The sequence below is a fragment of the Chrysoperla carnea genome, chromosome X (assembly GCF_905475395.1).
Source record: "Chrysoperla carnea chromosome X, inChrCarn1.1, whole genome shotgun sequence".
Lineage (NCBI taxonomy): Eukaryota > Metazoa > Arthropoda > Insecta > Neuroptera > Chrysopidae > Chrysoperla > Chrysoperla carnea.
In genome coordinates this window covers 34,968,102-35,256,459 of record NC_058342.1, presented here as the reverse complement: position 1 = coordinate 35,256,459, position 288,358 = coordinate 34,968,102, and the positions used below count along the sequence as shown (strand labels likewise).

At 30.4% G+C, this 288,358-nt stretch overlaps 1 protein-coding gene, 12 non-coding genes and 1 pseudogene across 13 annotated transcripts; 4 read left to right on the top strand and 10 right to left on the bottom strand.

The window, feature by feature from the left end:
• The first annotated feature begins 4,140 nt into the window (after positions 1-4,140).
• On the top strand, positions 4,141-4,222 carry Trnas-gcu. Its single transcript has one exon. It is a non-coding gene; the product is annotated as a tRNA-Ser (tRNA).
• A 32,239-nt stretch (positions 4,223-36,461) lies between these two features.
• LOC123303151 lies at positions 36,462-36,644 on the bottom strand (annotated as a pseudogene).
• A 45,028-nt stretch (positions 36,645-81,672) lies between these two features.
• Positions 81,673-287,885, top strand: LOC123302601 (forkhead box protein P1). The gene is made up of 16 exons (XM_044885613.1): positions 81,673-81,727; positions 101,503-101,643; positions 152,188-152,310; positions 272,766-273,017; positions 273,082-273,363; positions 273,429-273,693; positions 275,316-275,411; positions 275,756-275,936; positions 278,808-279,247; positions 280,069-280,113; positions 280,655-280,731; positions 281,254-281,355; positions 282,319-282,485; positions 286,586-286,664; positions 287,220-287,338; positions 287,387-287,885. Exons 1-16 carry the CDS (start codon positions 81,677-81,679, stop codon positions 287,724-287,726), a joined length of 2,760 nt encoding a protein of 919 aa, XP_044741548.1. The 5' UTR covers positions 81,673-81,676; the 3' UTR covers positions 287,727-287,885.
• On the bottom strand, positions 128,743-128,814 carry Trnaq-uug. Its single transcript has one exon. It is a non-coding gene; the product is annotated as a tRNA-Gln (tRNA).
• Positions 128,889-128,960, bottom strand: Trnaq-uug. Its single transcript has one exon. It is a non-coding gene; the product is annotated as a tRNA-Gln (tRNA).
• On the bottom strand, positions 180,190-180,261 carry Trnaq-uug. Its single transcript has one exon. It is a non-coding gene; the product is annotated as a tRNA-Gln (tRNA).
• Positions 183,442-183,513, bottom strand: Trnaq-uug. Its single transcript has one exon. It is a non-coding gene; the product is annotated as a tRNA-Gln (tRNA).
• Positions 258,548-258,619, bottom strand: Trnaq-uug. The gene has a single exon. It is a non-coding gene; the product is annotated as a tRNA-Gln (tRNA).
• Positions 259,182-259,253, bottom strand: Trnaq-cug. The gene has a single exon. It is a non-coding gene; the product is annotated as a tRNA-Gln (tRNA).
• On the bottom strand, positions 259,327-259,398 carry Trnaq-uug. Its single transcript has one exon. It is a non-coding gene; the product is annotated as a tRNA-Gln (tRNA).
• On the bottom strand, positions 259,478-259,549 carry Trnaq-uug. The gene has a single exon. It is a non-coding gene; the product is annotated as a tRNA-Gln (tRNA).
• On the top strand, positions 260,988-261,059 carry Trnaq-uug. Its single transcript has one exon. It is a non-coding gene; the product is annotated as a tRNA-Gln (tRNA).
• On the top strand, positions 261,137-261,208 carry Trnaq-cug. Its single transcript has one exon. It is a non-coding gene; the product is annotated as a tRNA-Gln (tRNA).
• Trnaq-cug lies at positions 262,771-262,842 on the bottom strand. Its single transcript has one exon. It is a non-coding gene; the product is annotated as a tRNA-Gln (tRNA).
• Positions 287,886-288,358: the final 473 nt, after the last annotated feature.

The following is a 288,358-nucleotide window of genomic DNA, read 5'->3' as shown; positions in this document are numbered from 1 at the left end:
GCTAGTCATGGTAGGGACAAGAAAATCGATGGCAGCGCTTCCAGTGAAAAATTTTGGCGATAAAGGACGCTGCTATGACTAATTTGCAGTTCTTTACATGTTAATGTTATAGAAAATGTCAAATTAAAATTGTTGAAAAACACTAATTAATTAAACTTAATGCATTAAAAATTCTTAAAAACTACGCCATAGGTTAATTTTTAAAATAGATTTTCATTTTTCCTAAGTCAAAATGAGTCTAGAAAATGATTTTTATTAAAATCAGAAACTAAAAATTTAGCTCGAGAAATTCGAATGAATTTTTTTGTCTTCAATTTTGATGAAAATAATTTTCTAGACTAACTTTAACCGAAGAAAAGTGAAAATAGCGTTAAAAAATAACCCGGAGCTTTATTTTTAATGAAATTCGCTGTAGTATATTAAAAACTTTCAAAAAATTAACTTTATTTCAATACTAGAGTGATACCCACCCGCTTCGCTGGGTGTAAAAGTAGAGATTGATAAAGATTGCTCCCGCTTATCCCTTTTCCATAACACAGCTAAAATATTTTTTTTTAAATGTATAATAGTAATTATTCATTGAGTATATCAGAGAAGATGGCCTTGAAATATTTCATATTGACTATTTTTACAGAAATCTTGTAATTTTTGGTAATTTCAAATGTCAAATTAAATTAAATTTTTTTATTTTTTTCATTATTTTTTAATATATCTTTATAAATTATATCTCATGTGTTATTCTGAAGTATTAGCTACATTGCTGTACAGTTTCATTAAAAACCATTAGCTAGTTTTAACGTAAAAGCGTAACAAACAAACAAACATGTTTACTTTCGCGTTTATAATATATAAAGATATACTTTTGTGATGGCATCCCTAACCTTGTCAATTCATCAAAATAATCGATTGATCGTTATAACCGATTTCGACTATAATAATAATGATAATAATATGCATTACCGACTACGGGGGTAGTAGTATCTAGTCGTAGTAGAAATCGAATATACAAACATTTGTTTATGCTACAAACGAAATGGCCAAACGAAACAACATGAATACGTATTGATATATGTAAGGCGAATGAGTTGGGGGTACAAAACTTCTACACTCGCATACACAACACGGGGATGATTATTATTGTTGTTGTTATTATTATATGGGGGGTGGGGGGTGGTTTTTAGTGTGTTTATTTTGCTTACAGTACCCATCGGCGTCACCTGAATAAAATTACTGAAACATCGGAGGAAATTTTTGTACTATTTTTTCTTGATATGGATCGTTTTTTCAAAAAAAGTCGAGGGAAAAGCATATTCCGAGGGAAATCCGAATTCCGAAGAGCATATTTCCCTTTATCGAGGGAAAAGCATATTCCGCTATGAAACCATCACCCCGTTTCCATGATGGTATAAGAAATAGTGATTGTTGTCCAGTGACAGAGCCTTTTTAGACTCACCTTAACTCGTTGAGGGAAAATATATTTAATGGTTGACAGATTTTTGTCAAGAACATTGAATTTCTTCCCAGTGCTCCAGGGTGATTTGGTGACTCTTTCCTTCATGCTTTTTGGAGGAAACTGATTTGGACATCCCAACTCGACCAATTACCGATCCTATTTTGATTATTAGGATACATACTCCATTTGGAAAAACTTACCAAAGTAACTCCTAGTAGCATTCCCCTTTAAAGGAAAATAATTACGTAAATCGACAAAACCTTAGAATTAGAACACTCTAAACAGACCTTTTGATGTTCGAGCTTTTTTAATTTAAGTGACCGGGCTTTCAGTTTTCTTTGGGTTGGGATGTTTTTTAAGGAAAGGTTCCCCTGCTTCAGACGCCTATGTATATAGATGTAGTAATAGTATGATGGTTTTTAGGTGTGTTTAAAACCATATGTATATTGTCCATAAGTTTGTCTGTCCATCATTAAATGTAAGTAAACAAACACTGAAGGGTTTGTACTGTACAGTTTGCTTTTATAGTGAACACTATGTAATATGGTGCAACGTGGGTTTGTAAAATATTCAAAACAGAAACATTTTTACGATCTTTTCACAATTCAGTGTTTTCTTCTAAATTGCTTTATTAACATCTCAACCGATGTTTGAAAACTAGCTCCTCTGATGGTGAAGAATGATACACATTGCCATATACAGTCGGTTATAACGACAAAATGGATTTTCCAAATTAACCTAATTAAGTACAAAATAAAGCCTTGTTACAAAATAAAGCAAACCTTTAAAAATACTTTAAAGTCGAAGAAACGAAACACAAAAATCGGTCAAAGTTACAAAAATTTGAATAGTAAGTCGTATTTGATTCGTTAGAGCGTTAGGAAATTTTGTGACCTAGCCGAAAATATACTAAATTCACAATTCAAGTAATAGTGATGAAAATTATTTCAAAGTTGTTACTCGGGGGATTTTTGGGGTCGCTGAATACGTATATCGGGTCACAATTGATCTCCCCGTCGTTACTCAGGGGTTTTAAGGGTCGCTAAACACGAATACCGGGACAGAATCGAGCATCATATACCTCGGAGATTAATTCTGTCGCAATATTCGTGCTTAGCGACCCCAAAAGTCAACGACTAACGACTTTGGACCGATTATATAGCGAATTTCCCGAAAACTCCAGAAGACAGAGTCTGAATACGAATCAAGTAATCTAAAAATTTCTATTTCTGAATTCTAAAGGATTTATGTTGATATCAGGAGAAACTAATCGATTTTTCAGTCTTCCGGCCAAATCTATAGAGGTGGTAACACTTGCTACTAGAATTGGCAGTACTGCGATATCTTCCCATTGATTGCGGACAATAAAATTGCTTCATATTATGTGTTCTTATGATAGTTGCTATTCATACATAAATTATGTGTCGAATATTAAACGAACTCTCTGTACATGTATTTTGTTCAACAAACTAACTCAATTTTATCATCAAATATTATGTATTTTATTCTTTATTGTGCATTATAGTTACAACTCTTACCATCAGAGGTGGTTTTCTGTCGGTTCTAAACTATTATTCCCAACAATTTTCTATATTCAATCATTATTAATGCTCACATATGGGTAATTGTTATACACATTTTTAAGTGCATGACGGGAAATTGTTGTAAATTTTTTTATTTTTCCTATACAGAGACATCTATTAACGTGTGTGTGCATTTTTAATGGGTTATGTGCAACAATTAAAAATGTGCGACATATTTTTATTTGAATAATTGTGATTGTCTTAAGTGGTTTTGAGCTTTCTTGAGTGATTTAGTGCTTTATTTATTTGTGGGGTATGATAAGAAAAATTGAAATAGGTATGAATATTTCATATTATTTTCACCATGTGATTTTTTGGCGGTACTTATTTATGCGCATGCGAATTTTATTTTTTGGTTATATTTTAATTTGATACGCATGCGATAAAGTTTGAATCAACACATGAAATCAAAAAAATTATGAAAATTGAACAAATATTATTTTTATATTTACCATGTCATTTCTCGGTGCCTCCACCATATGTTATGATTAAGGATTACAAAATTTTCCGAATCAATTCATTTCAATTAAAAATATTTCATGGAAATTAATTAAACTTTTTTAATTATAATAATTATTCTTCTGTTTATTTATTTTTGTTGTGTTTCTACTTCGAATTAGTTAGAATTCATGTTAAAGTCGGCTTTGATATTTTTTCTAGAAATTTCGAAATTAATTTTTTTTATCTGAATTAAAGGGAGTATGTTACTTTTTATAGAAAAAAGTATGTCTTAAAAAGGCTCACATGAATAAAAATAGAAAATTCAACAGGTGTTATAGGAATCCGCAACATTAGATAGGAAAATGGCTTTTTATGAAATTTATTCTAATCCACCTTAAAATGTTCTGATCAAAAGTTCTCACCACCACAAATATTTGAGTACTTTTCGAGCTAAGGACGATCAAAGCTACAAATATATTAGTTCCTATATGACTAGGAAAATGAAACTTTTTCTAACTGTTCCCAAAATATTCTTCGGATCATTCTAATCAAAAGCTCTCACGGCTACAAAATTTTGTAATCGGTACTTTTCCAGCTACGGGCTATATAACTAACTTGATTGCCCGTAGCTCTGAAACTATTCGTCAAAACTGATATTTACAAGACGAGGTGGCCGAGTGGTTAAGGCGTTGGACTGCTAATCCAATGTGCTCTGCACGCGTGGGTTCGAATCCCATTCTCGTCGAAATTTTTTTTTTAATTCTCTCTCCGACGAGGTGGCAACCCTGAATGCTTCCTAAATTCAAAATCAAAATGTTGTCGTCCTTGACTAAAAGAGATTTTTCTTAGGTTTGAATAAATCAGGAAATAGACACGATTTTTTTCGACTCATTGGTGCAATGATGTGCTATTCAGAATTTTCACTAACAAATGATCATAGAATATGGCGTCATATGGTTATCGTTGCACGCATTCCACGCATATGTGGATGCAATTCGAAAAATTAGTTACAATATATAGTAGACGAATCATTTTAGATCAAAAAAGGCTAAAATGAAGAATTTTTATTCACCTCAACCTATCGGGCCAGTTTTTTTTTTAAATGTTCAGGAAGGTCCATATATTAAAAACTACATCTAACTTTTTGCTGCTAGAAAGTTTGGCCATTGCTATGGGCCAAATTAGCACATTATAATAATAGGTGATTTTTGAAAATTTCAAAACTTTGAAAATATGCAACAAAATGAACCTGAAACATACATTGGGGGTTTTCGGGATACAGATTCCGTTATATGGACCTTCCTGTTCATTTAAAAAAATAAACTGGCTCGTTAGGTTGCGGTACAAAAACATTCTCTATGAAATGCTAAAATGACACGACTAATAGGTATATAATACAATATATATTGTTGATAAAATTTAAAACAAACGCAATTTAAACGTTTTTGTTTTAAATAAAACAAAAATTTTTATATTGAAAAACATCAACAATAACATAAATAATAAATTGTATTGTATTTTATTTATCCGTGCGGTTTTAAATAATGGAATAATAACAATTTTATACTGTTTATAATAATATACATACACACATAAATACACATGCATGAAGCTCCCGTAACCGTACGATACAGTTTAATCGCATTTGAATCCGTCTAGTCAAATTCAATCGAACAGATCTTTTGTTAACACCCGTCGCAACAAAATTAATTTAATTAATAATTGTAATACGCTGGTGTAGTGCATGATATATGCATGAAGGAGGTGCACTCAGCCTCTGAAATTGAGGAGCTGATAAATGAAATTATCAGCGGAAAGTTGGTCAAACACATATATAGTATCACAAAGGTTCTCTATAGCCTAAGTGTGTCCTTCGTGGACAGCCAATATAAAATAATTGACAGATATATTCATAGACATCTGATTATAATAAATATAAATACTTATTATCTATGGATATATTATGCCCAGCTGTTTACACTGAACTAATTGATGGTCTATGGCCTACTCATTTATTTTTGACTAACGATAATACCCTAATTATGTAGCGAGATTATAATGCAGCCGTATTGACATTAAAGCTTCAACATAATTCATAATGTATATGCATACAGATTATTTTTGTACCTTCTAGACCGATGATAGTCCTGTATTTTTACCGCATTAGTGTGATGTTATGACTCAAATAAGTCTTATATATACAGGATGTTTGGAAAAACAGGATTCAAAACTTTCCCTAGATAATCAAGGTTAATTATCGCTTATTTTACTTTTTTGGAAACATTTTCTTTTTCTACTTGATCCCGCATCGGTTGTCGCAAACTTATCAGGTAGCGTTAATTTGTTGGCAAATGACCAACTAACAAATTTCCAAGACCTTGAGGTTACTTTAATTGGGGAAGTGATATTCGCAAAGGATTTTTAAATATCAATACTTCATAAAATGACTGCGAAAATTCACACTGACCCGAAGTCTATTAAAAACATTCAGAATCATAACTCTCTTTTAAGACAATATTTTTAGTGAAAACTTTTCAGACACCTCTATAATAAATTGATATGTGTTGATGTGTACACTTTTATTCAAAGCAATTGCACCAAACGAAGAGACATTTATATAAGTATTTAACTAAAGTCAGGCCACTATTCGCATCAGGCTTGTTTTGCTTAAAAATCATCTCAGAGTGGTTCATTTTTTGTAGTTTCGAGTGAATGTCAATCATTGTTATATGAATTATGTCCATAAAAGAGTGATGAAGTTAGTTCCGTTTCCAACATATTTAGTTCCAGTATGCGGTTTTATTTTGTGCCAAAGTATAGTATCGATAACTGCTAGGTTACATATTTTGTCTTCTACATATATTTATATATTCGGGTCCATGAAATTAGATCCATGAAATAGGATTCATGCAAAATTGATTCAAGGAGCCCACAGGAATTTGATTGCCATTGAGCAAACCTTCAGGGGTTCGCAAGTCGTTTCTCTTGATCGTTCGACTCTCTCGATCAACTCTGGAGAAGGGGAACCCTGGATTTTGGACAAGGATCGTTTAAGTTGAAAAAAAATACGTTGATATCTTAATTGAGAAATTATTAGTATAGGCGCATTCGGACAAAAAAATTATATGGTTTTCACATGGTTCAAAATTTTCCCAACATCTCTTAAATCACCGTTAAACAGAGTTTCAAAAAGCTGCCATAAGGGTCGATTAAAAAGACCTAAGTGAAGGTCAGAAAATATTTGGGTAATTGTTATTGTTTGTAATTTTGAGTTATTTAGGATAAATAAGTCACACAAAATTACTTTTAAATTCTTCACATGCATAATTTCGGGCGTATCACCAGAAAAGAAGCTTCAAAGCTTCGCTACAATATCTCGGAATTTAATCCTCCAACCGTGAAATGAACTCTATTTCTATATTTCATGCTTAAAATCCACTTTATATGCAATTTTTTTAAATTTTTTAGAAGGGAAAAGCATTTAACGATTAATAGAGTAATTTCTTAGATAAAGTTTGCTAATGATGAGCAAAAAAATATTTCTTGAGAACGGTTTCCGTAATCTTATTTGGTAAATTCCTAAGCTTGTAAAAATAATGAAACAGCGCTTCGACTATATTATTTAGAGTGCGCATACAATTTTATAACGAAAATATTCATCAAATCTCACTGATTACACCACCCTCCCCCCTACCAAAACCGTATGGATGTGTTAAAAGTTGAATACACATACGAAAAAAAAAAATACAAGTAAACGATTCTACAAAACTTTATTCTTATATTTTTATAACTTATTCGCGTTTTATAAAATATAGCCCCCTCTGGCAAATAAAAGATTTATTTCAAAGATTTTCTGGTGTTAAAAATTTATGAGAATAGCCATAAGACACAACTAGGGAGCAAAAGTAAAGACTCATTTTGAGATAGTGTTGAGTCGAGCGTGACAAACATGATATTTACTTGGTCCCGCGGTGTATGTGCTATTTTTCTGCTCAATAGAAGACGGGACGGGTTTCCGCCCGAGGGAAGGTATAAATGATTTCATCATACATCCAGGAGCTCAAATCAATTGTCGTCTAAAATTTTTGCACTATATTTTTCAAAGGAGCCACAAAAAAACTCCAAAATTATAAAAAGAGCAAAATTATTACCCAAAACAGAAGTAAAAAATTCATACCCCCATAGTTTTTGGGTAATAACTTTCAAATTCAACAACCAATTAAGATTCAATGATTCAAGGCTGATTCGGCGAGCGTCATCCTTTTATAATTGATTCATAGACATAACTATTTTCTTCTTTTTAAGGTAGTACGAGCGCCAAGACAAATTTAGACTCGTGGGTGAAATTATTTTTACCTTATTTTCAACTTTGATGACGAATTTTGATAAAACTTCATGTATCTGCCTTGGTTTTTCGAAATATGGAAAGCTAAATAATTAAACAATATTTTCAATTTTCGATACTTTGAAAACTGCAAGAAAATTGCAAGAAAATCTGACGTGATAGTTGGAAAAGGATTTCATTTTTGGATTCAGCACCTTAATGAAAATATAATTTACCAAAAATCCATATTAAATTAATCCAGTCTGTACACACAACTCATACTTCCTTAAAAGGTATTTCTTATTAAAATTTTTCTTAAGAATCTAAAATTTGTTCTCCTGGCTTGGTTTCCAATACTTTATTTTAAAAAATAAAGTAAAACCTTTAAAAACACACACATATGCTTGCTATATAGGAATATTGTTTATATTATAACAAATCAAAATAAAATAATTGTTTATTTACTTTTATAACTTCGTAAACAATCAAAATACTTTTTAATACGAACTCGAACATATTTATATACAAAAATATCATGTGTTGAACAAGGATGACACTCTATTCAAATTTTCTGATAAACATATGTCAGTTACGAATTTAAAGTAAACAATATTTTTGGTTAAGAAATTGTTTAGTTTTGACTAAAAACAATTTTATGTGTTTCCCCAGTTGTAACTATTCAGTCGTGATGGTATTACATACTTATTACTTCTGATCATCTCACAAAAAATTTTTTATCAAATCCGTCCGACGGCAGATTATTTCTCCCAAGATTTTTTAACGATCCTTATTTTTTTTTCTATTATCGTTAAATGTGTTTTTTTTCTCGAGTGTGTTAGTGAGATTCATTTGTTTTCAGTGAGGTTTGTGTTTGTTTTTTTGAATATTTACATTTAAGCGATTATGACTCAAAAGTGACTCAGTTACATAGTTTTCCGATTAAACGTGAAATTTTAGGTAAGGCTCGAGTATTCTTATATATTTAAAATAACGCGCGTTTATAACTATTTTTCTGATGTATAGACGCATGCGTATTTGTTTAATATTAACGTAATAACGTTTTTGGAAATGGCGTGTTTAACTAATGTTAGATAATAAATTGGCGGTTGGTGAAAGTGTAAGAAAAATTTTCTTTGAAAGAGTTTTTTTTAGAATTATTCGGTTTTTTGGAAAATAAATTGGGTTGATCTGGAAGATAAAAAAAATTTGGAGTAGTAAGTACTTTTCTTTGCGTGTTTGCTATAGTGTGAAAAAAAATGTTTTAAGCTTGATTTAAATTATGCCTACATTTTGCTAAGCCCTTAGTAAACCAATAATTTGATAGGCCAACCAAACTCGCCCGAACTTATTAAAATCAAAAATTCTTTTTGGTATACATAAGTGAAAATTTCAATACCAAAGTCGAGGCTATGGGTTATAGATTACCTAGAATATTCCACGCGGACTTCCCACAGTGTAAAATATCAGTGGAGACATGCCTTTCTTTTCTCTAAGGCACTCTGGGTAAGTGCCCAGGACCCCGCAATCAACGAGGGCCCTAGCCGCCCTCAAAAAAAAGCATTCTTTGCAGTCGTCCTTCCATTCTACGAATTAAGTAAGTGCTCTTACTTAATTTGTCTTGAATACTGTAAAAAATTTCATTACCCACATCATAATCCCACCGGAAAATGGGAAAACCCCCATTTTTCATGTTTTTCAAGCAATTTTGAATGCTGAAAACCGCATCTTTCTAACAATTCTTTGGAATTTGTATCAGTCAGTGAGTCTGCTCCAGTTATAGTGAGTTCCCACCATACTCTATCTCAAAATGGTTCAAATAAAATTTGTCGCAAATTTGAAGCACTACAATTTTTATATTAAAATCTTTGGAGCAATAGAAACTGAGATAATCGTGAAAATCTGATTTTTTTTAATCTTTGATATTGAATAACTCAAATGAGTTTTGAGACCCAAAATGAAGCTTTATACGAAAATTCAATTTATTCTCTCTCATATATAAGCGTATTAATCGGATCGAATCACCTTATAAACAAATAATGAATGTAAGTTTGTTTTGAAATTAGGTTATAGGTAAGCTCCAACCCCGTTCCCGTAATATTTAATCAATAAAAAACTGTTTACATAAAGTTATAATAACGGTCTGAGTAGCATACATAGATACGTTCATACGTAATACGTCAAATTGTAGTCATATCTCTATATCCACCGAGCACCGCACCATTCAAACAACAAATTAATTATTCCAACTACTTCCGGTTATGTCAATGTTTATTATTCCTTCTATACCTCAATTATTATCTATCGTAGTGCGACGCTTTCATTTTTCAATTTTTAAATAATTGTCCTGTATGACAATAAGATAAATATCTATTAACTCTTTGGGGAAATTCTTTTCTATCATCGTTGGAATCATCCACATGTAAACCGTTTGACTTTGCCAAATGTGGGGATTAGTTTAAGAGCTACCCTAAGATACGTCAGGGAAGAGTGGTAATAAAGTCAGATCATTTAAGATGTATGAGCATGGTAGTGGGGCACAAATTTAAAAATAGACATTTTCAATTTTGATGGTAAATTTATATTATTACTTGACGATATAAGACGAAAAGTAAGAATAAAATTTTTCGATATCTGGCTTAATTTTCAAAATATCGAAAATTGAAAATTTTGTTTAATTATTTAGCTTTCGATATTTCGAAAACCAAGACACATATCGAAAAATTTTATTCTTATTTTTCGTCTACATTCATGAAGTTATAACAAAATTCATCATCAAAGTTGAAAATAAGATAAAAATAATTTCAACCCTTAATCTACCCTGCTCTTACATCCCTTATATGGACGGTGACACTTAGTTTTTTTCTTTTCTAATTCATTGCTAATATGTTTACTTTCTATTAAAAAGTTTTTTTTTAATTTGTTTTCATTCATTCCAAATGAAAATTATCAAAAACTTCCAAAATATGTCGTTTTTTGAGATTCCTCCATAAGAGCCAATGTATTTTATATCGATTTTTAATGACTTTTTTCTTAAAAATTTGCACGGATACCTAAGCTGAAATTTTAACCACATATTCTTTGAGTAAAAGACTACCTACAAACAAATTTTGAGCCTTTAAATCAAACATTGTTGTCATGCTCATACATCCTTAAAGTAGCTATATTTTTATAAATTTCAATATTTCACCAATTTGAACTTGTTGTATATTGCTTGGAGTGGTATCAATAATAAAACTTTAGCAGGGTGTTTAGTTTTTAAATACCCTGTATTTATATAAATATAATAATTATTACGAATTGCGTGTCAGTAATCTCTTTTGAATTACGTGTCATCTATGAAATTATCTTAAATAATCAATAATACCTATACAATAAAATTATTTGTTATTGTTATTTAGATACTGTGTGATTCGATTATTATCATTATGCTATTAATTTATTTAAAACAAAGATTATCTATTTTAAAAGAGATTAACATTTTTTTAAAAAGTAATTAGAATTGATTTTGTTTATGATTTTAGTGTTTATAAGAGCTTAGAGTTTCGTACCCGAAAAAACTAAAAAAATGACGATGATGTTCAAAATAGATTCAGTTTGGAAAAGGCATGACATATAATTTTAACATATAAATAATTACCATGGAAATGATCCTGCCTCAATTCATTTCGAAAAGTGAAATGGTCAGATAATTAGGTAATTTGAAACAATAATTCAAAAGAACAAAGTCAATTCAAATATTTCAATTTCAATTAAAATATTTCCAAAAATTTGTCCCAAAAAATGATAGATTTGTAAGTACCCTTTTCATCTCATCTGATATCCTCGACCATCTAAGTTTTTATAAATCGGTTTACTTGATCTTCGGCATACTTGAAAGGAATAATAACTATACACAAAGTGACTACAGCACAAAAGTATACACACTCAATTTAATCATTAAACGAAATCAAAATATATATTTTGTATTTTACAATTGAACAAAAATCAAAAAATATTTATTATATTTTTTTGTTGTCATACCCAACGGTGAGCGTGGTTGCTTGGTAGAGTGTTGGCCTTCTAATCCATAGGTTTAGGGTTCAAAGCTCATGCAAGCTGGTCACTTTCAATTGTTCAATCAATACTCAACGTGATCTGGAAGTGGTTATCTGAGGAACGCATTACTATGGGCACTGATGGCACAGTTCCGATTCGTCTCGACGGTAGTACAAGTACGCTAAGATTAACCCGCATCAGATCATTCTGTGGCCAGATTGAACAGTTGAATTGAAGAACAATTGTGGAGCCGTTTAACTGGCTGTCTGATGTTGATAATCTCAGCATCACATACAGTCTTTTGTTAAATTTTTTTGAAATATTTTAACACAGCCAAAAAGATGTTAATTGTTTGCGGGTAAAAAGCACAGAAAAACTTCTGGAGACAGTGGAGATGTAGTTTTTTTATTGACGAATTGAGCGTAGTGAGACATTAATCTTTTCGTATGTGACCGAGATGGAAAAGAGTAGAGGGCGGTAATGAATTCTCAGTGGAATCGTTGCTTTCCTTCATGGTACATTTTTTCATGGAACTACCCAGAAATTTTTAAACAACGTTGTCAAAAATATATTTTTTTATTGCAATATTCCGTATACATTCACAACCCTAAATAAACAAAAATATAAAAAAAAGTCCCTAAGACGTATAACACAAGCTGTGTAAATTTCTTTAAAAAAAATTTTTTTTTTGTAAATAATAAACAATTTCGAAAATAAAAAAAAAATTAAAATTATTTTAAAATTGTTTTCTTTTAGGGTAAATATAAGTAAATAAACACACTAACAAAAATAAAATCAACTGTGTATGTATAAATGCTTTCAAATAAGGGTTTAATAAATTCTTTTTTTAAGGTCTGTTGTACTGAAGATTACACAAAGACTTAAGTAATATTTGTTTAGGTCAGATTAATAACTAAAAGTATGTATTCTTTCCAAAAAAAAAAAAAGTTTTTTTCTCGTTCACTCAAAAACCGCCATACATTTATTTATGTACAATTCATTAAACAAGGGCAGTCCAAATTTTTGGACATAGCAAATGAAGTTTTAAAGTACATGGCATTTATGTGTGAATCTAACCATAGCATAGTGGAGTATTTATACCAAATTTCCAAACAAAAGTCAGAAAACTTGACTCTTTTTCAGGCGCGGATTCAAGGGGGGATCACAGGGCTCCTTACCCTCCCCTCCCCAAAACAGCCCGCATTTCAAAAAATAAAACTAAATCAATTTTTTTAAAACTGAAAAACAAAAAAAAACTTCGTCTGTCTTTTGTTTTGCGTTGAAAGTTGTTTTTTGGTGTAGTTAGATAACCACTCCATCAGAAGCAAGTCACTTGAGTTATCTTAACCTCGCATCCCGCCTGTTTTGTAAGCCGGAATCTACCTGCTCTTATGGGTGCATGTTATTACTGTTGTTGTTCTTGATTTACCGTGTGATTCAATTTACGTTTACTGTGTTTGTTAGTGCAATTAAATAAGGATTCATTTCTTATATTGAAGACGAAAGTTTGTGCTTTATTTATTAGTATTTAATGCTAATGTTTCTATTAAGGTATTTGTCTTTGTACAATATTGTAAAAATAGTGTACTACATCATACAGCAGTGGTATGTACGTATAGATTAAAATGAATTGTTGGAAAAATCTCAGAAATATGATGAAAAACATTTTGTGCATCCTTGAATATACTCTAAAAACACATTTTATTGTTATTCTAGTACTGTTTATTTGAAAATCCCCACTTTTATATATTATTCGAAGTCCATTCTGAGGTGGCTGTTTTGTTTTCTTTTAGGGGAAGAGGGGTTACACACAGACAATATTAAACACAAACACATAATATTAATCTAATATATACGTTTATATATGGACAGACTGACTATATATATTTGTCGCAGGTATCATTCAAATTCGTCATTTTGTTTAATGACACTCGTAAAATCTAAAACATTAAAGTGGCGCACTGAGAAAAAGTTCTAAATACCAACCGATATGAGGTTGTCTCAACTTCATCGTGAGATGAAATATGGTGAATGGGACCACGAATGTGATATAACTACCGTACTGGGTTGAGTGGTGAAGTTGACACAAACGCATGAGTTGTTTATATGAAAGTAATATACTGTCTTACAAATCTCAAATATTGTTGTTTTGAAATGCAACATAGTTTTAAACAATCTTTTTTTGATTGGTTCTACCACTTATAAATACAGTGCAACCTCGATATAACAAATCTGAAGGGAACCAGTAAATATTCGTTATATCAAGTAATTCATTAAACCGAGGTTTGTAATATTGAGGTTAAGTTGGTCTAAAATTCGTTATAAAGAGGAAAAAAGTGTCGGAACCTCTCGCGACATGAATTACATACTATGGAGCAAACTAACTGTCATATTTTGGTGGGACTTTATACGTTATATAAAGGTTTTGAATTGACGAATTTCGTTATTTAGAGGTATTTAAATTTTTTATTATAGTTGAAAATTCGTTATAAAGAGACTGTTCGCAAAAAATATTCGTAATGTAGAGGTATATTTTATATTGACTCTTATGGACAATTCAAGGGGATTGCGAAAAATTTGTTAAATCGAGGAATTCGTTATATTGAGGTTCGTTATATTAAGGTTGCACTGTATTATAACAAAATACTGATGTGATTGTCACAACCCATGAGCAGGTAAAAAAAATAAAAGGTTTTTACCTGCTAATTGGTTTATTTTAAAAAAAGTGTATTTCTTCAAGTCGGATTTGAACCAGCGACATATGAACTACTGTAACATTCTATATTTAGAGGCGATTTTTGACGATATTTTCGACTCATAAAAATAGTTTAATCGAAATTACAAAGAAAAATTGCTTTCCGACTTTCTCAAACGTTTTTGAATTAATCGCCAAGGTTTCGAATTGATCTCGATATCTGTAGACATTTAGCAAAATGACGAGTACATTCGATGCCTTCGACATATATAATTTTTGTTTGTTTATAAGAAGTTCATATGTATATTATTTTGTGTATTTCGTTTTTCTGGTAGATTATGCTATACTGTTATTTGTAAAATTGTGTATAGGGTAAGATTGGGCACCATAATGTTTATTTTAAACTCTGTATACTTTAAAAATAGTTAAAATCATAATATTATTTAAGATATCTTCTTGTTTTGAAAAAATCCGGGTCCGTAACGCATGAATTTAGAACCTCATTTTTAAATCCACCTTTTAAAGATTCTTATTCCACTATAATAATTATCAACTCTGTATAATATACCCTGTGTGTAAATTACATTTACATAGGGTATAAAAAATGTATGTGTGTTTACCAATCATAAAGTAATTAGTGTCCAAATAGACATAATAAATTTATTATATGATTTTCGTATGGAATTTTGCTAAAATCAACAAAAATTTCTTGAGTAATAATATGACTTCACAAACATATAAATACACGAAACAAAAGAAAAACCCCCGTTGAAAAACCAAATTCACTATAGAGCACTAATCACTATGGAAGTCTACTTTTTATTATAATAATATGACTAAATTATTCCCAACAGTTCATAGCACGTATAGCCGGCGATGTCGAATCTTAAAACCTTCTATAGTTAAAACTCCATGTGCTAGGAACACTATAATACACTATTATAAATGATCAATGAAATTGAAAAAAAAACCTAACTCACTCCCACTCCCACTCCCACTCCCACTCCCACTGCCACTGCCACTGCCACTGCCACTGCCACTGCCACTCCCACTCCCACACCCACACCAACACCCACACCAACACCCACACTCAACCCAACCCAACCTAACCCAACCTAACCCAGCCTAACCCAGCCTAACCCAACCTAACCCAGCCTAACCCAGCCTAACCCAACCTAACCCAACCTAACCCAACCTAACCCAACCTAACCCAACCTAACCCAACCCAACCCAACCCAACCCAACCCAACCCAGCCCAACCCAACCCAACCCAACCCAACCAAAAATTACAAAAATTGTGTTTTTTTGAATTTTTTATGATTTTTTCGAATTTTACAAATTGCAAAAAGTGTAAAAAAAGTTTTTGTTTCCGATTTCGATAAAACTAAGTTTATAAGGTAATTTTGACCCGAAAATTACAAAAATCGTGTTTATTTGACCATTAAATGAGTAATTTTCGAGATATTTTATGAATCTGACTGTAGAGCCAACATTTTCATTCCGTTCAGTCTCTGAAATTATTCCGCATTGAATCTAATTATTCCGAAATTGTCCTTTTCATTTCAATTACGATTCATTACTGTTTCGGACACACAGTAATAAGTTGGACAAAGACCCAAGATATTTGTTATTCATTTTATTACATTAGTTTTTTAACAAACTGTCCGAAACAACCACCTTTCCGCTGATAATTCCATTTATCAGCTCCTCAATTTCAGAGGCTGAGTGCACCTCCTTCATGCATATATCATGCACTACACCAGCGTATCACAATTATTAATTAAATTAATTTAGTTGCGACGGCGGGAATCGAATCCGCTACCCTAAGCGGGCGGAATTGGTTGAGGACGTTCTTATATCAAATTATTTGCACGATCAAAAATTGTTTACTCAAACAAGATTATTGCGCAAATTCTTTGATCGTGTGTAGTGGCTTTAACTACGCGATTGAACAGTCCAATAAGAGCATATTGAACAATTTTTAAAATAAAAAAATTTTTTTTTAATATCAATATTTGTAATTTTGTTTTTAATAATCTCAAGTTACATTATTAATAATTTATTATAACTTATAATTTAAAATGGCGCGTACACCGTTTATTAACAATTATTATTAATATTTTATTATTTATTTCAGAAAAAGAAAATATTTATTATACAATTTTTATCTTAACAGTAATATATTTATAAAATAAATTGTTTTTAATATATTAAAAAAAAAAGTTATTTTATTTTCGAAATATTTTATATATTTTTTTTGTATTCATGAAATTTTTTTTTATACTATTTAAAATACTTTTTACTCTTTTGTGTAAAAAAAAAAATACTCTAGCGAATGCCGATTATTGTAATTGTGATTGAAGATGCAGTGGCGGATTTAAACGGTCAGCAAAGAAGCAATTACAGAGTTGGCACCTCAAAGTGTGCTAACGATTGAACCAAGTACAGCTAAATATTTGTATTTACAATAGAATGGGATTGAATGTAAAATATGAATTCATTGATACAAAATCACTGAAGTTAAATAAAAGAAATCATTACTTCTATGAAAGAGATTGATTTTAGTCTAAAGTCATGCATTTTATTGATGGGAAATCAAATTGTACTTAGTTGAAATATATAATCGTGTAAATAAAGCAAATCGATGAATTAAATGAAAACTTCTTTGCGTTTGCTTTTAATATAGGATTTGGTTATTATGAACACATATCTATCATGTTTAGTTCGTATGTGAGTGTGTCAACTACTTGAAGATTGTTGTTACTAACTTACAGTGAGTTTGAAATAAACTTACGGATCATTTTTCTAATATATATACCATATTTGTGCACTTATAAAGCTATCAGTAGCGCAGTCGGTATTGTAGTGGACTTAAAACACTAAGACCTGCTCATGTGGCTGTGACAATCACATAAGTATTTTGTTATAATATTTATAAGTGGTAGAACCAATCAAAAAAAGATTGTTTAACAATATTTAAAATTTGTTTTTATATTACTTTCATACAAACAACTCATGCGTTTGTGTCAACTTCACCACTCAACTTGGTACCACATTAGTTGTACCACATTCGTCGCTCCATTTGCCATATTTATTCAATTTGAAGCATACTTTAATGTTATACTTCACCTATATAGTCAATGAGAAAGTAACAAAATATATTATAATTAATAACACAATTTATTTTTCTTTTTAAAAAGGAAATTTGCAATACAAAAATCGTATTAAATAAATATTAACGTATTTGAACATCTATGCGTGTATGTGAGTGTGTGTAATGTTTGTATGTACACTTATTACTTATATAAAACAATTTTATTTATTTGTACAAGCAAAACATGTCTGGCTTGTATCTGTGTGTAACGTCATTCTTCATTTTCAAATAATTTTCATTCTTCATTCGGACTTTATATACAGGATGTTTGAAGATCGTTTAACGTCATCTGCGACCACTTATTTTTCATAACAATTTCATTTCCTGATTCAAACAAAAGTTGTTTTTCCTTGTGCAGTTATTTTAAACTTTATCTAGTCTTAATTGACACATGTTTTTTTGTCTGTTTATAAATTGTAAAGACTGATTTTTATAAGGAAAGAGCCTAAGTGGGCGAGCGGTCTAAGGCGCTAGTCTCCGATCGTTTGTTCACTTAGTGTTAGGTTGCGGGTTCGAATCCAGGCAGCGGCAGTTTGAACAATATATAATTAATGGAGACGGTAGAATTGATCACATTGTCGTCGCTTGGATAAGAACGAAGTAACCGACTCCACCCACATCAAAATATAATTGTAAAATATGTTTGTAAATGAATAAATAAAGATTAACAAATAATGATGTGGGTGGCCTCTGTTATAGGCGCATATGTCAGAGAAACGGAGGTTAAACCCCATTATTTATTTATAAGGAACATTTTTTACTTTAGTAGTTAGTAGTACATTTGGCTCTGATATAAGCGGGTAACTTAAACGAAAAATGGGGAAAACGACCCAAAATTAGTGTGTTTCAAAAAAAAAATTTCATTTAAATCGAACAAAATACCCAAAAAAATTGATTTTTTATCCTTTACGACGGCATGAAATTTAAAAATCTGATTTTGCTCTATCACACCCAAATTTTATCCAACATGTAATTCCACTAATTTTGGGCCACACTTTTCGAACTTTTGATAAAATTTAACGAAACTGTAATATTTTTCAAGATTGCAACTTCATGGTGTCCACTTTTGGCACAAGGACTGATAAATGCGAGTACCTAACACGAAAAAAGTAAAATACGCCTTTCCCCCCACGTTGTCTTTCGATTTAGTACATAAGTTTATATATTCGGAGCGAGAAACTATGACTAAGAATTGAAATTTTTTTCTAATCTTATTGTTTTTTAATTAAACGGTGAATACATTTCTAAAACAAAATATTTGAGTATTTCGTATATCTTTGTTACACATAATTGTACACTGACAAATGGTAAACAAAGATCAAATCAAATATGTAGTGTTTTATACAAAATGATAAAATTTAAAAATAAAATTAAAAAAAACTATAGATTGTTTAAATAATAAATTCACAAATTAAAAACAAAATTACGAGTGAATCAAATAACAGTTATTTCTATTCGAATTTCATAATAAAATTTGTAAAATTAGCAAACAAAAAAAATTTGCATTATTAATCATTTTTTAATATGCATTTTTTCGTTAATTTTGGAGATTTCTCCGTAAGAGCAATGTCATCAGTTTCGTCGGCCCAAAATTAGTGGAATTATATACTTGGTTTATTATATTAGGATAAAATTTGAGTGTGATAGAGCAAAATCAGATTTTTTTGATTTTCATGAAAGTATAAAAATTCAATTTTTTCGTATCTTGGCCAAATGTTCGATTTGAATGAAATTTTCTTTAAAACCCACAAATTCTGACCCGTATTTTCCATTTTTTGTATTAGTCACTTGCTTATATCAGTCCTTGTGCCAAATGTGGAAATCATGAAGTTGCAATTTTGAAAAATATTGCAGCTTCGTTAAATTTGACCAAAAATTTGAAATGTATGGCCCAACATGGTATATAAAAATTTAAAAAACAGCACAGCTGTGTGTAATTTGTATATGTATACATATGATGTCTAAGTATTATGTACAATAACACGTCTGTTGTCACGAATAATGTACGTATAATTAAGCATATTGTTTTGAACTTAGCAATTCAGCAGGGTTGCCACTGATCCATCAGCAGGTTGAATTCAAATTGAATTTTTAGCATTTAGCTTTTCGAATTCAGTGTTTTTTATCCCAAAAGTGCCCAACACGCAAAGAAATTTTCACTTTAAAAACCATAGTTTACAATTCTTTGTCTTAGATAAAAATTCGTAGCTATTTTGATAATGTCGCCCTATTAACTCAGTTGGTTATGGCGTAACCAATTCCGCCCGCGGTATGCTTAGATTAGCCGGTTTCGATTCCCGCCGTCGCAACAAAATTTAATTTAATTAATAGTTGTGATTGGCTGGTGTAGTGCATGGTATATGCATGAACAAGGTGCACTCAGCCGTTGAAATTAAGGAGCTGATAAATGAAATTATCAGCGGAAAGGTGGTAAAACACATATATGGTATCACAAAGGTTCTCTATAGTCTAAGTGTGTCCTTCGTGGACAGCCAATATAACCTAACCTAACCTTGATAATGAACTCCCGGTACATAAAATTCAATTGTGTATAATAAATAATAAAAGTAAAAAAAAATATTTGTCATGATACCGACAGTCGACACATCAGTTGATTTTAAAAGTAAAATATTTGAATTAACAATATCCGAATTTAGATATAAATGTTTTCACATTATTATGTGTCAAAATTTATTATGAATAAACAATTACATTTCGGTTATACTTTTAATTTTTCCAAATTATAACAAAAATTTATAAAAACAAATTATTTCCTTTCATCAAATTTATCTGATACAATTACAGTAAAAATTATCTATAATGACATCTTATTGGTTATATAACAACCAATTGGCAAGGTTTAAACTAAATTCTAATGTAAATACATTTGTGACCATATAAACAATTCGATCTCAAGTCGAAAAATAAACAAAACTCATTTTAAGAAGCCAGAAATCTAGAAGTCAGATGATACTAAGCCTGAATTTTCATTTCATCTTTTTATACCATGTATATATGAAATATACAAAGGTATATTAAGTATAGTCCAAAGTTTGTAACGCTTAAAAATATTGATGTTACCAACAAAATTTTTATAGGTGTTCACAGAATCAGCTAATAAGTCCATTTCCGGTTGTCTGATTGTCTGTCTTTCATCGCGATTACTCAAAAACGAAAAGAGATATCAAGCTAAAATTTTTACAGAGTGTTGAAGACAGTGAGGTCAAATGAGGTCAAAATCAAAGTGAGGTCAAGTTCGTAAATGAGCAACATAGGTCAATTGGGTCTTGGGTCAGTAGTACCCATCTTCTGCGCTACGAATTTTTTATGATTACACTCAATTATAATGCTCAATATTTACTATTTTGGACATAACATTTTGAGCGGGGATAACTGCACAGGAGCCCCGAGGCACACTTATACGTTACCACAACCCAATCTAATTTGGTGGCTAAAATTGGGGCACATAACCCGTCCGTCTTATGTTCAAGTTCATCCAAAAATTAGGGTCGCTTCAATCTCGTTATAAACGGTTTTGACTGTACAATTATTATCATTTGGCATTTGAAACGGAAAGTTTTTGAGAATTATTAATTTTTCTTTTTTTTTTCAGGTAAGTCCAAATGGTTTTTGTTTGGGTATTTGATGAAGGTATGTTGTGTTTAATTATTTCCCGAATTTTCACTTTTACCTTCAAAACCGGAATCGACGATTTGTTTCAATTATTTATTTATATGAAATTGTTTATTTTATTTAAACTTTTGGCTAAGATTAAAAGAACCCCCGCCTTTGATAATTATCAGTTTTTGGACAATCGACGTTTGAAAATCAAATTTTCTTCCAATTTTAATTGTAGAGAGCTTTACTTTGTGGAACTCCATAATTCGGATTGACGAAAGAAAATTTCCAATTTTCTTTGCTTAGTCCACTTATAAGGACACAATACTTGCGGCTACGTTTTTTTCTGTGAAATGTACAAAAATTGGAAAATAAAAACATTTTTAATATAAACAAAATTATGAAAACATGCAATTTTTCCATTTGATTTTAAAACAGTCGAATGAAATAAGAACAACAAAGTATGAGAAAAAAGGGGGGTGGGAGGGATACGTAAATGTAAATTAAATCGATTCTATGAGTGTTATACTTTCCTATTCGATATAGAAACATTTACAAAATTGTATAAAATTGTTTGCCAATTCGAAGTATTATCGAGGAATAGTTACATTTACTTAATTTAAATTCGTGTATACTAATATTATAGTTGTTGTAATCAATATATATTTCAGGGGTGACCAATCAATTATCAAAAATAGACAATCTATTCTTAACTGCTTCATAAAACAAGGGAAAATTTTTTACTTAAGACGGTATACCGTATAGACGGTATACCGTATAGACGGTATACCGTATAGACGGTATACCGTATAGACGGTATACCGTGTAGACGGTATACCGTATAGACGGTATACCGTGTAGACGGTATACCGTGTAGACGGTATACCGTGTAGACGGTATACCGTGTAGACGGTATACCGTCTACACGGTATACCGTATAGGCGGTATACCGTGTAGACGGTATACCGTATAGACGGTATACCGTGTAGACGGTATACCGTGTAGACGGTATACCGTGTAGACGGTATACCGTGTAGACGGTATACCGTACATTACCGTTACATTTCTATAGAATACGCTTTCCCATCTGTATAATGTATATCGTGGACGGGACTATACCGCACACGGTATGTTACATTTCTGTAGAATACGCTTTCCCATCTGTATAATGTATACCGTGGACGAGACTATACCGCACACGGTATATTTCATTTGCTTCAAATAAGCCTTCCAATCTATATTGTGTATACCGTGGACGAGACTATATCGCACACGGTATAAGGGCTCGACGGCATAAAGAGTATACCGTGAAAAAGTATACCGTGCACGGTATAAGGGCCCCACGGTATAAAAGAGCAAAAATAATTTCATACCGCGTCTAAATAGACCGTATACGGTATACCGTGGACGGTCTAGGCTTTAGACGGTATTGTGCGGATAGCCACTTCTATTATATTATTTGTTTTCACTTGTTTTAGATGAAGTTTATATAACTTCTTGAGCAGTGTGAACCTATTTGTGTATACCTTGTACATAAAACATACCTATCAATAGTGTAAGACACGAAGATGTTACACATAAAAAACCGGCTTCTGTGTAATTTCGTCGTTAACTGTAGAATGTCCTTGCAGTTCAAAAATAAAATGTTTTGCTATTTATTAATTTAAAATGGACATCCCTTGCTATCCATATACGTTATCTGCTCTAGAAAATATTGAGAGATTTGATGTATTCCAGAACGTTTCGTTTTATCATACATATAATGTTTGATTCCGTTTTGTTCCGTTGTATAGAGGGCTATCTAATCCATAATTCCGTAATTATATGCAAGGTAATGTGTTCTCTATAGCATTTCAATGTACGACTCCACTCCATTCCACATAAATCTAGTACTAGCATACTATACTAGTGTGCTGTGCTATAGCTTATACGATGTTTTAAAATTATTATTGAGTATCATGAATTCAAGTAATGAAATTGTGGTTATTCTTTTATATATGGACTGATTCGTAAGTCCGTATAAGAGTTATTTGAAAACCAGTATGAGCAGAGTGAGATAACTTCAGAAGAGTTAGGTTAGGTTAGAATGGCTGTCCTGGGGTGGGACACAAAAGCAGTATGAGCAGAGTAGATTACTTCAGAAGAGTTAGGTTGGGTTAGAATAACTGTCCTGGGGTGGGACACACTTAGACCATGGGATCCGTTGTGATACCGAAAAAGAGTCGTCCGATCCCACTACTCCATTAATCATTTTGAGCTCTATAAGAAGAGCACGAGTGCTTTGACGTCAATGGGAATTAAATCGGAGAGGTCGTGAAAGAGAGGCTGGCTCAAATAAGTCCATCTCCTCACGAAAAGAGCTGATCCGTGACAGAGAAGATGAGATATTGTCTCCTCCCTCTTCACACTGTGACTCCTGCAGTAGTTGTGATACACTGTCAAGTACAGGCGTTCAACATGCCTGTCGCCCAGCCAATCCGTCAGAAGGGTTATATAGGGAGCGTCGATAAACTACGTGGCTTAGTTCAATCCTTTTTGGAACCTCTTCCTCCACTATGCCCTACTGTAATCTTTGCTATGATCCCCTATTGGGATTTTGAAAAAGAAAATTTTTTTCTTTTGTAAATTTCACTTGTTTTATGATAATTTTAAAGTTACAGGTAATATCGTGTAACGTCATAATGTTAATTAATAATTGTATACAGTGTATACTATTCAATTACCATTATTACGTCACAACGATGTTTTACGAACATTCTTTTTGTCGGGCGTATTCGTTTCTCTTTCGAAAAGTTCTTTTAAAACTGTCTGTAACTTTAAAACTATTATCGAAAAATAAAAAATAAAAACATTTTTGTTAATTTAGGTGGTTCTTCAATGACGCAGGTATCTTACTCTGTATATAAACTTATGGATCACTGTGTATTTAATTTATCATACATAAAGATTTATAAATAAGAGAATTCATAATTCATATTCGCAAACACGAAACACTTAATTTTTCGTTTTTTTTTTTTATTGGAATATATTGGGTTAGTGATAGTGACCATTCGAACTAACCATCAATCTCATAATTTTCCATTTAGGTTTACTGTTATATGCAACCGTATACGCGTGTACAATTGTCATTTAAATTGGGAATATTCTTTTAGAGTTGATCGAAAGCGCGATGGTATTAGAATCTCTCTCGTAGATTATTTTTTCTCAGAAAGAAAGCTTGATTGAATTTTTTTCTAAGGAATAGTAGTAATAGATCAACCATTGAAGTGTGTACTTAACCAGGCTTTACTACTTCTTGTCTTCCTTTCTTGTTTTTTGTGCCCCGAGCTATGAAGGTTTTAATCCAGCGACTATCTGATATTTTCATCCAAATTTTTATCTCCGGTCTTTCAACAGCTTTTTGTTTAAAGCAACCTGTAGGTCACATACGAAAAAATTAATGTCTCCCTACGCTCAATTCGTCAATAAAAAAACTACATCTCCGCTGTCTCCAGAAGTTTTTCTGTGCTTTTTACCCGCAAACAATTGACATCTATTTGGCTGTGTTAAAATATTTCAAAAAATTTAACAAAAGACTGTATGTGATGGTGAGTTTATCAACATCAGACAGCCAGTTAAACGGCTCCACAATTGTTCTTCAATTCAACTGTTCAATCTGGCCACAGAATGATCTGATGCGGGTTAATCTTAGCGTACTTGTACTACCGTCGAGACGAATCGGAACTGTGCCATCAGTGCCCATAGTAATGCGTTCCTCAGATAACCACTTCCAGATCACGTTGAGTATTGATTGAACAATTGAAAGTGACCAGCTTGCATGAGCTTTGAACCCTAAACCTATGGATTAGGAGTCCAACACTTTACCAAGCAACCACGCTCACCGTTGGAAATGACAACAAAAAAATATGATATAAATTTGTTGATTTTTGTTCAACTGTAAAATACAAAATATATATTTTGATTTCGTTTAATGATTAAATTAAGTGTGTATACTATTGTGCTGTTGTCCGGGAGGCTTCTAGATACTCGATTTAGGATGTTGTCCCTCCAATGATCTAGGATGTTGTCTGGTAACGTTCCAGACCGTATATCTAAAGGATCCAAGTTTGACTCCCTTCTACTTTGTATTTTTTTCTATTTATTAAAATGAATATACGAAAGTAATTTAACCTTGTGGAAGGTCTACTTTCTACATAAAATTCAAAGAGTTAGAGGTCGATGAAAAATGTATTATTATTAGTCAACCTGGAAATATACCTTCAAGACAAAAACAATAAATTTTTCTCTCCAATCATTATTTCTTAGCTGAACATCACAAACTCAAACAACAAAAAACTTGTACAATGTTTTATAAATATGTGGGCTATAAAAACTAAAACTACCATTTATTTAAAAAGTTTAAATGTTTGACAATAGTATTCATTGGATAATGATAATTATAACCTCCCTAAAATTTACTCATCCCTCGCTTCGATCCGAACACATTTATTGGTAATAAAAACGGGCGTTTAGTAAAAAAAAAAAAAAATAATAACACACAACAAATGTACACAATTGTAATGTTGTAGATCGCTTATGATTATTATGACGATATTATAATCTTGTATCCAAGTTCTTTTTAGTATTTTAGTATCTACAGAAGTAGTAGAGAAGCTTATGTTTTTCCACCCGACGGCGACAATTTCACTGCTATCATCATAATCACTGATATGGTATGAGTATTATTTACAAAGAAACCTCTTTAAGGTGATTGTAAAAAAAGTCTTGGTTTATTGCACGGTACATACATATAAACCAAATACATGCTTTGTACTCAAATAATGTGATTTTTTTTAGCTTTATAATACTACGCAACTATAAAAATATATAATATATTGTGTGCAAGTGATGCTTATAAATTTGATAATATAGATATCGCTCTTCAATCATTAATAAACTAAAAATAGTCGTCTCTGTTCATCAAATGATGGATCTTCGATGAACTCATAATTAAATTAAAATTTTGTTTTGATATCATCGACAATCTTATATTTTGATGGTAATTTTTATAAACTACAAGATTGTCTAAATATTTTAGATAGTTTTTTATCACACTTTCTAGATTTTTTGATTTAGAAATAAAAAAAATAAGAATTTCTTAATCAAAAAATGTATTTACAGAGATTTAATGAAATCCCTAATATTTTTACTATGTAGTACATTAAGGTATTATCGTTAGTCAAAAATAAATTATCAAATTATAAAATTTATGTAAAAATATACTTAAATATTTTGATTTCGAGTCATAAAAGCACATTTTTCTTTTAAAATATTAAAATTAAAAATAGTAATTTTTAAACTGTATGTCACGTGACCTAAAACGCGGGTAAACCCTGCTGTGATGTCATAGCGGTATGAGTCATAGACCATCAGTTAGTTCAGTGTAGACAGCTGGGTATAATATATACATAGATAATAAGTATTTATTTTTATTATATTCAGATGTCTATGAATATATCTGTCAAACTGTGTTATTTCGTATAATCATACCGATATTACGTCATCAAATTAGATGCCTGCGTTTTTGACAGTTTAAAAAAGGTTTAAAATTTAAGTTTTTGGCAAGAAAGTTTGTGTATTTTTCCGAAATAAATTTTTAGTGGCTTTTTATTAGTAAAATCAACATTTTGAAGTACTTTTTCAAAATGAGTATAATTCCCTATTAAGTTTGTAGTTATTTGTAAGAAGGTTTTACTGTACGTGTATAAAAGTAACACATATCTTACCACCAATGATTGTGGGTTGAATGAATATGGCCCATAATAATAGAAGAACGATTAAAAACCCCTTGGTCCTATAATGAAGTAACCATCTCTGCTACTGTGTATAAAGTTTTCTAAATGTACGCGGTTTTTAATGCTCTTTTATAATAGCCTTATATTTTGACTATGTTTCGGTCGGTCGACGGTCGACGGTCGACGATGCTACAATCGTTCATGGTCGTGGTCGTATTACAAAACTCATACTTATTGTCGCCTTCGCCTACCGTTATTTGTCGAATATTGGTTTCTTCATATTCGATGTCTGCTCTACTTCGTTCGTGTACACTAAATGTGTATTCTTGGTATTATGTGTCGTTGTTCTTGTGTTGTTTAAGATTGTTGTTCATTCACATCCGCCATCCCTCACACTCTGTACAATCTCCCTTATACAAGTTACTTACTTTATTGTCTTTGCTGACACTTTGTTTTCCGTTGTATTCTAGTTCTTACTGGATTTTTATGCGAGTTTTGTCTGAGCTTTATTCAAAAGTCTCTCGATGGACATGGCTTTTGTATTTAGAGAGATTTGAGACACCGCATTGTATACGGTAATTCGAGAAATAATTACGTATTTTAAGTAACAGCATCGTTTTCGCTGACCCTAAATTAGCTTAAGTTTTCATCATTGGAATCAAAAATAAATTTTGGATTTTTTGTGTTTTTCTTAAGGGGTACCCCTTAGTAAAAATCGAAAAAATCGCAAAATTTTTTTCGTTTCCAAATTCGATGAAACTGAGTTTATAAGGCTAATTTGATCCAAAAAATTCAAAAATCGGGTTTAATTTACGATAGGGCGAGTAGTTTTTAAGATATCGCTCATTTTAAAGCGATTTCATGCAATATCTCGAAAATTACTAATCCAATCGTACAATAAAGCCGATTTTTGGATTTTTTGGGTCAAAATTACCCTATAAACTAAATTTTATATAAATCGGAAACAACAAAAATTTTTACGATTTTTTGTATTTTCTTAAGGGGTACCCCTTAGTAAAAATCGAAAAAATCGCAAAGATTTTTTTGTTTCGAAATTCGATGAAATTCAGTTTATAAGGCTTATTTGATCCAAAAAATTCAAAAATCGGGTTTAATTTACGATAGGGCGAGTAGTTTTTAAGATATCGCTCATTTTAAAGCGATTTCATGCAATATCTCGAAAGTTACTAATTCAATCGTCAAATAAAACCGATTTTTGAAATTTTTGGGCCAAAATTACCCTATAAACTAAATTTTATCTAAATCGGAAACAAAAAAATTTTTACGATTTTTTGTATTTTTCTTAACCCCTTAGAAAAAAACGGAAAAAGTTGCAAAAAATTTTACACCCCTGTTGTGCGACTATCTTGAGAATTATAAACTTGATCGTATTTTAAACAACATCATCGTTTTCGCTGATCTCCAATTGGCTTAAAACCCAATTTCATCAAAATTACCCCTTCAGAAGAATGGTTTCTGAAGAATCTCTCTGGGATCAATTACTTGGGAAATATCATCCACTTTAATTTTATAGATTTTCAAACTCTTTATGTTGCCACTACTCTCAACTTGTTTTTATTTTTCGAGAGATAAAAAGCCTCTCTTCTGGTATATAACAATAAAGTGATCATATTTATCCTGAGTTAATCTAGGAATTAAATTGTACTGTTCGCTAGTAAACAGCTGTGTCGATGTCGATGTCGATGTCGTGTTGAATGAATAGCAGAGATAGAGGCTACGATAGCACAAGGCAAGGCAAGGCATGCAGATACCAAGCATGTATTAAGACTTTTGACTTTCTAATTAATACCGATATACGTAAATATTTTCGTGCATCAAAGACAACTTTAATATTTATAATTAAGTTTCTTATAATTTTCCCATTCAAGGCATTTTATTTTTCCTTGTATATTTAATTGTTAATAAAAATAGAATACCATTCTTCTTTTGTACAGCATCCACTACCATTCTGTTCACGAAAAAATTTTCTTAGAAAAATACTCGCCTTTTAAATTTATTGAATTGCATGATGATAAAAACCAGCTTTAACAACTGTGGTTCTAATTATTTGAGATTAAAGTTTTTTCTAAGAAGGCTCTTTCATTTTTTATATATCAAGGTATATTAAGTTTGGTCCCAAGTTTGTATTGCTTGAAAATATTGATAACAACAAAACTTTGGTACAGGTGTTCATTTGGTACAGGTATAGGTTGTCTATTCGTCTGTCTGTCTGTCAACACGATAACTCAATAATGAAAAGAGATATCAAGATGAAATTAGAGCAATAGAATAAAAGTTTAAATTTAAAAAATGTTCCTTGTAAAAAAATAAACAACTTTTGTTTGAAACATTTTTTTGTAAACATCACTGTTTACCCGCGAGGGTGCAAATTGCAGTTGAATGTATGTGGCTATCTAAGAGTGGATATTTTTCTTTATCTACATGGTATAAAAAAAACTATTGGGTAATCAACACTGTCTATACATGGTATTTCAACAATTAACTCAGTCAATTGTTTGTTTCATTGGTATTTTTTGAAAAATTTAGCTGAACAAATATTCAAAAAAGTTGACAATTTCAAATTTTTAATATTGGTTGACTTGAAAAAAACCTATGAAAAAATTTATTTTGAACCTTTTCCCGTTGCACCTTCAAAGTTCCAGGACATTCAAATAGACCAAAAAGTCGGGATAATGCTGTACAATATTTTGTTTAAGCAGTTTTTTCAAAATTAAAAATTATCCAAAACTCTGGAGGATTTATGTTGATATCGGGAGTCGCAAGAGACTACTAAATTTCTGGAATCTCCTTATCATATCTGGAGAGAGATGGCTTCTTCAATAATGAATTTTCAAAAAGCCCTATCCTAAATTCACTACAATATGATGTGATAATGAGTTCTCAGTCACAGAAATATCAAAGAAATTTGATGTTTCGGGCGAGCAGACTGGCAAGATTACGGAAATGTCAGCGAAAGAGTCTACCTAAGTAAAAGCCAACACATTGACCATTGTTAACAAGAAAAATTTACGAAATTGTAAAAAACTCCGACAAATTTTGAGGTTTTGGAACCCTATACTCGCACTTGAAACGTATCTAAGAACACTTTCCATTAAATTACCTCTTTCCTTTCAGCCTTTTCCAATCTGAGCCGATTTTGATTATCATCGCCAATTTTTTAGTTTTTTCGGGTACGAAATCCTAAACTTGCACTTGAAACTAGCTAAGAACACTCGCCATTGAATTACCTTTCAAATGAAACAAAAAAAATCAAAATCGGTTCGTCCGTTTAGGTGCAACGGTGCCACAGACAGACAGACACACACACACATATCGGTCAAACTTATAACACCCCTATTTGTAGTTCGGGGGTGTAGTTATGTTCTAAAAGCTTGAAAATTAGAAAAATGTCTCATTCGTTAAACAAATTACTAAACGTATTCATGTAGAGAGAAAAATTATAAAGGAAAAATTATAAATATCTTTTTGTGAAAATAGTATTTAAATTAAGAAAAACTGCTGATTGACGGAATATACAATTGTGAAATCTTCAAATGACACAAAGAAAAATTGATTAAACATAAAAAATTATACATATCGACTTAAATAATCATAATAAAAAAAAAGCTCTACGAGTATTGATAAACACACAGTGAAAATATGTTGTCAACAAGGGTTCTACAACTTAATACTTATACTACAGTATTTAACAATAAAAGCTTGTAAACGCATTAACAAAACTCACAGCTACGAAAGCTCTCTCTACATACAAGAGAACAGAACAAAACGTTGGTATGAGGTGAAAAATTATTGTCTTTATAACTTTATAGCAAAACAGTTTTTCTTTGGGTAACTTTAAATGCAATTTAATTGCGTTATTTATGGCAAATATTTTTTTATTTTTTTTTATTTATTTTTCACAAGAAAATTCTATTCGCTAACGATTCGAAGTTTGTACATTTTTTTTCAATAAATATTGTGGAAAGTTTCTATGCGAGCTGTTTTATGTGCTTTGAAATGCAGATTTTATTGATTATTATTATTCGATTTAAATAATTCTACCCTAAAAAATGTTAAATCATAAAAGTCTATTTATAATATTTTTCGAAAATATTTCAAAATATTACAAACACAAGACGAAACGAAAATATTCTTTATTCCATTAACGAAATACGACCAGGATAGATTAAGGATTTTATTATAAATTTTGTTCTGATATACCAAAGCCTTATTACAGCATAGTTTCCTGTCTTTACTCCAGTGGTCTTAATTTTCCGTCTTATGATTCACGTTTAACCCTAGAACCGTACCCATATCATCAGTGACATTACAGCGTCAAATAGTGCTATTCGCCAGTAGTATTGTGTATTTCACCAGTCAGTATGAGTCTGACACTCATACTGAAACCAACTCATGCGCTTTAACTGTTGCTCATGTTTCAACATGTTTAAAATTTTATAGCAAATCAAAATCATTGAAACCATATGCCTACACTTAAATAGTGATATCGGTAAAAAATTTCTTACCGTGTACAAAGAATCTAGGAAAACTATATCCAAATGATGAATGATTGATTGGTCTATATAATAGTGTTAAATAATACCATAAACAACTTTTCATATTTTTGAGTTTTCAAGAAAAAAACATTTCAAGAGGTTCAATCTACCATAAAAGAAAACCATATACAAAAAATTTGTTTTGTGAAAATCTAATAAAGTTCTTAAAAAACTGTTTATATTTAGGGTGAGAAAAATTCACGAAACATTGGAAAAACGTTAAAAGATGTTAAGATAATATTGTCTTTAGTTAAAAGAAAAATGTTGTGTCCCTTCTTGTTTTTCCAACAAAGGATTCTACTTGTAAATTCATTGACAATAAAAATGGTTGTCAATTGCCACCTAGTTTATTCATACCCGTATTCCTTTTTTGACCACCAATGAAGAAAAAGACGTACACACCACTCTACTCATTTTTACGCTATTTCTTCTTCGTGTCATAAGAAAAACTTATACCAAGTGAATATTTTAATTTTCTTTTTGTTTCAAAGTGTATGAATTTATAACCAGGTATACTTTTCACTTTTGAGATTCACGGAAAGGAATTTTCTGAACGTTTATCTGATGTGGTATCTGATTCGGCAAAATTTGAGAGACTCCAAAATGGGCATTTTGAAAGCTTGTATACAAATTATTTTGTCTTGGTTAGATTTATTGAAAATGAATTCGCAGAGAAATGGTAACAGAAAAGGTGTCGTCAATTGACCATTAGAGTAGGACAAATAAAATTTATAGCTGTAAAATGTTGAAGCTAAAAAAATATAATTCGAGGGAACTCACGAAGGCGTAAAACGATGCAGAATTCCGTACAATCTTTTGGAGAGGACATTATAACTCGGACAATCAATTACAGGTATTTTGTTTTATCTTTTTGAGTCTTTGGGTCCAATCTTACTGAAGCTGTAAAAACATGTTCCAAGTCGTTTTAAAATTTTAATTTCAATTTCTCTCCTGAGACTTCTACTAAGACCAATCCGTCTTGGATCAAGTTCTGACAGAATCGTTTTGGTCGGCCAACATTGGCTCTAGTCTCGGATGCAAGCCTTTCATTTTGAATGAATCGTAAACTACCTGGAAATCTATGGAAAAATTACTATCGAATAAAATTATCCCATATATATTAAACGTTTATAAGTAATGAATTTTTCTTTTATCGTTCCCTCGTCAATATATCCCCCTCCTACCATACACACAAGACAACAAGGATAAAATATCATAACATTTGTTTGTTCATACAGAAAATTCGTATATCGGTGTTCGAGAAAGACAACTGTATAAGAACGATCATTTATTACAATTACGTTCGACGAAAAAAAAAAGTGACATCGAATATTGGCTACCTTAAAGATGTACACAAAAGTTAAAAACGTAAAATTAACAAACATTGTCTGTGTTCAGAGTAGAGTTTTAATATCAACACAACCCTCGATATTTTGCTCTTATATACTCAACGGGTGGTTTTTCTTTTTTTTTCTTGTATTGTTTATGTGATTCAGTGGTGTGTGTGGATATTTTGTCCAATATAAATACACTGTCAACTTTTACACGATACGATCGTAACGCTCAGTTCATACGATCAAGTTTTGATTATAAAAAAAATTTTAATAATAAATACTTTTTAACGGGCAAGCTTTTATTGTACTTACAAGTGAAAACCAACAATTAACTGAGTTAATTGTTGAAATACCATGTCTGGACAGTGTTGATGACGCAATCGTTTGTTTTTTGACGTCATGTAAATGAAAAAGATATCCACTCTTAAATAGCCACACACACATAACTGATTTTCCCACATGAATACACGCACCTAATTACCGCCATCGTGGGTAAACAGTGATGTTTACAAGAAAATGTTGCAAGGAAAAGTTGTTTATTTTTTTATAAGGAACATTTTTTGTATTTAAACATTTGTTCTATCTCTAACGGTTTACAAGATGGGTCCTACCCAATTGACCTATGTTGCTCATTTACGAACTCGACCTTACTTTTTACGTCCTTAGCACACTATAAAAATTTCATCTTGATATCTCTTTTCGTTTTTGAGTAATTGTGATGACAGACGGACAGACGACAGACGATAGACAGACAGACAGACGGAATGGACTAATTAGGTGATTTTATGAACACCTATACCAAAATTTTTTTCGTAGCATTAATATTTATAAGAAGTAGAATATTATTTTATCTATGAGTCACTCATATCCGACTATTTGTAAAAGCTTGAGGTGCTTAATATCAAGACAATGAATCGGAACGCCTCATCTACTCCACATGTCGAATTATATTTCGATTCATTCTTGATATTAAGCGCCTCAAGCTTTTACAAATACTTTTTAGTACAATAAAAACTTGTCCCTTAAAAAGGATTTTTTATAAAAATTTTCAATTTAAGACTAAAAAAAATGTATTTATATCAAATATGGTGGAAGCGATGGGAAAATCAAGGCGCCACAACCTTACCATGTATTGTCATCCAAACTAAATGTGAATACAATATTTCAGCTCAATCAGAAACCGAGAAGTGTATCAAATTTGACGTGCAAGATTTGATTACAGACAGACAACGGGACAGGTGAAACTAAATAAAAGCTTGTAAAAATAAAAGTGAATCGTATAAATAAGCGTTAAATATGTGTATATGGTATATAAACGGTATCTTTTGTAGAATCGAGTCACGAAGATGCCGTTTGAGTTGTTTTGTTGTGATTATTATTGTCATACAATATAAAAAGAACTAATTGCTGTTTAAGTGGCTACTATTATTTCGGCAATGCAATGCAATGCCACATTTAACGACACACTTTATATTCGAATTAAAGACAATACGATAAAAATAATATATATGAATATGAAAAACTATATCAAGATATTTAGCCATTTTTTTGAATGATTGTTTTTTATTTTCTATGTATTATTTGGAAAAATTATACTAGTTAAAAAAAACAGATAAAATTTACAAAATTTAAAAAACACCCGACAAATTTTTCGACTAAAAATCGAAAATAAAAGTAACATAATAAAATAAACCATAAGTTTGGGACTAGAAACTTCGAAAACTGTATTACAAATGACTTATTTTATAATTGAATCGTGTACTTAAAACGTAGAATGGATGATGGCTGCAAAGAATGATTTTTTAAGGGCGACCATAAAGCCCTGAGTAAGGAGTGCCCAATGGCAAAGAGTGGCCTGACCAAACAAAATTTTAGTTTTTCTACATATTTAGGAAAAGTTTTTCATAGAAAATGATTTAGGGCGATGATGAGACCCTGGGCAAGTGCCCAGAGTGCCTAATGGAAAACAGTTTCCTGACCAAATATAAGTAAAAGTAGCAATGTTTTTCTCCACATTCAACAAAAGTTTTTCCTAGAAAATGAATGGAAACATCTTCTACTTAACTCTATTGTATAGTTCATACTTCTTAGAACATAGTTTCGAGTTTCTACTAGCATAATTATGTTAAATTCAACAATGTTTGACTAATAACATATTCCTGAGTTTAGTTTATAAGATGTTTCCACATCAAGTTTGTACGCTTGCAACCTTACAACCGTACAACCCTACAACCCCTTCAACAACAAATTTTAGTTTTTAGTGTAAAAGATAGCCGACGGCACTATTATTTGAAACTATATACATATACTGTATATTTATGTTGTAAATCTTACAACAATACCAAGAGCAAAAACATTACATTGTTATAATCGTAATACGGTTACGTAACATTCAATTGTTTTACTTTTTTTTTGAAACTCTTTTTCTTTTGAAAACTTTCTATTAGTGCTGTTTCAAAATAGTTTCCCCGCATTTTCTTCGTTTTCGGTATGTTTAGAGAAGTTTAAGAACGTGTGCTTTACGTTAGCGAAAATTTATTTGGGATAAATTTCTTATGATCGGTGATGTAACACGGGTTATAAATATTTTCGAATTTTTTTTATAAGCTATTAAAATATTTGGTTCCTTATTTTTCATATATGTTGTTCACGAACTCGGCCTCACTTTTTACGTCCTAGGTTAGGTTAGGTTAGGTTAGGTTATATTGGCTATCCAACAAGGACACACTTAGGCTATCATTACGCTATAAAATTTACTCTTTGATCAAAGAAAACAATGACCTGAGTTCAAGAATCAGAATTCTAATTAACATTTAATATCCTGTAAAATTTATTATTCAAAATAAACAAACAATGAAACAACATGTTTTAAGTGCAATTGTAGTTTAGTCGCGACATCTTGAGTTAGTTTCACCAATTTATATAAATGATTATAATTAGTGTTAAAATCAACGTATGTTATATTACCGGTATTATGTACAAGATGTTTCAGTCAAAATATTTCTTCTTGAAGAAAGCGATTTTAATGAAATTACACACCTAAAAACCAAATACTTTCTTTGTAGTCAAGTAATGAGTTATTTTTAGCTTTACAATTCCACGCAACTACAAAAATATGTAATATCCCATGTAGGAAAGTATGGCGGGCCCAGGCTTGGCCCAGGCTTGGTCCAACTATGCAGAACTCTGGGCCAGACTTGTAAGCCAGACTTGGCCCAGACTTGGGTAAAGTCTGGAATGATAATGCTGGCCCAAGACCGGTTACCCCGACTGGCCCACGCCTGGTTGGCAGGACTGGGCCATAGTTAATTTTTAAGTTTGGCCCATGCCTGGTTGGCAGGGCTGGGCCATAGTTAAGTTTTAGGTCTGGCCCATGCCTGGCTGGCAGGGCTGGGCCATAGTTAAGTTTTAAGTCTGGCCCATGCCTGGTTGGCAGGGCTAGGCCATAGTTAAGTTTAAAGATTATTTTAAGAAAAATTCTATTTTGTGATTTATTTGACAGGGCCAATTCCAGCTGTACTGCAACACTGAGTCAACCCGCGGTAGAAGAGGAGCAAGCTCCTAACAATCTACCGTGTTCCAAATAATAGTTTAATATACTGGTCTCGCAATGCGAGGCGTACCAGATATTGAGTTGAACTACACGTTGATCTTAGCTCATTGAGCCGAGAAGCGATAACATTGTATGTTTATATACACCTTACTAGAACATCTTACTAGTGAGAGGTTTTAAAAATAAATATTACTTTGTAAAAAGGATAGTGACTAAAAGACAGAGAAGGAGGAAGTTATTGTAAGTGACTGGGCTCCCTTGCGTTGGCCGTTCTATAGCAAACCAATGTTGGCCCAGGCTTGGATAATCATTTGATTGGCCAAGGCTAGGATGCCTAGTCTTGGCCCAAGACTGGGCTCCCTTGCGTTGGCCGTTCTATGGCAAACCAATGTTGGCCCAGGCTTGGATAATCATTGGATTGGCCAAGGCTAGGATGCCTAGTCTTGGCCCAAGACTGGGCTCCCTTGCGTTGGCCGTTCTATGGCAAACCAATGTTGGCCCAGGCTTGGATAATCATTGGATTGGCCAAGGCTAGGATGCCTAGTCTTGGCCCAAGAATGGGCTCCCTTGCGTTGGCCGTTCTATGGCAAACCAATGTTGGCCCAGGCTTAGATAATCATTGGATTGGCCAAGGCTAGGATGCCTAGTCTTGGTCCAAGACTGGACTCCCTTGCGTTGGCCGTTCTATGGCAAACCAATGTTGGCCCAGGCTTGGATAATCATTGGATTGGCCAAGGCTAGGATGTCTAGTCTTGGCCCAAGACTGGGCTCCCTTGCGTTGGCCGTTCTATTGCAAACCAATGTTGGCCCAGGCTTGAATAATCATTGGATTGGCCAAGGCTAGGATGCCTAGTCTTGGCCCAAGACTGGGCTCCCTTGCGTTGGCCGTTCTATGGCAAACCAATGTTGGCCCAGGCTTGGATAATCATTGGATTGGCCAAGGCTAGGATGCCTAGTCTTGGCCCAAGACTGGGCTCCCTTGCGTTGGCCGTTCTATGGCAAACCCATGTTGGCCCAGGCTTGGATAATCCGTGGATCGGCCATGGCTGGGCAACCCAGCCTTGTCCCAGGCTCGGGCAATCGTTGGGTCGGCCAAGGCTAATTATTTCATCTTGGCTCAAGCATGGGCCAATATCGGGGCGCCAAAGCTGGGATCCCCAGTACTGGACCAGGCTAGGCCCCGTCGTTCAACTATGGCGATTCCTACATGGGATATTGTGTGTAAGCGATGCTTATAGATTTGATAATATAAATATCGTTCTTCAATCATTAATACTCTAACTATAGTCGTCTCGGTTCAGGAAATAATGGATTTTCGATGAATTCATAATTAAATTAAAATTTTGTTTTGATATCATCGACAATCTTATATTTTGATGGTAATTATTTTAAACTACAAGATTGTCTAAATATTTTAGGTAGTTTTTTATCACACTCTCTAGATTTTTTGATATAGAAATATCCAATTGAAAAGGATAACCTCTATGATTCATCATTTTTTCAGCCAACTTTGAACGATAAAAAAATTAATAAAAAGCCCGATGACCTAGGATTTTTTAGTGATTTTTGTAAACTTTGCTAATCAAAAAATGTATTTATAAAGTTTTATTGAAATCCCTAGTATTATTCAATCTATCTAGGGAAATATCTAATTTCAGTTCTGAAGTTCTCAGACTTGTACCGCAGTTCTATGGATCTATGAATAGTTAATTTACAGTAATGTTCTTTAAATACTGAAGGACTCTGTACAAATAAATGGTTGAATACAGAGGATGGTGAAACAAAATTGAAATAATTGTCGAAAAGTTTATATTGCACGATATAAGTTTAAGTTTTCCATATGATCTTAATTTGTAATTAGTACTTACGAGTTTTCCCTTTTTGTTTTAATGATACAAATATAAATGTTATTTGATTTTGTTCAATTATTTCGCATTTAATTGTTTTATGTTTGATTTAATCGATATCAAATTACAACGAACATTCGAACATTTTACATATGAAAATTTAGTTTTTCTTTACAAGAAATCATATTTGTCATAAAAATTGGATTAAAGAGTATTTATTTTCCACCAATACATAGAAAAAAGGTTTTCTTGGCTGAATAATATCAATAGGAAAATTAATTGCAAGAAAAAAACCAAAAATTTCTTCTATCAAGAAATCCTTTTTGTCTGTGTTCCACAGAAATGAATTGATTGATTATATAACACTCAAATTAGTGTAATCTTTAAGATTTTCCTGTAGAATTAATATCTCGCAAAAAAATAATTCTACATAAATTTTATGTTATAATGGTACTTAGTACATGGGGAAAAACACATTAAAATGTACTACTAATAATGATTTTCATGAAAATGTATCTTATATAAGTATACACTTTCCATGATAACAATATTTTCATTAATAGCGGATGCAACTGCCCAAGAATATATAAATACAAAATACGAAAAATAACACAAAAATAAAATACAAATATGATTTTTCATTTGAATCATAATAATCAATTCGATTAGGTGTGTATTTACTACGCCATCTAGGATTCCGTTGTCTATAATAATTATCACTTTTAGTATTTTGTACTTCAAAATTGAAAAAATTCCCAATCATACACTGAAGAAGTGAAAACAAAGAATTGACTGAGTTAATTGTTGAAATACCATGTATAGACAATTTTGATAACGCAATCTTTTGTTTTTTTATGTCACTTAAGTAAAGAAAGATATCCACTCTTAGATAGCCACACATTCATAACTGATATTCCCATACAATACATACAATAAAATTAGCACTTAATTTGGGCCCTCGTGGGTAAAAAGATACTGATGTGATTGCCACAACTACACGAGCAGGTAAAAAAACAATAAATGGTTTATAACTGTTAATAGATTTACTTTTTAAAAAAAAGTTGATTTCTTCGAGTTGGACTTGAACCAGAGATATATGGTTTACTTTTGATTTTAGTGTCTTAAGTCCACTGCTCTACCAACTGAGCTATCAATAGTTGTTAATCAAAAATATGCCAGATATTATAAAAATGATCAATTAGTTTAAATTCTCTGTCTATTGGTAACAAAAATATTCGTGAAGTTGGCTCAATCACATATGGACTAGACATGATAGATATGCGATCAAAATAACCAAATCCTATATTTAAAGAAAACCCAAAGAGCTTTTCTTTTAATTCATCGATTCGCTTTATTTACACGATTATATATTCCAACTAAGTACAATTTTATTTCCCATCAATAAAATGCATGACTTTAAACGAAAATCAATCACTTTCATAGAAGTAATGATTTTGTTTATTTAACTTCAGTGATTTTGTATCAATGAATTCATATTTTAAATTCAATACTTTTCTATTGTAAATACAAATATTAAGCTGTACTTGTTCCAATCATTAGTTTAACTTTATTTCAATATGAAACGGCCAACTTCGAAATGAGGTTGTCATTATTTTCATTTTTTTTTTTCAGTGTCATTGAAAGTTACTGAATCCTTCTTACAATATGAATATGATTTTTCATTCAAGCTAATGATTACAGTGAAAAACAGATATCATCATAATATTTGAAGTTTTTCATCTCATGTTAATGGATTTTTCCTTATATATTTAATATATTCAAATTTTATCCCTTGTAGTCATTGCTGTTAAGATGTTGGGAACGTTCACTGAATATCAATAACATTTGTAAGAGATATAAAAATAGGAGACCATTCATATTCAATATTGTACAGTCAAAACCCTTTATTACGACAAATCAGCTTCGAATTTTTTGTTTTAAATTTTATTAATGTAACAAATAACCGAGAAAAATTATTTTTCAAATAACCATAAAAACAGGGAGAGTAGCCTATTGCAATACTTATTTCAGATATTCGTACAGCGAAGTTTTCATACCTGATGATTTAAGGTGATTTTAAACCTATAGTATTGTAAAAAAAGTTTTGGTTTATTGCACGGTACATACGTATAAACCAAATACATGCTTTGTACTCAAATAATGTGATTTTTTTTAGCTTTACAATACCATACAACTACAAAAATATATAATATATTGTGTGCAAGTGCAACTGCTTATAAATTTGATAATATAGATATCGCTCTTCAATCATTAATAAACTATAGTAGTCTCTGTTCATCAAATGATGGATCTTCGATGAACTCATAATTAAATTAAAATTTTGTTTTGATATCATCGACAACCTTTTATTTTGATGGTAATTTTTATAATCTACAAGATTGTCTAAATAATTTAGATAGTATTTTATCACACTCTCTAGATTTTTCGATGTAGAAATATCGAATTGAAAAGGATAACCTTTATGATTCATCATTTTTTCAGCCAACTTTGAACGATAAAAAAATTAATAGAAAGCCCGATGACCTAGGAAGTTAAATGTATTTATAAAGTTTCATTGAAATCCCTAGTATTATCCAAGCCTAGCATATCTCCTTAATTCGAAATCCGATAACGGATTCATAACCTAAACGATTAATGTTTAATACAGTAGATTAAACGTAAAAAAGTTGTAAAAAAATAGACATGGCGTTTATTGCAATAATAAATGTTGCTGATACGCCATTAGTAGCGTCAGTGTGGAAAATCGTTATAAAGGATTTTGACTCTGTTTAAAAATAAGAGACCATTCACTTGAATATTATATATACGAACAAGTAAGTATAAGCAAAAGAAAGAGCACTTGGTCGCAGATCCGATGTTGTACAAATGGGACAACCATGTGCAAATCCCTTAATAGAAAATGTATACAACTATCAATATTATTATGATATGTTACATTTCAATATACACCATCACTTCTCTCCTGTTCCCATTCCCCTATCCCGAATATGAAGTCCAACACACAATGTTACTGGAAATCTGTGGATATAAAATATTCATGCGACTTTCATATTATATAGTTTTTATATTTAAAAAAAAATTTAATAAAAAATCAGACAGTGACTCATAGATAAAATTATTTTCTACTTTTAAATACAATAAAAGCTTGTCCCTTAAAAAGTATTTTTTATTAAATTTTTTAAGCCAAAAAAAAGGTGTATTTATCAAATATGGTGGAAGCGATGGCAAAATCAAGACGCCACAACCTTTCCATGCATTGCCATCCAAACTAAATGTGCATGAAAAATTTCAGATCAATCGAAAACCGGAAGATTTGATAACAGACAGACAACAAGACAGGTGAAACTAAATAAAAGCTTGTAAAAATACTAATTTTTATTCGTAGCTTCACAACATAATCGAAGAGATGGCTAGTAAAGTTTTTTTTCTGGGTAAATAAAAATATTTTGAATATTGCCTCAAGATTTAGGGCTTTTTCTGTAAAATAAATATACAAAAATTCCTCCGAAGGAATAACAAATTTTATTCCTTTTGTAAAATCGTAAAATTTCAGACAGAGTTTATCTTGTTTGTTTAAAAATCTCAATAAATATTTTCTTGTTATAAGAACATCAACAGTTTCTGTATGAACTTTTTTGGAATAAAAAACTAAACTTTTATAGATTTTTTGAGGTTATTTACAAAAACTAGTTTAAATAAATCCATATTGAATACTATTACATTTGGATTTAAAAAATTTGGGTGGTCACTATTTCTTAACAATTGTCAATCACATATTTCCACAGCCTTTATCAGGTATATATTTTATTGGGGGGGTAGTAAGTTGAATTGGATCGGGGTAGTAGAGTATGTACCTACTACTCTGTAATCTAAAACCTACATTCATTCACACTAGCTAGCACTGAGCATTGAGTCTGACTGCTATTCTGCCATCAATGATTACTGTACATGTCATGTAAATATGCAATCGAGTATACCAGTTTTTACAACTCAATAGTTGATGAACTGTAACTCAAACCTAATTTAAATTTTGTATCTGATTTCATTCGAGAATACTCTTGAATTGCTTTTTATTTAAATATATAGGTAGATTCATATACATGGTGTTTTAAGATTTCTAGAAAAATAGTGTTTTAGTATAAAAATTCTCTTATCAGCTTTCAGTGTTGCCAAATGTTATCTAAATTTAGTTTTCTTAACGCGTAGTTGATACTAGTTTGTAAGATTTCAAGGGATCTAAGAATATTAACAATAATACCAAAGAGGGGTACTGCAAATGAATCCCTAACCCCTAAGCCAAAGGGTCTGTTGTGCCCTCTTTGAAAAAAAACTGTCTCCGGAAGGTAAGTCGTCTCCAAAACGTCGTTTCGAAGATAAGAAATGCCTTTTTTATTCAGATGGAATTATAAAATTGAAAAAAAACCCACACCCACACCCACACCCACACCCACACCAACACCCACACTCACACCCACACCCACACTCAACCCAACCCAACCTAACCCAGCCTAACCCAACCTAACCCAGCCTAACCCAACCTAACCCAACCTAACCCAACCTAACCCAACCTAACCCAACCTAACCCAACCTAACCCAACCTAACCCAACCTAACCCAACCTAACCCAACCTAACCCAACCTAACCCAACCTAACCCAACCTAACCCAACCTAACCCAACCCAACCCAACCCAACCCAACCAAAAATTACAAAAATTGTGTTTTTTTGAATTTTTTATGATTTTTTCGATTTTTACAAATTGCAAAAAGTGTAAAAAAGTTTTTGTTTCCGATTTCGATAAAACTAAGTATATAAGGTAATTTTGACCCGAAAATTACAAAAATCGTGTTTATTTGACCCTTAAATGAGTAATTTTTGAGATATTTTATGAATCTGACAGTAGATCCAACATTTTCATTCCGTTCAGTCACTGAAATTATTCCGCATTGAATCTAATTATTCCGAAATTGTCCTTTTCATTTCAATTACGATTCATTACTGTTTCGGACACACAGAAATAAGTTGGACAAAGACCCAAGATATTTGTTATTCATTTTATTACATTAGTTTTTTAACAAACTGTCCGAAACAACCATCTTTCCGCTGATAATTTCATTTATCAGCTCCTCAATTTCAGAGGCTGAGTGCACCTCCTTCATGCATATACCATGCACAACACCAGCCCATCACAACTATTAGTAAAATTAATTTTGTTGCGACGGAGGGAATCGAATTCTTCGACTTTATTCTAAAAACCAGTTGTTTTTAAATCGCCTGTACATTAGATGTCAATGTTTTTAACTATAAAAAATACAAGAATTGGGAGCAAATTTAAAAAGAAAACAAAATCATTGAATTTCGACACTTTCCGGAAGTTTTCTCACATACATAACTATATTTAGTGGTTTAAAAAAAAGTTCCACCTCTATTAAAAAACCTTACTCGTTTTTACAGTCATCTAATCGAAAAAGCTTTTACCAAAAATGAAAATTTTAGTGGTTTAGGAAAATTTTCTAAATTAGTTTAATTTCAAATATATCCCAAATATGTAAATTTCGAAAAAAAAATTCATCGTGGACCCATATACTGGTACAAAATGTTGTTATACCATGTATATGAAATATACCAAGGTATACTTAGTTTAGTCCCAAATTTGTAACGCCTAAAAATGTTGATGCTATGAATAAAATTTTGGTATAGATGTTCATAAAATCACCTAATTAGTCCATTTCCGGTTGTCTGTCTGTTTGTCTGTCGTCTGTCGTCTGTCCGTCTGTCATCACGATTACTCAAAAACGAAAAGAGATATCAAGCTGAAATTTTTATAGCGTGCTTAGGACGTAAAAAGTGGGTCGAGTTCGTAAATAAGCAACATAGGTCAATTGAGTCTTGGATTCGTAGGATCCATCTTGTAAACCGTTAGAGATAGAACAAAAGATTAAATGTCATTTTTTTCATAAACGTCACTGTTTACCCGTGAAAGCGAAAATTATGCGCAAATCGTATAGAATGTATTATATGGGAATATCAGTTGTATATGTGTGACATGTATCTATTTGTAATGTTACAGAGTAATCAACACTGTCTATACATGGTATTTCAACAAATAACTCAGTCAATTGTTTGTTTTCACTTGTATGAAAATATGAAAATACATTTTCGATACGTAGTTATGACGGCATCGTTGCTTAGAATACTAATGAGCCTTTTCACCCATGTTGAACGTTTTTCCCACCAAATAAAAAGAAAATATTTAATGCAATATAAAATTACAAAACTATATCATAAAACGTGTACCTTTAAAAAAAAATAACGCACCTTAAGTTTTATTTTCTTCGACAATTTTTCCATACTACCCTTAAAAAGAAAAACTCACATACTGACGATGAACATACTCGTAGGGTCATGTAGCAAATGAAATAAACACAAAATGTATATTTTTACGATTATGTGTTTTGACGGTAAAAAGTCACCAAAAAAAAATTTTTTCACAATTTTTTCTTCTCCCGTAAATCGTTTTTCTATTATTATTGACATTATAATGTGCCACCTTTTTTTTATTTTATGGTGTGTGGAAAATTGAATTTTTCATTTGTTACCTTTTATTGTAAACGAAAATTTTTTTTAACCCGTCAGCACTCGCATCAGTCTTTCGATAAACTAGCGTCACTTACCTACTGAGAAATTTGCTCATCGTTCTGCACATATATCAAATATTTCCCTCGTTAAATAATCTTTAACTTTGTAAATCATAACCTCTACATAATTTTATACAAAATTCTCCTGAAAGTTAGACCTTAAAGTTTCCCGTCCATTTAAACAAAAATTAAATTAAATTGATAATCGATTGATCACGATTCGTTAGAGAAAACCGCCCCCTCTCATTTACGATTTATTGGCACGCCACATCCGCCTTTGTTTGCCGGACGTGTCTTACAAATCGTAGAATCTTCTATTTCGTTTCACAATCCTTATATATTTTAAATGTGAAAGTAAGGATGTAGGATGTTTGTTTGTAACGCTTTCACGTAAAAACTACCGGATGGATTTGAATGAAACTGTACAAGAATATAGCTCATACATCAGACTAACACGGGAGCTATAAATTAAATTAGTTAAATTTAATATGACATTTCGTGGCCTTTTTTTGTGATATACTCAATGAATTATGACTATTTTACACTTAAAAAAATTGAAAACTGTGCATATATTTTAGTTGCGTAAAACAATCACTACGAGTTTTATGGAAGGGGGATAAGTGAGATCAAAAGAGGTGGAGGCAGTGAAGCGGGTGAGAATCAAGATAGTAATATATATGAATCCATAATCTGAGTTCCGTAACATCCCTAAATAAAAACAACGTACACAAAATGTATACAGGTGTAAAATTACGAAGGCATTAGCGATTATATAATTAAACATCAAACAAAAATTATTATTTTTTTAATAAACAACACAAACAAACAAAAAAAAAAGTTAATGAGTAATAAATTTGAAAACAATACCGCTGCTCGTTTCACTCTAAACTACAAATGTTTATTATTTATTCTTTGCAAAAAATGTTTTATTGTTATTTTTATTTTCACAAAGTCACAAACAACAAAAGAACACTAAAATAAAGTGAATTTGACCTTCTGGATTTCAATTATTTGCTGTGTATTGAGACTTGATTTTTATGTAATCGCCATAATTCATGGGCGTACAGATTGAAAAGTAAACAATTCAAATGTATTATGTCAAAAAAATTAATGTCTCACTACGCTCAATTCGTCAATAAAAAAACTACATCTCCGCTGTCTTCAGAAGTTTTTCTGTGCTTTTTACCCGCAAACAATTGACATCTATTTGGCTGTGTTAAAATATTTCAAAAAATTTAACAAAAGACTGTATGTGATGCTGAGATTATCAACATCAGACAGCCAGTTAAACGGCTCCACAATTGTTCTTCAATTCAACTGTTCAATCTGGCCACAGAATGATCTGATGCGGGTTAATCTTAGCGTACTTGTACTACCGTCGAGACGAATCGGAACTGTGCCATCAGTGCCCATAGTAATGCGTTCCTCAGATAACCACTTCCAGATCACGTTGAGTATTGATTGAACAATTGAAAGTGACCAGCTTGCATGAGCTTTGAACCCTAAACCTATGGATTAGAAGGCCAACACTCTACCAAGCAACCACGCTCACCGTTGGAAATGACAACAAAAAAATATTATATAAATTTTTTAATTTTTTTCCAATTATAAAATACAAAATATATATTTTGATTTCGTTTAATGCTTAAATTGAGTGTGGATACTTTTGTTACAACAAAAAAGAAGAGTTAGTTACAAAAAATGTATATATTTGCGACGTCAATGTCAAAAAGAAGTCTATTATACAAATTATTGTGTTAATTATTATTTGTTGATAATAATTAGTGCATTATTGTTTTTAAAAGTGTGGTCTTCACATCATTTATCATCTCCATTGTTATTGTTTTGCATTGTTATTGTTTTTGTTGTCTAAAGCTTTATTTACATTTATTATCTTTTATCATTATGTACCTACTTTTCACGCGAACATATATTTCTACTAAACTTTATATAAAGTTGGCCAACAAGATGTTTCAACCCAATTTAACACACAAAAAAACTTTTGAGGAAGAAGCTTTTATTGTATTATACAATTGTACCTATTTAAAGTATTAATTTAAGAAGTCAAATACTTGTTTTATTGTTTAAAGAATTAATTATTAAAGCTATTTTAACTCTAGACTTTATGAGTTAATTGTAATATTAGTTTAAAAAAGACATACTACTGATTTAGTAGTCAACCCAGTAGACAATCTACCTTAAATAATACTTAGACAGCACGGTAATTGGTGTCATGCATGATCGTTGTCTCTTAATTTTAAAGTTTTAAACACGACAAATAAAAAATAAAAAAACAATAATTTGTCGATTGTCGGTTTTGAAGTAATTATTGAAGAGAGATTGATATTTTTCTAGTTTTTTGGTTTGTTTAAAATTGTGTGTTTTCTTTTTTTTAAATAATTACGTAATAACTTTACATACATAAAGCAAATTGTAAATTTATGTATTATTTATTATTTTAATTGAAAAAAAAAAATGTTTAATATACATACTTACAGGGTGTTTTAAAAACTGTATACATTATTGAAATTTCAATGAAATTTGCGAACGCGGCCTATAATTTCCTAATGATTTGAACAAGTACAGGTAAATATTTGTATTTACAATGGGATTGAATTTAAAATATGAATTCATTGATACAAAATCATTGAAGTTAAATAAACAAAATCATTACTTATATGAAAGAGATTGATTTTAGTTTTAAATTCATGCATTTTATTGATGAAAAATAAAATTGTACTTAGTTGGTTGTTAAATAAAGCGAATAGACGAGAAAAAAGAATATATATTTACGTTTGCTCTCAATATAGAATGAGGTTAGTACGAAAACGTATTTATTTTGTCTAGTCCATATGTGATTGAGCCAACTGTATGAAGATTGTTGTTACTAATAGACAGAGAATTTGAAATAAACTAACTGATCATTTTTATAATATAAAGGATATTTTTGTACTTTTATAAAAACCATGGATAGCGCAGTTAGTAGAATAGTGGGCTTAAGACATTAATTCAGCTTGATATCTCTTTTCGTTTTTGAGTTATCGTATCCACAAACAGACAGATAGACGGGCGGATGGACAGACGAAAGGAAAACCAGAAATGGATTTTATGAACATTTGTACCAAAATTTTGCTTGTAGCATCAATATTTTTACGCGTTACAAACTTGGGACTTAGCTTAAGTATACTTAACTATACATACTATAACAATGCAAGGAAATGAATTCGATTGCAATCAGATATACCGCTTATATCAAAATCGGTGCACTTAATTGTTAAAAGGAAAAAAACAAAAAAGTATGATTATTTTGATTTAAATTGTTAAAAATAAATATTACATGATGGATATAAATGTACCTAGTTAGTATGTGATTGAGAGGTGGGGTGGGGGTTGGGATGAATGAAATATAATATTTTTATTAACCTAATAAATTTGGATTTTTATTGGAGAATGGTTCAATTCAGATATCAGTTACAATATAGCGATAAAATGGTAAAAATGGTTATGTTATACGGCCTGCATGCGGGCATGCCGAAAAGCTACTACTTTTTTCCCATTTTAAATTACTGTAAATATATCAATAAACAAATAATAATGTTTATTTGGCGGCTCCTTAGGCTATACTCACTCTAACTACTAAAACCTCTGTAGCTGGTGCTAGTGCTGTAATATTTATGTGTGTGTTGTTGCCATGTTGAGAATATTTTTAAATATGGCTCAGTTAAATTTCAATTATAAAGAGACTCTAAACTTTCTACACAAATTGAAAACATATATTCAATAAGTTAAGTAATAGAGAGAAATATTCATCTTGAACTTCAAAATGTTCGGAACTTTATGGAAATTGGGTAACCTCTCATCCTCGGCAAAGTTTATTTTACTCATTACTATAGCTGACATCTGTTGTGTTACCTCTTTGTCCGTAATGCTTTCTCTACAAATTCAAATTGAACCAAAGCCCTGTCGAAACAGCTCGAAAAATTTGCCAGGCATTTGGCAATGATAGTGTTAATGAACGCACAATTAGAGGTGGTTTTTCTAAATTTCATTAGGGAGATTTTACCCTCGAAGATGAGCCCCGAAGTAGTCGACGTAATCCGGGACGAGGATTTGAGGACCCTGTTGGAGACTGATCCATCACAAATGATGTGTTGGATGGCGGAAGAACTAGGCGCTAGCTCCCATTCGGTTTTTGGTGATTTGAAACGAAATTGTAAAAAAGGACGAAAAGTCATTCACTATAACTTTCTACAACCGGGACAAACCATCACAGCCTAGAGTTCTATTGTGAGGAAATCGACAAAACCGACAGTCAACACTGGTAAACAGAAGAGGTCTCATTCTACTCCACGGCAACACCCGCCCACACGTTTCACAAGTCACTGTCCGAAAATTAAACTCATTAAACGTTGAAGTTCTACCTCACCCACCTTACTCCCCAGATCTCCCGCCAAAAGAGCCGCCCTCTTTTCAAACACTTCGATAACTTTCTCACCGGTAGAACCTTTGCCAATCAAGACCAGACAAAAACGGTCTTTATCGACATCATCGCATCTCAAGCACCCAATTTGTATGCCGACGGAATTAATCGACTTGTGTCACGTTGGAAAGAATACATTGATTCAAATGGCGCTTATTTCGATTAAATTAAATAAGTATTCACTGAGATATTACAGTTTAAAGTCGATATATAAACACGAGCGAAACTTTTGAAACAACCAAATATTTCCCACAAATTCTCGTTCCAAGCAAGAAGAGGAAGGTTAGGTTAGGTTAGGTTATATTGGCTGTTCACGAGGGACACACTTAGGCTATAGAGAACCTTTGTGATACCATATATGTGTTTTACCACCTTTCCGCTGATAATTTCATTTATCAGCTCCTCAATTTCAGAGGCTGAGTGCACCTCCTTCATCAAGAGGAGGAAGCTTGATAAAGAAGTTTAAAATTATTGACGTAACGGTCTACCCAAGTGAATTATTGTATACGAAATAGCCATATTACACAAAATAAACTGTAAACATACACATTAAAAAATAAACAAAACAAAAACTTTTTAAAATAAAACGAAGAAAGATCTCAAACAGTCGTTCGTTTTGAATCACTGCCTCTCTCCTGCACCGCTGTTCAGCAAAAAAAAATCACATGGTTGGTACAACATTGCACACAAACAACAACCTTCAATCTATCTCGCACGACCGTGGCGCGGCGCACGGTACGTGTACGCGTAAATTGTGTATTACTTGTTTGGTGGTTTACATACTGTGGTAAGTCGCCGACAGCGTTAGCTCCAGCCAAAGATTCAATAGGGAACTCAAACTAATTGTATATGTTTGTGTATACATTTTTCAATTGTTTATTTTCAACCGGATAAACAGAAAATATTCTGTGTTTCTATATTTAGTTCGAAATAATAACAGCAGTCCACCCGAATATATATCATCAATTATAACATAATTATTTTCATTAATAGTATGATTCACAAATCTCTTTTCAACATTTTACTCAAAACGTTATTTTAAATTGCTCGGGTAATTCTAGGGTAATTCAAGAATTTCTAGTGTATTGTTGTTTTCTGTTTCATTAACTATTTTCAAATATTTGTGGAATTAGGGTGAAAACTATGAAAAGAGATGAAACTAAACTAGAATCATTTTCTGGTCGAATATGGAAACATTTCATCGCAGACTTGGTTTTGGAAATTTGAATAATTAAGAAACCTTGGAAGAACAATATATTTTAGGCAAATCTCTAAATACGTCTCAGAGCTCGAACTAGCTAGGATCCGAGCGAACGAACCACAGAATCATCATAAGAGACTCTATAGCCTTTCAAAATGAACTCAGCCACAAGTTGATTATATTTGTCGAGCTTTTGCTACCGAGTAACTTCTAGGGCATCTGGAGCACCTTCGGAAGCAGGTGTATATGATTTGAACTTCCTTGCTAGTTTCACTATAGCCTTTCAAAATGAACTCAGCCACAAGTTGATTATATTTGTCGAGCTTTTGCTACCGAGTAACTTCTAGGGCATCTGGAGCACCTTCGGAAGCAGGTGTATATGATTTGAACTTCCTTGCTAGTTTCACCAGGCCAGAACGAAGAGTACCGGCCCGCAAGTAAGATGATCTTGAACAGTGTTCTGCCGTCGTTACCACACCGCTGAATTGATGATACATTGATCTCCGTTCCCGAATCGCCGTGTTTCATTTAATGGAACGACACCCAGTCAGGTTTGGTGAACTAGAATGTACCGCTTATTTAGCAAGAAGTGGTTGCTCGCTTCCCTTATATTTGTACAGGAATTTGCGGACAGTTGGAACTATTGTACGTCCTTTAATTCAAAGATTCCCCAGAAATTATACATCTTTAATAAACTTCAAGGTATTCCTGGGTTGTAACTTTATTTATTTCACTTGAGTTTAGACCAATCCATCCCAAGTAAGACCAAAGGAATTACTGGATCAAATCGATAAAACTAGTTACAAAGAAGTACTGTCAGTGATTAGAGAAGATACAGTCGTAAGAATTAAGAAGATGAGATAAGGATAAGATAATTAACTCTTTAATAGTCTTCAAACAAAATAATAATACTTTTTGTAACAAAAAACATAATTTTAATTTTATTAGTTGTGGAGTAAAAGTCGTGTAAAACTAATACAAAACTAAATGCTTTATATGCGTTTCAGTTTATGGTTTTAGTTAATGGCAAACAATTTGTAACAATTCTTGATATACACATTGATAATTGACTGACTTATAACAACATAGTGGAAACATTTACAACTTAATTCAGTATAAAACGGTGTTGGCTCTATCGAAAATATCATGTTTCTACAACCATTTGATAATGACATCTGGTGGTTAAAATTCGAACTATAATAAAGTTGCATGGTATGGTATCTATGCATAGGTTCTTCAGATCTCTGTACATACAAATTCGTTGAATTGAAAAAATTGTGCGGTTGGTAAGGGTGGTTGGCGTGAGCCCAAGAGACCCGGGTATGACTCCTGGTATGTATTTTTATACCCTGTGTATATGTAATATATATCAAGGTAAACTAAATTTAGTTACAAGTTTGTAATATTGATGACACAAACAAAATTTTGTTATACGTGTTCTTAAAATCACCTAAAGAATTCATATCTGGTTGTTTGTATCTCTGCCTGTGAACAGGATAACTCAAAAAACGTAAAGAGATATCAAGCTGAAATGTATAGCGTGTTCAGGACATAAAAAGTAAGATTGAGTTCGTAAATAACTAACATAGGTCAATTGGGTCTTGAATCCGTTAAAGGTAGAATCTATCTTGTAAACCGTTTGAGATAGAACAAAAGTTTAAATGTATAAAATGTTCCTTATAAAAAATAAAAAACTTTTGTTTGAAACATTTTAGTGTAAACAACAGTGTTTACCAGTGAGAGTGCAAATTAGCTGTGCCCAAAAAATAAGGTGACTGCATTTATTTTGAAAATTCTTTATTTATTCATCCAAATCAATTTTATCCCCTTCAAAGTAATCCTCTCGCGATGCAATGCATTTTTTCCAACGGATTTTCCAATCTCCGAAACACTGGTTGTAGTCATTTTCCGGGATTACCTTCAGTTTCGTCTTCGCTGCGGTTTGAATCTCCTCTATCGTATCAAAACGGTGTCCCCGGAGCGGTATTTTGAGCTTGCTGAACAGCCAGAAGTCGCACGGCGCCAGATCAGGTGAAATACGGTGGTTTCGAAACGATAGGGGTTGAGTTTTTGACGAAATGATCACGAATTATGAGTGCAGTGGGATGGTGCATCATCGTGGTGTAAAAACCATGAATTGTCTTTCCACAATTCCATCCTTCCTTCCATCCTTTAGGCGAATGACGCATAACGTTTAAATAATCTGCCTTATTAATTGTTTGGCCCGGTGGAAGGAATTCATAATGCATAACAAACGCGCGCAGTTTAAATTCAAATTATGTATGTGTTTGTTTATCTTTCCTTACTTTCATGAAGTAAAAAAACCAACTGACTAAACATGGTATTTCAACAATTAACTAAATTATTTGTATTCACTTGTTTTTAAGTCTCTTTAATAAAGATATGATTTTTTCAATTAACTAAAGCCGTTTTTTACCGTACTAGAAAGGTAAAAAATGGAAAGTAAATGGTATATACATATTCAACATATACACATGCGGGGTGGGATGGTATATGTATGTTTAGTTGAGTGTCATATGATAAGGGGTAGAGGGTAGAGGGTTGTATATGTATATCTGTTGTATTTGTATGTCTATCTACGCATCAAGCACATCTCTCAATAGAGTTCGTACGCTACTAGGTTCGTATTGTTAGGGGTTGATACGCTTATCACCTGCCATTACTGAAATTCAACTTTAACACCAGCTCTAAAAGTAAACTTGCAAGTAAATAAATTTTATTCTTAACGATAAATAAATATATTAAATTGTCTGTGATTATTGTTGAATTTTTATTTTTATATTGTTATATCCGCAATTGTTGTGCACTGATTCTCTGATATACCAACATTATCATATTTATACCGTTGAGAATAAATAATTGGCAATATGTGCGTCGCTTTGTTTATATTTATTGTTGATTCTTTCTCTCATTTTAAATATAAATAAACGAGATACGAAAGCTAATTCTTTTTTTTATACTTGTATATACTTGTCGTTGTACCAAAAGCTCATAATTGATAAGCATTTTTATACCATGCATTTATGTAATATGCAAGGTATACTAAGTTTAGTCCCAAGTTTGCAACGCTTTAAAATATTGATGCTACCAACAAAATTTTGGTATAGGTGTTTATAAAATCACCTAATTAGTCCATTATCGGTTGTCCGTCTGTCCGTCCGTTCGTCTGTGGGGACGATAACTCAAAAACGAAAAAAGATATCAAGCTGAAAATTTTACAGCATACTCAGGACGTAAAAAGTAGGTCGAATTCAGATGAAACAATGTATAAAACGAAATTTTGACCCAAAAAGTACTAAAATCGGGTTTATTTAACGATTTGAAGACTCATTTCTTAGGTGTGACTAGAAATCGATTTGAGATTTCGGAATTTTATCGATATTTCAAAAACTATTCGACCAATCGTCACATATATACGTGATTCTTGAATTTTTCGTGAGTTCGATTTACTTTATATAGTGAGTTTTATTGAAATATGTGCCACAATTTTTTTCGATTTTTCTTAGAAGGTTTTTCCGAAAAATTAAAAAATTTCAAAAAAATGTTTGTTTCGGTTTATAAAAGAAAAATGCTTATCTTACAATGTTATTTTTTTGTCTTGGATTCACTTGTTTTTGTTATTAAACAACAGTTGGTGTTTTTTTCTCCCAGGAACGATACCAGGAGCTTGGTTTATAAAAAACTTACAAAGTTCAATAAGTTCAATAGTATTGATTACATAATACATTTTATTATTGTCTTCTTATTTTTTTTATTTCGATCTAATATTATTTTCTTGTCAACAGTAGGAGACGTAAAAGTGAAAACTCTGTTTTCATTACCAAATAGAAAAAATCCTAATACACTCCAAACTTGACCATTTTGAGAATATTTTGAAAATAATTTACAATCTGACAATATATTTTTTTTATTCAAAGTTTTTCATTAAAAAAAAATGAGTTGTGAGTTATCAGAAGAAGTTAAACATAACACAGATAATTTAAAGTAAGAACAAGGAAATCGGATGTCATAATAAATATCTTGATCAAGCCAAATGAAGGTAATGTACGCACATATTGTGTTGACTACTAAATAAGAAGTATGTCTTTTTTAAACTAATATTACAATTAATTCATTCAAGTATAGAGTTAAAGCAGCTTCAATATTCAATTCCTTAAACAATAAAACAATTATTTCACTTCTTATAGGATAGGAACATAGTTCCAGTCGAGTGTCCCGCTACACCTCTCTTTTTTATTTTATATCATGCATTTATTTATTTTTATACGTGCATTTCTAGGGTGAAATCGGTGACGTTTAGAAAAATTAATGATAGAAACAAAATTCTAGTATAAAAAGCTTATTTTTTATTTTTATGGGATAAAAGCAAAATGTTCGTTTTAATAATCTTCAAAACTGGACAAAACAGGAATCAACTCATGTAATCATGTTACATATTCTCGTTAATATCCAAGAGACGAGGTGTATTATACTGTTCGCGTCCAGGTACCTCGGTTGTGATATCTGGATACCAAAGTAAAATTCATTTCCATCGATATTTAGTTTCCAATTTTTCATCACTTTTGTTCATATAGTTTGTGTAGACGCCCTCATAAATCGAATCCGAAAAACCGCATTCCGATACTCATGAGGTCGACAATTCATTGCTTTATTTCTTTGAATAAATTGAATTACTGAACTTTTAGTCGTTAACATTTTATGTCCAGGGGTGTTTACTTTTGAAACACACAGTAAAAATCAAAAATAATATCGATAAGTAATAATAATTATTATGAATAAGCTTTATTAGTGTTTATATTATATATTTTTTGATTATAATAAACATTCTAAGGGATGAAATAAACATATTACCCTTAAAAAGAAAGATGATGATGTTTGGCTAAAGAGAGGGTAAGTAAGTGTAGAAATGTTCCGAATTTTTCCGAAGGGATGATGATGTAGCCATCAAATATAGTAGTGAAGTAAATATTTTTCTAAGCAACGAACATTGTTGATGATATAGTTTGTCTTTTTTGTTTCCCAAAACATATACTGACCCCCCCTCTCCCCTCGTTGTCCCATCAGTTGTACTTCTTCTACCTCCCCCCCCCTTCTTGTATTCATTCACACATATACATTCACATATGTACAATGTATGTTATTTTTTCTCTATTTTGTTTACAATTGTCTTTTAGAATCGATGGTTTGTTATTCTAGTGAGAGAGAGTCCTATGTTCGACCCTTACAACACATTTTGTACAGAGTGTTCCAGAAATCTGATATTCTAACATGCTTATGTTAACTTCGGTTGTAACTAACAAACAATGTAATAAAATCTTTCGAAGTCAATTTTTAACTAATTTTACTTCGATTTTGACCTAATTACATTTTCGGTGGACCATCTTAGGAACCCATGTTTTTATCAAAGTGTTTTCTATAGAAAATTTTGTTTTTTGTTTTTCAAAAAACCTATTAAAAGCTACCTACAAATCTTCAACTATTTAGCTTAAATAGTTTTAGAGAAAATGGACATCATAGTTGTGCCTTATTTTGCTCCCCCCACGGGTAAACAATGATATTTAAAGAAAAAAGTTTCAAACAAAAGTTGTTTATTTTTTTATAAGGAACATTTTATAAATTTAAACTTTTGTTCTATTCATTACGGTTTAAAAGATATGTCCTACGGACTTAAGACTCAATTTACCTATATTACTCATTTACAAACTCAATCTCACTCTTTACATTTATGAGTAATAGTGCTGACAGACAGGCAGACAGGCGGCGGACAGGTGGAAATGGAGTAATTAGGTGATTTTAAGAACACCTACCTATACCAAAATTTTGTTTATATCATCAATATTTCTAAGCGTTACAAACTTGGAACTAAACTTAGTAAATTTTGATTCATATTCCGTATAAACAGGATATAAAATATCGTAGAAAATTTGCAACGTGACTTAGAAACTGTCAACCACTGAATTTAAACATGAAAATTAAATTTATTCGAACGTGAAAGTGGCCACTTTGGAACCGGATCATCTAAGGCCATAGAGTTAGACCGTTTGTCTACTTAGACTTAAGTTGCGGGTTCGAATCCAGGTAGCGGAAGTGTGGGCAATTATAATTAATGCGGGCGGTAGAATTGATCACATTGTCGTCGCTTGGATAAGAACGAAGTAACCGACTCCACCCACATCAAAAATGTAATTGTAATTATGGATGTAGTTAAATAAATAAAGGTTAATAAATAATGATGTGGGTGGTCTCTGTTATAGGCGTATATTTCAGAGAAACGGAGGTTAAATCCCATTATTATTATTAGATACCTTACTTTGAGTATAAGATGGCTGGATTGTATGTGGTAAGTTTCTGTAACATACTGTACATAAATATATATCTTATTCATATAAAACAAATTCAATTTACTGATCTTTATTTTAGTTGTTTGTTTTACACAAAATGTTTTGTTTTGTTTGGGATCTCTGTATACTGAACCGAATAACATAAAGCGTCCTCTTCTTCGACCATCAACATCAGAACTGACGATACCATTACGATTCTTTGTTACATTCAATTTGTATGTGTATATTACATACAAATAAATAATATAGTACAGGTTTCACTGTGTGTTCATGTAAGACTTGGGTTCTACACTACCGTGCCAAAATTACTACACTGTTAAGAAATGTATGGCGTTTATTAAAATGCTGATATGGTAAAGGGTAGACATGGACAAACGTGGCTTAGAGAAGTCCCTCATACTTCTAAAATGCGAGTAAGACAGTGACAACCTAACCCTTGGCAACCAAAAATACGAGTAAGACAGAGAGACATCATTTTTTTTCAACCTAACCTATAAGTAGAAGAATCGTATACTCGTCTCGCTTCCACCTCTATGAGAAATACAAACTTGGACAAAGAGACACACAATAAAGTTTATGACACACAATAAAACAATGGTGACTTCGACTTAAAATAATTCGTCCATGCCTGGTATAGGGACAGAATGGTACAGGGATACTGCCGTAAGATCCATAGCTATGGCGTTATTTACGAAAAACTTTGGCACAACTTATATTAGTCAATAGTAAGTTCAACTCGACAGTATGGTTGTGAGTTTTGCTACTATGTTGTAGATGTCGCAATGTTGCTTGTTTTTCCCGCTATGACTTTTGGCGCGTTAAACTCTACGTTTTTTGCCACACTGCTCGTCACTCTATTATTCTTATATCAGCGACATTACAGTGTTAAATAGTACTATTCGCCAGAAGTATTGTGGATATCACCAGTCAGTATGTACCTGACACCCATACTGACCTGCGCCCTAACATGTACCGATACATTTTATTTTTAAAATCATCTATGTTTAAAAGTGTCACGTCACGCGACTGAATGCCTATTTTTACTGAATTTATTTTCTAAAAATAATAATAATCCTTATTTTTATAAAAAATAATTTTGTGTTTTGTTATCTATATATCAAAAGCCTATTATGATAATGTGAAGATCAACCTTACGTGTCCCTACATGCCCTGGGTGATTCGTGTTGCCTTTAGTTAGGGTACAAAAAAATGGCTTTTTAACGTAGTCGGGCTAGACTAGGCGAGCAAAGTCTATCGACTATGTTATGTTTCTCGAGAGGAGGTTTTAGACTGTTTGACTGTAGGGTACTAAATAGGTATATATGTAGTAAGAACCACCACAAACTAACCAAACCTATTGTTACTAAATAAATTTTCTATGACTATTAACTGACTTCAGCAGGCTATTATTTATTGTATATTATTAGAATAATATTTGAGATATTTTGAATGTTTATTCATTTGCTAGGTTCTTTAATTTTTGTTTATTTATCCATCAAATACACCGGATGGTCCAGGATAAATTACACACCCCTTCATTTATACATATTCTACTAACTGCAAAATAACTTTTGTATCAAAATCAATTGGCAACTTATATTTTATGAGTAAACTGACTTGTTTTTGTAAAATTGAAGTTTTGAAAAGGTTCTATGAAATTTTTATGAATAATTACGTCTTCATGTAATTTTAAGCGATAATTTTAGATTTTTTTTGCAAATGCATTCATAATATTACATAATATTTTTCGTGAAATTTATTTAAAAAATATTAAATAACTATCAAACGAAAAAAGCAGAGAAATATTAAATTTAATAAAAAAAATTATAACAAAATTTTAAAATACATAAATATGTTTCAATAATAAATAATATATATTTTATATTATTATTGTACACAATTTTAAAATATAGTTTTTTTGTCATAGCTTGAATATTCTTCTGAACAGAAAAGTTTATCCCAAAAAGGTTGTAATGTAATCTTGGTTCTTCTCTTTTCAAGAATTTTTGAAAGGAACTAATAGTAACAAGTAATAACAAACAATTGGGTGAGTTAACTGTTGAAATACCATGCATAGACAGTTTTGATTACTCTATCACATTACACCTACATACATGACACACACATATTAATACATGCTATGAAATTTGCATCGAATGTGTGAAAAATTACACTTCTGATCAATTTTTTATCGCGATTTTCGTTTTCCCTGGGTCAAAAATAATCTAAAAAATAGTTTTTTATCAAAATCGTAAACAAAAAATTTCCTTCGATTTTTTCGAAATTTTCAAAGGGGTACCCCTTAATAAAACTGCAAAAATTCGAAACAAATTATTTCTTCTCGATTTTGATAAAAATCAATTTCTAGACTAATTTTGACCCAATTTCATCGGAAATCGACAATCAAGAATTGAAAATGTGTTTATAATGTAAATAGTATTGACACACGTGTTAGCCGCCATACACTACGATTTAATATATGTTCCCTTGTACGATATGTGAGTATAATATACACTTACACTGGACATACTATAGTAAAAGTAAAAAAAGAGTACCCACAAAGTGCCACATAATTCTGTTAAATACCTGATCTTGTTTAGTGTTTAACAGCGCCAAGCTAACATAGCCAGAGTCAGTACCAGCGGTAAAACAAACGCTTTAACAAAAACCCGTGAGCGGCAGAGCCCCATAACTAAAATCATATTTCCTTATCATTAAATGTTTCTTGGGGGAAAAGGTTAGGTTGTGAAAGTGTTCAAAGCCTTAAAAAGCGCACAAAGGCATGACTATCCCCGTAAATTCGATGCAATAAAACACCATTCAGTGAAGTCTTTGAAAACTTACACCTCAGCCCCGCTTTAGGTAGATTAACGAAGCCATAAAAGAATGGACAAACAGCAGAAAAGTGTAAGGATTTAGGCAAATTTTTGGCTTAAAGATCTTACCATTGGGGGCTCTAGGTAGATGCACGAAGACTTAAAAAAGGAAAACAGAAAAAAGAGTAGGAATAGAATAATAGTAAGAAAACGTAGGTGAATCTTAGTGAAAGTGCCTCTTTGGTGGGAGCTCCAGGTAGTTTTAAGAAGACTAGGTTAGGTTAAGTTACAGTGACTGTCCTGGGGAGGGACACACACCGTTGTGATAACGAAAAAGGATTGACCCATCCCCGGTCACTACTTCATGAACCATTTGGGGCTGTTTAAGAACAGTAGAAGTGCTTTGACGTCGACGGACTTTAGGTCGGATAGATCGTCAAAGAGAGGCTGGCTCAAGTAAGTCCTCTCTCCATGGCAAGAGGTGGGCAGTGCATCTCCTCTCTCCTACGAAGACTAAAAGAATAGAAAATAGGCTATAGGTCCCTCGCTGGTTTAATCTGATACTGGGCATAAGTCTATATTTGTGTGGAAAATATGACTAAAAAAAAAAGAAAAAAGAATAATATTGTATACGTTTTATAGTGTTCGCGAACAACAATCAGTTTACAATTACATATTATAAAAATTATTTTTTAAATAATTGTTTAATTTTCATGCAACTAAATACGTTTTAAACCGTATTCTATCTTTTTATTTTAAGCTAAATGCTTTTTAGATTAGCGGCCAGCGCCACCGTACCACTGTACCCATAAATCTGAACTGTATCGAATTGATCAATTTAGAACTCCATAGTATTTTTGTTCAGTTACACTGTGTTCCAAAAGTCAACTGATATGTCTTATAGAGTATATTAATTTTTTCTTAAAAATATTTTACAAACAAAAAAAAATTTTGAACACTTATTAAGGATTTTATAATTCAATTACCGTCAAAATTGAAATCAATTGGCCGTCTCTAACTCAAGATAAACTTCATAAAAGTTCGGATAAATAACACGGAGAACATTGTGGGTTAAACGAGAAAAAAAAATATTGACCTGACTGGGCAGATCAATGTTCTTAAACGGGGATAGAGGGGATTTCCTTGAGAAAACCCTTTTTATTGTTGAGATATATTAACGCAAAGTTAAATAATTTTATTATTGAACAGAAACAACTATAGTAAAGTATTGTAAACAACCTGTTGTGTGTGGAGCCTCCACTGGTACAGTATTAGACAAAAAGTATACGTTATTTCACTATAAGCTCATCTACTCTTACCGCGCACATAATCCAAAACTTTTTGATCATATTGTAGCAAGACAATTACCTTTAAAGTCAAATGGTTACTTTCAACTTATATTTTTAAAATGGAAGTACTATGATTTCTTGCAATAAAAATGTACAATGGTACATTATAATGTCGGAAGTATTTTTTTTTTTTTTTTTTTTGAGTTTCGCTAACAAGTTGTAATATGCGTTTGTTAAACAATATTGTTTTGAATTTGACATTTTTCTTCGATTACATACTGGTTCTGTAACGAAAAGAGTTACATATGTATAGATTATAACTTAACGAATTTACACGTAGTGTTTTATTGGATGAATTTGATTTTGAGGAATGTATTTTTCATCAATTGATTATAAAAAGAGTAGGAGCCTAAATGGCCGAGCGGTCTAAGGCGTTTGCCTTGGATTGTTGGTCCATTTAGACTTAGGTTGCGGGTTCGAATCCAGGCAGCGGCAGTGTGAACAATTTATAATTAAAGGGAGTGCAGAAAAGATCACATTATCGTCGCTTGGATAAGAACGAAGTAACCGACTCCACCCACATCAAAATGTCATTGTAAATATGTTTGTAATTAAATAAATAAAGATTAACAAATAATGATGTGTGTGGCCTCTGTTATAGGCGTATATGTCAGAGAAACAGAGGTTAAACCCCATTATTATTATTATTATTATTATTATTATTATTATAAAAAGAGTAGAATAATTATCTCGTAAATTAGGCCCCAGATCCAAATTTGGTAAAGAACATTTTCTTCTCTGTTTTCTTAGCTTTTTCAAGAGGCAATAGTTCTGCAGTAAACGATAGAACAGCCCTGTATGAATAGCACGATGTAGTCGAATGGTCACATAACTATACACAGTTCAATGAAATGCAGGCTATAGTAAAATTCAAATAGATTCAGACCTTAGCTTATGTAATTCACATGATTAATGAACAACATTGTACGTTTTTTATAACATAATATACAAAATAATAGAAGTAATAAGAAGAAAAGCATATAATAATGTAATGTAGAATAAAAAAAAAATATATTTATTGTTGGTAACATGTAATGTTTTAAGTTTTGCAACAAAAGCAAAAATAATAAATACAAACATTTACTTATTGCAAATATTATATGTTTTTATTATTTAATAAAATACTTACTTGTCTGAATAATATTGAATATTGAATACTGAGCTGTACTGTATTTTTTATTCTCTTTTTGTTTCAAGTATTACTCTACAATTTATTAGTTTACTGTGTTTTTTAGTAGTGTGTTATATTTATCACACTATGTATCAATATAGGTAACTATTATGTACCACTAGAGTGATAGCCACCCGCTTCGTTGGGTTTAAAAGTAAAGATTGATAAAGATTGCTCTCGCTTAATCCCTTTTCTATAACACTCGAAATAATGGTAACGATTGTTTTACACAGGTAAAACATATGTATGGTTTTCTATATTTTTAAATGTATAATAGTCGTAATTACTCATTGAGTATATCAGAAAAGATGGCCGTAAAAAGAAACCTGTATTTTATGGTAATGTCAAATGACTACTATTACAGAAATCTATTCTGAAGTATGAGCTAACAAACAAACAAACAAACAAACATACTTTCGCATTTATAATATATAGAGAATTATAAGTTGATATGCAGTACCCGAATTCAACTACTGATAGATGACTATGACCGTCAAAATAGGGTACTGTCGCTAGTGAAAACTAAATTATGAAATTAGATAAAAATTAAAATTTAGGTAGAAATATACTTAAATATTCTCCTGTTGTGTCATAAAAGTACATTATTATTTTATTATATTAAAATTAAAAATCGTATTTTTTAAAATGTAGAAGGACACGCTTAAGCTATGGAGCATCACAAACAACTATTAATTAAATTAAGTTTTAATTATTAATATTACAAAATAATCCAGGGGGGGCGAGCCGGGTAGCCACCCGGAGCGTGAAAACCTTAAAATATGATATACAGTAATCTCGATAATCGTAAAAACAGAGCTATTCCGAAAACTGAACGATTGTATGGAAAAATTCATTATAAATGATCAATAAAATTGAAAAAAAACCCACTCCCACCCCCACTCCCACTCCCACTCCCACTCCCACTCCCACTCCCACTCCCACTCCCACTCCCACTCCCACTCCCACTCCCACTCCCACTCCCACACCCACTTCCACTCCCACACCCACTCCCACTCCCACACCCACACCCACACCCACACCCACACCCACACCCACACTCAACCCAACCCAACCTAACCCAGCCTAACCCAACGTAACCCAACCTAACCCAACCTAACCCAACCTAACCCAACGTAACCCAACCTAACCCAACCTAACCCAACCCAACCCAACCCAACCAAAAATTACAAAAATTGTGTTTTTTTGAATTTTTTATGATTTTTTCGATTTTTACAAATTGCAAAAAGTGTAAAAAAAATTGTTGTTTCCGATTTCGATAAAACTAAGTTTATAAGGTAATTTTGACCCGAAAATTACAAAAATCGTGTTTATTTGACCATTAAATGAGTAATTTTCGAGATATTTTATGAATCTGACAGTAGAGCCAACATTTTCATTCCGTTCAGTCACTGAAATTATCCCGCATTGAATCTAATTATTCCGAAATTGTCCTTATCATTTCAATTACGATCATCAGTGAATTTCATTTGAGTACCAATTTATTTGTGAAAAGGTAAATAATAATCACTAACGCAATGATAAAAAAGAAGGTAAAAAAGGTGCATGTACTAAATTCGGTGTTTGGTGAACATGTCTCATATTATGTTTAAACATTACCATAGTAACATATGTGAATGTTTTTTAGTGCAATATGTGAAAATTATACTAAATGTTAACAACTATTAAAAAACATTATTTAGAGAAATAACATTGTTACAATTGTTTAGTTTTGTAACATACAATCCATCGTTATTAATCGACGCTTAACGGGCAAGTAAGCCAGAGGAGTCGACGGGGTTAGTTGCGAAGAATAATCATAGTTTACTGAATCGCTGTATACCGATTCCTGATAATTTTCCAGAAAATTGAAAGAAAAAAAACTTTTTTTAACAACCTCATCTCGAAGTTGGCCGTTTCATATTGAAATAAAGTACTTTCAAACAATTTACTAATTATTGGAACAAGTACAGCTAAAACAACAATATTTTTTCATACAAACAACTCATGCGATTGTGTCAACTTCATCACTCAACCTTGTACGGTAGTTGTATCACATTCGTCGCCCCATTTGCCATATTTGATCTCGTGATGAGGCTGAGACGACTTTATATCGGTTGATATTATGCTTTCTTTTCAGTGCAGGAATCCCGGAAATTTTTGATAGATTTGGCAATAGCGGTTTTTTCTACCTGAGATAAAAATTATTTTGTCAGCAAAGACAATCAAATATTTGCACTTAACAAAATATATAATATTGTTTATTTATTTTAATTTTTTTGCAAATCCATAAAAATGTTGGTAAATAAAAACACAATGATTTTGCAATATTGCGCATAGCCGTACCGAGCTCAATATTTATAAATGTTCAATTCATCGAATACACAAATATATAAAATTCAATGATGTTTCTGATTGAAATTTGACCTTATTAGAACTAAGCCTTGTCATATAATAAAGTTTGTATGTTAATTGCGTTCAGATAACAAATTGTTGTTGAAAATTATCTTTTTAAAAATAATAAACAAATAATAATCATTGCCTCAGTTTAAAAAAAAAAATTATTATTATTATTACATATTCAAATAGAAAAATTTTATCGCAGGGCTGCGCTCGTTATCTAATTTCAAAATATGAGGTGAGATGTAAGATATACATTCTTGGAATTTAATTTATGGTTGAATGTATCGTTATCAAAAGAAACTGCAGAATTTAAATGGGATTAAAATTTAATTTTTGGCTCAGTTTGTTAAGGCATAACCAATTCCGTCCGCGGTATGCTTAGGGTAGCGGGTTCGTTTCCCGTCTTTAGCTTTTACGAATAGTCAAGTTTCAGTTACTCGTAGAATTATTTATTTTCTACTTTTTAGTAAAATAAAAGTTTATTCATTAAATAGTATCTTTTATTTAAAACTAAAAAAGGTATGTATATGAAATATGGTGGAAGCGATGGGATAATCAGGTCATGGTAACCTTAAAAATGCATTGTCATCTTATTTACATATGTTGTTGGGGCTTTTCTCAGCAAACCCATGCATTTCATATCCAGGTCGTGCTAGGCTGTAAGTGGATGCGATATGATGAATGATAGAAAAGGCTGCCAGCTAGTTCCCCTGAGTCCTTGTCATAGTTATATGTCATAATCATATGATGCTTAGGATTTTGTATAATGTAATCAATATCTAGCCAATGACATGTAGATTAGACAAGGGCAGATAGGAACTAACTGGGCTGTCTTCTCTCTCATTTATCATATCGAAAATTTGGCCGATGGCGTTATCTATGTATAATTTTCTATGGAAAGTACATAAAAACTAACTTGCTCACCATCTTCTCCGCCATATTGGGTTTATAATGACGTTGAAACTTTCAGTTTAATCGATTTAGGATAATAATCTGGAATTTTGTACAATCTCAGTAATGGTAATTTTTCACGAACGCATTGTTTTTTCCAGAACGTTACAATAATCGACACGCTGTCAGAGCCGTAAGGTACATAACAGCGCCTATACAATGTAGAAAATAAACAAATGATTCTTATTTTTTCATGTATTTATAAAGTTGAAAAAAAAAAAACCAATATACAAGAAGAAATATTTTTAGTTTTAGAAAATGTTTTAAAATATTTAAACAACTATATTTTTGAAATAAACAATTCAATAAATAAATAAAGAAGTTAAATAAACATTTTGTATTTTCAAGTCAAGGCTACGACGCTATGAATCTACAGAGTGATTCATAAGTTATTTTACTTTTTTTAAACAAATATTTGACGTATTTCAACTTTTATCATCTTTGAGGAGAAAATATCGATTTAATTTAAGTTTTAATGACTGCGTTTTGCGGTTATGAATTATTGACATCTCTCTCAACGGGTAAATGTCCTTACGCTCTTTTTTCTCTGACTGGTTTTTTAGATTCTTGTAGAGATTTTTCGACTAAAATTGGGGATTCTGCACTAAAAATATCTGAACGCACATATACCCATGCTTTTTTTTCGTTAATTCTCTGTATGACCCCTTAGGTGGACTATCCAAGTTCTATTGACGAATCAATGCGTGCTAAATCTTTAGTCTCAAGGTAAATAATATTCTCTTTATGCCCACGCTCGCAGGATTGAACTGAAATATCTCAGTTTGCAATTCTCAACGAAATAGTTTACCTTTTTTTATCAGACACATTCAGAAACCATTCTCATTAAACTATTACCAATAACTATGTAACTTGACTTCGCAGCTTTATGGGTACGAGCTTCTTAGTTAAGATCCGGCGCAAATTAATCTATTTATATTCTTACTATGGGTGAAACCAGATAGTAAAATATGCATAAGTCTACAAAGGTTGGGCTTATAAGGTCAAGCGCAATTGGGAAAGTTAAGACTTGCTGGAAAATGGACAGCAAACGTGTGATTGGAACCTTAATTGGTGCATACACGCATATATTAATGATTGTTTGATCACGATGATCCAGAATTAGAGCCTTTCATCCACACTTTTACGGAGTTCCCTTGCCAAAGTTAGTTAAAATGAAACACTCTATTACACTCTTGTCTTACTTCGCCAGTATCTCTACGATTTTTTTCTGGGTTTTTAAGAAATTAACCGTCACAATATCACAGCATTGTTTTATGCATTGCTACTGGACTATACTCGCCTGGGTTTTACGCATTTTTAGCGAAACCAGACAAATCTAGGACAAGCAAGATATTACCTAGACATTTTCGTTCCTCGACCGACTTTGTGTTATAGCAAAAGTATTAAGGAGACTTTAAACATAGATCTCGCGATCCGATCACACGGATTCTGTTTGAGTAAGAGATGAAAAGACCTCGATCCCTCTCTTTTCAGAGTAAACAAGCCGTATGTACAAACACAAGGAAGTAGTCACTCAAAAACAACAAATCGAAAGATAAGTGACAAGTTTGGAGTGATAATTTTAACTTTGTGTATATCTAATCTGACTTTATTCGTGTGATGCATTCTTAAAACAATTGAAATCATTATACGCGCAAAAATTTATTTCCATTTATGATGTCGTTCTATTGACAGTAAAATTTTCAAAAAAAAAAAAAAACGTTCGCACAGATAAGACTTAAGAACAGTATACATTTGTTTCAACAATTAAATTAGAGTTCCTAAGTATTGAAATGTATTTATATTTGTTGAATCAGATTGTAAAATTAAAAAGAAAAAAAAATTATATCATCAATAATTTATTTTTAAAATATATAAATATATGAAATATCTTTAAATTTGAATTTGTTATCTTTTGTGTTTTAAATAGAAATTCGTGTGTTTAAATATAATACATCTGACCACAATTGTAGTCCAAGAAGTTATACCTTATCCATTCTAGTATAGCAAATAATTTTGGACTAAAACTTCTGTTGTTCTCTATAACTCCCCTTCAAAATTTAAAAAACCTCCGGCAAACGCGATTTATTACTTGTAAACCGATTTTTGAAAAAAAAAATCAGCAGGGAAGTTTGTTTGTCAGATGACCGTCGATTAATCCAATCGAAAACGATGGATTATGGATTAGAAGTCCAAAAAAAAAAAAAAAAAACTGTATGTGATGTTGAGGCTTTCAACATCAGACAGTCACTTAACGGCTATTCAATTGTTCTTCAATTCAACTGTTCAATCTGGCCACAGAATGATCTGATGCGGGTTATTCTTAGCGTACTTGTACTACCGTCGAGACGAATCGGAACTGTGCCATCAGTGCCCATAGTAATGCGTTCCTCAGATAACCACTTCCAGATCACGTTGAGTATTGATTGAACAATTGAAAGTGACCAGCTTGCATGAGCTTTGAACCCTAAACCTATGGATTAGAAGGCCAACACTCTACCAAGCAACCACGTTCACCGTTGGAAATGCCAATAAAAAAATATAATATAAATTTTTTGATTTTTGTTCAATTGTAAAATACAAAATATATGATAACTGAAATTTTGAATTCAGTTGAAATTTACTTTTTTAAAGCGAGCCCTAAGTTTTTTGAACCATTTTTGTGAATCTCTAGAGGGGAGTAGCTGCCCCTACCTGCTCCCTCTCTTGGCGACGCCCTTGATTGAAGATAATTTTGTATTCAATTGTTTTTCAAATATTTTTAAATAATTAGAGATTTTTGTATAATAAATTAAAAAATATGACCTTGTAAATTAAAAAATCGTTAACTGAGATGAAAAAAAAATTACTTAGACGATTACAAACAAAATTTTTTTTAAAAATAAAAACAAATTAAGCCAATCCCTTGTTTTTTTTTTTAAGAAGAAATACAAATTTTTTGTATGTGTTTATTAATTATTTAACACAAATATTTATTTTTGCTAGTTTGTCTAAGTAAACAAAGATATGATCACAAATTTTCACAAATAATGTGATAAATAAATTTGTGAGATATTGTTCTTACAAATCTTTCAAAAATAAGTCTACAGCAATCACATCAGGACAAAACATTTTCTGAATGAATCTGAATGAACCTATGCTAGGTTAATTTTGATCACAAATTTGAAAAGTATGACCCAAATTTAGTAGAATTACATACTTGGTTTATCAAAATTGGATAAAATTTGGATGTGATAGAGCAAAATTAAATTTTTTGGATTCTGATGACGCCATAAAGTTAAAAAATTTGATTTTTTTGGTAACACAAGCAATTTTGATCCGATCTTATTGGAATTGTTTTTGAAATCCACTATTTTTGGGTCATTCTTTTCATCTGTGATGTCAGTTTTTCGTTAGCTATCACTTATGTGCTTAATTCCGGGACCTGGCTTCCACATTCTTGAAACTTATTAGAGCTAGGTTAATTTTGAGGACAAATTTGAAAAGTATGACTCAAGTTTAGTAGAATTACATACTTGGTTTATCAAAATTGGATAAAATTTGGATGTGATAGAGCAAAATTAAATTTTTTGGATTTTGATGACGTCATAAAGTTAAAAAATTCGATTTTTTGATAAGACAACCAAATTTTATCCGATCTTATTGGAATTTTTTTTGAAACCCACTATTTTTGGGTCATTCTTTTCAGCTGTGATGTCAGTTTTTCGCTAGCTATCACTTATGTGCTTAATTGCGGGACCAGGACTCTTGATTTTTGAAACCTTTTACAGTAAATTTTGATCACAAATTTGAAAAATATTACTTTGATTTACTTTAAATATTCTTTTCTTATTTTCAAACCAAGTCCTTTTACTTGTTTTGATTAAAAAAACTAATATTGTTGTCGGCTCAATATTTCTTCCTAAAAGAAAGTATTTTTTGATCAAAAAAACGAATGTTTTAACTGATAATAAATAATAATAATAATAAGTAGATATAATGTAATTGTATATCTTAATAAAATTGATAAATCATTGAAATAAACAATATAATTTCTTATCAAAAAAAAAAGTTTTTTTTTTTGTTCCTATTAGAGACATCCAGCTTAGTTGCTTGCTTCTAGTCATACAAGGTCATACTTTGCGAGAGATTATTCACGTAAATATCATTTTTATATTGTAAATAATTAATTAGTATCGGGAGTATTGTGGGTGAATTAAATTTTTGTTTGTATTGCATATTGCAGAGCCGTAACGAGGGTACATAGCGCTCAAGGATGAAAAGCTTGACCAAAAAATAGTAGGTTTCAAAAAAAATTCCATTCCAATCGGATAAAATCTGCCTGTGTTATCAAAAATATCGATTTTTTAACTTTGTGACGTCATCAGAATCCAAAAAATTTTATTTTGCTCTATCACATCCAAATTATATGCGATTTTGATAAACAAAGTATGTAATCTCACTAAATATGGGGCATACTTTTCAAATTTATTGTCAAATTTAACCTACCTGTAATAGTTTTGAAAGTTTTGACGTGCTGATCCCGAGATTACCACAAATATGAATGGTAGCGTTTAACTAACCTCAAGGACGAAAAGAATGACCCAAAATTAGTAGGTTTCAAAAAAAATTCCATTCAGATCGGATAAAATATGCTTGTGTTATCAGAAATATCGATTTTTTAACTTTATGACGTCATCAGAATCAAAAAAATTTAATTTTTCTCTATCACATCCAAATTGTATACAATTTTGATAAACCAAGTATGTAATTCTACTAAATTTGGGTCATACTTTTCAAATTTTTGATCAAAATTAACCTAGCTTTAATATATTTCAAGATTGTGGAGTCTTGATCTCGGAATTAAGCACATAAGTGATAGTTAGCGAAAAATTGAAACCACAGCTGAAAAGAATGACCCAAAATTAGTGGGTTTCAAAACAAAATTCCAATAAGATCGGATCAAATTTGGTTGAGTTATCAAAAAAGTCGAATTTTGAACTTTATGACGTCATCAGAATTAAAAAAATTTAATTTTGCTCTATCAACAAATTATGATATTTATAATATTGTAAATTAATGGGCGCCTTTGACATGATTCTTTACTAACTTTTTGTTTTACGTATAAAACATACTTGTGGCGAGTGCCTCCTTTGCTACGCCCTGGTTACGGACCTGGCATGTTGTATGTGTAACAAAATCGATCCAAACAATTACTCATCAGCACTCTAGAAAGTTTTTGTTAATATTTATTGATTTTGAACCGATCGCATTCAATAAATTAATTAAAATTTTAAAAAAATATTGGATAAGGCAGTTTAAGGCAGGCATGACCTTAAGGATGTTCAAGCTGCTGAGCGGCTAATTATAGAAAATATTTAGAAAAATTCACCTTGAATACCTTTTAAAATGCCTTGGACGTGTTACGTAACCTCAAACGCATATAAAAAGTTTCACTTTTATGACATGCGCACAAAATAAATCATGAAAAAAAAAACCTACTTAAAATGGACGGATTACTTAAAATGAAAAAAGCGATAACCTAAATTTTGTCTGTAAATAAAATTTGAATACTTTTTAAATAATTAAAAAATAAACACAAATTAATTTATTTTCATTTAAATTAATTAATGTTTGTATACATTAGAAGTTTTCTATTATCACAATATATAATTATCTTGAGGATCCCCTGTATGATGTTCTGTCATCTGACAGAAATTCTAAGGAAATCAACAAAAAAAAGTTATCTTAATTCTCAGTTACAGAGTTTTACATACAAAATTCATTCGCTGTCTCAGTTAAATAGGTTACTATGACGATTAAATGAAACGAACGAATGCCAGATATAGAGGTTTGATTCGTCCCACTAACATAGATGCCTCAGTGTTGGATTCTCACCATGAGTTGTGGAGGTTTCTAACTTATTCGGGTGCCTCTTAACTAAGTCTCACTGTATTTCATATATACATATTATAACAAGTGAATACAAGCAATTGACTGAGTTAATTGTTGAAATACCATGCATAGTCAGTGTTGATTTCTTTATCACATTACACATACAAACATGTGACACACACATAACTAATAATCAAGTATAGTACATATTATAAAATTTCCGCCTAATTGGCACCCTCACGGGTAAACAGTGATGTTTACGAAAAAATGTTTCAAACAAAAGTTGTTTAATTTTTGATAAGGAACATTTTTTACATTTAAACTTTTGTTCTATCTCTAACGGCTTACAAGATGGGTCCTACGGAACCAAGACCCAATTGACCTATGATGCTCATTTACGAACTTGACCTCACTTTTTACGTCCTGTGTACGCTGTAAAAAAAATTTCAGCTCGATATCTTTTTTCGTTTTTGAGTTATCGTGTCCACAGACGGACGGACAACCGGAAATGGACTAATTAGGTGATTTTATGAACACCTATGACAAAATTTTTTTCCTAGCATCATTATTTTTAAGCTCTAGTTACAAACTTTGGACTAAGCTTAATGTACTATGTATATTTCATATATACATGGTATAAAAAGTACTAATTACCAAAAGTATCTAGTACATATTTCAACAGGTTTTCTGTATCGTTCACTAAAGGTATTCAAAACACGTTTTTAGTAAAATATAAAATACTTTAAGTTTATGGTGCGTGTTCCATACTATTTTTGGGTAATAAATGCGTTAAATTTTAATACTTTAATAAACACTTATTATATTTATTATTAGTTGTAGGCGTGGCCAATTGATCCAATATGGCGTTATACATATTCAAATAATATACAAATTTCAAATAATTGATTTATTTTTCAAATTTACCTTAACGGTTTTTATATGGTTGTGTGTAGTTTTGGATTTTTATCATAACGTTTTAATTTTTAATTACATCTATCAAATTTTTGACCTGAATTTTTTTGAGACGGTTCTTTACCAGACTGACTTTACTTTCGATTTGTTCGTAATATATCGAAAATTTGATTAATTTACTCTTAATGATATATTTAAATTGACCGTTTGGCTTCTGACTGGAGGTTGCTGGTTCGAGACCAGGCAGCGGCAGTGTGAACAATCATAACTAATAGGGGTGCAGAATTGATCTCATTGTCGTTGCTTGGATAAGAACGAAGTAACCGAATCCATCCACATCAAAATGTAATTGTAAATATGTATATAGTTAAATAAATAATGATGTGGGTGGCATCTGTTATAAGGCGTATATGTCAGAGAAACGGAGGTTAAACTCTATTATTATTATTATTATAATAACTGCAACTTACCACGAGATGATAATTAATCGTTCAATATCGTTGTCAGAGCTATAAAAAATTATAGACGCCATCAAAAATTCTCCAAGATTTTTAAAGGTTCTTCAAATAAAGAAATTTCGCCTAATCGAAATTTTAATTTTAAAATATTCATTTAATAAACTATCTTTTCAAAGAATTCCAATTATTGAGGTTTTACTGTATTTAAATATTTTACTGAAAAATAACAACATATTTGGAAAATCTGTGAGAAATGCTTAGGTGCTAGGCCACCCAAGAAGATATTATTCACTGCGCATGATCGTATTGACGAAAATCAGTTGCTTCACTCATATAATCATGCCATATCAGCATCCCATGTAGGTGTAATGTAATCTAGTAGTAATTTGTAAGTCTATGAATACGTATATTTAGTATTTTGTTGTTCAGTTTACATAACTTTGATAACAAACTTAATAATAAACAATAATAGAGAGTGACGTAGCCATTTACAAACATTTAATTCGCATATTACATTATTTGTTTTAAAGATATTTCATAATGTTAAGCAGTAGTTATCACTTTTTTAAATACCAAGACTTTTTGAAACTTATATTATCTTTAATTCTCTAATGTAGATGAAACACTCTCTGCCTTAACCATTTAATAATTATTTCTTTTACAGGAGATCTTTTCTTACCAGATTCATTTGAAATTATTCAACAAGTGAAATTTACAAATTTTAAAAAACCCCCGACAAATGCGATTTATTCCTTGTAAACCGATTTTTGGAATGTTCTCAATGAAGTCGGTTCAACCGTTTAAGGGCTACAATTCTACTGAGAATTCATTACCGTCCTCTACTCTTTTCCATCTCGGTCACATACGAAAAAATTAATGTCTCACTACGCTCAATTCATCAATAAAAAAACTACATCTCCGCTGTCTCCAGAAGTTTTTCTGTGCTTTTTACCCGCAAACAATTGACATCTATTTGGCTGTGTTAAAATATTTCAAAAAATTTAACAAAAGACTGTATGTGATGCTGAGATTATCAACATCAGACAGCCAGTTAAACGGCTCCACAATTGTTCTTCAATTCAACTGTTCAATCTGGCCACAGAATGATCTGATGCGGGTTAATCTTAGCGTACTTGTACTACCGTCGAGACGAATCGGAACTGTGCCATCAGTGCCCATAGTAATGCGTTCCTCAGATAACCACTTCCAGATCACGTTGAGTATTGATTGAACAATTGAAAGTGACCAGCTTGCATGAGCTTTGAACCCTAAACCTATGGCTTACAAGTCCAACACTCTACCAAGCAACCACGCTCACCGTTGGAAATGACAACAAAAAAATATAATAAAAAATTATTGATTTTTGTTCAATTGTAAAATACAAAATATATAAATGTATACTTTTGTGCTGTAGTCACTTTGTGTATAGTTATTAATCCTCTCAAGTATGCCGAAAAGAAATAAGCTGACAAGTGAAATTTACAAAATTTAAAAAACCCCCGACAAATGTGATGATTTTTGGAAACTAAAATGAAAATGAAAAACCAATGGAAAATGGTTTAAAAATGGTTGGAAAACAACTTATGTTGTTTCTCGTAACAGAAAATATAAATATATAAAAAAATAAATTATTTTTTTAAATAATTATTTGTTGATTGTTCATGTTATAATTTATTATCAGCAGGGCAGTTTGTTTTCATATAAATATTTATTGATGACCGTCGATTAATCCAATTGACAACGACAATGAACGACACTGTAAATTTATTTTTGACTATTTGAATTAGCAATTCAAATAATTACTTTTTTTATAAATAATCACCATAAAAACTCATTACTCATTTAATTCAGTCTACTGTTTCCTACAACTTTGTTAATAAGATTAACTTTTAATTAAGATTCACTTAACAAGTAATTTTTCTTTATACTGTGTTGTGGGACACCCGGTAGGAACTATGTTCCTATCGTATCATGGTTGTAAAGACAATGTTGATTACGGAATCGTTTGTTTCGTTTTACGTCATGTAAGAAGATAGTCACACGGAACTGATATTCCCATATAATACATACTATATAATTTGCACCTGAAGTGTAAACATGTACAAACGACCTCAAGGGTAAACAGTGCGACCTCAAAGATAAACAGTGGATGAAAAAATGTTTCAAACAAAAGTTTATTTTTTTATTAGGAAGTTTTTTTTTATATTTAAACTTTTGTTCTATCTCGAACGGTTTACAAAATGATGAGCCAGTTGACCAATGGTGTTCATTTACGAAGTCGACCTAACTTTTTAGGTCCTGAACACGCTATAAAAATTTCAGCTTGGTATCTTTTTTCGTTTTTGAGTAATCGTGTTGATAGACGGACAGACAGACAGACAACCGAGAATGGACTAATAAGGTGATTTTATGAACACCTATACCAAAATTTTGTTGGTAGCATCAATATTTTTAAGCTCTAGGTACACATGAATGGGTGGTGTACGAGTCAAACCGCTCTAGGACACACATTCATAGTCAAGACCATGCAAAAACTCTTAATAAAAGACCTTTTAGGGAAAACAGCATGAGAGAAATTTTCTATCGATGCTTGAAACTTTTGAAGAAAAGTTTTTTCAAACATTTGAATGCATTTATTTCAAATAAAAATTTTTTTTTTTAAATTGTGTAAAACATTTATGAATAAATAAAAATAAATATTTATGAATTTTTATAAGCACATTGATAAATTTGTTTTTTCAATAATTAAAATTTTTATTATTTTATTAATATTACAATATACATACATGCATGCATGCATACATACACTGTGTAACAAAAGTACCCGGACAGCTAAAGAACTTTTGAAAAAAGCTTTTGTTTGCAAAATGTTTCAGACAAAAATTTCAAGGGTTTAAAAAATTTATTTAGTTCGGAAAAAAGTAGTACAGCCGTAAAATGACCATGAATAACATTAATAAATTTTATCTTAGAAGATTAAATTCAAACCCCCATATTTTTTTGCCAATTCGGGTAAAATTAGATCATCAGTATAGTTCTACGATCGAGAGGCATTTTTGTAACCTGCCAGAAGTTGCGTCAACTCTTCGGTAATTTACTTTCGCGGGGGGAAGAGATTATAACCTTTACATAAGTAATTTTACTATCGGGATGTCCAAATCGTGCGTGAGCAAAATGCTTTTAACACAAGTACTGATGGGTTAATGAGGTAAGGCAATTTAATTAATTTTTAAAGAGGACTCTAACGGTAATTAGGGTTTCTATTTGAAATTTTGGAGTTGACTTTCCTGAGACCTTTCTTCAATGTATTTTTATCCCTTGAAACATTCTTGAAAGGGAAAAGTTAAAGTTCTCGTTCATTCCGTTTCTTTTGTTACACCCGATACACTTAATTACGTGTATATGTATGTTAAATTGCATAGCGTTGCGCCGCGCTAACACATTAAGTACTATACATTCATGGCATTCAAAAACCAAAAAAAAAGACCTCTGTAAACATTACACAAACATTTTTTTTTCCAAAAATAAACAAACAAGTGGGATTAACAATTGGGTTCGTATTATTTTTTTTTAAATTCCATTATTTGTTTACCAGCGGAGTTGTTTTGAATTAAGGCTTTTTGACAAAATGTTTTCTATGAAGTGCCTCATTCATCTAAACTACCTCATCACATATTGCGTTATATATTACCAAATAAGTATATTACCAAAAGTACTAAAGATAGGTTAGGATTTATACCATTAGAAGCAGGTTAAAATTGACTTCTAAGATTTTATTACATTGTTAATTATGAATCTGAAAGCTCCTGTATTGCAGCAAACCCCCTTTAATGTGTAGAAATATAAATATCTTACTTAGAATATGGTTTACAATAGAAGGTCATGTATTATATCTGTATTCTGTATATATATAAATACATTAAATGTATGTTGAGAACCTCTGAAATATTGTTTATTCAGTAAACAACGTGTTCTGGGAACGCAATATATGTTTACTAACAAATATTGTTATATTTTTGTTGCGTCAAAATACATAATGTATACATAAACTATACCGCATCGACAATTTATTCTTTGGATACGATATTTTAATTCAGTTTGAGCAATTATTAAACCGTAATCGAAAGAGAGCTTCGTAGACAGAGGACCTCAGAAGATTACATAGGACAGCTTTCTGTGAAACTTTTTCAAAGCGCCTTTAAAATGTTTTTCGGATCATTCTGAGCTTTCACGGCAACAAAGAGCATTGCACAATAGAGTATTTATACCAAATTTCTGGACAAAAGTCAGAAAACTCAACTCTTTTGTTGTGCATTGAAAGTTATTTTTTGGTGTAGTTATATAACCACTCAATCACAAACAGGTCATTTGAGTTACCTTAACCTCGCCCCCCGCCTGTTTTGTAAGCCGCAATCTACCTACTCTTACTCGGATGTATGTTATTATTGTTGTCGCTCTCGATTTACCGTGTCATTCAATTTATCTTTGCTGTATTTGTTAATGCAATTAAGTAAGGATTTTTTTATACTGAAGATGAAGGTTTGTGCTTTATTTATTAGGATTTAATGTTAATATTTCTATTCATATAATTAAAAATTTGTGATTCATATTTGTTGTTACAAAAGTAACTTTTTTTTCATTAAATTTATCAAATTCAAAGCTTTTTGTTTATGTAACTGTTTACTGTGTGATGTTAGTACAAGCGATTTTTACTGTATTAGGAAACCAAATGACTGTTTCTGAACGTAGAAAGTATGAGTATTTTAAATTTCCAATAGTGTATATTAAGCAAGCATGTAGCACAATTCTCGTGTACCAGGGACAACGAAGTATTTCCTTCATAGAGTACGACTTGCACTAGAGTAAGTAAGTAATAAGTACATTATGGATGGATGGAGTGGAGTGTAGAATGTAGAGATGAAACTTATTATTTGTTGTAAAATATATTTTATTTTATTATTTATATTTATTTATGTATTTACTTTTAATTTATTTTTAATAATACGTCATTAGATATACATATGCCATAAACAATAATTACACACACACATACAAAAGTATGTACACATGCACTAATACACACAATATGGCAACATCAACATATTTGCACTTACATTTTAAGATTCTATACATGTTGGCTACTCAAAGTTCGCTTCAAACGTAGAGGAAAATCACTTGATTTTATGATGCAATTTCAAAAAATTGTTATTAGGTCAAAGTTTTGTACAATTGTACCATATTACAGGTTCTATTTCTATTGTCATGTCAGCCGTCATGTTAAAAAGTTTCCACAAATCATGCGTGCCGAGAGGAAAGGTGTAAGGGGTTGCAGTTGCATTCCTCTATCTTGAAGGAAAATACAAAGAAAAAGTCCTTTCCATCTCGGTCACTTACGAAAAAATTTTTGTCTCACTACGCTCAATTCGTCAATAAAACTACATCTCCGCTGTTTCCAGAAGTTTTTCTGTCCTTTTTCACAGTCCACAAACAATTTATTTGGCTGTGTTTAAAATATTTAAAAAATTTAACAAAAGACTGTATGTGATGGTGAGATTATCAACATCAGACAGCCAGTTAAACGGCTCCACAATTGTTCTTCAATTCAACTGTTCAATCTGGCCACAGAATGATCTGATGCGGGTTAATCTTAGCGTACTTGTACTACCGTCGAGACGAATCGGAACTGTGCCATCGGTGCCCATAGTAATGCGTTCCTCAGATAACCACTTCCAGATCACGTTAAGTATTGATTGAACAATTGAAAGTGACCAGCTTGCATGAGCTTTGAACCCTAAACCTATGGCTTACAAGTCCAATACTCTACCAAGCAACCACGCTCACCGTTGGAAATGACAACAAAAAAATACAATAAAAATTTTTTGATTTTTGTTCAATTGTAAAATACAAAATATATATTTTGATTTCGTTTAATGATTAAATTGAGTGTGTGTGCTGTAGTCACTTTGTGTATAGTTATTATTCCTCTCAAGTATGCCGAAGAAATAAGCTGACAAGTGAAATTTACAAAATTTAAAAAACCCCCCGACAAATGCAATTTATTCCTTGTAAACCGATTTATGGAAACTTAGATGGTCAAGGATATCAGATGAGATGAAAAGGATACTTAGAGAGCTATCATTTTTTCGGACAAATTTTTGGAAATATTTTAATTGAAATTGAAATATTTGAGTTGAGTTTGTTCTTTTGAATTATGATTTTGAATTACATAATTATTTGACCATTTCACTTTTCGAAATGAATTGAGCCAGGTTTATTTGACCATTCATTTCCATAGTAATTATTTATATGTTAAAATTATACGTCATGCCATTTCCAAACTGAATAGAATTTGAAGATCATCGCCAATTTTTTAGTTTTTTCTGGTACGAAAGACTAATACCGCACTTGAAACATATAATTGAAACATACCTTTCAAATGAAACCCTTTTTTTTAGTTCAGGGGTTAAAAAATATAAACAAATAACATAAATTCACGCATTCTATACGATATACTTCAACATACCTTTGGTGAGAGCAATAATAACTATACACAAATTTCGACAACGCAAGATTATTCACACCAAGCTGCATATTTATAAATTATTTTTGTGTTTTTTAGTTCCAACTTTGATAGCAAATATTTTTAACATCAAAGTCATAACATTTATTCAAAATCTTATTCGATTCTATAAAAAAGTATATATTTCTTTGTGTTTACGATAATTCTAGCTTAAATTATCGCCAAACTGAATGTTATCAAAGAATTGAGTTACCCGATCTGGTAAACATAAGTGCCTAATTTATTATGTTATAGTGATTGACATAAACGCACGCGGTAACTAACACTAAATAGACAAAATGTATTCAACATTGCATAGTTAGTAGAAACAAAACAAAAAAAAAAAAGAACCTGAATATTGTCGGATGCAGGTTATTTATTAAGAAAACAGTAAATTCTGGGAACCCTCTGTATAAGCATTAAACATGTATATTAAAAATATTATGTGTTTACTCCAACTCCGATATGTTTGTTGAATTTGTCATTGTGGCCGGCCAACATTCAACTTGTATATTCAAACTAAACAATCTGTACACTATCCGTCATCATAAAAGAAACACCAATTTTTTTTTGTTGGAAAACAGACGGTTTTTAAAGGATCAAAGCCCCTTTAATAATAAGGGGTACTCCTTTGTAAAATTGGAAAAAAATCGAATGATTTTGTTTGTTTTCGATTTTGATGAAAGTCATTTTAATACCATGTATATATGAAATATATCAAGGTATATTAAGTTTAGTCCCAAGTTTGTAACGCTTAAAAATATTGATACTATGAACAAAATTTTAGTAGAAGTCTGTCTGTCCGTCTGTCATCACAATTACTCAAAAACGAAAAGAGATATCCAGCTGAAACTTTTATAGTGTGCTTAGGGCGTAAAAAGTGAGATCAAGTTCGTAAATGAGCAAATGAGACGTTCGGAAATGAGTTTCGGAATAAATTTTATGTATTTTTGCCATCAGTTATAGGCCATACCTTAAAAATAATGTCTTTGAGCGATTTTTAAAGTCGATTTTAAATTTTTCTGGATCGAAATTAATCTAAATGAATCTGGCCTTCATGAAAACCCAAAACAAGTACAGTTTCAGAAACATGTATAAAAAAGCATTTATTGGGAGGAAACATTACCTTAGCGATGGAGCTCTGCCGTTAGTAGTTACTTTTGCTTTCCTGGACAGTTTAAATATTGAAGTGTAAAGTTTCATTAAAATCCATTCAGTAGTTTTCGCTTGAAAGAGTAACAAACATTCGTCTTCACAATCTATCACGATTCATAGAAGATACTAGCTTGATATTGATACCCGTTTCACTGGACTTAAAAGTAAAACCATCGCTTTGTAGCCTGCACCTCTCTTGATCTCACTTATCTCTCAAGCATTGAGTATATCAAAAAAGATGACCATGAATTGTTTTACATTTACTGTTTTAAATTTGTACAGAAATATCTCATTTATGGTTCAAAATGATGATCATAGATGAAGCAGCAAAATGTCAGATTAAAGTTAGTTTAGTCTGATTTATGAGCTATATTATTGTTTAATTTCATTCAAATCCATTCGGTAGTTTTAGCGTGAAAGCGTAACAAACAAATAAACAAACAAACATCCTTACTTTCACATTTATAATATATAAGGATATACATGGAAGTTGTTTGGCGTTCATCGAAGATTTTTGAACCAAAAAAAAAAGTGTTCCTTTAATTGTGGCCAGTAGTGTACCCATTCAAACAATCTATACAACAGTCTTCACAGATTATTCCAAGTTTTTATTGAAATACATAACACAACATTGAAGCACTTACAAACTGGCGCGCTAAACAACTCAACCTCCTTATACAATTTTTATTTATTGAAATTGAACAGTCAACTTACTTTTTTTTCTCATTTTTTTTTAAACAATAATTTCAATGTGTTATCTAAAATTCAACAATTGAATTTCTCAACTTGTCCGTTTTAAAGTTTTTTCTAGTGTCGCGCGTGTTTTTTAAGTTTTGAGTGACAAGTGCAATTTTTTTTTGACAAGTTTTCCACCACAAGTGAAGTGAAAGTGTATACAGAAAGCTTTTTTTTTTTTCTAAAAAGAGAGTTTTACATTTTTTTTTATAAAAATGAAAATTTTGAAATGTTGATAGAGTGTTTGGTACAAAAATATAATACAACCTTTTTCTCGAAGGTAAAAGTTTTTTCTGACGTCACAGGGGTGTGTGTGTGTGTATGCATACATGTGTGTGGAAGTGTGCGATGTGGGATAACAGCTTTGATAAAAAAAGCTGTTGACAATAGTGTTTATAGTACGCATGAATGTTTTAAGGTTAGATAAATTTTGACGAAAATTGTTTCATTGAGGACTAAGATTGATAAATTGTGTAGTTATTTTTAGGCCTAACATTTTTTTAATAACATTGTTGCAACTGACTCAATCATTCAGCGGGGTTTTTATATTTGTTGAACGTTTATTGTTGCGGTTAACATTAAATATGTTTATCGCCTATAAATATCACCATGCGGTTATTTCATCGCTAAGTTATCTCGCCACGACTGTTTTTAACTCGGTTAATGTGACGCATTTAATTGAGAAGTTACGGAATAATTAAAATTAGGCCTACAAGCTGTCCAATAAATTATGTTTTTAAACCTTAATCGTAAATTTTCTAAATATGTCTTCGAAACCAAATTTGGGTATGCCTATTTTAATCGAAAATTTTGTTTAGTAATAATTTTGTTTAGACTTTCACTACTTTTTTGTCCAAAATGATAAAATTTTGATTGTTGAATTTATTAAATTTGAATCGATTGAAGAGCTTTCAATTTTCGTATTTATAACAAAATTTTGACGTTGGAAAATTCACAGATTTCACTTTCGAAATCTTCGACTATCAAGTCGAGAGGATTGCACCCCATGATTCGAGTGTCAAACAGAATTTCATATTTTCAAAAATATGGCGGGAAAACATTAGAGCTAGGCTTTTCTCTGACTCTCAAGCAGGGAAATGAATTATCCAAAAATTTAAAATTTATAAAATTAGTTTAAATAACGAAACACGAATTAGTACAAGAATTTTTATAGTATTGTGATAGAAAAAAAAATTACACATCCGTGGGGATTCCAACCGCGAACCTCGGGGAATCCTAGCAAAGAATGTTCGAGTCTGAGAAGGTCTAACAAAATAAATATTGATTTCAGGTACAAATATGAATATTTTACCTGAAAGACCGAATTACTTCCAGAACTAAAAATATGATTTTAATTTCGAAAAAGTCGTTATTATTTCTAAAATTTTTTTTCCAATAAACAGACACGTCATTATAAATTTAATTATTTTAATTTAATGTTAATTTTTTGTTAAAATATATATTTTTAGAAGGGAATACAAAGATATGTAAATATTTTTACTGATTTAACTATGTTAGGCCCAAAATTTAAAAAAAAACTTAAAATATCCTTTGTAAGCAAATTTAGGAAAAAATAATTTTTTGTAGTTTTTTATCGAAATTTCCTATTACATACAGTAAAAAATTACTAGATTGAAATAAACACGATGGATTGGGGTTGATGATCTTATTACAAGTAAATATGTAAAATCTTAACGCCATAACTTAATTCTTATTTATTAAGATGATTAAAAATTCAGTTGTGGCAAGTAAATATTTTCTCGACTAAGTACATTTTTACTGGCTTGTTAAAAGCATATTTTCTTGCTGGTATTAGTAACAGGCTTTTATTAGCTTCACTTCTAAAAAAATTTTTAGAAATCAATTTAAACCTACTTGTAATTGTACGATCAACTTGAAAATTTTTATATGTATGAAAGTCCGATGAAAATTCAAAATATATCCTGACTAGGATCTCCAGGATCGATAATCTTATCTTTATTACATTAATAATATTATCTTGAAATATTCATACCAACAATGAGATGGTGTAGCGGCTAGGATATCCGCTTCTCATTCGGAAGGTCGGAAGGTCGAAACCCATCCTCATTATTAAAATTTCTTTTTATTCTAATTTGTAACCCAAAAAGTATACAATCTTATCGAGATTAAAAAATAAGTAAATAAATTATAGTTTATAAAAATGCTTTAATGCATTAAAGCGTGGGGTGTACGCTATATTCATTCTTTAGAGCTTATTTGACTGAATTTTATAATACTTACAGCTTTTTTAGATTTTTAATCTAGCGTGTCTTTTTTACGATATCTTTAAGTTTTCAAAATATTTCAATCAAACAATTTTATCTCGTTTTTACCAGAATTCCGCACAGGTTGATCGAATAGCTCCATTTAAAATTAAGTAACGATTACCTGATGAAAATAGTTGATCATGTTTTGTAAGATAACATCATAGCTACCGTACTATAACATTGATATAGTTTTCTTTATCAGCGCCAATTAGTGGTTAGATTATATTTTGCATATCTAAACATTTTCTTGTCACATCGAATATATTGTGGAAATTTGCTTCTGGTTGCGATAATTGCATGTAATTCAAGGTTTATCTTGGCTATACTAAACCTTGAAAAAACTTTTTTATCGAAAAATTTTTAGACGAAATCGTAAGGGAGCAAAGTTTTAGGATACAAATTTTAAAGAATTTAAAACACTTGTCTTTAGGTCATGAAAATGATTCCGTCATAAGTTTCAAAAAAGGAAGGATAGTTTTTTCATAGTTAAATTCCGCAGGTATTTATGCTGAATCGAAGTAATTTCCGTGTAAGTATAACCTTAAGAAGAACCTAAGATGGTTGGAAGTGAGGTGTAAATATCCGAAAAATAAGAACGTCTTCAGTTTCTTAGAGATATTAAAAATAAAATATTATATTCAATTCAAACCCTTTGGGAACATCCGCGAGTACGTAACAAAATCCTAATCCTTCCTTAATTGGGTCAAAAGAGTCTAAGTGGTGGTTATTTGGGGGGTGTATCTTCAAAATCGATTTAGTAGTACTTGATATACCACTTGTGGTACGGCTAACAGTTATTTTTGGGGGAAAAAAGTTTTTCTACGTGTTTTCGTATGAAAATCTAAAGTAATACACCAAATAAACATTCCGTTATCCCAGGATCATGTAGCAAATTCTTCTTTTATTGGCAAGATTTATTTGGGTTGAAATTTTTAATTAAATTTTTATTTTTAACTCTAACTTTGAATAACATAAATTTTGTGTGTATAATTATCCGAGGCGTGGCTTTTTTTTATGAAATTTATATTTATGCATAAATTATTTATAAAAACCAATTGAAATAATTTTTGATAATATTGTTTTGTTTTTCAGTAATAAAATTAAATTTTTTTTTCTTTGAGTTTTGGGTTAAAATAAATAGTGAGTACCACTTGCTCCAAAAATTATTTTTCGTGAATACATATTTATTATTCTGTAGGATTTTATTTAATTTTTTTTTTGTCGCTGGTTGGTTTCATGTGAATTTTCTTTTCAAGGTAATGAAGTTATTGTATTTGTACCGTTGATCACAAATATTACTTCAGATATCCGATAATTCTGTATAATAGATGTCAAAAATACCCAACAACAAAGTGTTTTAAAAATGTGTACACTCTTATTATGAAACATAAAAATTTCAAAATTCAAAATCAAGGGCGTTGCCAGTCGATGGCTAATAGGGGGGGGGGCTAGTTGATTTATGGAGAATAGGAAAAGTATGAAATTTATATTTTATTTTAAAATTATATTTATTTAACCATAAATTTATCTGAAATTTTCGTGAATTTAGAGTTAAATTTTGGGGTTTCACAGACACTAAAGTCCGGATTTATACTGGTGGAAATCGTTTACTTAAAAATTTATTTCTCTGCTTTTCCCCTTTCATCTTATGGGGACTCTTTTCCTAAACACTTGTTTTTGAAAATGATTTGATTTCGTTTTTATACCCAAATATGAAATATATCAAAGTATATTAAGTTTAGTCCCCAGCAAAGTATATTAAGTTTAGTCCCTAATAGATATTCGTAAAATTGACCTAATTAGTCCATTTACGTTTGTCTGTCCATCAACACAATGAAAATGAAAAGAGATATCAAGCCGAAAGTTTAAATTGTGCTCGAGACATAAAAAGTGAGTTGAAGTTCAAAAGACCATTTGGTCTTGGATCCGTAGGACCCATCTTGTAAACCCTGAGAGATGGAACAAAAGTGTCAGTGTAAAAAAATATTTCTTATAAAAAATTAGGCAAAACTTTAATTTCCCTTTTCTCAAAAACTATAAAAGATGGTGAGTTAAAATCGTGATAAATTTTTTTCAATAATCTTAAGAGGTAATTCGTTAAGCTTATGAAGATCTTACGCTACGTTGTTTAAAAATAAAAATGTATGTATTTTTAATTCAGTTTATGATATTTGTTGTTAAATGATTTGAGAAATGATAATAATTTGATAAGATAATTTCGTTTATTATTGTAATACAAGTGATTTTTTAGTTACTTACCTTTTTGATACTAGTGAATGCTTTTTTAACAAATCTAACTTGATAAATTTTGTAATATATGATTTTTTAATCTGGAAAACTGCTAGCCAAATTGTTAAATAATAGCGTGTTATTTGCTCTTAGGCTTCGTAGATAATATATTTGATTGACAGATAAAAATGGTAAAAAATCCCAAAAAAAAGTTTGGTTTTGGATTACTATAACTTTCAGTACTGGAAAAACACAAAATTTTGGTTGAAATTGCTTTGAAATTTCGCTCTTCTAACACAGGCAGATTTTATTCGATCTGAATGGAATTTTTTTTGAAACCTACTAACTTTGGGTCAAGTTTTTTGTCAATGATGTTAGTTAAACGTTACTATTCATCTTTGTGGTAAATCACGGGACCAGGACCCCATAATTTTGAAACCTTTTAAAGTTAGGTTAAATTCGACAACAAATTTAAAAATAATAGACCAAATTTAGTGGGATTACATACTTTGTTTACCAAAATCGGATTTAATTTGGATGTGATAGAGCAAAATTAAATATTTTAGATGTATTGACAGCATACCATGCAACTTAATTATAGTTGCGATTTTAACCACCAGACGTCATAAGTGGTGGTGAATAACGACTAATTATACGTATTGTTTTTGCATCGTCGTTAGAACTGATTTTGTCTGCACATCTATTTTTATTTGCATCATGTTCTACTGTTTATTCTTTAGATAATAAGTTAAAATGTATAATAAACGTCTGACTATGATGCAAAGATTGATGCCAGTCTAATACAAACAATCGGTGCCGAAGTTCTTCAATGCGTATAAAATCACACATTTTATTCTCCACTTACTTCTTATTCCTTCTAATACAATCAATCAACTATCTTTTGTTTCATGTAACTGAAAAAAAAATTTTAATTAAAAAAAAGGTGTTTTAAAAAGTACAGATCGAATGTGAAAAGTTTAGGGCATTGATTATATCTTATGTGTTTGACATATTTGATAAATAGAATGGGATAAATTGTCGAATATTTGTCTATGTAAAAGTTATTTGGTTTTTGTTGTCATTTAAGTTAGAAGGGTTAAAGAATGATTTGTCAAATTTATGTACACTCTTGTCCGATGTTTTAGAGTACACATGTACCAAATCTTAACGTGAAATATCCGTAAACCCATTTTTTTTACAGGTTGAAGTAAAAAGAGTCTTTCTCCTGGACGCTTCCAAAACAAGACAAAATGGCTATCATACAGATATGACTAAATTAAAATGTAGTTATGCAAATTATGTAATCTTACTAAAGTCGGACCATTTTTTTCAAATTTGTTGTCGATTTAACCTATCTGTAATAGGTTTCAAAATGATGGGGTCCAGATCTTTAGATTTAGCATAAAGATGAATGGTAGGGACAAACTAATATCCAAGATGAAAAGCTTGACCCAAAATTAGTAGGGTTCAAAAAAAATTCCATTCAGATCGGATAAAATATGCCTGTGTTATCAAAAATATCGATTTTTTAACTTTGTGACGTCATCAAAATCCAAAAATTTTTATTTTGCTCTATCACATCTAAATTATATCCGATTTTGATAAAGAAAGTATGTAATCCTACTAAATTTGGGCCATTATTTTCAAATTTATTGTCAAATTTAACCTATCTGTAATAGGTTTCAAAGTTTTGACGTGCTGGTCCCGAGATTTACCACAAAGATGAATGATAGCGTTTAACTAACTTCAAGGATGAAAAGAATGACCCAAAATTAGTAGGTTTCAAAAAAATTCCATTCAGATCGGATAAAATCTGCCTGTGTTATCAAAAATATCGATTTTTTAACTTTGTGACGTCATCAAAATCCAAAAAATTTAATTTTGCTCTATCACATCCAAATTTTATCCGATTTTGGTAAACAAAGTATGTAATCTCACTAAATATTGGCCATACTTACCAATTTTTTTGTAAAATTTAACCTCTCGGTAATAAGTTTCAAAGTTTTTGGGTCCTATTCCCGAAATTTACCGCAAAGATTCATTATGTTCACTCAGATTCATGTGGATTGCATTTTTTGCCGCGGATCTAAAGAATGTTCAGTAAATAAACAATATTACAATTTTACAAAATTGCGAGAAATTGGCACAAGTTACTGAAAATCTGAGAAAATGTATTCTACTTAAAATTCTTTGCATCATAACCTACATTCCATAAATCGAGTTTTTTTTAAACATCCCACACGCATCGCGTTCCAAAAGCGATACACATATTTTCCATCCATTATTTACACAAATTACAAAAAAAAGATAGTTTTATTACACTGTAAAACAGACTATCCTTTTCTATGTTATTTAGTGTAGTAAACAGTGCAAAAAAGAACAGATTTATGAAAAAAAAACACAGATATTTAAATATGATTGATTCTGCATCAAGAAAGTGCACATATGAAAAATTATTATAAAAAAATGTAGACATATGTAGACTGGAAGTGTAAACTGTTATATTAGACAGAGACGTAGAGACTAAGTTATTTATTAACAAAGAGAATACTTATAATTGTATTATAGAATATAATGTTATATGTGTTTACGAGCGACGCTGAAGCTATAAGCTACAAGCTACAAGCTCGTCAGTTATACAAATAGAGAAGTGCATATTATACACATATCAATTTTAACAATATTTCCTTACAGGATGTAACACCTTTATACTAATAGGGTATTATCGTTAGTCAAAAATAAATTATGAAATTTGAAAAAAGTTAAAATTTATGTAAAAATATACGCAAATATTCTGATGAGACATAAAAGCACATACGAAAAAATGAATATCTCACTACGCTCAATTCGTCAATAAAAAAACTACATCTCCACTGTCTCCAGAAGTTTTTCTGTGCTTTTTACCCGCAAACAATTGACATTTAGCTGTATTAAAATATTTCAAAAAATTTAACAAAAGACTGTATGTGATGCTGAGAATATCAACATCAGACAGCCAGTTGAACGGCTCCTCAATTGTTCTTCAATTCAACTGTTCGATCTGGCCACAGAATGATCTGATGCGGGTTAATCTTAGCGTACTTGTACTACCGTCGAGACGAATCGGAACTGTGCCATCAGTGCCCATAGTAATGCGTTCCTCAGATAACCACTTACAGATCACGTTGAGTATTGATTGAACAATTGAAAGTGACCAGCTTGCATGAGCTTTGAACCCTAAACCTATAGATTAGAAGTCCAACACTCTACCAAGCAACCACGCTCACCGTTGGAAATGACAACAAAAAAATATAATATAAATTTTTTGATGTGGAGTGCTTTTTTTTAAACTGCAACAGATATAATTTCAATACTGCTTTATAAGATAATATTGAATAGGGCCACCCGGTAATTGTATGCAATAATATTTTTCATTTAGTCTCGATATATTCTCCGTGGAGAAATGGACCGCGTCGATAGAATTGAAATCGGCGGACGCTATATCGACGTCAGTATTAATCAATTTTACTACACAATTGTTTATAAAAACAAAATACTCTACTTTTTTTTATTCTGCTGTAGTTATAATTTCTATTGACTTAATTGATTTTGCTAAAAATTTTTCACATATAAGTTAGTTTGTTTTATTATTAGTTTTCGTAAAATTATTGTAAACATATATTTGCAGGCAGACAACAATAGTACAAATTGGTTTTAGTGTGTATACATTTTATATATATTTGTATAAACGTTAATAGTCTACGGCCATAGTGGTTCTTTATCGTTTCAAATCTTTGTATATTTTTTTGACTGACTTCAAAAAATAAACTTTAATAAAAAATACTTTTTAAGGGACAAGCTTTTATTGTACTATAAAGTAGAAAATAATTTTATCGATTAGTCATACTCAACGTTTTGTAAAAGCTTGAGGCCCTCAATTTAAAATATAAAAAATGAATCGGAACGCCTCATCAACTCCACAAGCGCATCAAGCTTTTACAAATAGTCGAGTATGAGAAGCTTGCCCTTTAAAAAGTATTTACTAAGTTTAAGGTATACTAAGTTTAGTTCCAAGTTTGTAACGCTTAAAAATATTGATACTATGAACAAAATTTTGGTATAGGTGTTCATAAATCACCTAATTAGTCCATTTCCGTTTGTCTGTCTGTCTGCCTGTCTGTCTGTCCGTCTGTCACCATGATTACTCAAAAACGAAAAGAAATCAAGCTGAAATTTTTATAGCGTGCTTAGGACGTAAAAAGTGAGTTCAAGTTCTTAAAAATGAGCAATATAAGTCAACCGGGTCTTGGGTCCGTTGGACTCATCTTGTAAACCGTTAGAGATAGAACAAAAGTTTTAATGTAAAAAATGTTCCTTATTCAAACTGAACAGATGAAACTTGATAAAAGCTTGTAAAAAACACAAAGTTGTTCAAGTTAGAATCTTTAGGAAATTCGTTTCCTGTATATAAAAATACTACATTTCACTAAAAATGAAAAGTTGAAAAAAAAAACAATGTGAAAACCTTCATGGCTAAAAAAAGGGAAGAAAGGACACTCATTTATACCTGTAAATTGTTGATTACGAAGGGTATAAAATATAAAGCGAAATCCTGATTTAAAACCAAAAATGGTATGTTTATTATATACATATGAATCACATTAGAGACGAATGCGACAGAATTGAAGATGCAAGCGCGTGGTTTGTTTAATGATAACAATGTTCAAGGGAAAAGGGATGATTATGATTAAGGGGAAGGTGTTTGTTTTATATGCATGTGTGTATATTAGGTTCTTTATTTTACCATATAGCTGTTGTTTTTTTTATCTAAAGATTTTTGTTTTGTACACTTTTTTCCATACGTATGTTACAGCGTGTCCCACAAAAAGGACTCCAAATAATGACAACCTCATCCCAAAGTTGGCCGTTTCATATTGAAATAAAGTAAAAATACTTTTAAGCAATTTCCTAACGATTGGAACAAGTACAGCTAAAAATTGTATTTACAATAGAATAGGATTCAATTTAAAATATGAATTCATTGATACAAAATCATTGAAGTTAAATAAACAAAATCATTACTTCTATGAAAGAGATTGATTTTAGGTTTAAAGTCATGCATTTTACTGATGGAAATGAATTCAAAGGAAACTTCTTTGCTTTTCGAGTGCTTTAAATAGAGGATTTTGTTATTGTGATCATCTATCACGTCTAATCCATATGTGATTGTATCAACTACATGAAGATTGTTGTTACTAACTTACAGAAAATTTATTGATCATTATCATCGGTAGCGTATCCATTTGTCGCTGACTCAAAGAAATCTAGTTTTTTCTTCAAATAAACTTTTTAGCAGGTATAAACCTTTTATTTATTTTTTGCCTGCTCGTGTAGTTGTGACAATCTATTCATCTCTATTTTGTTATAATATTTATAAATGGTAGAACCAATCAAAAAAACGATTGTTTAAAACTGTGCTGCATTTCAAAACAACAATATTTGAGATTTGTTAGACAATTAATTACTTTCATTCTAACAGTAGATAGTATCACATTCGTGGCTCCAATTGCATAATTTTCAGTGTACTTTTGTTGAATTCAGTACATTTGTTTACAAACCTGTGCTGTTTTGAATAAACTGATACATCCTGTACATATGAATAGTATTGTATGCGTTTCTCATTTACATAAATTTCCTTTTATGAAAAAGCATCTGGTATTTCTATAAGCCATATGTTACGTTACATACAAATCACATATATAGTATTTCTCAGCCTCAATGAAAATAATATTTTCTCATAAATCTACATGTGCTTGTACTCAAGCTCTTCAAGCTTCAGCTACAACAAGAAAATGGAAAAATGGTTTATATGCAAAAATATTGTTTTTATACTTTTGTTTTTTCTAAAAATATCAAAATATCATAAAAATTTTCATAAATTTTCATATACAAGCGAATTCAATCAACTTGTATGTACATCGCTACATCGTACAAAAAATTGAAAGGGAAATGAGTGGTACGATTTTTGGTACCTTTTGATAAATCTCTGGTACAAGATTTTCCAGAAATAAAACTTTCAAACTTCCAAAGTTTCTTTGTTTAAGTCCACTTAATCAAATAATCAATTTATATTTATATATTTTAATATCATGGCATGTTTCGTCCAACATAGACATTTTCAAACTGTCTATTCTCCAGTAGCGTAGCGAGGGAGGAGGAAGGGGGCGGGTGTATCATCTAGTCTTGTTTTTTCAACTACATTTTTTGTCTCAAATTTAAAGCCTAGCTTGAGCCCATGACTGTATTTATTTTACTTAATATGGTTTTTTAATGAGGGGGGGGTGGAGTTACGCTACTCTCTTCTATAAATATGGAATTCCACAAAATAGCAAAATTTTCTCATACACAAATTTTTTAATTTAAATTAAAAAATATATGATTTTTAATGGAGAACCCTTTTTGTAATTTTTCTTAATTATTTTCGTAAAGAAACCATTAAACGAGATTTCTGCCATAGACCATCAATTTAAAGCAATTTATTAACCTACAAAGGAACAATACATAAAACATTTACGTCTTGTGGCTACAACAAGTAATAATCTCGAATATTCGACACGTCACATAAAACGATCCATAAAAGAAGCTACGCTAATTAATAATATAAAAGTAATTCTGAAATGTTGTAGGGTTAATTTAAACAACCAAAACTAAATTGAATATACAATAAAGACACAGGAGTTGGTACAGTGGTACCAACCAACAATACACGCAAGCAAGACATATTAGTCGTGTCATTTTAGCATTTCATACAGAATTTTTTTATACCTGAACCTATCGAGCCATTTTTTTTTTAAATGATCAGGAAGGTCCATATATCGAAATCTACATCTAACTTTTTTCCGCTAGAAAGTTTTGATTTTTGCTATGGGCCCAATAGGCAAATCACTGTAATCCATTTATGAGAAAATTTTAAAACCTTGAAAATATGGGCCAGAAACGTATAATCGTGGGTTTTCGGGGCCTTTGATCACTATTCCGAATATTCCTATTAGGGTAATTTACTTCGCTGAACCAAAATTGCAATATTCTGTAAAATATTCAACAAATTGAATCAAAAAAGTATACTCAGGGATTTTTGGGGTCACTGATGGCGATTCCAAGTTAGAATGAAGATGTACTCCCCTCTTTTGGGTTAATTCGCCCCCGCTGGTCAAAAACAGTAGGATTCTGTATATATTCGACAAAATAGGGCAAGAAAGTATACCCGGTGGTTTTTGGGATCACTGATCACGATTCCGAAGTTAGAATGGGGATATACTAAACCCCATGGGGTTTTACACCCTTCGTTGACCTAACACTGCAATTTTCTGTAAATATTCAATTTGGATTAGCGAGGTGAATTACCCCCAGAGGGGTAATTCATTATAATAATGGGCTTTTTTTGGCCCATAGCAATAGCCAAACTTTCTAGCGGAAAGTAGTGAGATGTAGATTTTGATATACGGACCTTCCTGAACATTAAAAAAAAAAAAAAAAACTGGCCCGATAGGTTGAGATACATAAGAATTCTTCATGTTAGCCTTTTTTGATCTAAAATGATTCGTCTATACAGGGATACCAACGAAACCAAACTAATGAAAATACAACACAAATTTCACTTGTTTATATTACAAATAATTAAATAAATGGTTATAAAATTATTTTCAACAAAATTAGTTTTAAAGTGATAATTGTGTTGAATGAAAATCATCAAAATAGCATTATACGTACATTTGTTGTCTGTACGATTTGAAAACGGGGAAGGAGGTTGCATGGAGAAACGTTGGAATGGTTATATAGATACAGATATACGATGCCAAAATTATTAAATATGGGAAATGGAAAACCCGTTTGAAAAACAAATTTTACAACTTTAAATTTTAAAAAAAAGTCAAATACTTGTTTTATTATTTATAGAATTAAATATTAAAGCTACTTTAATTTTATACTTTATGAATTAATGGTAATATTAGTTTAAAAAAGACATAATTCTGATTTAGTAGTCAACCCAATGTGTGCGTACATTACCTTCATTTAACTTGATCAAGATATTTATTATGACATGACATAAAATTTCCTTGTTCTTACTTTAAATTATCTCTATTATCTTTAACTTCTTCTGATAACTCACAACTTATTTTTTTGAATGAAAAATATAAACTTTTTATAAAAAATATAAATTGACAGATTGAAAATCATTTTCAAAATATTCTCAAAATTAATGGCAAGCTGAATCGATTATAAAAGTTATAGTTTCCTATAGGTAACACATCGTCGGATTTTGGGGTCGTTTTAAATTGGCACGTTTTTTGGTTTGACCTCTTGAGTATGAGTATGAGTATGGAGGTTAGCGGGCCGTGCTCGAGCATCGGGCCTCGAAGCAATGGTTCAGAGCACTTAACCAAATAGACCCTTGTACTCTATCCCCGCTACGCTTTATAACGTGGCTATTATAACCAACTGATGTACTGAAACCCAGGATCGGCCTAGCGCTGAGTTTCCTAATTTCTTCTGGTTCGACTATGGCCGGACCAAACCATTTCCTTCGCTGCTGTATGAGCGTCGGGCAGTAACAAAGAAAGTGGATCGATGTTTCTTCTGAATTTCCGCATCTGTCACACCCGGGAGATTGCCCTTTTCCAATCTGATGTTGGAACTTGTTCAGGTTATCATGCCCTGTGAGTAACTCTACGATGACTCTTATATCAGCTCTGTTTAGTTTCAAGATCTCCTCGGCTCTGTTACCGAGCGAGTTTCCTTCACCCAACAGGCTTTTGACAATTCGCCCTCCCTTGTAGCTGGTCCATGCCTTTAATTGTTGGTTTTTCAGATTATCTCCTAATCTGTTAAGACCTTCTTGGTATGGCAACCTCGCAAGCTTTTCTTGAGTGGGAGCTATGGTGGTTCCCAGTTTGGCCAGCTTGTCTGCTCTCTCATTACCGTTCCAACCCGGGATCCAGGTAATATCAGGTTTGACCTGATATTACCTCTTAATCAGCAAACAAATTATAACGTGTGATAAGGAATATAGTTTCAAAATGAATAGTGGATTAAATTCTATAATGAGATACTAAAAATGACAATTAAAATTACCTTATTATGAGTGAGTAGCGGACATAGGATAGACGATATTTTGAAACAATAACGATACTCCAAAATTATGAAATATATTAGTTAATGACAAATGGGTAACAGCAGATTGTCATTATTAGAATGTACATACCGTCGCGTCATCGGGCTATAGCGCAGCGTGTATATATTGTTGTATGATCGTAATTAGGACACAAATAATATTATTTAACCCCCTCCGGTTTTCTCTTCATTTACGCACACCAAATCTCTTTTCTTATTATTTATTTGTCTTTGAGAAAATTGAATTAACATCTTGTGTTCATAATTATTCAAACAAAATAATGCTTTATAAGAATACCGAAAAGAAAATCCGTTGTGCGTGTCTGAGCGTGCATAGAGAGATAAAAGAAACTTGGTTGAGGAATCAGTTCAAGAAAATTCTTAAATCAAAATAATAACAAGAGAAATATTTTATGTTATGTCAAAATAAATATCAAGCTAAATGGAGGTAATATACTCAAATATTGGGTTGACTACTAAATCAGAAGTATGTCTTTTTTAAACTTATATTACAGTTAATTCAGTACAGAGTTAAAGTAGATTGAACTTTTGTACAATCAATCATTCAAACAAAATCAAAGCGAATCTGAGTAAAGAGTAAACGCTACATTTATAACATACGAAGATACGATAGGAACATAATTTCAACCGAGTGTCCCACGAGACTTCTCTTTATTTTTCTGTAAATCATTAAAATAAAAGCTTGAGAAGTTTAGAATTAAGAGGCACATTTTAAGGGTGTAAAAAAGAGAAAGGGGATTATGGAAAACGGAAAATTATTTATAAGTAGTTTAAAAATTTATTGGGCATTCATATATTTATACAATTAATGTCTTTACTTAAAAATTGTTTAATTCGTTGTGTACGTAGTCATGGTAGGGACAATAAAATCGATGCCAGCGCTTCCAGTGAACAATTTTGGCGATAAAGGAGGCTGTTATGACTAATTTGCAGTTCTTTACATGTTAATGTTATAGAAAATGTCAAATTATTGAAAAACACGAATTAATTAAACTTAATGCATTAAAAATTGTAAAAATAAGAAATCAAATTACACAAATATTATTTTTCAAATGTAAATTATCATAATTATTTATTTAAATTTGTGAGACAATAATATTAAATTTTCAATGTAAGTCATAAATGCAATCCATACACTTATATATACATCCATAGAATTCTATAATTAAAGTACTATATCGTTGCCTCCAATGGAAACGCCTCCAATAAAACTCACGCACAATGCGAATAAATTCTGACTGGCCATTTCACGTGGATCTTGTTTTAATAATTTCAAAAAAATGTTTTAATAATGTCATTTTATCTGTGATTTCTAAAATTTCAACTAGAATTTGTTTAGAATAAATTCAGGTAGGTAAATCAAAAGATAAGAGATTTGATATTTATAAATTATGAATTTTTTCATAATTAAATAAATAATTTCTTTAATATAATACAAACAGAGTATCATATTCGCACACCAGATACTAACAAAATATTGTTTTAAAAATTTTTACAAACAAATTTTCCGAAAATATTTAAAATTTGACATCATTGGCGATATTGTATTGAATTTGTATTGTTATATCAGTTCTTGAATTACAAAATAAATTAATATTTTGCAAAATAATTTGAACAAAAATAAATGTAAACCTGTTTACAATAATATTGTTATCATTTTGGCAATAAATCAAAAATGTTAAAGATAAGAGTTTTTAAACATACCTACCACCGGTTAAACACAAAATACACTAAAAAAATCAAGTAAAAAAAATTACACAAAAGTATATTAATTCAGTTTAAAATTTAAGTTAGCCTTTCGTGCAGATACCTACAAATTTCGATAAATTTTGAAATCGTTTCATTTAAAACTGTAGTTTGAGATTTTTGAAAAATTTGAGTTGGTAAGATTTATCAGATAAGATATTAAGTTATTGGCGAAGAACTCCTTAATGGTAAAATCCTCCAAATTTCTATCAAGCTCAAAAAATGTTTTTAAGAAAATAAAATTTGAAAAATCACAAATATTAATTTTGTTGCTACGGCGGGAATCGAAGCCGCTATCCTAAGCATACCGCGGACGGAATTGGTTACGCCTTAACCAACTGAGCAAATAGGGCGACGTTAGTATAGGTATTGGGAAGAATAAACTTTTACGATAAGTACAACAGTTTTTTTTTTTATATTTAATTCATATGATAATAAACTAAAAGATATTATTTATCCCTCACTGCTTAGACCTTAGTGCTTTGTAGGTAGAATGCATGCACTTTTAGACGTAAAGGGCGTAAAATTTTCATATAAATTTCATTTCTCGTCAAATTATCAAAATAAAATTGGTACAAATATGACAACAATTTTCATACTGACATGACATTACAATACAACTAAAATTAGTTTTTTCTGAAATTGTGGCTGTGATGGCTAAAAATTTTTCTCTTGTCACGTATTTTCAAATTTCATGATCATAGCTTAGTGATTTTGTAAATGTTACCAGATTAGTTGAAATCGCCACATTTTTTCCATCTTACATTCCCTTAAAGTGAATTTTCTAAGCCAACTAACTTGAAATTTCTGAAGTCTTCTCATTACACCATTACTTACTTTGTTGAACTCCTAGGCCAAACTTTTCTTGTTTTATGAAATGTCTGTGTAAGAAAGGTTTTCAATAACCTTTAATAGTATAGAAAAAAAGTTTGAAAGGACCTGGTGATTCTTAGGATCGTATGCAAGATCAATGAGATCCATTAAAATGTATGAACAATCTGACCTAAGTACTTTCGCTGCTAGACTAAATGGTGAATTCAAACAAAAATTATTAAATATACAAGAAAAAATAATTATAATAAATAACAGAAAACCTACGAAAAATGATAATTAAAAAGATTTACTAAATAGATTAACTGTATGTGTATGGTTTGTGAACTAACCCGTTGAAAACATTAAATAATTACTGTAATGAGAGGATCCCGAAGGAATATTTTTGTTTGGACAAAGTTGTTATCATAATTGGCCACACAACAACACTTTAATTATTTAAAAGTAACCTCTGAAAAAAGGATAAATATACTTGTAGCTTAAGGGGATATGCAAGGATTGAATAATACTAGGGATTTCAATAAAACTTTATAAATACATTTTTTGATTAACAAAGCTTCCAAAAATCACAAAAAAATTCCTACGTCAACGGGCTTTTTATCATTCTTTTATCGTTCAAAGTTATCTTTTTCAGTTGCATATTTCTATATCAAAAAATCTAGAGAGTGTGATAAAAAACTATCTAAAATATTTAAACAATCTTGTAGTTTATAATCACATCATCAAAATATAAGGTTGTCGATGATATCAAAACAAAATTTTAATTTAATTATGACTTCATCAAAGATCCAATTTTTTTATGAACAAAGACGACTGTAGTTATAGTAATGATGATTGAAGAAAGATATCTATATTATCAGATTTATAACCATCACTTGCATACAATATATTATATATTTTTGTAGTTGTATGGTATTGTGAAGCCAAAATTAACTCATTACTTGACTTAAAAGCATGTACTTGGTTTATATGTATGTACCGTGCAATAAACCAAAACTTTTTGTATACTATTCGACGATTATACAATAATCACTTTGTGATTATTTGGATAATTAGTAGGAAATCTATTAATTATTGAGCCCGTTACAACATTTTCTTAACATAATAAAAATGATGGTTATGTAGAATCGTTAATGAGAGCCACTTTGTTTTAAGTAGGTACATTTGTACCCATTTATAAGTTAAGAATATAAATCTTTTGACCAGTGTACAAGCGTTGTGACCAGTGTATCATTTTTCTATACACACAATGTATAAATTAAAAGTATAATCATATATATATATATATATATATATATATATATATATATATATATATATATATATATATATATATATATATATATATATATATATATATATATATTTCTAATCTGATTTTACATTAATTTTCATAAAATGTCTTTTTGTACGGTCCCTGATACGTATAATATTACCTATACGAAAAACCTTTTTCACAAAAATTCATCGTCTGTTTACCTTTGAGAAAAAAGATAAATATTATAGAAAATTTTTCCGGTTATAGTCGGTCGTGTGTTGTCTACCTACTTCGAATTAAATTTATAATGCTATTAAATACTTTTTCATTTCGGGGTAATTATTTTTTTAAATGTTTGTTCGTTAGAAGTTTCGTAAAGCCTCCTTAACACTTCCACGAAGTAGCATGAAGTCGGGTTTGATACGAGAATGTGAATGTCATACTTGTTTGAGAATTTCGGAAGGAAATGGAGCAATTGCTTTTGTACTGATAATGGAATTTTGAAAAAATTTCTCAAATGTTTATCGATCCTACCTGATATATGTCAAAAATGACCATCGTTAAAATTTATGTATATGTATGTATGTATCTATACGTCTCTCTTGCCGCCAAAAAGGACCAAAACCCTTTTTAAAAAAGTCAAAATAATTGACCTTTAATTGATTAATCTCAAAAATCAAAATTTTGTTGATAATAAATAAAGTAAATAATACAGAGCAATACAAACAAAATTGGATTAAAACAGTAAAATTTTGCCTATAATTTTCACTTTTGTGAGTCCTGGTCCCGGAATTAAGTACATAAGTGATAGTTAGCGAAAAACTGACATCACAGCTGAAAAGAATGACCCAAAAATAGTAGGTTTCAAAACAAATTCCAATAAGATCGAATCAAATTAACCTGTGTTATCAAAAAAGTCAAATTTTTTAACTTTATGACGTCATCAGAATCTAAAAAATTTAATTTTGCTCTATCACATCCAAAATTTATCCAATTTTGATAAACCAAGTATGTAATTCTACTAAATTTGGGTCATACTTTTCAAATTTGTCATCAAAATTAACCTAGCTCTAATAAGTTTCAAAAATGTGGAGTCTCGGTCCCGGAATTAAGCACATAAGTGATAGCTAGCGAAAAACTGACATCACAGCTGAAAAGAATGACCCAAAATTAGTGGGTTTCAAAAAAAATTCCAATAAGATTGGATCAAATTTGGAGGAGTTATCAAAAAAGTCGAATTTTTTAACTTTATGACGTCATCAGAATCCAAAAAATTTAATTTTGCTCTATCACATCCAAATTTTATCCAATTTTGATAAACAAAGTATGTAATCCTACTAAATTTGGGTCACAGTTTTCAAATTTCTGATCAAAATTAACCTAGCTTTAATATATTTCAAGATTGTGGAGTCCTGGTCCCGGAATTAAGCACATAAGTGATAGCTAACAAAAAATTGACATCACAACTGAAAAGAATGACCCAAAATTAGTGGGTTTCCAAAAAAATTCCAATAAGATCGGATCAAATTTGGTTGAGTTATCAAAAAAGTCGATTTTTTGAACTTTATGACGTCATCAGTTTCCAAAAAATAGTTTTCATTTGTTTTTTAACAGTCCAAAAGATAATTATTAAACAAAATATCACCCTTATTTAAAAAGAGACAAAAAAAAATTTACTTTAATATCATTTTAAATTATTAAAACTTAAATGTCTATCATTTAATAAACTGACCGACTGACTACCTTCGACGACCCCTTTACATATCCATATCGTAATTTGCTACCCCTTTTTGTGTATTCTTTTTTTTTGTATAGTATAAATGTCATTACGTTTTGAGTTGACCCTTGAGCTTTTTTTGTATTGTTTTTAAAGTATCAATTTGATTCAATCAGAATGTTATTTTGTGAAATAACATTTAAAGAAATATATTTCATTTTTACGTTTTAGGGGATGTAAATTATGATAAAGGGATGAGAGTTTGACATTCTATCGTGCTTTTTTTTTTTAGGTAGTACGAACACCAAGGCTATTTTAGACTTAGAGTTGAAATTATTTGTATCTTATTTTCAACTTTCAACGGTATGCTTAGGGTAGCGGGTTCGATTCCCGCCGTCGCAACAAAATTAATTTTAATTAATAGTTGTGATGGGCTGGTGTAGTGCATGGTATATGCATGAAGGAGGTGCACTCAGCCTCTGAAATTGAGGAGCTGATAAATGAAATTATCAGCGGAAAGGTGTGGTATCACAAAGGTTCTCTATAGCTTAAGTGTATCCTTCGTGGACAGCCAATATAACCTAACCTAACCTAACCTCTTTTCAACTCTGATGATGATTTTTGTTAAAACTTCATGAATGTAGACTTCATAGAAATTGCCTTGGCGCTCGTACATCCTTAAGTGCAATAAAATTCAGAGAGAGGTTTCAATTTTTTCAAGGTACAATTTTGAACAAAAAATTACTAGCAATTTGAATATTCTTTTTTTTGGGTTAATCTATCAGCTCCATTTCATAAATGATTTTTTGTTTCAGGGCCATATTGGAGATTCTCCTTTTGAAACAAGTGATTGGAGTAAAACAGCACATTTTACAACGGCAACAACTGCAACGTGGCAGTCCGCCGCATTGCAACAACCAATTTTGCATACTCAACGAGCATTTACTAGGATCTGTGTAAGTTAATTACTTTTAAAAGTATCTTTAATGAAATAAAAAGAAAAAAATATGTCGTGGGACACCCGGCAGGAACTTTATTTCAATCGGGAATGTTCTTAATGCTTTCAAATTTCTTTAAGGGATATTTTTTAAACGTTACAAATGATCTCATTACATTCGCCCAGTTCTAATCACTTATCTTATACAAAATCAGTTAATAAGTGTACTAATTAAAAAAAAAAAGTCCAATTTTACACCGTGTAATCAAAATAAATGATGTCACGATATTAAAAAACTGCCAAGAAAAACCGAGTGTGTTTTTATGATTGATTGAATTAATTTATAAGTAATAATTTTTTAATAAATTTTCTAAAATTTTAATTGTTCGTTGAATAAATAAAATAATTATTACAATTATTTTGATTGTGGTTAAATGTTTAAATAATGCGGATATTATTTATGTTGATAAAATAATAGTTTGTTTAAATTCACAAACATTTTGAAAATTTTGTGTTTCTTTTCAAAAAATTTATTTTCATATTTCTTATATTTATTAAAATTTATCAAAATAAAAGTTGATATTGAACAATTTTCATTGTAATTGCTAGTTGATCGATATTGTATTTATGTACAGAAAGTCACACACGATTATTGCTTAATTTTTATTCATTTTTATAAGCATCGCTGCAAATCTTGACCTTTTAAAGTCTGTTTTGTACGCGCAAAAATTAATTTTCACTAATCATTTTCATATTTTGTGCCTAAACGGTCTGTAAGTCGATCAGAAATTGGAGAAATTTTCAAAATAAAATTCGTATAAATATTTAGGGAGCCACCCTTCAAAAATAACTTATCCAAAAATATACATATATAATTTAAATTAGCAAAAAAAACAAGTTGTAGTGTCGTAAAGTGTCGTGCGCTTTTGTTGACATGTGTACGATTTTCTTTTTCATGTCCAACGTTTTGAATTTTCTGGTTATTTGCAGTGTAAGTACCATGTCCAAAATTATTATAATTATAATTTTTTCAAATTTTAAAGATCACTGAAACCTTTTTCATTAAATTTTCGATTAATGGCGGATTATCTTGAATGTTAAAATCGTAAACGAAATAATTGTTTAAGCGGTGAATAAAATCGCAAAAAAAAAATTTTCTTTAGTATGTTTTATGGAAGCGGTTTATTTGTTTTGTAATTTGATTCAACATATTAATAACAGAACAAAAAATGTTTACTGTAAACAATAACTGAGTTTTTAACTTTCGATAAAATTTTGTAATCGGATACCTTAGTTATCGTATTTGTTACTTAAGTTATCTTTTCAAAACATTTTACAGTGAACAGAGCGGACTTTTTTATCCAAAATAATAACAATTACAATAGGGTCTTATCGTTAGTCAAAAATAAATTATGAAATTTGAAAAAAGTTAAAATTTATGTAAAACTATACTTAAATATTCTGATTTCGAGTCATAAAAGCACATACGAAAAAATTAATGTCTCACTACGCTCAATTCGTCAATAAACAAACTACATATCCGCTGTCTCCAGAAGTTTTTCTGTGCTTTTTACCCGCAAACAATTGACATCTATTTGGCTGTGTTAAAATATTTCAAAAAATTTAACAAAAGACTGTATGTGATGCTGAGAGTATCAACATCAGACAGCCAGTTAAACGGCTCCACAATTGTTCTTCAATTCAACTGTTCAATCTGGCCACAGAATGATCTGATGCGGGTTAATCTTAGCGTACTTGTACTACCGTCGAGACGAATCGGAACTGTGCCATCAGTGCCCATAGTAATGCGTTCCTCAGATAACCACTTCCAGATCACGTTGAGTATTGATTGAACAATTGAAAGTGACCAGCTTGCATGAGCTTTGAACCCTAAACCTATGGATTAGAAGGCCAACACTCTACCAAGCAACCACGCTCACCGTTGGAAATGACAACAAAAAAATATAATAAAAAGTTATTGATTTTTGTTCAATTGTAAAATACAAAATATATATTTTGATTTCGTTTAATTATTAAATTGAGTGTGTATACTTTTGTGCTGTTGTCACTTTGTGTATAGTTATTATTCCTCTCAAGTAGGTCGAAGAAATAAGCTGACAAGTGAAATTTACAAAATTTAAAAAACCTCAGAAAAATATCAGAAACTTTTCTTCCTATAAAGAAATGAACTTGATTTTTTTATTTTATGGGTTAAATTACCCTTATAAACAGTTTTTAAGATTTTTTTTCCGATTTTTGTAAAACAACACATGTGAAAAATATTGAAGAAATTTTTGAATAAGCAAAATTTACAAATATGGGCATAATATGGTGATTTTTTTATTTGTGTGACTATAAAGTAAACAAAAATCGATTACAAATCAAGCGCTAAGTAACTACAAAGAACAAAGAATTTAAAATAAATGATCTAATTTTTTTTTTTTTTTAATATTTTTATAAACAACGTATCAGATACTAATACTGCAAATCTCTAAAATGCAAACAATTTATGGAGCATTTCGTGTAAAATGAATTCAATTAAATAATTTACAAAATTATTCTCAATTTAAATATAATTTAAGGTGATTGTTTCCCTGCAGTATTGTAAAAAAGTTTTGGTTTATTGTACGGTATATACATATAAACCAAATACATGCTTTGTAGTCAAATAATGAGTTATTTTTGGCTTTACAATACCACACAACTACAAAAATATATAATATGTTGTGTGCAAGTGATGCTTATAAATTTGATAATATAGATATCGCTCTTCAATCATCAATACTCTTATAATAGTCGTTTCTGTTCATCAAATGATGGATCTTCGATGAACTCTAAATAATTAAATTAAAATTTAGTTTTGATATCATCGACAACCTTATATTTTAATGGTATTATTACAAACTACAAGATTGTCTAAATATTTTAGATAGTTTTTTATCACATTCTCTAAATTTTTTGATATAGAAATATCCAATTGAAAAAGATAACCTAAATGATTCATCATTTTTCAGTCAACTTTGATCGATAAAATAATAATAAAAAGCCCGATAACCTAGGAATTTTTATAAAGTTTTATTGAAATCCCTTGTATTGTCCAATCCTTACATATTTCCTTAAATAATATGATACTGTCTCCTAGATTGAACTGTAATGATTACATGTTATAGAGAACACCTTAAAATACAATCGAGCGTGATTCTAGATACATTATAGAGGGTAAATTGTATAGAGATAATACTATAGAGCTGTATAGACATAGGAAAGGCAATAAGTGAATTCTTGACCACAGTCAGACAGAACTTGTAAGTGTGTAAGAGAGACGAAGACAGATATACATTTGGATGCGACTTTGCAGCTTTATGGTATTATTATTTCTATGGTAAATCATAATTTTGTACTTTGTTCACACAGTAACTTAATCCGTTCGAAAAGTAACTTAGATCGTTCAATTTTTATGAAATACTCAATGTTGATAATATAGACAAAATATCCGAAATGATACAGCAATAACAAATTGAAAATCCTAGTTCAGTTTGATATAAGTGTGTTATTTATATATAATTTATTATTTATAATCATACAAAAGCATCTCTAGGAATGATTGTTATTAAAATTGAATAGTGCTGACATTATTTATTATTGGACAAGAAATTCTATTCCATTCTCACGTATTGTTTATGCAAATTATTTGTATAAACAATCACCATTTACAAATGTTCAGTTACGTATGCGAGTCAACAGTTTAAACAGAATTCAAAAATAATACCATATACCGCATTTTATATAACTTAATTATGATTCATAAAAGATTTAAACCGTCATTTTAAGACTAAAAGGAGGTGCACTCAGCCGTTAAAATTGAGGAGCTGATAAATGAAATTATCAGCGGAAAGGTGGTAAAACACATATATGGTATCACAAAGGTTCTCTATAGCCTAAGTGTGTCCTTCGTGGATAGATTTAACCTAACCTAACCTTCAAAAATGCATATATTATGTTCTCCCAATATCGAGTTTATTTAACAATTAAGTGGTTTTCGAGATATCTTCAAAAATTCATCCGAGATATCGTTTATTTCTGAAACTACTCACTCAATCGTTAAATGAATCCGATTTTTGGATTTTTTGGGTCAAAATTACTCTTTAACCCCTTAAAAAAATTCCAAAAATCCGAGAAAATTTTGTGGTTTCGGAATTTAATAAAACTCAGTTTATAAGGTAAATTTGACCCATAAAACACAAAAATCGGGTTTATTTAACGATTAGGAGAATAGTTTTTGAGAAATCATCAAAAATCAACCCGAGATATCGTTTATCTCAGAAACTACTCCTCCAATCGTTAAATGAACCCGATTTTTGGATTTTCTGGGTCAAAATTACCCTATTAACCATGTTTCATCGGATTCCGAATACAAAAAAATTTTTCGATTTTCTCGATTTTTTTAAAGGGGTACCCCTTAAAAAAATTCCAAAAATCCGAGAAAATTTTGTGGTTTCGGAATTTAATGAAACTCAGTTTATAAGGTAAATTTGACCCATAAAACACAAAAATCGGGTTTATTTAACGATTTGGATAATAGTTTTCGAGATATTTTCAAAAATTCATACGAGATATCGTTTATCTCAGAAACTACTCACTCAATCGTTAAATGAACCCGATTTTTGGATTTTTTGGGTCAAAATTACCCTTTAAACCGTGTTTTATCCAATTCTGAAGCAAACATTTTTTTTCGATTTTTTCGACCTTCAAAAATGCATATATTCCATTGCAGGAAACTTTCTGGTCATGATCTAGCTGTCTTAATGTTAAATCCGGCTCTGAGTCAATCATAATTTTAAATTTTACGATGAAAATCAAGTTTATAAACTTATTTTTTTTAATCTAGAAAATTGGTTATCATAAAAATGTGCAAAACGTATCAAGTTAAGGAAAATAAAAATAAAATCTTTAAATAAATTAATACAAATTAAACTAAATTTTATTTTTATTTTCGTTAATAAAATGTAAACATTTTAGTAGGAAAATATATAGGCATATATATATAAGAAAATGAAAATACGTTGGAAAAATTATCGTTTGTTACCCAATATAAAAAAAAAAATACCTTTAATAATAGCGAATATTCAAAAATGACATCGTAAAATTATTATATTGATATGGGATGGTACCCATTGCACACATTTAGGGATGATGTAAGCGAATATGCCAATAAGCCGAGATGTAACAACATATATAATACTGTGTGGTCAATAAAAAAGTTTACCTTCATCTTTTTAAACCATGTATATATGAAATATACATAGTATATTAAGTTTAGTCCCAAGTTTGTAACGCTTAAAAATAATGATGCTACGAAAAAAATTTTGTCATAGGTGTTCATAAAATCACCTAATTAGTCCATTTCCGGTTGTCCTTCCGTCTGTGGACACGATAACTCAAAAACGAAAAAAGATATCGAGCTGAAATTTTTACAGCGTACTCAGGACGTAAAAAGTGAGGTCAAGTTCGTAAATGAGCATCATAGGTCAATTGGGTTTTGGGTCCGTAGGACCCATCTTGTAAACCGTAAGAGATAGATCAAGAGTTTAAATATAAAAAATGTTCCTTATCAAAAATTAAACAACTTTTGTTTGAAACATTTTTTCGTAAACATCACTGTTTACCCGTGAGGGCGCCAATTAGGCGGAAATTTTATAATATGTACTATACTTGATTATCAGTTATGTATGTGTTACATGTATGTATGTGTAATGTCATAAAGAAGTCAACACTGACTATGCATGGTATTTCAACAATTAATTCAGTCAACTGTTTGTTTGCACTTGTTTGAAGTTCTAAATTTTCATCAAAATTGATTCAGTAGTTTAGAGCCTATATGTGACACTGTGATGAGTAAACAAACTCACATTTACTTTTGAAATTTTTGTGACCGAACAAACTAACATTTTACAGGTTTATTAATTTACAAATCCACTGTACAAAATCTTGGGCAGGGCGTCATATATTTTGTAGGAATGTACTATAGCGATCATGAGCGAGTTCATACTCCGACTCGTATTTGGTCGATTTTCAGATGCTGTGCCGTGACCATCATCATTTTTTGAGGGCTGGATCTGCACTTGGGTAGGGGACCATTTTTTTTGGACAATTTGTGTAAAAATATTTATATATAGGCATGTTATGTTAAAAATATTGTATCAAGCAAGCAAGGGGTGGTTTATTTTAGTCTCAATAAATATATATATACGTATATACTTAGTTATACACAATTATTGTTCTATTTAAAAATTTGCTTCGTCAAGCAGAATCTTATATAATATATATTACGTAAGATTGTAATGCCAATGCCATCACAAAATATATATATATAATAATAACATCGTTTCATCGTTACATAACGCGACGAAAAATGTTATGAAGAAAAATGCAAACGATGAAAAGAAAAGATTTAGGAAAAGCCGTGTATGTGTATATAAATATAAATTGTATAGTCGAAATCAGTATTGACGACATTGATGGAATCAAACAATTTTTAATCATTTTAACCGATATGTATCCTTGCGTCACAAAATCATTATTTTTAAGCGTTACAAACTTGGGACTTAACTTAATATACTATGTATATTTCATATATACATGGTATAAAAATTCGTTCACATGGGCTGTGCTTTATTTTCAAATAAATTTTTAAGCGATGTCGCTATATCTAATTTTGACTGTATATGCATATACATATTTTCTTTTTTTTTTTTCTTCAGGAAAATTGTATATATTGTTATACTTATTGGCTTCTTAGCTTATAGTGTGTGCTAAGGGAGACTATCACTTAAAATTGTTATATTTTGTGCTTACGATTAAACGGTCCATAAATAATTTTATTCATTTTTTTTTTGGCGGCTTTTTTTTTCTTGTTGTGTCAAAATTATACAATGAATATTTTCGATATTTGATTCATTGGTGTGGAAATATTTGTCACAATTATTTTTGGGAAAATTTTTATTTATGTTTGTTTGGGAAAATAGTTTTGAATAGATGTAATTTGTATTGTATTTTTTTAAAGAAAATTTATGAAAATTTCTGCCACATTGACAAATTGACAAATTGTAGTATCTTAAGAGTATCACCAATAAAGCCATCAAAGTAGAAACAAGTGTAAACAAACAACTGACTTAATTGTTGAAATATCATGTATAGACAGTGTTAGAAAATCAGTGATAACTCCCATATAATGCGTACTATACAATTTACGCCTAATTTGCACCCTCACGGGTAAACAGTGATGTTTACGAAAAAATGTTTCAATCAAAAGTTGTTTATTTTTTATAAGGAACATTTTGTACTCTTAAACATTTGTTCTATCTCTAACGGTTTACAAGACTTTGACCTATGCATCTCATTTACGAACTTGATCTCATTTTTTACGTCTTAGCACGCTGTAAAAATTTTAGCTTGATATCTCTTTTCGTTATTGAGTTAGCGTCTTGTCAGCCGAACAGACCGACAGACAGACAACCGAAAATGGACTTAGGTGATTTTATGACCACCTATACCAAAATTTTATTCGTAGCATCATTATTTTTAAGCGTTACAAACTTGGAACTAAACTTAGTATACCTTGATAAAAATGACAGACGCTAGATACAGTATGTACATGGAATTTGTGTGGAGGATTTATAACCAATTAAAAATGTTCGGGGCACGTGTAAGTTGTTTAGCCTTGATAAAAAATTGCTGATCGATGTCTCATCATGAGTACATATTCCGTTCAATAATCAATTATTGCAAACAAAGTTGCATTTAAAGTTGAAACACAATTATTTGTTTGTTTAGTTGTAAAGCATTGTCGGCATCTTGTTCAATATATTTTTATTATTAATAATTATATTTAAAAAAAAAAAATTGTTTAATGCGTTATGTTTTAATAAATATCAAATGTCCACTACTTTTTATACAGACATTATATGTATAACAACTTTTATATGAAACATTTAATGTTCTTGTAGGTGGATACTCTAAAGTTAAAAAAAATTGAACCGATTTCAAAATATTAGGATTAGAAGATTTAGCCCCTATGTAAATGTTTTTGAATTTTTAGGAGATATGCAAGGATTTGATAATACTAGGGATTTCAATAAAACTTTATAAATACATTTTTTGATTAACCAAGTTTCCAAAAATCACAAAAAAATCCATGGTCGTCGGGCTTTTTATTAATTTTTTTATCAAGTTGGTTGAAAAAATGATGAATCATATAGGTTATTTTTTTCAATTGGATATTTCTATATCAAAAAATCTACAGAGTGTGATAAAAAACAATCTAAAATATTTATACAATCTTGTAGTTTTTAAAAATTACCATCAAAATATAAGATTGTCGATGATATCAAAACTAAATTTTAATTCAATTATGAGTTCATCGAAGATCCAATTTTTTTATGAACAAAGACGACTATAGTTAGTTTATTAATGATTGAAGAGCGATATCTATATTATCAAATTTATAAGCATCACTTGCACACAATATATTATATATTTTTATAGTTGTGTGGTATTGTAAAGCTTAAAATATCTTATTACTTGACTACAAAGCATGGATTTAGTTTATATGTATGTACCGTGCAATAAACCAAAACTTTTATACAATATTGTAGGAAAACAATCATCTTAAGACCCAAAAAATTTTCCTCGAGACTCTACAGTATTCTTATTAATTCACGACTACATTGTGGACAAAAAAAACGAAAGATTTTTGTTTTACGACCTAGGTCCTAGGCTAATTGTTTCACTAAGTGGTTCTTCACTGACATGTATGCAAAATCATCATCAGTTCTGCAATAAAATATATGAAAATTTGATTTACAAAATAAAAATATTATTAAAGTACGTACGCATACAAAATAGGCCATAATTCAAGAAATAATAACGTAATATTATTTGTAGCCATCTTAAATATTTTGTGCACCATAAAATAATTATTTATATAACATAACGATAAAGGCCCATAAAAAAAAAGAACTATAACACTCCACACTAAGTCAAATTGGTATACAAATATTATTATATGTGTTCCTTTTAGATACTGTGTCTTCCAAAATTGGGGAACGCTCAATTATTTGTTTATCTTCACATATCGGAGAGTCTTCTGTACACTCTCGAAAAGTAGTACAAAGTTGAACGTGAGACTTGAACGTGATTGGTGTCTTGTTTATCTTCACCTCGACTTCTCTAACTTCGCTAAAAAGACGATTTTTTGTATCCGAATTAAAGACAAACGAGGAACCCAGACACAAATAAAATAAAACTTCATCTTCACATTTTCGTGGCTACATTTTTGGAACATATTGGGTAACAGCAACTCAAAAAACACAAAAATTAAGATCATTTGAAAACTCCATGAGTAATTCTCAAAATATCACCAAAATCATCCCGAAATGCGTCTTTTATGGAGATTTTGAAACGATATCTCAGAGTTTGTTCGTCCAATCTAGAAATGAACTCGATTTTTGTATTTTTTGGGTCAAAATTACGTTATATATTAAGTTTTATCGAAATTGGCGAAAAAAATTTACCTCGATTTTTCGAAATTGGGGAGAACAATTTTACTTCGATTTTTCGTAATTTTCCATTTTGTTTCGAAATTTTATAAAACTCTATTTATAGAGATAATTTGACCCAAAATCATGTAAAATTTTCGATTGGAAGTGTAGTTTTCGGTATATGGCCTAAATTCCTCCAATTTCAAGCCATGTCTTAGAAATGATTCGTCAAATCGGGTTCATTTTCCGATTGAATTCATTATTTCGGTGATTCTTGAAAAGACTTGAGTGTTTTTTTTGTATGCCACTGTAGATGAAGATCGTGTACGCTCTTTTAAATTTCACGGCCAAATACCCGCAAATAAAATAATATTTCTTATATTATTATTAATAGTAAAGCACCGTATTCATACAAGAGAGAGCTTCTGTCTTCAGACAATACATACTCATACACTACTGACTGACTACACACCAAAGCACCAAAGTAAAGCAAGCCACAGTCACTTATAACACGCCAAAGGTATATTATTACTATTATTATGCTTATATAATGTTGAATTGTATATCGTGAAAATTATTATTGAATTATTATGTAATGAATTGTAGCCATACTTTGATTTGGAAAGGTAAACAGATTTTCGGATTTTGTCACTCTACAGCAGCATTTCGCGAAAAAGTATTCTACTATGTTTGAACAAGTACTTCAAAATGTTGATTTTCCTAATAAAAAGACACAAAAAATTATATTCTGGCAAAATTAACAAGCTCTCTTGACATAAAATTAAATTTTAAACCTTTTTGACGCTGTCATCCATTTTGGTGACGTAATATTGGTAAAATCAACAGTCATTACTTCAAAACATTTCGAAGCAGTAATTCATTCTACCCATAGTGGAACTTGTAACCATAATCCACTTCTATGTTGATTCTGGGTCTCTGTTTCTGCATTTCTAATGTTTATGTCATTAAAAAAATGTTCTATTTGTTTCAAAAATTCATCAAAATAATTGCTTTTTTTACTAAACAAGGTTATGTAATGCGAGGATATAATTTTTTTGCAGACAAAATCATTTTCATGTTTTTCTTATTGATATTAGTAATTTTTCTTTATTTATTCTCTCAAAAAATCTTCTAGCACACTTGTCACTGCTGTTTACACTGAACTGACAGTTATTGCCTATATGACATCACATCAGGGCTCGCTCTTGTTTTAGGTCACATGATATCGGTTTAAAAGTAGTCATATTTAACATTAATTTTATGGTAAAACGGCAGATGGATGATTTGTTTGCATAAATTTCTCCAAAACTAGTCGGGGGAAATTAAAAAAACTTGACTTGGTGATTTTGTTTCATTATTTAGATTTCGATATTTCGAAAACCGAGACAGATATCGAAAAATTTTATTCTTATTTTTCGTCTACATTCATGAAGTTATAACAAAATTCATCATCAAAGTTGAAAATAATGTACAAATACTTTCAACCAACAAGTCTAAACTTATACGATCTATTTGTAATAATTCTATGGATATTAACAAGACATATAATATATAAACACACAACAATTCAAAATTTACCACCAATTTAAGGGTAAAAAAAAAATTGTAGAGGTATATAAATTTTCTAAGATCATAAAATAAATATAACTGGAATATTTATGCAACATAGGGATGTCATTTCTCACATATACTTAACCTTCCCTGCACTCACACCATTTTTAAGACATATATGAAGATGCTGCAATGCCTCCTTCTGCAACCCCACTTGATATATACTAAACAAAATATACATACAAAGGAAAAAAAATTTATAGATATGTTGGAATAATTGTAATAAAAAATACAAATTTATAGGTATTTTTTTTTTGTATAATGGAGCTGTAATGTACTTCCGTATGTTGTAACTCTAACCTTGTGCACTTTGGGCCAGAATAAGAACCGGAAAATGTCCAATTATTGAAAAATTCTAGCCAAACAATATTCGTTGTGTGCGTAGTCATGGTAGGGACAATAAAATCGATTCTAGCGCTTCCAGTGAAAAATTTTGGCGCTAAAGGGGGCTGTTATTACTAATTTGCTGTTTTTTTACATGTTAATGTTATAGAAAATGTCAAATTAAAATTATTGTAAAATACGAATTAATTAAACTTAATGCATTAAAAATTGTGAAAATATGAAATCAAATTGCACAAATATTATTTTTCAAATGTAAATTATTATAATTATTTATTTAAATTTGTGAGACAATAATATTAAATTTTCAATGTAAGTCTTAAATGCAATCCATACAATTATATATGCATCCATACAATTCTATAATTAAAGTAGTGTATCGTTACCATGGAAACGAAACTCACGCACGGAGCGAATAAGAAACATCTAATTATCCTCTGTATGTACAAAGCACGCAGGAAAAGAAGATGCATGTCACTCAGACATTCAACTGATATGCATTTAAGGACATTCCTGTTGTGGTACCGAAAAAGGATTGGCCTATACCCGGCCACCATTCCATGAACCATATGGAGCTGTTTAGGAACAGCAGAAGTGCTTTGACGTCAACGGACTTCAGGTCAGAGAGATAGCAAACTCGTTGGCTTCACAATTTCCTGGAATATCACTTTGTCCAGTTGCCTGAAAATAAGTGCAATCTAACTATTTTTTTCGATGCACCAATGGTTCAATGATTCTAAAATCTCAGTATTTTCATACACGTAATTAAGAAGTAAAATTGTCAAAAAAAAAAATCCCTAATAAGAATATAAAAAAAAAATCTAAATAAAGCGGATAAAAGCGACAATTTATTAAGAAATTCAACACAATTCATTGTTTTTTATTTGGTGTTCAAGATGAGATGGTTAATAGGAATGAATAAAACCATTGACAAGAGAAAAAGAGTATGGGTTAAAGAGGGGATATGATACGCGTAATGAGAGAAATAAGGTGGTAAATGTATATTTTACCACCCCTATAAAACACACACACACACACTAAATCCACTAAACTACTCATACCACATGAATGGGCATCAATAAGGATGCCAGCTAGTATAGTATTTTTCCTGCTCTGAAATGAAATCGTCTTTGACTAAAAAGAATACCGATTTCACACATCGCTGAAAATTTGCATACTCTTCTATATTTTTATTATCTTACTGTTTTATCTATTGCTTTCTGTTGCCTTCACTTAATGACTTACCACCATCAATAATCTCATACTGCTTCGTCGCGCCACACCACGCCACACCGCGCCGTGCCGTTCGTTTTCGTTCGCTAACAATATATATCCCAATAAAGATCACAATTTTTATTCATTCAATAACTGTATACATACATATTTCTACACGGTGTTTTAAAAGTAACCTCCAAATTTAGTTCATTCAATTCTATTTTGTTATTCGGGTCATTCTACGATCAATGTATACAACCGGGTAGTAGCCGAGCTTGTTAAGGTGCCGTAACTTGCTTTGACTACTTACTGGCAGGTTATGGGTTCGAATCCAGGCAGAGACAGTGTGAAAAAAAAGTTAATGGGGACGGTAAGAACGAAGCTTGGATAAGAACTTCGTTCTTTCTATTTTCAAAAATAAGATTTCAATGAAGTTTGTGGTTTCTGTTTTAGACATGGTCTGCATGATCTGAGAAACGGAGGTTAAACCCCATTATATTATATAATATATCAAGATATACTAAATTTAGTCCCAAGGATATATCCCAACTATAAAATTCTGATATGGGTGTAAGAAATAAAAAAATCACCTAAGTAGTCCATGTTCGCTTGTCCGAAACCTGATTTTTTAAAATTTTTTGAAGGTTATTACTTATTGTTGTTGTTTACATTTAATCATGCACACGATATTTACATCATGGTCTATTCGACTATATATTGATGTAATATGTTACATACAGGCGTAAACTAAATATTGACAAATATCTTGTCTAGTAATCTTAATTAAAGAGAATTGAAAAAAATACACTCGAACCAGGACTCGAACCCGGACTTCTTAATAGCCTAATTGGTAGGGCGGTTGACATGAATCCAAGAAGTCCAGGTTCGAGTCCTGGTTCGAGTGTATTTTTTTCAATTCTCTTTAATTAATATTTGAAAGCTATTTTTTTAAATTTTTAATTAATTATGGTAAAACGGAATTTACAAAACATGTATTTCGTACAGTATTTTGCTGCGATCATATAATTCGTTTCATTTCACCATCTACCGACTTCCGAGAGCTTTAAGATGGACAACCCTTTCAGTAATCTTTATTTTCACATTGTTTCCTACACCACAAAAGTAAATTTTCGATGAAATATAAATATTTGCTATAAATATGTATAATAATAATTTTGCGGTATAATTTTTTGTTGATATTTAATTGATAGAAAAACAAATCAATAAATTGAATATTGATTATTATTATTTGATTTAGAATTATGATTATTGATATAATATAATAAATTAATAATAATTTATATAAAATATATAATAACAATTTATAATATACAAGTCTTGATATTTAACAAACATTCACAAATATTTTTTTATTCAAATTCAATATTAATAACGCATTTTGTATATTTAGAATTTGGTGTCTAGCTGTTTATATGTAATAAATAGTAAATTCACTTCGTAGAATTATTTACCAATTAAACGTTTATTGTTTAAAAAATAATATTATCTATTACATATATGTATATGTCGACGATGGATTGTCGAATCCACTATTTTATATAATCGTTAGTTTGAGGATGTCGCCCTATTAGCTCAGTTGGTTAAGGCGTTACCAATTCCGTCCGCGGTATGCTTAGGGTAGCGGATTCAATTCCCGCCGCCGTAACAAAATTAATTTGATTAATAGTTGTGATAGGCTGGTGTAGTGCATAGTATATGCCTGAAGGTCTGATAAATGAAATTATCAGCGGAAAGGTGGTAAAACACATATATGGTATCACAAAGGTTCTCTATAGCCCAAGTGGGTCCTTCGTGGAGAGCCAATATAACCTAACCTAACCTAGTTTAAGGATGAATTTTTCTTGACTTCGAGTTGAGACATAGTTATTGAAATACCACGAGACTCGAAATAAAAGTTATATTTGTTTCAATAAAATAGTTATATAGTCCATTTTCGTATGTCTGTCCGTCTGTACGATCGTCTGTTATCGGTCTGTTCGTCTGTTAACACAATATAAAGCTGAAATTTTTAAAGTGTGCTTATTGAAAGTTTTATATAACATAAAAAATTAATTAAAATTCGGTAATGATTTAGAATAATGATTATTAATCTTCATTGTCTCAAATAACTCAATTTAATAATTATGGTGGGAGCGCAAATAAATATACTATTCATAGTAATAATGGATATATTATATAACTTAATTGCGCTTCCACCATCTATGAAGATATATCCTTGGTGACACATTCTTAGGAACTTAAATCAGATACAATTCTTAATTTTCAAGAAGATAAAAAATGTTCAATTCTATTCGTTAGTTTCTTTTATTGAAACACCTAACTTGAATGAATCATCTCGTATGTGTTTAAGTGTGTTTTGCTTCTGTGTTTGAAAGCTGTGTGCTGTTCTTTTCCCAAGGAAATACAATTTTTTATCCTGTGTCTTCCCTGTACGGGCTAGTGGGAGCGCGTGTGTGTGTGTATAAAATATTTTTATATTGTTTATAAAAATGTAAAAAGAGAGTTTGAGTTCGTAAATGAGCAACATAGGTCTTGGTTCCGTTGCACCTATTTTGTAATCCGTTTGAGATAGATCAAAAAATTATGTGTAAAAAATATTCCTTGTAAAAAAAATAAACAACTTTTGATTGAAACATTTTTTCGTAAACATCATGGTTTATCCGTTATGGCGAAAATTAGGTTAGAAACATTATATAGAATGTATATAGATATTGTATGTATTTGAAAGGACCCCGCAATATAAGATAGGAAAATGGCTTTCTGTGAAACTTTTTCAAACCGCCCCCAAAACGTTCTTCGGATAGTGTTGATAAAAAGCCACAAAATTCGTTCGTATCATGCATACTAGTAAAGATTTCGAAAATCCAACTTCACTTTTCTGCAAGTCCAGTGAGAATTATTCACCTGAAGTGAGAAAATTTAGTTCGATCCCCCTATTAACAGTTTTTTTTTTAACAACTGATTCGGCAATCTATCTGCGACATATATATACATGTTTATATTATATGTTTTTACCTAACTTCACTATACTTTATTATTTTGAAACAAATTTTCAGTAATTATTCAAAATTTGAAAAAACCAAACCAAATGGTGTTGTGAAGCACTAAGAGCTTCGTTACTTCTTTTCGACTACAAAATCAATTTCCTCAAAAGACAGTATTTTGTGCGGGATCGCAAAAAGATAACTTTTTTTTTTCTTCGATAGTTTGATGTTTTTTGAATATTCAGACAACAAAGGAAAATTATTTCGTCTCCACATGAAAATTTTCGTAAGAAAAATAAATAAATATAAAAACTTAAATACATTTTATAAACACGTAATAAATTTTGTGGCTGAATTTTCCAACTACAAGTGAAGATTTAAAATTGAAAAGTTAGTGAGAAAAAAATCAGTGAATGTTTAATGTGTGTATATGTATAAAACATAAAGTCGTTCTTATTTAGTTCGGATATTTATCAAAAGCGATATTTAAATAAATTGCAACATATACGATATATTCAACTTAAATCTTACGAGAGAAAGAAAATTGGGGGAAAAAATCTTCCCATTTTACTTATACAGAATTTTTTTTAAACATTTAAAAATAGTATAGGAGATGACATGTATTTTATTAATAAATTTCGATTTTTGTCCCAATTTCCTAGATCAGTTTTTTGTATTTTATAAATAAGTATTTCGACTACCAAGTAGTCATCGTCAGCAAGAATTAGCTAGTCGTGATTACTCTTTGCGTGCACGTGCAGTCCGCCACCAAATTAGCAAAGAGTAACATTCATAATAAGAGTAATCACGACTAACTTATTCTTACTAATGATAAGAATAGAGTCGTCTTTGTGATTTTTACACAAAAATGCGTGTCAGCTCCTTCTTAAAAGAAATACATTTCTTTCTCTGATATAAGTGTGATATATTTCGCTGTAAATAACTTTATTTAAAAACAAGTGAAAACTTATACAATTGACTTTGTTAATTGTTGAAATACCACGTATAGACAATGTTGATTACGGGAACTTTTGTTTTTTTACGTCATGTAAGTAAAGAAAGATATCCCACACACACATTCATGTCACACACACATACAGATCTATGGCTGTTATATCTTAGATAGTAACATATACAAACATGTCACACACACAGCTGATATACCCATGTAATACATTCTATACCATTTGCGCCTAATTTGCTCCATCACGGGTAAACAGTGATGTTTCCAAACAAATGTTTCGAACAAAAGTTGTTTATTTTGTTATAAGGAACATTTTTTACATTTAAACTTTTGTTCTATCTATAAAGGTTTACAAGATGGGTCCTACGGACTCAAGACCCAATTGACCTATGATGCTCATTTACGAACTTGACCTCACTTTTTACGTCCTGAGTACGCTGAATTTCAGTTCGATATCTTTTTTCGTTTTTTAGTTATCGTGTCCACAGACGGACGGACGGACGGACGGACAACCGGAAATGGATTAATTAGGTGATTCTATGAACACCTATAATACACCAAAATTTTGTTGGTAGCATCAATATTTTTAAGTGTTACAAACTTGGGACTAAACTTAGTATACCATGCATATTACATATATGCATGGTATAAAAGCTTCGGGTAGGCTAAAAAGGTCGACAACAATAAATCCTTAAAATTATTAGTGTATAAATTTTAGGTAAAATCATAAAATGTATATGTTTTCTAAATTCTCATATCTGATTAAATTCTAAGACGTTTATTTGAAGACAAACAAATAAACAAAACATCGAAAACATCGAAAACCCCCATACATAGAAATTAATATTTTATGACTATTAATACACACAATATTAAATTTTATGGCATAGCAATATTTTCATGGGCAACCCTTTCAATAAACATTATTTATCATTTAAGAGCTAATTATATAACAGAGAAATTCTTACATACGCATTGATATTTTTCGTTTCCTGAAGGGAATCACATATGTGTGTTGTGTTGTTTTTCAGGTAAATTGAACATATTTTTAAGTGCTTTCAAATTTCATCGAAAAAGAATGAAAATAAAAAATAATTTTTTAAAAGGCAAGCTTTTATGGTACTAAGAAGTAGAAAATAATTTAATATATCAAAAATGAATCGCTTCATCTACTCCACATGCCTAATTATTTTTCGATTCATTCTTGATATTAAGCGCCTAAAGCTTTTACAAATAGTCGGGTATGAGTGACTCATAGATAAAATTATTTTCTACTTTTTAGTACAATAAAAGCTTGCCCCTCAAAAGTATTTTTTATTCGTATTCTTCTCAGAAAACCCTTTCATTTGATACCCTTATTATGGGATAACATAAAGATTAGTCCGCCATATTTGATTTAGAATGACGTCACTTAGATATTGAAAATTAAATAAAAGCTTGTAAAAAACTCACTTAGTCTTGAAATCTTTTTAGAATGTTTTTAGATTTTTGAATTTTGCTAATCGAAAATTTAGGAAGAAACTTTTTTTGTTTGAGGGATGGAAATTTCGTAAATTTATTGTTTTATTTACCTGAAATTTACCATATCAAATGAGGAGACCTTGTTCTTCGATAAAATATATAATTTAATAATTACACCATAAAATATAAAGGTTATTAATACATGTTTCACGAAATAGGAATAACTTGTTACTAAAATTTGATTGAGTTCTTAGTCCAGTTTTACGAGTTTTATCCTCTTCTATTCAGTCTTCAAGACATTTTTGCTCCTTTTTAGATTGATTTTTCCCCTTTCTGGAAAACAAGACAAGAAAAACTTCAAAGAATCTACAACCCAACCCAACCCACGGGAGGAATGGAAATTATTTTACAAATTAAGAGAATTGTTTTTACAAATTTTTGAAATTTACTCCTTAAGAATCGATTTTCATTTAAGGCGCCCGGTAAGAAGTAAAATCTGGGGATCGAATGACCTAGTTACATTTTTGGTGCGCACCTTTCACGTTTTAGTAGTGTGTGCATAACTTATATATTTGTGTGCTGTCGGCAAAGCATCTATTGTTTGAAATTGGCAATAATCTGACGGACACAGATTAGTTATTACCCATCGATACAAAGTAACTACATAACTACTAAGCGAACGTACATCGTATACGTCTTTGACTTACCATATATAAGGTATACTTACTATATAGTACGTGTAGCAAACAAAGCATCTATTATTTGAAACTGACAATACTCTGACAAATATAGAACACTATACAAGATTTAAGAAGTAAACTCCAGTCCTTTTGCTATGTTATCGAACTCAATTTGACTTGAATCTAAATCGACAAATAAATACTATTGTCGTACTTATACGAACCACATAAGTAATCACGAGAATGCGGAAATGAAGTTCGCCTGTACTCGAGTGGGTCCTTCATGTGTCCATGTTGTTCATGTTTTTGACTCGGGTAAAAAATCTCCATTTTATCGATCTCGTATACAGCGAGACACTATAAGTACCACCTCATATTCTCGACTTCCTTGATTCGACCAAAACTGAAGACACAGATATGTGGCATGGTTGGTGAAATGTTCGCACACAATAGGTAGGTAATAGGTATATATATTGATGAAATCAATATAATAAATTTCAACTTTATAAAATAAAATGATTTGATTTTATTATATTCAGTTACAGAGTTTCAGACATGTTTGTTTACCAATCCAATAATATTTATTGTTGACTAATGTTTATTCATACAACATACAACATACACAGCTCATCAGCATATCATTATGCATATCAGTGGATCTCAAACAATTCTACCGAGATTTCTTACAACGTCATTCATTTTCAAGTTATATCAACGCAATCAATAAAGGGTATTCTACAAAAAAACTACTTCAAAATGTTGTTTTTTCTAATAAAATGCCACCAAAAATTATATTTTGGTAAAATTAACAAGCTTTCTTGCCATAAAATTAAATTTTAAACCTTTTTGACGCTGTCATCCATTTTGGTGACGTAATATTGGTAAAATCAACAGTCATTACATCAAAACGTTTCGGAGTTGGAATTCTGCGTTTCTAATATTTATGTCATTAAAAAAATGTGCTATTTGCTTCAAAAATTCATCAAAATCATTGCTTTTTTTACTACACAAGGTTACGTAATGCGAGGATATTAATTTTTTTGCAGACAAAATCATGTTCATGTTTTAAGTATTGATATTAGTAATTTTTCTTTATTTATTCTGTCAAAAAATCTTCCAGCACACTTGTCATTGTATCAAAACTCTTGCCTTTGCATTTTAATAAATAAATAGGTACAAATGAAATGCACTGGCGAAAAAACACAATTAAATTTGACAGTTATGTACCCAGCTGTTTACACTGAACTGACAGTTTTTGCCTATATGACATCATATCAGGGCTCGCGCGTGTTTTAGGTCACATGATGATACCGTTTAAAAATTACGATTTTTCATTTTAATATAGTAAAACAATTATGTGCTTTATGACACAAAATCAGAATATTTAAGTATATTTCTACATAAATTTTAATTTTCATCAAATTCCATAATTTATTTTTCACTACCGGTAAGTACCCTATTATGAATCATAACCTCTACATAATTTTATATAAATTTCTTAATTCACTAGCTAATTAAAAAAATTTTTTGATTACGTAATTATTGAATGATTAACTGATTTCACCATATTTCTATCACAAGTTTTTTAAATTTACTGAGTACAACTTATATTAAATTTAGGAAAATACACGAACAGTCCCGAAAATTTCCGAAGCTTATGTTTTTTTTTGCTTACACCTTTACTCTCGTGATTAGAGAATTTCTCAGAATTTCTGAATTACTTGACATAAGAAAAAAAAAATATTGAAAGATAAAAAATGATTCAATCGAGCGTAAGAAAAATGCTCATAACGCGAGTGTTGCTGGAGTATATTCACGCAAGCGAACCTGCGGAAACTGCAACCACAAAGGTAAATAGCGCCGATACACCACCAATGCGATAAAGAAAAATAAAAACGTCTTCACAAGTCAATCAAACCCCCTTTCCTCATCGTTCGTTCACACACACACGCATATATATAGTCGACATCACAATTCGAACATCTCTCCTACACCTACAATCGTAAAATACGCGTATTTAGATTCGTAGAAAGAGACATATTTATAAAATGTAACGAAGTGACAGGTTTACCAACTCAATAAAAACTATTTGAAATTCTAAACGAATTGAAGTGGTTTTTCTTATTTTTGTTTCGGGTGAAAATCATACTGTTATCTACCATACCAAAAAAAAACTAATATAGTCTCTGTTTGATTATGGTATTTACGTTTTTCCCCCAATTTTCCACATTTTCTTCTTGAAATCAAACAATAAACATGTATAGATTATTTTGATATTTGTTGTACCTGAAGAAAACTTTTTACCTATATAGTGTAAATTTTTTTATATACAAGTACACTCAAGTTCAATAAATTGAACCAACCTAAAAACATATGTGATTATACTTTTTGTGTGGTTGTGCGCTAAAAGCTCTAATGGATTTGGCGTTACGGAAATGACGTTTCCTGGTTTCAGTGTTCCACCTCGAATAAACTTGTGGTCTTATTATAATGTTTATGATAACTTCACTTTCTAGCCCAAGATATTTAACCATGATAAGAAATTAAGCAAAGCTGTAAGCCTCACTTGAAGGGCTGAGGGTCGTTTGCTGCGTATATTTTATAACGAATGTTGGACGCAAGCGCAAGAAATATCACATATTATAAACGATTTAATGGTGAAACAGACCTGCGATATTTGCGTTGTATGTCATTTATTGTTTCATTTTTTGTTTTTTTTTATTCATAATTTGTAACGCTAATGGTTGTAAAAATTTTGTCAAGAATAACCATTCTAGCATTTTAAACTTTTTTCATTTTGTCCAATTATTTCATTTATTTCCATTATTAACAAATTCATGAATCCACGAAAAAATTTTGATATTTTTTGAATCGAAGTCAATTGGAATTTTTGTTTATCATTTTCATTTCTTAGACAAATATTTAACTGGAACACTCCTGAATCAGAATCTGACGACGGGCCAAGGGTTCACGAAGGATATTTTTCTGTTACGATTAATACAAATTCGATACCATTTTGAAACTATTCATAATAGTAAAAAATTTGATCTTCGATCTTTAACTTCTGCTGAATTAATTCAAAGTTAATCTTTTTTCTATTTGTCGAAAAATTAGTCCATATTAAAAGTGATAATAACTGTACTGAAAGATAAAAGTTAACAAAACTTCGATATCTACTTCGAAATATTCATCAATTGTGACCACATAATTGATGCCACAGCACCGAAAAACGAGAAATGTTTTTTATATCGAAAGGTCTTTAACCGTCATGTCACTTAAAAATACATAAAAATATGAAATTCAAGAACGCGATTAGATGAGACATGACTTGAGAAAAAACAAATACATGCGAATTTCGGGTTATTTGCAGTAAATAGCATTGTAATCGCTGAGTCCATGTGTAAGTCTTCAATTGCCTTAAGTCAGGGTTTTTTTGCCAAATGATGTCAATGAACATACGACAAAATGTGATTTTAGCGCTATTGATAACACTGGCGACACGGATTGAGAATAATTTCGGAATCACAAGTTTAAGGCATATTTTAAAAATAGGTGTGGATATCGATGTTTCCCGTAATCATAGCTTGAGGAAATATCTTGTTAAGTATTACAGAAAATGGTGAAAATTCTACATTAAATTGGTAGCCTTAAATTTGAACTTAAATTAGTATCAACTCGACACGAGATTCGTCGTATTTTTCGACTCATCTTTCCCGGTAAAGCTCGTTTCTCGCATAAAATCTTAATTGAAATCAGTGTTAACCCGTCATCACTCCCATTAATCGTTGGGTAAACTTTTGGCGTGTGATGAGAGATTTGCTCACGCATTCTGCACATAAATATTCTTTAACTGTGTAAATCATTAGCTAATTAAAAATAGTTTGATTACGTAATTACTGAATGATGTTTGAGTAATTACATATATTTCTATCACAATTTTTAATTTACTGAGTTTGACTTATATTAAATTAATGAAAGTACAATAACAGGACCAAAAATTTCCGAAAGTTAATATTTTTTTTGCTTACGCCTTTACTCTCGTAGGTGAGAGAAATTCTCATAATTTCCGAAAGACTTGAGAAAAAAATAATTAAAAAATTTTTAGATACCCGGGTTGAAAATTTAATCATAATTCCAAAAAAATTAAAATCAAATGTAGATAAAAAAAGTTTCAACCACAGGTGTTATTTGAAAAATAAAAGTATGAGCATGAGCAAAATGCTCATAACGCGATTAAAAAAAGGGAATTCGAGTATTTGCTCGATACGAGCATATCCCGTCTCGTTTCAAATGTATTCAAGATCAACAATTCACACTTGGATATCTTAATCTCGCTTAATCTCAAGAATCCCAACGACAAATTTATATCCTTTTCTCACGAAATTTCCCATTTATATGATAATAGCCCCAAGAAAATTGGATTATCAAAAATTTTCAAAGAAAAGTTCCATTTTTCTTTACATAATTGACCACCAAAAAATACACACAAAAAACCAGTATTTTTAAGAAAATTACGTAAATAAAAAATTATTAGCAATGAAAAACTGGATTTTTTTTTGTATTTACGATCTCCCCGCCGATATTATTATGATTATTATTTTTAATTCCTAAACATCTATTGTCAATATTAAATAATAAAAATTTAATATAATCACAAAATTTTTAATTTACAATACATTTGATTAGACATGTATTATAAATGGTAATATATGGGATGAATGCATTACCATAAGTGCAACAAAGTTCGATGTATACATGTTTTGTTATACTTCATCTCGCTCATTTTACAATGTGTTTGTGTTTGATATGACGTAAAATGGATATATAAATTTCTAAAGGTGAGATATCATAAACAAGTAAATGATCTCAAGTTGTGGGGCGGTACACCATATGGACCGTACCCAAACAGGTATACTGCGCATATACATGATGACACGCCTCCATTGCCGCTCCCGATTACAGCCGCCTCCAATTTCTATAACATAGTATTTGATATTTTCAGACTAGAATTTTCTCATACGTTACATTCAAGTCCAATATATGATGTTTAATACAATTGTGTATTATAGTAAATAATAATTTTGTGGGTTGCTTGGGAATGGGATCAAATCTAAACCACCCAAAACACAGAGTAGCCTCCCACATATATACGAACCGTTTGTGGATGGGTCGGGTACTAACCAGAGGAATGAGTGGAAATCTCGAGATGGGATGGTGTTGTGTCTAGCTGATACACGCTGTAGTTTATGTGTATTTTCATTTATGGGTGGTTTTCGTTTTTCCTTTTAATGGAATGGTGTTTTGTAAAGAGTTAGGTCATTTTGTCTTATGGAAATTTTGTGTTTATTATTTTTGTGATAAAAAAAATTTGACCTTCCCGGGAAATTTCATTTTTGACGATTTTGGTGAGGCAGTTTTCAAAGTTTTTTTAAAAATTGGGTCGATTTTTCATTTTCTTTTAGTTTTTAAAAATTTTCGATAAATAAAATTCGAGGAAAAGCCTTCAAGCGAAAATTGATAGTTTCAGAGGCACACATCTTATACCGGCATTAATTTCGATCTAAATTTTCAGTTTCAATTAAAATCTCTCTCTGATTCATAACTGACAAACTTTAGATAAACGCTTTAAATTAAAAAGTTGTTCTTTATAAATACGTAAACATTTTTTTGTAAACCGAATAGTTTAGACAGAACCTAATTGATAGCAACAAACCACTTTTGATTCACTTATTGGTAAATTTTTTTCGAAGAGTGTCTGAATTTCGCAGAAACATTTGTACTTTTGTAATTTTGGGTAAAAATTTTCAGTCCATTTTTGCTTAAACTGTACGGTTTGTGGAAACAAAAAATGTGGAAACTTTCTAATTTAAAGTTTCATCTATCTGTTACCAGTTTTGGAGTTGAGTGAGCTTTTCATTGAGCTTGAAAACCTAGGTCAAGTTTAATGTTTGCGTAAGATGTGCGCCTACACAACCTTTTTCATCACATTTTTCACTTGAAACACTTTTATCGATAAAAGTTTATCGAGTTTTAAGCATATGTCAATTTAAAAAAGACTGATTTAAATGATCAAAGTTTTGGGGAAATATCCAAAAAGCTTTTTCCATTTTTTCCAGAGAATTTTTGTGTTTTGACATCAGTTCGGTATGATTATCTGGCGAATCATTATTTTCGATTCCAATTTTGTATTTAGTTATGCTAATTTAACATTTTCCAAGTGTTTTCCAAAAAATTTAAAAACAAAATTGCTTAAAAGTTCCAGAAAAATTTGATTTAAGTTGAAACACAACTTTTTCTTCAATTTACTTTCGGTGAGCTTTGAAAAAAATTGAATTTTTGATTTACCTTAAAGCATTTTTTGTTAAAATTTTAATATAACTTCAAAAGAAACTATTTTTAAATCTAAGATGAGCATTTTCATACTTAATTTTCCGTTTCAAGATTTAAATAGTGCAATACAAAATATTCTTACAACTTCATAAATATATCTTATTCGACAAAAGAAAATCTGGTACCATCACTTTTTCAGCACATTGATTATTTCTCAGATTTTTAAGATGATATAATAAATCTTTGTATATATTTCATATACATAAATACATAAAATTCTTGACTGTCCGATGAGCCATATTTGTTTTACTTTACAAAAACTAACAATAAGGCATACGTAAATTACGCAATTATAGAAAATCTTATTCAAGCAGTCATGAAAATCAAATTATTTGCTTCTTATTTCTAAGATTTCGATAATTCAACATATTGAGGTGATTGGAAATCTACAGTATTGTAAAAAAGTTTTGGTTTATTGCACGGTAAATACATATAAACCAAGTACATGTTTTGTAGTCAAGTAATGGGTTATTTTAAGCTTTACAATACCACGCAACTACAAAAATATATAATATATTGTATGCAAGTGCTGCTTATAAATTTGATAATATAGATATCGCTCCTCAATCATCAATAAACTAACTATAGTCGTCTCTGTTCATAAAAAAATTGGATCTTCGATGAACTCATAATTAAATTAAAATATAGTTTTGATATCATCGCTAATCTTATATTTTTGATTTAAACAAGATTGTTTAAATTTTTTAGATAGTTTTTTATCACACTATCTAGATTTTTTGATATAGAAATATCCAATTGAAAAGGATAACCTATATGATTCATCATTTTTTCAGCCAACTTTGAACGATAAAAAAATTAATAAAAAGCCCGATGGCCTAAGAATTTTTTGTGATAATTTTTAATAAGTTTTGGAGAAATCAGGTCATATTTACCATAAAAATATATCATCATAAGTTTTACACATGAATGTAAAATTTTAGCTCAATCAAAATCGTTGAAGTGGGTCGAATTGAAGTTTTAAGATTTGAGTATAAACAATGGACAGGTGAAAAAGCTTGTAGTAAAAAGGTGATCCATAGATATTTCAACAGGTTATCTGTTTCGTTTTCAAATAAATTTTATAAAATCACAGCGAAAGCATAATCCATGCATCTGTGTGTACATGTATATTTTATATCATTTTTCGACAATGGAAGAAATTGCAATATCCATTGTCGCGCGTTTGTCGTTTATAATAATATCTTGTAGGTGGTCACAGATGCTAGAGGACAACTGGTTTGAGTCCAGACGGGAGTTCAGCAATATTCTTATACTGTTCATATTACGTTTTACTCGCTGATTTTTTTTTTGTTCTGTATGTTTTTTATATTTTTTATATTTTAAAAACTTCAACAAACCCATCATATTTTCTTTATGTTGTGTTATCTTTTCAAAGCGGATAATTTATCCGAAAAATATTGATATATTTATACGAATGAATACATTATTTTGGAAAAAGAAACACCCAAAAAATATCACTTCAAGTTGAAATAAATCACTTGTAATTCACAAATAATTTAATAAAATCTTAGAAGTTGATTTTACCCTATTTCTAAGTTGTAAAATTAAACACGTAAAGGATAGGAATAAATACTATTTTGAAGACATTTCTGGACATTTTTGGTTTGCGTTTTTGCTACGAAAAGTAACTTTGCAAATTAGATAAGTGTATGTAAATACACAAATTAGAGAAGCTTTGAAAATTTGCAGACGTATTAAGGTCTGATGGCAAAAATTTTAATAATATTGACCTTAAAATTGTTTGGGTGTCCGTTTCTCATGCAGGAGGTCGTAAAATCGAAACCCATTTACGTTATTAAAGTTTTATTAATTCTTCTTCGTTGCCCAAACAGAATACAATCTTTAACTTCACGAGATTAAAAAATAAGAAACTAAATTATAGTTTAAAAAAGGTTCTACCGAGATTTGAACTCGGATCGCTGGATTCAAAGTCCAGAGTGCTAACCATTACACCATAGAACCGATGCTTTATTAAGGAAAATAAAAGTTGAAACCTCGCATTTTTTAATTTGTCAGTTTTTGAAAAGAAAAAAGCTAGGTTCTACCGAGATTTGAACTCGGATCGCTGGATTCAAAGTCCAGAGTGCTAACCATTACACCATAGAACCGATATGTTTTTTAATAAAATGTCGTTTTATTGTTTTCCAAAAATTCTTCTAATAACGTTTTATTTTTGGACTTGAAATGAGATTTCTTGAGGCAGTGAAAAACATCGACATTTTCTTTGAAAACAGAAACCTGAAAAATCCCCTTGGTTAATTTATTACTCACCCAATCTTTGCCGAATTTCGTAAAAGTATCTTTAACGCGCATTCTCATTGGTAATTCTCAAAATTTAAAATTTTAATTTAAAAAGTCATATATTTGTTGAATTGTTTAAAGAATTAAATATTAAAACTCTATACTATGAATTAATTGTAATATTAGTTTAAAAAAGACATACTTCTGATTTAGTAGTCAACCCAATATGTACGTACATTACCTTCATTTGACTTGAACAAGATATTTATTATGACATAACATAAAATTTCCTTGTTCTTACTTTAAATTACCTCTAATATGTTTAACTTCTTCTGATAACTCACAACTCATTTTTTTGAATGAAAAACATAAAGTGACAGATTGTAAATTATTTTCAAAATATTCTCAAAATTCATTTCAAGCTGAATGAATTAAAAAAGTTTTAGTTTGCTAGGTAACACATCGTCGGATTTTGGGGTTGTTTAAAATTGTTGCACATGTTTTGGTTTTATCTCCCAGTCAGCAAACAAATCATAACGTGCGATAAGGAGCATACTGTTGGTGAAAATTTTCGAAAAAATATTTTCTTTTTTCATAAAAAACAAACAGCAATTTGTTGTTATTGTTTGATTGTGTAGAAAACACTTTATTCTTGTTATTACAAAAATATTTATAAAAAAAAAAAGAAAAAAATACTTGGCTGCAGTATAATTTTCTTTGGGGCGGTTTTTCTACAGGCAAAGAAATATTCTCGTCTCTCATATACATAAAATGAAAACAAAATATTGCACATACAACACAGAGGTTGCCACAACAAGTCATGAAGGATATCACAATCCACCGCCCCACTAGATAGTGGCCACCACCTCACAGTCAGGGCTATTTCTGTAACACAATACTCTACACAATTGAACCATATATACATGTATATACATCTGTCATATATATTAGGTGTAGCTTTTCAGAGCTTTATACAGCTTTATATATGTGTGTTGTAATATCCATTCCATTCGAAGTATGAAGCTTTAGAAAATATACTGATTTAGTATTCTCGCTTCTAACGAACTTCTTTTTTTTGCTCAGTTTTTATGTATCTTAAAAATATTTTTGTGGTATTTTTTATAGAAATAACGAGCGGGCGTAGCTTAATGTTTCACCGAGGCTAGACGAGGTACGAGGCTTAGTTTTTAATCCTCGTTATATTGTTCCAAAAATCGAGGCGAGGCGAGACGAATTGTCCCAAAAATCTCGTCTCAGCCGAGGCTACTCCGCCCCCCCCCCCACCAATTTCATTAAATATGTTTGGAAAAATATTTATATATTAAAAATTTGATAGAAAATATTTAAAAAAATTGTAAATGATATAAAAACAAGTGAAAACAAACAATTAACTGAGTTAATTGTTGATGTACCTGTTATAGACATTGTTGATTTCGCAACCGTTTTCATTTTTTACTTTATGAAAGTAAAGAAAGATACCCACTCTTAGATATCCTCACTCACGTGACTGATATTCTTAGCTTTCGGTAGAAATGCAACTTGGAAATCTGTCATTATTGTATTTAATCGAGTTGTGTCAAGTTGAACCAAATTACATTTGTTTATATTACATAACACGAAGTATAAAAATGAAAAAAAGAAAATTAATAAAGAAAATTTGTGAAAAAATGTAATTGACTGTCATCAAATGTGTCGCAACCCTAAACAAATTTAAGAAGATTAATTTCTTTAAAAGGTTTTTAAGACCAAAAGAATTTTCACTTGAGAGAAAGTTCGCCCTCATTTTGATACTTAGAAATAAATCACTTTAATCAAATTGACACAAATTTATTTTTTATTTTTTTTGTTATATTTATTAATTAAATAAAAAATTTAACATTTGACTGTTATTATAAAATGGAATTTAAACCCTTTCATAAAAAAAACAACAACCCCTTTTTACTTTTATAAATCAAAACACATTGGTGGCGAATAAATTAAAGGAATAGATATAGTCTAGGATCAAGTGAAGTATTTGATAGTCATTTCAGAATCTCAAGGTTTTGTCTAAGAATTTTTTTTCTCAGAATTTTTCATAATAGGAAATATTCATGAAATTTAAATTTGGTTCAACATGTTTTTTTTTTGGTTGAACATTTCAAATAAACCAATTTTTTTAGTAATTAATACCTTTTTAATTACTTAAAATTAATTAATAAAAGTACAAATTCAGTGAGAGAAATTCAATTTTCTAAAACGGAAATTCAAATTTTAAAACGTATGTGACGTCAAAGTATGTGGCTTGTCAGATTTGTTGACATACTGTATGGTATAAAATACTTATATTTTGTATGGTATTACATTGAGTTAGTTATATTATTCTACGGATTTTTATTAGAAAACTTAATAATAATGTGTGTAAATTCTGTGTTGTTAATTCATTTTTTTAAAACGTAAATAATCTATTGAACTGTCACCAATTGACAGATCACATATTATTACGTCATCAACAGAGAGCGTCAAAAGGACCGCGTTTAAACATCGCAAAAATATTCTCTACTAGAGTGATACCCACCCGCTTCGCTGGATTTAAAAGTAAAGATTGATAAAGATTGCTCTCACTTATTCCCTTTCTATAACACTCGAAATAATGGTCAGGATTTTTTTTACACAAGTAAAATATATGTATGGTTTTCTATTTTTTTAAGTGTATAATAGTCGTAATTATTCATTGTATAAGATGGTCGTGAAATAAAATAAATCTGTAATTTATGGTAATGTCAAATTAAGTTAATGACCATAATTTTTTTAACAATATATCTTTATAAATTATATCTCATGTGTTATTCTGATATATGAGCTATATTGCTGTACAGTTTCATTAAAAACTATACGCTAGTTTTAGTTTGAAAGCGTAACAAATAAACAAACAAACATGCTTACTTTCGCATTTATAATATATAGAGATTTAAAATAGTTTTTTACACTTAATTTCTATCATGCGAATTTCTACACATGACCCAGACCGAATATTGTTGTAGGTTATTTCGTGAAAATTTTTGTAATAAAATGTTGTTGTTCTCGACTAAGCGGGTTAATACCATCAAGCATGGAGCACATAGTTCGTTATAAATATTATAAGAAAAGTATTTAATAATTATTCTTTTTGCTTAAATCCAATTTTTCAGAAAGTTTTTCTCTCATCGCATCGCATGTTTCCATTTCATTTTCATATACAATGAAAACTTGTGTGAGAAACAGAGCTGTCAAGCTCATTTAAAACAAACTTTTTTACAATATCGTTTGGTGATTAATATTAATTCAAGTTTATTATCCCCATATTTTCACCACGGGATCAATTCACGCGTCTGACGCCTATAAATAAACTTTGTGACAAATTTTCCATTTTCTTATATAATTTTTTTTCTTCTTATTTTTAATGATTCCGTACATGAAAATTATTCAGTATTGAAAAATTTATTTACGTTCATTTTCGTGTAGGGGAAAGATAGTAGCAATTTTTAGTCGATTGAGAAAATGAAAAATACAAAATTTCAAAGTCTGTGTTCAAGTGCGAATTTCCCGAAAAAACTAAAAATTGGCGATGATCTTCCAAATTCCAGCTCAGTTTGGAAAAGGCTTTAAGGAATAAGGGAATTTAATATCAGGGGTTTTTAAAATTTTGTAAATTTCACTTGTGTATGAATATTCCATTGAAGAACGGAATCCTTTATGTACACTTACATCTTTCGCCATCCCCACTTACCCGTCAATAATATTTTTTCTTACGTTGTTTTTTTTTTCAACTTTATTTTTTAGCTTAATTAAATTTCATTATTAATTATTGAGCCAAAAATCTGAATTTGACAGATATGAAAATATTTAGTAAGTTACAAAAAAAAAAAATAAATATAAAAAATTTATTTAATCTCATACCCCTTTCATATATTTATAACACTTCTATGCAGTGTAGGGGTTGCTACCACCGTACAATGGAATGTACTGTAATATTATCACCCTTTCCTTATTTTTTTTGGGTAAGATGCAAATAAAATGTGAGTTAAAAGATATAATTGTTATTAAAACTGTGAATGAATTGTTACTCAAGCTATTATCAACGGCTATAAAACCATTCGAAATCGTTTTTTATAATTGTTATGATTTACTAATTTGTTGTTTGCAACTTTGTGGAAAGAAAGTTTTAAGGGGTGAGTTATTTATTGGCTATTGACTTTGTTTTTTTTTTTTGTAATAAGAGAAATAATCGTTTTGACATGTATATCGAAATATTCACAAAAACGAAGTTAAAGTAGGTAAACGCTAGTCATTTCCTTTGGTAACGGCAGAACATCTAGATTCTGTCCAATTAAGGTGATATGCAAGGATTGAAGTAGGATGAAGTAGGATTCGGAGACAGTTACTTTTGGGGGAGGGGGCGGGAGGTAAGGATTCAAATCAGATTAATTTAATTATCCGTAAAAGAGACAAAAAAAATTTTCGAAATCATAAATTTTCAAACTATGAAAATATGGGGCTTTTGATCCCGAGATAATATTTTTAAATTCTATCTGGAACTAAATTGACGTAGAAATTCAAATTTCTTCAAGAAAGCAAAATTTTTTTCAAAAAATTTGTTATGAAAATACTCAATGAAAATTCAGTGTAAAAAAAGTAATAAAAACATGAGTTTTAAAAAAATCGTAGTATTTTAATTGCTGTTAAATTCAAGAAAAGTCCTAAACAAATAGAATTACATTAACAGAATTCGTATAGTGGATGTCTCAAAAATATTTGGCAAAAAATAATTTTCAATAAAATTATTGTGTCTTCATTAGAAAAGAATCGATCATAGTAAAAAAAATACTAGTTGCAAGGAAATAGTAGAAACTAAATATTCCCTTGATTCAAGATAATATTTACTTGCTATGATAAGTTTAAAGCAGGAAAGTACTTGTTTTCTTGAATTAAATATTGAGATCGTTGACTCAAGAAAGAATTACTTGTGATAAGCCCAAAACTTGGTAATTTTTTTTTACTATATATAAAAAATAAGAATGAATGTTAAGTACTTGCCTCGGGAACAAAAATCCGAGATGATTTAAGAACCCCAGGTACCACCTAAATTTACGTTCCTCGCTCGACTCTGACCCTTTTGCGAGAGTGTAGAGTAGACCCAAATGCTTGAAGCATTTTGTACCATATATTGAGAAAATATTCACATTTTACAAGAGTGACCAACAATTTCGATTGAATAATAAGTTATATATATCTACACTTGAATTGTACAAACCGTTCGAAATGAGAGTATATAGTGGTATGGAGTGTGGGTTATTTGAGGAGCTTGTAGTATGAGAGAATTTATCGGTCGACAATAAGTGGACAATATCATTTCGTTTCGGTGAAAATTAAATCAGACCAGACATATTCACCGGATATTTTACATCCCAAATCACTTCTAAAAAACCATTCTTCGATTCAACTCCCATCTCCTTCTACACACACTCACACAAATAGTCCTGTATCACTGTCATGTACTTAAATAACTACGTACTTTCACACATTTCACTTTTCCTCTCTATCATATACGTATAATACAGGATGATTTTCTTAAAAATTTTCCACTCACTTATATTTCGAAAATTGAAAACATTGGCCCATTTTTTTGTTAGGGAGGATGAAAATAGTGTATTCAGTGTTGCTTCCATTGAGTAGATAGCAGTTTTTGTCACCTAATTTCAAGTTAAAAGGTTTTCAAAAAGAAAATTTATTACCAGAAAATCGTTTACTTGCCAAAAAATTCTGAACTAATTCTAAATCTTGTTTCTGAACTAAATTTATGGAAAAGTTTTTGGTTTAAGAGGCGGTATAAGGTCGGTATAAGGATCTTCACTCATAACCTGCAGATGAGACATATGTTTATGAAATTTTATTGATTTTAAATTAAAATGAAATTTTTTTGATGTCCCCGTAATAAAAAACTAAATACTATATTTTTATTTCCTGTATAAAAGAGCCGATACACTTCTCACTTGAAAAAATCACTCTGTATATGTTATACCATATCGAATGCCTCCCTCACACATCCCCGTGTCTCTTTCACATGTCACTTGTGACTCGTTTTCTATCCCGTTGTTCCAATACTCTCTTATGAATGAATTTTATTTATGTGGCGAGTTTTATATATATATATACACGCACGTAAGGTTTTTTTTCATCGTGCACTATTTTTCACAGACATACTATTTTTTCGATTCTCAGTATTGACTTTAATCAATTTTTTATATGTAACTTTCATTATCAAATAACAAGGTCATCACGCGGTACTTTGCAATTCTATGAAATATGCGAATCTTAAATAGCATTCTTGTCATTGACGCGAAGTAGCACATAGTCAAACCTTCCCAGCTTGTCCGATTTCGATGAAAATGTGGGATTTGTACCCGATTCAAAGGCAAAACCAGGCACCCAGACGAGCACAGGCAAGCATTTGTGGTAGTGAGTTCATTTCGGGTAGCTTTGTCGAATAAACTTGGTCGGAAGGTGGAATATACAATGCCAATTAATTACAACACAAAATTATGAAGAAATTTCGAATATTCGAACATTTACTTTTCTTCTAAGTGTAGGAGACAGCTTTTCCTGAGGCTTGCCTAACATTTCAAGAGCTGTAGCTACTGGAATAGCATATTGGTCCCCTTGTTTCTTTTCACAATATTAAGGAGACTTCATTAGTAATACAGAATTAAAAGCCTTAACTTGTACCTGTTATCGAAAGCTTCTCAAACATTTTCTGGGTGAAAACCATAAAATTTTGTTTCTCCGAGAAATTTGCAAAACACCAGTCAATTTTCGGGTGAAGATGCATTAATTCGGATGATCATAAACTTGGTTAGAGGTTTTTAAATTGTTGCTCTAAAAACTCAATTCGTTATTTTCGGAGTTCACTTGATTCGAGTACCCCAATCATTTTTGTATAAACTTATCCTAAGGAAAGAATTGAAAACCTAGCACCAGGAAAATATAGCTGTAATTCAGATTCCTGGAAAGTCATCAACTTTACCGTAATCAAACTTTTTGAACGAGTATAAAAAATTTAATAGGTCAATTTCAAGCTGGAAATTGACGAAATCAATTTTTTGAATTTTCTTGCAATCAAAATTGTTTTGCATTTGTTAATGTTTTATGAATATTTTCTTCTAGCATACGAATAAAATAAATTTGTTTATATCGAAAATTGAAAACAACATAATTGATATACACAGAACATCAATTTTCTTCGAAAAAATTTCCTGAGTAAGCATATAATATTGTATATAAATATATATCCGATGGTATATTATTGCCACTAGCGCGCGATTCTAGTAAACAAGACAGAAACAACTCATTAATTATACCGTGTGTTTTGTGAAAAAGTATTTTTATCACTGATTTTGATGCGTTGCAATACCACATGAAGTTAGTATTTGGTTATATATTCCGATAACTGAGGTGTTCATTTTAATATTCAAAGCTGGCTGAAAAAATGATGAATCATATAGGTTATCCTTTTCAATTAGATATTTCTATATCAAAAAATCTAGAGAGTGTGATAAAAAACTATCTAAAATATTTAGACAATCTTGTAGTTTATAAAAATTACCATAAAAATATAAGGTTGTCGATGATATCAAAACAAAATTTTAATTTAATTATGAGTTCATCGAAGATCCAATTTTTTTATGAACAAAGACGACTATAATTAGAGTATTGATGATTCAAGAGAGATATCTATATTATCAAATTTATAAGCATCATCTGCACACAATATATTACATATTTTTGTAGTTGCGTGGTATTGTAAAGCTAAAAAAAATCACATTATTTGAGTACAAAGCATGTATTTGATTAATATGTATGTACCGTCAGCACCTTAAGACAAATGCATTATTTTTTCAATCTCCGAGCGAATTCGCTTAGCTAACGTTATAGCTTTTACATCGAAAAGTTTGTAGCAATCAATTTAATGATTATTTTCAGTAAACATTATATATATTTTATTGTATGTATACAAAACAATATATAAATACAAGAAATAAAGATGTTCTTTCGATTTCTTCGATGTTTCGTATCTCCTATTTCTATATCGTATATCGTATATATCGTATAGTATCGTATGTGAAATTGACGATATTTGTGAAAAACTTTTGCCATTACAAACTGTTTTACTACATTTACAAGCATAGAAGGAAGATCATTTTATATGTTTGTTGTATCTACAACGTTCTTAAAAATTTCAAGACCATCTAAATTTTAGAAAAAAATGATCAAGCCTTGACTTTGAAGGTCACTTAAGGATGTATGAGCACAGTAGTGGGGGCACAAATTTAAAAAATATATATTTTCAATTTTGATGATAAATTATATTATAACTTGTCGATCAAAGACGAAAAGTAAGAATAAAATTTTTCGATATCTGGCGTCATTTTCAAAATATTGAAAATTGAAAATTTTATTTCATTATTCAGCTTTCGATATTTCAAAAACCAAGGCACATATCGAAAAATTTTATTCTTATTTTTCGTCTACATTCATGAAGTTATAACAAAATTCATAATCAAAGTTGAAAATAAGATAAAAATAATTTCAACCCTTAATCTACCCTGCTCTTACATCCCTTATATGGACGGTGACACTTAGTTTTTTTCTTTTCTAATTCATTGCTAATATGTTTACTTTTATTAAAAAGTTTTTTTTAAATTTGTTTTCATTCATTCCAAATGAAAATTATCAAAAACTTCCAAAATATGTCGTTTTTTGAGATTCCTCCATAAGAGCCAATGTATTTTATATCGATTTTTAATGACTTTTTTCTTAAAAATTTGCACCGATACCTAAGCTGAAATTTTAACCACATATTCTTTGAGTAAAAGACTACCTACAAACAAATTTTGAGCCTTTAAATCAAACATTGTTGTCATGCTGATACATCCTTAAAGGCGGAGTTAAAATTTTTTTAAAATGAGTTTCTTAGTTTATTGCACGGTTTATACTTATAGTCAAGTAATGAGGTATTTTTAGCTTTATAATATATTTATAATATAGTCGTCTGTGTAAGAAGAAGATATACGATCTCATTTTTTTTAAATCGACTTGACCCTGAAGTGGTCGTGTTGGAACGCAAACCTACTCACTTTTATCTAGGTCTATTGTTTTTCAATCATCTTTTAATAAAATTCAGTGGGGTATCGCACTTTTTGAGCACGTTGTATATATTGTATAGAGTAGATTTAAGTAATAGCACTTACAAGATGATTTCTGCAAATCTAGCATTTAGAACTATAATAATATTACTTGTAGTGTATTTTGTTGCTACTTAAAAAGTGAGTTTTGTTTTAACAATAACTAAATATCAGAAGTTTCTATACAATTTTGTATATCAACTAAATATGTTCTTATACCACTGAACAATATCGAAGGTGACGTATAGTTTGTTTTATGTCCAAGATGGATTCCAACTTTTGCATTGTTCGAAATTAAAACCTCTCTTCCTGTTCTCTTTATTGACAAAACAAAACTCACCCAATCGTTAAATAAACCCAATTTTTGGATTTTCTGGGTCAAAATTACCCTATTTACCATGTTTCATCGGATTCCGAATACAAAAAAATTTTTCGATTTTCTCGATTTTTTCAAAGGGTACCCCTTAAATAATTCCAAATTTTCGAGAAAATTTTTGTGATTCGGAATTTGATAAAACTCAGTTTATAAGGTAAAATTGACCCATAAAACACAAAAATCGGGTTTGTATAACGATTAGGATAATAGTTTTTGTGAAATCATAAAAAATCAACCCGAGATATCGTTTATCTCAGAAACTACTCACCCAATCGTTAAATAAACCCAATTTTTGGATTTTTGGGGTCAAAATTACCCAATAAACCGTGTTTCATCGAATTCCGAAAACAAAAAAATTTTTTCGATTTTTTCGATTTTTTCAAAGGGGTACCCCTTAAAAAAATTCCAAATTTTCGAGAAAATTTTTGTGTTTCGGAATTTGATAAAACTCAGTTTATAAGGTAAAATTGACCCATTAAACACAAAAATCGGGTTTATATAACGATTAGGAGAATAGTTTTTGAGAAATCATCAAAAATCAACCCGAGATATCGTTTATTTCAGAAACTACTCCTCCAATCGTTAAATGAATCCAATTTTTGGATTTTCTGGGTCAAAATTACCCCATTAACCATGTTTCATCGGATTCCGAATACAAAAAAATTTTTCGATTTTCTCGATTTTTTCAAAGGGGTACCCCTTAAAAAAATTCCAAATTTTCGAAAAAAATTTTGTGTTTCGGAATTTGATAAAACTCAGTTTATAAGGTAAAATTGACCCATAAAACACAAAAATCGGGTTTATATAACGATTAGGAGAATAGTTTTTGAGAAATCATCAAAAATCAGTTCGAGAAATCGTTTTTCTCAGAAACTGCTCACCCAATCGTTAAATAAACCCAATTTTTGGATTTTTGGGGTAAAAATTACCCTATAAACCACGTTTCATCAGATTCTGAGGACAAAAAAAATTTTTCGATTTTCTCGATTTTTTCAAAGATTGGATTTAAATGAAACTTTACAACAAAATAACACATGAGTTATAAATTAAAAAAAGTAAATTTAATCAGACAATTTACTGCTTCATCTATGATCATCTTTGTGAACCATAAATTAAATATTTCTGTAAAAATATAAAATAGTAAATTTAAAACAATTCATGGTCATCTTTTCTGATATACACAATTATGACTATTTTACACTTAAAAAATTAAAAAATATGCATATATTTTAGCTGTGAAAAACAATCCCTCCGAGTGTTATGGAAGGGGGATAAGTGAGATCAAGAGAGGTAGAGGCTATAAAGCGGTGATTTTTACTTTTAAGCTCAGTGAAGCATGCGAGTATCAAGCTAGTGCATACATAATTATAAAACACTGTAAAATTAGTTACTGAAATAAAATCGAACGTTACACTCATTCCCAAATAAATCGAACCTTTAAGCATATCCGTAATGAATTAATAGGTAACCAATCAAGAAGTTAATTAAATATCAACAATCTAATTTTAAAACATATGCATAATTTAATAATCGACATACGTAGTCATAACTAGTTCAGTGGTAAGTATACCAAACCTAGTAAAGGGAAAATCATTCTGATCGCTTTTTACTACCCTTATTTTCACAAACGATTCACCTTAAACATTAGTTAGATAAGGCATCAAACGCCACATCAAACCCCCACCAACAAACACACTAAATCTATACATATATGTTACTAGAGTGATACCCACCCGCTTCGCTGGGTTTAAAAGGAAAGATTGATAAAAATTGCTCTCGCTTATCCCATTTCTATAACACTCGAAATAATGTTAAGGATTGTATTACACAGGTAAAATATATGTATGGTTTTCTATTTTTTTAACTGTATAATAGTAATTATTCATTGAGTATATGAGAAAAGATGGCTGTGAAATATTTTATATTGACTATCTGTAATTTATGGTAATGTGAAATGACTACTTTTACAGGAATCTGTAATTTATGGTAATGTCAAATTAAATTTTTTAATTTTTTTTTTAATATATCTTTATAAATTATAGTTCATGTGTTATTCTGATATATCAGCTATATTGCTGTACAAACAAACAAACAAACATGCTTACTTTCGCATTTACAATATATAGTGATGTGCATCTCACAGAGATGATTATATGAGATGGGGGTAGCAGAGAAATGTTTCGATATGTATTCGAACAATCACGATTGAAGGAATGAGGTTAGATGGATGGTGTATGCGGGGGGGGGTGGTTTATTATGTATAGGTTTGTTACTTATGTAATGTTTTCTTCCAAAAGATGGATATCGTTAGCATTAATCTTACAATATTTGACCATATTGTTTAGTGGCCCAATGTTATGCGTTATATAACCGAACGAAAAAAATTTATTGTACAAAATAAGATGAGAATATTCTTTAAGAGTTATTAAAAGTTGTTTTGTACAGGATGGTTTAAAAAATAAAAACTTCTTTTTCTTTGGATCTATTCAGGTTGCACATGAATCTGGGGATAAGTAAACGAGTTAATTGTTCTCTCTTAGAAGAAAAGAAGTAAGCTATGCTGAGCAATTAACCGGCTAAGTGTCCGAGCGAGTAACGATGCAATCGCTCTTAACCCCGTTAAATAAACCCTATAAACCCTTAAAAAAAATCCAAAAATCCGAGAAAATTTTTTGGTTTCGGAATTTAATAAAACTCAGTTTATAAGGTAAATTTGACCCATAAAACACAAAAATCGGGTTTATTTAACGATTTGGATAGTAGTTTTCGAGATATCTTCAAAAATTCATCCGAGATATCGTTTATCTCAGAAACTACTCACTCAATCGTTAAATGAACCCGATTTTTGGATTTTCTGGGTCAAAATTACCCCATAAACCATGTTTCATCGGATTCCGAAGCGTGAAAATTTCGCCTTTTTTTCATAAGCTTGGGTTGAAATTCTTAAATCGACTTTTTCAAAACAGTAAATGAAAATTCTAACAGCTGCATTTAGTTTTTGCACACGCAGTACTAAAAAAAATAATTACATTTATATGTACGATTATTATGATTATTATTATATATTCTGTTTTTCTTATCGATTGAATTGATTGGCTATTGGCTATTGTTCTCATTAAACTTATTTTTATTATTTCTTGAGTTATGTTGTCATATTTTATTGAGCACAATTTCTTTGTGTTCACTCAAGAACAAATTTGAAGTACTAATTAAGATGACATCTATTGATAAAAATTTCTATTAAATTATTCATTTATGTATAAGAATTATATCAAGGAAAAAAAAAGTATGAAAAACTCCCTGAAAACTCCCTTAATATTAAAGAAATATATATTTTTTTTATTTTGTTCGGATATACACAATATAATCAGTTAATTGTTTTGATTAAATACGGGAATACGGGACTTATCGTTTATTCGTGGTATGGGAAAGTGAACTAATTATATTTTTTATTTATCAACATTTTATCAATCATCCAAGGATGCATGTGGTTTGAGCCACAAAGCTTATTTGCTTGAAGCTAGGAACAGATTTAAAAGGCACTCAAGAGGACTTTCTTATTTAAAATATGAATTCATTGATACAAAATCACTGAAGTTAAATAAACAAAATCATTGCATCTATGAAAGAGATTGATTTTAGGTTTAAAGCATGCATTTTACTGATGGAAAACAAAATTGTACTTAGTTAGAATATATAATCGTGTAAATAAAGTGAATCGATGAATTAAGAGAAAATTTCTTTGCGTTTACTTTAAATAAGATATCTTGGTTATTACGAATACATAGTTGTCATGTCTAGTCCATATGTGATTGTGTTAACTACATGAAGATTGTTGTTACTAACTTACAGAGAGTTTGAAATAAACTTATTGATCATGTTTATAATATGTAAAGCATAATAAATCTAAGCTATTTTTGTTTTCGGTATTATATACAAACACTTAACTTTGATTCATGTATCTGTGCAGTATGGGTAATGGATATTTAATGACTAAAATAATACTAATGTAATCAAATTTTACAAATATCAATAATCTTAAATATTTATTGATTATATAAAAACAATAGAAATTTCTGGTAATTATAGAAAATTGCTTTACATTTGAGTTTGTTTTTGAAAATATAGCACGTTGTAAAAATTCAGCTTGATATCTCTTTTCGTTTTAGAGTTATCGTGATAACAGACGGACAGACGACAGACAGACAGACAAACAAACGGAAATGAACTAATTAGGTGATCTTATAAACACCTATACCAAAATTTTGTTCATAGCATCAATATTTTTAAGTTTTACAAACTTGGGACTTAACTTAGTATACCTTGGTATATTTCATATTCATGGTATAATAAAATATTGAAACCAAAAAAACCCATTGTATCCGACTAATTAAGGATGTATAAGCACGGAAGTGGGGAATAAATTTAATAAATAATTTATTTTCAATTTTGATTGTGAATAGTTTTCAGAATATCGAAAATTGAGAATTTTGTTTAATTATATTTAGCTTTCGATATTTCGAAAACCAAGGCAGATATTGAAAAATTTTACTCTTATTTTTCATCTAAGTTATAACAAGATTCATCATCAAAGTTGTAAATAAGGTAAAAATATTTTCAACCACAAGTCTAAACTTAATATTTTTTAGACCACCTCTCATAAGCACTATGTTTTGACAGCAAAAACTTTAATAAAAACTACAAATAATTAAAGCTAAAAAGTGATTGAATGTCCGTTTAGTAGAGAGAAAAAAAAAGCATAATAAAAATCAATTAAATGAATGTACAATCGAAGAATAGGTTGATGATGCCTTGGCGGTTGGTGGCCGGATGATAGCAGAGAAGAACGGGTAACGAGTAAAATGGGTGAAAATGGGTGTTACATTGTTTAATTTTTAGTGTTTGTAATTGTATACAGGAAATGCAATTTATTAGTGTTTATAATGTATATTGTTTTTAGAGTGTACTATTAGAGTGTTCAGTTCGAGATATCTGTGGCGCCTACCTTGTGGAATATATATACATATTACATATACATAGGTACTGATTCGCGAGTTTGAGGCGTGGGAGGTGTTTTACCATATATGCATAAATGTTACCGGTAAAGCATATAATGCAAACTTTCTCAAAATTCTACCTAAATTCCATCATTCACCCCTCATTTTAAAGCTTATTCTGTTTAGGTTTGACGAAAAATATACTCACAATCTACAAATGTACCGCTTGGGAAAAACCATGCTAGACAAACAAATAATACTGATACTTTAGATTCTAGACTTTTATTCTAGATATATTATTACTACTTTTAATACATGTATTCCCAATATCGAGTTTATTTAACGATTAAATGGTTTTCGAGATATCTTCAAAAATTCATCCGAGATATCGTTTATCTCAGAAACTACTCACTCAATTGTTAAATGAACCCGATTTTTGGATTTTTTGGGTAAAAATTACCCTATAAACCATGTTTTATCGAATTCTGAAACAGAATTTTTTTTTGTAGATATTTTCGATTTTCTCGATTTTTTCAAAGGGGTACCCCTTAAAAAAATTCCAAATTTTCGAGAAAATTTTTGTGTTTCGGAATTTGATAAAACTCAGTTTATAAGGTAAATTTGACCCAAAAAACACAAAAATCGGGTTTATTTAACGATTAGGAGAATAGTTTTTGAGAAATCATCAAAAATTAACCCGAGATATCGTTTATCTCAGAAACTACTGCTTCAATCGTTAAATGAACCCGATTTTTGGATTTTCTGGGTCAAAATTATCCTATAAATCATGTTTTATCCAATTCTGAAGCAAAAAATTTTTTTTAGATTTTTTCGATTTTTTCAAAGGGGTACCCCTTAAAAAAATTCCAAAAATCCGAAAAAATTTTGTGGTTTCGGAATTTAATAAAACTCAGTTTATAAGGTAAATTTGACCCATAAAACACAAAAATCGGGTTTATTTAACGATTTGGATAATAGTTTTCGAGATATCTTCAAAAATTCATCCGAGATATCGTTTATCTCAGAAACTACTCACTCAATCGTTAAATGAACCCCATTTTTGGATTTTCTGAGTCAAAATTATCCTATAAACCCTGTTTTATCTAACTCTGAAGCAAAAAATTTTTTTCGATTAAAAAACTCCCCATAAAAAACTCAATTTATAAGGTCAATTTGACCCATATGAGTCATCGTATCCACAGACAGACAGACGGATGGACGGACGGACAGACATTCAAACGAACAACCGGAAATGAATTTTATGAACACCTTTACCAAAATTTTGTTCATGGCATCAATATTTTTAAGCGTTACAAACTTGGGACTAAACTTAATATACCTTGGTATATATTACATATATACATGGTATAACAACAAATGTTATATTTGTATTAATTTTTCAAAAGAAAATTTTTTAAGTATTCAATCTATTTAATCATCTTCAGAACATAAAGTTAACATTAAAAATTTTTTACAAGTTTATATTTGCTTGTTATGTAATTAAAGGTAATAAAAATAAAAAAACAAGTCAACAACTTGTTCAATATTTTGTTACAAATAAATATTATTTTACTAAAATTATTTCTATTTACATTCAAGGTCAAGTGGATAAAAATTATTCTAATTATTTAATAAATTTATTTTTTATTTTTTAAAAATATATCGATTCAGGTGTAATTTTGGTGTAATTAAATATTGTCACTTTTCTATTCGTGACTTGACAAAAATTGCACAAAAAATGAATAAAAACTCAAAATAAACATTCTTTGTGGGTTAAGTGTTGATATTAAAATGTACAAATTCCAAAAACTTACAAAAATAAAATAAAATAATGTAAGTAATTATTAAAAATATTAAAAGTAAAAGATTCGTAGTTTTATAAAAATATAAATGCAGCTAAATAAAAATGTCACAAGTGAAATTTACAAAATTTAAAAAACCCCGATTTTTGGAAGCTATAAAATGTTCTCAATCTAGTAGGTTCAACCGTTTAGGGGCTACGATGCCACTGAGAAATACACAGATTCACCGATAAACACTTTGAACTTTTAAACACTCTTTCTTAAATCATTTAAGTGATGGTTAAGGACATCAGATGAGATGAAAAAGATACTTAGAGAGCCATCATTTTTTGGGACAAATTTTTGGAAACCTTGCGGTTCTTTTTATATACAATACCGGTAACATATACATACATAATATATACATATCAATCCCTTCTAAATATACTTAGAATCAGCGTCGCTTATTTGTGTATCAGCAAACGCACCTAACCATTTTATTAATATTGTTTTCACATATTATTTAACGATTTCTTTGAATTCATTCACGCTTCCATAAATATTACTCGACTCCTATTTCATAAAAAGCACTATTCTATCAATTTTTATTTTTTATTTATCTGATTAGCTGTTACTTGCAGCTTCGCACAAGATAATTAACTGCTTAACACAAAATTCCAGCGCTCGATTCTAATGTGGAAAATCTGTCTTTTCATATAATTTTGTGGAACATTCAATCGAAATCTTAAGAAGATTGTTTCCCTACAGTATTGTAAAAAAAAGGTTTGGTTTATTGCACGGCACATACTTATAAACCAAATTCATGCTTTGTACTCAATTAATGTGATTTTTTTTTAGCTTTATAATACCACGCAACTACATAAATATATAATATATTGTGTGCAAGTGATGCTTTTAAATTTGATAATATAGATATCGCTCTTCAATCATTAATAAACTTACTATAGTCGTCTTTGTTCATAAAAAAGTTAGATCTTCGATGAACTCATAATTAAATTAAAATTTTGTTTTGATACCATCGACAAACTTATATTTTGATGGTATTCTTATAAACTACAAGATTGTCGAAATATTTTAGACAGTTTTTTATCACTCTCTAGATTTTTTGATTTACAAATATCCAATTGAAAAGGATAACCGATATGATTCATCATTTTTTCAGCCAACTTTGAACGATAAAAAAATTAATAAAAATCCCGATGACCTAGGAATTTTTTATGATTTTTGGAATGTATTTCTAAAGTTTTATTGAAATCCCTAGTATTATTTAAATCTTGCATATCTTCTTAAATTATATTAAGTTCGAATCATGATTCGGCTAGAGTATCCGATACCAAAAAATCGAATATATTATATTATTCGTAAAATAGCGGTTGGGTTGAGCATTCACGAAACTACCTATACAATTTATATATAAAATACAAATCGAAGTAGCATAAATATTATTTAATTAAATATAAAGTTAGTTTTCTAAATCCCGTATACACATTTTCAATCTACCCCCATGTTTCTACTCAAATACCATAAAGTCGTATAGAATCAAACATAAGTCACATAGAATTAAAATATTCATTATCTATGGTTATTATAGTTTATATATATATATTATATAATATATATAATACGTATATATATTCATATTTACTGGATATTTTATTGAATATCCTGTTTGTCTTTCACCTCTATCAAAGGATAATGAAGGTCATACAATCAGGATACATTGCAATCATATAGTTTATTGTCGAGACATCTGGTGATTAATTTTGTAATTTAATTTAAGATATTGTTTATGAGGGTTTGTTGTGTAGACAATTTTGCTGATATGTTGGGATGTTGTTTAAGATTTTGGAGTTTTGAAAATTCGTGTTTTATATGAGCCACAATAGCTACTGAACTACACAGGTTAGGTTAGGTTGTATTGCCTGTTCACAAACGATATACTTAGGCTATAGAGCCCTTTGTGATATCATATATGTATTTTACTACCTTTTCCGGTAATAATTCCATTTATTCACCTCCTTACTTATTTTGAGAGGCTTAGTGATCCTTCTTCATGGATATACCATGCATTACATCAGCCCATCACTTCGACTAATTAAATTAATTTTTGTTGTTGCTGCGGGAATCGATCCCGCTACCGTAGGCATACCTCAAACGGTATTGGTTACGCCTAAACCAACTGAGCTACCAGGATTGACTACACAATTAGTCACAAGAATGTGAAGAAGAAGCTCGCCTGTACTCGTCTGAGTGTCACGTGTTATCATGGACTCGAATACAAAAAACTGAAATTTTAGCGAAGTCCTACTTCGCGAGAATGTGAAGGAAGCCTTCAAAACCATAAATTTCTCGTTGAAATATTGCTTCACTAACAATTTTTTTGCTTAAATTGCTCCTGCTCGATTTTTGTGTAGTGAAGAATTTTTCTTGGCTAATCAAAACTTTATTTGTATTAACTGAACCTTTCTTGAATTATTCTTAACACGCAAATTTCTTCTTGCTCCAAGAATATTTCTGTCCTTTTTCTAAATCCATGGTTATCGTTCCCATGGACAGGAACAGGAGTTCTAAAATGAAATCCAAGGTCGCCAATGTTTTCTGTTCTTAACCAACTCTGTTTAAAAAGTACATAATCCGATCTCTACTTGCGAGTATTTTGAAAAATCAACAAATATTAATATTTTTTAATAACAATTGTTAAACAAAAGTTCATAGGCGCATTTTATGCATCCTCATTTGTTTATCTAAGTTGATGAAAAAAATTTCACGATTGAGGGACTGATTTATATATATTAGTGAAAATGTATTGTTATTGTTATTCCCTTATTGAAGGGTGGTTTTTTCAAATCATCTACCCTTCTCAACACATTTATTTGTTTACGTGATACCATGAGGCGTAAATATATATTTTTACAGGGTGTAAAAAAAGAATCGGTACAGAGACAGTGAAACACTTAGAATACACCATTACAATCAGATGCTATGAACCTTTTATTGAACGGTTCATTTTAAAATATTAAAATTAAAAATCGTAATTTTTAAACTGTATATCACGTGACCTAAAACGCGGGTAAGCCCTGCTGTGATGTCATAGTGGTATGAGTCATAGACCATCAGCTAGTTCAGTGTAGACAGCTGGGTATAATATATACATAGATAATAAGTATTTATATTTATTATAATCAGATGTCTATGAATATATCTGTCAAACTTATTTGTGTTATTTCGTATAAAGATACCGATATTACGTCATCAAATTAGATGCCCGCGTTTTTGACAGTTTAAAAAAGGTTTAAAATTTAAGTTTTTGGCAAGAAAGTTTGTGTATTTTTCCGAAATAAATTTTTGGTGACTTTTTATTAGCAAAACTTCGTATTAGCTTCTTAATTTCCATGTTATTTTTTAGTATCGGTATTTTTTTTACACTCTGTTTATGGTAAAAGTAGCAGCAGTTCCTCGTTAGATGTGTATATGGGGAATGGATACTATTCTGGAATGGGTACTAAGAGGGTATTTGTTGTTTACTGATATTCTCTACTGTACACAATGCGAGTCGGTCGCCTTATGACGGTCTTGTGTTGGTAGCAACTATCGTGTCACCGACGCCGGCAATAGACGTAGTTGTTTTTCTAGACCAGGTTATTATTTATTTAGAGAAAATCGAATATTTACGAGCTTCATTGGTAAATCGGTTTAATCAAAAAAGTTTTGGTTGAGTTTTCTACTACTATTGTGTATATGTGTACCTCGAATTTTCGTCTTATTTTTATAGTGTAATAAAAATAATGTACTTAAAGTTTATTTATTTTTATTGTAAATATCTCGAAAAATTTTTTAATACATTTAATTGATTTAGTTTCTTTTGGAAATATTTTCCATCATTTAAATATTTTGATGTTTTTCTTTATTTTCTATCGATTTTCACATTCCAAAATTGACTCTTTATTTTAAATTTTAAAGTTTCGAAGAAAAAATTTCTCCCATTTAACTGATAATTTGATATGATCAAGTATAACTAAATTTTCGAAAACGTTTTTCTTTTTGGAAACTCATCAGCGATTTCATTTTCTGATAATTTTTAGTTGTCATATTAATCCTATTGACAATGGGTGAATAATTTAGATATCCCAGATTAGGCAATGTACGTAACTTGGTTTAAAAATTGGTTTAAAAATTATTTTGTCTTTTGTGAAAATTTTCTATTATCTCAGAAATATCTTATTTCTTAATGAGACGAACGTTTCAAATTGATTGAAAATTTGGGATCCTTTAATATTTATAATTCATCATTAATTCACAATTTTTAAGCTAAGAATAGTGATTCGAATATAATTTTCCGAGTTCCGTTTTCATATAGGAAAACATAAGTAAATTTGAAAAATCTGTCCATTGTGTTATACAATTTTAATAAACTAAACTCGATAAATTGTAATAGAAAATTCAAAGCAAAACCACCATAATATAGTTTATTGAAACAGAATTAAATGTTATTTGATGCAGCAGCGGTAAGAGGGGAGGGGGGGAGAGATGGCCTGTGAATGGAAATGGAGAAGAGAGAGATTTTGAAAACAATCCAGTAGTATTTCAGTGGTTTAATTTTAACCCATATACACCATATATATTGGTAAAGATAGTTGTTATTAGGTTCATGATGTATCTATATATATATCAAAAGGTTTTCCGTGAAAATAGATATAATTTTATACCTAAATAGTTATTATTTAAATTTATGATTTCGTTCAAATTATTTGTCTAGCCTGTTTTTTTCTAAGCGGTACATTTTTAGACCGTGAGTATATTTTTCGTCAAACCTAGAAAATGCGGGGGGGGGGGGGGTGAATCACGGAATTTGATAAAGAAATAAGAAAAAAAAAACAGAGTGATAATGTATATGATTGCCATAAAAAAGTCTTTCAAATAAAAGAATCATGATATCTCACATACAACTTGTTTAGTTTGAATTTCTATCATTTTAAATGGAAAACCTTTGGTATATATATATTTACCACCCTATTATCACCATACTACCGATATCACAAATACCAAGTGGTCATTTATTTCGTTTAGTAAAGATAAGCCGGATAATGGTTGCTATATGCTCTGTTTATGTGATATCTGTTGAGAGGTGGCAGTGTTTGTACTTTACGAATGACTATAATAACTACCAACTACCACTGTTTACCCTTCATTTATTGTGTCCTATTTTACCTTACACAATAATAATACCTGGACATTAAGTATTTTCCTAACATACACACGCTATCAAAAGTTTTACGACTCGATTTAACTATATACTTTGTGAATTAATTGTAATATTAGTTTAAAAAAGACATACTTTTGATCTAGTAGTCAACCCAATATTTGCGTACATTACCTTTATTTGGCTTGATCAAAATATTTATTATGACATAACATAAAATTTCCTTGTTCCTACTTTAAATTTTATCTATTATGTTTAACTTCTTCTGATAACTCACAACTTATTTTTTGAATGAAAAACCTAAACTTTGTACAAAAAATATAAATTGACAGATTGTAAATTGTTTTCAAAATATTCTCAAAATTCATGTCTATGCTGAATTGATTAAGAAAGTTTTAGTTTCTTGGGTAACACATCGTCGGTTTTTGAGATAGTTTGAATTTGTTGCACATTTTTTGATTTTATCTCCCAACCAGCAAATAAATTATAACGTTTCTAGCTTTCTTTCTATTCTAAAGCTACCATTCAATGACCCATTCTAAATTAAAAGCGAAGCGTATAAGTTAATAATTTTGTATGTAGCTCTTAAAATCTATTGAAAAATTGTCTAATTTTTGAATACTTTGTAAAGTTTTTTTTTTTTCAAATAAAAGCTTTAAGAGTCAGCAAACGCTTAAGGTTATATTTATGATAAGTACAAAAGTATAGAACACACTTCTAAGCACGTGACAATAACACGAATACTATCTGTATAGTCTTTGGTGTCCCAGGTAACGAAATATTTCGTTTTTGTTCAAATCATTCTAATTAAAATTTATTAATTCGTTTATTTATTTTAAGATACTAATAATTATAAACCTTTACATTTATTTTGTAATATATGAATCCAAAATCTCAACTACTAGAAGGTAAACAATCCGGAATATTAATTTTTTACTTTTTTGTGCATTAAAAACTACTTAACCGATTTTGATGAAACAATTATGGGACCACCTGGAGAGTATATCCTTTTAAATACAGAAATATCAAATTCGGTTTGCAGTTGGCGAAGAAATCGATGAAGTTACATAAAAATTGGTTCACAGATGAAAGAGGAAGATGAAAAGTTCTGTAACATAAATCGATCTCCGATTCTTTGAAGTGAAGAACATAATTTTTTAAAAGCGAGTGTGATTTAGACCACACGACTAAAGTAAAACTATTTTAGCTCCATCTTTTGATGTAAATACATGGTAAAAAACAAAGTTTTTAATATACATATGCTGGTTGACCGGAGCCCAATGTTCTGCCACTAAGCTACTGGGTCTTTGTGTTAATGACATAAGTATATCTTTGTATCTTCACTAATTTATATCTCCCTCTCAACTTGACCACACCTTTTGTAACAAGCTTGATCTCACTTTGTCGTAACATTCCGATCATGTATTCTCCAGTCTTTCTCCCCAAGTCAAGCATGACTAAAAAAGTTTTACTTCCATAGTAAATATTCGATTAAAGATTTTGTATTTTTGTGTGTTTTTAGGACGATGGTTCGATTATGGATCATGCGTTGGATGGTGACGGTGCATTGAATTTATCCACATCTCAACGGCCATCAACAACAACGACCCCAAACGGTGTTGACGACGACTTTGCTGATGAACAGGTTAGTTATATATTTCCTATCAATTTTTAAGATTGCTTGAAGAAAAATCAAATGTGATTCGAAACTGGTAGCGAACAAAGAAATTAACAATAAAATATCTAATTTATCTACGAAAAAGATTTTTATAATTTTTATTATTTTAAGGATGTTGCAAGCATAGTAGCTTCAAAAATATAAAGCCCATACATCCTTAAATAAAAATATTTAAATATATTCTATGTCATTTCTAATTATACTGCATGCATAAAAAAAAAAGAAAAAAATTCATTAGAAACAATAAAAAATTGTACTGAAAAAAAAAATCAATATTTTAACAATGCAAGAGGAAAAAAAATAACATTTTCCAATTGTATTTGGCACAATAACTATTGTTCAAAATATCTTTTTTATATCGAAAACATCTGCTATATAAGTGCAGAGTGTACTCGAAGAAGAAGATTGTGTAGCTCTTTCAATTAAGAAATACCAATGGATTATAGGGCTACGTGAATTATTATTGGGTGGCCTTTATTTTTTAACATTCCTCGTACTAAGGTACTTTCGGTAAAAATTTGGTATAGAAATTAAAGTTTATGTAAAGATATACTTAAATATTCTGATTTTGAGTTATAAAAGCACATTTTTGTTTTATTATATTAAAATTAAAAGTCGTAATTTTTAATCTGATTTATCACATGACCTAAAACACTAGCCGCAGAGGTGTCACATCATATAGGCAAAATTAATATACATTTTATTTATACATCTAATAATTACATACACGACTGTTGTTTTTACCAATATTATGTCATCAAAATGGCTGACAGAGTTTTTGCGATAATAAAAAAGGTTTAAAATTCAACTTAATTTTATGGTAAGAAAGCGTGCTTATTTTGCTGAAATATACATTTTTTTTTGCTTTTTATTAGGAAAATCAACATTTTAAAGTACTTTTTCAAACATAATAGAATTCCCTATTATCAATTTAAAAGGAGGTCTTATTAAGTATCCCAAAAAATCAGAACGAAAATCAAGCTTTTTGCTTTTTATTTTTTAAGTTAAAAAATGAAATAATTTCGGGTTGGAGAAAACAGTTAGGTTTTTTGAATTAGTACATTTATCTTATGTTCTTCAGTTCGGCTTTTGACACCTTTTTTTCATTCTTTGTTTTTTATATCGAAACTCAGTTTTTCTGAGAAGATGAGCTATAGGTTTTTGAGGTCAGACTTCGATGAATTCAAGGTTTCGGGGTGAAATTCATGGAGCTTTCATCGTCCTCCATACAGTACCTACAAGTGGGATCATCAGAGATCCCCAAGCTGAATACAGTCGAATGAGGTAAATGGGTTTAAAAAATCTTGGAAAATACTGTGTTATCAGAAGTGACTCCCTATAACATTGAAAAGGAAACAAACGTAATCATTACACACAGAATGCAAAAAAAACCTCATCCCATCGATTTCGATATCTTAGTTTCTTCTACACACACAGCATCATCATACCATATTCTTGAACAATATTAACTCCTTCTTTAACGCGACAATTCTCTCACGAATTACACTCTCAAAGTAGATTGTAGAGTTGAAACAAGAAGAATTGCCAAATTGGAGTATGAGTCAGTGGAGTGAGGGCGTATGAATGCTGCAAATATAGATGATGTTGGTACTTATTTTCTTCATCTTATGCATACCATTTGCATACATTAGTATTTATACGTTTTTATGAATGTCTTTTTGTGGTAGGGGGGCTTGTATTATGTCACGTGTTTTTTTGTTGTTGTTTGTGTCAGACGAAGAAAATAGTGTGAGGTTAGGTTGTAGTTGAATAGACATACAGGTAAATCTGATCAAATTATTATCAAGTTTACTAAATTTAAATCCTTAAAGAAAATTCTATGGTTTGTAAAGTTTGAATTAAATAAGATGTAAACCTGATATTGGTACCAGGCCTCAGAGACATTTCAGGGCATTATGATTTTGGGAGTTTGCGAATTGCAAGCTGAGGATATCTGAAGTCCTAAGACAAATATGTCTGAGTACAATCATGGGCGTTCCGAAGAGCCTATATCACTTCAAAGTTTCTCTATAAGCAAAATTATTGCGGCTATTACAAGGCTGTGGCTAGACGGCAGGCACACTGAACGACTAGGCCTATCAGCGCCCACGATTATTGCACGAAAAGTCGTGGTGGGAAGAAGAAAAAAGGATGCCTGATTTAAGTAAACCTTTTTTGACGACCTTTCTGACTGGGTAAATCAGGACGCCACAACTTTACCATGCATTGTCATCCAAACTAAATGTGCATGTAAAATTTCAGCTCAATTGGAAACCGGGTGGCTCAGCTCAGCTCAAGTGGATCAAATTTGACTTGGAAGATTTGATTAGAGACAGGTTAAACTACATAAAAGCTTGTAAAAACGAGAAAAAGACACTTTTAAATAGATTATTATCCACCCAACAGGAGTCAGGATTGTATTCTCAAACAGATAATCATACAAATTTTCAATGTTATATTTTACTCGCCAAAAGGATCATAAATTTAAACAATTATAAAAAAAAAGTGTTGAATATTACAACAGCGGCACGGCTTGTGCAAAATATGTGGTTACCCACAAAACCTCAACCATATTATGACCTTCATAAATAAATAAAAAGATTATTCAATAAACATTTAAAAAAAAATCTACATGAAAATGAATAAATTTAACTCCTTTGAGGGTGAAAATAAAGTGTTTATAAAGAATGGATGGAAAAAAATTTAATACTGATTTGTCCTGCGAAATTTTAATTAATAATGTAGAAAAAAAAAAGTTTTTGATGCCACGGTACACAAAAGGGGTTGAAGTTTAGGGGGGTTAGTAAGGAACAAACAACAATGTTTTATTATACTGTGTGTGAAGAAATTTTTCATTTTAAAAAACATACGTATAGTTTAAATCGGTTTTAACGACATCGCGCTTATAACGATCAATCGTCTCTTACGATGAATTGGAAAGGTATCAATTTAATCCAAATTTGAAAAAAATTTGATGTTTCAGTGTGTTTTTAACGACCCTGCATCATTTTCCCTCAGAGACTGACGCTTTTTTTTTGTATAAGCTTCAACAAATTATTTCCGAATGACACTTTTGTCAGAATATAATTATTACGTCGCGATAAAATGTACATGTCACTTATAAAGACTATAAGACCTAAGTGTGTCCTTCGTGGACAGCCAATATAACCTAACCTAACCTAACCTAACCTAACCTAACCTAACCTAACCTATAAAGACTATCCAGATGTATTTATATTTGTTTACTAATTTTTGTATACAATTTTAAACGTCAAAGTCTTTCGATTATTATTGATGTTTTTTATGATACAAGAGCATATATGGCGCTTAACATGAATTCAAGAGACCCGAATTCAACTTCTGGTATGTTTGTTTTATTTCGATTCTCTTTAATTACTATCTGATATAATTGTACGAATTACTTGATGAATACATGTCATTATATACGATTTTGACTGTACTTTATGTGAAGAAATTTTTCATTTTAAAAACATACATATTCGCATTCTAAGTTGTATGCTATGTAAACGAACAACGCTTTCGATGCCGCTGTCGACAAGCAAGTAACAAGAAAACTTATGGACGGAAATTACAAATTAAAAATAAAAAAAACCCTTTTTTTTTCATATAACTTAGTCTGATACATTTTTTTATATACTTTTTCTACGATGGTATTTTGTTAAGAAATGAAGTTTATTCACATGCAAAGTTTTCCTCTACTGAGTGTCCCAGAAAATATTTCTTGTTCTCGATTTCGATGAAATTCATTATACTTAGTAAAAATGATCAAAAAAATACGAAAATTATGGTCATTTCAGGCTCTGATTGATAGTTTTCCATAAATACCATCTTCGTGTAAAATCCTATTTTTGATATGAACTTGTGAACTTTTATTTATGGCACTAACCAAACATGTACGTGAAATTTAAACTTATTCGAACGCTAGCAAGTATCAGATTTTGGAAATGGATCATCCTAGAAATAGAGCCATAATAAGCACAGGTACTTTAGCCTTTTTTTACATGCGATAACTCGACATAATCTAAACAAACTCGAAGTTATCTAAATGACAAAGACTTTTTTGTTATTCATTAAAAAAAATTTGATTTTCGATATTAATGACAAAGAAATTGCCTCGACGATTCATCCGTTCCCTCAATTGTTCCCAATTTTCAACCCCCGAACTAAAGTAAAGGATGTTATAAGTTGGACCGCTACGTGTGTGTGTCTGCCTGTCTGTGGCATCGTAGCACCTAAGCAAATGAACCGATTTTGATTTTTTTGGTTTCGCTTGAAAGGTAATTTAATGGCGAGTGTTCTTAGATGTGTTTCAAGTATGAGTTTAGGGTTTATTTAAAAAAATTTTAAATTTCACTTTTTGTATGATCCTTCTTTTGAATAAACAGTTAGACAAATTATGTAAAAGTTTAACAGGTATTTAAGACCGAAATCAAGTATGCTATGCAAGAAAACAAACTAATTTTCAATTATTTTCCTCGAATCGGAAATTTTACAATTAACGTTTCTTTAATTATAAAAATAGAAGAAAAAAAATACAATTTTGCAATAATAATTCTCTAATGACATCTATCAAGCCGAGCAAAGCGCGGCGTGTCCTCAGGTGTAAATTAAAAGTGCAATTCGTTAAGCGGGGATGAAGAAAGTAACACAATTGTTATAAGGGCAGTTATATGTAGCATACAATTGCAGTTTTATTCTTACCACGTTTGTTTTTTTCTATTCGATGTGCTATATCGTGATTTATTAAAATTCGTTGTAGAAACTTCGAAGACGTATATATATATATTATGTATATTCCGTTTCTTCATCCATGATCAATGCATTATATTTTTTTCCTTCGGAAATTAAGATATTTCTGTGTTCTAATTAGAAAAAATACAAATCAAATCGTGACATGTCCTCCGTGTACAAGAAATGACTGCTTCGGTTTTACCAGCTCCTAGTATTTGATTTTTCAATAGAATTTCGTATTTTTATTATACCATGTATATGAAATATATCAAGGTATACTAAGTTTAGTCCCAAGTTTGTAACGCTTAAAAATACTGATGCTATGAACAAAATTTTGGTATAGGTGTTCATGAAATCACCTAATTAGTTCATTTCCGGTTGTCTGTCTGTCGTCTGTCCGTCTGTCATCACGATAAGAGATATCAAGCTGAAATTTTTATAGCTTCCTGAGGACGTAACAAAATAAGTCGAGTTCGTAAATGATCAACATAGGTCAAGTTGGTCCTAGGTCCGTAGGGCCCATCTTGTAAACCGTTAGAGATAGAACAAATGTAAAAATTGTTCCTTATAAAAAAATAATCAACTTTTGTGTGAAACATTTTTTCGTAAACATCTCTGTTTACCCGCGAGAGTGCAAACTATGCGCAAATTGTATAGTATGCATTATATGGGAATATCAGTTATATATATGTGTGACATGTATGTATGTGTAATGTGATAAAGTAATCAACATTGTCTATACATGGTATTTCAACAATTAACTCAGTCAATTGTTTGTTTTCACTTGTTTCTTACAAGAATATGCTTTTATCAGGTCAGCTTAAATTCAAAAATAAAGTTGCTGTAACCAGAATCAAAACTTTTTTTTTAGCTTGGTAGCCTTTGAATCTATAACTAAGCATCCTTTATCAATCTAGATAACACTCTCATCAATAAATTAGATTATATTGTATCAGAAACGGAAGTATAACATTAAAATCGCGAATATCTCTATTATTTCAGTAAGTCGACTTACTTTTCAGTAAATAAAATATAAAAATATATTTAGATCATGATTTTTCATTCTCTTATCTTAAATTTTCTGTGAAAAGCCACCTAGCTACGATGTCATTTTTAGTATATGGAGGTATTGAGAACAACTAGAACTCCATCTTTATCACAAACGTCCCATGCATTTATTTTTTAACATGAATTATTGAGAAAAATATATGAAGTTTACAAAAAGTTTAATTATTCATTATCGGTCTTGTTATACGAAAAAAAAAATTGAATTTATATTCTCTGATTAAAAATTTATTAACTGTTACTACTTGAAAAAATAAATGTGTTCACAACGCCGCTACTTGATCCATTGGGGTACGTTCACAATACCATTTCGATAGATAAACACACACACAGCATGCGAGGACTTAATTGTATTAATTAATAGCAAACTCAAACAATTACATAATAATTTTACGGGGAACGTAAAGAAGCAACGATTCAATTAAAAAATGTGCTCATTATATTTGGGAAAATAAAAAAATAAAATAAAAATACACTTTAATATTTATATAAGTTGGAAAAATCCATCATATATTCATTAAATGTTTAACGAAAAAAAAGTACGAAAAAGAAAATCATTCTAACTCTTGAATAAACAACCCTTAAATATTAATTATGAATGGGACGTCCATTTAGTGATGATAAAATAACTCTCCATTTACTCTACCCCCACCCTTCCTCATTCTCTCTTATTCAATGAGAAAAAATCACAGGGATGAGATTTGTTAATATCGACAATATGTACAGAATGATTCAACATTGTAAGTATTGCACTGAAAATAAATTAAAAAATTAATTTATAGTAATTTTCTTAAAATTTTATACCCATTTTATAAATAGAAGGCCATTATCTGTCACTAAACTACCTATTTAAAAATTTTCAACCACCTCGAAAAATGAAGTTTCAAGAAAAACGCGTTTTAAGTGTGAGAGACAATTTCGGCAAGTAACTCGGATAATAATATAAGGTACTCACTTTGGTTTAATCGGCGATCCCAGATTCATACATTGGGCATTCTTCTACTTCATATGCAATGTTTTGAAAAAGTTATTTCTGTTAACCGAGCTGGTTTTCCTTCTTTTGAAGCAGCAGTAGCCCGCAGTACAGAGCGATCAATTTGAACTTCGTTACCAGAAAATCCGCTGTATCTCCCGAAATAGAATTTAGAAAAATTCGTTTAAGGGAAAAAAAAAGATTTCATCAAATTTCTAGGCCAGAATACTGCGTAAAATATCTAGGACTTTGGATGTAGACCATACTCGGAATAATTATCTAAGGCAAGAATATGAGTCCTTATCGTCGTAAAACTGGCATATTAAATACATTACCGCAATTAAAAGAAGGGAGATGGCTGTTATTTCCTTGAAAAATAAATACACCTTCTAAAAACGAAATAGTGAAAAGTATAAAAAATCACTATTTTGTAGTGACTATTTGTTAGTGAATAGTCACTACTTTCACTATTTCAAACTTAAAAGAGAATCTCTTGTGGTTGTGGAATTCCAAATATTACACAAGGCATAAGTTTGTTCCTGGTCCCTAAAATAAAAGACAACCCACTTGGATTATTAAAGTTTCATCGGAGATAATAGATATACGCCTGTCTTTGCTCGTAAATACCTACAGTTAAATCAAGTTTATTAAAGCTGTAGGGCTTATGGAGCACCTTTGAAGAAAATATCTTCTTAGACTTATTTCAACCTCGGTTAGGCTAGGCAAGGTAAGTTTAGGTCATATTGACTGTCCACGAAGCACACACTTTTCATTTATCAGCTCCTCAATTTCAGAGGCTGAGTGCACCTTGTTCATGCATATACCATGCACTACACCAGCCCATCACAACTATTTTTCTTGCGACGCCGGGAATCGAACCCGCTACCCTAATCATACCGCGGACAGAATTGGTTACGCCTTAACCAACGGAGCTAATAGGGCGACCTAACCTAACCTAACCTACTTTAACCTCAAATTTAATCAAATCAAATTAAATCGTTGCGTTGGTCCCAGGAACAAATTTGAAATTATCCTGTATAAAAAAAAAAAAATATTTCACATTCACAAGTGTAATGAGAAATTAAAAAATAAAGAATAACGGCAGTTGTCTTATGAACATTTTTACCCGCGAAAAGCATCTTCTATTGGACGCGTGTTAATTAAAATTACTTGTCACTTTTTAAAACACAAATTCATACGAACAACATTCCCTTCCCTTCAAACCAGTATTCAAACACTCACTCGCTTAAGAACGCTCTCATACTTCATACTTCATACATCCATACAAGTGTTTGTTTGTACGATTTATATACAACTCTATTGCTGCTTGTGTTAGAAAAGAACTCGACACATTTGTAGCTAGACGAATCATTTTAAATCAAAAAAGGCTAAAATGAAGAGTTTTTATGTACCTCAACCTATCGGGCCAGTTTTTTTTTTTTATGTTCAGGAAGGTCCATATATCAAAATCTACATCTAACTTTTTACCGCTAGAAAATTTGGCCATTGCTATGGGCCAAAAAAGCTCATTATTATAATAGATGATTTTTGAAAATTTTAAAACCTTGAAAATATGCAACAAAATGGGCCAGAAACGTACAGTAGGGGGTTTTCGGGATCGCCTCATTATTCTGAAGCCAGAATTTCGATATACTCCCCCCTCCTGGGGTAATCCACCCCACTGATCCAAATTGAATATTTACAGAAAATTGCATTGTTAGGTCAATGAAGGGCGAAAAACCCTAAGAAAGAGGGGAGTCTATCCCGAATATAACTTCGGAATCGTGAAAAGTGACCCCTAAAAACTCCCGAGTATATTTTTTTGGCTCATTTTGTCAAATATTTACAGAATCCTGCTGTTTTGGACCAACGGGGGCGAATAACCCCAGAAGAAGCGAGTACACCTTCAATCTTACTTTGGATTAGTGATCAGAGACCCCGAAAACCCCCGAATATACGTTTCTGGCCCATATTTTCAAGGTTTAAAAATTTTCAAAAATTACCTCATAAATGAATTCTATTGATTAGCCTATTGGGTCCATAGCAAAAACCAAAACTTTCTAGCGGCAAAAAGTTAGATGTAGATTCCGATATATGGACCTTCCTGATCATTTTTAAAAAAAACTGGCTCGATAGGTTGAGGTACATAAAAATTCTCTATGAAATGCTAAAATGACACGACTAAGCATATATCGAAGTATAAGAATTTTCATAATCAGTGTTTTTAATAAGAGGGTGTACGTTTTTTTTTTTCGAAGTACATTCCATTATTTTATTTTTGTCACTGTCATTGAGTTAAAATGAAACTTGGGGAGGTTATGTTTAATAATATTGACGTTTTTAAAAAAAATTTAAAATTGTTTGTGTATTCGATTTTAATCAGTTCGAATTTCTTATTATGTTCTTGATTTATTAATTTTTTGGGTATGCAATTATTTTCATGCTAAATTATGATGATTAAGTTTGGTTGAAAAGCTTGGCCAACAGTGATAAATTCGAAAGGACAGAATCTTCCATGGTATATGCATGAAAGAGGTGCACTCAGCCTCTGAAATTGAGGAGCTGATAAATGAAATTATCAGTGAAAGATTGTCCTTCGTGGACAGCCAATATAACCTAACCTAACCTAACCTACAGTAAAAATATTACATGGTGTTATTGAGTTGAGATTAATTTATATCCAAATAGGTTATATCGAAAATTGTCCGTCAAATCATGTAGAATTCGTGTTTGAGTAATAAAATTAATTCACAGGTGGTTTCTGATTGATTGATGATGTATAAAAAAAAAAATAAAAAAAAAATAAAAAAACAGAAATAAAACAAAAAAAGTTTGATAAAAAGTTGTTTAAACAGACAAATATTAGTAGTATTTGATAGTTAGATTGTGTTTATTATATAGTTTGCGAACATAACCAACAAGTTTTGACGTTTGTTTTACATAATTTACATACATGCATACATACAAACGATGTTATAACACAAGTTTATTGTTAACAAAACAAATGGACAACATCCATCGCCTCTTTTATTGTACTACAAACCGCACCGTACTCAACGGAGAATACTATCTCAGTACTCTTATGCCTCTCGCTAGTCTGTATTCATTCTAGGAGCTGGTGACATTCGAGTATGCCACTTATTTCCCAGCGTTATCCGGATAATTTCCGTAAATTTCTTGAAAATTCTCTCTACTTGAGTTTGAATTCGACTCACACACAGACAAAACTCCCTTACCACAATTTAAAAAACCCCCTACTAATTTTTCGAATACTTAACCCTAAACTCGCATTTGAACCTTTTCTAAACTGAGCCGATTTGGAAGATCATCGCCAATTTTCATGTAATTGCCTATATGTAAGGAAAAGTACTAAAATATTGAACTTTGTCTTTGTACAGCTCCAGGTGTCGCCAGCTTCTGGAGTGATATCACACGGTGTTCAAAGTACCCAACTAAGTTTATTTCCATGGTATTAAATATCGTTACAATCGTATTTGTCATTAAAAATAAAAAAAATAAATTTTTTTATCGCGCACATATTATACCGGTATATGTTATTGAGAATTATCATTTTTTATTACATTTTTATCATGAAAAAAATATAGAAATTCTAAGCAGTTAGAAAATAAGATCGCACACAAGCGTCATAACTAATTTTTCTTTAAAAGGTATTAATTTTTTCAATTAATTATAAAAGTACTAGCTTGATACTCGCCCACTTCGTTGGATTTAAAAGTCAAGATTGGTAAACCCACCTATCTCTCACTTATTCCCCTTCCATAGTTCGAAAAAATGGTAGAGATTGGTGTACGCAGGTAAAATATATGTACAGTATCAATTTTTTTAAATCATAATTCATTGAGTATATCAGAAAAGAAGGCCATGAGTTTTTCGCTATTACTATTTTATTCTGATGTATGAGCTATATTATTGTTAAAGTTCATTCAAATCCATTCATTAGTTTTTACGTGAAAGCGTAACAAAGAAACAAACAAACAAACATCCTTACTTTCACATTTATAATATACGTGTATGGATTAAGAATTAGTCAATCTTGTATCTTTTTCATTTAGTACACAAAACTGCTAGGAACATTTCGTTTAAAAAAACGAATATTATAGCATTTGTAGAGTCAAAAACTAATTTTCTTGAGTTAAGTATTGAGATCATTGACTCATTAAATATTTACTTGTTTTAAAAACATAAGCTTCTACTTCAAACCAGTAATTTTTTTTACAGCGTATTTCAATTTCATTGCGTCTGTATGTTAATTTGTATATTTAACGTAAACTTGCAAATTTCGAAAAGATTCAGAAGTTTGTTTAAAAGTTTGTAAAAATTCAACAACCATTTTTGTCAGTGTATATAGTTTTCGAAGTAATCTATAATCGAAATAAGTTGATAATATCGAATGAACGCTTTTTAATGCTTCCATGACTTGAATTGTTTCTCATTACCTACACCAATGAGTTAAATAAATAACCATTACAATACTAGATCACGCGAGGGCATGATACGAAGGTAAATGATGATGTTATTTAAATGTCGAGAACTTAAAACTCTATGTATATTCCAAAAACTAACCGAGCGAATGGTCCGTCTGATGATTGTTCACTGTATCCTACATACATCGTTACATATTTACAGGTTGTCCCCCCACCCCCAGCCAAAAACATTGTCTTTATTGCAGAACGTTTTCTCGTAAATATTCTTAAACTTTTTAAATCATAACCTCTACATAATTTTAAATAAACTTATTTTTACTTATTATTGAATGATGTTTGAGAATGAAAATATTATAGCTTTACTTAATTTAAGCATATTTCTATCACAAGTTTTTTTGATTTACTGAGTACGACTTATATTAAACTTACGAAAGTACACGAACAATCCCGAAAATTTCCGAGATAAAATTTTTTTTACACTTTTACTCTCGTGATGAGAGAAATTCTCACAATTTTTTGAATGACTTAAATGAAATATATTTTATTAAAACTGTAGATTGGTGTTTTAAGTTTGACCACAATGTGTGTGTGTTTGTCTGTCTGCCTGTGGCTTCGTAGCGCCTAAACGGATGAACCCATTTTTATTTTTTTTGTTTCGTTTGAAAGGCAATTTAATGGATAGTGTTCTTAGCTATGTGCTCAAGTGCGAGTTTAGGGTCCCGTACCCGAACAAACTGAAAAACAGGTAATGATCTTCAAAATCGGTTCAGTTTGGAGAATGCTTTAAGAAAAAAGGTATTTTAATGGAAAGTATTCTTAAAATCGTTTCAAGTGCGAGCTTAGGATTCCGTACTCGAAAAATATGTGGAAGGTTTTTTAAATTTTATAAATTTTACTTATGATGAGAAGCCATCTTGTATTTATTGAAGCTTTCCACTGTTTTGCAAATCGAGTAAAATGGTAGTTGCTTTTAATACTTGCTGCCTTCGTGGTTCTCGCATACATAAAACGTTAACGTTAACGTGAATATGGATGTTGAATGTGTATCTCACAAATGAAGAAGTATGAAGGTATGAGAGACTTTAGTTAGGTTATGTGTCTCTATTTGAATTCGTACGAATCAACCAACCACCCATTTCTGAAACCGTTTGTTTAGTTTACTGGCACAAAGAAAACAAGCACTTGTTTATTCTACTAGAAATAGCATCCAGATGCTCGAACAACCCCGATATATGTGAATAGTTTTCATACATTTAAAACCAACATATATACTCCTACTAAACGAACGAACTAAACCATCTCCACGCTGTTCTCATGTCCGTTTTTCGTTTCTTCCCTGATTAAATAAACGGTACATTGTTACTACTCTCAACTCTGTTGTATGGAGAAAATGTGTTCTTTTAATAAGAAAATATTTCCACAAATTTTTCACACGTTAGTTTTTGTTTTATATAACAAACATGTGTAAATATAGGTGTCTCGTTGTTTATAGAATTCAGATATGTGAGTGTCCTTAAGGTAGTACATTCGTTAAAATCGAATATCAAAACGATTGTCATTACTTTTCATAACTGTTAGGATATAGTGTGGAAATTAGAATTAAAGTAAATATTTTACTTAAGGTAGTACGAGCGCCAAGGCAAATTAAGACATGTGTTTGAAATTATTTGTACCTTATATTACACTAGAGTGATACCCACCCGCTTCGCTGGGTTTAAAAGTAAAGATTGATCAAGATTGCTCTCGCTTATCCCCTTTCTATAACACTCGAAATAATGATAAGGATTGTTTCACACAGGTGAAATATATGTATGGTTTTCTATTTTTTTAAATGTATAATATTCGTAATTATTCATTGAGTATATCAGAGAAGATGGCTGTGAAATATTTTATATTGATTATTTTTACAGAAATCTGTAATTTATGATAATGTCAAATTAAATTAATTTTTAAATTTTTTTTTATTTTTTTATTAATATATCTTTATAAATTATATATCATGTGTTATTCTGGTATACCAGCTATATTGCTCTACAGTACAGTCTCATTAAACACTATTCGCTTAGTCTAACAATCAAACATGCTTACTTTCGCATTTATAATATATAGAGATGTGTGTGGCTATCTAAGAGTGGATGATATCTTTCTTTACTTACATTACAATTGTATCATTAACAGTGTCTATACATGGTATTTCAATAATTAACTCAGTCAATTGTTTGTTTTCACTTGTCCAAAAAAACTGAAATTAGTTTTGTTTTTGAACTATTTGTTCGTTAAAATCGTGAAAAACAAAATATGATAAGAAAACTGTTGTTTACAATAATTTTAACTACTTTAAACAGTTGTTGAATATAAACATTCGAACATTCGAACATTCGACTGGAAGAAGAATTAAAGGGTAGAAAATATATTATATATTTTATAACATATTAATATAAGCAAAGCATCTATCTATAATATATGAAAAATTGTATTTGTGAAAGATATTAAAGAAAACAATGCCTACAGCAATAAAAGTTAATTATAATTTATAAAAACAACTTACAATTTATTTTAAATGTTCAAACTCTCTCTCAAAAACAAAAAAAAACTATGAACAAAAAATATGAAAATATTATTTATAAAAAAATATAATAAAATATTTATTCACTAACTTTTGCAAATCAATTGAATTAAGGTACTTTTCCATCCGTACAATTAGTTTTCCTTAAAATCTAATTCAATAGAAAAACAAACAATTGACTGAGTTAATTGTTGAAATACCATATATAGACAGTTTTGATGATATAAATAAAGAAAGATATCTAAATTACTCTCTTAAATAGTCACACATACATAACTGATATTCCCATATTAATACATACTATAAAATTTGCACCTAATTAGCGCCTTCGTGGGTAAACAGTGATGTTTACAAAAAAATGTTTCAAACAAATGTTGTTGAAAAAGTAGTATTGTTTTATAAGGAACATTTTTGACATTTTAATTTTTGTAACAAGCCTCAAGCTTGTACAAATAGTCGGGCATGAGTGACTACTAGATAAAATTATTTTCTACTGTTTAGTACAATAAAAGCTTGTCCCTTAAAACGTATTTTTTATTAAAAATTTTTCTATAACAAAGTGTTTTTCTTCTCAATTCTAAAGGAGACAGTTTCGTTAAAAAGAAGTAATGGTCAAAGTTTTTGAATAAAATAAATACGGACCTGTTTCATCACATTATCCAGAATTAAGTGAAGAACCCAGAGTTTTAAACAACTACACAAATAGATATAATAATAACACACATATATAATATATATAGGACCCCTATGCAAATCAAGTATACTATGCTAGCTAGGAGTGGAGTAGCAGGATAATACAAATACTAGAAAATTTTAAATAAATATATGGTTTATGTATGTTTTATTTAAACTGTTTCAAAACAACATCTCACACCATACCATTACCATCATACCATTACTAATGTTAAATGGATGTTACGATTATAACTCTGCATATCGTCTTGTTCTTTGGGCAAATCATGTGTGGGCAAGGTGGCAAAAACGGGTGGAACATATCTGTCCTTATATATTATAAATGTGAAAGTAAGCATGTTTGTTTGTTTGTTTGTTTGTTTGTTTGTTACGCTTTCACGCATAAACTAGCGAATGGTTTTTAAGGAAACTGTTCAGCAAAATAGTTGATACATCAGAATAACACATGAGATATAATTTATAAAATAAAAAATAAAAATAATAAATTTAATTTGACATTTGAAATTACCATAAATTACAGATTTCTGTAAAAATAGTCAACATAAAATCACAGCCATCTTTTCTGATATACTCAATGAATAATTACTATTATACATTTAAAAAAAATAGAAAACCATACATATATTTCACCTGTGTAAAACAATCCTTACCATAATTTATTCTTACCATCATTATTTCGAGTGTTATAGAAAAGGGATAAGCGGGATAAACCCAGCGAAGCGGGTGGGTATCACTCTAGTTAATTTATTAAGTTACATTTAAAAAAATTAAATGTAAAACAATTCATGGCCTTCTTTTCTGATATGCTCAATGAATTATGGCTATTTTAAACTTTAAAAAATTGAAAACTGTGTATATATTTTAGCTGGGCTTTACTTTTAAGGCCAGTGAAGCGGGCGAGTATCAAGCTAGTATCTATATAAATTTTATACACACATAACATACAACGCCATCATTGAAAAACATTTTCACATGTTTCGTAACGAATCAAGATGAATATCACTCACTCTTACTCTTATTTTTATACGAGAAAAGTTTTTTTGTTGTTGTTGTATAGAAATTTTCATGAAATATTCATTAAAAATGATGAAAATTGTTGGCCATTATCTGTCAAAAAACAGGCTGCTAATTCTGTCAATGAATTCCTAGGTTGATTGAAAACATTTATACTTCAATTCTCTTCGGTAAGGTTTTGAAATACAGAGGCCGTGGAAAATTGGTTTAGACTAGATGAGTAATTCCCCAATAAAATTTTACTAGGCAAGATTTAAACTACGGGCAATTACTCAAAAGAAAGCTGAAACCTCGAACCTTCAAACTCATGTTTAAAATATAAATTTGCGCATGGGTTACGAGGTTTAGTATAGCCTGGGATTTCGTATACTGAAAAAAATTAAAATAATGACAACCTCATCCCGAAGTTGTCCGTTTCATTCTGAAATAAAGTCAGAATACTTTCAAACAATTTCCTAATGATTGAAACAAGTACAGCAAAATATTTGTATTTACAATAGAATGGGATTGAATTTAAAATATGAATTCATTGATACAAAATCACTGAAGTAAAAATAAACAAAATCATAACTTCTATGAAAAAGAATGATTTTAAGTTTAAAGTCATGAATTTTATTGATGGAAATTAAAATTGTACTTAGTTGGAATATATAATCGTGTAAATAAAGCGAATCGATGAATTAAAAGAAAATTTCTTTTCGTTTCCTTTAAATAGAGAATTTGGTTATTATGATCACATATCTATCATGGCTAGTCTATATGTGATTGTGTCAACTACATGAAGATTGTTTTTTTTTTTTAGAAATTCTTTGAAATGTATCACGAGTTTTTGTTTCCAATCCAGAAAAAAAATCGTGGCCGATTCCCTTTATCACCTTGTATTATATAGGACACACGAATAAAATACGATATGGTAAACGGTAAAAGATGGTTAGTTAACATTCGAAAATATCTTTATTATATAATACAAAATATTAATTCAACGTAAATATAATAATGATATGAATGAAGTAGTAGGGATGAGAGTTGGTGGGAGGGGGTTGGTTTATTATTTTGTATTTATGTATATAAAAGAGAGTGGGGGATGTATACATTATTATTAAAGTAGTATGAGATTTTGGTTGTAGCATTTTACGCTAGGGAAAAGTATTCGATTAATATAAGATAATATTTATAATAATTATATTTCTTTCATTTAAATCAACAAAATGTGGAATTGGAGTATAGTCAAAACCGTTTATTATGACGGCGCTTGTAATGACGAGTCGTTGACGTAAGTTGACGTTGATCTAAGACATGGTTTTCCTCAGAAACTACAAGTTTAATTGCTAAACGAATGCAATTTTGAATTTTCTGGATCCAAATAACCTTATTAACTACGTTTCTGTGACAAAATAATTTTTCGATTTTTTTAAAAGGGTTAAAAAATTCGAATAATTCGAGAAAAATTTTTCGTTCACGGTTTGGACAAAACGCATAATATAGGGTAATTTTGACCCAAAAAATTCAAAAATAGGGTTTATTTAACGTTTGGAAGAATAGTTTTCGAGAAAACGTCAAAAATTGATCCAAGATATCGTTTTCCTCAGGAACTACAATCTTAATCGCAAAACGAATGTGATTTTTAAAGTTTTTGGGTCAAAATGACCTTAAAAATTACGTTTCATCTAATTCTGTGACAAAAAAATTTTTTAGATTTTTTCGATTTTTTTGAAGGGGTACCCCTTAAAAAAATTCGAATAATTCGAGAAAAATATTTCGTCCACGATTCGGATAAAACACATAATATAAGGTAATTTTGACCCAAAAACTTCAAAAATAGGGTTTATTTAACGTTTGGAAGAACGGTTTTCGAGATAACGCCAAAAATTGATCCAAGATATCGTTTTTCTCAGGAACTACAACCTTAATCGCAAAACGAATCTGATTTTTGAAGTTTTTGGGTCAAAATGACCTTATAAACTACGTTTCATCAAATTCTGTGACAAAAAAAATTTTTCGATTTTTTCGATTGTACCCGGTCTTTCCAATTTCATTAAAACCGAATTTGACTGTATAAGGTTGGGAAACACACAAATCTCATGCATTTATACGAAATAAACACTATACCTATTATATACAAGTCTAACAATATCGGACGAATGCGTTTTATATTGCCGCAAGGCAAGACATTATATTTTCTACTTCGCCTTCTATTCTATTCTCTTACTAGATTTTCGAGTGAGATATAAATGTTTACTTGATAATATGAAGTAGCTACAACTCAAATGTATTCGAATCAGAACAACATTGGCCCATCTTTCATGCGAACAGAGTGATACATTCATTGTGGATCATATTTTATTTGCTGTTTTTCCTACGTTTAAAAATATTTTCTGATTATTTTCCAAATCATTTTTTAGTAGTTTCATTTATGGTGTAATTTTGTGAAACGATTGACGGTCTTTTTTTAAAATCATCATTTTGCGAGGAAAAAGCAATTCAGATAGGTCAGGTTAAGGCTCAGCTCAAGTCTTTGAGATTACATGAAATTTTTAGATTAGCTTCTGAGAGAAATGTCACTAGTAGCTAATTTGGTGACTCTTTCACTGAAGTTTATCCTTCTCTGAAGAAAAATGAACGCCCAATTATTTGAATTACTTGCTAAAACAACTAAACGTTGTCACTAACTTACAGAAAGTTTGAAATAAACTAATAGATCATTTTTATAATATAGACCATATTTTTTGGTATATATATAACAATCATCGGTAGCACAGTTGGTTAAGCTGTAGATTCGAAGAAATATATATATATTTTTTAATAAACCTATTAGAATGTTTAAAACTTTTATTTTTTTTACTTACTCATGTAGTTGTGACAATCACATAAGTATTTTGTAATAATATTTATAAGAGGTAGAATTAATCAAAAAAAAAATTGTTTAAAACTATGTTGCATTTCAAAATAACAATATTTGAAATTTGTTAGACAGTATATTACTTTCATACAAACAACTGATGCGTTTGTGTCAACTTCACCACTCAACCCCGTATGGCAGTTGTATCACATTCGTGGCACCATTATTGAGACAACCTCATATTGGTTGGTATTAAGAATTTTTTTCGGTGTGATCTTCCAAGGACGAAATGATCGCGAATACATACCAGTTTTGACTATATATATAAAAAATCATGGCACACTCTGTACATACTACATAAGAAACACATGTTAAACAATTTTGTGTTTTAATAAATTATTATTGTTTTTTATTTTGGTGTATATATTTATTATTTTTTAATTAGCAGCGTGCGCGCTTCTTGTTTCTAGATACTAAATTATTTATTTCAATTATTAAATTTTCTTCATTGAAAAATAAGAGATATTAAAATTTTCGTTAAATCAAACATTTATTTTTCTTTTGAAATTTGTTTTTTAATTAGTTTACAAGATTTCCCTTGACTTTCTGCCCTATCTTAATTAAATTGTTCCTTTTATATGAACGAGCGAAGTATTTTTGACATTTTATATTACTCAAAATTCTGTTTATAGTTATATTAGAGCGAGTCTTTCGAAACCTATTTTACAAGCTTTTATTTAGTTTCACTTGTGCCGTTGTCTGTCTGTAATCAAATCTTGCTCGTCAAATTGACTTCCCAGTTTTCGATTGAGCTGAAATTTTCCATGCACATTTAGTTTGGATGAAAATACATGGTAAGATTGTGGCGTCTTGATTTTCCCATCGCATCCACCATATCTGATATATATACATTTTTTTAGTCTTTATTTTTAAGGGACAAGCGTTTATTGTACTAAAAAGTAGAAAATAATTTTATCTATGAATCATATAGCCGACTATTGTATTAGCTTGAGGCGTTTAATATCAAGAATGAATCGAAAAATAATTAGGCATGAGCTGAATTCCTCACGAGTTGAACTAGTTCTAAAAAAAATTCGTTCGTTATACAATATAGCCGAAAATTGCTTAGTTTGTAAAACAACCCTTATACATTCATAAATAATTTATAACAGATTATAGTACATATTTTATTCGCCAGTTAGCGCTCGTTTAAATACATAAGACCGGAGTAATTACTGTTAAATACAATTAAAAAAGTTTTAAAAAAACACAGTCAGTTAAAGTCAATTGAACCAATTTATAAATCAAAAAAAAGATTGTTGTTAAAAAATTTTCTTATATGAAAAGTTATTACGCAAATAATTAAATGCTTTCTTTTTTTTTCGTTATACTAAATATATGATTCGGTTAACGTCAGAAATGTCTGGAAAAATTAATGAAAAATATCCACTTAAAAGTTTTGCTTGTTCGTCCTAAATGAGTGGCTGTTATAAAATAAATCATTCTATATCAAAAAATAAAAATAATTACTTAGAAATTCATTTTTCCAAGAAATGATTTAAGAAAAACCCTTATATTTTTAAATTATGAATGCGAGTAGAATGGGGTTGAATATTATGTATACAGCACGCTTATCGGTGATGCTATGAAAGTTAATCATTACAAGAGAGTACGTACATACGCAATGATACTCAAGGAGCCAGGCCATTAGTTTATCCACTGGAATCAATAGGGAATATTCATGTATTTTTTTTAAATATTTTTTTAATTCATTGTTTACACCGTTATAACATAATTGATGAAAGATATCGTTTTTTTCTCAGAAACTATAATGTTAATCGCTAAACGAATGCGATTTTTGAAGTTTTTTGGTCAACATGACCTTATAGGGTCAAAAATAGGGTTCATTTAACATTTGGAAGAATGGTTTTCGTGAAAACGTCAGTTTTTGACAGTTCAATATACTGTTTATTACAGGTGTAATATCCACAGATGTAGTTATTATAGTATATATCCATGGTAATATCATACAAAATATAAGTTATTAATATCATACCGTATGTCAACAAGTCTGACAAGCCACATACTTAGAAATTTGAATTTCTCTCAATGAATTTGTACTTTTATTAATTAATTTTAAGGAATTAAAAAGATATTAATTACTAAAATAATAGTTTAATTGAGATGTCCAGCCAATAAGGTTACGGAAACAAAATAATTTGAACCAAATTTAAATTTCATGAATATTCCCTAGTGTTTAAGAATTTAAAAAGCCAAAGAAATCGTTTCAAGCAAAACTTGTGTAATGACCAACCGGAAATTTGTATTATTTTTGTATAGACCAAGCATCATAGACTACAAGGAAGTTACGAGAGAAAACTTTCATCTCATCTTGGACATCGATCGGTTACAAAAAATGTTCCTGACACCAGGAGTATACGCAATGTTAGTACCCTTTCACTATGTCGTTCTATTAACTGGAACGAAGTTAAAGAAAAATCAAGAATAACTTCAGTTCTTTAGCATTAATGACCTGTCCGTTGGAAGTAAGTTTGGCCGGACGAAATATTACCATCATTAAAATGTAGTTTCGGGAAGGAAAAAAATATGCTTTGTCAACAATACATGTTCACAACCCTATCGTGTATTTTTTTCTTCACCCCCCCCTCCCCACCATTTACTCTTTTCTCGTATTTCCGTTTATATAATTTTTTTTTAACTGGAATGTGTTTTTTTTGCATATTACAAATGTTAAAATGTTTATTGGTATCAATTTATTTTGTTTAATTAAGAATAAACATAATTTTCTTTATTTATCTTTTCTGGTTTTTATATTTTTCTTAGCTCTGGTTAATTAGATTATTTCATTAACTGATAAATGGCTGTTGTCAGAGTGATATCTTAATATTTAGTGCTTTTTTAAAAGGGTGTAAAAAATCAGATCCATTCAGCATTTTTCCTTGAAATCTTTCCATTAATTAATATAAATCAAATTTTTGGTCTTACTCGACAAATTTTCAAATAAAGGAGATATTCAAGGATTGAATAATATGTACTTGGGATTTCAATAAAACTTTATAAATACATTTTTTGACTAACTAAGTTTCTAAAAATCACAAAAAATTCTTAGGTCAACGGGCTTTTTATAAATTTTTTTATCGTTCAAATTTGGCTGAAAAAATGATGAATCATAGAGGTTATCCTTTTCAATTAGATATTTCTATATCAAAAAATTTAGAGAGTGTGATAAAAAACTATCTAAAATATTTAAACAATCTTGTAGTTTATAAAAATTACCATCAAAATATAAGGTTGTCGATGATATCAAAACAAAATTTTAATTTAATTATGAGTTCATCGAAGATCTATCATTTGATGAACAGAGACCACTATAGTAAGAGTATTGATGATTGAAGAGTGATATCTATATTATCAAATTTATAAGCAGCACTTGCACACAATATATTATATATTTTTGTAGTTTGTTTTCACTTGTTTATTTTATTTTTACCGATGTTTCAAATAAAATGAAATGAAGTATACCTATGCACATATAATAATTAATTAAGTATAATATTTATGGGTTAAACATTGGTTGAGTTTTGATAACAACATTTTTGGGTGATAAAAAATAATTTACATTTGAATACACATCTAAGAGAAAGTCGGGGAAGGGCGGTAAAGTGGACGGTATCACGGTAGATTTTATTTTGTAATTTATAAAGAGAAAAACCAAAAATAAATGTTAAATATTTGTTTCACGTATTTAAGATTTAAAAAGCTCAATGTTTACTCAAATATATATTAACGTATATACTTCCTACATTCATGTAAAGCTTTAACTCTTCCCTAATTTTCTATGAGCTTCAGCTATATACCTGCGAAAAATGAAAATCATAGCTGTATTTAGTTACTACAGAAAGGTAGGTCATATGTGTGCCAGTCTCATACTTTTTAATATTATACATGTATGATTACCGTGTGGCTACAAATACTGTTCTACAATACATCAATTTAATACCATGTATAGACAGTGTTGATAACGCAATCGTTTGTTTTTTTCACTCATAGCTAGTCACTCTTACACACAAAGTTAGAAGAGAATATTCCTTCTTTCTTCCTCAATGGACATAGTATACATACTATATATTGTTCTAACCTAATTTGAGGTCCCACGAGTAAACAGTGTTTCAAACAAAAGTTGTTTATTTTCTTATAACAGTAGTTTCTGAAATATCGCTTAAAATTCTATATCAACAACGTTTCTTCAGAGGGATTTTAGATCATAGATTAGAAACTATTTCGTCGAATGATAAAATGAATAATTTGATTCGTGTTTTGGGTCGTTAAATCAACCAAAATCATCAACAACAACAAAATTGAAATACCATATTGTAAATAATTTTGGAAAAAACCACGCACATAAAACAATTCTTCCCCAAACTCATGAGACACCTCCACACCCGTTCTCTCATAAAACGTTTCCATTCTAAAACCATATAAAGAATATAATTTGCTTGTATTTATGTCTAGAAGGCATACAAAACATGTTTTTAATTCTTGTTAAAACAACATGTACATACATTCATTCGAACATACAGTCAAAATCGGTTATATCGACATATACCAACAAATTGGTTATTACGGCAAATTGTTAAATAGTGAATATTGAATTCGAACTTTTTGAAAAATATGTCGAAATACGTTAAGTACAATCCTCGTTTGGTGAGACCTGTAAATATATACGAAATTCACTCAGCGTACAGACCTGTACAAATTCAGTGATTGAAATTCAAATTTCGAACACGGAAATTCAAATTTTCACATGTACGTGACGTCATAGTATGTGGCTTGTCAGATTTGTTGACATACTGTATGGTATTAAATACTTATATGTTGTATGGAATTACATTGAATTATGTTATTCTACGAAACAACACTTTTTCTTAGAAAACTTAATAATAACGTGTGTAATTTCTGTATTGGTAATTCATTTTTTTAACGTGTAAATTACACATTGAACTGTCACCAATTGACAGATCACATATTAATACGTCATCAACAGAGAGCGTCAAAAGGACTGCGTTTAAACATCTCAAAATTATTCTCTATGTTAAATATTTTTTATACCATGTATATGAAATATACCAAGGTATAAGGTATATAAGTTTAGTCCCAAGTTTGTAATGCTTAAAAATATTGATGCTATGAACAAAATTTTGGTACAGGTGTTCATAAAATTACCTAATTAACCCAACCCAACTGTTGTTAATTGTTTGTTTTCACTTGTTAAACTTAATTGTAGTATTTTTAAACAATATTTATATTTTTTTACTATGTTATAACGGTGTAAACAATGAATTAAAACTGTAACAACAATATCGTTATAAACAGTTTTCACTATACATGTGCATACATACATGAAGGTATACAAATAAATTTTCATGGTTATTTTTCACTTGTATATATCATTTACTTAGCTATTTACACTAATTTTCCCATGTAATAACATTTTGTACACGTCTTACACGATTTAAATACTTATATTTTCATTTAATTATGCGAAATAAAACCTCTTCTATTTTAATTTAAAAGTGAGATGGAAAATCTACACGATTGTGTTTTGTTTTGTTATCACTTAGGTATATATTAATTTTGGAACAATTTTACAGTTGTTGTTGTTTGATTAGAGAAGGGTTGTTTCCCAGAAAAAAAATTGGGAAAGGTTCGTTTTATAAACAAAATATTTGCTTAAGAAAACTTATAGCGTAAATTATTGAGGCAAGGAAAATTTTGTAGATAATCCGGGAACTAATTGTCTAATGTCGTAAGTTCATTTATATGTATATTGGATATTATTTGTGATTTTTTAGGTTAATTGGATTATTTAGATTAATTGAGTCCCACAAACTACAAAAATTAAGTTCATTTGGCGATTGGGTAAATAACTTTTGGGAATGAGAATGATGCTTATAAATTTGATGATATAAATATCCCTCTTCAATCATCAATAAACTAACTATAGTCGTCTTTGTTCATAAAAAAATTGGATCTTCGATGAACTCATAATTAAATTAAAATTTTGTTTTGATATCATCGACAACCTTATATTTTGATGGTAATTTTTATAAACTACAAGATTGTCTAAATATTTTAGATAGTTTTTTATCACACTCTCTAGATTTTTCGATATAGAAATATCCAATTGAAAAGGATAACCTATATGATTCATCATTTCAGCCAACTTTGAACGGTAAAAAAATTAATAAAAAGCTCGATGACCTAGGAATTTTTTGTGATGTTTGTAAACTTTGTTAACCAAAAAATTTATTTATAAAGCTTTATTGAAATCCCTAGTATTACCCAATGCTTTCATATCTCCTTAACCACTTCAGCCATTTGGATAAAAAAAAAACACCTAGAAACACGCTTTATAAAAGCATAATGTTCCGTTCCTGTTTAACGATTATTAAAATCTAAATTTAACAACAAGATAATAGCTAATAATTTTATTCGGAAAATTTTAGTTTTCACGGTCATAAATCATTGTGACAAAAAAAAAATAGAAGAAAATTGTAAAACCCTATGAATTTACTTCTTATTTTAATGATTATGTATAGATAGATATACACTAACTGTAGTAAAACATAGTAAAATATTCTAGTATTTATTTTTCACTATATATAGTGTTTTCTATTTGAGTTTGAAAATAAATTTTCGTATTCTCGTATTTCATATGGAAAATCTATTGTATATTTTTCGTCGAAAAATATTTCTCTCTCTTAAAAAGTAAATAATGGGTAACGTATACAAAAAAACAATATATATATATATATATATACAGTACAAGGCATCTTTAATGTTCTTGTCCAAGTTATTTCAGCAGAATTTTATCACATGGACGTTCATCGGACAGTGGGTTCACTGTAATTTTACTGAACCCTCTAAATTTTTATACCCTGTATGTTATATATTTCAAGGTATATTAAGCTTAGCCCAAATTTTAACGCTTAAAAATGTTGATGCTATCAATAAAATTTCTTTATAGGTGTTCATAAAATCACCTAATTAGTTCATTTCCGGTTGTCTGCCCGTCTGTCTGTGGACATGATAACCCAAAAACGAATTGAGGATAAGTTCGTAAATGAGTAACATGTCAATTGAGCCTTGGGTTCGTTGGACTCAACTTGCAAACCGTGTTAGAGATAGAACGTAAGTTTAAATATAAAAAGTATTCCTTATACAAAATTTAACAACTTTTGTTTGAACATTTTTTTGTAAACGTTACTGTTTATCCATGAGAGCACAAATTAGGACAAAACTTTGCTGCCCATTTCTCCAAAACTAATGGTCTTATGAAACATTCTCGAAAGACGAAAAAAAATTTTAGGAAACACCTTCGAAAATTTCGCAAACCCAACAAATGGCCATAATTGTACTGGTTTTTTAAACTTTTCTTATTTATAAAAAATAATGCAAACATTGATTTTCAACTCTGTCTATACATGGTATTTCAACAATTAACTCTGTGAATTGTTTGTTTTCCTTAAACCTAAAAACGACTTTCTTTTATGAAGGCCATTTTTTTCAAGGTTTTTGAAGGGACAAGTTTTTGATTTTTCTTCTCGCTTTTCGACTTTAGACATAACTTTCACTATATTCATGCATTCGAAAACTATTATATAACTAGTAAACTTGAATATACCATCAAATCACTGTGTCTCCATAATAATACACACGTTATATAAATATATATGGCACGAGAGAGTACTACTCCCCTCCCCATCTCTCATACCATAATACTAAGCTGCATTGACTCTGGAAAATTTCACCACCCTTGTTCATATTTCGTTAATTGGAAAGTTGGCCCAAGGCGTACTTTTCTTATATACAATATTTTTTCACGATAGTCATTTATCATCAAAATGTTAAAAAATTGTCTAAAAAATAATTTTTTTTTTTTATTTGTATTACATAAACTTTTCGAATACAAAAAAGATCATTTAAAATTTTTTTAACAAACTCGACTTCATTTCGACAATTCTAATGCTCTGTATTAATTGGTATTTAAGCCAAATGTTTACCTCTATCATATTTTAATTCCACAATCCATCCAATAACATCCAATAATCCAATAATAATAAAACAATCCAATCCATCTGAAACACCTAATCCAGCTGAAAATCCACAACTTTTTCCCTGGAATTGCTCCCATGGTTGATAGGTCTAAGGTCTTAGACTCATTCATTCTACAGATCTTAAAGGTTTCTACAGGTGCAAATAACACGTATGAAGGTTTTATCGCCCTCAATACAGACCCTACAAAAGGGACTCACATGACATCCCCAAGTTATGAAGGAAGCTTTAATTATGAGTTCATCGAAGATCCAATTTTATATGAACAAAGACGACTATAGTTAGTTTATTAATGATTGAAGAGATAGTTATGTATATTATCAAATTTATAAGCATCACTTGCACACAATATATTATATATTTTTGTAAAGTTAAAAATAATTCAATATTTTACTACAAAGCATGTATTTGGTTTATATGTATGTACCGTGTAATAAACCAAAACTGTAGGTTTACAATCACCTTAAAAAAATAAATAATAAAACACTTCATCCTTCTTTTAAAATTTCAACAAAAAAAGGTGATTACCCTTACATTATCACCCACATATTATTTTTATTGAAATTACAAGGTACGCAAATTTAGAATAATTTGCACACATTTATGTTAGAATAGATATAAAAGTTTAGCCTACTAACCTATTTACACAGAACCCCTCCGTTTAAATGCTCAGCAAATTATATAAACAGCAGGAGAGGATATCACACAACTTACTCCTGTACTCCTGTAGAGAGGAATTGTTGTGTATTGCGTTTTACCCCTAGCATACAAAAGACGATACTTTGACATTCATAGTGTGATGACTATTGTATATTATTATATACATCCCCTTATAATAAGGGTTGATTTTTTTTTTCTACCTTCGTTTTTATATTCGCAAATTTATTTATTTGAAAACGTATCTCATTTTGGTTTTTTTCTGTGGTTTTCCTTCTATAATCTTTCTTTATCGAAATTTCATCGAATATTTGTATGTTTTTGATAAGATTATTTCAAGATATTGATATTAGTAAAAAACAAGTGAAAACAAACAATTGGCTAGTGATACTCTAAATTAGGCAAAATATTTGAATATACTTCGATAATCATCCTAATTTTAGATTAAATTCGTCGAAGAAGGAGAGGTGGATGAAAGTTGTTCTTAGGTCTCTGAAGTACCAAATCTATACCATAGAAAAGGAAAGTAAATTCAATGATCTACCCTCCACCCACTTGGGAGGAGATAGGTCCTCCCAAGTGGGAGGAGGGAATACTTGTGGGCGAAATTTACTTATCTTATAAACACCTTAGACACAATTTTATTAATATAGATTATAAAAATATTTTGATTTCAACTAATCAAGTTTTTTTAAATAAAAATTTTAGGTTCTACCGAGATTTGAACTCGGATCGCTGGATTCAAAGTCCAGAGTGCTAACCATTACACCATAGAACCGAATTTTTAAGATATCATAACTAAAGATCCAATTTTGTTTGCTCAATACAAACTTGAAGAAATTCCTAAATTGGACAGGGCATTCTAGGCTTAAGTACACGATTCAATGACGAAATACTTGATTTTGGATGCGATTTTCGAAGTTTCTAGCCCCAAACTTATGGAATATTACTACTATTTTTTTTAAATTGATTTTATATAATTTAATTAGGTTCAATTGAACATTTAACACAAGAAATTTTATTTGCTAACTGTCAAAATTCGTAAAATGAGGCAATGACATTGAATAATTTGACAGATGGAGTGCGTTCTTGGTGTATAGGTCAAATGATGTTCTCCAAATGGTTAAAATGAGTTTATAATTTATCAATCAAAAAGTTATTGACATGACTTTTAAAGGTAATATCCACCATAATTTGTTTAATAATACACCAGTAATTATTACAAAACTCGAACACAATTAAAAAATATTAATACAAATTTTTATCTAATAAAAATTTTTAAGGGTACAAAAATAACTACCAACTTAAATTATTAATATAAAAAAAAATGTATACATTACAAAAAAAAAAATCCCTATAGCATGTATATAGATGACCTTTGTACAATAAATTTTCGAGACAATATTTATTTTGTTCTTGAAAAAATATGATAAAAGTATCTTTTACAAATTAATAAATAATCCAATTTTTCCTCATAATTTCCACATAACAGTACCTACATTTTCTTTTTTTTTTTATTCATAACAAAAGCACGTCTATATATACACGCATTTTTGTTATTCGTAAATTTTTTAAATGCATATAATTAAAGGGATAAATCTAGGTTCTACTTACTCCCACCTATGAGGGGGATGCTTTATTACCAACCGTTTTATTTCCAAGTATTCTTTTATGATTTTTTACGGGATGAATTATATAATATCTCCGTTTAAGTATCCTTTACATTGATAATGTAATAAGTATATGGAAAATTTATTGTAAGGCTATAATTCTTCTACTAAGAAATATATTTCTATACCCAACGCATATCGAATTCTTTTCCGTCAAAGGGATTTTATAACCAAAATCGTTGTGGCTATTACAGAAAATTATCGTTAAGGAAACGATGTTTCATCTTCTCTACAACTGTCCAGATTTTTCCCTAAGGAGATGGACCCATCTGAGTCAGTCTTTCGTTGAAGACCATTTTGATCTGAAACTCGAAAACAGCTGTTCTTTAACATTAGCTCCAAATAATTCATAGAGTTGTATATAATCTAAGTGTATCCCACCCCATGGAAATTCTAACCTAACCTTATATAAAAAGTTTTGGTTTATTGCACGGTACATACATATAAACCAAATACATACTTTGTAGTCAAATAATAAGTTATTTTTAACTTTACAATACCATGCAACTACAAAAATATGTAATATATTGTGTACAAGTAATGCTTATAAATTTGATAATATAGATATCGCTCTTCAATCATTAATAAACTAACTATAGTTGTCTGTGTTCATAAAATGATGGATCTTCGATGAACTCATAATTAAATTAAAATTTTGTTTTAATATCATCGTCAACCTTATATTTTGATGGTAATTTTTATAAACTACAAGATTGTCTAAATATTTTAGATAGTTTTTTATCACACTCTCTAGATTTTTTGATATAGAAATATCCAATTGAAAAGGATCCCCTATATTATTCATTATTTTTTCAGCCAACTTTGAACGATAAAAAAATTAATAAAAAGCCCGATGACCTAGGAATTTGTTGTGATTTTTTTGAAATTTTGTTAATCAAAAAATGTATTTATAAAGTTTAATTGAAATCCCTTGCATATGTATCTCAATCCTTGCATATGTATCTCCTTAATCCTTTTCTAATTTATGGTTGTTTTGAGAAACTATGTTTAACCAAACACTTTGAAGAAAACCACGAAAATTCTTATAAATTCTTTTCACAAAGATGATCCCCGTATTTTGTTGTATTTTGATAAATTTATATTTTCGACATATATTAATCAATAAGGGGTGAAAATAGAAATATTTGATACTCCTCACTGCTGTTCCCCTCCCACCTTCTTGTCGCTTGTAAAATTGGTTTGTCTGGATAGTTAAAGAACCTATAACGTTGATATTTGCAAATCATTGTATGTAATAAATAATTTTATGATGTAAACATACAAGAGATATGATTGGATAAGCTTTCTGATATTGCACATTGAAAGCTTTCAAGTATTTTTTGGCAAGTGTTACCATGTATTAAGTTCAACAATTAAATTTGTTGATTGCAAATGTATTTGTTACTTATGTATTTAGAAAACACTATACTTACTTCGAAATGAAATTAAAGCTATTACATGTCTCGTAAAGTTTCTTTAATTTCAAGTATTATCAATTTAGTTATCAATTTTCATATAAAATTCTTGACCCAAATTATCAAAATTAGTTGGCATTCTTTTTCAATTTTTAATTAAGAAAAATATATTTTAATTGAACGGAGATTTCCTTCAAATATTTTCGTAAATTATTACACACATTTACTAAAATAAAAATTTTAATAAATAATACTTTTTAAGGGGCAAGGTTATATTGTACTAAAAAGTACAAAATAATTTCATCTATGAGTAACACATACCCGACTATTTGTAAAAGCTTGAGACGCTCAATTTAAAATATCAAAAATGAATCAGAACGCCTCATCTACTGCACATACCTAATTATTTTTTGATTCATTCTTGATATTAAGCGCCTCAAGCTTTAACCAATAGTCGGGTATGAGTGACTCATAGATTAGATAGAATTATTTTCTACTTTTTAGTACAAAAAAAGCTTGTCCCTTAAAAAGAAACAAGATCAAGTATGGTGAAAGCGATGGGAAAATCAAGACACCATAACCTTGCCATGCATTGTCATCCCAACTAAGCTTGCATGCAATATTTCAGCTCAATCGCAAACAGGGAAGTGTATCAAATTTGACTTGCAAGATTTGATTACAGACAGACAACGGGACACGTGAAACTAAATAAAAGCTTGTAAAAAAGTACTAATATAAAATTTGAAAAATGTTGGGTGTTAAATTTTAACCCGAATCTGGACGAATTGCACAAATAACTAAAAATGTTAGACTAGAATTCCTTATCAAAAAGGAATTGGCTATGTAGGCCCGTGTTATAAAATTAAATAGATAAGGTTCTACCGAGATTTGAACTCAGATCGCTGGATTCAAAGTCCAGAGTGCTAACCATTACACCATAGAACCGATATTAATTGTTACTTTGCCAAAATAGATATACTAAATTTAGTCCCAAGTTGATAAATAAGTGGCTAAGAATGCTTTATGAAAATCGTCCAAAAATGGTGTTTACAGAACCCTAAAGTATTTTCTAAATAGTGTTTTCTATCGAAAGAAAAAAATCGAAGAATACATAAAAGAATCGTTAAAAAAAGTAGACACCACGAATTAACTACGAAAAGCTATTTTATAGTTGATTATGTGGTTGTTTGGACTAACAATACAAAACACTAGGAGGTGTTGATGATACCTCCTTCACATCATCAGATGTCTTCTACGACACAACCACTGAAGGGATTGTGTTGTATGTTGCCTCAATCAATTCAGTTTGCTTGCTTGGAATTAAAAACTCGCAAGAAAAGAATAACATCGAATACAAAACTTCGTTTTTTTTTTGTTTATTGTCTGTTTTAATTCTAACACCCTCTCTCCCTTTTCGTCACTTCGTATATTCTCATATGCTTATTATGCATTTTTTTGACAATGATATTTGGATTTTAACAAAAAAAATATGTCATAATTTCTGTATTAAATGTGGTTTTTCATTAAAGAGGCAGTTTTTCTCAGTTGCAACTTCGTATGCGTGTTTCATTGAAAAAGAATTTTAGTCTATAGGTATTTTTATTATCCAAGTATTCTGTTTGGTTAAGGATTTTATGAGCACCAGGACAATGACTGCAAAAGTAGGATTTAACATTGATTTTATAGTAAAACGGTAGACAGATGATATATTTTCATAGACTTTTCCAAAACTAGTCGGTGGAAATTAAGTTTAAACCTTAATAAATTGTTGAAAAGTTGAATTGTTGGTCAGCATGATTGCCTTCCAGCAAGTGTCCTGTAGCAATTGTTATCTTTATTGCGTATAGAATCCCTTGAAAGGAAGACAAGTTCCCAACAAATTATTTCGTTTAGCATTTCGATTGATACGAATCAAAAATCTCGGAATATTAAGAATTTTATATTCAATCAAAATTGATTATTTTTATTTCTCCCAATCCAACAAAACTCATTCTTCCCGAAATAAAAATAAATGACGTTCTCAAAATTTCCCAACAATAGACACCATTGTTTGATAATTCCTGTTTTTTTTTTTTTTTGCACATTTAGTGATGATCAAGACACCCTTTCCTATTATGTGCAAAATTAAAGTATATACCATTGCCCCCTCATCATTTCACATAAAGAATCAACCCCCCACCACTTCCCACTCCACTCTTAAGTGGCATGCACAACGTTCACTCTGTAGATGTGTGTTGTGTTAGTGATGGGACGAATATTCGCATTCGTAAAAAACCATGCGAATGTTTTTGCGAAATAACCCCAAAATGTACTTTACTCGTATTTTTATTTCTCTTTTTAATCACAGTTAAATTTGACAAATGCAATTATAGCAAACTAACCTCAAATAAAAAAAAAAAAAAACTGAAATTTGCCTTCCTAGTCGCAGGGAAAAGGTAAAGTCTCGACTGGTCCATCCACGCCCAGCCTAATGACTAATGATAAATTGAATTTCGCGAGGATATTAATTTTATGCTGTGGGTGGTAATTTAGACGTGATTTTTTGAAATTCACCCCTCTAAAAGAGTGAAGTTGGAGATGCAAGTTTGTGCAAAAAAAATATACAAATTTGAGTTCATTCGTCCCATCACTATTGTGTATTATATACTAAAAAAAGTACTTTTACACACTTCACAAAAATCTACCCCTCTTAGTAAAAAAAAGAAAAGAAAACGAAGTCTTTAACAAAAATACTGTGGCTGATTTTCAATCGTTTTTCTTCTCAACAGAATTCGAGTGTTAGTGTATATATTAACTGACTGTTGTGCACTTTAACACTGTCTTGTTTTGTGATGATTATTTTCGTTACGTTTTTTAAACAACTCTCGCTAAGAAGCAATTATCGTAAAACATTTTTTATATTATAATTTTAAATTATCTTCTTTTAACTAAGAAGGTGAAATTAAAATTGTTGTTTTTCATTACGTCTATATACAAACAATACCGTATTTAATATACTACCACATCCAAGAAAACTTTGACCTGTGTTAATTTTTTGACCTATGTTATACAGGCTGTTCTATTATTGACTGGAGAACTTTTGCGTCCTGAATAAGCTGAGAAAAGCAAGAAGAAAATATTCTTTACCAAATTTGGATCTGAGGCCTAATTTACGAGATAATTACCCTTCACTTATTATAATCAATTAATAAAAAATACATTCCTCAAAATCAAATCATCGAATAAAACACTACTTAAACAGAGGATGAGTCTTATCATAGTAGAAGGAGTGATTTAAATGCAAAATTACTCGGAAAATCTTTATTTTTCTCTTATGAATTAGATCAATTCTTTTAAAACTTACACTTTTTTATACCACTTATCTGTTTTCGTGGAAACTTTTTAAATACAGTGATAATTCGCCTTATCTCTGCCCTACATATTTGCAGCTTAAACATGGAGGTTATAAGATGACAATTCAGAACAGTTTTATTTAATGAAAATTATATTTATTTTGATTTCCCTTCGTTTATCTATATTGTGTCAATTTTCTTTTTTAAATACCTACTTTAAATAATCGAAAGATACGCCATTAAATGATACTATACGACTAAAATCTCTATTTATTTAGTTTTCAAAAGAATTTTCGAGAAATTTTTTCGTTTTTTGAGAATATTCACAATACCACTAATTGAAGCTACTTGCAAATTTGCAACTCTCTGCCCTTTAAAGTTTTGGAGAAAATGGACAACAAAGTTTCGTCTTAATTCGGGGCTTCATGGATAAACAGTGACGTTCACGAAAAAATATTTCAAAAGTTGTTTATTTTTGTATAAGGAACATTTTTTATGTTAAAGTTTTTGTTCTATCTCTAACGGTTTACAAGATGGGTCTTCAGATCCAAGACCCAATTGATCTATGTTGTTCATTTAAGAACTCAACCTTACTTTTTACGTACTAAGCACGCTATAAAAATTTCAACTTGATATCTCATTTTGTTTTGGAGTTATAATATCCAAAGACATACGAACAGGCGGATAATCGGACGGACAGCCTCAAATGGATTAATTGGCTGATTTTATCAACACCTGTACCAAAAATTTAAGAGCAAGAACAAGACTATATTATTGCAGCCTACAAGACAGGCGAACGTCTCTACTAACGTTAAAAGCAAACTCTGGCAAGCATGCGATACGTGAAAAAACAGGATATAAAATGAAGATTAAAGAATTTTATAAGAAAATTGTATATTTCCGCGTTTTCTGTGTAAAGAAAAACAAAATTACATAGTCGGGGTGTGTTTTAATTTAAATATGAAATTTTCAAATTAAGAATCAACCAAAACAAATATAATAACAGCTAAATATTATAATATAGAAACAACAGGTCAAGAAAGAAAAAAGGAAAAACACATTATTCTCCATCTACCTCCACTTCTTGCTAATTTTCACCGTTTTCGTATGGAAAATACAATGATGATGATAATAACTTTCTTTTAATTATAGAAGAAAAGTATCCATGTCCGTTTGAATTAAAAACTGTTAAATATTTGTCACATTGCACAAAAATATTTACCCTCTACATCTTTATGTAGGGGGGTGTGTGTGAGTGAAAATGAGATAAAAAATAAATTGTATTATTTTCCCTTATTGTTAAAACAACAGTGCGAAAATGTTAACCCTTTTTCTTCTTCTATACACGAAAATGTATAATCATGTAAGATCGTTTTGCCACAAAGTGATCGAATTATTTTTGGGAAAACTTATTAAAATTTGTTTTCTTCGTGTAATGTATCTGAGAAAAATAAGAAAATGAAAAAAACTCGATAGTAACTTGTAAATCAATCCTTTTCAGAAAAAAAAATTTGTATATTTTAATATGGTTTAATTGTCGAAAGGGTAGAAAAAATTGCTAGTCTTTTTGAGTAGGCGGACCATGCAAAGATTCCGCTGGGACGAAGATGAAAACATCATTTCCATTCGCCATTTAAGGAGATATTTAAGGATTGGATAATACAAGGGATTTCAATAAAACTTTATAAATATATTTTTTTGATTAACAAAGTTTCCAAAAATCACAAAAAATTCCTAGATCATCGGGTTATTAATTTTTTTATCGTTCAAAGTTGGCTCAAAAAATGATGAATCATATAGGTTATCCTTTTCAATTGGATATTTCTATATCAAAAAATCTAGAGAGTGTGATAAAAAACTATCTAAAATATTTAAACAAACTTGTAGTTTATAAAAATTACCATCAAAATAGAAGGTTGTCCATGATATCAAAACAAAATTTTAATTTAATTATGAGGTCATCGAAGATCCAATTTTTTTATGAACAAAGACGACTAAAGTTAGTTTATTAATGATTGAAGAGTGATATCTATATAATCAAATTTATAAGCAGCATTTGCACATAATATATCATATATTTTTGTAGTTGCGTGGTATTACTTGACTACAAAGCATGTATTTGGTTTAAATGTATGTACCGTGCAATAAACCAAAACTTTTTTACAATACTGTAGGTTTACAATCACCTTAATCATGATCGATTCAGCGGTATTTCCGTGAAATACTTACTGTATGAAAATCTGTTTAGACGTCTTACCGTAAAAAGTTAAGACATACTGAACACTATATCTTGGATAAAATAGATCATCTTGCATCAAATATAAGAAAAAGTATCACACAAATTTCTACGTTTTTCCATTGCTTTTAGTGACTACTGACAAATTGCCATGTTATATTTTGTTGATGCTCGGGATGCTGAAGAATTAGATTAAACCTTGATAATAATTGTTGTAAAGGGTTGTATGGCGCCTATTTTGACATTCGAACGGTATGCATGTTAATTCACAATAATTAATAGTTTTATGCCTAATAGTATATTATAAATGTTTTTGTTACAATTTATTATTATCAACACTTTACTCTACTTTAACTTGTCTTGTTTTTAGCTCTCTACTCTCCAGCTAGAGATACCAACTTGATAAATACTAAACAGTTTTTAAGGCGGCTCTCATCTCATTTAAAATTTTCAAAAAATCAATTCTTTCTTACATGCGAATGTTTCACTGATCTTCGTTTTTAAATTTTTAGAAAAACGTGTATAAACACCATTAAAAAACGAGAGGTTTCGAAGGACACCCGGTTGGAACTATCTCCTATCGTATCTTCGTATATTATAAATGTAGCGGTTTTTTTACTGGTTTAAATGATTGATTATGTACATGTTCAATTTTGTTTGCCTGTCTATTTTTTAAGATATTCAGTGTGCCTTGAAATTGATTTGCTATCAAAAAAAACACAATTCCAAAAAATGAAAAATATACAACAAGATAAAAATTGTTTGAAAATACAAATAACTGTATTAGTAATTAATAATAAATATTAGTTTTGTGGTACGTTATATGGCAGGTTTATCGAATTAGTTTCTTGTAAATAGTGTTTTTTCTCTCTCACGGTACTGTTTGCATATCTGTGCATTGGTAATTCTGAAAATAAAACTTAATTCTTATAAAACTGGGACTTCTTAAGATCTGAAACAGGAGCAATCCACTAAAGCATATTTGAACGGTATGTTAATGAGATAAGTACGACTCTGGGTAGGGAAAAAGTAATATTTTAAGATTTTTCGTACTTTTCAATCATCTGTGCAATACGGAAGATATAAAAACGATTGAACTGTGAAATAAATAACTATTTCCTGGGTGAAATTTCTTTCTTAGCTTATCAAACGTTTTCAAAATACACTCTTTTTAAATAGTTTTGACACGCAATCAAAATAGATTTGTAGATAAATTTGTCTTAATCACGCAATAGTAAAATATAATCTTTTAAACACTCTTGATAACAATTGATAAGATAAATAAAAAGTGGAAAATACAAGAGTGCAGCCAGATAGAGGAGAATTGAAAGGACGTATCGAAATGTTTGAGGACGAAGGTTAGATTCCCGTCTTAGGTGTATTTATATAAATATAATATAATAATAATTAAAATAATGGGGTTTAACCTCCGTTTCTCTGACATATACGCCTATAAACGAGGCCACCCACATCATTATTTGTTAACCTTTATTGATTTTAACTTCATACATATTTACAAGTACATTTTGATGTGGGTGGATTCGATTACTACGTTCTTATCCAAGCGACAACAATGTGATCAATTCTGCGCTCCCATTAATTATAAATTGTTCACACTGCCTGGATTCGAACCCACAGCGAGTCTAGATAGACGAACGGTCAGAGTCTAACGCCTGTATTTATATAATTTTTTTCATAAGGCACTCATGATTGTTAATTGGGTTTAATTTGAAAGACATACTTCTGTAGAGATATAAAAGTTATATACAATATATGACCTAATTAAAAATTTAGTGAATATTTTTAATGATCAGATCAGCAGATAGTTGAATTAGTAAATACATAACTCTAACATACCTTCATATTATTTGATAAGTGTCACCTATTTATTTAGTTACATAATTAAATGAATTCAATGACGTGTAAGACTACACATTGATAATAAAATATCATATATCAGTTGCTATATTGAATTTTCTAAGTTAGCGATATACTGGAGTTATACTTTACAAGTATGTATAGACAAAATCACTTGTAACGACACTGCTTGTATTGGACGAATCAATTATTCAATTACTTCATGAACCACTAGGAGCTGTTTAAGAGGTTATATTCAGTTGGGTGCGAAAAAAACACTCGTTTTTTTTTTGGGAAGACCATTTATTTTACATAAATATAAAAAACGTATATATAGAGGACCTTTCTATAATTTTAAGATCCCGTTGTTCGATTTCAAAAATTTCATATGGTACTGCTCCTGTAGGCGATCTTCTGGAGGTCTTACAAAAAAACTCAACCCACACCCATACCACCACCCACACCCACACCCACCACCACCACCACCACCACCACCACCACCACCAAGACCACCACCACCACCACCACCACCACCGCCACCCACACCCACTCTCACACAACACCCACACTCAACCCAACCTAACCCAACCTAACCCAGCCTAACCCAACCTAACCCAACCTAACCCAACCTAACCCAACCTAACCCAGCCTAACCCAACCTAACCCAACCTAACCCAGCCTAACCCAACCCAACCCAACCCAACCAAAAATTACAAAAATTGTGTTTTTTTGAATTTTTTATGATTTTTTCGATTTTTACAAATTGCAAAAAGTGTAAAAAAAATTTTTGTTTCCGATTTCGATAAAACTAAGTTTATAAGGTAATTTTGACCCGAAAATTACAAAAATCGTGTTTATTTGACCATTAAATGAGTAATTTTCGAGATATTTTATGAATCTGACAGTAGATCCAACATTTTCATTCCGTTCAGTCACTGAAATTATTCCGCATTGAATCTAATTATTCCGAAATTGTCCTTTTCATTTCAATTACGATTCATTACTGTTTCGGACACACAGTAATAAGTTGGACAAAGACCCAAGATATTTGTTATTCATTTTATTACATTAGTTTTTTAACAAACTGTCCGAAACAACCACCTTTCCGCTGATAATTTCATTTATCAGCTCCTCAATTTCAGAGGCTGAGTGCACCTACTTCATGCATATACCATGCACCTATGCATAACTATTAATTAAATTAATTTTGTTTTACAGATTTTTCATTTACACAGTTATTGCAGCATCTTTTTTTTCGATCGGGCATTCACTGTAGGTCCCTTGAAAGTCGTTAAAACCGGTTTTAACTGTAGGTGTATTAAATTTTGTAAGTTAGCAGCAATGTAGTGAGTTTTACTCTTAAGCGCACATATATTTAGTAATAATAAGGTAGTATGTTATGTGCAATATACGCTCTGCTTCCATTTCTACTGTTACGTTATACACTACGTTGTGTCTTGTTCTTGTGTATATATGTGAGAGGCAGATTTACGTTTAGATCTCAAGATATATTCCTTTAACAGATAATGATGATGCTATTGCAGAGTATAATACACAGGATATATGCCAGGATCAACGAGAGACGTGTATAAATAAGCAGTTACTTGGTTATATATGTATTTACGTGTACAAGACGATTCTTCTATTTATTTATTACATATTTTTAAATTTTCTTCCAAATGTACCACAAAAACTTCCAAAACGCAATATTTTTAGTTTCCTAGGAAGGAAACTGTGGTGTTTTCAGGCAATTTTTTCTCTCTGTATCAACCATCCTCGTACTTCAAGGAATATTATTAAAAAAGAATTAGCGAAATCGATTCAGCTGCTCGCTTAGCAACACATTCAGCGATTCCCCGGTATGTGTGTGTATGTGTGTCTGTCTGTGGCATCGTAGTGCCTGAACAGATGAACCGATATTAATGTTTTTGGTTTCATTTGAAAGGTAATTTAACGGAGAGTGTTATTAGCTTAATTGCGAGCTTAGAGTTACATACCCGAAAAAAACTAATAAAATTGGCGATTATCTTCAAAATCAATTCAGTTTCGAAAGGCATGGCATATAATTTTAACATATAAATAATTACTATGGAAATGAATGACCAAATAAACCTGCATCAATTTATTTCGAAAAGTGAAATGGTTAAATAATTATGTAATTCCAAAGAATAATTCAACAGAACAAAGTCAACTCAAATATTTCAATTTCAATTAAAATATTTCCAAAAATTTGTCCCAAAAAATGACAGCTCTCTAAGTATCCTTTTCATCTCATCTGATGTCCTTGACCATCACTTTGAAATTGACTTAAGAAGGAGTGTAAAAGTTTAAAGTGTTTATCTGTGCGTCTGTGTGTTTCTCAGTGACATCGTAGCCCCTAAAACGGTCGAACCGACTTGATTGAGAATATTTTCTAGCTAAGTTTCCAAAAATCGGTTTACAAAGAATAAATCGCAGTTGTCGGGGGTTTTTTAAATTTTGTAAATTTCACTTTTTATATTAGTCGCATCGTGCGTGAGTTTTATTGTAGGCGTTTCCATGGTAACGACACACTACTTTAATTATAGAATTGTATGCATGTTTATATAATTGTATGGGTTGCATTTACGACTTACATTAAAAATTTAATATAATTGTCTCACAAATTTAAATAAATAATTATGATAATTGTCATTTAAAAAATAATATTTGTGCAATTTGATTTCTTATTTTCATAATTTTTAATGCATTAAGTTTTATTAATTAGTGTTTTTCATTAATTTTAATTTGACATTCTCTATAACATGTGAAGAATTGCAAATTAGTCATAATAGCACCTTTAACGCCAAAATTTTTCACTGGAAGCGCTGGCATCGATTTTATTGTCCCTACCATGACTACGCACACAACGAATAAAAAGTATTGTTGATTACAAATCAACATGTAATGTATATATTTCAGAATGATATTCTTATTTCTTGTTCTATTTAAATAACACTAATGATTGCTTTTTGATTATGCATTGAAATTCATCACTCTGCCATGGAAGATGCAAAGCAACGAGAGCCACCATCGAAAGTGGAGTACCACCACATCCAGTACTGCACAAACACATACCAATACCAATACCCAACCTTCTTGAACGTAAATGTATGGCGTACATAGTTTTTCTTATGTTGTGTGTTTCTTTTTATACCATATACAATAGCATATCGATTACAATGATGAATAAATTACCCACTAGGAGGCGGTAGGCGTTCAGGTGGGAGTAGGGGAACTTGCAAAAAAAAATTATATATATTATATAGAGTCAAAATCGATTATATCGAGATCGCTTATAATGACGAATCATTTATTACGAGGAACTAGAGTCGTTCAAGTTGAATTTAAACACATACATATGAACGACATATCGCTTATAGCGACCAATTTGATCATTATTATACCATGTATATTTGAAATATACCAAGGTATACAAAGTTTAGTCCCAAGTTTGTAACGCTTAAAAATATTGATGCTAGGAAAAAAATTTTGGTATAGAATTTCATAGAATGGCCTATAATTAGATCATTCCAGGTTGTCTGCCCGTCTGTCTGCCAACACGATAACTCAAAAACGAAAAGAGATATCAAGATGAAATTTTTATAGCGTACTCAGGACGTAAAAAGTGAGGTCAAGTCCATAGGACCCATCTTGTAAACCGTAAGAGATAGAACAAAAGTTTAAATGTAAAAAATAGACAACTTTTGTTTGAAACATTTTTTCGTAAACATCAGTGTTAACTCGTGAGGAGGCAAATTAGGCGTAAATTGTATAGTATGTATTATATGGGATTATCAGCTATATTTGCTATGTATGTGTGATATGTATATGGTATTTCCACAATTAACTCAGTCAATTGTTTATTTTTACTTGTTATAAGTTTAATTTTACTACTTGCGGATGTCGTTATAATGAATTTTGCCTGTATATTTGTACATTATCTGTGTGTATTAATACCTCACCGTTTTTAAAGACAATCTTAAGCCGATGAGAAAGAAAAATGAAAATATTTTGCAAGGATATTCTTCCTTTTTTTTTGGCAATGTATGTTATTCTTTTTATAAATTGTTTAAATCCTTTTAAGTATACCTTCTCACAATTGAAGGATATATATTACACGTTAATATACGTGATCTTTAATGGATAAATTTGTTATTTATTTAAGTCTTCATGCAAATGTTTTTTTTATTTTTCTTTTGTGAAAATATTTTATGTGGGTTGATCATTAGAATTGTCTTTAAAATTGAAAATTTTTTAGAACTATATTCCTTATCGCACGTTATAATTTGTTTGCTAGTTTGGGAGGTAAATCTAAAAAATATGCCAATTTAAAACAACTCCATGAATTTTGAGAATAATTTGAAAAAAATGCAATCTATCAATTTATATTTTTTTGTCCAAAGTTGTTTTTAATTCAAAACAAGTGAAAACAAACAATTGACTGAGTTAATTGTTGAAATACCATGCATAGTCAGTGTTGATTTCTTTATCACATAACACATACAAACATGTGACACATACATAACTGATAATCAAGTATAGTACATATTATAAAATTTTCGCCTAATTGGCGCCCTCACGAGTAAACAGTGATGTTTACGAAAAAATGTTTCAAACAAAAGTTGTTTAATTTTTGATAAGGAACATTTTTTACCTTTAAACTTTTGTTCTATCTCTAACGGTTTACAAGATGGGTCCTACGGACCCAAGACCCAATTGATCTATGATGCTCATTTACGAACTTGACCTCACTTTTTACGTCCTGAGTACGCTGTAAAAATTTCAGCTCAATATCTTTTTTCGTTTTTGAGTTATCGTGTCCACAGACGGACGGACAACCGGAAATGGACTAATTAGGTGATTTTATGAACACCTATGACAAAATTTTTTCCTAGCATCATTATTTTTAAGCGTTACAAACTTGGGATTAAACTTAATATACTATGTTTATTTCATATATACATGGTATAATTATGACTGGGTTGTGATTTAGAAAGAATGTATAACTCTCATCATGCGAGTGCTGACGGGTTAATCACATTAATATAAACTTTTGTATTAACTTCTAAAATGGATAAAAGTATTTTAAAAACATGACACTTATACTGATCGTAATAGTGTAATGGTTGTTGGTAGTGGTACCTAATTAATTGGCAATCACTATATAAATTTGTTTAATTATGCTAATTGGTATTGTAAAGACACGAATAATGTCAGTTTATTTCTTATATTATCAATGTGAGTTGAATCTGAGTGAGTGATATATTGTTTATGTTATACACACTACACAGTTAGTATAAGTACAGTATAGTTACAAATAAAACACCTTCTTCATTGTAACTGTATTGAAGGCGGCAAACCACTTGGGGGTTGCTTACTGTCTTTCTATGTTTCTATATATTCCCTTCGACATCGATATCGACACACAGAACCACCATACCGTACCGTACCGTCAATGACTAGATTTCCGTACCAATAAAATCTAGATAAATTAGTTCTTAAGTTGAATGTGTATTTATTAGATATTCAATACTGCTTTATATCGGCGAAACATTTAACAACCAGATAAAAAAGATACATTTACTTTGTTGTTAATTTAGACGATCCAATATTCGTTGAGTGTTGATTGTTGATTAGGAGTTATCGATTTTCGCATAAGTATCTTAAGAACTGCTCCAAAAATCGTTAGATGGACCCGATTTTTGAATCAAACGGATCAAATTTACTTTAAAACCTAAAATTTATCGAATTCCGAAATGAAAAAAAATTTTAAATTTTTAAAATTTTTTAAACCCCTTAAGAAAATTGCAAAAAATGAGAAAATTTTTTTACTATCGATTTGAATAAAACTCAGTTTATTAAGTAATTTGGACCCAAAAAGTACAAAAATCGTGTTTATTTAGCGATCGGACGAGTAGTTTTTGAGATAATGCCTAAAATCGAGCAATTTTTGGTCATATCTCAAAAACTAACCATCGAATCTTTAAATGCACCCGATTTTTGAATCTAACGGGTCAAATTTACCTTTAAAACTAAGTTTTATCAAATTCTGAAATAAAAAAAAATTTTCGAAATTTTTCGATTTTTTCTAAGGGGTACCCCTTAAGAAAATTGCAAAAAAATGAGAAAATTTTTAAACTATCGATTTGAATAAAACTCAGTTTATTTAGTAATTTGGACCCAAAAAGTACAAAAATCGTGTTTATTTAACGATCTGAGGAGTAGTTTTTGAGATAATGCCTAAAATCGAGCAATTTTTGGTCATATCTCAAAAACTCCCTATCGAATCTTTAAATGGACCCGATTTTTGAATTTAACAGGTCAAATTTACCTTTAAAACTAAGTTTTATCATATTCCAGAACGAAAAAAATTTTCCAAATTTTTCGATTTTTTCTAAGGGGTACCCCTTAAGAAAATTGCAAAAAAATGAGAAAATTTTTTGGTTATCGATTTGAATAAAACTCAGTTTATTTAGTAATTTGGACCCAAAAAGTACAAAAATCGTGTTTATTTAACGATCGGACGAGTAGTTTTTGAGATAATGCCTAAAATCGAGCAATTTTTGGTTATATCTCAAAAACTATCCATCGAATCGTTAAATGGACCCGATTTTTGAATTTATCGGGTCAAATTTACCTTTAAAACTAAGTTTTATCATATTCCAGAACGAAAAAATTTTTCGAAATTTTTCGATTTTTTCTAAGGGGTACCCCTTAAGAAAATTTCAAAAAAATGAGAAAATTTTTTGGTTATCGATTTGAATAAAACTCAGTTTATTTAGTAATTTGGACCCAAAAAGTACAAAAATCGTGTTTATATAACGATCGGAGAAGTAGTTTTTGAGATAATGCCTAAAATCGAGCAATCGATAGTCATATCTCAAAAACTAACCATCGAATCGTTAAATGGACCGGATTTTCGAAATTTCGAAAGAAACTGTTATATCTTACATTAATAGAGTTTCTATAATCAATATTTCTAAGCGGTAAACCTTTGGAATGACTTAAATATACCCATAAATTCAAGCCATGAAGTGAACTAAAAAATGAATCGTGTGAAATAATCCTGCGATATTATAAATCTGAACCTCTTGTTTTTTAATGATTGCAAAATAAGTTTTTTCGTAGCTTGTAAACAGTTCTTGAATAAGTGGCTGAATACTATTATTGTACTTTCCATTTGAATCGTAAGAACAAAAATAATTTAAAGTTTGTTTGATTTTTTTTTCGTCTTTAAATCGATAAATTTATATTTGTATTAAAACGAAACCAAATTTAAATTAAATGTTTGAAAATTTTCGATTAGAATTTAACTTTTTTTTAAACTTAATTTTCACGCAGCTTTACAACATTTTCCGCTGAAAAAAATTACGTGATATTTGCCAAGACCATCCCTCTCCCCGAAGTGAGATATAGTAAGATTCAAATCGACCAAATCCCCTCCCCCCCAAATACCTCACGTAATTTCAATGGCTAAACCATCGCCAATAAATTACAAAGAATGAGACAACATTAACTTGAAAACGGTTAAAAACGTTTATCTCAATTAGGTTTCTCATAAATAAACCATAATTTAATAAACATTAGTGCTTCACCTGTGTGATTAAATAACGTGTGTCATTTCAAATAGTCGAAACTAATAATTCATCAAATATAGAAAATTGTTTTATACAATTTTCTATATTATAGTAATAGACGAATCATTTTAGATCAAAAAAGGCTAAAATGAAGAATTTTTATGTACCTCAACCTATCGGGCCAGTTTTGTTTTTAAATGTTCAGGAAGGTCCATATATCAAAATTTACATCTAACTTCTTGCCACTAGAAAGTTTGGCCATTGCTATGGGCCAAAAAAGCCCATTATTATAATAGGAGATTTTGGAAAATTTCGCTGATCATTATTCTGAAGCCAGATTTTCGATATACTTCCCCTTCCTGGGGTAATTCACCCCACTGGTCCAAATTGAATATTTACAGAAAATTGCATTGTTAGGTCAACGAAGGGCGAAAAACCCTAAGAAGGGGGGAGTTTATCCCCATTATAACTTCGGAATCGTGCTCAGTGACCCCAAAAACCCCAGAGTATACTTTTTTTATCCATTTTGTTGAATATTTACAGAATATTGCAATTTTGGACCAGCGAGGTAAATTAACCTAAGAGGGGGAGATTATATCGAAAATTTGACCCCGAAAACCTCCGAATATACGTTTCTGGCTCGATACGTTGAGGTACAAAAACATTATCTATGAAATGCTAAAATGACACGACTATAAATAGCATATATTATAAAATTTTTCCTTACATTGCGAAAACTTCGATTTTCAATCTTTTAAAATATACACATACAGTTCAATGCACTAGGAAAAACAAAAAAAAAAACGACTTAAATAAAACAAATAAAAGTTTTCCGTAGAAAGAAAAACAATTTATTGTTTTAAACTTGCTAAAACATTAAACAAGAATTTATCGTCAATTTTTAGAGCTGTATTAACAAGCCAGGTGAGCTAAATTTTTCAGCTAAACATTTTTTACATTTAAACTTTTGTTCTATCTCTAACAGTCTACAAGATGGGTCCAATGAACCCAAGACCCGATTGATCTATGTTGATCATTTACGAACTCGATCTCAATTTTTGTGTTCTAAGCACGCTTTAAATTTCAGCGTGATATCTCCTTTAGTTTTTGAGTTATCGTGTTGACAGACAGACAACCGAAAACGGACTAATTAGGTGAACACCTATACCAAAATTTCGATGGTAGCATGAATATTTTTAACCGTTAAAAACTTGAGACTAAACTTAATATACTATGATATATTTCATATATACATGGTTTAAAATGTGGAAGAATTTTGGGGCCAGTAAACTGCCCTGTGGTATACCGTTTGCCAATCAGTATAAAAATTTATCTTTACACTTTTATGGCAACGCATCCTTAGTAATGTTTATTTCTTGTTTAAGTATTTACACGCCCCTTAATTTAAATGGGAAGAGTTCAAAATATGCAAAAAAGAGGACTTGTAGAAAACTAAATATATTTATTTTCTCACAGTGTATAGGTACAAAGTCTTCCCAAGTTTCTGGTAAGATTTTATGGTAAGTGTTATCTTAGAATGATGACGTATTTATATACATTATTCGGTATCAAATATAATAAAAGAAATATATTTTTCCAAGAGACATTTTTCCTAATCTAATTTATTTTCTGTTGTCGGTCGTATCCTAGAATGTATGCAAGCACATATACATGCTTGTGTGGTATATACAATTATTTTTATAGCATTACTACTAGCATGCTGAATGTTCTGTGAAAACTAAATTTTTTTTATTATGAAATTCGTAAAAATAAATATTATACACATGTCGTTTGATGTTCGTATCTCTGTCATACAACCAGAAATGATCGTACTCCTTTTTTTTTCTGATTATTTAAATAATTTCATTTTTTTTTTTTTCTTGAAATGTGTTAAAGTAATAAAAATAAAAAAGATATGCTCTCATATTACTTAAAAAAATATGATGATTTTAAAAAATAATGTAGTGATGAAGTTGTATATCCTAGAATTCACCTAGAATTCTTTGAAAACTTCGGTATACTTTAATGTTTAATGCTAATATACATCGCACAAAATCAATATACGGCTATGTAATATATAATGGTTTTATAAGTTTAGTACAACGCTTAAAATAATGGTTATACTTCCAAGATGGTTGGTTAGATTTCGAGGTCAATTTTACCTACATAAACATCATTTTGTAAACATCATTTGACCAGTTTCGGCTTACCCTGATATCTCGCCAATGTCTCCTGTGAGATTGCCATACCCTGATAAAAAAGTCCGATTCAAATTTTCAATTCATTCCTCTTAAATTCCAATTCAATCCAATAGAACCCAATATGGAATTTCCAATTCGATCTCATTCATGAATTGCAACCAATTGGAAATTTCCGATTAGTTCATTGGGATTGAATCGGAATTCAATCGGAATGAACTGGAATTTAAGTTAAATTTGTCGTTGTATGTGTAAAATTTGTATATGTATACATATAATGTCTAAGTATTAAGTACAATAACACATCTATAGATGCATATTTTTATGAACTTAATTATAAAACAAAAATTACTCATTTAGAATTTTTCATCAGAATGTAACTTAAATCCGCAAAGTTTAGACAAATATAACCAAATCTAAAAATTTTGAGAATCCTATCCGCCGGTCAAAAAAAATATAATTTCGCTATAAAAACGCATAATTTAGTACGTGTTAGATATGTTTCGAGTAAAATCGATAACGAATGACAAGGATAGATGAAAATATCGGCTTAGTGAAAAGAAATACTACAATAAGTTTGTTAGAATTGTACAAATCCTAACATGACATTGAGAAATGATTATATATATAAATATACACAGCTTTGACGAATATTCAACCTTTAAAATACGTTTGTACAAGAGATAAGATTTCTTTTAACTGAGTTGCCTAAAAATGTTTCTATTTCTCTTGACTGAGAAATGAGTAATCATGATTATATAGATATTTTTTCTTGACCAATGGTCTGTTCGTCCATCCGTCTACACACAAATAACAACACAACATTCTTAAAACATGTGATAAAAAAAAACCATCCCTTGCATCATGTTTTTCTTATATAAATAATAGATACGGGTGATTTTCACATACATTTTCACCTTTTAAAAAAAATATATACGACTGTCGTTTATGTTTTATTATCGTTGGTGGTTAAATAAATAACCCAATCAGTTTTGTAGACATGTTTTGGTGTGGATGTTGTTGATAGCATTTGATCCGAGGTTAAATGGTTTACAGTTTATCAAAGCGATTGTCAACATAGTAATAGAAAATTTTGTTTTGTTTTTATGTGAAGATAACTTGGAACTTATCAAATTCATCTTGATGTCTCAACATTAATACAGAAAGGACAAAATTTGTTATGAAATTGAACTTGTATGCAAATCTTTTACAGCATCACCTAAAAAAACTTCGAGGAACTGCGTTAGCTAAGGGAATTCCCTCAGAGATAGTAAAAATAACATATTTTTCTTAAAAATCGAATATTGCATTTTTTAATTTTTCAAGAATTGTTATTTCCAAAACTAAGCTTCTTAGGCAAACAAGTGAAAACAAACAATTGACCGAGTTAATTGTTGAAATACCATGTATAGACATGTAAATAAAGAAAGATATCCACTCTTAGATAACCACACACATTCAAATTAGAAATAGATTTTTAATTAACTATATTATTCGTTAGTTTAAGCTTCACTTGCAACTATTTACAAGTGGAGCTGATAAATGCGAAAATATGGAACTAGGAGGTTTGAAAATATGTTTGTGGATTTATTTATTGCCCAAGGAGTACCTTTTGAAGTTTTTATAAGTTTTCGCACTCTCAAAGCTACAAATTTCCCTCCTATATTGTCTTCATTTAATAAAAAGCATATCTTCTAGAAAAGAAAAAGGTTACTAATTTTCTTCGCTTGTCAATAATATAACCACGAATTTGTGGATATGTCTCTAGACACAAATAGAATAAAAATCAAGGGATAGTTTTTATTATTAACAAAAATATAACAGAGAAACAAAACAAAATTTTTCATTTATTTTCCGAATTAATGAAAATTCCTCTAATCCCATTGTATATCGAACTAAAAAACAGTAACAAAAAAAAACTAGGAAAAACTGTCTCATCGTCATAAAAAGTGAAAAATTGAAATAACATGAATGCAAAAAAAAAAAAAAAAATTCCTGTATTAAAATAGCATAAACCAAGCCCGGATAGTTTGAAACAGAAGCTTTCTCGTGGTGTCATCATTTTCACTACTATATGTTAAAAGGTTCTCCACACATTGCAATACAAAAAACTTGCGAGCTTGGTGTGACCACTACGGATCGCGTTAAAGCCAATTATATAATAAAATATTTGATAGCCATGAGTTATTCAATATTGTTTAGGTATAGTCATAGTTATACACTAGTTCAGTTCAGCCCGTATATATATCAAACTGGACTGGATATAATATACTCATGACGATATGGCCTCCAGGACTTCGATAGAAACAATTTATACCACAATATTCATACACTATCATCTATGCGATCATCATTCATTGGTTTTATATATTTACAGTCAAACTTCTCTTGAGCAATCATTACAGTCGAGAAACTATTTACATGTACATGTAAAAAGTCGATAAAGGAGAAAATAATGATTTCTATAAGTCACTCATACCCTACTATTTGTTAAAGCTGCGTGCGCTCAATTTAAAGTATCAAAAATGATTCGAAGTGCCTCAAACTTTACAAGTTAAGTACGTGTTTTATGTATGAGTGATAATTATTTTTTACTTTTTAGTACCTACAATAAATTTTTAATACAATACTAAACAAGTGAAAACAAACAATTGACTGAGTTAATTATTAAAATACAATGTATGTACAATGTTGATTACGCAATCGTTTGTTTTTTTTACGTTTTGTCAGCAAAGAAAGATAGCCAATCTTAGATAGCCACATATACATACATGTCATACACGCACATAGCTGACATTCCCATATAATACATACTACATAATTTGCGCCTTATTCGCGCTCTCGCAGCTTAACAGTGACGTAAACGAATATATGTTTCAAACAAAAGTTGCTTAATTTTTTATAAGGAACATTTTTTAAATGTAATCTGTAGTTTCATCTCTAACGGCTTTAAGATGAGTCCTTCGGACTCAGGACTTAATGGGCCTATGTGGCTCATTTACGAACTTAGCCTCACATTTTACGCCCTGAGCACGCTATAAAAATTTCAGCTTGATATCTCTTTTTGTTTTTGAGTTATCGTGTTCACAGCCAGACAGACAGACGGGCGGACAGACACTCAAACGGAAAACCGAACATGCATCTTATAAACACCCAAAATTTTGGCCGTAGCATCAATTTTTTCAAGCGTTACTAGGTTGGGACTAAACTTAGTATTGTCCCAGACTTTGATATATGAAATATAGTGGAGGTGAAGGAAAAATTCAGGCTTACCATAAAAATGTATTGTTAACCATAATGAACATATGTTATTCATATTTTGCTGAGCAAGGCCTTTCCTTTGATACCCACATCATGGAAGTGCATTAAAAGCAACAAGGTCGTCATCTTGGGAGATCCGTTATATTGGATTTAGAATGACGTCACTTAGTTAATCATGCATTTTCATCCAAATTTAACGCATATACTAAATTCCAACTTAATCGGCTGAGGTTAAAGTTAAATAAAAGCTTGTAAAATGACCCAAAATGTATAAAAAAAGTTGTCTTCGCAACTGAAATTTCTTTCTTGCATCATAAGTTGGTGTTACATTCCATTGTTTTGTTAATTACAAAAACTAATTAATTTAACACAAAAAACATTTAAATCATTTTCACAATAAAAATTTATTTTTCAATTTACTGTTTTTTCTTCTTTTCTCGACAGATTTTCCAAAACAAATATAACAAACAATTTAAATAAATAGGAAAATTTAAAACATTTGTTTTGTTATTTTTTTTGTTATTTTTTTTTTTTTTGCATATAGGTGAAAAAAACAGCTACCCTTTACACACCGATTATACATGTAATAAAATTACTAGTAAAGGGGTTAAATTGAGTAAACTTTAGGGGAGGTTGTATGTTATACAAGCTGATAATAATCATACAAATCAAAAAATGTATAAAAGATATATAGATATATATATATTATATTTTATATTACGAGAAAACTTATTGAAAATCATTTAATTGAAATATTGTATATTTTTATTATTGAAAATTAAAGTTACCATACCATTTTTTGGTTGGTTAAAAACGTACAAAATGTGTTACGTTCTGTGTCCCCATATTGGAACCGCACTCAGCACTGATCCGAAATCGAATGGTATGGTGCACACTTCGTCCAATCGCGAAGCGACGGATTAACAAGGGGGTGCATCATGCCTCGAGCGCTACTCACAAAGGGCGCCAAATGGTCCGCAAAACAAAAATTGCTTGATAATTTTTTATTATATTTGATTTCTGGAAAATATATTCATAATAGAAATGGCACGTCTTTTCTACTGGCAGGGCTGACTAGATCTGTGCCTGTCAGCACTTTCTTATGTCATCTACGCTGTTTGGTTACATAAATTATCTCCTTTCTTGATTTGTCCGATAAAATAATATGTTAGATATGATCTTGAATCATTAGCGATTGAACTAGCCGAAATTTGAGACAAGCTCTGTCCAAGAGAAAAAACGAAGTTTCTTTGTGAAAAATGGGATATTGATACAACAATACGAGTAAGAAGACGCCACAAAATGCCCGGAGAGTTGGCTAGAGATAAATAAGACGTATCTTTTGAACTCTAGATGATCATATACATTTCAAAATCAAGTCTTGTTTTCTCAACTACATTTTTGTCTTAAATTTAAAGCCTAGCTTGAGCCTATGACTTTACTTTAATTATTCATTAATTTGCGATTCGTTTTTCGAACGAAGAGGGGGGGTACAAGGGTATTGTGCCCCGGATGCGAATTAAGCTCGCTACGCCACTGACTTCTGCACTAATTTATTCCGATATTTTAGCCCGATATTCATTTATAAACTAGAATTGATAATTGATAAACTAGATCTGACACCTTTGACATGTTAGACTGATTATCAAAGCCACCTTGAACACTCTGTAGTATACCAGTATATTATAAAACATACCAATCTATAATCATTTGTGTATTTTTCAATCATACGTCGTCTCGAAATCGAATGAGAAAAGCTTTGGTAGTTAGTATCACATCAAGTATATTATACTACAGATATAGATTCATATCGATGGGTGGGGGTAAAAGTGGGGGTAGATGTATAGATGTATAGATGTATATATATACTACTAAATAAACATAAAGCTTTAATTGAAGAATCCTCTATTGTGAGAGTATATCATCTAGTCCGATTCCCACATACGAGATATGTCTCCCAATCAATTGTCCGTAACGCCGTACCCTTCTTTACAATGTCCGGCGTCAATCTATTTTCGGACATACAATTGCATTTTCGTTTCGTAATCGAAAGAATGTTATCATTGCAGTAGAGAGAGTCACAGTACAACAGCATACACGAGTACAGTACGAAAACAGGAAAAAAAAAAGTGGGAACAACGGGATACAACGGAAAACGGGAGAGAATATTTGTCATACATTTTTAATATTGGTTTAGAATTAAATATATAAAACAGGATTCTGGTACACGTTTGCCATGTAATTGATTATTCATTGATTTTATAAGATGAATATTGTATTTGTTTTATTATCATTTTTTGTTTGTTCGTATTTGTTCATCATTTTCACGATTTTTCACGGACAAATTCAATACAAATACAAGCTACTGTATCTAGAAAAATTCACGCTAGGAAAATGCCAATACACTCTCATCTCCCTCAACCCAACATCTTTCTCCAATCTCTTAACCCACGTCTGTGAATTTTGTTACTCAAGTTTTTTTTTTCTTTTGAACGTTTAGTTTTTTTTAATGGAAAATTTTTCTTGCACCGAAAGTTTAAAAGGAAGACATAATTCACTGGTCTTTTTTGGACAAGTGTCCTGAATTGTGCTGAGGGTGAGGCTCCAGACCGCCCTCAAAATACCCTTTCTTGGCAGCCGTCGTTACCTTTCTACGCATTAAGTACACGATTCAATGAAAAAAAGTGAAAACAAACAATTAACTGAGTTAATTGTTGAATTACCACGTATAGACAGCATTGATTACGTAATTATTTGTATTTTTAGACATGTAAGTAAAGAAAGAAAATATGGGTCCCACGGACACAAGATCCAATTGACCAAGGTTACTCATTTACGAACTTGATCTCACTTTTTACATTATGAGCACGCTATAAAAATTTCAGCTTGATATCTCTTTTCGTTTGTGAGCTATCGTGTTATTGTTTGCAAAATCCCGTACATCAATAGCTGAATCTTTAAACATTTTCCTGAGAAAATTTCCCTAAAATGCGGTAGTATTAAATTTAGAAATCTTTCATTAAAATCGGATAAAATTTTAAAATAGTTTTCTTTATAAAATACTTATTTATCGATGTCACCGAAATAATATTTTCGATCATAAGGTAAATAGTAATTTCTTCTATACAATATTATACATAAAACATAAAACAATATTAAAGGTTATGTCAAAAAGTTTTCGATATTGCGGTGAAAAATAATGGGTATGGTTTATATATATAAATATACGGTTAAACAATATTCTATATATTATAAAGAAAAGGGTGAGTTCACTCCCATCATACTACATCTGCTTCTTAAACAACACTCCAACATACCTAACCTACACTCCTACATACACCGCACGTATATACATACAGTGATTTGTTCTCCTTGCGAACGAACCACCCACACTTACGAATTCTTCACATATTGGTGGGTGAACTGTACCCAATTCGTTGAATTTCATATGTTACAACATCAAATTATTTATATTAAACTTTGCGCTCAACTATAAATGATTCGAACGTCACCTTAAAAATTGATTTATGATTGTCAGTGAAAATATCATCCTAAGATATTTTCGTAGTTGAATATTCACTTTTTAATTGATGTTAAGGTAGTACTATCGGTAATAGTCTTTGCAATCAGAATTTAATGAAACTTGTCATAGTTGTCCATTATTATATCATAATTAACCAGCTAAAAGTCTTAGGCGTCTTCAGAAAACTGCAAACAGCTTGTCAATTGTACTTCAATTTTGCTCTTCAATATGGCCACAGAATGATCTGATACGCGGTACTTCCAGATCAAGCTTAAAAAGTATATTTTTTGCGCCTTCGTCCAAAATCTTATGCACTGACCAATTAAAAAATAAAATTTTTGGTGTTGAGTAGCTCAGATTTCATTTAAATGTGTGCTTTGAATTTGTACACAGAGGTTGGTAAAAGTCATTTTTCCATATTTTATTCTTCGAAACTGAATAGTTCTAAGATTTTCTGGTTTCTATTTATCATATGCTTTACAGTTATGAAAGAAATATTGTCATAAGATTATAAAATAACTTTAAAAGGGAAAAATGGAAAACTCACGATTGTAATAAAACACAAGGTAACTATCACAAGAGTTTTCATATAATAAATATGATGTTTTCCCATAGAATAATCTACAGTGTGGTCTACAAAGCAACTGTCTACTGTCAACTCGATTACCAAACAAAAGAATATTGCTACCTGAAAGATGTGAACCTCTAAAAAGGATTTCTTTACTTATACTCTTACCCTTACACGAAACACCTAAAATCTGGGTTATATTAAACCATTGCTTTGAATCATTACCAATTTGTATCAAAGCCATAGACGTAATAACATAGATCCGTAATGTGGTCATCCAAACGGTCGATCGTTATAGAGAGAGACCTAAAAAAAGTACGCGTATAGCTGTCTTCGTCTGTCTTCATCTGTCTTATATTACCTCAATGAAATACACAGACATGTGCGTGTTTGTACAATCATTCAAAATATTAATATTCACCTTTGCCAGGCTGCGAGACAAAGAGGGAAGAAGGTCCTCCACTTATTGCGTTTCCTATGCTTTTAAGCCTCTATGTTATGTAACCTCTTTGAGCAAAGCTCATATTTTCCATTCATTACTGAGCATCGCCATGCCCTGATAATCTATCGTTTTTTTCCTCTCCGCATTCTGTGCATTAGTTATCGTGTCTGTAATGCTTCAAATTTTAGGAAACACTTCCTATTTCTGTAATGCAAAAAAAAATTATCATTCAGTAATCGCTTTCTTGCTGTTTCTTTATAAATAATAATAATAATAATGGGGGTTTAACCTCCGTTTTTGTGGCACATGCCTAATCACGGAGGCCACTCACATCATTATTTGTTATTTTACATTACAGTTACATTTTTGATGTGGGTGGAGTCGGTTACTTCGTTCTTATCCAAGCGACGACAATGTGATCAATTTTGCACTCCCATTAATTATAAATTGTTCGCACTGCCGCTGCCTGGATTCGAACCAGCAACCTAAGTCTAAATAGCCTAACATTCTAAAACTAGCCTCTAGACCGCTCGGCCATTTAGGCTCTTTCTAATTTAAACTGTTTCTTTATAATTTAAACAGTATTATTCCCTAGTGATGAAGCTAATTTTTTTAAATTTAGCGTAGTTGGATCTTGTCAACAATACTTTCCACTCAGACTCGGGTCATATAATTACAACCTGACTACCTGACTAAATTATCACAGACCGGGGTAATCCGACTCTAGTAGTCTGACGCTATTTTACAAAACTCTTACCACATCTTTTATTTCACAAATTTTCGCCTTATGCAAGTACAACTTTTATATGAAACTTTTTTATGTTGTTTATTAAAGACAATCCTGTTTTGTAAAGCATGAAAAAGCATACAGTATCGAGGAGCTATGCTCTACTATGTTATAGCAAACGAGAATAGAGTACTACATTATGGCAGAAAACAAATATTGACACTTGACTTGGGTACTTGGCGGTAGTTATAGGCAGGGATATAAGTCATGTACCTTTGAACATTTAAAACAAATTTTAATTTAAAATACATTTTACGCTTAACTAAAATCCCTAAAGATTTGATGTTTAGCGCAATTATAGCCCAATTTTTTTTGTAATTTTCATGATCACTTCCCTAAAATTATCACCATTTTCTTGTCTTATGATACATCAACAATTGGATGTACCTTAAGACAAGCATTTTTGTACCTTCAGACACAGAGTGTAAAATCTTTTATAACGCCTAAACTAAAAAATAGGGTATTATAAGTTTGACCGCTCTGTGTGTGTACGTGTGTCTGTCTGTGGCACCGTAGCGCCTAAACAAATGAACCGATTTGAATGTTTTTGATTTTATTTGAAAGTTAATTTAATGCAGAGTGTTCTAAGCTATGTTTCAATTGTGAATTTAGGATTCCGTACCCGAAAAAACTAAAAATTGGCAATGATCTTCCAAATCGGCTCAGTTTGAAAAAGGCTTTAAAGAAAAAGGCAATTTAATGGAGAGAGTTCTTAGATATGGTTCAAATGCGAATGCTAGGGTACCGTAGCCGAAAACTTTGTCAGGGGTGTTTTAAATTTTATAAACATTTGTGTTATAATAAATGTACACAATATTTTTGATTTTTTTAATCGATTATCGATTTAGTGATCGTTGTCAACTTATGGATACTGTCTCAAGATACAATCGTTCAAAGGTACACGACTTGCCCCCTACTGTATAGTATAGTTATAGTAGAAGAAGTGTACATGGGACGGGAGAGTATGGGAACATGATGTGGGAAGAATGAATTGGGTGTATATATGAAGATGGTAACGACTGACAACGAGGTAACGGAGGTGTTCTGAATGCTATAATATGTATATCTACAATACAAGTAACTGTTAGATCATATGTATATATCAAATAAACGAATCTACATCATAGACCACCCCATCACACCCACCTCCCACTCAACGTACCCCCCAACTAGCTACTCTCTATACTCGTAACAATTGTGTGGTGTATAGCATGTTATCATCATCTCTACGCTACCTCATGCTTCACGAGCATCGTTACATATCATGTTTGTATCTGTAACTACTGGTTTATATGGCGTTGCATTTTCTATGTTGTTATAATCGAAATTTTCGAGTTATTTATAAGTGTAATACCTTTTATTCAATTGAATTTTTCTAGCTTATTGCTTTTTTGAAAAATATAATTGTTTTCAAGTTGTATCAGCATTTTTGTTTTTTTTAACTTCCAAACACATTTCTTTCTTCTCAAAATCAAACCAAAAATAAGATAAAACAAGTGAAAACAAACAATTGATTGAGTTAATTGTTGAAATACCATGTATAGACAGTATTGATTATGAAATCGTTTATTTTTTTACGCCATGTAAGTAGAAGAAAGATAACCACTCCTACACACAAAGTAATAAGAGTATCTTTCTTCGAACTTCCTCAGTGGATATAGTATATAAATTCTATAACAAACAAACACGTCCATAATCTATGTAACGCATAAATTTAACTTGCTCCCTCGCGGGTAAACAGTGATGTTTAAGCTAAAATGTTTCAAATAAAAGTTGTTTATTTCTTTATAAGGAACATTTCTTACGCTTAATGTTTTGTTCTATCTCTAACAGTTTACAAGATGGGTACTGCGGACCCAAGACCCACTTGATCTATTTTGCTGATTTACGAACTTGGCCTCCCTCACTTTTTAAGTCCTAAGAACGCTTTTTTAGTTTGATATCTATTTCCGTTTTGAGGTTATCATGATCACCGGCGGACAAATGGACAGATAGACAGACAGACAGACGTACAGCCGGAAATGGACTTTTTAAATAATTGTATGGACACCTAACATATATCAAAATTTTGTTGGTAGCATCATTAATTTTAAACGTTATAAACTTGGAACTAAACTTAATTTACCTTGATATATTTCATATATACATGGTATAAAAATATAACAGAAATAGCTATCTAAAACTATACCATAATTTTTATGTTTAGTATAGAAATTTAATTGTACGTTTTCAGCAACTTTGTATTGGTACCATTAAGGAAATCAAAAGAATCTCAATGACAAACTTAAAATTTTATTTATTAAAATGTAGGAAAGTTTACCCCAATTTTTAAATTCCATATAACCAATTTATTATTTTGTTTATGAATTGATCGAAAAATTTCGCATAAAAATCATTAACTACGATAAAACCTCCCGGTTCGAATTAAGCATACAATACCTTATTTTCCACTTCCTTTGACCAATAGTCTACTTAAGTATGAATTACTCGAAAAAAGGTTTTAAAGACCAGACAAAATTCATTTTAAGCCTTTCTCAACTAAATATAAAAGTTATCATACAATTATTTGAAGCAAGAAACCGTCTGAATTCATCGAAACGAACATAATATGTGACTAATGCATGTATATATGAGTGTACTAGATTCATAGTAGCTACTACCAGTTAGTGAGGTTTACTATATATACACGGTGTTCAAAAAGTTCGAGATCCCACTGAATTTAGAAAATAACAAGTGAAAACAAACAATTGACTGAGTTAATTATTGAAATACCATGCATAGTCAGTGTTGATTTCTTTATCACATTACACATACAAACATGTGACACATACATAACTGATAATCAAGTATAGTACATATTATAAAATTTCCGCCTAATTGGCGCTCTCACGGGTAAACAGTGATGTTTACGAAAAAATGTTTCAAACAAAGTTGTTTAATTTTTGATAAGGAACATTTTTTACATTTAAACTTTTGTTCTATCTCTAACGGTTTACAAAATGGGTCCTACGGACCCAAGACCCAATTGACCTATGATGCTCATTTACGAACTTGACCTCACTTTTTACGTCTTGAGTGCGCTGTAAAAATTTCAGCTCGATATCTTTTTTCGTTTTTGAGTTATCGTGTCCACAGACGGACGGAAACCGGAAATGGACTAAGTAGGTGATTTTATGAACACCTATGACAAAATTTTTTTCCTAGCATCATTATTTTTAAGCGTTACAAACTTTGGACTAAGCTTAATATACTATGTATATTTCATATATGCATGGTATAATGACTGAATAAAAAACCAAGACAAAAGCTGTCAAAATTTTGTTCGTAGGTTAAGAGGTTATATCCAGTTGTGAGCGCAAAAAAAAGCAAGTTTATTTTATGAGTTTATTTTCTGAAGACCATTTAAGATCCCGTTGTCCGATTACAAAAATTTGATACAGTACTTTTCCTTTAGGCGGTCTCCTTCAGATCCTCCAAAAAAGAAAGTCTCCAGTGGTGAGCACCATATATCTCCGGTTTAGATTATTTAAAATGAAACAAATTCAGAAAATTTCAGATTCTAATCGAAGGAATAGTCGAAATTATAATTTTTGATAAAATGGGACCACCAATAAAAAAAAAATCAAAATTCCTCACAAAATTTCCAACTTCAAAGTGGTCTAAAATATCGAAATGATTTTCAGAAATCTTATTCCTTCTTCTCGTCTTGGTCATTATTTTCTAAAATCCAGGAAGGTGATTTCGCTTTTTGATCCCCCTGTATATATAGTATAGTATTGTTTCACCATTCTGTGATAATAATAAATTATTTACATTTTAAAATCGGCCGTGCCGTGCTTTGCCGTTTGCTTGTTTCCATTTCCACAACTGTAATTCCCATTGGGATTGCTTGTATTATTTTTACATCTGCAAAGAATTACATATGTTATAAATGTTGTTTCTCAACAATGTTTTGTTAAGATAACTTTGTGTGTATGAAAATGTTTTGAGTGAATATTCTTGACGTGCAAACATATACGAGTACAGCGTTCATAGTTCTATTATTTATTTGAAAAGATTGAAATTATAATTATGACTTACCCTTTTTACCTCCTTTCCCTTATAACCAATCTTCTTGCGAAAGATCTGAATTTTATTTACTATTTCTTAAACAAGAAGCTACCAAAACTACAAAAACATTTTAAAAGTGGTTCTCAATCAAGTCGGTTCGACCGTTTAAGGGCTACGATTCCACTGAGAATTCATTACCGTCCTCTACTCTTTTCCATCTCGGTCACATACGAAAAAATTAATGTCTCACTACGCTCAATTCGTCAATAAAAAAACTACATCTCCACTGTCTCCAGAAGTTTTTCTGTGCTTTTTATCCGCAAACAATTGACATCTATTTGGCTGTGTTAAAATATTTTTAAAAAATTTAACAAAAGACTGTATGTGATGCTGAGATTATCAACATCAGACAGCCAGTTAAACGGCTCCACAATTGTTCTTCAATTCAACTGTTTAATCTGGCCACAGAATGATCTGATGCGGGTTAATCTTAGCGTACTTGTACTACCGTCGAGACGAATCGGAACTGTGCCATCAGTGCCCATAGTAATGCGTTCCTCAGATAACCACTTCCAGATCACGTTGAGTATTGATTGAACAATTGAAAGTGACCAGCTTGCATGAGCTTTGAACCCTAAACCTATGGATTAGAAGTCCAATACTCTACCAAGCAACCACGCTCACCGTTGGAAATGACAACAAAAAAATGTAATATATATTTTTTGATTTTTGTTCAATTGTAAAATACAAAATATATATTTTGATTTCGTTTAATGATTAAATTGAGTGTGTATACTTTTGTGCTGTAGTCACTTTGTGTAAAGTTATTATTCCTCTCAAGTATGCCGAAGAAATAAGCTGATAAGTGAAATCAAAATTTTCGCATATCAGCTGCATTGTCTGTCATATAACCCATGGTAAATAATCGAATAACCTCCTTAAATTTGTAGGATTCATTTAAACTTATTTAAAGAATATATTAAAAATTAATAATTTTATTGAAAGTTCTAGTCAGTTCGTACCTCCTTAAAGAATTGTCTTGCCATAAAAATAACGACCTTAAAAACAGCTCACAAGATCACAAAAAATTGATATTCAATGATAGTGGTCACATTTTTATTTAAGTTCTTAAAACATCCTGTGTGACAAATGTAAAAATGTGAGAAAAAAAATATATATATATAATATAAAATATAATGTCGGGGAAAATGTGAAAATACACTCACAGTTCGACTGACACAAGAAACAATAACATAACAATATTTATTTTTTCAATGCACGTTCGTGCAATAATAATGTATATGATTTTGAGTGAATATATGTAGTATATGTATTATGTATGGATAAGTGGGTGTAAATATCCCCATTCTACCCTATACCCACACAAATAAACGTTCAAACATTATAAACTTTCAATATTGTATTGGGTAAGGTGTATATTATGTTTATTTGAAATCGTTATATGTTGGATATAAATATTTTCAATATAACGCCACACTCTTAAAGCACACACAAGCAGCATACATCTTATATCGCATTAAGTTTTTCCTCCTGCTTTTTCCTTTTTTTTTCTCCATGGCATCGATTTGTTATTTTTCATACGACATATTGCATATCATAATATTATGTCCATTGACATGGTCCCTTCCATAAAATTGTCATTTTTAAAAGACGACAAATCATTTACAGTATTGGATTTTTAGTAAATAGTCACCTGGGAATTTCGAGTCAAAGTAATCAATTTCTATTGCATACCTTGTATTGATCATTCTTATCAATAAACTTAAGCCTTCCCTACACTTTCGCAAAAGTGGGTTGGGTTTCGAACGCAAGTTTTGTTAATGGCAGTCCATCAGCAAAATCTTTGATCCACCAGGCAGGTCAAATTCAGATTTAATTTTTAAGCAGATCAAATTTGCCTGTATAATCAAAATAATTGAATTTTTTAACTTTATGACGTCATCAGAATCCAAAAAATTTAATTTTGCTCTATCACATCCAAATTTTATCCAATTTTGATAAACCAAGTATGTAATCCTACTAAATTTGAGTCATGCTTTTCAAATTTGTGATCAAATTTAACAAAGCTCTAATAGGTTTCTAGAACGTGGAGTCCTGGTACCGGAATAAGGCTTATAAGTGATAACTAGCGAAAAACTGGCATCACAGCTGAAAATAATGACCCAAATTTAGTGGGTTTCAAAAAAAATTCCAATAAGATCGGATCCAAAATTAAAAAATTTAATTTTGCTCTATCACATCCAAATTTTATCCGATTTTAATAAACCAAGTATGTAATTCTACTAAATTTGGGTCATACTTTTCAAATTTGTAATCAAAATTAGCCTAGCTTTAATATATTTCAAGAATGTGGAGTCTTGATCTCGGAATTAAGCACATAAGTGATAGCTAGCGAAAAAATGACACCACAACTGAAAAGAATGACCCATAATTAATGGGTTTCAAAAATAATTCCAATAAGATCCGATCAAATTTGGTTGAGTTATCAAAAAAGTCGAATTTTTGAACTTTATGACGTCATCAGAATCCAAAAAATTTAATTTTGCTCTATCACATCCAAATTTTATCCAATTTTGATAAACCAAGTATGTAATTCTACTAAATTTGGGTCATACTTTTCAAATTTATGATCAAAATTAACATAGCTCTAATAGATTTCAAGAATGTGGAGACCAGGTCCCGGAATTAACACAGTTCACAGCTTACACCAGCTTTTTATAGAACACGTTGGTTTGTTATTCGTTGGGTCCCTGATATCAGCTGGGAGAGACACAAGAACAACTGGAAACGACACATTTCTGTTGTAGCTAGTAATTTTTCAGCAGCAGTTGGCACTGTCCATATTTCTTCGCATATATATAAAAAAACAGGCCAAATTTGGCATTTAAATATTCGAAATACATCAATAAATCAAAGTTTCGTTTTGATAATGAATACTAACATTTTATATAGAGTTCTTCCTATCAGGAGGCTTAAAAGTTAATCGTAAACACGTACAATCAGGAAAAGATTTACAAAAATAGGATAAATAAATATAAACTTAAATCCACCCCTGATAGATATCAGGAATGAAATAAAATATATGCATACATCTAGTTTTTAATATGAAACCATGTAGTTTAGTAGTATATGGGTTGATATGAATAATTCTTTCGTGCAATGTTGGGTCCATTTATATCTTAAACGATCTACCCAGTTCAGTTAAGTCCAGCTGAAACGATATTACAAGCATACTCATACCATTCGTTTTGAAAAATCCAGATGCAAAAACTATATAACAACATCCCGTGTATGTTATATAAAACGCATACTGTGGAAATCAAGGAGAGGGGAGGGAATTTTCTTACTCTTTATTGTCGATCAACAAGCTTTTTGGGACGTTCGTGAAGAAAAGTACTCTAAAAGTAAAAACACCACGAAATTAAAGACGTTAATGATTTTGTTACTGGATAGTCCCAGAAGTTCTTGCTATTTTTGAATAAATATATTTTTGAAAACTTTGCATGGATACCTAAGCTGAAATTTTAACCACATATTCTTTGAGTAAAAATCTACCTACAAGAAATTTTGAGCCTTTCAATCAAACATTGTTGTCATGCTCATACATCCTTAACCTCAACAAAGTGACATTTTTAAATGATAGAAAACAGAAATATTTCACTTATATAATTCGTAATAAATTACCCATAATAATATTTAACATAAATTTAAATATATTATCTGAAATATAATTAATGATCAAATTGTTAATTATCCTTAGAAACACACAGGATACAGACAGGATACACAGGATCAGTCAGGTACAATAATATTATATTAAATAAAATATTTTTCAAAAATAAAAAATTAAAATACCCAAACATTATTATTTTCTATATATTATAAATGCAAAAGTAAGCATATTTGTTTGTTTGTTTGTTTGTTTGTTTGTTACACTTTCATGCTAAAACTAACGAATGGTTTTTAATGAAACTGTACAGCAATATAGCTAATATATCAGAATAACACATGAGATATAATTTATAAAAATACTAGCTGTGAACTACCCGCTTTGCAAGTGGGCAACATCCCCACTTGCACCCCTCCCTCCACATTTCCTTGCGTGGGATAACAGTTTTGTAATGTACACGTCATGCTCTTTTATTTGATACCCCACTTAGGTATATTTGTAAATATTCGATAATTCCTTCCCACTTTCTCGCTACACCTTTCTACCCTCCGAAGGTTAAAAGTAGATAAAAACAATAGATCTTTGAAGCTGGTTGTATATCGTGTCAATATTTTAGCTTAATCGATGCACAACTTTTTTATTTTTTGAAGCATATCCCTTTCAACCCCTATTTCAACCCCTTACTCTACTATAATATGAATGTATTATACATAGAAACCTTTCTCTTGAATCACTCTATCTATTTAGAAAAATCCCCATCAAAATCCGTTGCGTAAATTCAAAGATTTAAGCATACAAAAGGACATAGGGACATAGGGACAGAGAAAGCGACTTTGTTTTATACTATGTATTGACAATAATAAAAAAAAATTTAAAAATTTAATTTGACATTAGCATAAATTACAGATTTCTGTAAAAATAGTCAATATAAAATATTTCACGGCCATCTTCTCTGATATACTCAATGAATAATTACGACTATTATACTTTTAAAAAAATAAAAAACCATACATATATTTAACCTGTGTAAAACAATCCTCATTATTATTTTGAGTATTATAAAAATGGAATAAGCGAGAGCCATCTTTATCAATCTTTACATTTAAACTCAGCGAAGCGGATGGGTATCACTTTAGTTATTATATAAAATAGATTGGAATAAATTGTTTTAATCGTAATATTTAAAATGGGATTTATAAGGTTTTGTTTGGCATCAATTATTATGTGTTATACCTATGCCCATGCCCATCATGGTCGTTTAATTATATTCTAATGGGTGAGAATGTGATACCAGAAATACATCTACAATGTATCTTAAAAGTTAACTACTTTTTTAAAAGTCAGTCCAATACTTTTGAAAATAAAAATATTGATTCTATTTGATGAAAATTGAAAAGTTTCTCATATTGAAAATACTTGCAGTGTCTCGACTGTCTTCACCTCACCTTGTCCTTCTTTGCTAAAAAGGAGGTTTTTTGTACTCGAGTCAAAATGAACACGAGGTACGAAAGCAAGTACAAGACAAACTTCATTTTCACATTCTCGTGATTAATTCTGTTGCTATTATGGCTTATATAACAAAGTATTGTGTTATTAACGACGGCTCGTTTCTAAGAAAACTTTTTTGTACTGCTGATGCCACTTCGATGTCAGCAATGAGATTCTTGCGAAGTAAGACCACAGTGCGGTAGTAAGTGCTTCACTTCGGCTTACTTTGAGGAGTATACTTGGCCAGGATACTTCGCAAGATATTCGCAGACTATCACTCGGAGGTTTTTGGGGTTTTTCGATGAATATCGCGTCATAATTGGTCTCCAAGGTACCTATTGCGTAGGATAAACAGTGTCCCCAATGTCCCCTGAAGGTACCCCGGAGACCCGAGGAACCTTAGGTACCAGGTATCTCGGAGATCAATTCTGTCGCGATATTCATGCTCAGCGACTCCGAAAATCCTCGAGTAACAAGTTTGGACTGATTATACAACGTATTTCCCGGAAACTCCAGGAGATGACGGGGATACCATTAACCCTGGGGGATATCGGGGATACCGTTTACCCGTTTACAATTTGTCGCTCCAACGAACCGAATGCCGAAAAACGCATTCAAATCCGACTCAGGGTTCTAATTTTGCTTCGTTTCTGCGACTAAGAGTGTGTGCCAGGGGTAAAACTGATGGTAAAACTGATTATCTAAAAAGAATTATAAAATGTGATCCACATTTCGGTTCGTTTTGTTCCAGAGGCAATTTTGTCACTTAGAGCTCTGAGGTCGTCTTGCAAGTGACAGAAACTGAGTATTAGATTCCCGGAAAACGAAATGAGTCGATATACGCTTGGTTAGTGTATGTGTAAAATAGGAATTCGTTTGGGAGCTTTCTTTATCGTTATAATCGGTTTTGATTTGGGGTTGCAAAACTTTGACAGTCTTTCAAATATGATGATTTTTGGAATTTATACTTGTGTGTTGCCTTGTATAGTAAGTAAACCTCTTGCTACTTATATATTGTGATGATGGGCTTATGAAAGGGTATTTTCAAGTGACTGAAAATACTAACATTTTATGTGACCACTGTGAAAGTATCATTCATTTTCATATATATGTGAGCACTTATCATTTTCTGTATTTCAATATTGCTATTTTAAAGGGTTTACGATATTATTTATTTTAAGTGGTCAATTCTCTCCTCTAACTCAACTCGCAAATTGTTCTTAAATATGGCCTTTTTTGTTTTTAATTTATTTTATTTTTATTAACGCCTACCAATACTTTTTTCATTAATTATACCTCTTAAAAGATTCCGGATGTTTGAATAATTTATCTTCAATCAGAGTCACTTAAATTATGAAATTTAGAGTGGGATATCTTAACATAACTAACACATTCAATCTGATTTTCATTATTATACCATGTATATATGGAATATACCAAGGTATACTAAGTTTAGTCTCAAGTTTGTAACGCTTAAAAATATTGATGCTATGAACAAAATTTTGGTATAGGTGTTCATAAAATCACCTAATTAGTCCATTTGCGGTTGTCTGCCTGTCAGTCGTCTGTCTGTCGCCAGTCTGTCGTCTGTCTGTCGTCTGCCTGTTGTCTGTCTGTCGTCTCTCTGTCGTCTGTCCGTCTGTCACCACGATTACTCAAAAAAGAAAAGAGATATCAAACTGAAATTTTTATAGCGTGATGAGGAAGAAAAAAGTGAGGTCAAGTTCGTAATTGAGCAACATAGGTATTGGGTCTTGGGTCCGTAGACCCACAGACGGACGACAGGCGACAGCCGACATACGACAGGCGACAGGTAGACAAACAACCGGAAATGGACTAATTGAGTGATTTTATGAACACCTATACCAAAATTTTGTTTATAGCATCAATATTTTTAAGCGTTACAAACTTGGGACTAAACTTATTATACCTTTGTATATTTCTATAAAAATTGGCACTTGGTGAAAAGAAACTTCATGAACACAAAAAAAAAATGAACAAATATTAATATATGAAGTTATGTGAATTTTCACAGTATATTTTCCAAGGCTATTAAGTAAGTATTATTACATACATGTATATACAATATACACATATTACGGACTGCATTCAAAAGGAACATTCAAAGAGGGGAGGGATACAAGGGAAAAACAGTTGTGGCTATAGATGAGAATGCTTACGTTTGCAAAAGAGACTACTGGTCACACGTATAGTCATATATTTTATATATATATATACAGCATAAATATATGCTTATTATGTCTTTTCACTCATCCCTACTCCAATCCCCACCACCTTTTTAGTGTGTTTATAAGAGGCTATTATTTTTTGTTTTATAGTATTTTGTTGTAAGAACGACATTTTAGGTTATGAGTGTTTAAATTCGGTTATGATGTTTGTTGTTTCAAATTTATGGAAACTACCCTCAAAGTTTTTTTTTTATATACACAGATTTTTTTTTCGTACTTTCTGTTATCGCTTGTTCTTTTTAGTTTTGCTTTAAATTTATAAGGTTGGTAATACAAATATCATAAAATTTTAAAATATTATGTTTAATTATATTATCTTGTGGAAATGTAGGTTTTCGTTATTTTTTTTTTGCTATGTCAGATTTCCCAAACGTTTACTCATTTTCTTTCTATACCTATTTCAGAAGAAAACTCGAAATAAATACTGCTTAAATGCGTCATATTTTTTTAATCAAATTCGCGCCTTAAGCCTGCTCCATTATCCGGCGCAAAAGGGACACTGCTGACATATTATTTGTGACACATTTTTGGTAACATGGAGTTGAATCTCCTTATGTAGTCTCCGTGAGCTGAATAGCTAAATATGGGGTTCGGTTTTGACAATAATGTAGTTAACACTGTTTTTTGGCATTTTAATGACATTTCTAATCATATTAATGACACAAAAGAGGGGTACCGCAGGTGGGTCCCAAGCACCTAGACCAAGAGTCCTCTGTGGTCTCCTTAAGAATGACCTGCCACCCGAAGACGAGGAGATGCTATTAAAATCAGATGAAGCTAATAGGATTCTGTCGAGGCCAGATACCACACAGAAAGCTCAGAGCGTCTCCGTCGGGATCTCTCCCAGGATAGATGGATCCAAGGTTTCGACCCGAACATTCTTAATCTAACGTCCTGCGGATTTCTGCAGGTGCAAATAACATGTATGGAGATTTCGTCATCCTCTATACAGACTCTACAAGTGGGATCATTAGAGATCCCCAAGTTATGAAGGTGATAGTTCAAGAATCCCACCACCCTTCTCAACTGTGCTCTAGTAGGTTTCAGATGAGCACAGTCGGATGGCCTAGCTATGGTTATACACAGCTTAGCCTGTCACAAGTCCCAATAATGAAGATGGACTTGTCGTAGACATAATCGTAGCAGACATTCCAATTGTGGAGAAGATTAACAGAAAAGTCAAAGAAGTTGGTACAAAAGTTACAGGTTTCAGAAAATGATACAGAAACATATTCTAAATAATAGTCCTTTTTATGAAAACGGTACCCTCCTGTGTTAAAACCACCTCTCAATCCAACAGATTGTATGGGAAAAACATTTTTTGTATATATTTTGTAATATATATTTATTTAAACACGAGCTAAAAGATATAAGTATCGTTTACTTAAATCTTATGATAAAATATCGATATTTTATAATAAAAAAAAGTGGAGAAAAAAAAACGATGATCGTATTGAAGTATATACTCATCCCCCACTTTGATAGACCCCCCCCCGCTCCCTCGCCACATACTGTAAACATCCGTTTAACACCTCACAAGCATACATACATATATTGAACGTTTATGATACTTGATCTAGTGAAGAATTTGAGTGGAATAAGGTGAGGACTATGTTGAGTGAAGAGGTTTATGTGAATACACACACAAAATGAAAAGATTGGTATCATTTAAATTGCTTTTTATTTTTCTTACTTGACATTTTGTCAATTATAGCCATGCATGGCCATTCGAATGTGAATTTTTAAAACAAAAAAATATATCTAAATATGTTTTGGTTACACATTTTTTTATTCAGGAATACTTGCTCATGCAATCACTATGTCTGGTCTATTCAGAGCTTCGTCTTTCTTCGAGCATTCATAATATTGAATGCTTTTCTGATCAGGTAATTGACTTAAGAAATGATCTTTCTATCTTGTGGGGAAGAATTCCTCGAATAGCAAAAGAATCACAAATCCTGTTTAGAATCCAAAAAAACTTTTCAAAACAAAACCGCCCTCTCGTTATATCTACAGTGTAAAGCATTCACCAGACTCTTGCATCTGCCCTCGCCTTGACTTGCCCTACTCCTGGACTTTACTCACCGTGAACACGTTTCTAGACCCAGACAACTTGACCACTGACGTTCAAGATTGTAAAGCAAAAAAAAAGGCAAAAATATTAAAGTTATCACAGCAACGCTTTCCACTTCGATACCGGCTATTCGGCTTGGGTTATGGGCTTATGCTCAAAATAACTAGTGAAAACAAACAATTGACTGAATTAACTGTTGAAATACCATGTATGGATAGTGTTGATTACTCTGTCACATTACACATACATACATGTCACACATGTATAACAGATATTCCCATACAATTTACGCCAAATTTGCGCCCTCACGGGTAAACAGTGCTGTTTATGAAAAAATGTTTCAAACAAAACTTGTTTAGTTTTTTATAAGGAACATTTTTTATATTTAAACTTTTGTTATATCTCGAACGATTTCCAAGATGGATCCTACGGACACAAGACCCAAATGACCTATATTGCTCATTTACGAACAAGACCTCACTTTTTACGTCCTGAGTACGCTATAAAAATTTCAGCTTCATATTTCTTTTCGTTTTTGATTTATCGTATTGGCAGAAGAGACGAACAGACGGACACACAACCGGAAATGGACTATTTAGGTGATTTTATGAACACCTATACCAAAATTTTTTTTCGTAGCATCAATTTTTTTCATTACAAACTTGGGACTAAACTGAATATACTATGTATATTTTATATATACATGGTATAAAAATACATTAAATTTAAGAATTTTAAAAACTTTCCCGGTCTGTAACTGTACTATGTATTTTCATAGTCTATGGAATTATCTCATTATCTTAGTAGTTTGTGAATACACGCTGTACCGCCGCTGGTGAATATCATATGATCTTTGTCTGTTGAATATAAGTTCATATTCGGTTATTTCAAAATGCATCCGTGTAATAATTTAAAGACTCGATTATATAGGCCCATTCCTTCATGTATTATACGAGTATAAAGGTGACATGCGTTCCGCCAAGATTTATAGTTAATATTACTAAAGGACAATAGTCCTTCATTTTTTTTTTCTATGCGTATACCAGCAATAAAAGACAACGAAAAAAAACTTCCTTTCTTCTGGTATGGAAAAAAAAACACCGTTACTGATTCGACCAGTACCCGTTGCAATGTTATTTGTTTTTCAGGATTCTGTTGATGAAAAACTGAACCTTCTCCGAAGAAAAATGAAAATATGATGGTCCGAAAGCAAGCTGTAGTTTCAAATGGTTGAATTTGAGGCTTTCTATCCTCAATCTTCCTGTAAAAAAGGTTACTAGGAGCTAATTTGGTGATTTTTTCATTAAAAGTCATTCTCCGGCAAAGAAATTAAAGCTCCACCAATGAACAGCCAAAAGGTCAAATTGCCACGATCCTATTTGAGCAGCTTCTTTTTTGACTACTTTTTGTTTTTCATCGATTAAGAGTCATTTTAGTGAAAAACCTCCAAGTTAGCCTCTAGTTACATAATAATTCCAATCCAACAGGCGCCACAGCCCGGGATGGGCTTTGGCATCTTCGACCACTCTCCTCCAGATAGCTCGGTTTTTGACAGCAAATCCTCATCCAGTGGCTCGCATCACTTTCAGGTCATCGATAACTTGGTTCAACCATCTGAGTCGAGGCCTGGCTCTTTTTCGTGTAGCGTACACTTTGGCATGCAATATTTTCTTGGGCATCCTTCCTTCCTCCATTCTTTGCACATATCAGAACCATCTCAGCCTCTGTGATTTGATGAACTTCACAAGATCTTCTCTAACAAAATAACTACTGGTAATAATTTCACTGACTCTGAAATAATTCTGCGAGCGTCCATGCGTATAAATTATCAAAATATTCAACACCAGCAACAATAGTCTAGTAAATCACATAGCTAAGGCGTAATTGATTTTAAACCTACGAAACCCTTAAATGAAGTCCACTTTGTCTTGATCGATTTTTATTATAGTGTGTGGAAAATACTGCCCGTTTTACTTTGCTTATTGTAATCATTTTTGTACCAAAAAAAAAAAACTTTTTATTTTATTATTGTGCCACGATTTTCAAATAAATAACTACTACTTTTATTTTTTAGGGAATTTTTTTTTTCTGGAAAGAAACAGTTTATCTTTTTTATGCGTTTTATTTTTTTTATATTAAAAAATTTTTGTTCTATTTTATTTTTTTCGTTAAATGTTATTATTTGGTTATAATTTATATTATCATAATTCTTTTTTTTTCTCCATTTTTTAATTAAATTAATATATTTTTTTGACGTTTAATTAATGGTTTTAGATAATTACAGGTTATACCGGTATTATTATGTAATCTTGTTTTCTTCTGTTATTTATTATTACATAATATATGTATGTTATGTTATATCCTGAAGGAATTTCGATGTCCTTCCGCTTAGACGAGTTTAGAAAGAATGCAAGAACAACGTTTGATCAATCATTTATCTTTCGTAATAAAATTATAAGTTGAAAGTTTATCGACTTCATGTCAGGTTACGTAACTATTAAAACTGCAGCTTTTTCTAAGTCGTTAAGGAAATCAAATTTTTATAAAATGTAGCATTTATTTCCAACTCAGTTTTCAATTTTAATACACAGGAAAATCGATTTTCTTGGCTCAAGGAAACTAAATTTTTTTGCGTTTTTCTATATGGTTGCAAATAATTTTGTCTAACGATCTTTCACCTGAAGCTGTTTGCTGTCCTGATACGCTTCTAACTTTCACAGTTTGCGCTTCATCACATATTTGCGTCCCGAAAACCAGTGTCACGGTGACTCGAGTTCAGAACGTTTGAATATAATTTACCACAACTCTAAAACAACCAACAGATTCGCATTCTCTTTTAGCGATTGGGCGGATCCAGCCGCTCTTTTTCTGTGGATCCAGAAATTCTCAGCGTTAGAAATTTGCGGGGGCAGTTCAACGCTAAATTTCCTTATTTCAGCTTCATAATTTATTCATATGTATATGGAATTGAAAATTACCAAATTCTATTGAAACAATTCGAGCTTAAATTTAATATTTTTTTATACATTTTTTAAGGACAGTAAATAGTATACTTTTTAGAAAATAATTTCATTTTCAATTAAATAAAGAAAGTTGATTTTCCATCCTTTTTCCTGTTATCATATTAGAAACATTTAAAACTCACCCCTACTTTAAGAGAGATCAACTGTTTAGAAAGGGTTGAATATCTAATGAAATTTAAGGAGTTGATACTCTCACGACATGTTGAGTATATTGTTTCCTCTTTCGTAATACTATCAACAGGACCGTAACGAAAATATTTTCATTTAGTTTTTTTTTTTAACCAGCATTATAAAAAATTTTTAAATCTCACAGAGAATTTCGAACTGAAGTTCTTATTTTGATAATTTTTAACAGGCTTTTTAAGCTTCACTTGTAACGAACTGGCTAACCAACAATGTAATTAAATCGTAGAAACCAATTTTTACCTACTTCTATTTGTCTTTTTCTATCATATATTTTATCTATTTTCGAGCTAGGAATTTTTCCAATTTTTTGAACTTACTGACAGTTAAAAATATTTTTTTTCAAGTCCTTCAGAAATTGTAAGAATTTCTCTCATCACAAGAGTAAAAGTGTAAGCAAAAAAATATGAACTTCGGAAATTTTTAGACCTGTTTGTGTGCTTTCGTTTCTTTATAAAATTCCTTACTAAATAGAATACGGTCCTGTAACTTTCATACGAATATGTAGAATTAATAATATCAAATCAGTTTTGTTACTTGGATCTATACACGTCTTAATATTAACCAACCTTTCCCATGTACTTTGGATTTAAATTGGTAACCATTTTCCCGAGGTCAACCAGTTCGAATCTTGTAATTTTAATTAATGTTTTGAAACCAATATTTATTTTATTAGTTACACGATGTGATGATGATTCTTACTTCGAAACACATCGAAAACTTGTATGATTAAACCTAGAAAATTCGAAATACAATTTTTTTTCGAAATCTAAAAATAATAAAATTGAATTTAATTTCAAAAATAAAGAATGTCGAAAAACTTCGAAAACATCAGATTAAATTCGATTAATGAAAAACATTATATTGCTTCTTTGTATAGACTGTGTTTTTTTTTAATAGTAGCAAAAAATCATTACGGTGTTCCACTGTATTTAAGTTTGAGTGACTGGCGAACGTTAAACAAAAGGTTTTGCTGACTTTTATTTTTACTGTATATAGTATACATTTGTCCCGATTTTAACAATAGTAAATGACCAATGTAGTTTTTCTATCTATGGTAGTTGTATCCAGAAACCAATGCGTTTTCGAACACAATTCAAACGATACAAAATAAGAAAAAAAATTCAAACAAATTTTCTAAAGCTTAATTCAAATCAGCTTCAATATTCCTTTTGCGTATTAAATTTTGATTGGAACCCATTTTGGAATCCATTTTTTACTGACTGCTCGTCTAATTTTCTATCTGGCCATCGCAACGTCAAATATATACAGCTTAGATGATAAAGCACTGGTTCAGCAACTTATTTGCGATGAATTACATCCCCACTCGAGTGTATTTTTTTTCACATATTACGCAATTTTTTTCACATACTACGAAAAGCAAAAATAAGTAACCAAGCAGAAATTTTCTCCATCGGTAAAAATATACCCTTGTAAGAACCATTTGACACACGGTAATAAAATCATGGCGTTTATTACAATGCTGGTATGGCATAAGGACAGATACTAAAAACTTATCTGATAAAAACTCATCTATTGCGTTATTTACAATACTGTATGGTATAAAAACTTTGGAACGCTATGTTTGTTGTCACAAAGCTCGTCACTCTATTATTCTTAACCTATTTTGTCATTTTAATAGATATTGCTCTGGTTACCGTGTAAGAATGGGCGGATATACGTTATGAAAGACCTGTTTACTAAAAATAAGTAGCTCAGGCGGTAAAGCGTTAGCCAGGCAAGACAGAGACTGTGGGATCGATTCTCGATTGAATGTAACTTTTTCATACTTAGCATCTGTATTATAAAATAGTTCAAACTTTGATAACCAAGCGTATTCTGGCTTTTGAAACAATTGACTCTGTTGATTGTTATTAAGTAAAAAATTTTATTCACAGTAAAAATCGAACACTGAAAAAAAGTACTAGAATAAGCATACATATTTTCTTGATTTAAGTACTCAGATTGTTGTCTAAAGAAATATTTATTAGTTATAAGAACATCTTTGACTTAAATCCAGTAATTTTTTTTATTGTGATATTTGCTAAAAATAATCCTTTTTGATCTCATTAATAACAAAATATAATTTTTGTTAAATAACAAAACAAATGAAAAATTACTCTCGGCTACTTTTTTTTTTGTCTCTAAATAGCTTTGTGATAATATATTACTTGAAATTAATAGTTAAACAAAGCTACTAAATGTTTGTCGTATAAGTAAGATACAAATCGCTTTCGAAATACTTTATAGTGTGAGTTTAGCTTAAGGGCACAGGACATTACGAAGAAAGATGACCATAGTATATATGTACAACAGAAGTAAGCTAAATGTGTTTATATCGATATTTACAAAATGTCTCAAAGATTTAATCCACCCAAACAATTAAAAAGCTGAATGGAATAAAGGCGTATGACTTTCAGATAAGACTCGGGTACAAAAATTATATAAATAATAAAAAACAACAGTATTTTTTATTTATTACAATGTATATATCAATATATATGCAGAGACAGTGGCACCATCTATGAGCTACATCTAATACTAATATATAATTGGATATATAAATATATCAATTGTAAAAAAAGTTTTGATTCATTCCCATTGAAATCAATTAAAATTTTGAATCGAAATTTAATTGAAATGAATCGTGTTTAATTGGAAAAAAAATTTCCAGTTCATTCCGATTGAATTCTGATTCAATCCCAATGAACTAATCGGAAATTTCCAATTGGTTGCAATTCATGAATGAGATCGAATTGGAAATTTCATATTGTTCTATTGGATTGAATTGGAATTCAAGAAGAATGAATTGAAAATTTGAATCGGAATTCAATCGGACTTTTTTATCAGGGAAGAGAAAAAGCAAAGTTCACACACAAATGTGTAAGATAAAGACAGTCAAATTAGTTTTCGTTTAGTCTTGGTGCTCATCATTACGAATGACCCGTAATTGAAAGCAGAGAGCACTCTGTAAGACTACGGATAAAGATAATTATAAATTCCTGTGTACATAGTTTGAACTTTGATTATGTGTGTTTGAACTTGAATAAGCTTCGAGACATTTTCAATGAGACATATTGTGTTAATAGGGAAAAGCTTTCGAATGTCCACTAGTATGTTGAACAATGTACAATGTATCGGTGATGGTCACCTGCCTTCTTCAATACCCTCACACTATTCGCACATCAGTTACACTAAATCTACTAAAACATTTACTCATCTAATACAACTGACCGCCTCTGATACAGAATTGTCCTTTCGCCGTGTCATTTGACCACTAACAACAGGGTTTCACAAATCTCTTGTTACGAAAAAAAAAATACATAAACGATATATCATTAGGGGTTTACAAAATCTTTATTTTATTTCTTTTCCTAACATTTTTTCCCTTGGATTATACAAACATCATATCTTTGAAAATAAGAAATTTTAGAGCCTGAATGGCCGAGCGGTCTAAGGCGTTTGACTTTGTTTGTTTGTCCATTTAGACTTAGGTTGCGGGTTCGAATCCAGGCAGCGGCAGTGTGAACTATTTATAATTAATGGGATTGCAGAATTGATCACATTGTCGTCGCTTGGATAAACTTTCCACTAAATTAGGGGGAAATTGTTGTCGTATATTTCGATAAAACTTAGTATATAAGGTTTTTGGCTCCAAAAATACAAAATGGCATTCATTTGTCGATTAAGCGAATAATTTCTGAGATGTAAAGGAAAAGTCCTCTTCTAAGAAAGTTTTTCTCCAATCTAATGCTTTTTTTGAGATAAAAGTTTGGCACATCTGGGGGCTATAATATAGAATATAGCATCAGATAAGCAAAATTACTAAAGAATAATTTTATATTTGGGTCTATGATATGTTTACCCAAAAAGGAAGATTTTTTAAAGGGTTAGAAAAAAAAATTTCGTAAAAATATTGTACACCCCTTGTAAATAGTTTGAAAGATCAAAAATGGTATACCACAAAATAGTACATAGATAGACTGCTGACTTAGCAAAGTTACTAACTTGTATCTTTTCCATGTAGTAGAGAAATTTTCTCATACCATATGAAAATTGTATTGAAGGTGGCGGCGGTTGGCTATTTTCATCATTATCATCAGAGATGTGTGATCGTGTAAGGTTGAGGATATGTTATTTGGGGGGGGGGGGGTGCTGGTTTTGTGTAATGTATGTATGTATTCACTAGTTAAGGGTTTGTATATGTATATATGGACATTGTCATATAAAATATCATCAACCCCCACTTCTTCTCTCTTACTCCCACCCTTCAGTCGTCTCTTCTTTTCCACACATATTCAGTTGCATCATCACCTTTGCACAAAGTTATTTCACTTACTTTAGTACAGTTTAATTGGTTGGAAAAAAGCTTTTATAAAGCTTCTTAGAGCTTTTATAATGTTATCTGCTTTACCTTTTTCATATACTTCTACGAGCCAACTCCTTTAGAAATTGCTCTCTGTTCAATATTGACAATTTTCGTTAACCTTAACGTTAATCGTTAACCTAGATATCATATGAGTCATTTTGTCTTACAGACTTGGCAACCAATATCATGATTTTTCCAATAATTCTTGCTGGTGAAATTCCTAGTGAATTTTATTAGTATTACTTAAAAGTTTGGAATAACTGTGTTTTTTTTTTAAATTAATTATTAATAATCATAATTTGTAAATTGAAATTATCAACGTGGATATACATAATTAAAAAATATTTAGGCAGGGATGGGTTTTGAACGCAGGTTTTCTGAATGACAGTCAAGCAGGGATATCTCTGATCCATTAGGCAGGTTGAATTCAGATTGGATTTTTACCATTTCGCGACGCAAGTCAATTCTTATTCCCTACACGAAAAGTGTCTGCCTAAAAATTGTAGCTTGGACCGTTTTGAAACATTCTGTACAAAAATATAAAAACATATCCGATTGAATTGAATATATTGAAATGAAAAAAATATAGTCTATTTTGACTGGACTATACATGAATATATGATGATGTGTAAATTGAATATTCGTTTATTACTGTAAATGACTCAATGGAGATTCATTGGCCATATTTATCGATTGATTCGATTAAATTGTGAAGGAAGTAATTTTTTTTTTCTTTTGTTATATTTCGGAGACTCTATTGTTACAAATTATATGGTTCGAATTATTCGAGTAATCACAATATGTTTTCGAAATTCTCATATTAAAATGTTTAGAAACTTTCTATCGTTCCCAAAAAAAAAGTTTTGATTTGTTTAAACACGTTATTGCATAATTAGTGTCATTTTCATTCAAACTCAAATTTCCATCTGTATTTTAAAAAATTCTCTTCTAGAAACCGACGTTTTTTATAAAATTTTTATCTCATGTTTCGATAAAATTTTGACCTTAAAAAAAACAAAAATTGAAATCATTTAACGTAGGTTAGGTTAGGTTATATTGGCTGTCGACGAAGGACACACTTAGGCTATAGAGAACCTTTGTGATACCATATATGTGTTTTACCACCTTTCCGCTGATAATTTCATTTATCAGCTCCTCAATTTCAGAGGCTGCGTGTACCTCCTTCATGCATATAATATGCACTACACCAGCCCATCATAACTATTAATTAAATTAATTTTGTTGCGACGGCGGGAATCGAACCAGCTTCCCTGAGCATACCGCGGACGGAATTGATTACGCCTTAACCAACTGAGCTAATAGTAGGTATTTCAACAATTAACTCAGTCAATTTTTTGTTTTCACCTGTCAAAAGACGTTTTGCTGCACCTATTTGTTGTTCTTCTCAACATTTAAAATTTTTTATCCATCTGATGTCATTTTAAACTATTAATCAAAATACCTTTAAAAAATATGAGTAAAAAAAAAAGATTTTCGCGAGTAGAAAAACATACTTGAGTGTAAAATACGCTTGTAAGGATAAATTCATTGAAAACAATAAAATATAATATAGGAGAAAAACGCAAGGAAAAATAAGAATGAGTACAAAAAAAAATTGATATTTCCACACTGTAATCTGATGTATGTAAACATTGTGAGTAAAATACATTGTGTATATTGTAAATTCGCCTCTTGTGGGTATATGTATAATAATAGTACGTATCATGACTTGAGTGATTCAGAGCTGCCCCTTGGGCTCAATTCCTAATACAATACAAATCGTCTTTAGTCTTATGGAAATACAGTCTATGCATGTATGTATACATTATATACAATCCATAGATACACCACAGATATTATAACATACCCATCTATGAAAAACAGTAGTAGCAACACTGCTTAATATATTGTGAACATATTGTCTATTTCATGTAGTTTGAACTTATTGGCGTTTGGAGAAAAGAAAATTTTCTATATATGTATTCCGGCCAAAGTCGTCCGGCCATAGTCGAACCAGAAGAAATTAGGAATTGCGCTAGGCAAATCCTGGATTTTAGTACATCAGTTGGTTATAATAGCCACTGAAATGTGTAGCGGGGATAGAGTACAAGGGTCTATTTGGCTAGGTGCTCTGAACCATTGCTTCGAGGCGCGATCCTCGAGCATGGCCCGCTATCCTCCATACCATACCATATAAATGTATTTAACGGAAATGTCTATTTAAGACAAAATACAGTGGCTTTCAAAAAATTGTTCGAACTAACTTGAAAGTTCTTCTTCCTACGAAGATATGCAAGGATAATACTAGGAATTTCAATAAAACTTTTAAGTTTACAAAAATCACAAAAAATTTCAGGGTATCGGGTTTTTTATTAATTTTTTTATCGTTCAAAGTTGGCTGAAAAAATGATGAATCATATTGGTTATCCTTTTTAATTGGATATTTGTATATCAAAAAATCTGTAGAAGGTGATAAAAAACTATCTAAAATATTTAGACAATCTTGTAGTTTATAAAAATTACCATCAAAATATAAGTTGGTCGATGATATCAAAACAAAATTTAAATTTAATTATGAATTCATCGAAGATCCAATTTTTTTATGAACAAAGACGACTATAGTTAGAATATTGATAATTGAAGAGCGATATCTATATACGCAAATTTTTAAGCCGCACTTGTACACAATATATTATATATTTTTGTAGTTGCGTGGTATTATAAGGCTAAAAAAATCACATTATTTGACCACAAAACATCTATTTGGTTTATATGTATGTACCGTGCAATAAACCAAAACTTTTTTACAATACTGAAGGTTTACAATCACCTGAATCGAGTAAAGCTCTCCTTTAAAATAATAAGCCAAAAGTTTGTTCAATTTATAGAATATAGAAATTTCTAGCTCAGTTTTAATGTATGTATAAAAAGAATTTCTTATAAGTGTTTAAGATAATCGGAAACGAATTTTAACGAATATTTACGGTTATTTCCGAATATTATTGGATATTTTATGTAGAATTGGTTTTTTTTCCATATGTACATTACGAAGAAACATTCTATTTTATTGAGTAACAACCAGATATATGACATAGAAATTTTCGAACAAGGTATTTTTATTTGCATATTATTATTTCGAAAAAATTACTTTTTATTTAACTTAATCAAACAATTTTTACTCTGTTATTCGATTTTAAACGGAAATTATAACCCTTAAAACATAGAAATTTTGTTAGTTTGACGAAAAGGATACTATTCTTCGAAAAATTGCCTGAATTCGCTTCGAAATATCGCTCTTCACAAAGGGTTTTTATCGATATTTCAGAAAATATTCGTTTAATTGTCAAATAAATCCGACTTTTGAACTTTTTGGATTTTATCGAGTTAGTATAAAAAAATGTTTCCGGATTTTTTCGATTTTTTTTAAAATACATATACAGTCAAACTTGGGTAAGTGAGAACTGGATAAGTGAGAGTAATAGCCAGGACCCGTCATTTTAAGCTCCCAAAACCTCTATTAGCGAGAAACAGAGACCTCTGTAAGAGAGAATCGTTTTTCCTCATGGACCTCCGTAAGTGAGACCGCTACTTATCTATACCTCTTTAAGCGATAGTCGAGCTTTATTTATTTATATTGTTTAGGAGCCATATTTACTACATTCGTACCTCCTGTCACTTGTTATTGCTGCGTACCTTTATATGAGAGAAACGCTACCCATGTACCTGCACTAGCGTGAAACTCGGGTTAGTGAGAAACCTCTATAAGCGAGAATGAGATTGTGCTCCCTTGAACCCTCGCTTATCCAGGTTTGACTGTAAATTAATTATTATCACGCAATATTACGCAATATTAAAGGGTTTTTATGCTTGTGTGGCAATTATTATTAAAATTTCACTCGATGAAATTGTTTTTCTTTAAAGATGGTAATAGCAAAGAAGTTCCATACATTTAGCATTGGAAGCTTCTCCTCGACCCACTTTCTTCAAGTGCATAACTTATTGCCTTAATCAAGCGATTCAATGAAGCACAAGCTAATACTGAAGTAATGATATACTTTTATAGACACGTAATCCTGTTAGACACTACTAATACCATAAATTATTGAAAAAATTAGTATACTTTTCATCAATTAAGTCGATAGTAGATATTTTTATCACGGATAAAAATTATACTTTGTGAGCTGGATATTAATTTTTACATATTAATAGAAGTGGATATCGCAGGGAAAGTTAATACTCTCTCAGTAAAAATCTCACATAATAATATAATAAAAAAAAAATACCCCCACCCCCAACAAACAGACAGATAGACACTCTAAAAACGGACATACATTATAAATTCCATTATTAGAAGCAGAGAGTACGGAGGTATGGGGAGTATGTTTGTTTTTTTTTATATTTTTATTTCGTTGCAACTACCCTTAAACTATGATCGAATTAAACGGGAAGGTATGAGTCAATCCACTTGTTTACTACAATTTAAAAATGCAGAAAAGGTGTAGTTAGAGGGATGAGGGTGTTGATTCTCTTACAGAGAATCGAGGGATACGTATGAGATCACATACTATGTATGCGGGGTTCGTCGATCGTTCAAGCAAAATAAATGATATTGATTTAATGCCAATATCATAATTTAAAAAATGTCTGTAAAATTTTTATTTTTAACGAATTTTCTTTTTAGAAAATGTGGGCTATTGGTTTTATTTCCCCACTATTAAGAGCGTTTTCTTCTTTTAATCAAATCTTTCAAATAAAGGAGATATGCAAGAATTGAATAATACTAGGGATTTCAATAAAACTTTATAAATACCTACATTTTTTGTTGAACAAAGTTAATCAAATTATTAAAAATTACAAAAAATTCCTAAGTCACCGGGCATTTTATTATTATTCTATCTTTAAGGTGATTGTAAACCTACAGTATTGTAAAAAAAAGTTTTGGTTTATTGCACGGTACATACATATAAACCAAATACATGTTTTGTAGTCAAATAATGTGATTTTTTTTAGCTTTATAATACCACGTAACTACAAAAATATATAATATATTGTGTGCAAGTTCTGCTTATAAATTTGATAATAGAGATATCGCTCTTCAATCATTAATAAACTAACTATAGTCGTCTCTGTTCATAAAAAAATTGGATCTTCGATGAACTCATAATTAAATTAAAATTTAGTTTCATCATCGACAATTTTATATTTTGATGGAATTATTATAAACTACAAGATTGTTTAAATATTTTAGATAGTTTTTTATCACACTCTCTAGATTTTTTTATATAGAAATATCCAAGTGATAAAGGATTCATCATTTTTTCAGCCAACTTTGAACGATAAAATAATAATCAAAAGCCCGATGACCTAAGAATTTTTTGTGATTTTTGTAAACTTTGTTAATAAAAATGTATATTATTTGACCAAAGCAAATTCCCTAAGACAACGCAGTGCCTGGATGGTAAATATTATCATTTTTATATTCATCCCTGTATTGTTTTTAACAACGACCCCTTATTATGTGTACAAAATGACACCCCCTCGTTACAATAATAAATGTTAAATATTATGCGAAACAATTGTTTTAAAAAGATGTTTATTTGATATACAAAATAAAAAAATAAAACTAAACATTTTTATACCATGTATACATGAAATGTATCAAGGTATATGAAGTTTAGTCCCAAGTTTGTAACACTTAAAAAATATTGATGTTACGAAAAAAATTTTGGTTTAGGTGTTCATAGAATCACCTAATTAGTCCATTTCCTGTTGTCTGTCTGCCAGTCGTCTGTCTGTCTGTCACGATTACTCAAAAACAAAAATAGATATCAAGCTGAAATTTTTAAAGCGTGCTTAGGACGTAAAAAGTGAGGTCAAGTTCCTAAATGAGCAATATAGGTTAATTGGGTCTTGGATCCGTAGGACCCATCTTGTAAGCCGTTAGTTTAAATTTAAAAAAATTACCTTATAAAAAAATAAACAACTTTTGTTTGAAACATTTTTTCGTAAACATCACTGTTTACCCGCGAGAGCGCAAATTATGCACAAATTGTATAGTATGTATTAATATGAGGATATCAGTTATGTATGTGTGACATGTATGTATGTGTAATGTGACAGAGTAAGCAAAACTATCTATACATGGTATTTTAACAACTAACTCAATCAATTGTTTGTTTTTACTTGTTTTTTACCTTATTTTAAATGCTAATTACATGATTATTTACGATAAGTGCGATAATGTGATTAAGAATTGTGATAATTTTATCATAAATTTATATTGTATGGGGATAGAGAGCTTTTTTTTGTGTGATGTCTGTAGGGGGTAATTATGTTACGAAAGATATTGAAATATTGTGGTTGTTTATTTAAAGCTTTGTGATGTAATTCGATTTACGTATGAAGCTATTTCGAATATTCGAAAATATACTTAACAAAGGATATTATGTAAGACTGAGGTCACACGTTTGTTGGTTTTACCTAAATAGATCTTTAATGTAGCTTGAAATAAACGTCTGTTGAAATTACGCACATTAAACGTGTTGTGTGGTTTTCAACCTGACTTAACAATTTGAACCACCTATTTCTATAATTAAGTATTTCTTAAGTCTGAGTTTAACATATTTCGTGTCTTTGGAGTTCCTTAATATTTTTTCTGGAAGTTTTTGATCTTCAAAGTCAATTTGGTAGCAGGAATGTTAAAATTATTTTAATTTTTTATTTGCAGAATCCACAAAAAAATAAAATGATATCTATCTTTCAACGATATCTTAGGATTTAATCGTTCAATCGATGAATGAACACGATTTCTGAATCTTTGTTTCAAAATATGATTAAATCCCGTTTTTTAAGATAATTTTGACCCCAAAAATACAAAAATCGGGTTAGTTTTATGATATAGCCAAAAATTCAATAACTTGAAGCCATATCTCAGAAACTGCGTGTCCAATCGTGTAATAAACTGGATTTTCGTATTTTTTGGGTCAAAATAACCTTATAAACTGAATTTTATGGAAATATGAGACAAAAAATTTTTCCCGATTTTTTTGAAATTTTTTGAAGGGGTAAAAAAACCTTGAAAAAAATCGTAAAAATCGAAAAATTTTTTCTGTTTCGGAATTTGATAAAACTCAGTTTATAAGGGTATTTTGACCCAAAAAATTCAAAAATCGGGTTCATTTAACGATTGAGCTAGTAGAAGTTTGAAAAAAACGAGTTTTTGGATCGATTTTTGTCGGTATCTCAAAAATTAGCCGCCCAATCGTTAAATGAACCCGATTTTTGAATTTTTTGGGTCAATTATACCTTATAAACTGTGTTTCATCAAATTCTGAAACACAAAATTTTTTTCGATTTTTTGGAATTTTTTGAAGGGGTACCCCTTGAATAAAATCGAAAAAATCTAAAAATTTTTTCTGTTTCGGAATTCGATAAAACTCAGTTTATAAGGGTATTTTGACCCAAAAAATTCAAAAATCGGGTTCATTTAACGATTGAGCTAGTAGAAGTTTGAAAAAAACGAGTTTTTGGATCGATTTTTGTCGATATCTCAAAAATTAGCCGCCCAATCGTTAAATGAACCCGATTTTTGAATTTTTTGGGTCAATTTTACCTTATAAACTGTGTTTCATCAAATTCCGAAACAAAAAAATTTTTTCGATTTTTTGAAATTTTCTTAAGGGGTACCCCTTAGAAAAAATCGAAAAAATCACAAAAAATTTTTTGTTTCTGAATTCGATAAAACTCTGTTTGTAAAGTAAATTTTCACCATAAAAATCCAAAAATCGCGTAAATTTTACGATTTGGCGATTAGTTTCCTATCTAAAGCCCAAAATTTTAGGACATCAAGTCATATTTTTTTCTATTTTGTTAGCTCCCTTTAGAAGATACAAAAATTGGAGCCAATAACACTCAATATAATAGGTAATTTTGACCCAAAAATCATAACAATCTGATTATTTAACAATTGTACGATTTGTTTAGAAGATATCGATAAAAAATCCTATATGATAGATCAATATATTGAAGCAAAGTTTTTTGAGGCTAGTCTACCCTATAAAATCAAAAATAAGCGAAAAATAAATTAAAAAACAGAATAACATAGAGCTTTAAAACAATATTTGATAAATTTTTGACCTACAAAGATTTCTCTCCCCTCCCCTGTAAAACATCACAACATCACTCTTATGTATAAGAATATAACGCATAAAATTGTTAATAATCTAAAACGTACATTTTTAATGCAATTGAAACGTAATTACGTCTGAATAAAATATCAAATTGTTTGACACATTAAACCATAAAAATGTTAAATATTAAACATTTAATAGTTTAAAGTTTTTAATAACACACTTAACGTTAAGTTTACTAGTAACAAATAATCAAGATAATTATTAAAATACCTTGTATATACTATTTTAATAAAAATTGCTAGAAAACAATTTATAAATAATTAAAGATCAATTTCATTATTCCCTAAAAATTTTCTTTCGGAAATTAGGTGAAATTTAGAAATTTTAGATCAGTTTATGAGCCCTAATATCAAATTTTTATCCACCATGAAAATTTCAAATCACAATAAATTTTGGGGAAAAAATACCATAAATTAAATCTCATTCCACTTTCTCGATAAAGGACAAAAAACACAACACGCCTGTCAAAAATACGTTATCTATAAGCAATATTTCTAATCATTACAAACTTTTCTCAAAATCACAAAAATCACAAATTTTTTTTGTTTCAAGATTTTATTAAACCCAGTTTTTAAGGTAACTATGACCCTAAAAATACATAAGTGGGGATAATTTTACGATAAGGCGGATAGCTTCTGATATATAGCCCAAAATTCCAGAACTTCAATCCATATCTCAGGAACTACACACCCAATCTTGTAATAAACTGGATTGTCTTCAATTTTTTCGAAGCTTTTTTAAGGATTTTCGGAAGGGTACCCCTTAGAAAATATCGATAAAATCACAATTTTTTTTTTCAAGATTTTATTAAACCCAGTTTTTATGATTTGATCCCAAAAATACAAAAATCAGGATAATTTTACAGTTGGGTAAGATATAATCCAAAATGCAAGGACTTTAAAAATTACCATAAATTAAATCTCATACCACTTCCTTGATAAAAGAAAAAAACACCACACGCCTTGTTTATTTGCAAGCAATTTTTCTAACCGTTACAAACTTTGGAATGCAAAATAAAAAAAAGCTTTACGTTTTTTTTTCTCAGACAAATGAATAATTTTCATTGAAAAATAAAAATAATTTGATACAATTTCCAATGAAAAATATTGTAGCACACATATCTTGGGTAGAGAAGCATCCATGAAACCACCCCCAACATCACCTCAACAACCTCATACCACTTTTTCCTTCCCCCCCCCCTTATTCTTCTCGTCCTCCAGCATAAAAGAGAAAAACACAAACATAACTAACATTTGATACGAAACACCAATCTCCACATTGAGACCTCATTCCAGTCGGAGCTTTGAGAATACCTCGTGCATTGTATACCTGGGTGGTTTTTATATGAGGCAGGCGGCACTGATATGAGGTACACATCAGCACACCATCAGTGTAGTATAGTGTGCTTTTCTGGCAGTGTACAGGAATGCAATCGGTTCGCCATATACTATAACTAGTTAGTATAAGCAAGCAGGCAGCGCAATGCATACGGACATTTGAAAATAAAGAAAAGCAAAGCATGATGATCTCTAGTTTGTATCACAAAAAGGAGGTTTGCTATAGCACTGTAAGGAGGCGATACTAAAAAGCGCGATTACTAAATATACTGTGTATATTTATATACACAGTTGATGCGCAAACGCATTAGCTACTCTCTAAAATTTTATACTAACATATAAGCAAACCGTCTTCTACACAATACGAAAGCTTTCGCAATATACGAAACATTTAAACACAGTATTGTATACAACACTGTGTGGTGATGTATCATAAAGAGGAGAGGAGTGAAGAGAAGAGAGGGGGGTGGTATGAGACTTTTCCAACACAATATTACAAACTAGTGTGCTTGACAAAGATAAACAATTGCGCATAATATTTATATATGATAAAGACAACAATATATTGTTGTATCATGTATTTATCTCTCTGTTTTTTGTATTGAAGAGAGATGAACGTATATCGTTTTATACCGATTCGGGAAAAACTTTATATTTGGTCGCTGTTTTGAATTCGTTTCGAAAATATTATTATTGTATAGGAATATTGGTTGTTTTGTTGTATTTAATATTGTTTGTCAAGGAGTGGGAAGACTATGTCGTTTACGACTTTAGTATGATTCTGGGGTCCATCAATTCGACGACCAAAACAACAATTTCTAAACAATACTCGTTGTACGTAACGACGAGTATTTATATTAATTGTTGTATACAGTTACAAGTTTATTGTTGTTATTGTTTATTGTTTATTGTTTATTTTCATACATTGGCGAAACCTTTTAAAAACTATACGTTACGTCTAATCAAAATGATTACGTTTTTTGATTAATTTGTAAAAAAAAGTTATTTGTTATTTATTTTTTTGTTTTTTTTTAAATTAATTTTGGAACAAAAAATTATGAACTTAATTCATTGTTACAATGCAACAAGATCACCGTGGTATCTACCGAAAACTGATTATCGAAAAATGCGGGTAAGTGCTTTATAACTAAGACCAATTTTCGCATGTAATCATAGATAACTTTTTTTTTTTCGTGCAAATTTAATAGTGTCTAGATTTATTTTAATATAATCAATAGAAATTTGGTAGTTTGGGTGGGGGTGTTTGGATAAAATGGGGGGAGTTCAGTGGAGGGGGTATAATTTTTATGATGGGAGGAAAGGGTAGTTAATAAATGATGATGATTATTATTATATGTGTGATGGGTGCAAATAGGTGGGGGGTTTGTATTATCTTATTTGAGAACGCCTTAAATTTTTTTGTGTGTGTTTTTTTTTCTCTGAAATACAAGATGGCCGAATATTTTTTTAATTGAAAAAAATTTTTATGGATTTGATATTTCAAAAAAAATTTTACGTAAATTTTTTCGATTAATAAATTTTTTTCGAGAATTGTTGTTTGTGTCTGGTGTATATGAAACAGTCTCGTCGGTCGCAACTTGCCGACTAAAATAATATCACCGTCGCTTATATTTTGTTGTTGAGTTTCGTTGTTGTAAATATAAACACCAATAGATATTTATATATTTACATCTCGCTTCCACTTGCACCGTACTTGTATAACTCCGTTTTATTCTATACACAACAAATATAATATACATAAACAAGCGCCCTAGTTTCGTACACACAACAACAATATATGGGGAATTCCCCGTCGGCTATCATGCTTACAAGTAGACAGTGTACGAGACATTGCAACTACATACCCCGTCGGGGATATCAAATTCATTCAATATTTTGGTATCATATATCTCAATTTAAATGAAACCATAAGGTAAAAAAATTTTCTTTTTTTTTTTGCACCCAAAAAACATTTCAACATACTTTATTGTTAAAAAATAGGTACATCTTTGTAATAAATGGTGTTAGCGCGGGGAAGAAATGCACTTTTTTGTAACCTGGTATTTTTTAATCTATGAAAAACTATTCCCCGGGAAAATTTTAGTATTATATAATATTTTAATAATACATCTATAATTAAAAATATATTTCTTCTTTCTTACGAAATCTCATTAAAACGATTATTTAACACTGGTTCTTTAAATTTCGATCTAATATTCTACTTGGAATTTCTTACATGACTTTCTTGGGAAAATATTTATGACGTAAAAACGTATTTAGTGTATTTTGTATTTTAGAAAAGAGTTGATAATTAAACTAAAACGTTTCAAAATAATTATTATTTCTTTTTCAAGCTTTTATTGCAATTGTATGTGTTTTGACTCTTAGGTTTTACAAAACTGTCTAATATAAAGCTCAGAAAACTAGCTTGTATTTTCGTTTGTAAATTTTTATAACGAAAAGAGAACTCACTGCTAAAATTTTTGGGGATTATTAATAAATTGATGAAACATAATTTGATAAAAAAATTTTAGGTATTTTGTAGAATTTTAGAAGTGATTTAATATAAATAATATTTGCCTTGGAAAAGTAACAGTTTCGTAGGATTCAAATATTTTAAATACTGTGAAGAAATTTGTGAACGAAAAAACCGGAAAATTTTGTAAAAGTGATGTGTTTTCAAAGAAATGTGATAAAAACAGTGAAAATTTTTTTCGTGGGAGCGTATGAATATTTACGAATTGAATATACCCAAGCTGAAAAAAAACTTTTCAATGAATGAAATTTGTGTGTTGTTTTATTGTTATTTGCTGTGTATCTTTTAGAGAAGGGTATATATTTATATTTATAAACATATAATGTCGTCTCACTTGTTTTGCCTTCTCTTTGTGATCACGTCACAACAAAAATAACATTATACGGTATTATGTGTACTTAATCGAGGTATACATCGGGTTGTCAACTTGAAAAATAACAACAAGACTATTTGGACAAAATTTCAAAAATTTGTGCACAAAAGTCTCTAAAAAATCCTGCCATTTACCTCAGAAACATAACATGTTTCAATCCATGCCTTAATTTACACAAACAATTACAATTAAAAAATTTGGACTCGAAGGCTCCTCAAAAACTCTCCCGTTCATATAAGAAAAAAGAAACATATCAACACACGTTATTCGTACTCAAAAAGCTCCACTTGTTGGGAGAATAATTGAGAAATAAACTATGAAATTTGTGCTTGAAAGTCGTTCAAAAATATGCTCAGCTCGGATAAAAAAAACTATTGAATTTTTAGATTTGTATAAGATAATAAAATCAACAAAAATTATATAATTCTTCAAAAAACTGTATTTATAGAAATTTTACTGAATAAATTTTTGGAGTCCATAAAATATCAAATCTTTTCAAACGTAAATTCGGCCAATTACTTTGTGGGATATTAATTGTTATAAACCTCTGGAAAAACAAATTTTTTCCCCAATAAAACACATATTAGAACGCTCCTAAATAGTTTGAAATTTGGTTCTTAATGCTCAACTTCTCTCTTTTATTTATTGGATTCAAAATCATAATTCAAATTTAAGAAAATTCCTCCTAAATAAAATCTATCCAAATTGATGAAATTTAATAATTTTTATCTAAACTATTTTCGATTTTTAGCAGCAATTTACTTAACCGTGGTCGAAATTATTATTTTTTTGATTTCGTGTGAAATTTTGGTGTGTTTTGATCATAAAGTGTTAGTAAAAGTAGCTTTTACAAGTATTATCTCGTAAACTAAACGGTCGAATTTTTATCTTTTTTAATATTTTATATATATATCACAAAGAATATCAAATTTAAAGATCAGTCGTGAAACTTTAGGCTTGTGCACTCTATCTTATTTTTCAATCTTGAAATTTTATGTTAATTTATGAAAAATGTTATTGTTTTGAATAATCTGGAATAATCCAATTTAAATGTAACTAAAATTAAATATTTTGTAACAATTTTTGTGAAATGGAGCAATGTTAAATTTATCATAAAGAAAATCATAAAGTTTAAATACAATTTAAAATCTCTCAAAAATAAAAGTGCTATTCTTGAAATCGGATAATTTCTTTTTTTTTACAAAAACAGAAAACTTTATTCGAATTTCGCTTCGTTTGAAAATAATGGACGTTTTCTACGAAAGATTTAGAATTTCTCTGTATTTTTAAAATATAAGTTAATCGTTATAAAAACTAGTAATTTTAATTTAAAAACAAAAAAAACAGAATGCGAATCAATATTCTGAATAATTTCTAATATTTGAAAAGAAATCTTGGTATAAATCAACAAAAAAATTAAATTTTTTCAATTTTATTCATCTTAAGAATTACAAATTCTTAAAAATACTTCTGGTTTATCACAAACGATTTATGTTTAATCAAAAAAAAGTAATGATTTCGAAATTTAAAATAATTAAATTTTGCAAAATATTTTAGACATTTTGATACATTTTACAATTTTAACCTCATACTTAACAAAATATTTTTTGGATATTTTGACAAATATTTTTGCCACTTTTAAAAGAAATATGAACAATTTTTTCTCAGTTTTCACTCAGTTTTTCCTGTTTGAATTAATTGAGTAATGAAAAACGAAAGATTTTCTTTGATTTTTTTGCTAGTTTGATTGATGTTCAATTTAGTTTTTTGTAAATGATTTTGTTTTTAATTTTTCTCTCACGATACTGTTTGCGTTTCTGAGCATTGGTAATTTTAGGTTTAGCTACTTTAACTCCATAATTTATGAAATTAATTGTAATATTAGTTTTAAAAAAATAATACTTCTGATTTAGTAGTCAACCCAATATGTGCGTTCATTACCTTCATTTGCCTTGATCAAGATATTTATTATGACATAACATAAGATTTCCTTGTTCTTACTTTAAATTATCTCTATTATCTTTAACTTCTTCTTATAACTCACAACTTATTTTTTTGAATGAAAAACATAAACTTTGAACAAAGAATATAAATTGACAGAAATTATTTTCAAAATATTCAAAAATTCATGGCAAGCTGAATCGATTAAAAAAGTTTTAGTTTCCTAGGTAACACATCGTCGGATTTTGGGGTCGTTTTAAATTGGCATATTTTTTGGTTTTACCAACCAACCAGCAAACAACTTATAGCTTGCGATAAGGAACATAATTCCAAAAATCATTGAGTTTTTAGTTGAAATCTGAATACTCTTTACAATTATTTACGATTAATATGGATACCTATGCCAATTCCACCTAGTTTAAAAGGTACTATGTATTACACATAGGTTCCACCAAAGGCACCATAACATTCAGTTGTTGTATAATGTATTGTATATCGTATTCGTAGTAGGTAGGGGGAGAAGTTTGTAGTATATTTCAAAACAATATATAACAACACAAACAATGTTGTTGTATACGGATACGTTATACGTTATACGATGATTCGTTGTTGTTGTTGTTGTTGTTGAAGTGCCGTCGCATCGCGGCCTTGTTATGTTGTTGTTGTATTCACCATTCAACATTCACCATGTGATACTGATGACGATATAACCGATTTTATGTATAAACAGTAACACGTGGAAAATATACGTGTTTAACATATCAAATCTCGTGTTTTTTTATCGTTATTTTTGTGTACGTAAATCATTTTTTAACTGAGATTTTACTGGCTAAATTTTAGGAAATTTTTTGGATTGTGACTAAAAAATTTTCCTTAACGCCCGTTATAATTTGTTTGCTGGTTGTTAGGTAAAACCAATAAATGTACCAATTTAAAACGACCCCAAAATCCGACGATGTTTTACCTTGGAAACTAAATCTTTTTTAATCGATTCAACTTGCCATGAATTTTGAGAATATTTTGAAAATAATTTACAATCTGTCCATTTATATTCTTTGTCCAAAGTTTATGTTTTTCATTCAAAAAAATGAGTTGTGAGTTATCAGAAGAAGTTAAAGATAATAGAGATAATTTAAAGTAAAAACAAGGAAATTTTATGTTATGTCATAATAAATATCTTGATTAAGCCAAATGAAGGTAATGTACGCACATATTGGGTTGACTACTAAATCAGAAGTATGTCTTTTTTAAACGAATATTACAATTAATTAATTTCTAAATATAATAAAATTGCGTTTCATCTAGATAACTGAATAACTGAACGAAAATTCGAAAAACTTCGAGATAAAATAAGTAATCGCAAAATAAATTCCCAATTATTCATCGATGAAAGTTTCAAGAACAAAATTGTTAATATTTCTTAAAACATAGAAATATTCATGTATGAAAATTCCTTGAATGATTTTTTAAAAGTTCGAAAATAAATTCGAAAAGATACACAGACTTTCGATGCCCTGATGCGTTCTATTTCGACTTTTTCTTTCACCAATATTTTCCAAAAGGTGTTTTAAATTAATTTTTTTACTTTACCTGCTAAATTATTGGCATCGTTTTGTGAAAATTTGTTTCAAAAAAGGATTTGGATTAAACAAATGAAATGTTGAAAATTGTGTGCAAATTTTGCACTAGGAAAAACTCAATTTAAAATTACTGTAAGAATGCTTTTAATCTCTACAGCGTATCCACATTTTCATCAGGGTCTTGCTAGGAAAGAAATAGTGCAAATTTGCATTAAACACAGCTTAGCAAAAACTATGGCAGACACTATAAAACCGTTTTTTGATATGTATTTCAAACAAAAATGCGGTTTTGTCTAAATATAGATTTCTTTAGATATTTTCGAAAATAAATTTTTCATATTTAGTTTGACTTGTAAAATAGATTAAAAATTTTCAATAATGAAATAGCTGTGCTTTAAGTAAATACTATCGGTAATAGACTTTGCATTCAGAATTTAATGAAACTTGGCATAGTTGTCCATTATTATATCATAATTAACCAGTTCAATTTTTAGGGGCCTTCAGAGAAATGAAAATCTGAACGTCCAGTTTTGTGAAATAAAATAAAATTTGTGATTTTTCATAAGGATCAATGTTAAAATATCTTTTTTTGAGTTCTCTGAAAGCCCCTAAAACTTGTAACTGATTAATTATGATATAATAATGGACAACTATGCCAAGTTTCATTAAATTCTGAAAGCAAAGTCTATTATCGATAGTACTACCTTAAATATATGTTCAATCATTTTCCTAAAAATTATTTTATCAATAACCCAGTAAAAAATTGTCTCTTGTAGTAAAAATTGAAAATTTCCTTAAAAAATTTTAGTTGCCAATAATTATATTTAAAATTTTTGTTTATAATGTTTTTTTTAATCGAAAAACAACCTGAGAAAATGGAAATTAAAGGTTTCATAAACAATTCTCATAACGTTTCAAAAGCACAATTTTTCCTACATCAAAAATATTAATGTACAAAGTACAAAAAAAAAATTGTATTTGTTGACAGATGAGAATAAATTACTAACGCAGAAAAAAAAAATTAAAAGAAAAATAAAAATGACAAACATGTCACCGGCTACATAAACAATTTTTCCTGGTTTTAATTTTTTTTTTTTTTACTCTATTATGTTATCTTAATATATGCAAAGTGTTTACAACACAAAAAAAATAATTATTTATGTAATAATACTTCTCTAGAATGGAGTACTTCCGATTATCATTTTTTTATAATTTTTCCCTCAAAATTGCTTTTTAACCGATAATTGTTCAGATTAGGGTAGCCGGTTCGATTCCCGCCGTCGCAACAAAATTAATTTAATTAATAGTTGTGATGGGCTGGTGTAGTGCATGGTTTATGCATGAAGGAGGTGCATTCAGCCTCTGAAATTAAGGAGCTGATAAATGAAATCAGCGGAAAAGGTGGTAAAACACATATATGGTATCACAAAGGTTCTCTATAGCCTAAGTGTGTCTTTCGTGGACAGCCAATATAACCTAACCTAACCTAACCTAGATCTGAAAGTATCATTTTGATATTTTTAAAATTTTATATGCAGTGAAAAATTGTACCTAGAAACCGTGAAACCTAGTAGACCTTGAAAGGAGACCTAGAAACACACATCGTTTCAACGTAAGTCAGAAGGCGCTTCGATGAAAATTAGCCGAATGACTACGAAATGGATTCGAGCATTTGATTGATTCATTCCTTTGATATAAGTTTCAAAATGTGACAAAATCTAGCAATTTTTATACATAGAATGTCCCGAAATTGTCCCCTTGGATTATCAAAACATAGAAGATATAATTCTAGGAAGAATTTCCCTTTAAAGTTTTTTGATACATTCCATTTTTGAAAGAGGACTCCGTAGAATAAATATTCTTTGTAATTTTCGATTTTAAATAGATAAAGCAGAGTCGACGAAAACGTAGCTACAGTCAAAACTAATTATATTGTCAATGGTCTATTATTGGTCGTTATATCCGATAGTTGTTTTAAGCGATATTTATTATTTATTTATCTGTAATAATTATCTTCTGAAAGAGATAGGTAATAATAGTTAATGGTCTTTAACTAAAAATCCTTCTCTTACGAGGGAAAATGACTGCCAAACGTGAAAAAACAAGCCTGACCAAAAAGTTGAGTTTAGGCGCTTCACAAAGCGAGAATCAAGACCTTTCATCATGTTACCCCTGTTCCACTTTCTCGTCGAGTATCCTCGCCAAAGTGAAGCACTCACTACCACACTTTCATCTTATTTCGCAAGTGTCTCATTGTTATGGCTGACATCGAACTGTCAATAGTACAAAAGTACAAAAAACCGCTTTTTTAAGGAAGTAGGACAAGGCGAAACACCACAAGTATCACTTCCACATTTTCGTACCTCTTCCGACTTTGTGCTTCTGTGTGGAAGAGATATGAGATTTTATATCGGAAGTATTCTCGTAACATACATAATCAAAAACAAAACATTTAAAAAAAATCATCTCTCTACCATCAAATAATAGGTTACAAAAATGTAATAATTATGTGTATATGTTAGATTATCTAAAACTGCTACAGGCGTTTATAACAAAAATATTAAACAACAGAAGTGGAATACAAAACCATTGTAGTGTATTCTACTCTCCTTCAACCATCACTCACTATACATCAACCCCCCATTCTCACTCACACCCCCCACTCTGTACCCCACCATACCAGCATCGTCCAATAATCATCAGTTACAATAATAACGACATCATGTATGCTGCCTGGTCGTCTGATAACAACTCTAAACATTGCTTTTAGAATATATCATCGTCATGTTCGAGAACAAAAACCGTCATCTAGCTTAGATTTTCTGTAGAGCCTACTTTAGATGCCAGTGGCTCTTCTATATTTTCTGTATGACAGTTGCATAAACGATTTTTCCATAGCGTTTTTTTTTTTTATAATGATTAGAACTGAACTGTTTTTGAAATGAATAAGTTTATTGTAAATTTTTACCTAATTAGAGAAAAAAAAGTAAGAAATCCTCTTCCGAGTAGATGCAGTCTTTCCTTTTTTGTGACAGTGACCTAAAGAAACTAAAAGTGCCCTAAAGAAAATAAAATTAAAATCGATATATTTTCAAGTCGATATATAATGATAGCTGTCTAAATATTTTTTTTCGTCTCATCTGTCCTTGTCCATGTCCTTGACCATCACTTTGATAATGATTTAAGGAGGAGTGTTTTCGCGAACTACTATCCATCTTTTGCTAATTAGAAACCAATGTGAAGGCTAAAAATCTTTATTCATATGTGTAAGGAAAATAATCTTATGTTGTTTGAAAATCACTGGATATAATAATGTCCTGTAAAAAAGGTGTATCAATAATACGAATATCAAAAAAAGAACAACATAATCGGTGGAGGTGGCCTGCTAACCATCTAACCATTAGGACGACAAAGTAGCCTACGGTCATTGCTCACAATACATATAAAAAAATAATATATAAACTTATGATTTATACATTCTGATGTGAAAATAGGGGACTCCCTTTAAAAAAAAAAAAATACCTACTAAATTTATTTATTTCATTTCAACACATTTGTGAGCACTGTCAAACAAGTGACTACTGATAATTTATCGTACGATTTACTTGATTAAGACATTACAACACAACTCACAACTACTCAATACTCATTCGATCTGTACTGGTCACAAAATATAATACTATTATGTCCGACTGTATTATATAACAGAAATATTACTGTCAAAATTTTATTGACGAATGTTTTTATTGTCCTCTGAATTTTTTATTTATCCTTTTTTTTTTTGTTATACCCTGTGTTTAAAACTAATTGTGTTTTATGAACTTCAATTAGTAGCCTAAGTGCCACCTCTTTAAAAAAAAAAAACAATGTGATACTGCATCCCATGATGACATAGTTTTTGACAAATGTACTAATTAAAGGTATTCGTCAAATTTACTTGTATTTGGTTAATTAAATAACTCACCAAATATTTGTGGAGGGAAGGAAGAATGCCTCATCTTCACTGTCCAGCTCTTACCATGAAAACATTGAATCTTGCTGTTCTTAAGGTAGTACTAGCGTCAAGGCAAGTTTAGACCCCACCCCCTAAAATTTAGCCTTTCAAGCCTTTATCCAACATTGCCCTGGCGCTAGTACATCCTTAAAGTATTCTTGCTGATCCGGGAATGAGCCATCTCCTTTGTCGCTATCACAACGGATTCTAGAGTCTAAGTGTGTCTCACCCCCAGGACACCCCCAGGACACCCACTCTAACCTCTCCTAATCTAACCAAATATTGGAAAGGTCTTCATGAGTAAATTTTAATATCGATTTGTGCTAGACATTTAGATGCCGAGATACTGGATAACACTAAAAAAATGAGAATATACCAGTTTAGAAAGGTTTAAAGATTGACTCTAAACCACGGCGATTGGTAGAACTACTTAATTGTCTTTGAGTAGGAGTGGTTCGAAGGCCTGGTTTACAAAGTTATCTCTAAAGTTATTTAAAGGCTCCATTGGAAAAACTTTCCAAAGAAAAATTTTGTATCCCTAGCGGTAACAATTTCAACCCGTTAATTTTTACTCCAGACCTCCCCGACGATTTTATTAGTTATGAAAAAACTTTACAAGAATCCAGTTTTACTGAAGCGTTCGTTTATCAAGTTTAATTCTCTTCAAGCCGCCGTTACAATCTTCTAAAGCTGCCATTATCTCAGCCAAATCAAATATGAATAATTAAAAAAATATCGAAGATCAGTTTATACTGTTTTCTCTTACAGAATTAAGGATTTAGAAAATTTTGGGTTTTGTCGTAAGTTGAATTTTTCCCTTACTAGAAGATAGTTAGTGACTGCAACTCGACAAATTTGCAAGGGAGGGAAAAATAGTATACATTGTTTTCCAATTTTCGACAAACAGCTAATGATATAATTTAAATTTGTAAACGTCGCTCGCGACTTGATATAAGCTAATAATTTTATGTCGCTTAAAACCATTAATAATTCTTAAAATCAGTCTTCTTGTTAGCTTTTGCTAGGATAAATTATAGAATCTAATCTGTCCTTTTACCGTTTTGCTACCCCTAAAAACAAAAATAACAAATGAACCACGAAATAATTTATTTATTAAACGATTTTAAACCAATACTAATTACACTAATAAATAAAACAAACCCTTAATTGATAAGGACCATATGAGGTCCATTTAGGAAAAAAAAAACCTAAATCTTGAAGGTGAACATAAAATGACGAAATTGTTAAAACACTGTATATAACACAAGCATGAAAAGACATCTAGAAAATTGACCCTATGGTACCAACTAATTTAATATATAAATAGGCTATCATATATCAAACTCAATGTTTGAATACAATAATACAGGCATAGGTGGAAGGGGTTAGAGTGGGGATGAGAGTGGGAGGAGGCATGAGTGGTGATATTATTATAGGGTGATGTGTGATTTAGTTCATATACGAAATGATAAAGTTGGATAGACGTTTTTTTTTTTTACGATTGGTACGAGTTTAAGTAATGTCGTATGAAAACCGAAAATGGGAATAAGAGGGAATAGAGGAAATATATTCAATAGCCACCTACATATATCCCTCTAAATCAGCACTTTGACTGACCGCGTGTGTTGGCGACACTAGTCATTTGTTAGCTTCTCAAGAGGTGATCTCAAACATGGACAAAACATAATATGTGTGTATGCTTTAGGTATATAAGTTTTATGTGCCATTATTATAAATTATATTTCGTTATACGAAAACCGTCCTTTTGTTTTAAATAGAAAATTTATTCTAATTAATTAAAACACTTTTAAATTATCTTACTATTTATTTTCCATAATTTAATAATTTTTTTTACTGTGCTTAATTAATATTATTTACGTATGTTTAAATTAAGGGTGGGTTTTTTGAGGAATCAGAACGTAATTCGACTTTTTTCGAATTGTGAATCTATAATAACCCTTCAAGTGGAAATAGCTCCATTTATTAAGTGGTTTATCTTTATAGAAAAACTTGTTTCTATGGATTATCGTAGGATCTGAGTTACAACCTTTGAAATTTTCAGTAATGGTCTTTTTAACGATTTGATTTGTTTAAATCTTGATTGAGATATTTCTCATCGAAATCGCTGACAATTATTAATTAATTCATAAATTTCAAGAAGTACAAAGTCTCCTTGGATGAAGTATTTCATACTTAAAGTCATGATAAATTGGTTCTACCCAAATGAATATTTTACCCCCAAAACAAAAATTTTCAAACTGGAATAACTCGAACAAACTTGCTTTTCTAACTAAGAATTCCATTTTTCACAACGCTTTGGGCCAAAAATTAACTTGGGATGTTAATTATAATAAAACAAACGAGGCATACCGCAAATGGGTCCCTAGCACCTATAGAAAAAGTCCTCTGTGCCCTCCTTGAGAACGACCTGCCACTCGAAGACGAGGTGTCTTCGGGTAGGAGGGGTTATTAAAATTAATTCTGTCGAGGTCAGACGCCACACAGAAAGTCCACAGATTCTCCGACGGATACATGGAACCAATATTTCGGACTCGAACATTCTGAATCTAACCCTGCACTTTGTATGTTAAATCAAAGTCAAAAATCTTTATTCACTGGATCCAAAGACTGCATTTTTTAACTATAGCACGTTTTCAGTAAAAAATAGAAAAATCAAATTTGTTTTTCTTATTTCGTGAAAATCAGATAAATTGATTTGTTTGAATCGAAGTCACTAACAATTCGATTTATTCGATTCCGAATGAATTAATTTTGGTTAAACGGAATGGAAATTTGTTGAAAATATAATAAATTTTCAAATACAAAATATTTTGATTTATAATGAATAATAATAATATAATAATAAATGAGAATTATAGCAAGCCAAAAAGTATGGGTTTAAAATATGTTCAATGATACATTTTACAAAGATTTGACCCTTCCGGCGGAAATGGTCAAGTCATATATATTTATATTCATTGTGTAACCTATCAAATGGTCGAAATGTGACCAGAGACACATAACCAAACATACACACACACACACACACAAGGGATATAAAGTGAATGAAGGAAAGTAATAATTTTCCAAATGATTTAAGTAAAAGAAAATTATGTGAAGTGAAAAAAAAGGATTAAAATTCACCTTAGGCTAATAAATTTCCACATGTTTGTTTTTGTTTTTTGGAAAATGTTTAATTTTGTTTTTTCTTTAATGAATAATCATCCAAATAATTTTTCACTGGCAATTAAACAATTTTCCTTAAAAAATAAATAATTTTATATTTTTTAGTCAAGAAAAAACGATTGGCAGATGTAGAATCCTTCTTTAGTTTAATTTTGTACTCTTTTTGGCTAAACAGTTAGATTTTCTTTCTGCTGAAGTGTTATTGAAGGTTAGGTTAGGTTAGGTTATAAAGACTATCCACAAAGGACACACTTAGGCTGAGAGCCCATTGTGATACCATATTTGTGTTTCCACCAGCTCATTGTGTCACTACACCAGCCCATCAAAACTATTAATTAAATTAATTTTGTTGCGACGGCGGGAATCGAACCCGCTACCCTAAGGAAACCGCGGACGGAATTGAAACGTTATTGAAATTAATATAAGAAATTTCGCCACGAAAATTGGAATGTATCAAATCTCATTGAATGAATATTTGTGTGAATACTTTCTGGTTTTTCGTATTTGATTTTCCTTTAAAAACTTTTAAAACGCCTCGTTTCTTAAATTACATTCTTCTTTCTATTTTTCTCGTAAAGAAAAATAAATACAAAAAAAAAACCTGAATAAATTAACATGAAAAACAACACAAAAAGACAAATTAAATGAACTTAAATTAATAAAAACATTTATTGAAAAATAAGAAAAAATAATTTGTATATGAATTATTAAATTTTTTTATTATTTTCCAACCGCTTTCCTTGTTCTTTTTTGCTTGTTTATGGGTGGTGTACCTTTGGAAAAACAAAACAACATAGTGATTCAATTGTATGAAAAATGACAGATATATTTACGAGAAAAGAAAAAATTGATGGGTAAAAAACATTCACAGCTTTTTTTCTTAAACTTTATTTCATGCTTACACTAAATATGCAAATTTTTATAAATATAGGGATGGTTTTTTTTTGTGTAGTTCGACAGTTGTTTGTTGATTTTTTTTCTTGCATATATGTAACAGTTGATTGATTCATGTTGGGAAATAATCCAACTTGAAGTTTTGAAGTTACTTAAAAAGTCCGACCTTTTTGCTCTTTAGCGAATTTCTACAAAATCTACTTTATTTCATGGGAAATAACATATAATGGACTAAATTGTACTAGAATCGACATAATTTTCCTACCGGCTGCCTTTTTTTGATAATATAAGCAAATTTGATCCGATCTTATTGGAATTTTATTTGAAACCCACTATTTTTGGGACATTCTTTTCAGCTGTGATGTCAGTTTTTCGCTAGCTTTCACCTATGTGCTTAATTCCGGGACCATGCCTCCACATTCTTGAAACCTAATAGGGCTAGGTTAATTTTGATCATAAATTTGAAAAGTATGACCCAAATTTAGTAGAATTACATACTTGGTTTATCAAAATTGTATAAAATTTGGATGTGATAGAGCCAAATTAAATTTTTTGGATTCTGATGACGTCATCAAGTTAAAAAATTTAATTATTTTGATAGCACAGGTAAATTTGATCCGATCTTATTGGAATTTTTTTTGAAACCCACTCATTTTTGGTCATTCTTTTCAGTTGTGATATCAGTTTTTCATTTGTTACCTCTTATTTGCTTAATTTCGTGACAGGGACTCCACATTCTTGAAAGCTATTAAAGCTAGGTTAATTTTGATCACCAATTTAAGTTTAATTGTGTCGAAAACCATCTCCTAAGCTTCAAAGGGTTCTGGAGTGATAAATATAAAAAATTTTGAAAACAACATTTTTTGGAAGAATCCTCATTTTAGTTACACAAAAATCACATGCAGAACTGTCTCAAATATTAAATTTTATGCGTGCATTTATTAAAATTCTGAAATATTTAAGATAATAACTTCGGAGAATTTTAATTCAACCGTCGGAAAGAAAATATTACTTCGAAAACAAATCGATCATCTTATTTATATTGAGTTATATTTAAACAGCAAAAAAAAAAGAAATTTCTTTTTTTATTTTATTTGGTTGGATGCTCTGATCTTTTCATAAAGTTTTATCAGCCAACATTTCGTATAAATATGATTTATATTAATTTTTCTGCATGATTTTCTTCGATGTATTGAATTAATGAATTCACAATTGTTTTGTCAACTTTTTCAATGAGTTTTCCCATTTTCCATTTTTTTTATATGCAAAATAAATATATATATATTTTTTTTTTCTGTTCGGTTGGTATTTAAAATTCTTTTCACTAACCCAAAAAAACAAAAAACATCATTAATCTTAACCATTACTTCCAATCTTCTCTATATATTATTAATGCGAAAGTAAGCATGTTTGTTTGTTTGTTTGTTACGTTTTCACGCTAAAACTAGCTAATGGTTTTTAATGAAACTGTACAGCAATATAGCTGATACATCAGAATAACACATGAGATATAAGTTATAAAGATATATTAATAGAAAAAATAAATTTTTTTTTCATTAATTTGATTTGACATTACCATAAATTACAGATTTCTGTAAAACTAGTCAATATAAAATATTTCACGGCCATCTTTTCTGATATACTCAATGAATAATTACGACTATAATACATGTAAAAAAAAGGAAAACCATACATATATTTTACCTGTGTAAAACAATCCTTACCATTATTTCGAGTGTTATAGAAAGGAGATAAGCGAGAGCAATCTTTATCAATCTTTACTCTTAAGCCCAGCGAAGCGGGTGGGTATCACTCTAGTATAATATAAAGATTTCATTGTTTATTCGATTTGAAATTTGCTGTATGGAGTGTCTCAATTCTATTAAATTTGAAGATCAGAGGTGCAAAATCTCAGAAGAAAGTTCCTTTTCAAGTTTCGGAACTCACATACGAGATAAGACTTCGTTAATTTTCATTTGTAATCTTGAGAATTTTCATATAAAAATTTATGAAATCAAACTTATTCAAGTTTATCCCTTCGGCATTTTTTCTCTAAATTCAACGTTGAAAATTCTTAAATATAAATTATTTTTTGGCGAAAAATTGCAAAAATTTGTTAGTGTACATATCTCCTAAATTAGAAACCTGAAAAATATTCTAAGAGGGTAGATTGTAATAAATTTCACTTTTTATAACTTTATTTAAAAAAATTTAATTTCACTTGAGAAAAACTTATATTTTCTGACTGGCACATCTTAAATATCCAATTTTAACTATTCTCAATAAAAAATTATGAAAATTTCTTAAAATATTAAAATTTGATGAAAAACAATTTCAAAAAGAAAACAGTATTTTCCTGAAAATTAACCTAAAAACTTAAATGAATTATATTAGAATTTTTTTGTAAAATGTCTAAAAATGCACTCTGTATAAATAGTTTCACCTTTCTCAACCCTTTTCCGCTGGCTTAGTCAATATAATAAAATAAATATCATTAAAAATTATTACGTATTTATAGAAAAAAAAACTATGTTTAAAAGGGAGGGGGTTAAAAAACATACAGAAAAATAAAGGGATGATTTCTGCACGTAAGTGTGAAAATTTATTGATATTGTTAATTTTAATATAATAATAGGGCAAATGTCAACGTAGAATAAAAATAAAAAAACCACCCCCATCGCAGAAATTGATCTACATTAAAATCATCCCTTATTATTAGAAGGATTGAAAAATAAAATATAATTTTTATTAATATATTTAAATCGTCAATCTATTATTTTCTTAAAAATTTAAGGAAATCGAATTTTCTTTAAATGTGTTGACCACCCCTTTTTTGTATGAAATTTTTTTAACCCCCTTTTCAAGAAAATTTGGTGTAACAGGTCTTATCGTAGCAGAAAAGTCTGTCACATCGATTTTTAATATATAAAGCCCATAAAATTTTACCTTTATCGCGGAATTATTATTCTTTATTTTTAATTTGTTCATTTTGAGTTCTACTTTCGAAATATCTCGGTGTGACAGTTTAAAATTTGACCAAAATATCTTTCACACCAGTAAAAAACAAAACCCTGGCACACCTAGTCCATAGTGTGCCTATCGTTAAATAGTATTTATTCATATGCGAAATTTTGAAATCTGTGTAAGTGCAGTTTTACTGTAAGGGCTATAAGCAAATAAAAAAAGATGCTTTAGAAACATACAAAATATTTATTTTGATTATAATGAATGTTAGAAAGCGTTTTAATAAAAACAAAATAACACACAGTTTTACTGTAAATTGAAACGTATAAATAAATTATTTAAATACTCTGAACACTTACGTAATAAGACATGGAGCAAAAAAAAATTGTGAAGCCACCAAAAACCACCTCCATTCGTAAATAGTTACAACAAGAATGTTAAAAAGTTACACGAAACACCGTACCCCTCCTATCTCTTCTCTCTTGTTTCTAAAATATGTATACTGAAAATTATTCTAAAAGAGGATGGTAATGATATAAAAAGAATAGGTAAAGAAGAAAGGAGGGAGAAGTAGTGGGAGGTATGGTTTTTTGGAAAGATATCTCTTTATAATATATTTAGACACATCAGTTTTATTTATGGTTGATTCGTGGTGTTCATTGCATAACTAAAAGTTTGTGTCCTAACAAAACAGCACCTTCACCCCTCCCCTTCATTCATTGAGCTTCATACACCGAACAGAAGCGTATACTCTGATTATTAACTTTCTCACGTCAAGTTATTGTTTTCGTCACGAAAATTGGATTGATAAATTTGATTTTTAAGAAAATATGTTCGATTTCATCAAAAATCGGAAATTCCATTTAACTTTTTTTAAACATTTTCTTCTTCTTCGCGGTAAGAAATTTTCTGTGGGTTAGTATCAGTATGAACGCCATACTAATTTAACCAATGAGATAATAGTAACATTTGCAGTAGTTATGGCGTCAAGCCCATACTGGTTGAAGATATGAGAATACTTAGGGGGAAAGCGCTATTCAATACTGTAATATTACTTAGTATAGATAATATATGTATCTGCTTCTATACAATACCAGAATTGTAGTAAACGCCATACATTTCTTACCGTATTCTTGATACTAACTAATGGTTAATTTGGTGAATTATGATCAACTGACAATTTCCAAGACTGCGAGGTTCCTTTTTGAGTCAGTATCCCGCCTATTAGCCTACTGAATTCCATGATTTTTTCAAATAAATTTTACAAGGGAACCCACTTTTAGTTACAAAATCTTTTATTCGTTTCTAGTTGAAGATCTGTGATATCTAAAGTTGGATCTGTTCGTTAATAAGCTTCCTAATTCAATTTATTAGAAAGTTTTTGAAGTTACTAAAGGGCATATTCACCACGACTTTTTATGATGGAATTATACTTGGATGCCCGAGAAGCAACTTAACAAAGTTAGTCAAGCACAAATATAACAGAATAAAATACTGGTGGCCTTCATGTAGTTTTTTCCTTTTGATGATAACAAAAACACTATACACAGTTTTCCATACACTTTTCACGCTTTTATTTTGACATTTTCAGTTATTTATTTTGAAATTTACGTTTTTTTATTATTATATATGTTTTTTCTCAGACACTCTCTCGATTTTTCTCATATTTATTTTTCAACTTTTCTTTTATTGTTTTTCTTTTTTTTTTTCTGGAAAATATAATTTATTTTTGTGAAATTATAATTTATTGCGTTTTTATAGACCATTATTACTGTCGCACTTATAACAAAATTCGCTTGATGGCAATGGCAAAGTTGGGGAACAAATGCTGTAAAAAAATTATTATAATATTTATGATTTTTCGATAGTATTTGTTTTTATTTCTTAGGCTTTTTCCGACAGCGCTCGATAATTATGTAATTTTAAAATTTTTAATAAATAACATAAAATTTGTTGTTCAAAAACCTAAGGTGTAGGAAAGTAAACGCAAATTAAATAAACTAGATTTAACAAATATCATAAAAATTTTGAATGAAATCAAATTAAAAAAAAAAGGTTCTACCGAGATTTGAACTCGGATCGCTGGATTCAAAGTCCAGAGTGCTAACCATTACACCATAGAACCGATAACAAGACAATTATTTCTAAGTAGTGAAAGAGCATAGTTTTCTTATCTAAAAAAAAATCCTAAACCGCCAAGGGGTTCATTGTATGAATATATAGATTGAATGCTTCCAGCTTATTATACTTTTCAAATATTTAAAACTATATCAAATTCACATGAGATTCTACTTTGAAATTTATTTGTACATGACATATAGATAGCTCCTCCCTCCTGATTTTGAAGTCAGTGAAAATATATAATAAAAAACTTGTCTAATCTAAAGAAAAACTAAAATTATTTATATTATTCGACGAACGATGGTAATAAAAATTACCATTAGCCGTATATCATTTTCATATTTTCAAAATAAATATTTACTTACCTTATAAAAATACATGATCTTAGACTTCGTCTTACCTCTATATATAGTTCATAAAACAGAGGTTCTGTATTTGATATTTAATTTTTGTCGTTATAACGTTTCTGAGTTATCGCTTTTCCTTAGCATTACATTTTAAAATTCATTAATTTTAATAATATTAATTTATTTTCAAGAATTTTAAATAAGTCCATAAAAAAAATCAGGTTCTACCGAGATTTGAACTCGGATCGCTGGATTCAGAGTCCAGAGTGCTAACCATTACACCATAGAACCGATGATATATTAAGGAAAATTAATGTTGAGACCTCGCATTTTTCAATTTGTCAGTTTTTGAAAAGAAAAAACTAGGTTCTACCGAGATTTGAACTCAGATCGCTGGATTCAAAGTCCAGAGTGCTAACCATTACACCATAGAACCGATGTTAAATGAGGTAAATAAATGTTGAAAGATCGCATTTTTCTAATTAATTTTTCAGTTATTGAAAACAAAAAATTGTAGGTTCTACCGAGATTTGAACTCGGATCGCTGGATTCAAAGTCCAGAGTGCTAACCATTACACCATAGAACCACTGTTCAAGTAGTTAAATGCTGAGTTGAGACTCGTCTTATCAATTTTTCAATCAAAACGTAGGAAGCTAAACTTGGATCACCTTTGCCACCTTAAACCTGGGTACAGAGGTCGTTTGAAGTAATATTCCGTTACATTACCATCATTCATCCATGTATATCATTTAATAATATAAAGACTAGAATGCCATCTCGTGGTATAACATCCATAATAAATTCATAGACATAATTCTTAAACAAGCAATAAAATTATACCAAAAAAAATAACGCACCTCTATCATGACTGGGTAATAAATAAAAAATTGTTTGCCATATCTTTGCTATATGATTTTATAATGACATAAGGACCATACTTTAAATAATTCAGGTGTTGAAATAAAAAAAAAATAGACAGGTTCTAACCACAGTAATAGGAGTAGGAGTGGGGGGTCGGATGGATGGGAATGATATGATATCATATACGCATAGAGAGATACTTACGAGATAAAAATATGTATTCATAAATAAAACGCGATAATAAATGGTAAAGATATGTATTTTGAATGCATTACCCGTGTATATATATATAGATGCGATATTCGTTATAATGTTATGGGAAAAATATGGAAATAGTATTGCTTTTACGCATAGCCAACGACATTTTTAAAACTATCCGTTATGATATATTTTTATATACATTATTATGTAGGCTGCAAGACAAACATGTCGCTGTTATTCGCTTGCTATAGTAGTATTATACTTACCAGGTTTATTGTAGATGTAGGCTATTTTAATGATTAACGCCTAATAAAAACTATATAGTTTTTTATACATAATATTGATTCAAAGAAATAATGAAAAGTTATCATTTCTTAGCACAAAATATTAACTGAGTTTATTTTAATTTTGTACAGAAAAAATAACCGTTGAAATATTGAAGGTATTCTATTTTCGCTGAACTTTAATAGCACAACAAAATTAAATAGAATATCATAGTTATAAAGAAAAAATTAATGCATCTTTGAAATTTTATTTATTAGGTTGTAAACACTTCGACCAAAATTCGACCTCTCAGAGACGTACCTAACCCTCTTTTTTGGGGGGTAGTTTGGTGATTTTAATCTGTTTTTTACAAATTACAAAAAAAACTATACATCCTATTTAAAAAAAGTACAATTTAAAGTTCTAGCTGAAGTATTTGTGCCCATTTTTGTTTTTTTTTTTCGACTTTTAAGCTTCAAAATTTACCAAGATGTGCCAATTTTAAAATGAATTTTTTTTTCTATCAAGCAAATGAAAAAGCATCCATTGAAGAATCCTTATAAAAAAATTAACAACTTTTGTTTGAAATATTTATTCCTAACCATCCCTTTTTACACGTGAGGGAGTCTCCAAAATACTTTCAAAATAGTTTTGTCTAGTTAGAACGTGGATTATTCATTATTTTATCATATAACAACGGTTCTATGGTGTAATGGTTAGCACTCTGGACTTTGAATCCAGCGATCCGAGTTCAAATCTCGGTAGAACCTTTAATTTTGCTTATTAAAAATTGAAAAATTTATTAAACCACTTGGAATTCAATCATTTGTTTTTAATGAATGCCATCGGTTCTATGGTGTAACGGTTAGCACTCTGGACTCTGAATCCAGCGATCCGAGTTCAAATCTCGGTAGGACCTAACTTTTTTAAATATATAAAACTATCAAATCTATTGAAAGTTTGAAAATTTTTTGTTTGTTTTTGAAACTTTTAAGATTAAAAAGGAATTTTTGTTACCGATTATAAACAATTTGTCCATTCTCAGAAGTATGTTGTTTTTTTTAGAGTTGGCAACAATTTTAATAATAATAATAATAAAAATAATAATAAGGGGGGGGGGTTTAACCTTCGTTTTTTTGACATATGCTTTATCACAGAGGCCACCCACATCATTATTTGTTAGTCTTTATTTATTAAATTACAAACATATTTACAATTACACTTTGATGTGGATGGAGTCGGTTACTTCGTTCTTATCCAAGCGACGACAATGTGATCAATTCTGCACTCCCATTAATTATAAATTGCTCACACTGCCGCTGTCTGGATTCGAACCCACAACCTAAGTCTAAATAGTCCAACGTTCTAAGACAAACGTCTTAGACCGCTCGACCATTTAGGCTCTATTTTGTGTATTCTGGCGACAAGTTTGTAAATTACGTACGCATCATCGCCGCTACTTTGGCAATGTCCCATTTTGAGTAAAAAATAAAGTGGTCACGTAAGGCATATGCCACATTTAAAGACAAAAGTGAAGAAGAATTCTAACCAATAAACATAAGAAAAAATTACCCCTACTTAGGCGGTGTGATTTATAAACACTATTAATAGGTTATTTAAATTGATTTTTTTCTTTAAAACAGGATAATAAGTCTGTGCAAGATTAAATAACCTGACTTACGTCGGATACTTTTCTTTATTTTTATTACATTTTGAAGAAGTCATGTGCAATGAGTGAATGAATTAGGAATGAAACTGTATATATGGAATGGAGTAGAAAACAGAGTCAAACCAGGAGATGGGTTGAGAGGGTGCTTTTTTTTTATAAAGTACTGGATAATAACATTGACAAAGGGAGATTGTTATGTTTAAGAAAATAAAAAAAAATATGAAATAATGGTTAAACCATTGAGCCCTCGCTTGCTCGCCTACGTTCACGTTAGAAATAAGAATGAGATGTTTGACTCTGAGATTCATCAATGTGGAAATATAATAAGGGTGAGAATATTAAGGACAATGTGGTGATGCTTTGTTTTCTTCTTAATTCCGTTTTACGAAATTGCCCTATCGTCTTTTTTTTTACAATGTGTCACATGGAAATGTATATTCATTAGTTTTTCTTCTTGTGTAAGGTTGGGTGTTATGAAAATCATGCTAATCAAGTTCAAGCTTTTTTTCTTACTTCGTTTTTCTTTTTTAAAGTTTGATTTATTGAAAATCGAAATTAAATTAATTAGTTTTTGTGTCATTTTTCATAAATTACATTGGATTACTTTAAACGTTTAAAGATAAGCATACCTTCCTTAGTACTGAAACAAAATTACCTTATTGGGAAAATTTTTGCAATCGATAACAAAAATTTATCTATTGAATCTTAAGAGAGAAAAAAAGTTCAGAGCCAAAATATGTTCAGTTTTCAAAAACTTTTATTCATGAATTACATAGATTTAATAATTTTATTTTTGTATAATTAAAAAGTTTAGGTTCTACCGAAATTTGAACTCGGATCGCTGGATTCAGAGTCCAGAGTGCTAACCATTACACCATAGAACCGTTGTTATATGATAATAAAATGAATGATCCAGCTTCTGACTAGACAAAACTATTTTCAGTTGCAATTCAAAGCTGGTGTTCTTAAAATAGCATTTCGGTTAACTCAGACAGATTCGATTTGATCGTCAGTAACAATTCCAAGAAAATTTGTTAAATAATAAAAGAAAATCTTGTGTTATATAAAAAAAAAACAATCCATTTAAATTAAGGCCACATAAAATAGTTTTTAATAAAAATGATATTAAAAATGACTTTTCTAAATTTGCATATTTCCTTTTTTCTCCGTAACAAAACATTAATCTCCATTAGACAAGACATTTAATTGATTGTAATTACAAATTCATTTTATCATATTTTTTTGTTGTTTTAAAATATTCAAAGGTTTTTTTTTCTTGCTGTGTCTTCATTCGTTCATCGTTGTGTCGTGTTTCGTGTGTCGTGTGTCTTCTTTTTCAACTCAATGCTAATAATAAATCGTAAATTTAAATTTTGATTATTTCAATCTATCTTTTTAGCTTTGTTCAAATTCTTTTTAAACTGACAGTGATTGTTATCTGGTTTTTCTTTCTGATGTAATCCAAATTTAAAACAATGAAAGACAGTTTCTCGCCCAAGACAGTTAGGCATTTTCTATTCAGGGGTTCCACAGGTTCACCTATTTGGACCAATACTCTATCTGTTGTATATTCCGTTCTACATTTGAAATCTCGCCACCTTCAAATTATCATTTTGCTGGTGATACTAAATCAAAGAAAAAAATATGACGTAAAAATTCTACAAATTGGAAGTTTATCCGACGGTCAATAGATTCAATCGAAAGCGACGTCAAATTACCAAATTATCTCTTTATTAATTGAACTCTGAAGGATTTACAGTGATATCGATAGTGAAATTACCCGATCAAATTTGGAGAGAGTAACACTAAATACAGTCCCAAAGTTTGCCCCAAATTAAAAGTATCAAAAATTTCGTAGCCAATGAATTTTCAACAAGAAAAAAATTAAATTTTATCGCATTTGAATGCTCACAGTTAATAATCGTATCAACTCAACATCGGTACACATGAAACTAAATAAACACTAAAATACTAAATTTATTTTAAATAAAAAGTTGGTGTGGGAGGGGGTGTGAATGAAATGCATACATATGTAGGTAAGCATTTATATAGGGTAGTCAAGTAAATGAAAATGACTGTCTACATTTTCACATATCAAATTGGTATGAATATGTCATTCAATTATCAGAGACATCTATATTATTTAACGTTAACTAAACATTTATATTAGAATGAATAAAGGGTCTTTCAATGAGAGTGATACTTAAAAAATTTGAAAACAATTGAATGTATCAAAGTTAATTGTACTTTATTTTGTAGCTTGGTAAAATAAAAAAGCTCATTCATGTAACAGTAAGTGATTTTTCGAATAACTGTAAAAACAATCAAGAAGCCTTTAAAGATTTTTATCTTTTTCTTGCAAAACATTTAGCATGGAGTTCTTATGACAAATGTATGACGTTTACTACAATGCTGGTATGGTCTAGAATCATATACAAATAATATCAATGTTAGCATGAGAAATGTTACAGTGTTGAAAATGGCTATCCACCAGAAGTATTATGGACATCACCAACCTTGATGACATCCATACTGCATTGACTCGTCCGCCATAATTATTACTAATGTTACTATTCCTTCAATACAGTATACATGAATAAAGATTAACGTGTACTCTTCCAGTAAATAAATTGTTTCTTTCAAATTTAGCCGTCAATAGAGATTGAACTGTTCCCTTCGCCCGTATACCCGTACTGATTATCTTTATCAAACTATTTAAAAAGAACAATCAGTGTGATATTTCAAAGGTAATAAAAATTTGAAACAAAAAAAAAAAGAAAAATTGGATATATATCGCAATTTCCAATATAAATTACCCCCGTGTATACCCGTATTTTTTCTAATTTGTTTTGTTAAATATATTAAAATCTATGAGAGAATATTATTGGTATAACAAAGAAAACGATATTCGTGAAATATGCCTCACTTTTTTCCAAAAGCTTTATTTGTATATCTGTCTATAATTTTATACGATTGTTTGGGTACGTAGGTAAATCTACTAGAACCCTCTAACCAGACAAAAGACATACCTTGTCATACATTTCTTGAAAACAGCTTAAATTTTATAGCCCAGTTATAGCCTGCCATAGGTTGAACGCTTAGGCCTGGCAGTGTATCTCGATTACTGCAGGAGACAATGTCTCATCTTCTCTGTCACTGCCCAGCTCTTGTCATGAGGAGATGGACTTACTTGAGCCACCCTCTCTTTGACGACCTCTCCGACCGAAAGTCAGTCGACGTCAAAGTCCTCCGAGGATGGACCAACTCACTTACGGTATCACAACGGACCCTATGGTCTAAGTGTATCCCACCCCAAGACAGCCTTTCATTTTTCGCTTGTTTTTTTGCTAGCATGACCATTTGTATCGAAATATTCAGCGCAGATCAAGACCAACAGAACCACAAAATAACACTTTATAGAATTGACCGAAAAATGTTATAATACAATTGAGAATATTGACAAAGTCAGTCGAGTGTCTAATAATGTCATTGCATTTAAGTAGTGGTATGAACGTACCCTCCACCGTTATCAGTGAGGGTAGGGTGCGTTCTTCATTCAAAGAATATCGTCACAAATGTGATTCAATTCAAAAGGTGTTCCCATGCTGTTCTTCATGAGACCTATTTAAATGTGGTGATGGATGTTTGGGGGGGTAGGGGTTGTGACGGCCAATATCTGACGACGTGTATAATACAACACTGATGGTGATTCTTTTTCGGTAAAGGAAAATCAACTTTTTTTTATCATACCAATTAGAAAACAACATCAGGGGTGTCGGAAACTCATAACAAATAATATTATGACGAACGGAAAAATCTAATATATTATTTTGTCTGCCCATTTTTCATTTTTTTTTTCTTATTTTATTTTTCATTAGTTTATTTTATTTTTTCCCAAATATTATTGTTTTTTCTATCAATAGAAAGGAAAAATATGCTTGAATTTTCTTTAATTTCTCTTTGTATGGAAATTTAAGAAATAAAAACACAAATGTAAAAGCTTGATGTTTAAAGTTTTCAATAAAAATGAAGTATTGTGATTTTTCGATTTATTATTTTGTGATTTTATCATCTGATTCTAAAAGTGTACCTGTTTTCGCTTACTTTCAGTAATCAACCCCAAAATACTTCAAAAATTCAATTTATTTGCCGTATAGGGAAGCTCTTTTAACTATATCACAACAAATGGCTCCGAAATATGGCTTTGTAGAGAATTTCAAGTGATATTTCAGAAATTACTCACCCAATTATTAAATAAACCGATTTTGGTGTTTTTCTTGGGCCCAAATTACCTTATAAACGGGCATTAACAGTAAATATGAATCACAAATACTTAAATAAAGCACAAACCGTCATCTTCAATATAAAAAAAAATTCTTACTTAATTGCATTAACAAATACAACAAAGATAAATTGAATGACACGGTAAATCGAGAGCACCTAGAGTAGGTAGATTGCTGCTTACAAAACAGGCTGGGGATGAGGTTAAGACCTATTTGTGATGGAATGGTTATCTAACTACACCAAAAAACAACTTTCAATACAAAACAAAAGACTTTTGTCGGGAAATTTTGTATAAATACTCCACTGTACGATGCAGTATACAGCTGAAACCTCACTCCAAATTGCAACAATGCAGAAAAGTAAATAAACTTGAAATTTTTCCAACGCAGAAAATAAAAATAAGCAAGAAACATTTTCTTAATCAGAATATTGGTATGAGAATTATATAATATAAGCAAGATAACTTCTTGAGGTTTTACACATTTTATAATTGTATTAAGTTAAAAGGTGTTCACTGAGTCGCGACAAATATAATCCCCTTGCCTCTCTATCATCATCATCACCATAATCTACATCTACATCGCTAAAAAATGACGGTATTGCAATATTATGACTGTTTCACATCTAAAACAGAAAATTACACCCTTCGCGACTCAAACTCATATTCTGTTAGAAAATAATATCATATCACCGTGTCTGAATAAAATAATTGTGTTTCTAATTAGTGGTACCGGTATCTCATGTAATATGTAAAACATTTTTGCCTTTAATACATCGTTCTACTCCCATATACATCTACGCGAAAAACGCTTCCTAGATTATCTTTTAAATAGAATTATATCATTTATTATTCTCAAAAAAACACTCCAAACACAATGTTTGAACAAACTGAAAAATGATGTAAGAAAACATTAAAAAAGTCTAAATCAATTCTGAAAATTTTAGGGGTTGTCTTGAAGACTTTGCAAGTCTTAACTTGCAAAGAAATGGTCTATTTCGTTATGATAGTTTTTCAGATCTCCGAAAGGAGCAAAAAGGAATTGATTAATAGCAATAGCTTAAATTTCGGGTTACTTTAGGATTTTGACCTTTTTAAAATCTTTTAAAAACTATCTTATTTACTTTACGATATAAACCCTCTTCACCCCAATGGCGGGTTTTAGGCGGCTTTTAGGTTAATTTTCTGAAGCCAATGCAAAAACCCGTAAGTCAATCCATCCCGCAAACAGCTTTTTCGAAGGAAAACGGATCGCTTACTTCACTGATATGAATTTAAAAAAAATGAAATATGGAAGTATATTTGAAAATGGATAAAACAAAATAAATCTAACTCCTGTTAATTGTAATATTGTTAAACATTGTTTTACACGAATAGTATTGTTTTCCTAGATTATAAATTCAGTTTTCATATATTCCAAGCTTATCAATAATAATGAAATTGAAATATACATACCTAGCATCTACCTACATAAACGAAGAATCAGTAGAAGTATGAAGTATGAAGTCGGTGTAAGATATTATGGGTAAATATCATTCAGACATACGAAATAAGATTTCAAATAAATATATACATAATGTTCACCAAATATTTCTACTCACAGAATGAGTTTTGGTTATTCATATAATACTGTTTGTTGTCTTTTGTGTATTATTTCGATTATGGATGTCCAATATTTCTTTCGAAAAGTAAACCTAAGTTGTTTAAGGATGTATGAGCATGGTAGTGGGGGCATAAATTTAAAAATAGATATTTTCAATTTTGATGATAAATTTATATTATTACTGGACGATATAAGACGAAAAGTAAGAATAAAATTTTTCGATATCTGGAGCAATTTTCAAAATATCGAAAATTGAAAATTTTGTTTAATTATTTAGCTTTCGATATTTCGAAAACCAAGACACATATCGAAAAATTTTATTCTTATTTTTCGTCCACATTCATGAAGTTATAACAAAATTCATCTTCAAAGTTGAAAATAAGATAAAAATAATTTCAACCCTTAATCTACCCTGCTCTTACATCCCTTATATGGACGGTGACACTTAATTTTTTTCTTTTCTAATTCATTGCTAATAGGTTACTTTCTATTAAAAAGTTTTTTTTTAGTTTGTTTTCATTCATTCCAAATGAAAATTATCAAAAACTTCCAAAATATGTCGTTTTTTGAGATTCCTCCATAAGAGCCAATGTATTTTATATCGATTTTTAATGACTTTTTTCTTAAAAATTTGCACGGTTACCTAAGCTGAAATTTAAACCACATATTCTTTGAGTAAAAGACTACCTACAAACAAATTTTGAGCCTTTAAATCAAACATTGTTGTCATGCTCATACATCCTTAAGGTAATAGACTTTGCATTCAGAATTTAATGAAACTTAGCATAGTTGTCCATTATTATATCATAATTAACCAGTTAAATTTTTAGGGGCCTTCAGAGAAGAAATTTTATTACTAGAGTGTGCACTAAGAAAAAAAATTTAGTCCCCTGAAAAATGACCCTGTCATACTTCTTCGGTTTGGCACTACCCTTAAAGGAATACTCTCATGATGAAATATACATTAAAAGGTATTTGGTTTCATATTGGCTCCACTCGAAAGTTTACCCCTTCCGGCGGACATAATTTATATTCATTACAGTTGATTTATAATTCAATCAAATGTGGCAAGCAGAAATTTTTGTATTAAAACCAAAAATAAGAAATGATTTTGGTAAACCCTAGGAAAAATAAAGGAAAGAAGTAATTAACGTTATGAAAAGCACAACATTTGTCGTTATAATTCGAAGTAAAACATGATTCGAGGTATGAGAAGTTGTTGTCTTCAAGAAGGTATATACATAGATATATATATATATATATATATATATATATATATATATATTATTCTTGATTTCTCAATATCACATTAAAATATCAATAATATTCCTTCCCCATGTTTTTCGTGTACAATTCTAAGATATTCGAAGTGTACATGTTAAGAGTAAACTTGTTTGTTTTAATATTTTGGCGACAAGCCAATTGAACAATGGACAATATATTTCTATACCCAATATATTCCTTGGTGCTTATATGTTTACACAGAACAATTCATACACCACTTCGAAATAAACTTAAATAGACTTCGAAATATAATATAATTATTGTATTATTTTAATACAATAATAAAGTCAATATCGTTTTCATAAAATACCCTTTTGTTCGAATTTTTCCTGAACAATCTATATTCGAAATCCTCGTTCCTGTATATACACTCTGGAAACTGAGGATAATCGAGTATATAATTCGAGATTTCCTTGGTATTTTTTAGGCCACTAAATCGAAATTTTGATATCTAAATTTGAGACAAAATTTTTTTCATCCCTTCTTGACTGGGAAACCTGGAGTTTTCGAGATATTGGATCTTGGGCTACTGCAAGGGATTGAATTAAAAAAACTTTATTTAGCATCCTAAAATTAATATTTTTTAATCCATAATTAGAGTATTTAAACAGTTAACTTTGTTAATTGTTTCTTGTTCCAGGTTTATGTTAAATATTCAAAAAGGTTAATTAAATAGTTGTATGGGGGTTGGTATATATTTATAATAAAAAAAAAAAATTATTTTTCACATAAATAAACAGGATTTTAAAAATGTGTTGTATTTACACTTTTTTTTTTCTATGTTTTTCGGGAACATATACACAAATTTATTTTCTATATATGCGGGTGGTTTTATATAAATAAACTTTTTTTTTGTGTTCAGACAGAAATTACTACCCCCCTCAAACCCTCTAATCACACACAATACAAAACATATATGAAATTTTACCCTTATTTGTTCATTATTTACATAATATTTTCGCAATATTTTAATACGGGAAGATGGTATATGTAAATTTTCTTATAATATAGTCAAAATCGATTATAACGACATTGACGTGAAGCATAATTATAGTCATTATATCCGATATTTATGTTTTTATATTAACTGAAAATGTTATTTTATAGTACAAAAAGTAGTAGAATGCTACGATGAAATCTTTTTTGCGCTTACGTCTTAAAGTCTTAGAATAAAATTATCTGTAATAACTCTTCTTAGAGCCTAAATGGCCGAGCGGTCTAAGGCGTTTGTCTTTGTCTGTTTGTCTATTTAGACTTAGGTTGCGGGTTCGAATCCAGGCAGCGGCAATGTGAACAATTTATAATTAATGGGAGTGCAGCATTGATCACATTGTCGTCGCTTGGATAAGAACGAAGTAACCGACTCCACTCACATCAAAATGTAATTGTAAATATGTTTGTAATTAAATAAATAAAGATTAACAAATATTGATGTGGGTGGCCTCTGTTATAGGCGTATATGTCGGAGAAACGGAGGTTAAACCCCATTTTATTTTGAATTGGTTTCGATTAATATTTTTATAAAACATGTCGCTATAAAAGATTGTGACTGTATTTATGTTCAAAGTTTCAATTTAAAAACATTTCTCTTTTTTTTTGGTGAATGATTCCTCCCGTTCTTCTTGATCCATAGATTTTTTTTATCCTAAATAAATACCTGTTTGTCTAATAAGTGAAATCGTGGTACTGATTAAGATTCACATATGCACCCTTATAGTCACTTTATCGGGGTGTTTATAATGAAATCACTTGACTTGGATTTATGTGCCAAGTGGCAATATACTAGAATTAGAGTAACGACACTATTTATAACCACAATTCTTCGTTATTAATAACTTTCAAAATAATATTTTGTTATTAATAATTTTCGATAAGTATATATATTTTTAATATTTATGTCCTATGATCCCGAGGGGGACGTAGGGCCTCAACAAATGCTCGCAAACGAAGTCGATTCTGTGCCATGGACTTGACTTCTCCCCAAGATTTGTCTTCTTCAGTAATTTCTTCCTCCAGGGTTCTTCGCTAGGTATGACGAGGTCGTCCCACCCTTCTTTTTCCATGGGGGTTCCACTCAAGTGCTTCTTTGGCAATGCTGTTGTTTCGCCTGAGTGTGTGACCAATCCAACCATATTTGCGTTGCTTGATGGTGTGTGCTACTGGAGTTGGGTGACAGGTGTCCAGCAGGTTTTCATTGGAAATCGTATTGGGCCAATAAATGTTGAGGATGTGTCAGAGACAACTGTTGATAAAGATTTGCTTAAGAATTTTCTTAAACCAAGAAATAATTTACTCGCTAGAAGAAAATATTTCCTTGTTATCATGTTAGTTTATGTACAAAATATAATTTTCAGCAACTCTTAAATTTTCTTCTCGAAGATAGATGGATTATTTACTTCGAAAAAACTTGAGCAACCCTTAAAAAAGTTGAATTTAATTAAAAAATTAACTTAATTAAATAAGGTGAATATACACGGTGAAAAAAAATTCATCGGTGTTGCGATTATATAAGGCGATTTCATTATACTAAGAATAAGGAAGTTAATGAAGATGCATAGAAAACTAAGGGTAGAAGATTTTCTTAAAGGAGCGAGATAGAAAACAGAATTTATGTGTACAAACTGGCTGGATATAATACCATCGCTTTTAGATTGGAATCTACATAATTCATACAGTTACTAATTGATATTGAATCATTAATGTATATGAAAACAGACCGTTCTCGTCCGCATTTGTGTATTTCGCTTTTTGTTGTTTGTCTTAAACTCCCCCCTTACTTACTCCCACCAATGCTTCGAGGATAGCGAACATCGCGTCATTTAAAACATATACAATTATACACTATATCCTGTAAGCTATAACAAATACACCGCGTTGTATTATTATTGCGATCACCACCCCAATGTTGGTCTGATGACTACCTACCCCCACTTACGAAAGTGTATCTCATACTCCACAACCACGCGCTCTGCTACCACGAATACAGTTATGAAACGACAGTATTTAAATCCACAAAAACCACATTATTAAGTATGACTATAAATGCAAATACTTTTTTTTTTTTTGTTATTGAATCATATAAATGTTTATTTATTGACAATAATTGATTTTTCATATCAATTTTTACTTAAATAAATATTGTTTTATTAAAATATAAAAAAATTATTTTATTTGATTGGCAGTATTGTTTTACTATTATCATCCTACTTTTTTTTAACCCCTCTCCTTCCAATCGGTGTTATATCTACAGAGGCACATTCTAATAAATTAAGATATTTGGTCCATCAAGCCGAATTTATTAATATATAATGGGTATAGTACTAGAAATTAAAGTTTTCGAGAGAAAACGACGTTTTCTTAAAATAAAACCTAGCTACATTGATTTTTCGTCCCTGCATACTAATCGTGTAACAATGCCATCTACTGAAACTTATCTTTAACGTTTCAGTGTCGGTAAAGCAGTTAGTTGCTTCCAATTTAAAAAAATAATAGCAGTACTCTTATGAATCTTTTCTAAAATATCAGAATTGTCTAGGTTTTGAAAGATTTCCATGTAACTTGACACTTTGGTAGATAAAGATGTTGAATTCTTCGAGTCGAATAATCTAATTAATATATTTTTTTAATTATTGTTACAGGCAACGTCTTTGGAAAAAGCGCTAACCACACATCAATTGGAAAATTTAGAGCTGGAGCGATCGTGGGAACGTGAACGCGATCTGCCGAGAGACAGAGCCGGCACTGCCTCTGGGGGTGGCAGCAGCGGCATCTCTAGCTCGGGCAGTGAGCGCGAGGTCCCTCTAGCTCAAGGAAATGGCAGTGCAGCAAGTCCAGTTGCCTCTACACGAGACGAAGTTCCAATACCAGCATCGACTGTTAGAGAACCACAAGTAAGATTCCATTGTTTTTAATTTCTTCTAAATTAAAAAGGTTAAATACAAATGATTTAATTAGATGGCAGCGGCTTCACCGCATTCACAAAATATTTCAACGTCGAGGGTTACAAGTCCAGAATCTCCGCCACGACTACCACAATCCCCAGTACAATCTGCAGCTAAACCACCTAGTGCTGCTTCGGTTGCCGCTGCATCTCAGATGATGATTTCTCCAGCCGGAGGATTACATCATATGCAGCAACTTTTACAACAACATGTCCTAAGTCCTACCCAACTTCAAACATTTATGAAACAACATTCACTGTATATACAACAGCATCAACAGAATCAACATCATCAGGTAATACCCTCCCACCCCAATTATTTTGAGAAATTTTCAATTTACATAAAAAAAATTCTAAATAGCAACACCAATTGGCCGAAATCAGTAAGAAACAATTGGAGCAAACAATACAACAATTACACGAACAAATACAGTTAAACCTATTTCAACAAACACATATTTTACAATCGGGTGAAAAGAAAAAAGCATCGGCCCCTCTACAACAATTAGCGTTACAACAGCAACAATTAATACAACAATTACAGATGACCCAAAGACAATATGTGGTGCAACAGGGAATGGGTATGCAACCTATTATGCTTGCACAAGCCCAAGCGCAAGGATCAGGTTTGTACACAAATTTTTATTCCAGTAAAAATTATAATTTCTTCCTGAATACGTAGCGAGCAACTCTAAATTGAATCAGGATACTATTTTTTCGTAGTTAAATATCCAAGAGTGCATCCTAGTTTTTCTTAGATATTTTTATGCGCTGAATATGATTTTCGAAAGTTCCTGGCATTAAAATCACGAACAAATTTGATAACAATAGAAAATTTTTTTGTGGGAAAACAATTGAACCATTAGAATGAAGCAAATCCATAATTATCTTACGAATTTTTAAAACTTTTGGAAAATATAATTTTTTTAATGTTTTTATATCTCAAACACGTTCATTTTCTCGTGCATTAAACTGGGAATTGAAAACATTCCAGCACGAAAGTACGACAAGAAACATTTTTTGCATAATGTGAGCCTAAAAAAAATGTCTACCAAAAAATTCAATTTTTCTAATTACAATGGAACTGAAAATGTTTACCAAGGTTTAGAAAAATATTTCTGAAAAATTTGCTCGCTGCGTGTGAAAAACTATACCAATAAATATTTATTTTAAAAAAAATTACATTTTTAATAACTAGGTATCCAAAGAAAATTGAACTTAAGCAAAACGTGACATCGAATATTCTCGAACACACAGAAACTGAAAATTACTGCTTTAGAATTTGAAATAATTGTTTTAATTTTTTTTATTGTCATTTTTTACAATCAATTATTCATAATTAAATTTCTTTATAATGAAAACCAAGAAGAAAAAGAAGAAACATTAGTTTTTCCTTTAGTTTATATACATTGCATGAAAAATCAATTTGAAATATAATTATTAAAAAATTTTCTTTAATTACTTAATAAGTAATCAAATAAATTCACTATATAATTTGCTTACAATAATATACAATCAAAAAGAAAAATGAAAAACAATTTTCTTCAACAAAAATTATATGTTATTTTTACGAGTTGAAGTGTTGAGGTATGTATTCCTATAAAAAAAAACCATTTTCCTTCCTTAATTTTAATTTTATGTTTTATGTAAACCTGGGCAATTGTCAATAAATTTTATTCCCGTAAAAATTTTGAGTTGATGATACGTAGTATTTTTAGAGCCCAAAATTTCCATACCGGACCTGGATATTGTAAATATGGATTTATCAAAGCAAAATACTTCAACTCACACCAATCATGGACATAAAACTAATGGCAGTTGCCCATCCAAATATTCCTTTATCCTTTTTGTGTAATCAAAATCCTTAACACTGAATCCACTCTTATTCAAGGAATACAGACATTCAACACTCCAACTTTTTAAATTTTTTTGAAGCAACTGCCATTTGGTTTTTCATCCACAAAAATTGATTGTAAGGTTCTTTCCAAATCCAAAGATCCCCTACAGAACCCTCTTAAGAAGACCTTTTTCAAACTATATAAAATTTTGATACACATTTGCTGTAAATTATCTTTTCTCAATCTAAAAAGTAAAATTTTAGGTTTATTTTTAGAAAAGAAATCTTTGGATTTGAAACTAACCGTTTGTGTGAGTTTAAGTACAATTTTCTCTCAGTTTCAAGTCTAATTTCACCCAATTAAATTTAGATTTTCTCTTTTTTTATAAAATTTTCATTTTTCTTATTTAGGTATGATACCAAGAGAAGTATTAAGTCCATGGAAGGACTCTCTAACAAGTGAATCTCATGTGCCGTTAAACCATAAATCGAGCTCTGACTTAAACGGTATTTTCCAAATTTTCCAACATATGTTGTCATAAAAACTCGAATAAATATTAGGATTTCGGGCAAATACCATTGACTGAGTTAATTGTTGAAATATTCTGTATAGAAACTGTTGAATGCGTTGAAGACCTTGACTTTACCAAAATTGTGTTCATAGCATCAATATTTTTATGCGTTATACAAACTTTGGAAACTTGGGCGTTACAGAACAGGACCTTAAGGCTGAGATTGTTATTAGTTCAAAATAATTTTGACAGATCAAGATCTGTTGCTAAATCCTAGTATTTATAAGAGACTTCAAATACCCCAAAAATAAATTTTGAATTGAATAATTTCGATTAAAGGTCGATGTAGAGAAGAAATTGCTGGACTTCCGCCAGAAGAAAAAGGTATTGAAAATTCAGGTAGTGCACCAGACGGTGGTGGAGCTACCCCCACAGAAAAAGTACACCCGTTATATGGACATGGTGTATGCAAATGGCCCGGTTGTGAAGTTATTTGTATCGATATACCAGCGTTTATCAAGTAAGTTTTTCTAAATTTATATTTATATCATTATTTGTATTAAGGCAGTTGGTGCAGTAGAATAATTTAGATATATAATTTTTTGATATGTAATATATAAATATCGAGGTTCTTGTTTTGGTGCTTTCTACATGGTACTTTGATTCACATACACTTGTGAAGAATTACAAATAATATAAGACTGTTAAATAGAACTCTCGTCGTAGGTGGGGTAAAAACAAAAAAAACCAATAATTTCACTAGAAAAAAATTAATATTTACACTAACATCCTTAATAAATTACGTAACAGAAATCGATAAGTACCCTCTTATATTAAACAGAAAAAAAAAAATTGAATGTAAAAATTTTGTTTCATCTTGAAAAAGAGTATAAATGTAAACATTATCAGTCTACAAAAAGTCTTAATAATGTCTGCATCTTAATTCTTAAGTCTTATAATTATTTTCACAACATTTGTACGAACGGTTGCTTGAATGTAAGCTTTTAGATGAATATTGACATTTCTTCCTCTCGTCTTTACAAAAGAATTTTTCTTTTTCATATTCTTAACTTTGTGTTTTTCATCAAATCAAACAAAAGACAGTACCGTAATTATTTTTATTTTATATGCATATTATATTTTAAAAAGATGGTATCAACAAACAGAGTGAGGCATAAATAGATATACAGTCATAAATAATAGTAGTGTCTTTAGTTCTATCGATTTGCAGTCTTTTGAATTTTATGATGTAGGTACTTGTAGTTTAATAAAGGACTTAAAAAAAAGGCAACTTAAGTTTTCGATTGATTTCATTTCGATTGGATATTTCTATATCAAAAAATCTAGAAAGTGTGATAAAAAACTATCTAAAATATTTAGACAATCTTGTAGTTTATAAAAATTACCATCAAAATATAAGTTGGTCGATGATATCAAAACAAAATTTTAATTTAATTATGAGTTCATCAAAGATCTATCATTTGTTGAAGAGAAACAACTATAGTTAGTTTATTAATGATTGAAGAGAGATATCTATACTATCAAATTTATAAGCATCACTTGCACACAATATATTATATATTTTTGTAGTTGCGTGGTATTGTAAAGTTAAAAATAATACATCACTTGACTAAAAAACATATATTTGGTTTATATGTATGTATCGTGCAATAAACCAAAACTTTTTTACAATACTGTAGGGAAACAATCACCTTAAATGAGAAAGAATTCTATAACCTCTATAAGGAATCAGAGAAAGCACCCTGTAATATTATGTATCGGTAAAAATAGCGTGATTCGATGTTATTCGATATTTTATAAATTAAATGGAATGGAAAAATAATTAAAAAGAGCAATGTGCACCCAAGAAATCATTTATCATATGCCGTGCATTATGCCAATAAAGGATATTACTTTATCTAAGGACTATTTTAAGGACCTGTTTTAATACATACACACACAAAACTCATGCATTTGACTTTAATGGCGATAAATTCGTCTCAATTTTATTTTAATTTAATGGATAAAAAGCTCTGAGTTGTATAACAATTAAAAATAAAAAAACAATACACAACGGGTTTTTTGTTTCAGTTTTTTTTTTCTCTGTATGAGAAATGAATAAAAATAATGTCAGAGTTATAAAATATATTTTTCTTTTGTGATCATATGCATGGTTGTTCGTTGTTCGTAACGGGCAGGGCAGGCAGAACGCAAAGTTAAATCGACCATAACACAATGTGTGTCTTCGAAATAAATTTATCCTGTACAATTATTTCAATAATTACCAGCCATTATCTTTGGTTATTGATGATACAAGAAGGGTGTATACAATTCTTTTTCAAAAATTTAATGACTTTTTTTTCATTATATAAAACAGAGTGTTTCAAAAGTTACGCCAATTGAATTTTCATCGAACTTTAAACATCCACCCAGCTCGAAAAAATCCGATATTTACGATATCTCTATATCTCGGATAATTATCGATTTTTAATAGTTATCAAGATAATTATCAATTTTATTAGGACGAAAGGCCTATTTTCTAAACGAGATTCTTTAAAATATTGATTAAGTTCGAATGTTAGTTATCTTCGTTGCACATTACAATTAATTATCACTTGTTAATTATTAACAAACCCTAGTTTTCTATGCTCTAAAAGATTTTTAAGCTTCTCCTCAATAACGATCAGAATAACTTTAGAAAGATTGACCAAATGGCGTTTCTTATAAGTGCTTATTTGAAATTTTGTATTCAAGAAGGTTTCAAAATTAATTATACTGAATAACAAAAACTTATTTCAAAAAAAATTTCGAAAAATCCTAGAATTCTCATTTATTATCTTTGATAATACTTATAAAACTTATCTCGTTATTTTTCGGCTTGTTTTGTTATGACTTTTTTATTGTGTTTAATTAAGAAATACTCAAATACAAAACCTTTACCGACATCTATGTCTTTGAGTTCAGAACTATTAGTGAAGACATAAACCAACAATTATTGATTTTCAGAATATGGTGTATTATCTGGTTTACAGAGACATCTATTCACAAAAATACAAAAGCTTTAACTTTCATGTATTATTGATTTTCTTTGCTTAGTCAAGTTTTCAACATTTTATAATAACCACATCTGACATCTATTTTTGTTAGCAGAAAACTGTTAGTAACTTAGTAACTATTTGAACCAGAAAATATTTATTGATTTTGTTGAATGTACAGAGAGATTCAGAAATTCGGGCACCTTCTACTCGACTGTTAAAGAATCACAACCAAGTTTTGACCCAATTTTAATAATTTATCTCCATTTTTCATCTATTTAAACTTAAATAGAAAGGATTCCTTACCATTTTTGACGACAGGGTATTTCAGAAGTTTATTGTAAAATATTTTACAGGCACTTAAATACGGAACATACATTGGACGATCGATCAACGGCACAAGCTCGCGTTCAAATGCAAGTTGTCTCACAATTAGAATTACAATTGCAAAAAGAGCGTGATCGTTTGCAAGCGATGATGCATCACTTACATATGGCAAAACAAATGTGCTCGCCTGATTCAATGAAAAATGATGCGCCCGCAACGACTGGCACAAATCAATCCACACCAAATACAAAATTAGCATCTACCCAACAACAATTAATCAATCAAAATCCACCGAATTTTGTACCAAATTCTGTGGCACAGAATTCGTTACCACCTCAACCGCCTGTTGTATCGATGAGTGCACTTGTGTCAGCCGTACGATCACCCGTACTTCAATCACCCACACAAAATTTAACCGGACCAATACGAAGAAGGATCAGTGATAAATCGGCGTTATCTTTAGCTGGTGGTGCGTACTCGATTTTTTTTTTCAATTTGTTTTTATTTCAATGCTTCAAAACGGTCGTGTACGAATATTTTTAAATACTTCAACTTTTTAATCATTGTGGACATTTATTTTCGCCTTTGATTTCCAAAAATAAAACCTTTGAATTTTTTCAGTAAGATCGCTGCAAAAAAGGTTACAATTTAATTGTTGAACATTTATAGTCCAAGCATCTTGATTTGGCTTGGACTCGAGATCTTTGTAGTTCCGGGGCAAAAATTGGGGACTACTATCATTCCAATCGTTAAATAAACACGATTTTGGAAATTTTTGGGTCAAAATTATTTTTACCATTTTTCTTTAGGGGTTTCCCTTAGAAAAAATTTCGAATATTTTTTCGATTCGAATTTGGATAAAACTCAGTATATAAGGTAATTTGAACCCAAGAAATGCAAAAATTACGCCCATTCTACGATTAGATACACAATTGTTGAAATATAACATCTACGAATATGACTTCAGATGATTATCGTATTCGAGACGAAGGCATTTTGACAGCTAGCCATTAAATCGTGGAATAGACACAATTCCTATATTTTTTGTTTCGAAATCATACACTTTGAGTTTTATCGAAATCATATGTTTAAAATCCAATATATTTCAATTTGGCCTTGAGTTGTTGTACATAAAAAAATTTCGTACGCGTCTTCTCGAAAAAAATTTCTACCTAGAATCATAAACCTCTTTTGTAAAATAGTTCTCGTATTTTCGCATAAATTAAATAAAAATAAATCCACGAAAATAAAATTGTTTTTAAATTTTCATTTTATGCTTCTCAAATTAAGGATTACCATACATGCTTGAAAGAGCTGGTTTAGATGTACAGCAAGGTAAAATTTATTATTTTCATGTACAGTCAAAATCGTTTATAACGACATCGCTGTTTATGATGAATCAGTTATCACGACGAATTGGAAAGTTAGAAACATATCGTTTATAATAACATCGAATAAAACAATATATCGGTTATAACGACCAACCTTTATTAGAATAAGTCGTTTATAACGACCAACATTTATTATTTTGAACATTAGTAACTTTTAATCGTTTTCACATTTTTTTAAAACTTATGAACAGTTAATTTCCTTCTACGGTGAAATCATTTTTCCCCGAAGAAAAAAACAAGCTCTAAGAGCTAGAACACAAATGGATCGGGCTAAGATATCCAAAGTTGTAGTGACATTTCCCTCAGAAGAGAAATAATCCATTTAACTAAAATGTAAATATCGCTTATAATAACTATCGAATATATCGACTTTATTTGTAGGTCCCTTCAATGTCGTTATAACCGGTTTTGGACTGTACTTGATTACAATTTTGTTCACGGTTTTTTCTAACTAAAATTTTTCCCTTTTATTCATGTTTTTTTAGAAATACAGAGGAATCGAGAATTTTATAAAAATGCTGATGTACGACCTCCGTTTACATATGCCTCATTAATTCGACAGGTAAGAATTGCCATTTACATAAAGTGTCCCAAAAAATAAATGTATACATCGACCCCAAAAGAGTTCAACAACACATTTCTACAAAGTCTTTCAGTAAACAGATTTTTGAAGTGAAAATGTCTTAAATCACTGAGCTCTCGTGACCGTCACGCTAAAATGTCGAAAATAAACGCTAAAAATGACTGAATTCAACCTACCTAGGTCAGTGGCATCGCTGCTGGACTGCCATACAAAAACCTGCGTTCGAAACCCAGCCCAGTCATCACATTTTTTTTATAATAGTTTTGTAATAAGTTTTAATTATTCATACTGTCTTTAATTTCAAAAATCAAGAAAAAAAAACACAGTTCTTCCAAAGTTTTAAATTTTTTTCTATGGAAGCATGCCAAGCACAAAGTTTATAGCACAATTGAAAGCAGATATTGAAAAAAAAATGTGTATACATTTTATTAGGACACTTTGTAGAGCGGCAATAATTATCACCTTTAGAGCAAATTTTGAGACTCATTGTTTTCTTTCCAGAGTATCATTGAATCTCCCGATAAGCAATTAACGTTAAATGAAATATACAATTGGTTTCAAAACACATTTTGCTATTTTCGACGAAACGCAGCTACGTGGAAGGTAAACTAAAAATTTTCCAATATTTTCCATTAAAAAATTTTTCTTGGATTTTTCTATTTTTTTTTTTGAAAATTATATACATGATATCGATTTTTATATAATAAAACTAATATTTAGGTCCAACAAAAAAAAATACAATTTTTATAAAAAAAAGTTATGAGCTTTACAGGTGATTCATAAGTTAATGAACTTTTTCATTTCAGAAATAATTTTATTTAATGTCGCTTTCCATTTTTTATTATCCAAGAATGCTCTTAGTTATTGCTTGGAGCTTGCATGCAAAAGAAAATTATTTTAAAATTTCGACGATATCAAAATTTTTAAGCATGAGAAATTAGTTTTTCTTTTCAATTTTTTCTTTTTTTTAAAAGAACTTCATAAAAACTTGTCAAAAATTGTTTCAAAGAATTTCAATTGAAAGAATTTTTCCAAAAAGTTTTTAGAGGAAATCTTTTTCATTTTAATCGGTTCAAGAGAAAGCATGATTTTAGGTTATTTATTTCAAAATTATTTTTCGTTTAAAAATTTTTTTTAAACCATTTTTTTAATTTAAATTGTTTAGCATGATTTCAAATTTTTTAATGTCTGCACGATTTTTTACTCCATAATTTTTTTTTACGATTTATTTTTTAATTTTAATTTCATTTAATTTTCAAAATTCAATTTTTTTTTTTTTTTTTAAATAAAAACTGAAGCTAAATCTATCTTGTCCAATTTGTTTAAAATAGAAAAATTTTGGAGAGGCATTTCGGAATCCTAAGACAGAATATTCTAACAAATTGGGCAAGATAAAAAATATAATTTAGTAGCAAAAACTCAATGTGTAATTTAAATAATTAAAAAGTGATAGATTTGTTTTTAGTGCACATGCGCACTAAAAATAAAAACCAAACGATAAACAAATGAATATTAGTTGTTATTTTTTGCTTATTATGATTTGTTTTTGATTTTGTTGTATGGTAGAACGCAGTGCGACACAACTTGTCGCTTCACAAATGTTTCATGAGGGTCGAAAATGTAAAAGGTGCTGTTTGGACAGTGGATGAAGTGGAATTTTATAAACGTAGACCTCAACGATGTTCGACGGGCGGCTCAGCCGGTCCCGCTGTCCAAGGGTTACCATCCGCGGGGTATGTCTCGGGGGCCGCCATTTTATACCCCACAACTATTTCACATTATTATTTTTTTTAAATATACTAACAATACAAATATAAGTGATATGTCGTGTGAATTTTTCACTTTTTTTATTATATTCTAACTCTTTCTATCAAATGGCTTGCGTGTTGCTCTCTCTCGTATTTTGTATACAAATTTTCTTTTTTGATTTTAATCATGCGTGATAAAGAGTGTGTTCTGGTTTTGTAATTTGATTATTTTATCTTTTATTTGGATTGAAAGTGGGATCTAGTTTTTCGGAAAATTGAACCAATCACAAATCCCCACCCAACGTTGGGCACGAAACTTGAGATAAACATCTTCAAACTCAAAATTTTTGGAAAACTACTCTTTTGTCAAGGCTCACAAAGTGTGTTAAATCATAGAGCTGTCTATTGGTTAACTACATGTCTATGGGTTTTGAAGCTCAAATTTCGAAAATGTGGTTGAATTTTCTGATTTAGATCGAGTATGTTTGTGAAATTTACGAATACAAAAGTCACTCTAGCCCAGAAGGTGTTCCAACGGTGTTCCAGAATAAAAACAGGTAAAATAACTTTAACTAAAAGCATGGACATATTTTTATGGCGATAAAAATAACTTGGATAATATTATTTTAAATAAAAAACCGTTAAACAAAATATAATAATAAAAAAAAAAAACAAGTTTGGAAATTTTGTTGTTAAACATGCTTCTGTTTCCATGGTGGTGGCAAACAGAACGCGATTCGAACGAACCTGTCACTGCATAAGTGTTTTGTGCGTTATGAAGACGACTTTGGATCATTTTGGATGGTGGATGATGCTGAATTTGTCAAGCGGCGACATCTATCTCGGGGTCGCCCTAGGAAATATGATCCAACCCCATCACCTACTCCACCAAACACGACCCACCCTGCACAGTAAGCACACACTAAATTATGATCTTTGTTAAAAAGATCATTCGACTTATTTCTGTTTAAGCGGACGCCAAATATTTGCCGCCATATCTTTTCCCGTAGTATTTATTTATTTTTTTTTTTTTTCAATTTTACCCTTTTTTAATTAATCTCCTGTAATTTAATACAGATCTTTCATATCCAATTCTGCCAAATTTTCATAGATCCTTAATAGTGGCTATTTAGATTATTGAAATCATTTAGTGCTGTAGATTTAGGTCTCATTTTTTTTTTTAATCCAGGATTAAATAGTGCTTCAAATTTTTTTATTTACTAAATCAAAATCGCAAAAAAATGAATCGAACGCTTTGCATCCTTAGTGAAATATTTGCTCTTTGTAGTGATCTAACTATAACATAAACATCGATGGTCAAGCATCTAGTTATGCTATAAGAATCATTGATTAAGCACAAAAGGAATATTGTCGAAAAATACATGTTTTCGACAATATTCCTTTTGTTTAATCAATGATACTTATAGCAAAACTGGATGTCTGACCATCAATGTTTATGCTAGAGTTAGATCCCTACACTTTTATAGCAAGTATCCGATAGCACATACGCAACGTAGTTTATAGTAGATCATTTAAAATTCATCCAAAAACTGGCATGTTTTCTCACATCATAATGTAGCAGTTTTCCCCCCTTTCACGAAATAAAACTAAAAATATCCTGCTCGATGCTTATGGCTGCTGCTTTTATTGTCACGTGAATGATGCCTGCCGGAGAAAGAGTTGTAGAGGACACATGAGAAATGGCATGAAAATACTCTTTCTCTCTCCAAACACTCAAGCCGAAAATTTGCATGGGTCTTGAACAATACACTACACCACACACACTACAAATGGAATGAAAAATAGATTTGCATCCTACACAAAAAATGAAATGCATTCTTCATTTTCATGAAAAGTCGCATGAAACTTACACACTTACCAATCACATTTGCTATGGAAAAAAAAAACGGACCTCTGCTTTGAAAAATCATTTACACATATAAAAATTTGCATTTTCTCACGATGAATACACACTAAACAAAAAAATTGCATGCGAAATTTTCGAGAAAAACAAATTTGATACATTATAGGAGCATTTCCTGTAAAAAAAAATACATAACCAAAATCAGTGGCTGTGAAGGGTTTAATTTTTATTTTTCTTTTGGGAATGATTTTTTCTTTTGGATTGATTTCATTGTGATGACGACTTTTTGAGTACATTTATTTTTTATTTTTTAAGTCTTGCGGAATGAGAGGTCCCAAACAAATTTTTTATTTAAACAAAAACAGAAAAGGTTTTTTTCATTTATCATTTTCTCTTATGCACGAATCAGAATTAAAAGAAAAATTCAAAAGTGCTTGTGTATTATTTTAAAAAATAACAAAAAACAGATTTAAATAAACAAAAAAATCGCTTAGTTTTGCACTTGAAAACGATATCAGAACAAATAATTTATTATTTTAGTGCTAATTTTCAATATTTTAAAAAATAATTCCTTCTTCAACGAAATTGTTTCCAATTCTCCCAACACATCTACGTCTCTCTTGAAAATGAGAAAATTACTGAAAATAAACTAAATCTACTTTACAGGCTTTTAGGCCGGCATACAATTCAACAATCGTCATTGAAATCGGCCATTCAACATATTTTCATTTCCTTAAAAATTTTTATCAAATTTTCACTTGTAAGTTTTTATATCAAAGACCACATTTTCTCAATTATTTTTCTTGATCGCGACCCTCAAATTCTGTTAACTGTCGTCATTCTTGAGTATTTATTTTTATTAAGAAAACCACGAACTCAATTTTTTTGGATCATTGAACAAAATTGTTAAGCGAAGTAACTTAAATCGTCCCAAAATTAAATGGGTTATCAATAAATTTTTATTTGTAATTTTCGCAAGACAATTTTTTCCAATGATGGGAAAAACAGTTTACACTAGGAAAATCGCTGTGGAGCAAACTCATAAATTTTAGAATTTATAATGGTGAGATTCTCGCTTTAAAGGTAACATTTTGTGTTTTAGAGTTTAAAGAAAACTAGTTTTTAAGAATTTATACTACGCATGCTCAATTCAAATTTCTCATCTAATTTCACATTTTCAATTATAAAATGTGAGATTGGTGTAACAAATTTGAATGTCTGATAATTTTAAGTCTAAGAATACAATTCGTTTTTCTAAAGCATGCTTTCAACAATTTTTTGGAAGTCAAATAGAAAAAAAACCAGTGATGGATCCAGAGAGGGGTTGAAAATTCACCCCATCCTTCAAACAAATCGTGTCTCTGGTATCCGCTACTGGAAAACTGTTATTCTGAATCATACAGAATATTTTTCGTTGATAACTCAAAATTGCTTTTTGCATACTTTTTTGCTGCATGTCGTCCCTCATAACTAAGCCAAATTTTAAACGAAATTTGGTCTAATTTCCAGTACTGTAACTAGAATTATTTATATGTTTCAAAAATTACTCATTTCTGACCCAAATTTTAATGACACATCTAATTTATGTCACACTTTGCCAATTTCAAGATATTGCCAGCTACGAATATCAATAAATTGATTTCAAGTTTAAGGCCCTTTAAGTTTGTCAATCCAAATGAATTTGACAATTGGCGAAATAAAGCATAAATTGGATGCCCAATGTAAAAAAAAATCAAGGCAACTATACACCAATAAAGCTCGAAACTTTATTCCAAAAAAGTTTGCCTCAAAAGTTTCTTTAAAGGAACTTTAGAGAATTCTAGATACAATATTGTTGCACCCTCAGCTACGAATTTCAATGAGCTATCAACGAACTTATCATTGAAGAAAAATTTCCATAAATCTAAAATTCTGTATGATTCTCCTAAAATTATTAAAATTTAGCCAATCAGGTGAGTAACACGTACCCCAAAAATCATGATGACGGATCAACAATTTATCCCAAAAAAGGTAAGATTAGAGTGCATGTTTGAGAACGAAATTAGTTCCTTAGAAGGAAAAATTAGGTTGGAATGTTGCATTTATATAAAATGGAATGATATGGAATTTATGTTTAGATGAAAGTTTAATGACGCAAGATACGTTTAATTTTAAGTTTAAGGAATTTAATTTTACGACAAAATTTAGTTATTATGATTCTAATTCAAGTTTCGTTCAACAGGGCTCAACAGTCTAATAAACGTCCCACCTTAACACATAGTCCAATTTTGTACGCCGATGCATTGAATGCAAATTTACACGTGAGTATACAAATTTTGAATTTGTTTCCCAGCCCAAATTTAACATTAACTTTCATCGCCCAGTACTAAATTACGTTAAGTTGCAATAGCTGTCCAGGTGGAACATATTTAGGTCAAAAGGTAGCTGATCTCTTTCTGGAATCCAAGCCAGAGATATGGTGCTCACCGCCAGACACTTTTTTTTGGAGTACCTCCAGGAGTCCCAAAAAAAAATATTTTTTTGTGCTCGCAACTGGATATAACCTCTTAAAAACTAGTTCTTTTTAACCCCCATCCATACTCTCGTATGGATGTATCGAGAGCATGGATCGCAGAGTATATTCGATAAAGTTAGGCAAAATAAAGCACTCAACAAGGCAGGGACGGGCGACATACCACAAGTCGTTCCTCGCCCAACTTCGTGCTACTTCACGGGGGTTTGGAAGAGTCTTCGTGCATCAAAGCCTTGCCTCTCTCCAACTTTGTTAATCTTGTTTAATTATAATTGAACATTTTTGCTCAAGCCAATTTACGATAGATAGATCTGTTCCTAATTTTGTTTCTTGTAAAATCCAGGCCGCATTGATGGAAGAAAACAGTATGGCGTTCCTAACACCTCCAATGGGCGGTGGTATGATGTCATCACGTCTAGATAAACCACGAGGTCGATCCGAATCACCCATACAAAATAACAGGTACGGATTTAAGACACTCAAGTTCATATCGTCAACTCTCAATTAAAGTTTTGACTCTTTTCAATACAGATCACCGGTGAATGGTACATCATATCCAATTAAAATGGAAGGTCTTTCATTGGAGAATGGAATGCCACCAACGTCTATCGCAAACTTACAAAATATGTCAAATGCCGAAGTAACATCTATGGTGAATAATCAATCGATGGGTATCGATCCACATACGCACGTTATAAAGCGAGAACAACTAGAACATGGAAGTGTGTGTGATGAAGGGGATTTGGATCATGACGACATGTACGGTATTGGTTTGGAACATGACGATAACATGGCCGAAGATTTATCAATGGCCACCGAACATAATGAAAATGATATGTTAGACGCATAGTGAAATACGCATGTGCAATAAAGACTGTGAAAAAACTCAAAAAAAGCTCTTCCAGAATATTTTATTTTGAAACATGAGCTTATTTAAATAGTTTAAAACCGAAACAACGACATTAAAAATTGTCTAAATTTAATAAACTTGCACATACTTTAAAAAATCAAAAACAAAATGGCCTCCAAGGTCATTGTACAGTTGTATATATATATATTAATTACATATTATGGGTCTTATTAATTTTTTATGTTTTTTTTTTGCAAATTATTTCTTCCAAACGAACTCGCATCGCGGTGTGAACTTAGTGCATAGTTTGTTTTTAAGATCTCTAAGCTTCACACACACGGGGCGCTAATTTTTAACCCAAAAAAAAACCCATGTTATTGAAAAAAAAAAGAAAATTTTGTATATTTTATAAAAAAAAAAAGAATATGGAAAAAAAAATCTTATGTAACTGATAAGAAAATTTGTTGTACAGTGGTTTTTTTTTTATTATTTAATTAAGGATCCCCCCTCAAAATTTATGGAAAATAGCTCTCCAGTGAAATGTCTGAATTTCGAATTTGGTGTAGTTTATGTCATTCCGATTAAAAGCTACCATGGACACGAATAATTTGCTTTTAGCTTATCCCATTTCT

What these genes read in the sequence shown, in the direction of transcription:
- LOC123302601 (XM_044885613.1), top strand. Translation starts at nt 81,677, where the DNA reads ATGTTGATAGAGTGTTTGGTACAAAAATATAATACAACCTTTTTCTCG. An exon ending in GGCGTTATCTTTAGCTGGTG is followed by an intron (nt 279,248 to 280,068) that starts GTGCGTACTCGA and finishes TCTCAAATTAAG; the next exon opens with GATTACCATACATGCTTGAA. An exon ending in CAAGGGTTACCATCCGCGGG is followed by an intron (nt 282,486 to 286,585) that starts GTATGTCTCGGG and finishes TTCGTTCAACAG; the next exon opens with GGCTCAACAGTCTAATAAAC.